Here is a 288,358-nt window from a genome sequence, read left to right on the forward strand (position 1 = left end):
TCCACATAGCAGCATTCCTATTATTATTGCATAAAACCACTCTGAGGGATTCGTTAACCTCATACTGTAACAGTGTAAAAGAAAGCTCTTAGCCAGACAAGAGATGCATGGATTGATGGAAGTTTGACAATCAAAAATAACATCTTTTTGAGGCATGAGCCTGAAACTAGCACAAGTCTCAAAACAAGCATGGACAAAGGACAGCAGGAGACTTTCTCCCAGGTCCTTCCATGCCAGTTCTTATCTGATGGGTTTAGCAAAGCCGTTTAACCTCTTCTTCTTTCAGAGTGGATGATTACTTTCCAAAATCACAAGGATGCTATGACAGGTAATTAATTATGGCTGTATTATGCTTTACAAATTTAATTAGTATAAAGAGGATTAGTAGAGAGAAACACTGCACTGAAAATTAAGTTGAACATAGAAACAGTGCTGGAAAGCCACTGTAGTGAGATAGAGGAGAAAAATTATAAACAAGGAAAGGCTTTTGAATAATGAGTGCTTAAGAGGTATGTATGAAAGAAACAAGCAGTGTGCTGCCTTCCAAAGGCAGAGGAGGGGGAAAGGAAATTAAAAATTAGGAGCAAGGCAAGCAAACAAGATTAATAGATTTGAAATATAAAGTGAAGACAATCATATGGAAAAGGTGTAATAAAAACTATCCAGATCCAGTAATGGATCTTTCTGATAGTAAAGTGGTGGCACGCTTGTATTGACCTCACACTACTAACACAACACAACTCTTAATTCCTGAATTATGTTGTTAAATAATTAACTGATTAATCATAAGTAAATAATTAAAATTTGGTTCTGTGAGCCTTACAACTGAGAATATTAAACTGTCAGATCAAAATCTGTGATACCAGATTTTAGCAGAACTGGTATTGTAGTTACAAAAAGGGCAAAATAATTTAATATCTATAGCTATATAGACTGCTAGAAGAAGCACCTGGGCTCCATTTCTCCATGGAACAATATAAAATGGATCTTAATCTCCTGTATTAAATCTGAATCTGAAGAAGGTAGAAGAAAGGACTGCTAGTTATTCTGCAAAATATCTAGACCTGCCCTGCTGAAGAGGGTTCGTGATTGGGGAAGCAGGATTGAAAAGACTGTCAATCTAAAACACTGAGACAGCCTTGAGTTCATGGTAAAATATATTTTTCCTCCAATATCCCTAAAATTAAGAACAATAAAATAAACCCTCACAGTTCAATGGACAATAACTCATAGATATTTAACAATATTAAGACCAAATAGCTTCAGGAATCTAATAACAATTTTGTTTATTCATGTAAAAGAAGTACAGTAGACAAAAAATAAAAATATCAGCCTGTGCATCCACAAAACAAAATAATTCCTTTTCTCCCATGAATATCTGTTTATTTTAAGGTTTAGCAAAAGCACATGTACTTCAATTCTAAGCAAGGCAATTAATTTGGATTCTGCCAAATCAGAGCCATCACAGTCACAGGATTACTTTTATTATTTTTACAATGAAAGGACTCTGGGAGCACAGATCCTGCTGTGTAGAGCCATCATATTCCTTTACAAGAACAAACTGATAGGAAGGAAAAAATCTAACAGTAAAAAAATTATTCCAATAAAGAAATGACAAAAAGCTACAATAGTTACTTAGCTAGACTCATTTCATTTGTTTGTTCTTGCAACATGAATTTTAAAATAAATAGAAGACTCTTTATTCTTTTGAAACACCCATCCTCCACCTTCCTGATGCTTTGTCTTGCAAAACATTTGGCAGCAGCAAAAATTTTAAGAGTCTTTGAAGATCACAGGAGAGGATGAAGTGTACCAGAATTCTTCAGCATCCCAAATAGCCTTCACACCTGGGGTTAGGCTGACTCCACAGCCTCCATTAGCCATGCTGCCTAGGACATGTCCTTCAGGAACATCCTGAGGGTTCCTGTCCCATGGTCTGGACCTAGGCAAAGGGAAAGCATTTAAGTAGCTCTCCAGCTGCTCGCTGAGGTTCTCAAAGCTGGGTCGCGCATCGGCCTCCGCGCTCCAGCACTGCAGCATCATCTCGTAGAGGGGCTTTGGGCACCCCTCCGGCTGAGGAAGTCTGTACCCATCGTCCAGCAGCTGGATCACCTGGTGGCCCGGCATACCTGCAGGCCAAAATGAGTTCATCAGGCTACTTAGGATCTGCTTATGGATGCCATGTGTTCCTCTCTCTTCAGCACAGAATCACCCTAGAGTGGTTTGGGTTGGAAAGGACTTTCAAAATCACCGAGTTCAAAACCCCTGCCATGAGCAGGGATACCTTCCACTAGACCAGGTTACTCAAAGCCCCTTCCAGCCTGCCCTTGAACAATTCCAGGGACAGGGAATCATCTCTTACTATTTACCAGCAATTGCAAACCAACTCCAACATTTCCCCACCACCTCACCCTGACTATGTCAGCTGCAAGGCATCACAAATAGGTTTGTCTGGGTGTGAGGATTTTCCTCCACCATTCAAGTTTGTCAAATTTCTTCTGACATCTACTTAGCTTAAATAGTTCCTAAATGACTCTAGTCTCATTGGCTACAAAATCTCCTAAGAAAACCTGACATGCTGCTGAATTTCCCTCACATTTAGAAACTTCTTCCTAAAGTCAGCCCTAGGTTTCCTTGAGGCCAGCTGGGCAGTGGTATCCTCCTTGTTCCATCACCACCAGTCATGGAGAAGAAATCGCTCCCCTATCTTTGCTCTACCGTTATATACTAAGGCTATTGCCCTGTTCCCTTCCAATTTTCACTCTTCAAATTAATCTTGAATTGTGTTAACTTCTTTGCCCTAGGTCTCTGAATGGTGTTTCCTCTGCAGATTATCCACTGCCACCACAAATCAACATAACCTCTTCTAACTGATTGCTGAGAACAAACTCCTGCAAGTAATACCAAGTGAGCAAATAACCATGGCAAAATGACGTTTTCTACTTTCAAGACGCAGATAATCTATGCCTTTGCAAAGGGGTAATACAAAATGGATTTTCAGACAATATCCAGAGCCACAGTGTTACATTCTTATTATACTAAAATGATTTATTTATGTGTGTGGGTCCATATGCACACACCTACAGTTTATATAAGACTTCAGGATATTTTGCTTTTCTTTTCTCAAGAACAATTTTGCAGGAGGTGAGAATGTGAATAAAAAGCAAAATCAATTTTTCCTTTTAAAGAAAATATCAGTTTGAGACCCTTTGAAATGTAGTTTATGACAAATGCACCACCCTCAGGCCTGTACAGATACAACATAACTTTTTTTTTGCTTTAGTCTTTCCCTTGTGTTCTACTCACCAGCACAAAATGAGTCACAGTCAATCACCTCACTGATATCTTGTGTTATTGGAGCCACAGTTCCTTGAGCATTTCTCACAGTACTAGAAATAGTAGCTGCTCTCAGACTACTATATCTGCTTTTGAGGTTGGTAACATTTTATTTTTTAATTATTTAATTCTTGTGATCCTTTCCTTTATGAAGACTTTTCACTGCAACAATCAAATATGAGGGAAGGGGGTAAAAGCACCCTGATTTATTTTTCAGACACCTTATTCCTGAAGTGTTTGTGCAACACTTCACACATAATGTATTCTTCCATGAGATATACTAAAAAAAAAAAATCAAAAATTAAAAGATTGGTTGGGGAATATAAAACCCTTCCTTTATTTATTCCCTTTTTTCACATTCCAAGAACTGGCATTTTTGATCTGATGATGGAGGAAAATAGCCAGCATGCTTAGGCGCCTGTGCAGTGCAGGTTGACTCCAGCAAGAGGAAGCTTGAATGTGTGCTAACCACAGCCTTTGCAAAGCTGCCAGGGGCCTGGGGAAGCCAAAAGGTCTGATCCACTAAATGGACCTCATCTGAACAATCTTCTTCCTCTCTTCAAAGTTTTAATTAACCCTTTAACATGCCCATAGTACAGGCATTGAACCTTCTTTTTTGTGTCATTTTGAAATCAAGAAAGACATCAAGTAAGACATCATTCTTCAGGTAAAAGTACTTACCATGATAAGGCATCTGCCCATAGGTGATTATTTCAAACAGAAGGATCCCAAATGACCAGACATCTGATTTAATGCTGAATCTGTTGTAGCGGATTGCCTCCGGGGCTGTCCATTTCACTGGGATTTTTGTTTCAGTCCTACCTTTATATAATTCTTCATTTTCTACCTATTGTGGGTAAAACAAAACAAGCGTAGTTTCAGATCTGCTTCAACAAAGCACTTAAGCATCTGACTAAGCTCAGTATGTGCTTAATCTTATAATCTTTTAACCAATTCTTGTTTTTCATGTAAGTACCCATTCTCTAAGTCTATCACTGGATTCACCTTTGCAGTTGAAAAATGTGGAGACTTCATCAGAGGATTTTCTAAATCATTTATCATTTCAAAGCACACAGCATTAGAGTGGCTCCTGATTAATTATGACTTGCTACTGTGAATTCTGGACCTGGCATGCAAAATTCCAAAAGTCTGTCAGGAGCGGCAGTGTAAGCATCCTGCTGACACTAGAGACCAAATGTCTCCACGTCTGGTCTACAGTAAAAAGAGAAGGCAAGAACAAGAACTAATGAATTTTGGAACCTTTCTTCTGTGATTTATTGTGGTGTTGAAGGGCCATTGACTGATAACAGTTGCTTAAGCAGGTTTTTGGGGAAGAAAAAATAAACTCTGACTGATTCAAATTAATATATTAGTTTCCAGAGAGCTAATTAATGTAAAGTGTAGGTGAAAGACGCAAAAAACCTGCTCAGTTGCAAATTTGTAGAATCATGTCCTTAAAGGTTTATCGCACAGACATCTAAATTTTGTGAACATTTCCTCTCTCTTTAATTCCTTCATGTAATGTAGTGCACACAAGTCACACCTAACCTTGGTCAAGTTTTTTGCATGCAAATCCAGGCATGGATTTTACTTTTTTAATTAAATACAGAATGTATGTATCCCAGCTGCAAGGTTCAATAGTTTTGAAAATACTGGTTGTTATTGATTTGTATCTCTATACTTTTGCAGTTGGCATCTTGACTATAACATATCTTTAGAAACAAGAAATTATTTTATTACACTAAAAACACACGTAAAAATACAGATTTCACTTCTCACAGTTAATCCTTCATAAGTGACCATGTTAGTGTTTTAGCTTAGGAGACAAAATATTTCCAAGAAAGTCTACCCAAATAACTCTATGACTGAGTATTTAAGTTCAGTTTTAACAAAATGTCAACATCTGTAAATTAGTACCTTTTCTAAGGACAGAAGAGAAATATCCATTTATGAGCATTGTTCACTTAAAAGGATATATACTTTATGTGAAAGAACTTGTAATATGAGCTTATGCATATTTAGAAGAATCAAAATTCAATTAAAAGAATTTTCATAGTCCCTTGATGCTTATGTTAAGCCATTATTCTATACTTCAGTATGTAATAAATCCAATTCTTATATGAACTTCATTTTCTACTGCTTAAATGATAAAACAAAATGAGAAGCAGAAGACTTTTCTCTGTTTTTCCTTCTCAGTGCAAGAACATAAATAAATAATAAAACATAAACACAGACTCAGAAATTATGAATTTCATATTGAAATCCATGAAATATGGCAAAATAAATCTTTCCAACACTGATTAAATAATTTTCAGATGTAGGAAATCCCATTTCTAAACCACAGCTCTTTCATAGCGTGACTTTGGTCAGTGATAATTGGTCTTCTCTGCCTTCAAGGATTAGAGAAAAAACCCAAAATGATGTAGTGGCAAAGAATTTGCAACTGCATCAGATTTAAAGCTCATGTCATGAACTTTCCTGTTAGCTGTGGAGATGAATAAGCTCCTTTTGTGATTATTATCTGCGATCACAAGCATCATGGAGACAGTGAAGAAGTAAACAAGGAGAGAATATATGTCAATACATTTTTTTATGCCTTCCCTTATAGGCCCAGATATATAATCTTTCCATCATTCCTCTCCATGTTGCAGACACTAAAGCTTGTCCAGAAAAGGAGATTGCTTGCCAGGATCCTTCCTGAGTGGCTGGGTGGGAAGCAGACACCAGGATTCTTCAGACTGACACAACGGCACGGGACAACTTCTAATCTTGCAAGGGGTAACGCAGGTAGAAAATACAAGTGAACATGTTATAGGTCCTTTTCTCACTGAGCTTGCCTTTGTCTGAATCCATCAATTCAGGGCTACAATTCATCCTTTAGTTGGCCTCCTCCACCCTGTTCTCCAGAGTTAAAAGCAGGGACAATTAACCCTCTCATAACTTACTTTAAAAACTCTTGTAAGTCCGAAGTCTGCCACTTTGCAAACATTGTGTTCGCCAACAAGAACATTCCTGGCTGCCAGATCCCGATGGATATAGTTCTGAGATTCAAGGTATGCCATCCCAGAAGCCACCTGAGCAGCCATGTCTACCTGATGTGTCAGGGAGATTTTAGAGCCTCCATCTTCTGTTAAAAAAGGGGATGACAAGAACAACATAAGAGCAAGAACAATATGCCAGTTTCAGACATAAATAACTGAAAACCTGACTGGTTCAAAAAGCCTACACAAATAAACCAAACCATGCAATACAATGAAGTAACAACCCAACCAAATGATAGGGATTAGTGAATGGCATTACTTATTTCCCAATAACTGAGTAACAATGCTTGTTCCATCTTCTCTAAAAGAGTGGATACTAAATGCAGGAGTTAATCTAGGCCAGGAAGAAGCTTCTGACACAGACCAAACAGAAAATCTTTTATCTACTGATAGTAACACAGTATGCACCTTTCTGACAGGTTCATAAACTGTTCCAAACGGTGAATAAGAGTTAATGTTGGTACCTAGTGGCTGTAGCCAGAGCTGACTAAAGATGGAAAAGCACGGAATTATCCTTGTTCCCTGCTCTCCAACAAGTCTGACTAGGAAAAATACCATCTGCTGTCAAGTATAACTCATTTTCACTTTCCAGTCCACTTGACTGCTTCACGCTGTTATCTCTGCTGTCTACTCAAGAGTAGGATTCCTTGAGATGCTTTCAAGCTGCCTGCTTCTCCAGTAGAACTTTTTGAAGCAATGTCCATGTCATTCCCACCACACTAAGATAAGCAAATTCCAGAAATTAAGATTTAGCAATCAAAGATCATTGTTCAAACAATGCAGTAGAAGAACTTTGAGCTGAGCAACTTGCCTCCACAAAAAAGTCCTGGGCCACAAAACACTGCAGCCAAAAACTGTCAGGCAGGTAAAAAAAATCATCGGGGTATAACATATTAGAGTGCAAATTCAGGGCCTTTGTGGCATCATGGGGACAGGTAACCAACATCCTCAATGCAAAGAATTTAAACCAAGAGGTGATCAATGGTAAACGAAATCAGTGTTACATTCAAGGACGACTGTCACCCAATCCCCAGTGCTGCAGCACTGAAGCATGGAGCTAGAGCATGGAGGTAGAGCTTTCTACCTCTCTAGCCTCTAACACACAAAACCATTTCAACTTTCTGTTTCAGAACTTTAATATCAAAAAGCTGAATCCTTGCTGCTAGGCTTATTGGCAGTTCTTTATCATTAGGTTGGTGACTTTTACTTACTGCCTCTGTGTTAGAGAAATAAAAATTTTGTTGCTGGCAGTTTTCTCTTATTTATTTTTAATTGATTTGCAGTGATAGTGTTCTTAGCATTGTTTTAAATAGCCTCCTCCAGTTCTGGCATTTTATTTGATGCAACTTTGTGATCCCACCTTAAGAATGTGAAATTCCATTTTTTACTAATCTATTCTGCAATCTCAAGGCTTTGAATTTCCTGCTCATCTGGATGTTTTGACATAATTAGGCCAAAAAAATTTATTACATTTGTCCTGCTGTATGTGTCTTACTCTATATCCTTTTTGAAGCTAAACTTGTTGTCATGATAAACCAGCACTAAGATTTTTTTACTTCTATTGTTGACTCAGAATGTCTTTTCCTCTCCTACACGTTTCATACTGCCAGGACTTTTCAAAAAGAGAGAAGGACAAAAATCGGGTTGTGTGAAAATCCACTCATTCCACAGACTAATACAACACCCTGAAGATTTTCAGTTCTGATAACTGGAAGGCATCAACATTTGTTATTCATCTTGCTGGACAAAGATATAAATCCATAAATAATGCTTATGTTGTATTTAATCAGAAAATAACTAAATGTTTTCAAACACCTTGCATTATTTGGGTTTTGGAAGTTACCCTATGTCAGTCAGCTTTAAAGATTCTCTTCCACATGACTTCATCTGCATGTGTTACGAACTACCTGGTGAGAGCAGACAAGGATACCAACAAAGTTGAGCACAGGTTTGTCACTGGTCTGCCAGTGCTCCAGGACAGCCTGATTTAAGCTTGCCCCAGGAGGCAAAATGAGGAAATGCCACAGGATAAAGGGGTGACTCATCAGCCTCGTGTTTAATGAGCTGCTTCAGTGCTGAGTAAGAGTTAGAACTGCTAAACCCTCCCTGTTTTATTCCCTGCAGGACACTCAGGTGCACCGTGCTAAAGGACAAGGATGAGATCCACCTCTTACACTGGAGTGGCAGCTGAAAGACTATTTCATGACTATTTTCATGAGGGCCTGTTTGGAATACCAGACTAGGCTGACCTACTGCGTTTAGCCTGTGGACTGAGGGAGAGGGAGAGGCCACTCTTGCCCTGCCTGCTGCAGCATTTCTTGGATGGTCTCTCTCTGTAAGCTGGTTCTGCACTGCAGCTGTTCTGGAGCTAAAGAAAGGAAAGCTTTAGTGAGGATCCACAGCTGACCAGGAGCTACAACTTGTGCACAATGACAGAGGGTGAAATCACAGGTATCTTTGGGATCTGAAGTGTAAATCTTGTATGTCTGTCACCTAAAGATTTCTGACTACACCTCCAAAACTCCAGGCTGGGCCAGACAGAGCACACAAGTTCAAGCACAGCTTCTCTGGACAAGGTATCCCAGTACCTCACCACCCTCATAGTGAAGGATTTCTAAGAATTACCTAATGTAAACCCACCATCTTTCAGTTTAAAGCCATTCCCCCTTGCCCTATCACTACCTGGCCTTGTAAAAGGTCCCTCTCCATCTCTTTTGTAGGCTCCCTTTAGGTACTGGAAGGCTGCTCTAAGTTTATGTATAGCTAGATAGATAGATAAATACAGCCATAGATATGTTTCTATAACCTCCACACTCAAAATCAGGCACTACTGCTGAATTTATAAAATCTTCCCCTGGATTATTCTTTAACTGATAAAGAAAATGTAGCACTTCCATGTCCTTTTTTACTAATATTTTTTGACAAAACCCTCAACCTCATATGAAAAATTTATTAGAGAAAATATTAAAGAGGTCTTGGGGTCTGCACCCTGTTCTAAGCAATCTATCACAATTGCTCATATAGAAAAGACAGGAAAATATTCTCATTGACAGATATCTGACAATAAAAAAGAGAAAAATAAATAAGCGGCACTTTCTCCAGTGAGGGCATTGCCTCCACAATAATTCACTGAACTTCAAGAATGCATACCTGCCAGAACAAGCCCCAGGTCCATCAGAATTGATAAAAGCACTCATACATTTATGACAATTTCATTCACTTTCAATAACAAAGAAAAGTTTTCAGGTGCATACTGGTGGCAGCTCAATAATTCTGTGTAGCAGTGTTCATCAAGAACTCTGCCAAAGTACATTTATAGTGTGCACAGGGAATTCCCATGTCCATCATTATTAAGTAGCTGTCATTATGGGGAAATGTGATAGTAACTGTGAATAAAATATTAGGCACTTTTAAAGCTGGAAAAGCACACCATGCAGTATAGGAGAGAAATAGAAACAAAGAATATCTCTGGACTTTCCTCTGCTCTAGTTTTCCCTATTTACCCATAGTACATACAGAGACAGAAGCCTTCTGGAAATATTTTCCTCTTCCCTGCAGAGGCTGAATCTCAAGAAAACTTATCAGGAGGTGTTGCACTCCAGCTGATATAGATCACTTCCAGTCACAGAGCTCTATACAAGCTTCGAATCTCTTTCCTTATTAGTCTTACTAACAGAAATTACTTCTCTCTGACCACAAAACCTATCAAAACACTTGGATCTCTGCCTCCATCTTAGTTCTGTGCACGTCCCTGTGCACTGGCCATAAGACAAGGAGGGATACCCCTAGGCTGGGTTTCGACTGAACATTTTTATGGATATCTTGATGGCTGCCTGGAAACCAGCTGACTTTCACAGCCTCTGATGAAGAGCTACAGAAGTGAGCACCTAGGCAAGGAGCAGGGTGCTGTGCATATGATGGCAACTGATCCATACACAGGCTGCAGCACTGATGTGCTCTGGACATGTTTATTCTAGGCACATTAACAGGCAAATTTTCACCTCTGCAATATCTGTGACTCATCCTGGCTTTCTCATCGCTATTTTTCCAGTGTAATAAATGTTTCTATGCACAGCAATCATTTTCTGATGTGCCAGGCTCTTTCAATCAGATAAGCTGCAATCTGCACACAAAGTCACCAAAGATGAGAATTTAAAGGAAATTTGTGCCTTGCTACCTCTGGCCAGCAAATACCTACAAAACCCAGATCTGGCCCAAGGTCATGGCAGACCCACTCTGGGCAGTTCCTGGTAGGGCTGTGTCAGAAATTACTTTAGCTGTAATTGTGCTTGGACAGACCCTCATTTAAAAATGGTTCCTCAGAGAAAATGGGGGAAGGCATGTGTCGTGGTAAATGCTGTCTGTGGTATTACACAGGGCTTTGTTTTATGGGCTGGAAACAGAGAAGACATTCAGCATGACAACCGTGGCAAACATTTTGTCTTCAAGAAGTCATTACAGCTTTAAAGACATTTAGCATCTCACAGACATCTGCTAAACTGAAAATGGGTAACAACTCTAGAATCAAGCATTTCCCAACAACAGGAGTGAATTTAAAAGTGCAATAATTATGCTAGTCTCTTCCAGTCTGTACAATTTATTTTTAATTATTATTATTTGCCTTCAAAAGAGCACTTTGAAGTGCTGCTGAGATAAAAACCCTGATGAGATAGGCAAGGGACAAATTTGTAGTGAAAAGCTATCCCTGACTACTAATAGTTTTCAAAGCTGTTAAGTACATTTTGTGGAAATGCCTCTATTTCATCTCAAATACGACAACCTATCCTGGATACTTACGTTTTTATTCCTTTGTGTATGTTCCCATCTACCCTTAGAACAGGATGAAAAAATATGGGCCATTAGAAGGCAAGAATCAGACTATGAACATAATTCTTTCCTACTTCTCAAATATTTTGGCATGTCAAAAGTTCATAAACCTTTCTTTCCACTTTTCTCACTCCCACACATGACAAATAATGCAGCTTTTAAATTAAACCGGGATGTTGTACTTCTATCTTTTATGTTAGTGTATTTACTTAATTGCAGCACACTTAACATGAGTTTAGAGTAATTTGCTTACGTTTAAGGTATTCTAGAAGACTTCCATGTCTCATCAGCTCAGTAATAATATAAATTGGGTCCTCCAAAGTGCAGACAGCATAAAGCTGTATAAGCTTTGGATGTCTCAAGTTCTTCATTATTTGTGCTTCCCTCAGAAAGTCTTTTGGATCCATTGAACCTGAAACAACAGCATATAACAAAACATAAGCTAAGGTTATTAAAGGGCTTCCTACCAGCCTGGCAATCTTAAGGGAGTAACTGATTCTGTTTTCTGTCTTTGAAAATACATTAGCATCTAAAATCTTCACAGTTCCCACAGAAAACAGACAGTTCAGCTGAAACAAACAGTTAATGAGTGAAACATGCCATTTGTGTAGGGACAGATAACATATGCATCCCAGCCACCAGAAATATAAAGGCTAAAATCAACCACCCCCAGGCCTCCCCCAAACTGGAAAAAACATGCGAGGTTAGAATGTTAAGGGATACGTTTTAAACAAACAACTGGTTAATGAAAGGACCGGAAACCAGAGTTGAGAATGTCTAGCTAATGAACATAAAATTTCTGAGGGAAAACTAGTGCAGCAATAAAAATCTGTTGCACTGTATTTTCTGCTTCACCAATCAAAGCCTGAAAGCACTGAAATCAGTTTAGCATATGCAGAGAAGATGTGTGCATTTTATAAATACAAAAACAAATAGCTATTTATAATGATCATGGAATAGCAGCCTTATCAGGAATACCAATGTATGCACAGATGTAACATTAACTTTACAATCCCTTAAATACCAAAGTGTCTTGACAGCAAATGATGCCAACTTTTTAAGTGTTACATAAGATCATAACATCTCTAGTTCTATTCATATATATAGTGAGCCAAAGCAGAAACTATGTCAAAGAAGCATTCAGAAATGGCACAGGAAGCTAAAATCATCGGAAATGTAGGATTAAAGCTCATGTGTCCTGAACAGGGGATTGATTAGGAAAACATTCATAAATAAAGAAGCAAAGCCTTTTTGATCAATGATCCAGTAGTGATCAGATATTGTCAGATGTTTGAGGAAGTTGGTGAATAATATCTCCTTCAAAACATTTGTACAAAAAAAAAATGGGAAATTATTCAACTACTTAAATGCCTCCTTCCTCCCAAATCAAGAAAATATTATGGTCAAGATTAGGGAGGAAAATATCTAATTCTCCATGTTAATCTGCTTTATGTCACATTTAAAAACAAACTCATCTTACTCAGTAAGCAGACTAAGTAATTTCAGAAGCCAAGGCTGCAAGAGTGAGAGCCTTTATGAGATTTTTTTTTTTATTAATATTAGGTAACCTATAAGGTTCCTTTGGGAGTTTGACTCTGTTCCAAACATGGATGTTTAAATTAAGTGAAATTCTTGGAGGATGCTAAATGACTCAACAATAAAATTCCAACAGAAAATCTGTTCTACAGAAAGGACTATAAAATCAGCCTGCTCACCCAACACCTACCTTGAATGCCACCTCCTGAAAATGCCCCAACCTATTTCCCAAAACATAGTCATGATGTGGGATTTCATATCCTCACATCAATTCAAGATGAATGACTCAGAAATGCTCCTGACATAAATTTTATTAAAAAAGAGCCACTTGACATTGCTGCTTGGGAGAGCAAAGATTACATTGCAAGGAACAGTTACTCCTCACTTCCATTTCCTCACACTTCCCTTGGCAATCCCATATTGCTCAATTTGGCAAGACTTTATCGGACATCATTAGGAAGAATGGTCAAAGTTTATGGATTTCCACGCCATCAATAAATGGTAGTAAATAATACATATCCTTGACAGGTACAAGCCACACACATCTTCTTTAGTCACTGTTAGAGGAAAGTGGGGGCCTGCACAAAGAGTAAATGATCACACCTGGTCTGGATAAAGCAGAGATTATGGCAGAGAGAAAACCCAAAATATCTGTAATATTAATTTTGGTTGTTTAGAACAGCACAATCTTTATAGATTTACTTGGACTTTGCACCAATTCTAGATTTTTTTTTTTTTAATAAAGTCTAGGGTGGTCTTTATAAGTTTTGGACTCACTTTGGTATTGATTTAAAATTCTGCCCCATTTACTTACTTGTTTCAAGATAAATGCATTGTCATAAAAACCAACCTAAAATCTAGAAGCTGCATGGTGTGAAGCATTCTCCCTCCAAAAGCAAATGCATCAGCGTGACTAATGATTTAGCATCAGTGCCGAAATTTGACAATTTTATCCTAAAAAGGATAAACTGCTTGCTCACTTAGGGTCTACCAAATCTTGGACCCACTATGGGTCATTATACAGGATTTCTTCTCACCATAGAATCTGACAGTCTGATTTGTTCCCACCATCAAAGTTTGCCTACAAGGAATTTCTCAGTTTAACCACGCTATAAACTTCTTCCAACAAACTGAAACCAAGCAACATGTTTTTCACATATGACAGCTTTCAATAAATTGATCAAGAAGGAATTATTCCATTAGCTGAATAGCTGCAAATCCTTTTCTATACTGTAAAAGCAAATAACAGTGACAATAATGATAACCAACCAGAAAAAGATCAATAAGTATTTCCTGCATATTTTAAAGAGCATATCTAACCTTCAGTTTTGCTTAGTTTATATATTTATATAGCACATTTAGCAGACAGCAACCCAACACTCCAGAGCCCTGTAGATCCTTTATTGTACTTAATAAGAAGATTGGATGCCAAATGAAAAAAATGTAAAAGTGTCTTTATGAGTGTTCTGCCTAGGATTCAGTTTCAGCAACTGAATAAGCAAATTAAAAATTGCCTCTAAAAGCAACCAGACATGCTTGTTACAAATTAGTTGGACAAAGCTTGTCACAATAGCGGCAAAGAATTTACAGCACATCCCTTTGAGGAAGGAAACACGTGCCACGTGGAGTTTCAAATAACTGAGGGGGGTTTAGCTTGTAGTTGAGTATGTGTGTTTATAATGAAATATACATTTTCACCTGTAAGTGGTAAACACAGAATAAAGAGCAGGTGTAAGTTGAAACCACTTGGTCATAAAATGATTAGTTAACATAAGCCTTTACTGAAACAAGTAGAGGATTCTTTTGTGTAAGATACCAGTTTGGGCATAGATTTATCAGAACCTGAAGAAAATACGGTCTTGATAATCTGGTTTTTTGGGGTTTTTTTGAATGAAATATGTTTTTCTAAATTTCAAAGTCATCCTTAAGAAGAAAATGTAGGAATATTTTTCTTTGAGATGTTCTATGTTGTGCTGCTTTGGCAGAAATCACGTCTAAATTAAGCCTACTTAAAACAGATATATCAGTTCTGATTAACTTCACTTTGCAAATATTTTGTTATAGATCTGAAGAAGATTCACATTCTAAGATAAACATGGATAATCTGGAAATGAGTTAGAGAGGAAGGTCAGCTATTTTCCAGATTCCACTGGCCTAAATGTAAATGGCCCTAAAATATTTGATAAACCCATCACAAGACCCTTTGTTTGCAACTTTTCAATAAAACTCCCCAAACTGCTCCAAAATGCCCTTGTACTTCAGTGGAATCATGTCCTCTAAGTAAAGTTTATAGAAAATAAATTTATGTGGAGACATCATTAAGCATATAACTATGATCTTCTGAAGAAGTTTATGAGTATTAATGAAATAACTTAAAAACTAAGTACATGGCAACACAAGAGACTAGAATCGCCTATTCACATTAACAGATGAATAATACATATTTTTCATATTCTCAAGCAGCTTTGTCACCATACAGAAGAAAACTTAACAAGTCAGTGTAAGACCACATACTGAATTAAAAGGAATTTAAAAACCCCTTTTTTCAGGGAAATTGGGGTACTTCCCTGAGTGCAAAGCTTTTTACACTGCATATGTAGTAAAGAGATGAAAAAATTAAAGAACTGAAAATATTATATAAAAACCCCACTGACAGTACCAACCCAGACACTATACTGGAAAAGCCTCCTGAAAAAATAAAATCATGCTTGGACAGTTTCCATTCAGAGAAGCTTGGGGGATACCTTACAACGTGATAATGACAAATGTATCTGTCAACTTCAACAGGCATAAGGAACTTTATCAGATACAATTAATTGGTGATGATAGATGTCTGCTTCACATGCTGGCAGCTGGAGAAGCAAGCTAGCCCAGACAATAGGTTCTAGAAAATCCATCACATTCAACATAGGACAAAGTGCAAACCCCTGCTGCAATGATTTCCACTTAAATAGAAAAAAAAAAAAAAAAGAAAAGAAAACAAACAAACAAAAAAAAAAAAAACCAAACAAACAAAAAAAACCAGTGTCTCAGTGAGGAAATAGAAATGTGAAATGACATTTTTCAGGGACCTGCATCAAGACAGTACTGTGCAGGGCCAAAACCAGAAAGAGCAACTGCTGGTTTCTAGACTATTTTCTTCTCTACTGAACCCTGCATCTCTTTGAAAACTGTGGGTCAACAGCTCAAAAGTCAGAGATGTTCCTTAAGGCAAAGATGTTCTTATGTTTTGTTTTTTCATTCACACATTCATGGCTATGGTTTGGGGCTGGTAAAATGTCACAGATATCTCCAAAGCAGAGACAAGTGAACCAGTGAAGAAATAAGAGAATTATCTGAACAAAATCATCACATTACTACTGCTTTTTGTTTATAGTCACACTGAACAACAGATTGTAAAAGGAATAAGGAGAGATAATGGGCAAGACATTGACAATGATATTTGAGAGCAAAGAGTGGAAAGATCTCAGGGAATTTCAGTTGCTGTAATTGTGCTGGAGGGAAAAGGGATGTGTGCAAATTGACTTTGGTTTTGTGATTATGGTGCTTTGCTTTTGGTGTGGAGAATTATCTTTCTTGATGTTAGTGAAGTTTATAAATGGGGAATATGCCACCCAAACTGGAGCAGTCTGCTCCTGGAGGGCTGCATCCCATGGAAGAGGCCCCCACTGGAGCAGTTTGAGAAGAACTGCAGCCTGGAGGTAGAACTCAAACTGGGGAAGATTGTGGAGGACTCTCCTGTGGGAGAGACTCCTTGCTGGAGCAGAGGAAGAATGTGAGGAGCCCTTCCCTTGAGGTAGAAGGAGCATCAGGGACAACATTAACCACAACCCTCATTCCCTGTCAAGCTGCCTCCTCCCACAGTGGAGGAGGAGGTAGAGAGTTTGGGAGTGAAGTTAAACCCAGGAAGAAGGTGGCAGGAAGGAAGCTGCTTTATGATTTTTGGATTCCTGGAATCTGGACTTTATAACTAATATAAAGAAATGTGTTCTAATAGCATGTTATTTTCCCATTGTAATGTGCATTTTTAATCTAGAATATTTTTTATCTGATATATGAGTGCTTATTTTTTCCTGCTAATTATTAAAAAATCTTGACCTATCTGAGAGTCCAGATATCTAAAGAGAGGGAAAATATTGCTAGTATGTTGCACATCAATGGTTCTGAAGGAAACAGTTATGAAATTTTGAGGTCATACAAAATATTTGAAAAATTGGCTCTTGCTCCAAATTGGAATGGAAACAGAGTTCTGAATGCCCCAATCACTCATGAGTCAGAAATCACACATTTACATCAAGGGAGAACTGACACTGGGGAAAACCCATTTACTGCCATCTTACCAGAATTCTGGGAGATTCATTTTTCCTATATGCTGGAAGGTCATAGAGTCATAGAATCACAGAACAATTAATGCTGTAAAAGATCTACAAGATCATTGAGTCCAACCATCCACCCAGCAATGCCATGTTCCCCACTAAACCTTGACCCCCAAGCATCCATATGTCTTCTGAGCCCTTCCAGGCATGACAATTCCATCAGCTCCCCAGGCAGCCTGTTCCAGCTTGACAACCTTTTTCATGAAAAAATTTTCACAATATACAATCTAAACCTCCCCTGGCACAATTTGAGGCTGTTTCCTCTTCTCCTATTTCTTGTTACCTGGGAGAAAACACCAAACCTCACTTCACTACCACTTCCTTTCTGACAATTGTAGAGAGTTATCTTCCCTGAGCTTCCCCTTTTCCAGACTAAACAACCCAAATTTCATCAGGCACTACCCATAGGACTTACCCTCCAGACCCTTCACCAGCTCCATTGCCTTTCCCTGGACACATTCCAGCACCTCAATATTCTCTTCTACTGAGAGACCCAGGACTGGACACAGGATTTGAGGTGTGGCCTCACCAGCACTGAGCACAGAGGGACAATCACTGCCCTGGTCCCCCGGCCACTCTATTGCTGATTCCAGCCAGGTTGCCGTTGGCATAATTGGATTTAAGCATTTTAGTAGCAATAACTAGAGATTAGTTTAAATCCAGAAAAAAAAAATGTTTGAGAAATGAGAAGGATATTATATAATAAGAAACTGCATTTAGCCTTTCTAAAGACAACTGAAAATTGGTTAACCCACTCTGTGTTTACCTCCAGAATGGAAAAAAAATTAATACTTTCAAATAGGCTTTTACTTTATTATAAGAAGACGTAGCAAGGGTTAAAGAGAAGACATCAGGCAAATTCAAATGTGAAATTAGGTGCACATTCTTAGTGCCTTCATCTTAGGACTAGAGGACTTCTCATTATTGCGTAGACAAGAACAAGCCGTGTTTTGATTAAATATAAATTCTAAACTCAGTAGAGGGATGATGTGTAATGGCATATAACAGCCAAGTATTCTGACTATATATGGTCTAGAACAGATTTTGCAGTACACTGCAAAATAATGCTCAACAGAAAAGCCCAAAGTAACAGAAATCCTTTCTGGCCTTCAGGCCTAGAAATCTATAACATTCTGATTTATGCATTATGTTCTCCTCTATTGTTCACCATGTGATTACCCTTGATCAACCTGCTCTTGTGTGGTAATAAGAGCATTGTTCCATTTCACAATCTCTCTGGTGGTAAAGCCTTTTTAGCAGAACCCTTTCCATCTCAGCTCCTTCTATGTGCCAGATCACTTTGGGTTTAACACACTCCTCTGTTTTTCTGATGACTTGCTTGTCCAGAAAGTCTACATTGTAAAACAGCTTAATAAAAAGCCTGTAGTTTAAAATACACTCCCTCCTGCCCCAGTATAAAGACAAGTGATTTAGATCTTTGAGCCAAGAAATAGAAGAGGCTCATTTTACAGTGCATTACACGTGAAGCCTGAAACACTGCTTATGTGAACCATTATGTGAACCAGCTTCCATTGCTTATGGGAACCTCAGTCATCAACACAATGTATTTCTTGATTACTCATTAACTATTATGTCTTCCATTCATTTCTCAACTTTACATTATGGTGAATGGAATTACCAACCCTACCCTTTGCTGAAATTTTATTAGTACTAAGGTAAACATTTATTACTCAGATTAGGGTGAGGGTACTGTGGTTTGTCTTAAATTAGTGAAGTGTTATTCCTCATGAGTAACAATGAGCACAAGTTATGGAAAACCAATGTGCTGATTACTGCAAAGCACTCCAAATGCCTTTCACAATACAGCAAAAAACACTGCATAGAAGAGGATAATTCCCTGGGGAAGTAATACTACAAGGTTACATTTGTGACTGTTTGAACTGCTTTTGTAGAATGAAATAGTTCACAAACTATAAGATATGAGATTCAGCATTAACTACATAATTTATCAAGGATGAATCAAAGTCTTCATTCTGAGTAACACTATGTGCAATGCACAGCTTCCTTATCACAGTGTGAGGTCACAAACTCTGCTCTCCACACACTGCATCCAGGCGGGGCTTCCAGCAGCCCTAACTCAATTCAACCCATCATAGAGTCAGTAAAACTACTGCTGTTGACCTTAGCAAGAGTCAGACTAGAATGGAAAAATCTGAGATAGAAAAAGTATTGATTAATTGAGCCCTTTTTTCCCAGGTGAACTGTGATACTACAAAAAGAATCACAATTGAAGGAGTTTCTTCCATTCTACTGTGCTAGTCTATGTGTGACAAGTTTGCAGTAAGTCTTATGTTTATTCCAGTGAAAAAGAGCTGGTTTCTGTTTGCTGAGTCACTAGGGGGATGGACGTGTTCACTGAAAAAAGTATTTTCTTTTATATGAATTTTAGAAGGTCTTTAGTTTCAGCAGTTTTTATATTTTCAGTTAAGCAGAGAGAAAAAGAAAGGTACTTAGTTTCTTTCAGTTTGCATGTCCCAAAACACAGAAGATATCCTGATACAAGACAGCCTTAAAACATATGTTTAAATTCCCCCCTGTTCAGGAGGCCATTTGGACAGTGCTCAAGCTTATTGATGTTATTCTGAATCAAAGGTCTGAATCTGTTCTGCTTCCGGAATCAGGCTCATTAGTACCCAACACAAGGTTTTTTCAATTAACCACAGGTCATGTTGTTATCTCTTTTTAAAAAACATGTATATCATCCAGGCTACCTCTCTTATCTATGTGGTCCTTGCCATCTGCTGGCAGATCTTTTCTATTGTCAGTTAAAAATGCACAAATTACTTGAAGTTAATGAAACATAATTAAGAAAAATGCTAAAAGCTGTATTAGTCACAATCTTATATTACATGCAAATAGTGGGTATAAATGTTGAGTGTCAAAAACTTTGAAAAATTTTATTCAAGCAACACTAGAATTAAAGCACTCAAGTACAAACTTAGCATAGTAAATATTCTATATTACAAAGAAATCTGTAATATAGCACCTAATCACTAGAAAAACCCTACAGATGACAAAATGCTAGTAAATCAATTACTTTACCTACAGATTATTCAATCTACAATTACTCATTTCCATACAAACAATATTGTAGAAAACAGGAACAACCCTTGCTGCAGTTGCCTTCTTATTAATTCAGCTCATCTAGAAACAGAAAACTGTGTAAAAATTCTAATTCAAAATACCGAAGGCTATCTGGACTTAGAGCTTTACTTACCTTCATGTCTAAGTGTGTGGATTTTAAGAATGAGTGCATATACAGATAGGCTCTCTTTGCTGTATCATTTAAAATGTAAAGGAGCACTCTTGCTAATATTTCATATTATTAGCATTTAATAATAATTCACATACCTGGTTTTAATGTTTTGATTGCCACAGGGGTGGTATTATTCCACCGTCCTTCCCATACTTCACCAAACTGACCAGATCCTAATTTTTTCACCAATTTCAGAGATCGTCGGTCTATCTCCCACTGATCAACAGTTTTGTAAGACAAATCAAAAGTAGCAGGAGTTTGTATCTGGTAAAAGAAAATAAATAATACAATAGTTGAGACTTGTAATATTTTTTTCAATAACATATACAAATCATTGTTAATTATGTCGTGTAAAGCTGGAACAGATATAAATAATGTTTCCTTAGAGTACACACATGTTATAAAGTGAACTGAGAACATAAAATATAATGCTTGTACTGGATGCTCTTTGTTAGAAATAAGAAATATGCTAAGGAAAATATCCTGCCATTAAAAGCAAAACTTAGAAATCATCCCTCTAGCAAGCTTTTGGAAAAGTGACATATTGTTTGCCAGAACCTTGTGGTTTTGTCTCAGTAATTACTTATGGACAGCTAGAGTTATGAAGTTGGAGATTTCATCTCCATATATATTTCTAAAAAGGTATTAATAAATCATGATTTGGCATATTCCCCTCCCTGCCACTTGATGATTTTTTCAAAATGGCATGGTACTCTATTATTAATTTGTCAACTTCAAGAATGAAACTGTAACACTACCCAGAACTTCCTGAAAACAAGCAGATCGTTAACATTCTGAAATAATAGAAGCAAATATGGGGTCAGCACTTTCTGACAGATATTTGATAAATTAACTCACAAAAAATACTTTGCATAGTGTAGCATCTACTCCTTACCTTTAGGCATGGCTGTCTGAGCAACACACAGAGGCCATCATTGTTCTTGCTATAATAGTCAACCAACTTATTCAGAGTTTTGAAAGTTTTCCTTTGAGTTAGGAAAAAGCTTCCATCCATCTTTCTGATCCTGTAGTGCTTCACAGATGTACCATCAAAAACTAAAAAGATTTAAATATATAAAGAGTCTAGGAATTATTGCAGCAATACAATATCATTTATACCCAAATTGTCATAATTTTCTAAATATATTTATGCGGACCTTAAAATAAATTATTTTAGTTCCAAATATGTCAACTATTCAAACCAAGGCCTATTGTTCAGATGGCTTCATGCATCTTGCCTGTTAGTCTTCCACTATTCAGATTTGGAGATTCTCCAGCATAAGAACTGATGTAGAAGTATATAAACATATCTTCTATGAGGAAGCTTATGTTTCCCATCTTTGAAGACACCAAAACCAGCCAAAAACATCAAACTGACAGCAATCACTTAGTCAGTTTTTAATATTTCCTTTATCCTCCTTTATTTTAGTGTTAACATTCCAAATAGCAGCTGCTGGGTTGGCAGGCATTTTAGAGGAAACAGATATATCCTCCACATAGCCACAGTTCTCTGAAAAGCACTCATATCTTCCAAGGGCTTTTTAAAATTTTTTGTATGTTTGGAATATGTAAAAAATCAGGTGAATAATGCTCTGTTTCAGGTAGTTGATTAATTCCTTTTCAGTGGAATATTTTTTATTCTAATCTGTTGTTTCTTAATCAATAAGTTACTTATCTACATATCATGACAGCCAAAGTGTCCCTCCCTGTGACCATTGGAGCACTCTTTAGATGTGTCAGAAAACTCTGGGCCACTGCATGCTGGGGCTAGACATGGACCAGCACAAGATCAGAAAGACAAAGGATGTATATAAATCACACACACAACACACACAAAAACACACACACATACCACAAAACAAAACAAAAAAAAATTTGAAGACCACTAGTTTAGAGATCTTTATGAAGCAATAGCAGGCTCAGAATCATCAGAGAGGGTAGTTCAGAAGACCTGAAAAAGTATGTAGTGGCTTATGTGGGTGTAATTTCCAAGACACTCCATTATTTAGACATCATTGTCCATGTTCAATGGGCAGTAGAGAGTTTATATTACATAGAGAAGGGTAACTGATTTAGCTCCAAAGAAGTCCACAGCTTTTAGCTCTAACATTAACAGTGTTCCACAATAAACCTAGAAGATAGATTCTTTGCACTGTCCTACTGCATGCATCTTGGCAAGAGCTTTGGTTATAATAACAGAAGAATACATGGTTACATATTGTATGTAGAAAAAATATAGAATCGGTTTCAGACATTAGCAAAGCTGATAGGAAGAATATTTTCTCTCACCATGTAAGTGATGAAATCAAAGAGGAAATCTCTCCTTCCCTAAGTACTATCGTGGATGAGCAAATATTTTTGCACTGCACTGTGCGATTGTCATCCAAGACCACCAGAGAGCAGACAGGAGCTTTTCAAAATACTCCAACTTAGGTAGTATTTTTAGGAATCTGGGAATTTACATTGCTGTGTGAGGACAGGAATGAGAATATTTGTAAACAAAACCATTACATTGCACTTTTCAAATTATATTTCTTTTTTTAATTAATACCCATAATTACTACTTTTTAACTGTAAAATTTATGAATGTTTTTTAATGTGTAATTTGGAAATAGAACCAAAGCAAAATGAAGAAATTAGTAATTCAGTAAGAAAAGACTGAAAATGTAATGACTTTTCCAAAGCTCACAGGAAAATTAATTCAGACAAATTAGTTAATTTTGATGATGCATTGAACAAAAGGCCAACAGGATGACTGTGTTAATCCGGTTTCAGTTGTATATCGCATGTAATAGTAGCTTGGCTACCTGATTTATTTATTAGCAGTATTATAACTATTACTTGTGAAGTAGCTAACATTAATAATGCAAGAGCTGGTTTGAATGATGTGCTCTAATTAATTAATGAGACTTTTAAAAAGTGTCATGATTGACAGCATCCAGGTCAGGTGGTGATTTGTTGGAGAAAATTTATGGACTGATAACAACTCATCTTGCAATAAGTAGATGATATTAGTGCAGTATTTGACAGGGGGTTGTTTACTTCTATTCTAGGGCTGAGTTTGGATGCACAAGTCCTGCAGCACACACTTGGGGTTCCAGAGCACAGTGTGGCACCTCTGCCAAAACTACACAGAGCACGTATCACTGAGGAAAGGACTAGCCATAACCCCTTCCAGTCATCTCTACATCCATGCCCAACTACTAACTAGGACAGGGTTGTAATTTCAATTTCACACAGCTTGGCAGTAGCTAGGTTTGAAGACTGAAGAGGTTTTCTCCTCAACTTGCTCTTTCCAAAAGAATTACAGCTCCCCATTAGATTTCTAAATGGTTTCAGTCTAGCAGAAGGATTATCCACTCTATCCATCTTCACATGATGGGTTAAGCAGAAGTGGGTTTTGCCACCTGAAGAATGTAATAAAATAATTTACTACTTCTTCCCCAGGGCATAAAAATTTATGGTGGCATCAGAAGAGTCCACACCTTCACCAAATGAGTCATGGAGACACTAATGTTCCATTACTGCCAAAATTAATGTGTCCCAACACAGCTCTTTTGAACAGTCCTCCCCCAGCACTGGCCATGCATCACTGCCACCAGCACCTCTGCTCTGCCTCCAGGCCCAGAGTGGATGTGTAAGGAGGGTGACCCATGAGATCACTCTCACCAGCACAGAATGGGTACAAAGACAGATCCAAAATCATCCCCTTAGTATGGCCATGGTTTTGCCAGTTCTGAGTCTGCTGCCTTAAACAACTACCTGTTTTTCCTATGCTTGAACACAAGAGGAAAGCACACAATATTATTTTAGGAGCATGGAAAATAATAGCTGAAGAAAACACAAACCATTTACACTGTTATTTAATGCAATAAGTCTTTCAGATATCATTATTCAATGATGGGCTAAGTACAGAGCCTCCTGCTATCATTGGCAATGACACTCAATTAAGCTGAGCACATCTGAATTATGGCTTTTAATTAAAAAGAGGCAACATCTAAGATGGCACCAACATGTTTAAAATTTAACGCATTTCACACCAGATGCTGGAGTCATCAACATAAAAATCTGTCAACAACATGTGCATTTTTAAAATGGGAAAACCTATTTTTAAAATGTCAAACACTTTAAATTTATAGTAACACATGTCAGTGGCCTATCCAGCTTGATGAGCTTTCCATTTCACTATTCACAGATGACAAAAATCTTTCTGAACATGAATTTTTGTTTTTAATTTAAATAATTATTTATTATCCAAATCTTACAAATTGAGAGTTTTCCCAACAATGCAATTTAGAAGTAAAAAAATGCAATTTTCATGAAAGGTTGAATTTTTAAATTTTATTTTCTTAATAAGGAGATCATCTGTCTACTTAATTAACATTAAATCTCTTATATATCTAGTTGCCGATATGGGCTTGAAATCAAGTGTGAAATTCATAAAATCAGTTTATGGGTTCTTGGGTAAAAATATTTCTTCACCTTCTTTTTTACCTAAATGGCACGCTGGACAGAAAATTAAAATATTTTCTTGCAAACCTTAATTCTGAAAGCCATGTTTTCACTCTTCAAGCCATTATCATCTCCTCTGCAATAAAACCAAAACAGCAATAGAAGCTAGAGCAAAACCAATCAGACCTAAAGAAGATGAGACTTTTGAGGTCTAATGTTTCTGGACTGAAAAAATTGGAAACAGAAATTAGGGACTTATTTCAAAATATTGGATTGTGACTTCTCCCCTGTCAGTGTATCAGCTACCATGGAGATAGAAGCTGTCCTTCTGCCTCAGCTTTAGTGTCTCATAATTCCCACTGATGGCACAAACAGGAATGACGCTGGAAAACTCTCTTCTCTGTAGAACCCAATGAACAACCTTTTTTCCTACTAATGCTTCCCACAATACAAACCATTTCATTGTTTGCTTTAGAATGCACTGGCTTTCCAAGAAGTAGACAGTAGGCAATGAGATTATGGACATAAAACATCTAGACCATGATGTATACTATTAGGTTGGAAGCAAAAGAGTTCGCACAATACAAACAGATGCCATTCAGCTAAACCCATTCAGTAAGCAGCAAATAATATTTAGTTCTTTGGGATGAAGTAGCATGTTAAGGATAAATTATGTTCAGCTCTGGAAAGCAGCTAAAAGATCTAGCAGCACTGGGAAATTATTCCACCAATAGTGTCTACAGATTGCTTCAGAGTTTATCCTCTTTCTTTGCCTAAAAGAGCACAAATGTTTAATAAATCTGAGATGGTACATATATTCACGCATACACGCTCAGAGGACAGCCCATACTTGTGCAAGGAAAGCTGGCTCCTGCAGCTGAAGCCTTGCCTCTGTATATATCTTTTTTTTTTTGTCAGTGCCACTCTTACCTTCCTTAACCAAACAAACCAGCATGAAAAAGACCCACACTGTTGGTTTCATATCTTGCTCTTATCAATCATCATCAAATCTCCTCTTCCCAAATAAGCTTATAGAAAAATGTAGAAAAATATCTAACAAAAGCTTTCATAAATGAATCAAATATACTAGATCAGATGGAATAAATTTTCTATCCAAAATTTGTAATAAAAAACTAAACAGCAGCATCAAAGAGTGATCTTATACTACTACAAATGCTGGCCTAATATTTATTTTCATTCTCTTGGATTTTTCTCTGGAGTATCTCATAGTTTACCTAAGATACTCCCACATTACTGTTAGACAAATGGTTAGGATATGGGATAAATAATTAATATTTTAAATCTTCCCTCAAAGTCTATAGTTGGAGAATAATAAAAATAATTTGCATTTCATCCCCTAGGTGCACAAGTGAAAGATTTTTCATTCATTTTTAGTAATTGCCATGTATTCAAGTGCCATCATTAAGAAGACAATACAGGCTTGTCTTTCCTTCCCTGCATAACACCACTGTGTCATCAGTCTAGCCCAAGTCCATGGATGAAATCTGTTCACTGAAGGAAGCTGAAACCAAGTAACAACAGCAATAAATTGGAACATGTAGAGAAAGTATTTTGAAAGGTCCGTGGCTGTAATACAGTCCTAGGATGAAACTGTGCACACACAAAGGGGTCAGTTCTGTCACAGCTCAGGAGAAGTCTGATTCCTTCCTAAAGGTACTTTTCCTTTAAGCATTTCATGGCAAGGACCAACTTCCTTGAGGGCAAACTGAAAGCTGTGAAGTAAAATCTCCCAGTACTGTAAATTTATTTCCACCTTTATTTCAATAAACTTCTCTGTATTCCACATTTCTTTGTCTTGGCAATATAAATCATTCCTCAAATTTCCACAAGACATTGCAGGTACATACACTTTAGTTATAATTGGGAAAACGAAACCAAGAATGCGTCAAAATTTCCTTAAGATCTGTTTCTGTGTAATATTCAGAAGCTGAATGACTCATAATCATCCAGGCTAAAGAGGAATCAAAATTAAAGAATCTGGTTATGGACAAGGTGCCTCTCATTTTACTGACATAATTCTGCACATAACTACCCATAGCTTATTCACAAACATCAAAAGCCTTTCCTGGCTCTGGAATTAATACAGATAGAACACATTAGGAAGTTTGGGCATATAGCCCTGTTGTCTCAAGGACAACACTATACTCCTGACTCACAGCTGTATGACAAGTTTGATGGGAAATGTTCACAGAAAATGGCAAATATCTACAGCATAAAATACATGATGTACTTAAATGTGAGTAAAATTAACAAATTAGTGTCCTAATTTGATAATCATTCAGATTAAAATAAAGGACTTAAATAAATTTCAAAATGCACCATCATCTACAGTCTATTTTTTTACTGATGTTTACAGTGAAATTTTCAATGAAATATCACTGATTCTAAAGTACAGCTTTGAAGACCTTCCTCTGATTTTATCCCTGGAAACAAATAAATATAAACCTTAGTGAGGTTTAACAGAAATTTCCTTTTCTTAAATTGCAGATACCTGTCAACATGCTTTTAGTTTTTATTTTTGTTTTGTGTACTAATTACTAATTTTGTGTACTAATTGTAGTGTACAACTTTAATGCAATTTTTTATGCTTCAGCCATGAAAATACTATCTATATTAAGGCAGCTAGAACACTAGAACTGCTAAGCATAAGAAGGCGAATTTCTGTTCTGAGTATATTGTTAAAGAAAATCTATAAAATATAAACTGAAATTGCTTTCACCAAATTTTCTCTATATGTCTCCTGGGGGAAAAATATGAAATTTATCAACATTATTATAAACTTAATTTAATTTTCATGCCCACAGTTTATTTTTCTCAAAGATGAAAAAAGCCCAGAGAACCTGAGAATTTTTTAAAACATTGCTTCAGCTGAAAAACTAGAATATACCTGAGAGTGAGTATTCTCCTTTTAGACTTTCACTTTCTCGGATTAGGAAGGCTCCTTCCTGGTTTTCAGGGTATAGCAGTTGTCTCTCGGCATCTGCTCGTTTGATTGGGCCAAAGAACCATCTGAACAAACAAAAAACATTAATTTTACCACTCAGTGAAATATACCGGGAAGACAGTTTAGCTTTTATAAACATGCTGCATATTTACTAAGAGATAATCTGTGCTATGTTAATTAAATGTCAATAGTAGTGGGGGGGGACGGGGGGAGGGGAAAGACAACAAGAACTACAGAACAAATTTATTGCTAGAAAACATCACTTACATATTTGAGTGAAATCTGTATTTTATTTCTAATGAAAATTCTTACTAATGAAATGCTAATGAAATTTCTTACTACTTTCAAGGCAACGAGCATTCAGAAGTGACAGACTGGTCTTGTCCCAGAAGAAAATCACCAAAAAAATTTGCCAAGGCTACAAGGGCAGAAATTGATGCCAAGTCCACTGGTGCCACTTGAACTATGTAGAGGTGCAGGTATGTGCTAACAACCCAACATCTTGAAAAGCAAAAGACTTCAGAAACTGCTGAAGGGCTCTCAGATTTCAAGGTGTAAATCACCCTGCTTTCCCATTCCACTGCCACGTCAATAGCTCAAATGAGTTACTGGCAGTTTTTCAGCTTTGCTGCTTTTTAACAAACAAAACCAATACTTCCCTCAAGTCACTACAAACATCTCAGCACATGTGTTTTGTGAAAATCTACTCTGATACATGGCTTTTAAAATATTTTTCCTCACTAAACCTTGTAGTTCACAAGGGCTTGTTCAAACAAAAATTTTAATTTGTTCCTCTGAAGATAAGATTTAGCACTCTTGCTGCTTTCTGCTGAGTTTGAATTAAAGAGCAATAAGACACAGATGAGTCAGCATTTTCAACTGGGGTGGTGTTCAGCTTCCTTCCAACAAACATGCAAAGCTCTTTCCAAGATTAGCTCCACCTCTTACTTGAAGCAAATGATGATAAATAGGTATCAGAAAGATGCCATAAACTTATAGAATAATTCCTTTAAAATTAATAATGCCTAAATTATTATACAAACTTTAAATATAAATCAGTGCACCACAAGTTGCCTATTTGATTTGTTAATTACTAGTGAAAAGTACAGACAGAGTCATCAAAAATTATTTTAGTATCTGCAAGGCTTTTAGTCATCAAGAGGAATAGAGGAAATAAATGAGAATACTGGGTGATACCTCAGCTGATCAAGCATGAGGACTGATAAATGGGTTTTTCTTCACAAAGAGGAAATAAAAAGAGGCAAATACAGACAGCACTAACCCATGCTGAATATGCTTTATTAACAAAAGAAAAGGAAAGACAGATTTTTCCAGATCATATTCCTGTCTGTTGAGTTGAAGATGATTTGGATAAAATAGGTCTTGATACATATTTGGCAAGCAAAGTAATCTCACTAGAAAGCTGGAATGTGCTAGTAGCAATTTTAATTAGTTAAATGTGTTCATTAACTCAACTAATTAATTTAATTAATTCATTCATTAGACTGTAGAAAACTAAGTAATCAAAAAATGTTCAAATCCTTGACTAAGGTTCTTGTCAAAGAAGGAGACTACAAGTTCAACTGTATTCAAGTCACAAAGAAAATCTGCCTGTCCTAAAATTTGAATTAGAATCTTTCTGAAATTTCTAAATATACCTTCTCTGAGAATAACATCTGAAAAGTAACCAATTATATGAGCCAAATAAAAAAACAACAAAAAATTCTCCTTGAAATATTAGATATCATTCAATGGTGTTCAAAGCAAGTGATCATGATAAAAGTGTATAAGAAGAGGTGTTTAATTTTTTGTCTCCTCTCTTCTGGGGTTACAAAGATAGCACCTTTTAAAAGAATTTAATTTTGTACCAAACCCAAAAACATTTTCAGTGTATTGTTAGCAAGACTGGATTTATGGTCAGGATAGTCAAAACATAGTCTTTATGTGACTCAGCATTTGAATATACACTATTAGTAAGTCAAATTTCTAAAGCTGAAAACTTAAGCAGTAATACAATCTATGCAGCTAGAGGAAACTACTGGTTTATTTTGGAAATATATACTAATATACTATGTGTATATAAAACCATGTATACAATATAAACCATGATTTGGGAAAATAATATGCACATAAGTGAATCACATTTAGGCATAAGTATCTACTTCTTTGATTTCTAAATATTTCAACTTATACACTTATTTTTATTAGGCTGGATAAACTTTACTTAAATCGACATGAAATTACCATTAAAGGTTATAAAGAGAATATTCTGACTCCAGATAAGCTTAGCAGTTAAAAAGATCCTAACTTGCAAAATAAGATAATTAGAGCAACAATATTAGAGAAGGTAAGTGTAACTGAAGCAATTATTATGGAGGGTGAAAAGTGGACACATATTGTGCATTACCTCATTTGCCTGACTTTATATTATCTGATTAAAACGTTTCAGAAAAATACAGGGAAAATTACTTTTAATAGCACTTGAATATTTGATTCTTAGTTCAAAGCCATTTGGTTTGCAATAATAATTATGCAGTAGCAAAAGTAACACTGCATGTGAAAAAAACCCTCTTAACTTCAAAGCAAATAATTTAATTTGTTATTCCCTTTTTTTTTACTAAAGCACATCTGAATTTAAAGTACTATTTTCAGTATAATGGAAGTTTAAATTCCTTTTATAAAACATGAAGAGCTTATTTCGATTTCTAGCAATTGAACCTATGCTTCAAAAGGCTTAATACTTTACTTCATCCAAAAGTGTGTATCTTAGAGGGAAGAGCACTCTAAAAAGTAATAATGAATCAAAGTAATTGCTCACCACAAGATATTGCTGTGCAGGATAGGAAGGTCAGACCAAAGCAGTACCCAATCATTAGTAAATCTATCCATGTTTTATAGCTCAAAGACAGATTGAAAGTTTTGAAACAGAACACTTGGAAAACAAGAACTAAACATGAAGCACTATCCATTGAGCAAGTTAAGCAACTTCTCTGACTTCAGTGTAGTGTATTGGCACCAGACAGTCCTGGAGAAGTTTGAATTAGCAATTCTTACACAGTATCGATTTGAACTTCAGCTCAAAGCCAGGTCACTTTGGGTCATGACTGTCCGTGCTGGATCAGTAGATCACCAGGTATGGAACAAATGAGCACATTCAGAATAGGGCACAGTTTTCCATTTCTAACAGGAGCTGTCTGGCTAGCACAGCAATAGTGCTCTTCTGTCAGAAAGACCCAGAAACATTCTTTCTTGGCCAACACTGCACACAACCCCCCCCAACTCCCTTTTAAGTGTAGGATGCCAGATCTCTTTTTTGGGGGATTTCTTCTAGCAGCTTCTTCTGAATCTCTTGCTTACATCATCATTCATAGCTATTGGGAATATGTCCATTAAAAATTCCAGAGTGCTTCCAGGTCATTTTGGCCACCACATACAGGATGACTTTGGAGCCATAAAATTTGACCTTTGTATAGGTCCATAATAAACAGAGTCCTCACTTGTTGCAGATGATGCTCAGTGAGAACATCAGTGAGATTTGTTGTGGTTATTTAGAGCCTAGTAATCACATCTGTTTTGGCCATCAGTTCCGCTGGCACATTTATCATCGCCATATCACATAATGGATCATAGCAGGTTTTGTCATGGCATGTTCCCTGACTGTGACAGTGTCACAGCTGAGACTTCTAAAGACCTTCTTCCAGCAAAGGAAATCTTCATGTAGCTGAATGCTGGTGGTTATGCTTGAAGGGCAATTTTTTTAAGAAACAGAGATCACAAAACCTTACACTCTCTCCTGCCTACCTATTCAGCCCAGTTTGAGTTAAAATAGTCATGAGTTCAAGGGAAGTTGGTAGTGTTACCTGGCTCCATCACTGCCTTTCCTGAGAAGCTTTCTGTCCTCTATGGTGCAATACACCGCTGATCTCCATCTAAATGTCAATGCCTCATTTACCTGGCTTTGCTTTCTGTCCCCCTGTGCTTTGCTACATAAAAATCTGCTAAAAGAAAAGTAGTCACTCTTACTTCTGCACTTCTTAAAGCAGGAAGATATGGCAGGAACTCTCAAGCTAGAAAGTAGAAGAGAGGAAGACTAACATGGGCCAAGAGCTAAATTAAAGAAAAATGTGGGGGCAAAGTTCTCCAATGCTGTATCACTGTTACCAGCACCTGGTAACATGACTAGAAAAGGACAAAAGCCCCAGTGGAAAAAACAAACCCACAAATATCCCCATAACAAAAAGGAAGAGTATGCAAATGCATTTTCTTTCCTCTCATTAATGTAAAATCCCCTTCTGATCAGATCTGGTCAAGGCTCTTATCTGAGATAGAGACTGAAGATTTTATAGATCTCAACTAATCTGGGAACTATGGGCTTTTTCTGTTCTGAGATTAACTCTATCTAACACTCAGAACTAACCCTCCTCCGGAAAAAAAAGGATTCCCAGTCATGTTCCAAATAAAAATGCTCTCAGGAGGAAATATTTTTTTGGCAGTCTGCCATTCCTTGGCTACAACTTTCACTGACCCCACACCTCCCTACATTCATCCTCTCTTCTTGGTCTCTCCTGAATCCCTAACATGCTAAATCCTGACTTTAACACAAAGTGTGTGCTGAGCCTTATCCAAAGCACCCCACTCACGGGCCAGACAAAATAATTCTTTGGACATATCACTCCTTGGGCAACTCCTTCACAATTATATTCCAAAAGAAACTCTATGATTAAGGACTCTGTGAGCATCCCCCTTTGGGACGTGGGTAAGATGCTCACGACAAAGCTAAACAACAACCCTGAAACAACATCTGCAACCTTTAACTTTCTTGGAAATCTCAGCAGGTTCCTCAATGCTCTTTTGTTATTCCCACTGAAATCCAGCAGAGAAAATAATGTGGAATTTTTTTCACCCATTTAAGGCTCACCAGTTTCCCATTTTTATCCCCTACCATTATTTAGATTTAATATATACAGGAGAAAAGTCAGAATTAACTCCACAATGTCATATCTGAAGTCATTGAATTTCCTTTAATAAGTAGTTGTAGCTGGGATATGGAGGGATTATATCAGTTTCTCATTCAAGTTGCAGCACACTGGAGGTAAGATAAGGCTAAAAGCAGAGGTCTGTGACATAACCTTAATTTTGTTAATGTTAAATTGAAAGAAAAATCCTGAGTCAGAAGTAAGGTACAATCACATATAGAAGCTGTGAGCATTACAACAGGAATAAAGAGGAAGGAAAGGGAACAAAAAATGCTGAAAAACAGCATGAGAAATAACAGAATGAATAATAGCAAATCAGTCACGTAACATATATTTTCAAAAATCACTGAAGATGTTATAATGAACAGCATTATCCTATCCTGGATCAGGATTTTGTGGCACAAGTGCATCTTGAATCTCACTTTTCATAAGTGCTTACAATTGGAATTTGCTTTCTCACATTAGGATAAGTCTCATGAGACTGCTAAATGTCAGCAGCTGAGAGGGTTTGTTGAGATTCCAGTAGTTCTCAACCAGAAGTCTCCATTAGGGAGCAAATGGTGCTGACAAAAAGGTTATCTGACCCTCCAGAAGATTAACTCTTGTTAACTGTGTCTATAATACTAGGCTGAGGAGAATAGGTTTCTTTGACTGAGAAATGCAAAGAATTACTGCAATTAGAGCAAAATTCTTGGGTGAGGGGAAAAAAACAAAACAAAACAAAACAAACAACAACAACAAAAAAAAAAAAAAAAGAAAAAAAAAACCAACCAAAAAAAAAGCAGATACTATCTATATCAAAAACACATATATCCCAGTTTCTTCTGGAATGCTGGAATGAAGAAAGCTTGGGTAAGAGGTAAAAACAAATATAGAAAAGCTCAAACAGCATATGAAGTTTACCTTTTAAATACCTCAAAATCTACTGCCATAGAAAGCTGTAACTACACTCTCAAGTACTTCCAAGTTAGGAGATGACAATATTAATACTGCTTTCATGGCATCCACTCAGCCATTTTCAGAAGATCCACTGTGATAGTATCTTTAATTACATGGCCATATCCAGTGCTCCCTGCAGTGTTAATATGAATGCTGCCCAGTGAATAGTTGCCCTCTATTTCGTTTTGTCATTGCATAGATAGAGTTCATTTTTCACTGTTTTAAACAATTTACATTGTTTAGCCTCTGCTCTCAATGCCAGTTACAAAATTACATGAATGGCTTCTTTCCTAGCAGCCTCTATTACAGTGTTCATGACTGTAATATCCAAATGCATTACAAACATTCATTAAATTCTTTTTGTGGTGCTTTTCCTTGTAATATACTTTCTGAGGTGGAGAAACAGCCCAGAAAAGGACTAAGGCAATATGAAAATACTACAAGGCAATATGAAAATACTGTGAGTATTTTCTACTAATTTTGGATGTCCAACCTGAAAAGCCCAGGGCCTGCCTTTCAGGGAATTTAACGTTCTGCAGTATGTAGTGGTTTATTTGGGCAGCAATAGGCATTAACTTCTGTGCTACAGAAGACAAGGAGAGATGCATGGAAAGCTAAAGAGACAGAGAGATCCTCAAGGTTCTCAATTACTTTCATCATATGACCATCCTGTGACCACTGCCCTTACTCAGCACATGGAAACCTGAACAAGCTTGTGTACACCACTCTTCACTGCTGTCATCCATGCAGAACAAAGAGGGATGCTGAGCCAGCTTTTAATCCATGCCAGGTCTGCAGTCTGCTGTGGGTAAAGAACAGCGCAGAAACAGGGGCAGAAATTTACCAAGGGAGCCACCAGCAAGTTCTCTCCATGCGGACAGGAAGGCTCCAAGCACTTTTGGGTTTTACCAAAATATCAAAAATAGAGAATGCAATTGTCAAGTTTTAATGAATATGTTCAGTTACTACACATAAAGTCTAACTGTATTTTCAAACCTTGGTTATTTTGAAGCAAAGTTTTCTTAGATAGCAAAAAAGAACACACTTTCAATGCAGCAATCTTCCCTAGTAAATATCAAGCCCCTTCTCCAACATACATGAACAAAAGATTTCTTTTATTGCTCTGAGTCACATTTTTTGCTTTCAGACAAAGAGGCAGCCTGTACTTCCCCTGTGCCTAGTATCAATCCCAGAAAATTCACAGCCAATCAGGTAAAGTCTGGAAAAATTAAAAGCAACTAAACAAGCTCTTCCGATGAAAATATTAGGTTATTTTAATTATAAGACTAATGAAGTAATAGCATTGCTTCAACAGCTGATTTTCAAAAAATTAGGTAACATCACTGCATAGATGAAAGCCTTCCAGATATAACATAATTAAGAAAAAAAATTTGCTTTACAAATGATGAGGTGTGTGCATGAAGGAGAGAGTGGGATATGAGCACTGGCTGCTTCAATTTTTCCCTTTACAGTCTGCAGTGAACCTTACAAGTTTCCAGGGGGAAAAAAAGAAAAACAAAAAACCAAACAAAACAAAACACAAAAAAAAACCCACAAAACAAGGCAACAAAACCAGAAAATCCTCCAAAACATGACATAAAACCAACAAAAAACAGAGAAAAATCTTTACTCTGGCTAAACCATGAAGATGAACACTTGCCAGGTAGATTCTTTTCCAGAGCATTTTCAAAAACACGTATCTTCCCATAAATGGCATAATAATCTACACAGTGAAAAGTCAAGGATTTCTCTAGGGCTTGCAGACTTTAATTGGGCAGAACCCAGAAAACCAAAGATTGGGTATCAGGCAGTCTTTCCTCCTTACTTCTTTCTACAGGCATGCCTGGTATAATTTTTAGATCTGTCTGTCTCTCACTGTCATTCATTATCTGATACTGAAAGGTACATGGAAGGACAAGATTTAAGAGGAAGGAATTTAAATCTAATGGTAAAGGAAATCATAGGACATTGAAGGAGGAAAGGAGAAAAAGAACAGTAAAAATTCAAAGCTGAGAGGACCATAGAATATTAGCAAGTGGATGGATTGAGAGAAGAAAGTCAGAGTTAGTAGGCAATTATGAGAAAAGAAAAAGAAAGCTGAGGACTGCATTCAGTGCCCAAGGGCTATACCCTGCTGCTGAGCTGCTCAACTGCTCAGCAAATGCTGGTTTTCATCTTACCCTCCTCCCACAGGGATCCTGGCCTTTGGTAGCCATTTCAATCCTACTTAGGAAAACAATTTTACAGAACATCTCTTGAAACAATTTCACAGACTAACTCTCACTGGGAGGATTTCTCTATACAGATCTTTTATCTTTCACTTCCTTAGTGACACAGCACTCATTTTTGTACTTGCCAAAAGAATACTTTAACATTAGTTTTCATCACATATATTTATTGCCTAGAAGTCATTGCTTTAAACCTCATTCACCAAAGTACGATCAGCAAAAAGGGAAGATTGTTAAAAACATTTATATAGCAATACCCTTCCCTGTCTACATAAGTAAATCATCTCTTAACAGACTGCAGAGAGTACCTGACTTGGAACTGAAATTAAGAAAAAAACATTTAAACTGTTTATGTATAGTGACTCAGCACAGTTCTGACTAATTATTTACCACAATTAAAATCTAATTCCCTCCAAGCGAAACCAGAAATTCAAGTTTTCAGGAACAGTTATGCCAGGCATTACACTGAACCTTTGGCAACTACAATGAATTTGCTTCATGAGGAAAGAACTGAGTCATGTATAGTGCTCAGAACCTTGCTGTTGAGTAACTTATCACAATCTGAAACAAAGACTATCTGTGTGCAATGTGTGTGGGACTTGGAGCTTCTGAGTGTTTTCACAGTGAGTGGAATAAGTTTGGTTTTCTTTCCACAGAGAAAAACATAGAACATGTTCTATGTGAATAGATGTGTATAAAAGAGTGGGGTTTAAAAAAAGGCTCATTTCTACACTGTGCAAGCAGTAGATATCTATCAAAGCAACAGAGAAACACTAGTTTATGTTTTTAAAATTCTGTCTGTATGTTTGAAAGTGACTGACTGTAGCAACATGCTCTACGTTTTGCTGAATTTTCCACACTTTGAGAGCAACATTGTGATTTTTCTTTGAATAACCATTACAGTGCAAAATACAGATTTGGAAAATAACAGATCCCATTTTGCTCTTGGCTTTTGGTAATGTTTTCCCAGTGTTCTTGTCAGCAGATATAGCTGGCTGGTTGGTTTTTTTCCAGAAACACTAGACTTATGCTAGACTTGAGAGAGTTTTATTGGTAAAATGGCAGAATATAAGAGGAGATAGGAGAAGAGACATAGAAGCAAAAAGGGAAAGATAATTAAATTATCTTCTCCATCTATTTTCTAAACAAAATATTATAGTTTAATTTGGGAAAGTACTCAATTTGAGTAATTAAAAAATTAAAGGTGTTTTTTTTTATTCTATTTTCAAATGGAAATGCCAACAAAATATAACCATTTTCCAAAATTTGGTTCAGAAGTGTTTACATTATCTGAACACAAGATGAAACCAAGCAGTACTCTTCACATTATTTCAGGGCATATTTTGATTTCATACAAAGCTAAAATTAAGGACTCTTGAGAAACCTCTCTGCTTCCTTCTTCCAGGAGAAAGGAGACATTTTTCCTTTCTCTCATCCCATACTTATTTGCTAATGAATATGTGTACTAGAACAGAAGTGATACATTCATCCATTTAAAAGGGGACCTTTAGGTAAAATAAGGCAATTTAAACCTATTTTTCTAATATATTATAGTCACTATCGTGCTAGAATTTACAATATGTATAGGTGCTCAAATACCATAATATGGTAAACATAGCACTTTAATAAACAGAGGAAATATTTTAGGGACTGAATGTCTATGACCCTACCACCAAAATTAGGCATTACTTTTGCAACCATTTCTTTGTAGCAAGATGGGATTTTGCAGGTCATTGCCGGAAAAAAATTCTTTATACTTCTAGACTGAAGGAGCAGATTCACTACACTTTCACTGTGTAGTATCTTTAAAAATGGATGGTTTCAATTTACTCATCACTGACAACTGGACTGTAACACTGCTTACTCCACACCATCTCAATGGCTGCAAATGTAAAACTCCCAGCTGCCCTGAGAGACTGACCTTACGTGTATCTGGGACCCAAAAGGAGTGCCAGGTTCCACTAGAAAATCTCTGGGGCAGAGATGAAGAAACTGCAGGAGATTACTTTTCCGTGTGAAGAGGGCAACAGATGTGTCAAAAAGGACTCTGATCCCCTAAAGTCTGTTTTGGTCCAAGAAATATCTTTGTTTTGTGTTACACCATTGTTTTCAGCATAATAAATAATGAGCTGTGCCCTAAAGAAAGGACTCTAAATAAAGGGCCCTAAAAAAAGGACCTGTCAGAGCTTCACAGGTTTTTACAGTAAAGTAACTGTGTGGGATTGTTTAGATAAGGGAACATTTAACAATGAGTAAATTGGTTTAAGCCCACCACAACAGCAGGCATTTCCTCTTCCACTCAAAAACAAATTTAATATCTTGTAACATAAACACCAAGATTACTTGTGCATTAGTCTAAAAATCTGTGACACATAGTGTGCAAACCTTTCCTGCAAGGAGGTGGTGGGCCATGACTATCCTGTCACCTAATTGTGTTGCAGGGGGCTACAAATAATACTACATTCATTTTTCAGTAGCTGATAATGGCAGCTGACTGTGCTGCAAACGTGGAAATGGATTTGCTCTGAGTCTGCTGCAGGATGACAAACCATTGCACCTTTGGCTACTCTTGCTCTTGGTAATGACTGGCAATGACTCTTTCTCCTGCAGAAATAATATTACAAGGCCAAGTGCATGAGCTATGTAATTTAGCACAGCTCACCCAATACTGGGTTCAGTGCTCAATAGGAACCAAATTACAATCTGATAGGATTAATTTGTGGAAATAACCATAAATTCATCTCATTTTGTGAGTCCCTGCTTTGGTATTGTGTGACTATATGTGTATTCATTCTCCACAATATTAGTCATCTGCATACTCTATTATTTAATCTGCTTTAAAGTTCTTCTATATGAGAAAACAAACAGTAGGTGAAAGTGATATCATATTGCTTTTTGTGATGTTTTAGTTACACAAGTCCCAATTAAGAGATTAAAGTCAATTGTAAACGTTTGTTCTCTGTTGTAGTTTTGCACCTGAATAAGGGTTCCAATGCTTTTAAAACTTGTTCTAAAACAACAACATGCATTTGGAGCAGAAAAAAGCTATCACTGTCTTTAACATCCTTTGCTTTAGGATTTGTGGTGTGAAATACAGCCATATAATCACCTATTTTAAAGACCCCCAAACTTAAAATACGTTCTTGAGACCCTATTTCTGCTGCATAGAGTCTTTCAAATAACATTGTAAAAATCTTGCATCAATGTCAGTAGTACCTGTATACATTTGTACTTCTATACTGACATAATATGCTGTAAAAGTAGCAATAACCCTGCTGTTCATAACTGAGGAACAAAGTGGAAATCTTGAGGCACCCTTAATGTTAACGCGGTACAGAGAACACAAATAATATGGATTTAACACCGTGGGAAACTCAAATAGACAAGAAAATCTTCAATCATATATTCACTTAAACCATTACAGCTTCCAGAAGCACTCAATTGATTTTCTTGAAAAAATCATTCCAGAGAAATTATTTCTTTTCTCACAGAGAAACTCAGTACAGAAATAATACAGAAACCCTAAGAAGCAAAAAGCCTGCCCAAGACACTGGTGGCAGAGCAGCTATCTTCATCCATTTTGTGCAGAGCTCTCTCTTGGAAATTCACTTAGGTTCACATCTCAGACTATAGCTAGCAGTCTGGTGAACTTGTGTCCTCTGTCAGGTCAGCTTTCAGTGCAGGACAACCAGGATACTCTATCCCCAGAGAGACTCATAAAAAAAACTGTGCAGTCTGGCATCCTCAGGTGACTCTGAGCCAAAGGCTGGAATGGTTCCTTCATGGGGGCACATATCTCTTTAAAAACGAGTCTCCCATCTTCCGGATGAGCCTTTTCAGGGTGACAGATGGGAAGGGTGACACAATAAGGATAACTTTGACTTCCAGAAGTAAAGCTGGAGCACATCAAACACAATATCAGTGTGTGTACTATCAGATCAAGACCTTCACACAGATTTCTTTTGCAAGAGATCCCAACACCATGTAAGAATTATGTAACAATCACAGGAATGTAATAAGAACAAGACCTCACTTTCTCTTTTCTTTCCTTGCACATATTCAGAAAACTAATAATTATCTTGTTATATTAATCAAGTTGTTATTCTGGAATAACATCCTGAGCCCCTAGGTTTACATCCTTGTCAGCTGCATAATCTGAGTTTGCCTGTCATTTCCTGGTAACTCATCAGCTAGTGTGACTGAGTTATTTCTGCTTATTGTCTTTCTTAACATAAACTTGTCAGGTTTGGTGTCTGCGTGTTTCCTTCTCTCCCTTTCCTTGTTGGCAAGGTCCTCAGATACTCCTGAAAAAGAAATGTTCCCACACTCCACATACCCTTCTGTTGAGGGTTAGTTCTTTCCCTTTTCCCTCTGTGGAATTTTCTCCATTGTCATGCTAAGATACCTGTTGACTGGGCCCTGGTGACAAGGGGGAGGGGACGGGAGGGAAGAGTGAAACCCCGGGAGATTCAAACATCCAGAAGAGGAAGCGGAAGGCTGGGTCTCGGCCCATTTCCCCCGCGGAGTTCGGACGAGAAGGACGATCGCGCCTCTCCTCCATCCCAGCGTCGGGAAACCACCATCGGACCCTGCCCGGCTGTCTTCTCGCTGTGAACTACCACCATCCAGCACTCTGCTGAGCACCAGGACCCACACCGTGAGCGGAGAGCTCTCTCTCCATCTCTCTCTCCCCCTGGGACAGCTCTGCCATCACCCCCAGCCCTCCTGCGGCTCTGCGGGACCCGCCCGCCCCCAGCACCGGGAACTGCAGCTCAGGGAAAAGGTGCCTGCAGCCAAAAAACACTGGGACTGAGTTACTGTTCTGTTTGTGGGTAATTTCATAGCTGTTGTTGTTCTTGTTTGTCTTGTTAGATATACTAGTAAAGAACTGTTATTCCTATCCCCATATCTTTGCCTGAGAGCTCTCTTAATTCCAAAATTATAATAATTGGAAGAATCACATTTTTTTCAGTCCAAAGGGAAGCTTCTGCTTTCCTTAGCAAACACCTGTCTTTCAAACCAAGACACCTTCTCTCTCAGTGCAACTGAGCAGCTCCTCCTCATCACCACCACCCTCCTCAGGGCTGTCTGTGTGTTCTTGGGTACGGCTCCCTTCACTACACACCCTCAGAGGAGCAAAGACTCCTCACATCTTCCCTTACAGACACTTCTACTAACTGAATAGATCAGTAATTTCAAAAGGAAAACTGGGGTTGGTGAGTTCTCAACATTTCTGAAATTCATGGTACATATTCATTCCCACTTGTGCATCTTAGATTTCCTTTTTTCTCTGTTTTGCAGTGAGGTTTAAAAAGCTGTGCTGCAACATTGTTTATGCCATAAATACAGGAAGAAGATTGTTAATTAAGCTAGAAATACATCTAATTTAGTGAGTGAAAACTAAGGAAAAATTCTTACTGACATTACTGCAGACAAATTTATAGTATTATAGGGTACTCTGCACCAAAGTAGAGGAATGTCAATTAGTGCAATCCTTTATGGAGCCATCACCTATCATTTAAAACACTGCTTTGTTTTTTCAGCGTTTATTCATTACAATTAGTGTACTACCATGGGGGGGAAAGAAAAAAAATGTACTTCTATGTGGTGTAAGTGATAGAGAAAAGGAATATTTTTTCATGATCAATATGTTGTTTGATCTTCCGAAAAGCTATTTTCAGATGATTTCTAGGCCTGTCTGGAGAACTGAAAGCTGGAAAGATGAAAATTTCCATTCTAATTTCTTGTAATACTCATTGTTTTCTTTATACAGATATGAGTTGAAAACTTGAATGTCAACATTTAAGAAAATTTTGATGAAGGACCAACTTCTTATGTAAAGTTTAGTCTATAAAAGTTTTAACACAAGAAGGACCTTCAAATCTATCCTAGAATCCTGTAGTATTGTTCAAAAATAACTGAAAATTGACTTTTCCTCTTACATAGGGTAGTAAATATGTAATAATATTTTGTCCTTTTTCTTAAATATCATCCAGTAAAATATATTCTTTCTCTGCTATGCATACCTGGCTTGAAAAATAACAAACTATTTTACTACAGAAATGCATCTGAATCACATTTTCTCTACTCTTTTAAAATTCAAGTCCAGGTAAATTTTGTGTCATCTAAACTACGCTGCAGGAAGGCTGCTCAGTATCAAAATTTTTGCTATGTCTGCTATAGCCTCATGTTGGAACATAATGTCTTTAGGCTAATAATACGACATAGCCTGGGTTTAGCACCACACCTTTGGTAGGGAGCAAAAGTATTTGATGGATAAGTCTGTGAGGGTAAAGTCATTGATGCTTGCAGCCTGGGTTGACTTAGAGGCATTAGTGTAGATGGGGCAGATAGGTGAGATCTGTGAAGGACCAGTCCCTGAATGTCACAGGGACCTGTGCAATGCTACCCTTTCCTTTTGTGCCTATTTATTTTCGCCATGACTTTTTCTTTAATATCACTCATGACTAAGCAATCAACAATCTAGGAAAGAAAAAGCCAAACACTTCTTTAGAAATATAAAAGTTTCTGCAGAGATGAGAGGGCATTTTGTGGGGTTGTTTTTTTGTCCTAATAACTTGGTCTTTGCCCACCGACAGAAATAAAGAATTGTGCAGTGTCAACACCTATGGTTTTGCTAAGCAGACTTGACAATGGGTCCATAATTAGACGTGGCAGTGATGTACCCCTGACTTTGCTTATACAACAGTTCCAGCTTGTGGTGAAGTACAAAGGTAAGAGACCAAAGAAAGTAGATGGGCTTGTGCACTTTTCACAAAATCCTTTCTGAAAGCAATGGGGCTAGAGAGGGAGCCGTTGGTTTGACCTTATAGGGTATTTCTTATGTTTTTATGTCTCGATCTCTTCAGTACAGATAAAATCTTACACAAAGAAAGTCTTCTATAACCAACAGTTCTTTTCACATGTGACAAAATAATTCTTCACAGAGTTACCTGACCTAGTTTGTTTAAAATCACTCCAGCTTTAGGACTTCTTAGGCCAGCTGAACTCTTGGTTACTATTTCTCAGTTCTAAACCTGCTCAGAGATCACTCAGCTCTGCACAGCTCTGTATTGTCCTGGACAGGGCGATATCAAAGAGAGCTATTGAGGAAACATATTACAATACCTGGAGAATGTTTTTGCCAACAACATTACTCAAACACAACTAATCTATGCAAGCACGCACAGTGCTTATTCCTACAGAGCTGGGGAAAACCCACGAAACAGGACTATTGAGCTGTTAGGACCAGTATGTGGCCTTTTTTTTTTCTTTTTTTTTTTTTCTCTAAAAGGCACTGTAAAGGCCACCAAGCCTTAGGGAAAGGCTGTGTTTGCAGGATGTGTTTTAAGGACTTTTTTTTTGTGTTCATTGCCATATTCTTCATAATAGGGTAATGAAAACTAGTAGCTAATTACTATAATATATAATACACTAATTTTGAATAATGACAAGGTAGGATAAAATTCCCTAATTTCTCAGAATTTGAATAGACAAAGTCATACATATTTAGAAAACCACCTTGCCAGAAAATAGGTGACCTTAATAAGACAACTTTTCATGAACTGCTTATCTACAATGCCATAATTCCTTCCACTTTTTTGAGCAGAGACTCATTTTCTGGACATGGATATGCATATGGATGTGTAAATATTACTGGCACTTGAAAAAAATTACCATTTTACAGTTTGGTAAATAATTTCCTTTTGTGTTCAGTATAGTCTTTGAATATTTAAGAAATAAGTAGAAATTAAGTCAAAGTTTGATATGTGCTTGAAGAAAACACTGGAATTCTTAACCATCATTAAAGAAGTTAAATTATTAATTTAATGGTCTTTTTGCAGTATTCCATTGTTTAAAATTTAGACAGGCACTCCCAAGTCAAAAAGCAACAAAAATGTGATTTAGCTTTGCAATACACACCTTACCTCATCTCACACGGCTGTATTGCATGCTCTTAAAAATACCAGTCTTATAAACTTTCCCTATGTTGTGTGTATGTAAACATGTACACACACACACACACAAAAAAAAAAGCCTAGATAAAGTATATCAATTGAAACAAAAGATGGAATCTCTTATATAGTCTTTTCAATGTTTTATACTAAATACAGACTTTGGTGATAGAGACCTTTTCTACAAAAAAAAAAAAAAAACTTTTGTACTTAGCAGATTCCAAGAATGCATAAAAAACCTACTAGTACTTTGTGTACTAGTGACTACATGACTTTGTGTAGTCATGCTAGCAATGAAAAATTTTTACAAGTTCATTTCAGTACAAGGGTTAGTGGTGATTCTGGTGTGTCCTCAGGAGTTTGTACTGTGACAGAATAAGGAGCTATAAAAGCAAGAGAGAGGGAGAACACAGAAACCACAGTGGATTACATTCAGTTTTCTGAGGTATTCAGTATAATCTAAGGTTTCGTTTTCAAAAAAGCCAGTAGACATTTTGACTGTAAATACCACTTTGATAAATGACCCACATGAACCAATGAAACCCCAAAAGCCTCATTTTGCAGGAAGTCTAAAACAAGTCAGCCCAGTGAAAGCGTCATTGTTCACATATAGTAACTGAGATTCAGTCAATGTATGAAACAGTTAAAGCTGAGTCAGGTAACAGAAGGTGAAGGCATTATGGAGATTGACAAAAATAACCTACAAGACACTTCTGTTTTCAGAAGGTTATTTAAAAAGCTCACTATGGAATTGACTGGTGCGGTTTCATTGATTGGGTCTGGGGCTCAGTTTCCACCAGCTGGGAAATACTTACATAAGACAAGAGATAAGAAATATTTTCAAAACTAACAAAAGTTAAAAGTAATTGCTATGATCTTCTTTGGCCTAATCTACTAGGAATTTGTACAGATTAGCTTCCCTCAGCTCAGCAGTCTTGTGTCAGTAATGCCGGCAGAACATATGGAATAAATGATGGCCAATGGCACTGGCCTGTATCAGCAGCAGTGCGGCCAGCAGGACCAGGGCAGTGATTGTCCTATGCTCAGCTCTGGTGAGGCCTGTGTTCACTTTTGGACTCTCATCACAGGAAGGACACTGAGGTACAGAGCATGTCCAGAGAAGGGCAATGGAGCTGGGGAAGGGTCGGGAGCACAAAAAGGAGGAGCAGCTGAAGGAGCTGAGGTTGCTTATTCTAGAGATAAAAGGGCTCAGGGTTGATCTCATTGCTCTCTGTAACTACCTGGAAGGAGGCTGTTCTGAGGTGGGGGTCAGTCTCTTCCAGGTAATAAGTGACAGGAAGAGAGGAAAAGCTGTGCCAAGGAAGGGGATTAGTTATTTTAAAAAATTTCTTCATGAAAAGGATTGTCAAGAACTGCAATAAGCTTCCTGGGGAACTGGTGGAATCACCGGGCCTGAAGTGTTCAAAAGGCATGTGGACGTGGCTCTTGGGGCCAGTGGCAAACACAGTGGGTGCTGGTTTAATGGTTGGACTTGATTATCTTAGAGGTCTTTTTCAACATCAGTGATTCTATGATTTTGTGACCATAAGTTGTCTTTCAATAAATACCCAACAAGTCCATCAGAATGGCAGGCAAGAGCCCCCTCTAAGTACAATCTATGTTTCCTCTATCAAAACCAGAATTCACATCACTCCAGCAGTGAAGTGTTTTCTTCTATTTTTGCTTCATTAAAATTAACTGTAGAGCTGAGCTGTATTTTTCATCCAAAACAATTTGCACTATGTCATTTTCTTGTTTAGTTTAAACAACTGGCAGTAATAAAACAAGAGCAGGTGAATATGTTGCTATGGTTCCTGTTTGTAGTGCAGAATAACAGACACAGAAGAAGAGCACAGAGACAGGAAGGTCACACTTTTTGCCAAGAAGATCTATCTTTTAATTCAGATTTTGGTATTTGTCTTGTTGTTGTTCTTTCTGATCATCCTTTGTTGGATATGCAAATTAAATTATGTGATTCTATCTCAAATAATGTTTTTTGTTATCCTTTTTCTAAGTGTTATTATATCTAAACACCAAAAGAAGAGCATTCCAAATTCATGGGATGCAGCAGATACAACCTCACTCAAACTAGAAATTAATTCAAATTGGAAATGAAAAATCTGTCTGGCTTGTGGTTTTGACTGCTACCTGTGATGCAGAGAGAAGAAAAGCACCAAGTGCTCTTACAGTTGCTAATTTATCATTTGCATAGTTTGTGTCTGCCTTTGGTTGGATATTATTTAAAATAATGTTTTCATGGTATCAGATTTGTTTCCTCATGAAGAGAAAGTTCACCATGTGACTATGGTTTGCAAGATTAATGCTTCCACTCCCCAGCTGCCTTGTCCCACGTATCCCAGATGGGGCTAGGAGAACACACCTGTGTCCAGAGATACTAAACACAATTCCTTCACAATCTCTCCACCTGACAGGTTGTTTTTGGTGTAAGAAGTACTGCAGGTGCTAGAAGAGCATAGCAATGAGATGCTTTACTGTTAAATATAAACATGAAGGGCCTTGTTTCCTCAGTCTGTCCAAAACAGACTTCATTGTAGCAGGTGTGCACTTCTTGGATGCATATCATCTTCTGCAGCACATGTTTGGACTGAAATGTTGCAGCTGACAGAACTCAAGCCATGGATTTACCTTTTTTTCCCTTTTCACACATACTGTTACTAATTTCATCCAAGTCATCTACCTACTAAGAGATCACTCAAGCCAAAGGAAGAAATGTTTTCTTAAATCACACACAAATAAGAAATGTTTGACTTTTGATATAATTTAGTATAATTTGATATAATTTGATTTCATTATATAATATAAATATACTAGCAAAATGTAATATAGAAATGCCCCCTTAAATTGTAACATACAACTTCTACCAATAACCTTTGGTCTGAGGAGAGCAACACAACAAAGAAATCTCATTCTGTCTCAGTTATGATAGCCAAGGATATATGAAAATTGCCTTTGTTATGAATAGTGGTTTTTTTGTTTGTTTTCCCCAGATGAGACATTGCAAGTCCTTTCTGCCCTTTTCCCCAGATATTGATCTACCTTATCAGCTCTTCCTCAGTCATATCACGCAGTCAGAGACATCCAGGAAGAAAAATTGTTATCTAAAGAAGTTTCTCACTTTCCTTGCTTTATTTCATTCTCTTTCTTACCAAGGAAAAGGGAAAAAAAAAGGATGCTTTTCTCCTTGATAAAATTTCACAGACACTTCAGCAAGGAGACAAACTGGTCTGCTGCAGCACTTGCTGAGAACAAGCAGTGACCCAGCATTATTCTCTGCCAGAACTGACAACACAGATCTAGATGAACTGTCTGATCCCTAACTGTCTCTATAATAAAGACCATGTCAAGATGTTGATAAAAGAGGACAAGATATATTTGCTCATTAATACTCTTGAAGGTCACAGGGAACACTGAAATGATAAGCAAAAGAAATTTTACTACTCTACTAGCAGCTTTTAAGCATGTATTGGCTAAACTTACGGAGTGGCCCTGTCATCTCACTGTAGAACCTTTCATGCCCCTCTATTCCTTTATTTCAGTGACTTTATGGAGTAGCCATGCATGCACATGAATGTAATTTTTAAAATAGTTTCTACACAAACATGCTGAAATCAGCTGCTAAAGAATGTGATCAGTCTGGTTTTCTACCCAAGCTTCCTAAGAGTCACACCATGAATTAAATCTGTTTCTCAGAACATAATAGCTGGTGTTTCTTCACTTATAAGATGAGCTGCAATCCAGAAATAAAATTCCTGTTGTTTCTGCAGATGTACAGAAGCTGGCTGGTGTGACAAAATGTGCATTCAATTAAGTCAAAGACTGTTGGTCAGCTGTACCTGGAAAATACTGCAAGCATAAAAGTACACTGCAAATATATGGTAAATGTGCATTTTGCCAGGTGAACACGAGATTGTGAGTCTTCCATTTTTTGTCAGTTCTATGCTGGGACCATAAAGGACTGCTGTACTGGATGCAAGGATGCATTAAAAACATTGAATATTTCCAGAAATGTCTATATAATGGACATGAAAAATTGCCCAACACCAAGGGGAATTAAAACTAAAATAGAGAGATGAGAGAAGATAAATTTAGGTTGGGGTAGAGTGAATTCTTTAATCTTTGAATTTTAATTAAAGAGACACTAGAACAACTTTTTTTTTAATTGCAATCTTTAGGGGAAACAAAGGGTAGTTCTTTAAACCATCATTACTCTTGTTCTTACTGTTTCACTAAGATAACAGAGGTATAAACTATACAGGGTGGGTGAAAGGGAATTCTTGGAGGAAATTGCAGCGAGGGATCTTCCAATCTGATACAAGGCAATAAAAATCCTCACCATGAGGATGAACAGGTCAACTGGAAATGCTCAACAAAGCAAAGAGGTCTATCTTTACTTAGGCCATGTTTGAGTTGGGATGACTCTTCAAATGACCTGCAGAGGCCCTTTCTAACCTCAGTCTATTATACTCATGTGGGCTGACAGCAGACAGGATTGTATACATATGAAGATCACAAAAGCCAAGTAACTTAGAAAGAAATCTCAGAAAGGTAACATGTTTAAGCCACATTGATCTTGCTGAGAAATAAAAAGCTCATTTTGGAGAAATTACTTCATCTGAGAACTGGAAAAACTCTCCATTTTTTCTTCTCCAGCGCTCTAACAATCTATAGAGAAAAATGTTTTCTTGTAACTTAATCTTTACTATAAAGGAAGAAAGGTATATTAAAAAAGTAAAAAACAATAAAATTGATTCAGTAACAAGTAAAAAAACAAAGGTTACACAACAATACTCTTTGGCAAACTTTGTATTTGAAACTCTAGATATAGGAAGATAAGGACATTAAGATATAGGAAGATAAGGACATTAGAAGCTGAGATGTTGTATAACTGGGAAAAATTACTTTCAAAGTATTAACAGCATGAAGAAATCTGATGACTTCTAAGAAAACTAGCTCTTGAAAGAGAGCAAAGGCCAAGCTGAGCTAAATTAGAGCCTACCACCATTAATCTAGTGATTGAGAAAATGCTTTCTCTGCAGATTAATTTCTCCAGTTGAAAGAATTTTTTTGAACATGACCATCGAAAATGTTGTCTGCCTGAATACAGAAATAGAAACAGCTGGGCACACTCTGGAAATTAAGGTCTTCAGGTTAGAGATTAATCTTAGAGTTGCCCTAAAATGCCTGTAGGAAAAATCCTACAGCTGATGAAAGACTGGCATAATCATACCTGAGCCATTTTTCTTAGCCTGTGGCAGTACAGTGGGCAGATGAGGTCGAAGATGATGTTTCAGGTCCAAATGAGATTTAACTGAAAGGCTGCATCACCATCCCTCTAAAGTCAACATTCATTCTGAGACTAATAATGAATGTCGCTTATGGCATTTCTTCACACAGTGATAATCTTTGCCAAAACATACCTCTGGAACTGCAGTCAGACCTATTTCAGCAAACATTGCCTCTGACTTCAACACACAGAAGTAACTGTGCAGCCCAGGCTGATTCAGACCTTACTAATCTTCAATAGGGAGCCAAGAAACTGATTCCGTATGATTCCTGATGTATTTCAGAATATTTAATAAGATCTGGCATGCTTTGAAGGGGCAGAAGATGGGATGGATAATTAAACTCTGTGAAAGTTTAACAACTTCATCTGTACTCTGTTGTTATACCCACTTTTGCCCTTTGCTGTACTTGCTGCAGTTAATTTTGTCCTGAGAGCAGAGATTTGCCTCCAGAGAAGATGCACATAGTCCAGAAGAAACCATTAGAAACTTATCTGTCAGGGACTCACCCATCATTTGGAAGAAGATGAAAAGGTGAAAAGGTAGCTTGCTTTAACTGATTAACCAGTAACTTTGCAGATGATTAGGCTGAACACTACTCAGGGCAGCGGTCATATATTTCTACTCTCTGGGTATCATCTGATACACACTCTTATACAAACAAAAATAATGAAGCATCACAGCAGTAACCAACTTGCTCTTCCCAGATGATTTTTAAACCAACTGATTATTAACTGATTAAAGGAAATTATTTAAAACAAAATAAACCCTTCCACACTCTGCCTTTGGTAATTTACTTTCCTGTGACCACATTGTCTTTTCCTTGCACATGCCAGCTAGTGCTACCACCTCTAGGACCAGCCAGAGGCTGAGTGTGGCAGGGTACTACCCAGCAAGGGAAAAGGCCATTAATAGAGAAAAGGTCCTGTCCCAAACCATCTGACATAACAGAAAAGAGTCCAATTTCACATGACGTGGGTTACTCACGGCTCAGCTTCGATGCTCTGGTCAGCAGCTATGTAGTTGGCAGGGATGTAGCCCGCGAGCTTGCGGCCAGGACAGACTGACCCCTCGGGCAGGAGGAGCTTGGCGTACCACCACCCCTCATGGGATGCACTCAGCACTTCCAGCTTATCCCCAGCTCGTAAACTCAAGTCGTCCTCAGTGCGAGCATCATAGTCAAACAGTGCCACAAAGTTGCAAATGTTTACTAGATCCTGGCCAGGCAGAGGAGGTAAAGGTTGCTGTTTTATCTTATCCTCTAAGTCCTCCTGTCCTGCTTGGAGGTCAGGTTTTACCACAGCAAGGTTGGCGAAGACCTGGCCTCCTTTATCTTCCTGCTCACCATTTCTCCCACAGAATAAGCAGGGAAGGTAACGCTCCAAACAGGGACAGTACTTCCGGCAGAAGTTTCCCATCCTGGTTCTTTGTTGCTTCCTCTGCTCCTGCTTTTATTTTGCTTTTCCCTGGTTGAAAGATCCTTAGATGAATTTTTGCACCATCCACATCTTAGCTTTTTGTGGATTTCTTCTTCTCCTTTGGCACAAAATGAAACAACTCTTGACACAGCTGGAAGCTCCTCTCTGGGTTCCACGGAGAGCTCATTACAGACGGCTCCCAATTAGGGAGTGAAACCTAAGCATCCGAGGGCCAGCACACGTATGGAGGGAATTTTTCACTTCCTCTTCAGAACAGGAAAGCAACACAATGACTGTGCTGGGCTGAGCTCTGAGAACAACAGCAAAGTGTGGAACTTCTTCTGTTACAGCAAAACAATAAAGCCAGAACATGTAAATAAGGGAGGCTTTTCAATTCCTTCTGCTCGGGATGGGTGTTTTCTTATCTCAGATGTGGTCTGGTCATAGGATCAGTGAATGTCTGTCTTGGCAATGATTAACCAAACTGACCTGCCTGCTTCCTCAGCAGTCTGACGTGGACAGCTTGAATGAGTATTTATTTTTGTTTCCTGGTTTCTGCTGGTTTCGGTTCACAGTGGGAAACTATTGCTCACCTGAGACTGGCAGACACCCTCACCAGGAGTGCTCTTGTGGCTCCTGCCCTCACTCACACCCAGGCACATTCCCTGCCAAGTACCTGCCCCTCAAACCAACCCTCTGGCTTTTTCTTTTTCATTATTTTTTTTTTTATTCAGCTGGGATGGGCACTTTTTACAAGGAAAACCAAATGTCTATTACAGTAATAAAGTATTACGTTTTAAGGCATTCCTTATTCTGCATTTTAAGGAAACCAAGGCACCAGCCAAAAAGCATTTCTCTGGGTGGCTGGCTAATTAAATCAACCCTATATAACAATAATGGCTGTTTTCCAGTCAGCATGTAAGCAATGACACCGCACTGACCATTTCTAAAGCATGTCTAACCTAGCATACAGAACAAGCATGGGTGTCTGGATACTGCTTTGGCAAAGCAGGCTAAAGGGTTGGCTGCCATATCACAGCGGTGCAACTAAAGCTTTGTAACTCCCAGAAATGACCACAGCCTGGGGGACACTGAATGGTTGGAGCAGGAGCAGGAAGCATAGAAGATAACAGTGTCAGCTGTCCACACACAGTGGTGGTATTTCAGTAAGAGACAAACTTTTACAGATCAAAGTCTATTTATTGAGATTAATCAAAACTCACACACGGACCTATTACTTCCTGGTGATTAAAAAAACCTGAGTCCCATATTTTTCTTTTCATTTTTTTTTCTTTTCCTCAGGAATTTGGTGTTGTTTTCCCAAACCAGTTACACATCTCTCAGTTCCATTTGGAGTTGTTGACTTCTGTGTTTTTACTTTACTAGAAATAAAACAACTAAATTGCAGAAACCAAAGCCATTTGCTTTCATCATCTCTCTCATTCATTTGAATGAGACCAGTGGCAGAGGCAGAAGGCTACTGATGAATTAGGGACTGTGGGATGATTAAAAGTTACCTCCATTGAAAATGATAATGTTAATACCAAGTGCATCTCCACTGAAGAGGAATGGGGAACTGCTTACAAACACTTCTGCAGTGCTGCAGAAGAAATTAAATAAAGGAGGAAGTACCATACACATCAAGCTATCACTAAACCTTGTCATCTTTATGGTCTGATTAAAAAAAAAATAAAAAAGGTATGCTGATTTTGCAGATAATCTAATTTAGTTTCTGAAGCACCACTGGAAATAATTTTTGACAGCAATTATTAACAACATAATAGTAAGAATTCAGATATCCAAGAGATATTTACTTTTCCTTGGTGTGAATAACACTATACAAAGGAAAGAAAAGCCTGTATTGATAAAGAAACTACCTTCATTACTCTTGTTTAAAGAATTGTCTACATTTACTGAAAGTAGAGAATATTAGAAACTACTACTAAATAATCTGTCAATTTTCAGTTTGTATATTTTATTGACTTTTCCTGTAATATTTTTTGGTTCTGGCAACTTGAGCACTAATTTGGAAAAGTTTTGCAAACTCATTTATTGCCCAGAACAGTTTCATCATGACAACAAAGCTATTTGCATCATCCAGAATCAAGCTGTACAATGCACAACTGTTTTCAGTCCCACCTTTACACTCAGGAACCAAAGTACAAACACATTAGAAAACACACTGCATTCACTGAGACCACTCAGATAAGTACTTATAACTGTAGCTACAACAGGGCTTTAGCCTACAAATAGTTGTTTATATGACTACCTTATCTCAAAGAGCTCCAGGCATTAAATTCATCTTCTGCCTCAATTCGTGCCCCTGCTTGGCTTTAGAACAGAAAGACTTTTTCTGGAAGTGATCAATAACTATAAATCAGATTTTTTTCATCCTGATCTTCAGGACCATTTCTGTGTATTAACCAAGTAGACTTTAACAAATAGCCAAATTAATTAATCAGATTTAAAAGACTTCTTAAAAAGAAAGAAGGTTTGAGTTGCTAAGAACCATCAGATTTCCTATCCCAGGTGGGACAGGACAGAAAGTGAGATGTGGTGGCCACACTGCAGCAGGTTCTGCAAGGGTCTTTGTTCGCATCCTGGTGACTTTATTGAGAATTCACTTCATTCCTGAAAATAAAGAAGTACTCTTAATGGTTTAGAGACTATATAATTTTATCACAGGCAAGAAAAGAAAATTAGCATGTAATAAATATGTTCTTGCTGGTTTTACAGAAAAAAATAAAATCTGATAAATCCCATAATCCTCATTTTCATATTCACAGTTTGGAACAAATGAGGATAATCCTGTATATTCAGGGGCTTTTCAATATTAACTCTTGTCCAAGTCCTCCGCATTCATATTACATATAATTTAATAGAATAATCTTTGCATTACCTATTCCTTGGCTTAATTTATTTCTTTTGTCTTGAATCCCACTACATTTCCCTTTTTTCTGCCAAGGGAGGCCAAAGAGTTCTGCATTGCTCTTTGGCCTTTTGTATCTTTATTTAATTTGTTTTGTAGTCTGAATATCAGAACAGAAATTGTTCAAAAAAGAAGCTACTGGAGGTAAAGAGACTGTAAAAGACTTAAACAGAGATATTGATTAATTTTATTGGCAAAAGTGCTTTAGGAAGGATAAAAGGGTCTCACCTCATTCTTGCAGCCAGCACTAGCTAGCAGAAAGATGAATTTATTATAACCAGAATGGCACATTTACAGTATGAATACTGAGATTTAGTATTCTGGTCCTATATTATAATAAAAAACACCATACACTAATATTGCAAGCAATTTCTTAAAATATGTAACACCTCGAAACAAAGATTGATCATGTAAAAGCTGTGTCTGACAGGACTATACAAACTCAGACTTTAGAAAAGAGAGCAAATCTATTCAATCAAGCAGTACATTCCTCCTTCAAACTAGGTAATCTCCCATTGCTTTTAACATATATTTCCTTGTTATTTCCTTGTTCCATACAGAAAAGACTGTACACTGATGCTATAGGTTTGAGGATGACAGATATCTGAAGTTCTTTTCTATATTCTATATAATGCCTATAAAGTCCAGTAGAAGTAAGACTCTTGCAAGGAGACTTAGACCTGCATAAAGGATTAATTTGAAGTCCTCTAAATCCATTAAATCAAATTCTAATTAACTTGGAGTCAATATCCCTTAGACATTATTCTACAAACAATCATGTTTAAACATGGTGGTAAACACATTTCTCTTAGCTGACTGAATGGACAGAAGAATAATGTGCTAACATTACATCCTTCAGTAAACTTAGTAAAAAACTAATCTGCAACACTGACATTAATTGTAGTGATCTTAGAATCAGGTCCTGCCTGCATGAATTAAGGCATCAGACTAAGTTGTATAAAATAAGTACAGATAAGATTCGAATCCACAATATTTAAAAAGCCGTGCTTTGATATAAGTTCTATTTGTGTTCCATGCCTTCACAAATTATTGAGTTTGCATTACAGATATTTCCTACAATTATTGCTTTGTATGTGCTCTGTATGGAACTATTGGCATAAATACATAAAAACTTGGCAGTTTCATAAAGAATGAAACCTCCTTCAACACATAAATATGCTGGTACTTATTTCAGAGACAAGGAATGAACATCACTGAGACTCAGTCTTCAGTACTGAAGATACATGCAGTTTGAAACCATTCCCCTAGGTCATGCAGAGAAGAACTGCAGTCTGAACAGTGCTCTGCTGAGGGGAGAAGAATATTCCAAGGCTATATACACCAACAGTTTTGTTATGGAATATGAGTCAGTTGAAATTGGAAATTGAAAAAGAGAGTGGTTTTTCTTAATGAGATCGCAACAGAAACAAACATTTCCGTTCATAATTGTGTTGAATTCTGTAAAAGGAAAAAAACTCCATGTAAGGAAATGAGAAATTAAGAATTGTAATTAAACAATCTACAATGCCTGTAGCATCACTTTCCATACTGTATAATCTTTTCCAAACCAGAAGTTATAATGCTGCATTTAATGTATGGTAGTTTGAATATTTGACATTATTACCTTGCTTTAAAAAGCTTCATAATGCATTATGATAAAGCAAGTCAAACCTTTCAGCAAAGTAAAATATTCAAATAATGTGATCTTTAAAGAAGTTAGCAGAAATCCAAAAGCATATTGCTTTGAATCTGTTCTTGGGGAATAATTAAAATGACTAACCATTTTAAAGTTGTGTATTTTTTAAAAGGTAACAAACTGAAATAAAGTGCAGTGGTTTTTTTTTTTTACTACAGCTGTCTTTTCAGCTATATTTCTTTCCATTTGCACATTAAAATGGAACACATTACTACAACTTTGTAGCTTTTTTATATTCCTTTTAATCAGCACTTCCATTTTGTTTCGCTAATTTGCAAACTGCCATTTTTTTCCATGAAAATAAATTACATGCGTCATTTTGCCCGTGACGAAATTGTTTACTCTTAACATTTAATCACTCTCCTGGTTTTGTCTATTATCTTAAACCATAAATCCACGAAGATTATTATAGAGTTGTATTTGATTCTGCGTTTTCGTACTTGAAATCTTTTTGCATTTGCAGTAAGAAAACTCTGGCTATTTATTTCTGTAAGGCTGATCCAGTAATCCATCTCAACCCTAGAAAACATTAAAAGTAAACTTTCAAGTGCTTTGGTGATGAGGGATGCTTATTTATTAGCTGAATTTGAGCCTGAAACACGCTACATCTGACAGCAAATTAACAGAGAGGAATAAGGTTCTGTCAAGGATTGACATAATAGAAACTTCCTCTATTTGTTCAAACAAACAGATCCACTATGCTCAGATTTAATGTGAGCTTTGCCATTATCTGCAATGGGACCAGACCTCAACCATTATTTTTCATTTCACTGTACATTATTCTAAATTATATACAGCCCACAGTGTTAAAAATTGTAACTTAATTTCCCTTCTATGAAGCAGCCTCTCTGAATAAAACCAAAGAGCTGTAGCTCTCTAAGGCATGAAAAATACTTCTAATCAAATTTATCTCTGTGCGGGAAAAAATATGGCAAGTGGATAACAAAGAATTATCAGCAAACATGACTTTGCCATTCTTTTAAGAAAATGAATTCCAAACCTGACCCTCTTATGAACAGTTTTTAAATTTAGAATGTGTATATATTTATGAAGATTTGATGATGGGTCAAGATTATTTCTGACATTACTCTATCAAAGTCTGCATGCTAGGACATAGATGACTTGTGAACATGATTTAACATTTTTATCTTATGTTGCAATTGCATCAAAAGAAGCAGAGAAGTCTAAAGAGAGTTGGATGTAAAGGAACAGTGTATCAAAGGACTGTACTCATTGCTTCACCTGCAAATGAAAGTGCTTGGGGTTTTTTCCAGAAATAAAACTAGCACTCTCACCTGACTTTCACTGTACCTCAAAAAGGCAGCATCTCACAGAGAGCTGAAATTTACTATAGAATATATTGGTATTCCACATAAAAGAATGTGTCTTATTAGTTACTTTAGATTACGGAACTATGACATGCAAAACCAGTAGAAAAACTAACTGTTAATTTCAGAATAGAATAGAACACAGCAGAGCAGAACAGTTCAGCTGGAGGTGACCCATAATGATCATCTGCCAGACCACATCAGGACTGCCCAAAAGATAAAGCATGTTTTAAAAGACATTGCCCAAACACTGCTTAAACACTGACAGGCTTGGGGTGCCAACCACCTCTCTAGGAAGACCATTCCAGTGTTTGAACAGCCTCTCAGTAAAAGAAATACTCACTTTCAGTAAGGACTTCTGATAAAGAATTCTGTTGTAGACTAAATAATTCACCTTCTTTCTCTGGAAATTTTTTCCCAAATTCATATTTGTCTTTGTCTTTGCTTCCACACCTTTAAACCTTATCAGAATTGCCTCTCTCCCTGTCAACAACATGAAGGTACCTAAATGCAGATATGCGGTTTTCCTAAAAACAGAAGAGATTGCTCTGACCAGCTTCACACACATAGAAACAGAGTACAGATACTTAAATAATTATATCAGCATGATGGACTCTTCTTGATGCTTAGTGTACATTCCTCTACATCACTCCTTCTTATCAAAATGCAGCATACTTTTTTTTTATCCTTCCATCAGACCACTACTAGACACCCTCTAGAGGCAGAAGCAGAACAGTAAATATCAAATGCAACTTATATTGAAAATAAGCTCTTATATTTTAGATTTATAAACATTAATATTAGCCTTTTGTTATTGCAGCCCCAAGAAATATCACTCTCATTATAATCAGCAATGAACACATACAGAAGAAAATGTGTATTGAATATAAGATCAAATGCTCCTTAAGAAAGAGGGTTTATAGTTAGAGAAGGGAAAAAATGGATCTCCCTACTCATCATAGCAATAGGATAAAATTTGATCTTGAAAATTCTAGCATGGTAAGGATTGTAATTAAGTAACTTGTATGTTAGTTTGAAAGCACAGATTTCTGTGTTACATTGCAGTGAGTTAAATTTTTCTGTACTCTGTCAAAGTAAGACCAAAACTAGAGCAACATGCCCAATGTTTGATGCTGTATTCCAGAAAATTTGATAATTATCAATTTGATAATGGAGTGATGAATGAATATCATCCAGATTGAGAATCAAAGATAAGCAGGCTTAAAACCCACCAGCCTTTAAGGAAGGAACTCAATTAAACAAAAGGAGTCTGTGGGAAAACATGGTAGCAGCCTTCAAATAGATGAAAGTCTGGTGCATAATGATGTGGTTCTCACATCTGCTAGGAATAGGGCACAACAAAAGGAAAAAAGATGCATTAGAGCCCTGGAGACTTTGTTTTGAAATGAAGGGATAGAGAAAAGTCTGTGTACTGCATATAAAGACTATTAAACGCTGGAAGAAATTGCCTCAGTGGCTCTTTCAAAGGGGTACTTTTAAAGAAGTAGACAATTGACTTTTAAGGATATTTGTAGTCAGATTGATCGTACCCCAGGGCAGAAGATGGGTGTTGTTAGGTTTTTCCTAGTGCTGTTATCTTCAAGTCTGCAGTGTTATAGTTGTGGCATTTCCCACTGGCTGTTCGATAGCTCTGTTCTTTTGTGCAGACTGTGTATTGGAATACATTAGATTTTTTTTTATGCAATAGCCAGCAAATGTCAGGCTTGAAATGCAAGCCTGTAACCTACTTGGACAACTCAGAAATCTTCAGATTCTCTGAATTAGACATATTCCTGGTTTACTCATGAAGAAATTGAAGCCACAAGCAATTTATATTATCTGCCCATGAACACACCACAAATGAATGGGAAATGGGGATTGAAAACTGAGTAGTCCTCTGGATTTTATGCTTCACGTTGTAAACATAAAATAACAGTAGGCTCAAAAGAACAAGAAAAAAGCACCAAAGATAGGAAAAATAAGGCAGATTCTCATAGATCATAGAAACTGGACTCTTCTCTCAGTATTAAATACAAAAAGGTGTCTTTGGAAGCATAGCTTCCCCAAAAGTCTGTATTTCTAGTGCAATTTCTTTTGACTAAATGTGACAATCATCCAGATCAAAAAGAAAAATATTTCAAAGTACCTTTAAACCACTATGCAGAGTTTTATAATATATACTCACTAAGGGTCCAGCAATCAGTCTTGTTTATTAATCATTCTGACAAAAAAAAATTGATTTTCATTTCCTTCTTTCATTTTGTGTGGGAACAGCCTGAGGTAGATTACAAGATCCGAGAGAGATGATAAGGACAGTAAGAAGGCTTTTGAGACACTCTGAGCACCTAGTGGATTACTCTCTGTTTAACCTTTTGATGAACTACTTGGTTTAGTTTTGAGAGTCTTGTCTCTTTAGCATCCTGATTTTCATTTCTATGCTAGTGAGATAGAATGTAGGGAATATAGTACTGAGGTGCCAGGTGTAATCAGATGTTCCAATCCCAGCAGGACAATATAAATTTTACGTGTGTAATTCCACTAGAAAGTCGATGTGTCCATATTTTGTAACATATAAAAAGGTTCCTAAACATCCCAATAAACAGTCAAACTTCTGAAATCACTGGAATTTAATCGAATCTTAAATCCTGATCAATACTTAAGTATATTCACCAAGCTTCTCTACCTAGCAACAAGGCATCCTGTATGCCACAAAGGGATGCCTTGAAGATGATATAGTATTTTGTTCAACTTTTAAAAGTCTACTAAAGAAATAGTAAGTGCTAGTTTTGCAAAGAAAATACATTCTTGACAGATTTCACTGTCTTGCGGAGACAAAGGTTATCCTTAAAATAAATTAGTGTTGATAGACCTATGTCTCCCAGAGTATCACTCTGTAAGAAGTCATAGTCCTACTTCGGTATATCCTGAGCTTATTGCTGTTATGATTCCTAAACAAATGTTTCCTTCTGAGTGTCCTAAACTTAAAATCAAGGAACCAAATCCGACAATCCTGTTTAAATGCACAGAGAATCCCACTGAAGCATCATAGGGTGGCACTTCAGGGTGGGGCTGAGCTGTGAGTGTTCTTATACCTGTGCACTAAACAACTTCATGGGTTAAAAGACAAATCAAGTGCAAACCTGAGACTCACCTCTTCGCAGTGTGCTAAAACAAAATATATTTTAAAAACCCCAAAACCCAGCACTTTTTGGTATGACTAATGTTACTCCAAATATATTTTCATTTGTTTTTAAAAACACGGAAAAATCTGGAATGTTCTGACCTTACTTCTGTGTAAGGTGTTCCTTGTCTAAATTGAAAATGATCCATACTTGTTCAAATTTTTGCTTTCACATACCACCACTGCATACTCTTCTGTAAAAATATGAGGGCCCCTACCTCTTTTTAAAACTAAGAAGTCTTATAACCCTAGCCAAAATAGACAAATGGCTACAACTGCGTAAGTGGGACAAAGTCAAGGTACACAGGACGATACACACGAAGTTTAAGGAAAGTGAAACAGACGAAGGTGCAGATGGTTCTCAGCTAACTCGGAGGGATGCTCCAATGTATTGTACTGCTGCCCCCTGAAGGACAAAGAAAGAGAGGAGCTGCACTACTTGCCTTGCTCGCTCAGAGGCCTGCGACTTTTGTGTGACAGCTCGGATTTTGACACGGTTCTCATGCCTTTATGTACTCTCAGTTCTGTGCCTTTTGCTCTCCAGGGCATGTCAGTGTGCGCTTGTGCTCTAAAGCTGCCTGGTGCTAGCAGCCTGTTGTGTGTGGAAAGCAGGCACGATGAAGCACGATGGAAACCAAAATGCTCCTTTTCCATATTTCTAAAAGGCTTTGATGAATCAAATCTCCCACTTCATCTGTTTCCTGCAGGTTGCTAAACACTGGGGTGATGAGGGTGTGCAGAAGCCACTGCCCTCTCCTGCTGGCTCCTTGGGTATCTGTGTACCAGGGGTTGAGGGAATGCTCCTCCAGGCAGCCCTGCAGCCCCAGCTTGAGGGAGGCTGCTCTTCAGGTGTGCCACACTACAGGCAATTTTATCTCCTACAGAGTGATCAGTTAGAAATTTCCCCTACTAGGCAGGATTTGTGATTTTTCCCAATTAGCCATTTACCATGTATTTACAAAATAATTTATTATGAAGCATAGATTAACCATGAGGAAACCTAAAATAAATTCAGTTAGGACCTGATAGCCCAACAGTTCAACTTCAGTTATGTGGACATCTCTGAGTCTCATGGTGCCATCAATCCTGAAGGACAGAGCTGAAAGGGTGCTGTTAACACATTAAGGTACTTCAGTTTTTGCAGAGGATTCTCATTAAAGGCAGCTTCTTTCTGAGAAAGGCCTAAAATGGAATGTCAGCATATTTGAATAATTCATCTGAAAGGAAGAAACTGAGACACAAAACCCTTTTAAGACAAAAGAAAAAGAAATAAAATGTGGTGTATATGTGCTGAAAGTAGACTGCCACGACTTTCCTATACCAGGCTAGTGCTGTGAATACTGAATATGAAGTGTAATTCTCTCATTTATCTTCTCTTTCCCTAAAACTGAAAACCAATTCTCTTCATCAGTATTTTCTCTATTTCTTGTTGTCAAACTTCTGATTTAATCTTCAGCTCCACGTATCTGAAATTTAACTTTTTGAATCCCTGCATGGGTGAATATTGTTCCCTACACAAAGTGGTTTGAGATAAGTATGATTAGTACTTTTGTATTGTAAATTCTATCATAGCTTGTCATTGCTATCAGTATAATGGTGCAGCATTCGCAAAATCTGGATGTTCAAGATTACATTTACTTGAAAGTGAATACGGTGACCAGAGGGTTGAACTAGATGATCTTTTAACCCAAATCATCCTATGATTCTATCAATGAATACATAATTTTCAATATCTATTCAGATGTTTCAATACTTCAGTGCATTGCTTTGTCAGTGAGTATTTTGTATAAAATGCTTTATGGCACAGCGAGAAAAATTATACCTTTTAAATGCCATAAACTATACACTATTTTAGAAGTTGTTTGAATCCTTTCCAGGGAAAAAAAATAGTTACTGGAATAAGAGAGCTGTACTGATATAATCTGCAAGGCAGACAAACTTTATATGAGAACAACATGAAACACTGTGGGTGACCTTTTGCACCTTCTGATGTCAATCAAAATTGTGGCCATCAGCTTCAGTGGGACAGGAATTTGTTCTGTGTTTTCTGAAGTGAGCAGCTTTAGGAAGGTAAATTGTCTTGTGCTCTGAGTTCCCAGGCTGCTGCCCCATCTGGATAGCTATTATCCCTGAGGTTCTGGATGTACCTTTTCTTTGTATGCTCAAGTTTCACACATTAATTTCTATGTATTTATATGTATTTCTTAAACATATGTCTAAAACACATGCATGTATCATTTATACATAATTTATGGTGTGTATACATATAAAACATATGTGTGAGTATATAATATATGGTATGTCTATATATACATACACAGCAGCACTAGAAAGTATATTAATATCTGTGGGAGATTCTGAGAACCTTTCAAAGAAGCTGCTGAGCTTTGGTAAAATGATGTAATCCACTTCTATCTTGCTCTGACACCTTAAATGCTCATCCTGTCCTACTACAAGCATTTTTGAATTTTATTCCTAGTTGCTATACATTTTCCTGTCTAGTTCATTTCCTAAACTGATACTGAACTTCTTTGTGGAATTTTTGAACATACGTGAGGTGCTATTAAATTTCTCTCATCTGTGTCTACCTGAACATAGCAAACTGAACCTTAATATATAAGTACATGGGAAATTGTATCTATTTACTACTTGAATGTATTTTCAAAAGCTTTTTTTTTTTTAATACTGAAGTATCATTCAGTCGTCCTTCAAAATTGAAATCATAATTTAATATAATCAAAATTTCTGCTGCACACTGTTATGGTTATGAAATCCAACTTATCTACCTAAAAAGCACAGCACCTACAGCTGTGAACAGCTAGGGAACACTGGAAAACATGACTTGTATTAAATGTTTTTTAACAATTGCTCTCAATTCAAATATATTTTATAATATACTGTTTATAGCCATACAAGAATTTAAAAATAAATGTATTTATTTACAATATATTGAAAACTAGATTTTTTTATGTTTTGTGAGTCAAAACAAAGTTGGATGGTGTCATTGGTCTACTGAGAGAAAAAAACTGAAGAATAAAGAGGTCCTTTAAACAAGGTTGTCAGGCCAAGTTTTAGCATCCTGAGTCCTTAGCTATATTCAAGTTCAACCACTGAGAACAAGACTATGTCAATGCAACTCATCTGTTTGCTTTTCTCCAAATACAGCACTTTCTTTCAGACAGCACTTTCTTTCTAATTGCACCACAGCATTATTTATTCAGCAGATAGCTATCAAAACCTCATTTGTTTATGTGCTCTGGACACAGACTGTACTGTTCTTAATAGTATTCTTTTTATTTTTTTTTCTTTCCAAAACTGTCAATAAATTAAAAGATAGCAATGGAATTGCCTATGGAATTTTCATTTTTCCACGGTGTGGTTTACTGTATACAGTATACACTGCAGGGACTTTGATTCACAGAAACATAAAATGGTTTGCCTTGGAAGTGACCTTGGAGATCATCTGGTTCCAACCCTCCTGCCATGAACAGGGACACCTTCCATGAGACCATGCTGCTTGGGGGCCCATCCAACCTAACCTTCAACTATTTGTGGGACGGGATATCCACAACTACTTTGGGCAACCTGTTCCAGCGCATCACCACCCTCATAGGAAAGAATTTCTTCCTTATATCTAATCCAAACCTACCCTCAGTTTAAAGCCCTTGTCTTATTACTACTTGTCTTTGTAGAAAATCCCTCTCCAGCTTTCCTCTAAGTTCCTTTAGGTATTGGAAGGTCTCTCTGAAGCCTCCTCTTCTCCAGACTGAACAACCCCAGCTCTCTCAGCCTGTCTTTGTAAGAGAGGTGCTCCAGCCCTCTCATTATCTTGACCCTCAGGATTTGCTCCAGCAGCTGCACCTCTTTCTTATGTTGGGGACCCCAGAGCTGGGCATAACAGGAACAGACTAGATGGGCAAAATCCCCTCCCTTGCCCTGCTGCCCACATTTCTTTTGATACATCCCGGGACACAATTGCCTTTCTGGGCTGGAAGTGAACACTGCCGGGTCATGTTGACTTTCCCCTCCACCAATACTCCCCAGGTCCTTCTCCTTAGGGCTGCTCTCTGTCCATTCTCCGCCCAGCCTGCGGATTGTGCTTGGGATTGCCCTGACTCAGGTGCAGGACCTGGTTCTTGGCCTTGCTGAATTTCACGAGGTTTGCACAGTGCCGCCTCTCAAGCCTGCCGAGGTCCTTCTGGATGGCATCTCCCCCCTCCAGCGAGTCGACTGCACCACACAGCTTGGTGTCATCGCAAACGTGTTCAGTGTGCATAACCAAACAGTCAGTAGTGTTTTTCTACTTGCATATGTTACTTGTCCCCGGTAGGGCCCTTGCACCGGCTGTCCTGTCACTAGCCAAGGCTGACTCCTGTTCCCCGCCTGCTTCCCAGGCTCTCCCAGCAAACACCCCCCAGACGAGCGGGAGCCCCTCCGTTCCCACGCCTGCTCCCAAGCACACAAAGCCGCGGCGGGAAGCGTGTTTTTCGAAATCGAGCGCTTTGACGCGCCTCCGGCCATCAGCATAGCATCCCATCCCGTCCCATCCCATCCCATCCCATCCCTGCCCTGCCCGCCCCTCATCCCCGGGCTCGCCGCGGGGCTGTGCCGCAGGTGAGGGCGGTCCCGCCGGGGCGGGCCGGGGGAGTCCCGCGGGCCCCGCTCCGCTCTGCCAGGCGCGGCTCCGCAGGAAGCGCCGCCCGCGCTCCTTCCTCCTCCCGCCTCTTTCTCCTCCTCCTCCTCCGCCCGCGTGCGGCGGCGGCGGCTCGGCGATGCAGCAGCAGCACTTTTCCCTGGCTGAGTGCGACGTGGTGGGCTTCGACCTGGACCACACGCTCTGCCGGTACCACCTCCCGCAGAGCGCACGGGTGAGTGCGGGCGGCGCGGCGCGGCCGAGGGGAGCCGCGGGAGGGGCCCCGCTCCGCTGCGCTCCCGCCGCAAGCCCCGCCAAAGGCAAAGGGCCCGGCACCCCTGCGGCGGGGGCAGCGAGCCCGGGGCCGGCTGTCTCCGACATCCACGGAAGATGAGAGAAACGCAAGTGCATCTCTCGCCGGGCGCTTCCTCTGCAGGCCTCTCTGCCCGCGCGGAGGGGACAGCCATGTCTCCTTCCTTGAAAATGGTTCTTCTTTCCTGGCCGTAGCCTACGGCGCTGAGGTAAAGGTAGAGCCCGCCCGCTAAATCAGAGATGCTGCAGAGTGAGCCCGCAGCACTTTGGACAGGAGACCTTTGCGAACTTTCCGGTGCTTATAATAAAACGCCGAGTGTGGAGGGACCTTTGATTTAGCCCTGTGCTGTGCCTTCCCGCCCTTGTCACTTTCGTTTTTAAACTCCCTGGTCATCTTACATTACTCGTCCTTCTCTGTTGATGTCAGGACTCTGTTCTGGAGCTGTCCTGTGTCACGGATGCTCATGGTGTCTCACTCTCCCTCTTTCTTTGCCTCCATTCACTTACAGTACATTTTGCACTGCGCAGGACTCCCACGCTAATTACAAGATAATTTCAGAATTTGGTATAGAAACAAATGTTCATGAGGTGCCCCATTTATTAATAGGTAGTACATCCTGTGCTGAAAAAGTGCATTGCTTCCCTTAACTATGTGTGAACTTCAGTGGAGAGGCATCTTGCTTGCAAAAGAGGATTCCACAGTAACAATAAAATGTATGAGCTCTTAAATTTCTCGGTGGAAACTGTGTGACACTAGGCTTACCTTCCATATTCTCACCATACACAAGCATGTTCTTGCTGATATAAATTCTCTCTGCTGAAGGCAAACATTAGACAGTTGATAGCTATAAGGGTTTCTTAAAAATGCTAACCAACTAATGAACAAAATGGAGAAAAAATCCCAAAAACTTTTACTAAACTTGGTGCACTCTTCATCTTCTCACAGAAGGCAGAGGCCAACTGACATGTCCCCATTGCATGCCTCATTTTCTCTTGGAAATAAGAAACACTTTAAAAGATTGACAGGCCCAGCTGAAGATGTAGTTAGTTTTGCTATTTCAGCATTGGCTTTCATATTTGTCTTTTTCAGCTGTTATTCATACTAATCCCAAGAGCATGTGTTGTAATTAAAGAAAAAAGGCCAGGGAACAGTTTTAATGAAAGAACCACAAGAAAAAGGGAGCAATTGCTATTTTTGGATGGTCTTTAAGGACATGGCAGCATCTCCATAGAGCTTCTTGTAAAACTTTACCAGCTCAATGCGTTAATAAATTGCTGAGTGTCATGCTAGGCCATTTGAATTAGAAATAATAACCATTTATTCAGTAGTTGCCCATTTTCTTCAAAATAAATCATGCAAATACTATTAATATGCCCCTAAGGATAAATGTTTATTGTTTTGGAAGCTGCTTGTTGGTTTTCAGTAACCATGACTTTAAAATTAAAAAAAAAAAAAGCATAAAGGACTGGAGAGAGGGGAAATAGTGACTAGTCTTGAAGTACTTACCATCTTGATTTCCCAAGAGTCTTGAAGCACAGGGACTGTAAAGTAGAATGTTGTAATCTGGGTTATGGTGGGCACATTGCACCAGAACTTTTGTGTGCTTTCCAGCCATGACAGAAATAACTTCAGGCACTATTTCCCAGTGGGGGCAGTGGGACAGGGCCCCTAGCTACATAGTTTGATTTTGCTTAGGAGGCACTAGCATCTTGCCACTTTTCAAGGAAGCAGTGATTTTGACCTAGCTTGATATAATGAATGCATGTATTTTTTTCATTTGTAGCTAATATATGATAGTTTTGCCCAGTATCTGGTAACAGAGAAGGGATATGACGAAGACTTGCTGACTCTAGCTCCAGACAGCTTAGACTTCTGGTGAGTATAATGAAAATAATGTTGTTCCTTTATGCTGTAACTTTTACAAAGCTCAGAAAACAGCTTCATTTATTAATCAATTGGTGTTACAATTGTCAAGCCCAATGGATAAATCCAAATTGCAGTTTTAAATAGTTGTTCTAAGAAGTATTTGTCATGACATGTTTCTAACATGGCATTTCAAAGAGAGAACTGAGCATCCAAGCTTGCTTTGTCTGTGCTTCTAGCTGTCTGGACACAAGCCTTTTAGTCTCATTCTCACTTAAAATACGTGAGAATAAGTCTCACTTATTTTATGTATTGTCTTTGTCTTCTACATTCTGTTCAACAGTAACCGTCAGATTTTTATTTCAGCAGATTTTTTTGTTTGTTTGTGTAAGGCAGATTAATCCCAAGAGCCTTCTGAGAAACCGTGGAAAGGGGACATGCCAGAGGTAGCATTTGAGTGGAAAATCAGGCAAATGCTGTGATGCAAAAGACACAAACCCAAAAGGATGCAAACCCAAGTTTCTGCTCTGACCTCAGTGGTCTCTGAGCAGGAACCTGAACTTGAATCTTGATCTTTTAACTTTATAAGGTTATTATCTGGGCCATGGGGATGGGGACTTGAAGGCCAGGTGATCATTAGATATTTTTAGGAGGAACACATGATTTATTTTTTTTTTAAATAATAGATGCATTCTCGTGTAATGGTTTTTACAATTCAATATATGACTGGACAATTTCCAGTGAGATTGATTTCAATTTCCGTGAGACAAGCAGTGTATCTATTTATCATAATTTGAGGCCTGTGATGCAAGAAATCCTTTGTTCAGTTCTAGATATATAGTGTTTGGTCTCTTATTGAAGCAGGAGGTTCCTTACCATGGACCTGAAAGTCCACAGTGCTGCTAACAAGTGCTTCTTGCCCAGGAATCATTCATGAAAGGTTGTCATCTGCTTGCTACCTTCATGGCATATATTATTTCCTTTGTGTATCTCATAGAGGATGAAGGTGTCATTGCTTCCTGTCTCGTTTATTCATTTGTATTCTAACCACTAAACTCTGAATTAATTTTTCAAAGAACCTCAGCAAATGTAGATTCAATTATCTGAAAGATAAAGATTTATTAGGGAGAATTAGAAACTCTTGCCAAGTGTCTCCAACGCTGTCAAGTTTTCCCCTTGTTAGTGCTGGCTAGCAAGGCAAGGCTTCTGCTTCATGTGTTCTTAGCTTGTTGAGTTGTCTAATTTAGAGTGATGTTCTGCCACTCTTTTCTGTAATAACTGGTGTAATCAGTCAAGTAATAGCTAGACGAGTTGCCACCAAAAAAATTTCTTTAATAGAAGTGACTTAAATCTCACATTTCTTAGTTTTATATGGTTGAACCTTAAACCTCCAACCAATCTATGTAACAGTTTCTAGATTTACTGGACATGGAACTGAGTTTATTTAGTAGGATTTTGCTATGTAAGAAAAATCCAGTCCCCATTGTAATAATATTCACTTTCTTATAGAGAGCGTTGTTCAGACATGGAAGCATCTGAAGAGCTGTGACTTTTTTGGTTTTCTGTAGCATCATAGCTACAGAAGCACCGTAGTTTTTGTAACTGCATATCACTGATAGATAAGAAGACAGTCCTCTGAAAGCATTATTTTTTTGTTTCTTCCTCAAAATTAATTTATTCTTAGTTGCAAAGGCTTGGTGTTTGACATTGAAGAAGGAAACTTCCTGAAACTTGCAGAAGATGGAACAGTTTTAAGGTAATATTGACAATAAATCTGTATTGTTAATTATAAGTGGTATTGTTAAATACACTAACATTTTATCCCCTTCCTAAATGCCATCTCTCAATTGTATGAATATTTAAAACACTCATTTCAGCATGCATTCATTTATTAGATATAAAAGTTTAAATATTCTTTGGTAATATGGTGCTTAGTTTCTCTTAATGTTACATATAGCATCTTTGGCAATGTGTTTGTGTTAGCTAATAGTAAATAATATCTCATTTTTAATGAAATCTGAGAGTCTGAGGACTCATTGATCTTGAAAGTGAGTTCATTATTTTGGTGGCTACCAATGTACTCTTTGTCCAGTTCTGCTAAAATCCAGGGTAAGGTTTTTCTTTGGATTGAGAGTAACCTGGCTTGGGAGGCAGTACTAATGACTAATACTAATGACTGGAATGACTATTATCTTCGTGCCATTGACATTCAAAATTCTGCAAGTTTACAATATATAATTTAAATAGCCTGAGATAAATTAACCACAGGAACCGATGCATTCGCTTTTGAAATTTGGGGGTGTTTCCACCTAAAAGCTGTTTGGCTTTCAGACAGCACGTTCAGTACATCCTTAGTTCTTCTTCTTCCTTTCCTTCCTTCCTTTTTTTTTTTTTTTAGTATAGAAAACTACTGTTTTGAATCAAAAATCTGAGAAGTAAATGTATCTAAAGTATATAAATTCTAGTCCTATTTCTCCCTAATTTTGTTCCAAAATGAAAATCTATGCAATGTAGAATGCAAGACAGACCACCTTTTTTTTTTCCTGATAGCATGTGGGAGAAGGAGCTTGGAGATGCTAAGGAAGATCAGATCTCATTTAAAGAAGAAAGAAATACTTTTCAGTCATTGCTGTGTATCCCAAAATTCATTTAATAGCATGAATTTTGGAGTACTAAATGCAGAATTTAAGATTACAGATTCCCTTATTAAAGGGAAGAGTGGTACAGGGTCTGGCATTGCCTGCATTTGCTTCAAAATAGGACCCAATTTGATGGTCTGAGTTGTTAATTTTTAATGCCTAAAAAGGCTTGTGTGTACTTATGTATTAAAAAGCTGCTTGCAGGGCTCAAACTAGCACTTTTCCATAGTTCTGCCCTGCATTCTATAGGCTTCAGAATGATGTATAGGCTTTCTGCGCTGTGCTTTATTGTGCAGTGTATATTGATAGCTCAAGTGTAGCGAGTGTCCTCACACAATTGAAAACATTCGAGCAATACAGAGTGATTGTGTTAGCAGGTGAGGCACAGTAGCTGTGCCCCCAGCCAACCAAACCTTTGTGTAGTAAGGCCTTTAAAGAGAACTGGAATGTATCTGATAAAAGCTTAGTAAGTCCTGGGAAACTTCTAAGCTATAAAGAGAGTCAGTTTTGATCAACTTGCATTCACTGTAATTCAGTTGCAGTGTGTTACTTCGCACAAGTAGTAGTTTGGATGTTTTCAACTCTTTTCTGTTTTGCTTTGTTTTTTTTTTTATAAACAACTTAATGCATCGAATAGGGCAAGCCATGGTACAAAGAGCATGACATTCGAAGAGATCCTGGAGATCTATGGAAGGAAGGAGTGGAAGCATTTTAATACAGTCAGTGGAATGGTTTCACGCACAGGTAGCTATACTTTAGCATCTCCTCTTCTTTGAAATTGCTCTGGTCCCTCAGTGTCTCACACTATTAGTTCTTAACACAGATTTGTAAAAATACTTCGACTGGGAATTACTGGAGCAGGTAAATATATTGGGTAAAACTTGGGTTTTACGTTTTTTTTAACTTCTAGTACTAGAATTCACCTTAAATTTTTTTCATGGTATTTATTTTATGGTAAGACAAATGGGCTGACATTTTAGGCATGTTTTTGTTATAGTGGTGGGCACAGTGTCTCTTGATGAAGTACACTGATACAAACAGTATCATGATTTAACCTGAGCCAGCAACTGAGGACCATACAGCTGCTCATTCACTCCCACCCTGCCCAGGCCCAGTGGGGAGGAGAATCAGAAAGAATGGTAAATCTCATGGGTTGAGAACAATTTATAATTGAAACAAAATGTTATAATAATAAATATACTAATAATACTAGTAATTATTATTGTAATGAGCCTCAGAACCCAAGAGGAACAAGTGATGCACAATACAATTGCTCACTACCTGCTGACTGATAGCCTGTCTCATTTAGGACAAAGCTTAATTTTTTCTTGATTGTTGACTTACTGCCAGCAGTCTGTTACTGGAGATCTAGGTGCAGGTGCAAAGAACAAAGCAAGTGTAGAAACAAAACTTCTCCGCTTGCATTTGAAGTTTCTGTGTTTAAGATGGGAGTCACTTTGAAGGAGCTGTGGCTAGGTTTGCTTTCTTGCTCTATGTTTCCTCTCAATTTTACTTTGATCTTGGTTGTTGCCAGTAACACACAGGAAGTGCTCACTTAAGGTGTGTTTTGTTATGTAATGGAGATACTTTCCTTGAGATTTTACTGACGCAAATGCAATGTTTATTGTAAACTGCAGGTAATCCTTTGCAAAACAGAGGAAGAGAGAGGCCTCCTTTGGTCATACAGGAAATGTGCTTTTCTTTTTCACTGAAACATGGGCTTGGTCTCTGTTGTGGATGTTAATCCCTGTTTTGCTGACTTGTTCTAGAATATACCTGAGAGAGCACAGACAAGATAACGAAAAAGATTTACTGGTTAAGTCATTTCACTCCTTGAAGATAGTTGTTGAGGATAGTCAGACCATAGTCTAGGGGGGCATTTGCACCCTCCTGATACAGTTCTGTTTTGGGGACTGATGTAATAATGGGAGCACACTTCCCCTTGGGCTGAGGCGCTGTCTGCAGCATGTGTGTGCAGAGGATATGACTGTATCAGACGTGTCCAAATGTCTCTGAACTTCTTAAATGCTTTTCTTGTGTTTTCACTGATAGGCAAATAGATATTTTGGAAGAGTTAAAAGATACTATCCTGAATTAAAACTCATGGTTCTCATCTTTTTCTTTCACCTGGGCTTTTAGAATCTTAAAATGTCTTATTAAAATCTCACTGCCTTCATATAGGTAAACAACTTTTAGTTGACAGTTACGGCAATCAGAAGTTAGCCTTTGTTAGCAAAGACTGAGAAACAGATAATGCTTATTACCAGTAAAATCCAAATAGGAGCTTATATTATTATTTAAATGTAAATTTTATTTGTGATTAAAGCATACAATACAGGGATGTTTAAAGTATATTTTTAATTTTTTTCCAGCTAAATACTATTTGTATGATAATTATTTTGACCTGCCAGGAGCTCTCTTATGTGCAAGGGTTGTGGACAGCTTAGATCAGGTAAGAGCTGGATTGTTTGAAAATTATGTATTGCATTATCTTTTTCTTCCACCACCACATCTCTTGCATGCACTATTAAATGCATACAAACTGAGTGTTGAAGATCTTTTTCTCGTTTGGAATATTCCATGTTGGACTTACTGTATTAAAGTTATCTCTGAAGATTGTGAGCTACATGGCATGTTCAAAATAAAAGTACTTCCACCAGAGGGCACAAATAACTAGGATACTAATGGAAAAGTGCTGCTTCCTCAAGTTTGCCCTGTGGTATGCACAATGTAGTTCTTAAAGTCTCCTTTATGCTTGATTGTACATCAAATAAATACAGTGTAACTTTTCTGAATTACACAATTTATTCATTTTCAAGTTGTTAAGGAGTGAATGAAGCTTAATTTTATCCTTTTTTAAGCTCATCTTTGTCCTAAATATATTGATCTGTGTACATGGATATAAATGCACCTCTTTCATAGTATCATCTAAATTTTTTTCCTCTGTTAAACAGTAAATTAAGTTCTTAAGGTGGAAATACAGTTACTTGAACTTTTTTCAGTGCTTTTTAGATACAATGTCCTTAATTCTACCTTTGAAATTTGGTGATAATTGTTCTGTTGTGTGAAAGAAGGTTTGAATGTTTAACTTGCATGCAGCTGGAGGTAGGAGAGGGTTCTTCTCATAGGGTAACTGTGTTGGTGTCAAAAGAGTACTGGGGCCGTCTTCTTGCCAGAGGTACCAAAGTGCTGCAGACCTGAAAATTGTCAATTCTTAACCTTGCGTGCAGAGTGAAAGCCCAACCTGTGAGATGAGTGTCTGGGTTCTCTTTGGATATTAGGTGGCTTGCTGCTTTAGCTTTCACTCCAAAATAGCATGCTGAGTAGATTGCTGCTTAAGTCCAAGTGCTGTATGAAGAGTTAGCTAAAACTAGCTTACCAGGAAAGCATGGAGGACAGGTGCTCGGTAAGACTCTTAATTTTCTGCCTGATTAATCTCCTTCCCCTAAGATGTTCACAGCTTAGATACCTGTTGCAGTTGTGACACCTGTATTGTGTTTACTTTATATTTAATTTAGACTCAGCACAAATCACCTACTTATTAAGAGAGAAAGCACATCATAGCATGTGTGTAATAAGCTTTCACATCCAGTTACTAGTCCACAGGCTGGAGCAGTGACCCGGGATCAGTGCCATCTTAAGCCAGAGGGAATTAAACCTGTGCCATTTCTCTGGAGAGCCACGAGAAGTGGGTCATGCACCCTCTTTATCTCCTAGCAGTTCTCAAGTATTTTAGTGGATGTCAGCCCTGTTTCAGCAGGAGGGCTACAGTAATTCCCTGAAAGGTTAGCATCAGTCACTTGAGAAAGATGCAAGGCAGGAGGTGGTCAGCCTCTCCAGCCCAGAACTCATGCTTGCAAAATGCTGCATCCTAAGGATAGAAACTGTCACAATTTCTTCTTCCACATTTCTGAAAGAAAGTAGAGCCTTCTGTGTGCTGTTCTGTGAGCCTGCTTATGAAGTGCTCTTGTCTTACCGTTTCCAGACAACATTCTAGGTTCAGGAAAGTTTTCTACTGGAAGCAGATGTGAGAATTACTGAGTTTGGATTCAGAATGGGTTTAGACATGAATTGGATGCTGGACTACCCTGTACTGTTAAAAATATGTGTTTTTGCTGTGTCCTGAGCCAGAACTCTTACGTGTTTTCAGACAAATCGTGGGAGTTTCTTAGTGGTTTTGATCTCTTCATACTGATGAGCTAAACAGAACATTGCTTTGTCTTGATGGTTCAGCTAATAAAATCACATTTTGTGATCAAACCAAAATCATGATGGACTGGATGGCCATGCATACAGTTTTCTCTATGCCTTTTGGAAATTTTCGGTTTTCCTTTACATCTTGTATGCAATGGCTAAAGATTTGCAGGAAATAAGTTTAAGTTATTTTAGTCTCCTCTGAGTTCAAATGTTTTGAATGAAGTGTACCCAGTTCTAAACTAGTATCTACCTGTCCTCAAAAGACAACTCTGAGGAACTTTCGGTTCAGTTCACTGATAATATTATTTTTTTAAGAGAAACAAGCAAAAAGCTGCAAAACTCCAAATGATGGACTAAGTCAGCCACATGGGGTGTGAGGGGGGAAGACAGTTGAATCTGTCTGTCTTGAGAAGACTGCTAGCTTAGGCTACTTACATTGCCACTAGATAGATGGTCCCCTATATTCCCTGGACATATCTTTGAGTAGTCACTCTTGGTTAGCATCCTTGGCTCATTGAAGCTTACATATGAAACCTTTTGTCTTTATTAGCTCTTTTATGTATTTCTGTGGCTGTTTGCTATAGGAATGGATTAAAAAAAAGCCCACAAACTTCTGAAAGCCATAGCACCATATCTTTCCTTCTCTTAACCTGTAGAGTTGATGGATGATAAGCAAGCTGTGCTTGTCAGCTATGCACAAAAGACCTTGTTTCTGTGACTTTCTGATGGTGAAAGTAATTCCAGGCTGTTCTCTAGAAGCCTCCATGGCATGTTTGGCCTGAAATAGCAGTTTACTTCAGTATATATAAGATACATATTTTTGGTTTTGGTTTGGTAGTGATAAGGGTTTGGGTTTGGAGGTATTTATTTCTCTACAATACACTTTATGCTTATAAAATGGCTCGTTATTGAGGTATCAGTGCAGGTGTCAATACACAGAGGGCAGTATTGCCCTGAAGCTGCTAGCAGTTGCCTTGAAATTTATCCTAATGCAAATGTGGAAGGCCTGTAACAGCATTACAGAAATACTTTCCATGACACAAACTCAAAGACTATACCACCTGCTTTACTGCTGCCAAGTTACTGTGTAACTGAGCACCTCTTATGGGCTGTGTAACTAATCCTCTGCTCTGTAATACTGGCTAGCTGTATAATTTCATCTGTTTCATTCATCACTACTAAAATCTGTGGTACTTTAGAGTGCTGTGGGGTTCAGCTGGTTGAGGTTTTCCTCTGCCTTGTGAGAGGCTGTAGGGGAAGCTGAGGTCAGCTGGAGCTCTGTTATGCCTGGGAAGCTTTCTGGGAATAGCAAGAGATTGTTCACAATCGTGGATCACCTTCCCCTGTCCTTCTGCCAGAGCTAGGGTGTGGCAGTCTTCAGAGCACAGTGTCATGAAGTGCTGCTCAGCCAGGCTCTGGATGAATATTTTGCACCATGTTTGGGGTAGGGTTCTTGGCAGAAGGCATTGCCTCTAAATTATAGTGAAGGGATTTGCCAGTTCTTAAGGTGGAAGGTGATAAGAATGCCAGGCTGTGGGTAATGTCAACATGCTAATTAAGATCAGTATCTGCAGCCCTAGGCACTTCTTTTTCCCAAATGTCAGTGGGATGGGATGCTTATTCTGTAAGTTGCTGTTCTATCTGATGCCCCTTTTGGCTGTAATGTGTTACAGTTCCTCACAAATACTAAGCATTTCTCCTTTTCCCTTCCTCCTCCCATTGTACCCCTCTAAGAGGGACGTAACTTATCTGCAGTTACCCAGAGTCAATCTGGGTACTACTGAATCCTGATGTCCTGAATCCTATTGTCTTAAGACTGTCTTATTCCATATAATTTTGTTAATTCATGGCATTTCTGTCACTGTTTCAATATGAAAGCTTGTAATAGCTGATACTTGATATAATGACTAGGTTCTTTTTGACACTTACAGCATGATGGTCAGAAAAAATATGACTTCTGGAAGGACATGGTGGCTGCTATCCAACATAATTATAAAATATCAGCTTTTAAAGGTAAGTGGGTTCACTGAAGACTCACTGTAACAGCTGAAAATATTACATGTGCTTGCCAGAGCAAATATGTTTGCACGTAAACTGTAGGCTACTCATCACAGCTTTTACTTTCCAAGTTTATAAAGTTGTATAGTAAACACATGTTTATCCTGGAATAAAGCATCTTTATCGTAACTATTTCTGTTTCATTTCACTGCTTTGATATCTTTAATAACATTTCTGGTGTTCTCTTTCAATCGATATTTCAATTTCAAGTACTAATTAATATTTGATAATTTTCTTTAGTGTTACAGTTTTGATTAGAATTCTTCAAGTATTATTGACATAATAGAGGGGTTTTGAACTTCTTAACATTTGCAGAGAACTGTTTTTTAATAACAGTGTTTTTCCACCCAAACCCAGCATTTTAATACTATAATATAAATTAGAATTGGAAAACATATTCAGCAAGAAATTTTTTTCTTTCCTTCATAGATTTAACTTCAGAGTTACTATCAGGTGTATAAAATAATAAGTTGATAATAAAGGCTAGCCATTGTGTGTGCATGCAGTTAACTGAAATTATTTTAACAGTATTTCTTGTAAAATGTTTATATGCAGCTCAGTTCTGAATTCTGAACTACAATTAAAATTACCTTGGTTGATGCAACATTCACTAGACACAGGTGTAGTCTGCACCTTCTTAAAATACACTTTTTGTTCACCTCAGCTGTTCCACTTGCTGTATTCCTTTCAAATGTAATTGACAAAATTGTTTCAGAGAGATTCCAGACAAAAATGGAAACTGATACCAGGTTGCAAATGGTAAAAACCAGCAAGATATTCCCAAACTGCTTTGTTTGTTGTTGTTACTGTTTCCATTGGAGCTTAGAGTGATTGGTAGTTATGAATTGCCCTAGGAACTCATTTGTACACAAAATAAATGTATCCTTTCTTTTTTTGCTGATACAAAATCAACCTTAATCAATTGTAATAGTTTTTTTAGAATTTTTGTTAATTCATTTCTTCAAACTGTGACAGCTCTTTTTTTAAAAAAGGTCTGGATCATGCAGCAAAAAGAATAATTTTTAAAAGTGTTCTTTGGAAATTAATGGGATCCAAAAATTAGTCAGTCTAAACTTCGAAGTCATACAAATAATTGCTCAGTTTCTCAGTTTTGTTTATATGTAAGTGTCTTCTTGTGTGTACACTAGGATATTTATGCTTATACCTATCAATCAGGTACCTATTTCTGTATGTAAATCTGGAATCTTCAAACAAAACTCGTGATATGACTTAGTCCTTTCTAGCTTCTGTCAGAGGCACATGCATGCATGAGTGTTAAAAATACAACAACGTGTAGTAACTGATAGGAACAAGTTTATTGGATAAAGTTCTGTCATATCAGAAGTGAAACAATACAGATTATATGCACTACTTAAATCTTGTAATACAAGACAGTGATATACTCTGTCATGCATCACTTTGACAGGCTTCACAGTAGTTTTATTTTCCATTTAATAACGTGGTCCAGTAGCTAAAGCACTGAACAGGGAGTCAGAAGAACCAGAGATAATTTCTTTCTGTATCACTTAGCAGTGATACTCTGTGGAGCATCTCTTTTTGCTTCAGGTCCCTCTGTGATACAAGAATAAGCGTACTAATCTTCTATCACTGCTGACAGAGTGATGTATTTTTCCCAATTTCACATCTCACATAACTTCCTGAGGAAGCTCTCAAACCTGGATCCCAACATACATACCAGGAAGCTGCAGTGTCTTTCTTTCGTAGCCCAGAATCTGGCTTGAAAACTACAGCCTTTTGACTTAACTCGGTGTCTTTTAGAGGATTTAACCCTTCAGAGAAAAGCAGTGCTCATTAACAGTTAGTCAAGGCAAAATTTAAAAGGCAAACTTATTAAGTGGTCAGTTGAGGCGACGCAAAGTTCCCAGCTCAAAATGCTGTCTTAGCGGTGCCATTGTCAGTGGCGGAGCAGAACGACTGACCACTTTATTTTTTGAAATCCACTGTGTGTTTGCAGTTCACTTTGATTTGTTGTCAGTATGCCCTCGTGTCTCTATGTCCCTTCTCTTTTTCACAAGATTTTTTTGATCATAATCAGGTGTCTGATGGATTTTGCTTTTCATTGTCTTAGCTATGGTAATTGCCTTAGATAATTGCCCTATGATATTTTTTTTGGATGGCTCTTTCAGATAGGCATGATTGTCTTGACTCAGCTTGATGAAGGGTATTAACCCACTCTTCTCCTTTTAAAGAAGTGAAGAACTGAGTCTTGCCAAAGGAAAGTAAAAGATTCCAAAGTAGTCTTGTATTATTTTAGGCATTTTGTTGTGATAAATGACTCAAAAAAAAAACCAAAACAAAACAAAACAAAAAAAAAAAAAAAAAAAAGAAAGAGAGAAAGGAAAATCAGTGAAATACTATCAGAAAAGCGTGGTGTCTGTTAGCAATGAACACAGATATTTGCAACATGGTCATTTCTTACCTAGTAATACCTGCAAGAGAGCTCTCTGCGATTGATATCCCAGGTGAGCATTACATTACTTGAGAATCCATTTTATTCTCTATACTTTATTCTTGTTTCTGGAATATTTTGTGACTGTAGGGTGATTAACACTGGACTATGTTGGATTTAGTGGATGTTTTATAGGTAGTAGTAATGAGCAATTTTAAAGAAAACATAATGGGGCAATGTACTTTACACTATTAAGCTATGTGGATGTATTATGGAAACCAAGTGTGCTCTTCAGAGGACTAATAAGAGTTTGAAGTACTAATTATAATATATATGTATAATTATTTCCTTGTGAAAAAATTCAGTTTTGATGAATTTTTCGACAGAAAAATCAATAGGTTTTTTAAGTAAATGTTGCCAAATATAACTTCCTAAAGCAGAATTTTGTAAAATTTCTTACCTTAAAGGCTGCTTTCTGTCTCCTGAAGACTTGACTTTCCCTGTAATTTTCCTGGCACTTCTGGAAACTGTAACTTCTGTGGTTATATAATTAAAATTATATGTTTGTAAAATTTACAATCAGTTTATAAGATGATATTTCATTTTGGAAGTAAAAAGTCATGGCTGATAATGGCAGCAGACTTCATAAATTGCCCATCACAAGGCTTGTTAGGATACTTATTTTTGATCACAAGTTTATGGTCTTGACAAAAGATAATTAATTTAGACATCTGTGATATGTATGTTTTATCTTTAATACTCAACTTTAGATATAAGAAACAAAGAGCAAAGATGCTTTCTGGCCAAAAGAAAAACAATCTTTTGCAAAATATTAGTAGTTCATAATGTTGATGTAGCAGTGATATCTTTATTTGTCTTAATTATGAAAACTTAATTGTGAGACACCAAAGAAGCAAAAGTAAAGAAGCAAAGAAGAAAGGTGAATTTGTTACATTTCTTTGCTGTGCCTTCCAACTAAATACGGAAGGGATTGTTAGGATGCTTCATGTTTTTGATCACATAAGGCTTCAGAAATTTCAGTGCTTCTTTGGAAGTGATTTTTGTACTACTACAGTGTCTTGAGTTTTCATTTGAATCTCGTGTTGGATTTTCTTTCCTTTAATATCCAAGATCCAGAAGAAGTAATGTTTTTGGAAGGGCTTTATCTTTAGATAATTTGATGATCTTCTTGTTTAGAAAAATATTTTAAAAAACCCCTTAAAAGTCTTACAGACCTTCTCAAGGTCCCCTCTAAACTGAAAATCCAAAGCTAAAATCAAAGTATAAGTTGTGCTTTTGCCATGATTTGCTGTATCACCTCTAGCTTTTCAGTTTTAAGAGTTGCTTTCTTAGTGACTTAGTATCTGAGCAATTTTGAAAAGACTTTAAAAACTAGGCATGAGGTTCCAAGCTGTTGACTTATTTGAAGTCCCATATGTTTGAGGAGCAAAGCCATAAAGGACAAAACCTGATTTAAAGTGCATGGATGGATGGATGGATGGATGGATGGATGAGTGGATGGATGGATTATAAGGGTTAATGAACTATGCTTTTAAGAATGCTGCCTAAGTCCAGTTTCTTCTAAGTTAATTAGAATCACAGGGCAGTGTGGTCCTGAGCTGCTGAGCACCAAGCATCTCCAACAATTTAAAGTATGTGCTTTGTCATACATTTCATATGCAAAGTAATTAATCAGGAGCCTACTACTTAGTCATATTTTGCTGGTCCCATATCCCATCCCTCTATTTGCTTCTGAAACATAAGTTCCAAGCTGGTAGAGTGAAAGGGCAGCAGGACGTGCTGTGTTTAAATACTGGGAAGTGCAGTTGAGCTAATGTTCATTTATTATTTTACTGAACTATGGCCTAAACCACGTTTCCTTGTCCCGCCGCACTTAAAGAGAGGAAGAAAAAAAAAATGTTTCAAGTTACTTTCATGGTAGGTCTTTACAGTTTCAAAAACATTATATAGTTTTGCTAATGATGGGTCAATCATCAAGCAAAAGGTATCCTAGCTTTTTTATTAATCCCAGTATTATCAAGTATTTAGGATATTGCTGATTTCAAATGTATACAACATAAGAAGCCTCATGTTCTGCTTTCATGAATAAAGGGTAATATCATAAAAATTTTAAATTTAGGCCTACGTACTTTTGGTGCAAGTGATTAAAAGCTTCTTTTTAAAAAAAAAATGCTAACTAAAGTAGTTTTAAGGGTTCATAAGGTTTTGATGTATATGATACTTTTAAAACACATGAATGTTATCCAACTGTCACTGGAAGAAATGTGTGATCAAACTGCTAAGGTTTCATAATTCATAAGATAACTTTTCATAGTAGCATAAAAAATTAATGAAATGACTACTTTATATGAGACATGTTTATATGGTAAATACGGTTATGTCTACTGAGTAATTACTGCCATCATCTGATAAATTTACCAAATAAATAAAATATATTCCTCACACTATTGTGTTTTAAAGGAATGAACTGTTCAGGAAAAATCAGGGCAAGAATTATCTCCAGTTTTGGGGTGGTAAAGCTGATCAGTGTTTATAAGTGTATGCATGCTTGTGGGGGTGTTTTTAAGGTTTGGGTTTGGTCAATGTTGTGTTATAGTACTCTGAATATTACAGAATGTTAGGAGATTCAAATATACTGAACTAGTTTGTTGCATCAATGTGCGTTGAAGAAAGCCATTTTGAGGCTTCAAATCTGGTTGCTCTTTAATATTGTGAAACATTAAATCTTCAATAGCATGTAGTAATTTATAAATTTAACTTTCTCCAAGGTAGTTATTAATTAATAAGAACAGTAGAACTAAATGTAAACTGTGTTTATGATATGCATTCTGTTTGAGTTGTTGTTCTTGTCTCCTGTTGGATACCTTAAAGATGAAGCTGGATGTAGAATGTTCCTGAAGTGTTTTGTCCAGCTGTTGAGGAGACTGTGGTGTATTTGAGACCATTTACTTGGACTAAAATGCCTTCAGTTAATCAAGTATAGTCTAGCATCCTTTATTGTGTTATGAGGTGTGATAGTTAGAAATTCTGATTTTCCTTTTAAAAGAAAAAAAGGACATAGACTGGTACGTTGTATTAATTCATAAAAATTTTATATTGAATTCAGTCAAACAATCATCATTCAAAACAATTTTTAATGGCAATTTTCTAAAAACATACAATATTATTCTATGAGGTTTTAACCACTCTCTTCCACTTTCTCACTCCCTCCTCCATTCCTGTTGCAACATTGAAGTTCATGACCAGCTAGGGACAAATCAGATCAGTACCTGGTTAAAACTGAAGGAGGGTGTGTCAGGACAGGGTAAGTGGGATATTAGATGTGAGCAAACAGGAAACCTGAGAAAGAAGAGTGAACATATTCAGAGGAGTAGAGACCATTAGATTCTGAATTGGGCAGTTGGAGCCATACTTGATCATTCTCCATGAGATCAATGACAGCACTGCCAGAAGCCTGATCAAGATATCCTTTCTTGTACTCATCATAGGTGTACATAAGTGGGGAACCATTTTTGTAGAGTGCAACCCAAACATTTGTTCCTTTTGCATGTACATGGTAGGAGAAATAGTATAGTCCAGGTGTCCTGCAGGTGAAAATTCCTGTTCTGGGGTCATAGTGTTGCTGCCTATTGTACAAGATTTTATCAAATTTGATGGGGACTGTTGCCGCAGGGTAGGCTTTTGAGAGGATGACACTGAAAGCAGACACTGGCATCCCTGTCAGAGCTTGGTTTACTCCCCCTTTTATGAAAGATATCCCTGATAGCTCCCGCGATTCTCCCGCTTTAACATAGCCTTCAGGCATCTGAGGGATTACAGCTTGGCCAGGGGGACCAGGAGGACCTGGGGGGCCGGGCAAGCCAGGCTCACCATTGCTGCCCTTGGGCCCGGGGGGTCCAGGTGGTCCCATGGGTCCACTTAAGCCTTTTGTGGAAATGCCCGCTGGGCCCGGCAGTCCTGGTGCTCCTGGCTCACCCTTTGCACCAGGGGCTCCTGGCAGGCCAGGGGGACCAATGGGACCTCTGATCCCAGGTATTCCTGAAGGCCCTCTGGGGCCTGGCTCACCGTTGGTCCCTGGCACTCCCTTGGCTCCTTGTGGACCCATTGGACCAGGCAGCCCAGGTAGCCCAGCAGGGCCTGTATCGCCTTTTGGACCTGGGAGACCTGGGTGTCCCTTAGGGCCAGCCAGACCCTGCTCACCTGGGTATCCTGGTTTTCCCTCTAACCCTGGTAGGCCTCGTTCCCCCTTGGCCCCTGGGAATCCCGGGTGACCTGCAGGGCCCATGTCACCTTTGGGCCCAGGTAGGCCATTCTCACCAGGCACACCTTTGAGTCCGTGAGGACCCATGTTTCCTGGTGGCCCAACTGGCCCTGGTTCTCCTGGCACACCAGCTGGACCTTGATCTCCTTTAGGTCCTGGAAGGCCAGGAGGACCTTCGGGTCCTCTGTGTCCCTTCATCCCTGGCAATCCTGGCTTTCCAAAACCTGGGAGTCCCGGGGATCCGGGCAGCCCTGCAGGTCCAGGATGTCCCTTGGCTCCAGGGATACCTGCTGCTCCTGGTGGTCCCATTGGCCCAGGCTTGCCAATGCCAACTTCTCCAGGTTCACCTGGGAGACCCTGGGGACCTGGGAGACCAACTGCTCCAGGTGCACCTGGAAAACCTCGGTCACCTTTCAGACCTGGCTGACCTGGCAGGCCGTTTTCACCAGGTTTCCCTATCCCAGCAGGACCAGGGGGGCCCCGGGGTCCTTGGGGGCCTGGAAGACCCCTGCCACCCGGGCGGCCTGGAATTCCGAATCCGTTTTCTCCCTTTTGTCCATTTATACCTGGGTTACCTGGCTCTCCCTTCTCACCGGGGGGTCCCCTTGGACCCTGAGCTCCTGGAGGCCCTTGTGGTCCTGGCTTGCCAGGGACAGTCAGTCCTGCAGGACCGGGAGTGCCGGGAGGCCCCTGTGGCCCTCTTGCTCCTGGGAGTCCAGCAGGTCCGGGTTCTCCTTTCTCACCATTTAGTCCTCTTGCTCCTGGCTTTCCTGGTAGACCTGGCGCTCCTGGCTTTCCAACTGCAGAGAACCCAGGTGGTCCTGGGGGACCAGGGGGGCCTTGAGGACCTGGACTTCCAAACCCTGGCTTTCCTGCAGGACCTGGTTGTCCTCTTGGTCCAGCGGGGCCTGGGGGACCAGGGGGTCCTTGTTCCCCCCTGACCTGCACACCTGTGATAGAGAGGAAACCAGATCAACCATGGCACCTACAACCTTCGCAGGCAATGTAGCATGGTGGTAAAATGCATGAAGGGTTAATTTAACTTCAGGCTTGTAGAAGTCAAGTTTCAGCTGCCGTGTTGGTCACTGAGAGCCTGACATTCAGAGTAAAAGTGCTTCACAGACCTTATAAGTAACAAGTGCAAATTTATTGGAAATGTGAAATACAAGGCCTCTAGATTTATTTTTTTTTTTTGCTTCAATACCTTCAGGGTCATCAGAGAGCTTAAAAAATGCTGTGCAAGTAGATGCAGACTATTAAGCAAGGGAAAAAAGAGCAGGTAACAGATTTAGCAGGTCATCAGACTTGATGAATGAAATCACAGAAAGCTGTCTGTGAAGGTGCAGCAGCTTTTAAGAAACAACTCGGTGCTACATTTAAGTAGTGAGAATTGTGTTTTTCCCTACCCTCTCCTTTCAAAAGTGTCCCATGGCACTAATTCATTTTGTAAATACAGGAATGTTAAGTTTGCAGATACTGTCTGAAAGACTTTTGTCTGGCATAAAAATTTCGAACAGTGGCAAGGTCACAACTGATAATTCATTTTACTGTTGTCAGAATTCTGACAAGGTTACACAGTTTTTTCATACTACTTCATTTTCTTAGTTACCAAAACAGCAGGTGGAGCCACTTAACCAAATGTCACAAGTAGAGGAATAAACAAACAAGCTCACTGCTTAGTTTTCTGCGTGCTTTGGAGGAGCTTGCAGCTTTATTTTGGAATTAGCATGCTGATTTGTAGGACATTACGTACAAGTTTAACACAGATAACTGTGAGACTACTTCAGCAGTTTGCAACAACTGGCAGCATTATGGAACAAACTAGCATATCTATGATGGATGTTAATTTAAGAAGTCATTTTAAAAATAAAATGTAAAGGATGCAAAAAGAGCCTAGATTCTGTTTTTTTATAATGGCAACATATTCTATTGAATGCTCGTTTAAAAAATATTATTAATTGATCAACAGTTTCATCAGCTAGAATTTTTCCTTTCAGTCTCTCACAAAGACCAGTGTTTGTATTACATATATATGCACATGAAAGTTTATACAATGACTATTTGTCTGTTGTTTTGATAATAAGCTGCATTTTCCAGTGTGGCTAGTCTTGTTGAACCAAAAGTGAGGTGAAGGAGGAAACTAGGAAACTATTATTCTACATATTGGTTTATTGTTTGTTTGGGTTTTTTTAAATAGTAGAGGTGTGCTTATGAAATATATTTGATTTTGGTTTGTTTTTGGATTTTCAAGGTTGCCTTCTTCCTTTATTGACAGGGAAATTGTTCTTATCTGGAAAGTGCAGAGAGTTAATTTTCTTTTCTGCTGATGCATAAAATCAGCACAAATGCATGTCCACTTACTTTGCACATCTTCCTATCTCATCCTTCTTAAGGCCATGAAAAGGAAGATAACTGTTAAAATCCTACACATAGTAAACAAGCATGGGCTGTGATTTATTATATATTGACTTTTTTTTGTGGCAAATTGCATCAGACTTTAGCTTAGAGTGTATCTCCTTGCTACTTTTACCATGTTTTAGATGGAAATATTAGTCCTAGGTTCACAGAGTGGTGAGTCCTGCCAATTTTACCTAAGATGGTAAAGGCATTGTCAGCACTCATGTTGTTACAGAGATTTTTTGTGAGCTGTGTTGTTCCAAAGTTGTGCTGCTTTTAGATTCAAATTGTAATTTTAATTGTGCTGTCTAAATCAGTGGTTATTCCTCTGAGGAAAGAACTGCTAAATCTGATAATGAAGTAGAATTTATACAAAGAACATTGAAGTATTGATTGGCTACTCTTTTGCATGTCTCAGCACATACCTTGATGCAAAATTGGTTTACATTCTCTAGTGCAATCAAACTCCATATATGTATTGAATTAAATATGTAGACTTTAATATAATCTGCAGTAATGGCTTATTTAAACATTGCTAAACAGTGAGACCTTATTCAATTATTGTTTTCAGCTTGGGCTCTTCAAATATATCAAGCCAAAGAGATACTTATTATTTAAAAAAAATATGTTTAAAAATTAGGTTAAAAAATTATGTTCTGGAGAGCTGTAAAGACCAATATTTTTTAAACATTTTCACCAAACTAAACAAAGTTTTAATAGGCTTTCATTGCCAACAGAAATTGTGTGACCTGTTTTATGTTGTCCTGAGTCACCAGTTCAGGTTCAGACTGAAATTTCAGTTCCAGTCTGCTTTGTGACAAAGCAGCACAAAGCAAAAAAGATACTTATTGGTAGCTATATCTGTAGAAGTCAATGTTTGGTGATCAAATTGCAAAAGTAAGCTGTGTTGAAAGGCTTGCCATTGCTACTTGGGCTGCTTGCAAATGGAACAACTCACTAAACAAAATCTGGATTGATTTGGTTCTGTAGGCTCCTGTTTTATTCTTCCAAGATATCTCAGATTAAAAGTGACAACCTCCAGCAGTCTTCTCTCTTTAAGCTCTTCTAAAAACTCTCAATAGGATGCTTGTTTTCTGGACTCAGGAATAACAGTCCTCCATGTCAATGCTTGCTCACCAATCAAAATTTGTCAAATACTTCTGAATGACTGGACTCACACGTCTGTAAAACTGCATGCTGTTCCTGCTATTGAGGTCTAGTATATAGTCTTGTTATGTTTCCTAAATCGAGAACATTTTATACTTCTCAGGTTTTGATGTAATCATTCTCATCCTAAGGATGAATTTTCATGTGCATTAGGTTCTGTGTTAGTATATAAAGTGAAAACTTAGTTCAGGACAATTCATTTCCCCCTTTCACACCATTTTCTGTCTAGCCTGGTGCTTGATTAATTTTTTGCTGGTTTCCCCTTTCCCAAGTGTTTTCTATAGAGGGGGAAAGAGGAACCACTATGAGGAGAAGGAAATGAAGTATGGTAGAGGATAGCCAAGTAAATATACTTCATTTAACAATAATAGTATAAATATGTGAATTATTCTGAGTAAAGTCATGGAAAAGCACAATGAAAAGTTAATGAGGAAGGAGGAAGGAAATGCAGAATTTAACTCGGTGAGAATTCTGGTTAGTAAGTCCTCAGAGTAGCTGTTTGTGAGCATGTACCTAAATTTGATCCAGGAGTGATAGGATTCCAGGAAGTCCTTGTGCTGAAGACAAGGGATGAAACTATGACAGTATTTTGGTACAGCCCAGGAGAATATTTTGGGAGTAAGCTTCTCAGCCATGCTGCTTTCACTTGTTTCTTACTGCTGAGATTCTTAGAGCAGAATGTGGGTTGGAGCTGGTTGGTATGGGGCCAGTGCTGACACCAGCTGGTATGAGACCAGAGTCTCTTTGGGCTCCATGGGTGCTGCTCATCATCAGACAGTCCATAGGATCTGTCTGCAGAGCTATTCTGAATCAGAACCCCCTGAATGAAGATATTGTGGATGCAATGCCCCGAGCAGCAATTTTGCTCTCCAGATTTTCCCATATCCTTTTTCTGGTGAAGAGAAGCTTATTTGCTAATGCTGTATTCTGAGCCCCTCATTCAGTTTTCTCATTTCCTCCCAAGTGTAATTACTACAACTAAAAGTGGATGGGATACAGCAAAAAAAAAAAAAATACTTTGAATAGCCTGATGATGTCTGAAAGAAAATAATGCTATTCTCAGGGGGTAAGGTAGGATGCTTACAAGGAAGATTCACATCTCTTAATTTTAGTGATGACAATTTTGAATAGTCATTATGGACCAGAAGCTTTGAGTTCAGGTATTTTAAAAAAGACATTGGCCTAAGGATGGAGAAATAAAACAGAGCTCTAATAGATTCAAACATTAGGGATAGCCACTTGTTCCACTTAAAGGGACAGAGAGGATAACCAGAAATAAGATGAAACAATGTATGCAGTTATGCATTGCCTATCCAAGCTGCCATAAGACTGCTTTATGCAACGAAGAGGTTTTTTTAGATACACTAAAGCTAGAATTATATTACTATGTGTTTATCCTGATAATTAAAGCATAAGCTTAAGTCACTCATGAAAAATTATGTAGAAGTTTATGGCACATTTTTGCAACTGTATATAATGTGTATCATATATACATTTAAATTCTCACCTAAGATCTGTTTTAAGGGCAGATAGCATGATAAAATATGTAAAAGTTCTTCCTGAGCTAGAAACCCCAGTGCTGAATCAAGAAATTTGAAGATAATAAGGATGTTGTACATCATTGTGTACACAATCATGTTATTCCAGCTATTGGAGATCTGGAGCTGTTACTTTGTTTCTGTTCTTTATGCCTTTGGTGTTTCTTGTATGAAACATATGTCTGAAAGGTGTGCATCTTTGTCAGTAGGAGGCAACTCCAGAGCCACTGTAAATTCTTTCTGAAGTGATAAAATTATTTCAATAAACCTAAACTGTTAGTGAAATTTTAATACCAGTAGTATAAGCAAAGAGCTTTTGCTCATGTGCTGAACCTCTAGGGATAATTGTGTTAGTTTATCATGAAAATATATTAAACTTACCTTGACTCTTTACATTGTATGGTAGAAAATGTGGTCCCTTGATGCTGGATTGTTTCTGATATCGTTCAGAAAAATATCCATCACCACCATGGACAATGTTCAGACAAAACAGCAGCAGTAGAGATATTTGTAAATGCATGTTTCCAAATCTGTTCTGTATTAGAAAAGGTAGAGAAAGTTTGTTGTAAAGAAAAGCTGTTTAGCTCTGGTTTTGGAGCATGAATGGATGAGTTTACCTAAATTATTGGTATTAATAGTAAATTATTTTGTGCTTGCTTCCATCTGCTTTCACTAGTTTAGAAAAATGCTCTAAGAAAAAGGGAATTAGCACTGCTGTCACTTTGAATGATGGAGCTGTTGTATAGATACATTAGAGGCAATAGTCTCACTCTTAGGAAAAGAATAATTTTGATTGGGTGGCAGTGTATTCAAGACAACAGTATTCAGAAACGTGGTTATTTTGACTAGACCTCCAAAGTAAGTTCAGGAGTTCTACATGCCAAAACTCCTGAAAAGAAGAAAAGTTTTTAGTGAAAGTACATAAACACTTCCATAATCTTACTGCCTCTGTCTAATGCTATAGCAAATGAAGGATGAAGTCCTGGTTCCTTCAGCATAAGTGGCAAAAATCTCACCAAAGTTGAAAACTCCTTTTTACCTGTAGCCTTACAAAGAACCCTAGTGGTAGTGAGAATGCTGTCACTGGTCCTTAAATATTAATCCTCTTCCCTTCCCTCAGACAGAAAAGAGTCATCCTGAAGAATTTACCGCCAAAACCAAAGAGAATAAAATGAAATTGTGACATACCAAAATGTTGTGGAGCTCCAATGCAGAGTGGTAGAGGAGGTAATCCTCCTCTACTGAGGAGTTCTTCTGCCACTGGTGAATGAGCAGAAGCTGATGATTTCAAGTGCCACCCCTGAGTATTTATCTGGTTTTCTCCTTAGCTGGGTGACTGCTGGATATAAGCTCCTCCCCCAAAATCAGTAAGCAGTAATTACCTGTGTGTGTATAAGTGTGTTTTTAGGGGTGGGGGAGAGCTATTTTGGGCAGTCATCCTAGACTCTCTTAAGGGGTGTTTTTTGTTAGTTTTTTTTCTAATTATTTTCTTGGATTTCTTATTGTTTATGAGATTATATTGCTCATAGCTTGATTTTTCTAAAATTTTTTGGCCCCTCTGTTTTTAGAATTGATACAGGTAACATTGGGAAAAATCAAGAACTAGGAAGTAAGGTTAGCAATTCCAAGTATTCATTAATTTTTCTGTAAATGTTTTAAGGAAAGACCTATACATTCTGAATTTCGGTGAGCTGTTACTTTCAGGAGTAACTGCGCTAAAGTTTGTAGAGATCATTTATGTGAGTAACTAGAGTCTATTTATGTAAGTAATTGTTCACTGAGATAAAAGTGAAGAACTTCAAATCAATTAAGATGTTAATGAGGGAGTTGTCAGAGAACCTGATTACTTTTAAGCAGTTATTTTAGGAGATTATCTTCATGTGGTATCTCTAGACTTCAGTTTTGATGTTGGAGGTATACTACTACACATATAATGCAAGTAATGTTTCTGTATTATGAAATCTTGAAATACAAGTTCACCTTACAAAATGAGAACTTCATTGTGTCCGGTTGTAACAAACGTAATGAAATCCACACTGCTTAAGTTTGCAAGTGTTAGCATAGAGTGATGTTTGGGGGTTTCAGTTTAGTAAATTTAAGGTAACACTGGTTTAAGTGTTGGTGGACCAAACCTGGCTGTGGTTTTAGCTTTTAAGAGATTTTGTTACACCAGTCTTGCTTAATGGACTGTACCCACAGATTGCAACTTCTTTCTTTTTAAAATAAATCTTACAGTAATTCAGCATCATTTTATTGACGTACAGTACTAAATAGCCAGTAATTCTCAGTCCTTGAATTGTTTGTGACTCTGAATAGTCTTTTAAAACTGAAGGTCAAAGTAAGAGACAAGAAACAACTCTTCTGATTAAGGATAAAACTGTACAAATAAATATATAGTACACTTTGCTTCAAGAAAAAATACCTACATATAAATTTTCTGTGCATTAAAACTCTTTTGCCAATTGTAGACTTCTTTGATACTCATATATGGTATTCAATTTTGTAGGAGTTATAGGAATACTAATAAAAAACGTGTACTACTGTCAGTTCTCATGCATGGTAGGTACAGAAAGAATATCTGTTGCTGTTCCAGCCAAAAGACTGAGCTGGTGGCCCTGAACCCTGTGGCTATCCTGTGGAATGACAGGTTAACGTGGACTGAATGTTACCTGCTCCATGTCTTTTGTTTAATTCCACACTCTTCAGGTTTTTTGGCTATTATGTATTATGGCAAATATCCTAGAACACAAGTTACTGTACTGAAAGGGACCAGTGGACCATCAAGTCTGTTCTGCTTCCAATTGTGTTAATACCTTTGCTTACTAGAGGACTGGATTAATGTTTTAACTTAAACCGGTGCAATAATTTATTCAATGTATTGTTGAACAGTTCTTCTATTCTTCTTCCTAGCCATCCTCTAAACACAGTTCTTGTACTATTTTGTAAATTACCCTTTTCGCTGCAAAGGTCTTCAGACTAACACCTGCTTTCTCCATAAAGCTTGTATGCCTGACCTGGTCAGTGATTTTCAGAGAGTATGCATATCTGAGATGGTATTTCTACTCCCCACTTATGTATTCAGTTTCTTTTAGTCTTTCAGGAAAAGAAACTGTCCTCCGTTTTTTTTTTTGTGTAACTTCTCAAGGTGCTTTATTTTAAAAATTAGCCTCTATAAACTCGAATGAGAATCCAGTCATCCCCTTTTGACAGAGGTAACAAATATATGAGCATAAAGTTTATTTCATCCTTGAAAAACACAACTACAGCCCCTTTTTAGATTCATATAAATCTAAAAATAGCTTTTGATTTTTTAAAGGATTTAAATATACAGCCCTCAGTGGGAAGTGTGGTTGTTGCTAAATTGACAATATTTGGTTAAGAACAGCAGGCGACAGTTTCATGCACACACAGTTTTGTGCTAATTTCTTACCTAATTCATAAATACCCCCAAAGCAGGCACACTTATGGCACAAAAGTACCAATAATTTACAGTGATATTTGCCAAGCAGCCTTGCTTCCTGCCTTGGCTCCCTCTAGACAGGAAGGTGAATAATCTCTGTGTGTGTGTCTGCGTAAATAGGGATGATTGTGGGGTAAAAAGGTATATACAGGCAAACCCGTTGTCCTTGTGATTAACTTGAGCCCTGCCCTATTGTGCTATCTTATGCCACTTCTTTGGCTTGAGGTTTTGTTTTTTGTGGGTGTGGGAAGTTGAGGGAGAATTGGAATTCACTGCTTTTGTATGTTTTCTCTGTTGCTGTGGCTATTTCATATTGGCAGAGCATTAACATGCATTTAGTGCTAAGTGTGCATATGAAAGGTGTGCTGTAGTATGTATTTGCCCTTGCAAAAATACATGCAACAGACATACTTGTGTGTATCTATTTACAGTAAGAAAACATTGTAAACTAGGAAGGTTATTTGCAAAGCTGTTTTCAAAATACAAACCTTTGGATGCTTTTGTTTTATGGTTACACATTTAGAAAATTGTTGTTGCTTGCAAATGAAGGTGTCTTCACTCCCTCCTCCCCACAAATGCAATAGTCAGGAATAAAATTTGATCCATTCTACTACTTCAGAACTTTCTTTTGAATAGTGTGCTGGCTGCATCTTCCCATTTAAAGGTAGTCACATTGTGGCAATGCAATAGCTTAAGTCCTAAGCTTAACTGCAATAGAAAGACTACAAATAGTCTCTTCAGACCACATGAATGGTACTGAAGTCAGAGCCTCCAGTGCCTTTTGTAGCAGTCTGCAGTGTTTAATCAGATTTGCTGACTGGGTGTTCAGATTGTTGTTGAATGTTGCTGGAAAGCATGCACTTGGGTATGCTTTCCAAAACTACTCTTTGCTTCGGTTTCTTACTCCAACAGAGTCAGTGGAAACACGTGTAACGTGGAAGTGACGCCATGATTTGGGAAATGGCAACTGACTGTCGCCACAACCCTGCAAGTTGCTCACAAAATTACTTGAGTGAGTCCCACAATAAGCAGCTGCTTACAAGAAGGGGCATGGAACATCTTAATTAAGCATAAATTGTAGTAAAACAATTAACAGCTTCCTGTCATGCACCCTTAAAAAAATAAAAAAAAATCAAAAGCTAAGAAGCACTCCAGAAAAGGTTGTGCTAAGTCCTTGCAGTAGCTGGGAACTGGCCAGTTATGTTCTTGATGTTAGGGATACTCAGTGTGAATATATTTATTGTTTTGACTTGTAATATATGATCTTAATTTTTGCAGTATCTAAGCAAAAGCCATGAGCTTAGTTTCAAATAACGAGTTCTCTGAAAGTAATATCTCACAGCTTTAACTTGAAATTTGTCTTATTTTTAATAATTGGCCTTTAGTCTTAATCCTGCCTTTTTTCCTTCAAATTGCTGTTATGGATTATAATTACTGCTTATGGTTAAAAATGGTACTCAAAGAAGCTGGTCTGTGGAGGGCTGTTTACACCCTTTATTTGCATAAGTAATCTCAGTTGTGAAGAAAGAGTCATGAATGTGCCGGTGGGAGATTTTTTTCCTTTAATTTAAAAAGTAGACTGAAAAATGGGGACCACTTTGTTATTGATGATATAAAATCAAAACACAGTCAGCAACAGGACACAGTGCTTTTGCTGCTTCTGGCTGAGATCCAATTTTCTTACTTGCTTGAAGCAACCTTGAAGAATGTCTTAGACTGTGACAAGTTTTCTTCCATTAAAATGCTTGTACCCAAAACATATGGTTCCTTTGGAAAGGACTCTAACAGAAAAGGACTCTTAACAGCTTCTAGCACCATCGCTGGTGATTGAATTCTCCAGTCTCCAATTTTAAGTTTTCAAAGAAAGGTGTTTAAGAGTTTCCATGAGCAGTTTGAACGCCTGCCATGAAATTAAAGGAATAATTGGATTTCCTGGCTTGGGGAATGCTTTATGGCACTTGGGAAACTCCTAAATCATGTCAACTCCGTGGTTTAAAGCTGTCCTCTATCCCTTTCTGTTACACAGTGGTGAAGGGTGTTCTCATCTTCCCATGATAGCAGCCAGGTAAACCCTCAATGGTAGTGCAGAGCAACAAAGCGTTCCACTGAACCTAACAAGCCAGACTAGTACAGAGAGGTTTTAGCTTTTTATTGCCCACATTTATACGGACACAAAGAAATGGGAAATTGGAAAATTTGTTGACTCGATAGCTGTGGGAAATCTGGTTGGTTGTTTTTTTTTTTGTTTTTTTTTTGTTTTGCTTTGTTTTTTTGTTGTTTTGTTTTGGTTTTGTTTGTTTTGTATTTATTGTGACATTCTATTTACATGGAGGGTATTTTCTACTGCAACACTAGCTGCTTGGACTGCACATGACTAGAAAACATCTTGGTAAAAGAAATATTTGCTAATTGAAAAATAATTAAGATTTATTTCGAGTTTCAGAATGTTTGTTGTCTTTTTTAATTAAGAGGTTTGTTGAGGTAATGTGTAGGGCTGTGCAGCCCTATCTGTATCCACATTTTGAGATATAATAAATAATTCTGTTTAAACAAACAAGCCAAACGAAACTTACTCCTACAGTCCGGTTGTACTCTTTTTATAGACTTTAAGTCCTTATACTCTTTTAATACTTGTAATTGTGGTTGAGTAAATGTCCTCCTTTCAAGTAGTAATGGAAAGATGGTCTGTATTTTTTCTGGCACTGCAAAACTGACTGCTTACCAGTCTGTTCTGTTCTCCTCAAGTAACTGTTGATCACAAGCACCCTACTTAGAATAGCAGTATATTTAAATAGATGACACCCAGTTAAATATTTATAGTCATATTCTGGCTGAGTTAACTTGCAGGGACACTGAATAACTATGTTGAAACCTCAAGAGAAGATGTTTTCCAAATAGCTTATAGAGAAAGCTTTGAGACTGACATGAATTTTTGATGAAACAGTCCTCTGAGACAGATAGTATTATTGATTATTGCTTTCTAACAGCACTACATTGTTTATCACCATGTTCTCTAGACTAGTATAAAGATAAGACAGTCTTCACCCACCTTAGATAATTTCTGGTAACTGAGTAAAAGATACCAAACAGCAGTACTAATTATTTATTTGAAGTGTTAAGAATTAATTTGAAACTCCTATTGGATATGTGTGTTTAATTGAAAATCAATCCGTTTCAAGATACTGAAAGCACAAAGCTGCGTTTATGTATTGAATATTCATCCTTTCTTTCACAAATGCATTTTTGATTAAGTAGAGTAAATGTTTAATCATATTAAGTTTTGTATTTTCACTAGTTCTGTTTAAAAGTACTGAGATGCAGCTGATCACAGGACTTGCATGGAGAGGAAGAGTGGGAGTCTTTCATTAACTTGTTGCACAGTTCAGGAAAATAAAATTTTCAGAAACCTGGTCACCGAATAGACTGAGTAAATGCAAAGATTTTGCTCTGAATTTTAACAAGGAGGTTCCACAAAACTCCTTCTGGAGCTACTTAAACATAACCAGATAAAGAGGTTTCCAGTTCATTCTAGCTGAAGATGCTCATTTTCAGCCTTCTGGTTGATGTTTATTGTACTCCTAGTTGTGTCAATGCAATGGTTTATGAAGCTTTTCTTTAAGAATTTGATTGGATTAAAATCAGTCAGACTTTCCTGGGAGTGATGGAGGATGGAGGCTTGTTTTCTGTAGGTCCATGCCATTTCACAGTATGTTTTAAATTATTTTTAAACATGTTAAATAGATCATTAGTCTTTTAAAGTTACTCTAAGTCTTCTTTCTGTTTTAGTAAGTACCTGATGTTCTTTTTTAAAAAGAGCATTCACGTACAAATATGAATAAATATGCTAAGTAGTCATATTTTCCCAGTGAGGAGTGTTTTTATTAATTTTTTTTAATTCATGTTCTATTTTTTCACTGATTTTTATTAGATTATTTAATATCTTTCTTTACCACTGTACTTGCTGGACGCAAGGTTTCTGTCAGAGTGCCCTAAACCACAGAGAATAAAGTAGAAACCATTGAAAAAAAGAGTGAGAACCACTTCTACTTTCCCAAAGGTGAAAAAGTTCATGCAGCTTCCTTTGGTATCCCATAATTAGGGGAATCTGCCAAATAGTTGGTCAAAAATAGGTGTAGCTGAGCTGCTTTTTCAAGTGTACCCACTGGAGCATGTAGTCAGCTTGCTGAATAGTCTCATTCATTGACTATACTACCTGCTGTGGTTTGGGCAATTGGCACGGAGTTGTTTTTAAACTTGCGTGTTTAAAAACAGGTGCCAAAGGGGGAAATCCAGACTTTTACAACCAGAACAAATAAAAAGTTGTCTGAGTTCATTTAAAAATAAGGGATTTGTTTGTTTTATTAAGTCCGGCATTTTAAATATTGTTGTTTTGTTTTAATTTATTTAAACTGAAACTTTGAAAAATTATTTTAGCGGGTGCATGTGCATGTGGTGGGTGCAAGTCCTGTGAGCAGTAGTTGAGGAAGCTGAAGTTGTTTAGCGTGGAGAAAAGAGTATTGGGTGAGACCTTATTTCTCTCTACAACTACCTGAAAAGAACTTAAGAGTGGGTTCCAGTAGACTTCTTTTCCTAAGTACAGAGTGATACAACAAGAGGAAACAGCCTCACATTGTGCCAGGTTAGATTGAATATTAGGACAATTTTTTTTACCAAAAGGGTTGTCAAGTATTGGAAAAGGCTGCCCAGGGAAGGGGTGGAATCACCATTCCTGGAGATAGCTAAAAGACCTGTAGATGTGGTGTTTAGGGACATGGTTGGACTTGGCAGTGCTGAGTTAATGGTTAGACTTGTTGATCCTAAAGTCTTTTGAAATTTCTCTATAATTTTTTTGTATTCTCTCACTTATGCAAAATAAGCTTGAGTCTGTGAAGCCTAAGTGTTCCTGATGATTTTTAATAGACTGGTTTTCATTTCAATTAGATAAAATTGAATTTTTACAAGCATTATATTGTCACAAAGGAGAGTCATAATTACTTGTTTTTAATAAAGTGCTAATGCAGTGTCAGCTTTTATTATTATACAAAACCATGGCTACAAAGTTTTATAGGTGACATTTGCTGTATTACCTGACTCAAATCACAGGTTTCAATGTCTCCTGTAGGACATCATCTTCCATAGGTGGAAAATCACATGAAAATGAGGAATTATCTTTTTTTATCAACTTTACTGGTAGGCTTTTGCATTCAAAGCTTTGAGGACCAAAAGAGAGACTCATATGTGAAGCAAATAGATACTTTCCAAACTACTGATACAAAAACATATGGAGATACCAGGAAAGATAGGGACTTCTAAACTCATGACAGACAACCTGCCCAAACTTCATCCTGTTTCACATGGTGGTACTTGCTGCCCTTGCTGCTACTGTACTAAATGGTGCAAAAATAAAATTGAAAATTGGACTCCTGCTGTGGTGATGTGAATTGACCTCTGCACCCATTGATAGTGATCTCCAGAGATCACAGGTACTCCACCAGTGTAATTCTGCTGCATACAATAGTAAAAGTGGGGATAGGAGATGGGCTAAGGATGGAGAGACTCATTTATCCATGTCACATAGTCCAAATCGTGATGTGGATTCTGTATTATATGGTTATCTCAAGCAACATCTCTCATTAAAAATTGTTGAACTTTTGGATTTGTCCCTCAAAAAGCTGTAGGTTCCAGTTTGAGACTTACTGTAAGTATCTGTCTGCAGAGGGGAAAAGTATTATATGATGATTAGGGGGAGGACTTTTTAACAGTAGAAAATAAGGGTTGCTCTAAATTAGATTTCAACCAAAAATAAGTGTGAAATCTGGGAAGCTGTGGCTAAAATGAATGCTGTTATTTGATATGGTATCTATGTTAGTGTCATCACATCACTTAACATTAAATCTGGTACATTCAATTCAATGGTTCTATTGCCATTGTATGGCTTATCCAATTAGTATCTGGTTATCCTTTCTCCACTAGAAACAAGGCAAGGTTCTATCTTTATATTTGCATATTTGCAATCTCATTCTGCATGCTAGCTTTCCCTGTTTTTTTTTTAAAGGTACTTCACATTTTTCCAACAATAGACTTCAGCATTAGATTTAGATGTAGCAGATTCAAAAAGAAGCCTTATATACAGAAGATCTATCTGCAAATTAAGTAGGAGTTACAAGAATGAGGTTTAGAATTTGATTTTTTTGATTGAAACACTTTATTTATTTATTTATTTACCAGCATGATCAATTTTTAAATAAAGCTGAGAATTTTGAAGCAGTCTATTTCAGGACATAAACATAACACTGTTTGTCTATTGAAGTACTAGTTCACCAAGACTGCATGTTAGGTCATTCAGACAGAGTTTATTGTTTCAGAAAATAGACCTTCTGTGTCTACAGAGCTGAGGTGGGATGTATTTGCTTACCTACGTATTAGTAAGTAAAAGTAAAATTCAAACACTAGAATATTTTTCTCCTGTTTCATTTTTATACCTGTTTAAATCCAGATCTTTTCTGGTATGTCCTGTGTACATAAATTGTATTGGGTTTCAGAGTTGGATTCCACCTTTGGCTGTGCTGATGACCACAGGATGTTTACATGAACTATGGCAGACTTTTCCCTCTGAGTCTTTCCTGCAGTGCTATATCCCTGAGACGCTCAAGTAGTTTAGAACAGGGGGTTTTGTTTGTTTGTGCACCTCTTGCAGGTACTTTAAGGGAAAATATATTTAGGGTCGTCTTATAGGGAGTGCTAACACTTGGAAAACTGAACTGGCAGGAGTATGAGCAGAATTTATTTGATATGTGAAGTAATCTCTGGTCAACCTTAAAAACTATTTAAGGACATAGGATAATTTTACTACCTTTACCAATTTCTAGAGATTAAAAATGTCAAATAAAGATAAGGGGAACCTTTTTATTGACAAAGCAAGATCTGTTTTACAAATTTAATTGGAATAGTGGACACAGTTTTGTCACATTATTACTAAAACTGATTGGGAATGTTTAAACTTCTAGTGGATCATCTATTAGAAGAAGAGAAAGACCTCACTGTAAAAATTCAAATTCTCTAAGAAACAATCTGAAGTTTCTAGAGAATTTGATTAGAAACTGTCAGAGTGATGCTACCTATGAATCTCACAATTAGGGCTAAGTGGTCTCTTGGGAACCATTTTGGTTTCCAAGGAAATCTTGGAACTTGGTCTTGGTCTTTTGACAAGGAAATGTTGAAAGTAGTCATAGATGTAAAGGACCTGTTTCTGTTGAGACTTGGCAGATTCAAGATTAGAGAGCAAGTTAAAATTCTTTAAACCATTTTTCTATGAAATGATAGTGCAGGATGCACTGCCATCCAGCTGTTCTGATGGAAAACTGTCTCATGGTGTTTGTTCAAACTTATGGCACAAGCCTCTCTTCCAAGCTGTTAAAATGCTCCTTAGAATCCTTCATTCCTAAGTTACCTGAAGGATAAGTGTGATACCTCAGATGCAGGTGCATTTTTGTGTAGTAGTTGGAAGAAGTTGGTTTGCATACTTGCATACAACTGCAAAAAAGTGATGATCAGCAAGACTGTGTTTTGGAGTTATTTTATGGCATACATCTAAAATGTCTACCTGAAATAAAGCATGTTTTTTCCATGTTATACTAATGTTCAGAAGAGGACTTCAGGCTGTCCAAATCTCAGCCATCAGTTTATAATCAAGACCTGATGTCACCTAATTAGATTTCAGGTGACTGCACAGTGCCCTGTGAAGTAAAATACTCAGTTTTTGGCACTGGTTTATGCAAATGTGGATCAGGCCTCTGATGTTTTTTCAGGGACATATATTCCCTAAGTCTGTACCTATTTAACAGAAAATGTATCTCTAAACAGAGTTTAACAACAGGTTCTGTGTTTCTGCAGGCCAAGCTTATGGCCCATCAAAGCTTAATCAGCTCCCTATACCCCTACAGCGAAGCATTTTTCCTTGACTTCTGCAGTTATGCCACATGCCTGGAAGGCACATAGGAAGCATTTCAAGTTTCTGTTCTTGTGCTAGGAGGGCAAAATAGATGTGGTTATATTCTGCCACTGCCTCTTACAAAAGAAACAGGGTCTGTTTCTTTTGGAGAGTGTTCCATTAAGCAGCTAAGTAGGTGTGAGATCTTGACACTGAGGGTGTAGATAAACTCTTTGTGGCATTTAGCTGCCAAACTCTAACAAGCCTTTATTGTGCAAATACAATCAGAAATTTGCAATAATTGCATACAGTTTCATGGTAGCATCAGCTTGGATGTTTTGCACATTATACCACTATGTCCCAAATTCCAAACCTAAGGAAGAATTAATGCCTTGGAGCTGTTTTGCAAGATGTATGTATAGGACTAGGTTAGAGACTTCTTTTCATGTTTTTATTAAAGGATAAACAACCAGTTTTAAACAGATCTCTCTGAAAAAGCAAAAGCATGAGGTTATAAGAAGTTGTAGTTGTTGCATGTATGAGGCATTGCAGTTGGACTGGTGAAAATTTGGCAGCGTTTTATATGAAGACCTAATCCTGATGAAACCTCACCATTCACACTGAAGATTAATTATATATATTTCCTGTTATAACATCCTGTTATAACATCCTGTTATAAATGCTATAACCTGTTACAACATTTGCTTTTTATTTTTGAAGACATGGTATTTCTTATTGTTATTAAAAGCTGTTTGATCTACAAAAACTAGTATTGAAAGTTGTATACTAACACTCAATTGCCATAAATTAAAATTAAATCTTCCCAAGGAAAAAAACAAACAAACAAAAGGAAGAAAAAAAAATGCAAGTGTTTACTATATCCTTTATAGTACTATAGTTTAAAGCCTGATAACTTGTATCACTTGTTATCTCTATGTTGTCTCTCTCCTTATTGGTAACTGTATCCCTCTGAGATCCTCTTGCCAAATCGATGCTAGGAGTAAGAAACTAATGCTTTGGAAAAGTTGAAACTCGTAACTAAACTAGCTTCAGGCTTTTCAACTCTTCCCAGAGGCATTGCTTTCCTTCTTCATCTCAGATATTTATTAAGTTTTCAATTGGAGAACCTTTTAAAGATGAGTACTGCAATGTTCTTGGCTCTTTTTGAAGAACAGTGGATTTCTTTTAATTTTTTTAAGCATGAAAAACAATGGCAAAGTCAGTAAGTACTGGTTTTTTAGATTCTGTTTTCCCAAGGTCTTTCATTTGTTTTTCTTCGTCTGGAACAGAATGTTTGCTCTGAATTTCAGTTATTGTAATTTTAAATGACAAAAAATTTAGAAAAACTTTCTGAATTCTCTGTGGTTTGGAGCCAATTGGACTGTTATTATTACCTTCCTGTGTATATCAGAATAAACTGTAGAGGACTATAAATATGTTAGAGAATATCAGTGTATTTTTTGGGGTGCATCCCATGGGAATGCTTTCTGAAACTGGTTGGTCATTACAACATGGAAGTACAGCTAGAAGATTAGACTTTTATAACATTGCATATGTGTGCATATTTGATTATTTTTAGGACTCTTAGGGTTTTTTCCCCCTGTACTTTGTTTCATTCTGGATGTTGTGGTTAGGTAGGTATTAAGGATTGTCATGATTACACAGACCTCCAGCTTTTCTTGGTGTCCTCTTGACAGGAACCTTGCATGCCAAAGGCATATATATAGTGGAAAATAAAACACTGAAAGGGATTTGAGTACTTGTGGCTATTGCAGAGAGTGCTGTCTCACATCAGTAAAACTGATTACTACAGAAACTGCTGCCTGGCTAGCCACCACACATTTTGGCTTAAGTTTTGAAGGTGTTTGAATTGCTCACAAGATTACCTCTGTTTAGGCAGTGCAGCATTGAAGCCCATGTCCCAGATAGCCTCATGCTGGGTGAGGCATCCTCTGAATGCCACTTTATTTATAGAGGCAGCTAACTGCTGTCCTCAGATGAGGCTGGAGATAAAAATTCCTGATTTTCTCTAGTGACTGACTGATGTATTCTGGCACTCAATAAACTGTCAGTTAGAAATCCATTTTTAAGTATCTGATTGTGTCCATTACTTATGTACTTATTATATGTATTATTATTCAATACTGAATGCTCTTATTGCCTGCATCTCTCTGCATCTGGCCCTTACTGTCTGATGATGATGAATGGCATCCACTCCCCATAGGCAGAACCAGCCAAAAGGACTAAATCAGGCCAAGTGCTGTCCACATTTTAGTAAAACCTTCGTAAAATGCAATTGTAAGTGCCTTCATTGATGAAGGATAATAAGATTGTACAGCTGACTACCTTTCTATTGTAGTTCTCATTTAGAACATTTAGACAGTGGAAGATAGGGTGATTAGTTTCTTTGGACTTCAGCATGATGTTGGGTAGTAGGTTTGCAGTTTGGGGGGGCTGGTGGTTATAGAATATAATTAATACTAAAATAATACATTTTAAGAATAGCCCCTTTTCCCTTTACTGCTATTACTGCTTTTTTTTTTTTTCTCTCAGCCTGTCGCCTCTTGGAAGTTGCTTTCCAAAGTTGGCAAAATGGCAAACCATAAGAAAACAACAAATGAAATCTGTGTTGCTTTCAGACAATCCTTGTTCCCCTTTTCAATATCACATCAGGATGTGTTTTTGCTCCCTTTAGAGCTGTAGGATTTCTTCTCCTGAAGACTTTCTGGGCTGTGGAAGTGGATGTAAAGGGAGAAGACATTTGCCTTGTAACTAGAAATGTGAACACAGCACATTTCCTACATAAAACATGCAGGCAATACGTATAAAACTGAAGGCTTATCTCAGTATTTCAGTGATTTTTTTTTCTATGCATTTCTTTCCAATTTCCATATCTTTAGCTTTGTTCTCTGCTTCTCAGTGTATTTGATGCTTCCTCTTAGTATTATGTTCCCCCTAAACTGTTCTCCATGGCGTGGGTGGGGGCATTGTCAAGCAGGGGCTCTGTGGAGCCAAGCAGCATAAGTAGGGTGAGTCCTTTTTTAAAAAGTAAGGCCAAAACAGAAAAGGAAATACATTTTTAAAGCTGGCTAGAACACTGTCTTTAGGTAGGAAGAAACTGCTGCACTGTACAAAATTTTCTTGCTGCAACTTGTCCAATCATGTTGCATTGAATCACTGCTTTTAAGTAGAAAAATTTAGCTAGAACATAATTAAGGTGATACTTTGCTTCTCTTCGAAAGCTCTGTATACAAAGCTCTGCATTTAGTATTAGACCACCAAAAATTATAGGCTGTCCATTGACTCACTTTAAAATATATTCCTCTAAAAATGCAACCTGAGACAAAATTCAGCCATCCTGAAACATCAGACAGAATCACCATCTACTCTTGGTGAAGGCTTTGGATTTTCTAGTTACATTATTATAATTTCTGTCAAGCTGTCCAAGAGCAGAATTTTCAATCTGTGTCATCACAAATACCATATTTTTCATTCAATAGAACCAAAGATCATCTGAGTTTGAGTCCTAGCCTGGACATGCTGCATAAAAAATAAGCTTTAAATTTCCCCTTCATTTTGTAAGTATAGATTCAAAATGAAAAACCTGCTTCTTGGCTCTTAGCTCCAAGAAGCTGCAGAGGAACTCAGGCTGGTGATGAAATCCTGCTGTGGTTACAGCCCAAGAATGCTGTCCACTCCATCAGATCAGGTTTGGAATTCAGGGCACTTCTCCTTTGTGTCTGTGAACTTGAAAGGAGCTTTTTCCAGCAGGAAACAAATACGGACATTTTTATGATATGCTACTTGTTTCAAGTAGTTGCTCAGTACTTGTTTTCTTCAAATTTATTTCAACTCTTTGGGACTGAAGAGTCTTCTTGCTATCTGAGAAATCACTACCAGGTTTCCCAATAATTCTCTGGAGTCTTGACATGTGTCTACAGCTTATTCTCCCTTGAGCAAAATGTAATTTTAAAAATTTTCAGCATCTAAAGCCAAAGTGGATCATTACAATAATTCATTCCTACTGTCATTCCAAAGAAGCTTGACCAGTAGCTTCTGTTTCTACTCAAAGCATATCTTCAAGGACATAACATTTTATCATAGCCTTTACATAGCTGTGGATTACTCTGGTTACTTCACAAACTGCTCCTGATCCTGCTTCACACCACAGAGGATAACTCCCTTTGTTATCACATCATTCAGTTGTCTGTCAGGAGTTTCTTTTTAATCTCTCTTTTTTCTTTTTCCTTTTTTTTTTTTCTTGTTTGTATGTTTTTTCTCTGCATTAGAGTGTTGTGCAATGGCATTTTAGTATGCAAGGAGCTATATTAACTTGTTTTGATTTGGGAGAATCTAAGCATCAGGATCTGTGATAGATGGCTACTACAGACACAATCTCTTCTACACTTCCAAAAGAACTTGATTTATTTTAGTTTCCTATTTCGAGAACATCTTTCAGTTCAGTGGTTTTATTTTCATGTCTTGCTTTTTCTCTTGATCAGTTTCCTATCCTGTGATCTTCCTGCTTGTTTGGATATGTTATGAATTCTGCCTTTTGAATAGAGCACATACGCGCCAATGAAAACATTCATGCATATATATGCATAAACTGCATTATATACATACTAATTGTATAATAGACTTAAACAAGCAAAGTTTAAAAATGCACTTTTTCAATAAGACATCTTTTTTATATATGGATATGAAAAATTATCTAGTATCTGCTAATTTTACTAATTTAATTCCAACACAATTTTCAGGCCATATACAAAAATCATACATTTTCATTACAGAATACTAATTAGTTTTTGAAAATTAATGTAAAAATTAATCAATATAAAATTATGAAATTACATAGAAAATGTGTAACCATTTTTTTTCTAATCTCTGATTTCAACTGGTTCCTGACTTAAAAATTCAACTTCTAATTCAATTTTTAATTAACATCCAAGAGATATCTATCAGAATTAGGTAAGCTGTAGAAAAGCTTTGAAAGCTTTGTAAAATTTCTATTTCATGTTTCTCTGCAAGTTTCCTTATCAGAGGAGGAATATTCCTTAAACTGTTCTCAGTACTTTACTCTTAGGTGCAGTAAAATCTTTACTTTTTCAAGTGTCTTTAATTTCCTATTTTCCAAAGTAGTTTTAAACACTGAAGTTATATTTTGAGAAATATTAATTCATGCTTTTATGTATAGAGCTCAATTAACCCATGTTATGCATCAGACCAGCATTCATCTCTTTTGGAAATGATGGGGACAGAATGACAGACTTGTACTGTTCACCAGAGCAAATGTCTGGACTGGTCCCCTGCATCTCTAAGTAGAGTCTGTTGGATCCTAATTTCATCCGTATTGACAAAAGTCCTGCCCTTGTCAAAGGTTTTCTTTTGGGGTAGTCTGCTAAATCAGTCTGAAGTGTATCTTTCAAGCCAGAAAATTAAACAGGAAAGGCTAAAGTAGAAATAAGGCTGTGACTGCAAATATGAATCAACAAAGGAAATCTGGCAGGCCCAAACCTACATGACTTCGTGAAGCCCTTCTGAATGTTTCTGTTGACAGATGCATGACTGAACTTGCATCTGGCAAATCTTGCTGAGAGACAGCAAAGCAGCTCCTTTTTTGTTGACCAGAAGAGTGGTCAACCCTTCATAAAACCCTTTCTGTGACTTTCCAAATGTACACAAGTAAATTTGAGATGCCAATTTCTATTTGTGTCCATGGTAGCAGGTTGTACTTTTCCTCTGGCTGTCATTTATTAACTTTTTATGAGTCCTGCATTACATCTTCCATGCTAATGTCTCATTGACCCCATGAAGATTTGATGTACTTGCATTTGGGTTCTTGACAGCTTGTCTTTTCTCTAGAAGCTGCAGCTTTACAGAAGGGTGCTCCTCAGCATATTTCATGCCTCTGGCAAGCTACACAAAGTAAATTCTGCTTTTTTTTATATTTGAGCCTCTAAGCACATCAAACATGTTTGTACCGCTGGCATCAGACTTTTGCAATCCTGCAGAAGCCAACTGGATATGAAGCAGGCCTTTACTGGAAGCTGTATGACTGTCAAGAGTGGTGCAGCGTGGTACACTGCTAGCAAGGGGACATCCACGCTAATGCAGCTTTGTGTGCAGTCAGACCAAGGGTGTAGTCAGAGTCTGGTTGCACCTGCCTGCATAGACACCATTGCTGTGTCAAGCAAATTGTGTAGAACTGCCAGTTCTGGTCACCTAAAAGTAAATTATCAAGTTACAGCAAAAAAAAATATTTATACTGCTGCAAAATACAAGGAGAGTGGAAAAAGAACATGGCTGGAAAAGAGGTTTTTTTTTTTTTTTACATAAAACTATTTCCATCAAAATGCCAGAGCACACAAAACTAGGTTTTGGCAGGAGCCTCTTCCACGCAGCAGTTCTCTGTTGGATGTCATGGGGAAAGTGGCTTTGGAACTGGATGAGTGAGGAGGCTGGAAATCCTATTGTGTGTGCTTATGATTTTGAACAGAACTTCTTCCTTCTGAACTGCAAAATATGGCAGTTGGTATGTGGCTAATGGTCAGGTTTGTAACAAATATGCATAACCAATTATGGAGTATTCCATGAAGCAGTGGATCCAGAGAGAACAGCTTTGGTGTCTGTTACAGTGTGTTCCTAGAACTTCATTTGGTGATTGAGCGATTTTAAGGAAAGTGAAAGATAAATCCTTCCACACCCATTGGAAAAGCAGATATTTTCCTTTTAGCAGAGAACATCTGTTGTAGTTAAACTTATGTATGAAATACTTTTTTTCTGGGAAATCAGAGCAACTGCTGTTTTTACAAACAGTAAAGACTGAAGAGATGACGAGTACTTATTTATTAAAGGTCCCCTTCGATTATAGAATATAAACACTTCTATCAAAACATTTTACCTTTAACTTTTCTCTCAAGGTAACATATGAAATTACCATATCTATAATCTCTGACTCACATAAATGTATAGAAAATAAGAAAGAGAACAAAAACATAACAACAAAAATGACTACACAGCCTCATTCCCGCAAAGAACTCCAGAGCTGTTGTGTTTCCTCATTTTAAACACATACAGTTTGTATTAGTATTCTAGAAATGTAGGTGTATCAAAAGACCTGCTTTAAACAGCAGACAGTGCGAAAAGCTAAATATTTGTGTAAGTGACATTAGGTAGTATTAGTCTGCTGAAAAGGCTAGTGCAGATAATAGTGTAAGAGCCACCTTCTTTAGCTTAAAAACTGACTCATGCTTTTAATTACTGATTCAGCTGAGCAGGTTCTGCTTACAACACACAAACAGTCCCACAGAATTGCACAGACTGCTCACATGATTCAAGAAATTATTATCTTTTTGGTTAATGTGGTGATGCTTTTTCTCCCTCCAAAAAGAAGATCAAGAGTCACAGAAGACAGTTTAACTTATGTTTGAAAATGTTTGGTGATCTACTAAATAGAAGCATTATTTTGGGGCTGATTTATGGCAGGAGGGACCTCCAAATACAGATTAGGAGAAGTAGTGGCATCTACCAGAGATATTTTAAGACAAATTTTGGTACTTAAAAGTGAATTGGATGAGAATTACTTTAAAAAAAGTAAATCCAAGCTAATGGTTCCTGAAAACCTTTTAACTTTTTCTAGCTGTTGTAGTTCGATAAATAGGTGTGGTTATGCATCAAAAAAAAAAAAAAAAAACGTGGAGGATCAGAAAAAACTTGTTTGAGGACCAATCACAGCTTTGATACTCATGACATTGACTACAACTTGGTACTTTATGCTAGCCTGACTTAATTCAGTGGATTTGCCCAAAGTAGGTATTGATCAAAAAAAGTAAAAAAAGGTGTCTAAATTGTTTAGTGCTGCTATAATTAAAAACCTAGTTCAATCTGTTGATTTCCAGTTCATCTATGCATAGTTTTTACCTTGTCATGGATTAGTAAACCCTTCCAAATTAACTTAAGGGAAATGTAAAATAGTGATTTACAGTGCTGGTAATTCAATGTGAGAATTGAACTGTTGTACCTTGAAAGAGCAACAGGGGCAGTTATATGCAAGATTTCATAGCTTTTATGTGGATGAAGATAAAATTGATAAGGCTGATGAAGTGAACTGTTGAGAAATGTCATTCTATTCCTCTGTAACTCAGTTCCCTTTGTCCCTCACAAATGGAAAGTAATCTCAGTAATGTTTTAAAATCTGGGGTACTTTTTAAAAATCTCTTTTTTATGCCTAAATACTTTTGTTGGAAAAACTTTAATATCTTTTTCCTGAAAATATTTTATTTCCAAAATGTTAGTTTGCAAAACTTAAATTTTGGAGCTATATTTCGTATGTTCTTCATTTCTTTTTACTAAAAACAAATTAAATTTTGCACATATGTATGTGTCTATGTGTATTTATGGTAAGAAAGACAGGAGGACAACCTTCAACCTGGAAAAGGTGATAGACTAAGAAATATTTTCTCATCTCTGATTTAGCCATTCAAAGTTATGGTCAACTAGTAAATTTCTCTTTTCAAACAGACCTTTGCTAGTTAAACACAAGGTGTTTGCTTTGGCTACAGGCCCTTCAGGCAGACGTGGTATGAGAGGCAGACAGTGCCAAGTTAGTTGAAAGGTCTGTTAAAATATTTGAAAGTGGCCAAGGAGGAACAATACTGCTTATTTATTTGAACTCTTAAGTATTAAAATATGGAACTGTTTTCTGTGGTAGTAGAGAAAACATACTTTTTCCTACCTGAGAATGCTGTATAAAATAGGCAGATGTCGATTATTTGTAGACTTAAATCATTATCTTCTTATCCTATTTAGGGATCCATTTTGTTTATTTAACAATTTGAAAAAATATAAAATTCATATTAATGCTGAGGATGGAGAAAACGTTAACATTATCAACAGTTGTTCCAACTTAGCCTGGTTTTTCTGCAGCTAGAATGCAGTTATTCTTTTGTTTGCCTGAGAATTGAGTCCATAATTGCAGCTTAAGTGATCTGCAAATAGCTTTGAATTTGTAATCTTGATGGATAAGTTGGTATCTTTGTCATTGTATTTTGAGTTTTAACCTAAAAGTTAAAAAATGATGCGATGAAATAGAGAAAAGTATGGTTTTCACAAGGCACCTCATAAAAAGAAACAAGGCATTGTTTTGAAAACCAAGTAAAACAGTTGCACTATTTATCCTTTTATCCATCTTTATCACAATAATGTACCTTTCATCTCTTGTTAATCTCTTTTCCTTCTGGTTTTCCTAATTTTGTCCAGATTATAATTTTTTGTTATCAGCAATGTAGTTCATTACAGCTTTTTTTCCGTTTTCCATATGTAGTCTATTTCTGTATGGTATCACATAATTACATATGTAATTTTCCATTGTCTTTTCATGCCTGCTTAATTGAAAAATGGAAACAAAGCATATGTTTTGTAATCCATTTGTCTACATAGAGTGAAAATAGTACCTTTTTGGAATTGTGTGTTGAGCACTTTTATGCTGTTGTTGCAAATATGAGAAGTTTGCCCCTACTTCCATTGGTTTTAATTGTCAAAGGTTTATGTGCAATGGCCAACAGACATTATATTTTGATGAAAGCAGAAACATTAACTCTTTTCCAGAATCAGAAGAGCAATGTGTTTTTGAGAAATAATAAATTATATGAAATTTTGCTTTAATTTGGTTCAGCCTAGCACTACAATTTCTCTGTGTGACTTTTGAACACCTTATGTCCAAGTTACTGTCCTTATTTCAATTGGACAAATACGTGTAGTGAACCAAGATCTCCGTGAATGTAAAGAAGTTTTGCTTATGGCAGCACATCCCAGCCAGCATATCAAGGCAGCTTCAGCACTGTCCAGTAGCATTCATGTATTCATCATAAAAAATACTCCTTGTATTCTTTTTCATTATCCTTTCTCATTAGAGCAAGAGAAGTGAAAAGAGATTTTTTTCATATTAGGTCAGCACAGGGGACAAACAAGCAGGGTTTATCTTCCTGCCTCCAGACTCTTCTCTTAAAGGAAGAAGTATTTGTAAAGAGTAAAAATAATACATACCTGAGTGCTAAAAGTATTCTAATATTTCTATTTAAAACCAAAGGTGTCTCTGAGCAATTCCCACAGATACAACATTATGGTTACCTTTAATAACTCAGCCTACAATTTCATATGTAAGTGTTCAGTCTAGCACAGAAAAGGTCATCTACACAGGACAAGAGCGAAACTGCATATGGATTTACTCCTTGCTTGCTAGAATAACATATTCTTTCCCTTTTTTTCCCAGTGACTATTCTTGTGAGTAGTGCTAGTCTAGCTCCTAGGAAAAGGGGGCTCACGGTTTAACTGGTAGTAGTGTCATTTGTTGCACAAAAAAAAATAAATTTAATAAGAAAAGAACAGAAACCAAAGGAGATAATATCTTCAGCTTATGCAGCATTTTCTAGTTACTTTCCATATTTTAAAAGTGTTCCATCCCCTTTTCTTTGTAATGTAATGCTGCTTCCTAATTTAATAACTTTCAAGATAATACTTGGCCTAAGAAATGACTAGAATAAACCTAAGAAATCTGTAACACTAAAAGACATTTTTGCAGAAGTTAACATCTAAAATGCCAAGAGGAGGAGTTTCTTCCAATTTTGACATCTGTCTCTTATTTTTAAGCAATGGCTTTAAATAATTTCACAGATGTTACAGCATTTTTATAAAATCCATGTTTTTATACCTCCTAAATTGTATCCCCTACATTTCTGCAAGATATGTACTTCTTTCTTACTCAGTAAACCTAAATTTTTTCCCCCTCACGAACTGTTAGAATCATTGGGATAGTTTATGTTTGTTTCCAAGGGCAGGTACTTGGAGGTTAACATTTTATGTGTAATATGTGCTACTGTAGTCTGTCAGTTCGAAGTAATTTGGAGGCACAAGGATAAACTACATGTGGATAAAGCCCAAATCACAACACTGATTATCATCCTCCTATTTCTGTGCTTTAAGTCTGCAACACACCATGTTATGAATTATCTTGCATCAAAACAGCAAGGTGTGTATATGTGCTTAGTAGTCTATGGTAAATGTGGAATTATGTGAGTAAATAATTGTCTTTATAGGTAAAGCCAGAGTTTCATCTACTTGGCTGCTTGCCACCAAGCTTCTCTGCCCTAGCTCTGTCCTTTAGCCCCACTCCTGTGTTCTCCTCATTTCCTTCTGCCATGTGTGGCAGTTGTCAGGTTCTCCTGGGATCTGCTTTAGCTGAGATAGCTAAAACTGTCCAAACCTTTTTACTGGTTTGTTTTTCTTCCATTCTAGAAAATTGAAAGAGCATTATAGGATTGTTCCATCAGAATTAGGTTGAAAGGGTGAGCAGAGGAGGAACAGGTCCATAAATCACTTAGAAAGCTTCACAGTCCGTATTTTTAATTCAGGTCTTTGACTCTAGCTATGAACACTTTTTGTCGTTTGTTTTTTTTTAACCTTCACCTTGTGTATGAAGCAGAGACATTTGTTGCCTCATGTGGTTAAAAGTAAACTGAAGTCCTGAAAATGATCTGTGTTGCAATTTAGCTTCTATGACTTTAGAAGGTTGATTATATGAGTGCACTCTAGATATTTGAAAACTTTGGATTACTTAGTAGTTTGAGACATCTTGAATTAAACTGTGATGTTCTGCAGGAAATCAAACTGGTCTTGTTCAGATTTATAAAGGTTAGTTACTTTCAAATTGTTTCATACTGGTAACCAAGAATGGAGAGATGTGTGTGTTGTGGGAAGAAGTCAAGCATTTTTCATGTCTTTGATTTTGAACATTGGGACACTTTTTCTACCAGAAGAGCGAACCAGCTTAATTAACTTCAATATTGTGTCTTTTCCTTTGCAGCTTTTTTAAGGAATCTGATACTTGGGTAACAAGGATGTAAAAGTCTTACTTCAGTGACATAGATGATATTTAGAAAACCTTGCCCTAATGGCTTTATTTTTTTCTAGTTTCTTCCATGAAATGAAATAATGACTATTATTCACTGCCCATTTTGAGAATAGAATAAGATATCAATCTCTATTCATCCAGACCCCAAATTAAGAGCACCTGCCAATTGCTGTGTATTATATTTGCACATACACTGCCATCTGGAGCGTGGCAAAACAGAGGATTACGATGTCCTTAATGCCACCAATCTGGGTGGCCATCCTAAAAATAACCAGGCTGTGCTACTCAGGGTAATGCCTCAAGTACATTGACTTCAAGCACTGCCTATTGCAGTCATCACTGCCTGCTACTTTATAATAAACACCAGGCTATCATCTAAAATAGAAATTAATCACTTTATGCTCATTTTGTTTGTGGCTGCTTCGGGGTTGATCATGGCTTGCAGTTTTGCTCTCCCTGGCCTATTCTGTTGTTAAAAGAATGCACTGTGTAGAATCTTTTTTCTTTTACCTGTTTGACTACATTGTGTGGGGTTACAATCTCTGTTATTCAAATATATATGTCCTTTGATGCTGGGGCAGGAAACTGTGAGCAGTGGTACTTGTGAATTACTACCTCCCCAGAATTACTACCTAATTATAGCCTGAGTCTTAAGAGATTATGTCCTAATTCATCACTTAGTACAGGTTTAAAGCTTGTCTTTGCAAAAGGCAGACATTCTTAGTTTGGGGTCTAGATGTTTTCTGTTTTCTCCAGCATCGTCATTATGCTTTGTTTCTTCCTTGGTGTAACAAGGAAAAGGCTGGAGATCTGCAATTTCTCATATTCTTGCAGAAAGTCACCAAGTTTGCAGAGGAGCTGTTAAAAAAAAAAAAAGATAGAGGGACACCAGAAAGCAAGCACTTTAATGAAAAATGTTGTCATGTAAAAAAGATGTCCAAAGCCAAACAGTATTTGATAGAGTGATGTTAATTTGGTAATTCCTAAACATAGCTTCATTTAAGGTTAATTTATCTATGTCTATCCATTCCATAAATATATTAGAAGACTTTATTCATTATGTCCTCATACAATAGCTTAAAGTAAATTGAGAGCATAGCTCGAATTTATAGTGCACTGTAAATGAGTCAGGTCCTGGCAGAATAGAAATATAAATGGAATTCTGAAGTTCTGACTCATTTATGCCATCATACACTTTGGAGATCCTTTAGGCTACCAATGGAAGATATGCTCAATCTTTAAAAATTGTATTCAATAACTGTCTGCTAAGGGAAAGTAATGCTCTATCAGCACTGTGTTGAGGAGAAACAATATTGTCTAGTACATTCCTCTCTCACTCTATCCTGTATTATTAAGGTTATTCCCTGCAATTTTTGTCACAAAATAATTACAAAGTAATTTGGGGCACAGCTATCAAAATGCTTAATTTCTTCTTCCAAGCTGTTTTTAAGTGGCAGAATTATCAGTTTTCATGGTAAGCCATGCTAGTCTCTTTTGCCAATCACAGAGGCTTGAATCTTGGATTTTAGGGATTCCTGGTACATCCGTTTTAAAATGAAGGAAGTAATTTTCTTTGTAACAACTGCTTAGCTCTTCTGCACAAATAGAAACTTGTATGTCACATTTAAAAATACATTTGTTTGTTTTGTGTGCAAAAATGTGTTTAAAAGTAAGTGCTTAATGCTATGTGAAGACAAAACCAAATTAGGCATAAAGGAAGGACATTTTCTTTGGGATGCTGTCCAGCTTTTCTTTGATTTTAGTACTGCTCCTGTCAGTATGGTCTATGAGGATACGTGTGGGGGTTTGGCTCATGGTCAGTGTACAGATCTTTGCAGGTGATGATTACCTGAAGCAGACCTCTTGAATCTTCCACCTCATAATTGAGGAGTTTCTAAGAACTTGATGGGATGTGAGATGACCTGACTTGAACAGATGTCCTCAAAGAAGTTGTCAGCAGTTACAGAACTAGTATTATCAGTCAGACTGCAGATGTCTGGAAAATAGACTTCATTGGCTATTCTGAAGCACAAATCCTAGTATTCAGTCTTGAGCCCTGAATCAGCCCAACTAAGGTGAGGGACATGCCTAACTTCAGAAGCATTGATCACTTTCTAAAAGTGTCTTACGTGGTTTTATTTTGTTGTACAGAACTGAAAACACAAAAAGTAGTAAGCATGTTGGGAAATACTGAGTAATTCCAGTGTCATGGGCTGCAAGACCAGTCTGGTGAAAGGTGTGGTTTGTTGTGTGCAGATTTCAGGTGCAGTGTGGAGTTGGAGGGAGTGGATCAGGAAAAGAATAATTCCGGGTGGGAACTTGGAGGCACAAGCTTCTGTGGGAGAGAATTTAATGGTAGCACCTCAGGGGAGATGCAAATTTAACATTGGGACATATTTTATGAAGTTAGTCAAGTACTGGAATGGGCTTCCTAGAAACACCATCAGTATCCCAAACCTGTCAGTTTTTAAGAGGCCTGTGAACAATGCCCTTATAACATGCTTTAACTTTTGTTCAGATCTGAAGTGATAAATCAGTGGACTTAATGATCATTGTAAGTCCGTTCCAGCTGAACTAATCCAGTCTAGTCTAGTAGATTCTGGTCTATTCCAGTAGGATTGGAAGATAACTGTATATAGGAAAAGCAAGAGGGTTTGGGAGACCGTTAGGAGAGTGGAATTTTTGGAGGCAAAGCATTGGCACTCTGGGATTGGGAAGATTAGATTTGTGAAGAACTGGAGCAAAAGATTTAAAACCAGAGGCTTTAGCAGAGAGAAAAGGAAGACTGTAGAGATAGATGGGAGGCTCTGCAGCAAAATGGACCAAGCCAACATCAGCTTCTGGTACCAGAGGCAGTTTTCCTCTCCCAGACATATGCATGGATTTGAAATATCCTTGCCCTGACTTTCTGCCTTCATAAAACCCTATCTTTTCCATTTCAGAGACTTTTTTATTGAAACAAAAATCAAACAGCTTTATGATTCTGATTTTCCTTGGATAGCAAAGTTAACGAACAAACCCAGCATTGGCATTCTGTCCTCACTCCTTTATAGAAAGTCCATGAACCATAATTAAGAGCTGTAGCTGTGACAGCTTTTGTGCTTTTACAGATGTGCTTTGGGGCATGTTGGTTTATGTGTATCCTGGTGTGTAAGTTCCTGCGTGAGAATAAGATGCATCTGAGAACCTCTGATAATGAAAGCTATAGTACAACTGGGTCAAATGTGTTTAAGTAAATGTACTACAGATACAACACAGTCAAAACTAAAATCATCTGCAAGGAGCTTGGGTGTGAAGCACACTTGTTAATACTGAGCAAGCTAATTTTTCTGAGTCGTCACCATGAGTTATTTAATTTCAGATATGAAGAAGGTGTTTTACAAAGATAAGCCCATACCTTCAGTTTAAAATATGAGCTGTAAGATAAGGCACAGAAGTTCTATTGGTGGCTTCCTATGCCAAATCTTGGCCCTTCTCTATTAATGTATAACACAGTAACTCTCCGATAAGAGGATTTTTTTACTTTACTGAAGTGAGTACTTTGAAAATATTTCAGTTTAGTCTAGCTGTTTCCATAGATTGCAGCAATAATAGTTGGCATAGTAAGGGTCATCTGGAATATTCATTGAAAGTTAATTTTTGTCATTTCAAAGGACAGTCTTCAAATCTTAAAATTTAAGTAAAATGAGGCAAACACCATGACTAGCTGCTGAGAGCCTAAGTTCAAAGTACTATTATGGAGTAAAATTTATTCATTAAAAATTACTGTGCAGACTGTGAAAAATACCTGAAGCATTCTCTCCCCCTAAAAATAGAATAAATCCCCTCCACTTTTATGTGCCATATCTGTTCAAATCTTGTTTAAAGGAAAAAAAAGGTAGAGACAGTTTTTCATGTAGCCTCAGTTTTAAAGCTGTGGTAAGCTCCTTCCCCCAAATAAAAATGATTGTTTTTGTAACCCTCTTCTTACACTTTTTCCTGCAGATGCATTTACAATGTATTTAAACAAGAAGAGCAGACATCAACACAGATGAAAGAAAATTAAGTATTTGTTTTCAATCTAAGTTTTACTGTTTTTGTGCAACTCACACATTTTACAAAGCTCAAGTGGTTTTGCCTGATGCTACTCTAAGTGTTACAAGGCTAATTTGGAATATTTTAAGCAGAAGTCTTTTGAACGCACAGGAAATTTTCATTGTTAGTAATTTGTTAAATGATCAGGCTAGTAAAAATCTAGCATATGATTAATCTGGGAGCCAAGTAGTATTTTTTTCAATTGGTTTAACAAGTAGGACAAAACCCCTATTCAAAATGCATCGCCTTGGAAATGTGAGTGAATTACAGCAGAAATACTTTTCTGATTGTGTACATTGCATGGAGGAATATTTAAAGCATTTGAAGGCTCAGCTCAGCTAAATCATTCTGCAGTTCAAGTACTGAATTTAACATGAGTGGAATACTTAGTGGTATTTTAACCTTTTGTATAATTTTCCAGTACTTGAATGGAATGTCTTTTTCCAACTTACAGTAGTGTTAGTTTCTCAATTATTCAGTGTTTGCTATTATAATTATAAAATATAAGCAAAAAGCAGCCTATTTTATGAAGCATCTATAATCAACATCTTTCTTTTTATAGAAAACACAATGGTTGAAGGGAGAGTTGTAATTGTTACATATTTTAATCATTGATATAATTTCTTTTTGGTGTCCAGCTAAAGTAATTGGTGTTTGTCCTACCTTTTAGTTGAATGAAAGCTGTCCCTCAATAGAGGGAGTGTCTGCTTGCCAGCTGTCACCGAAAATCCCTGCTTTCTTAACTCGGATGTGCTCCTCTTGCAGCAGTGATTCATAGGAGTGCTCAGCAGGCAATTCAAAAGAGTTAGAAGGAAGCAGTCTTCTCATTTAGAAACCCTTTTTTGGTGACTTTTGGACTTTCTAACTTATTGAAAAGCTGAGCTGAATCATACACTGGCTACTGACTGATGGGTCTGCCTTCTGATTCACTTCCAGGAGAGAATAATTTTTCGTTTTCCAGCAGAAAATGATTGCATATGAGAGGTGGAAGGGGATTGGGGATTCTCACTTGTTTAAGCTCCATGTTCTCATTTATCTGTGTTAAAGAAGAGCATGAAATTCATTTGACATGTCTCTCCAATGGGATGGGCTTTTTTTGAGAGAACAAATTCCTTTATGTTCTGTAACCAATAAAAAATCTGTCTTATGAGAAAAAGTTAGAGCATTTTCCTGAGTTTTTCAGTCTATTCATATTCTTGTAGCAAAACTCAGATTTTAGAAAAGGGAAACAAGCTTCCTGGAAGATCTTAAACAAATGCCTTCATGTCAGTCATCCATTTATCTTCTTTTGTTAATGTAGGGGTCAAAAAGCAATACCTGTGATTTTTTTTTTTTCCATATTAAGGAATGAGGGTAAGTCTAAAGTATTAGTGTTTCCTGAAATCCAAGAGAGTAATCTCAAATCAGGATATTTTCCCCCTTTTCATTACCGCTGCTGAACCTATTAGTTCCAGTATTGAATTTGGATGATTTGAAAATTTCATCTTCTGCACACTGGTTTCATGGCTATGATAATGCTGTAGGATGGCTATGCTGTGCTTTTTAAAGTTCATATAAGGTCTCTTATGCTGAGACTTTACTTCATTTAGCCTAAACAATTCTTTGTTATTAAAGCATGAAAACCTTGCCTTTGGAGTAAACTCAGTCACTGCCATAGCCTTTTGGAGAAAAAAAGCCATGAGAGAAGTATAAACCTTGAAGATGACAGTGCAAGATGTTAATTTTCATCATATCCCTTGGTTGAGGCAGATTCATCTTTTTTGCAGTTACTGTTTCATTTCAGTATTTTGCTGATGTGGGACAGGTAACTATGACATGATGTGTGGCATTGTTTTGCTGTTTCAAAATGCAATGTCAGAAAAGTTACATACTTCTATTAATGTATACAGACGACTAATTGTCATGTTCTCTGCACCTTAGCTTCAGAGATATTTAAAACTATTTTTCAAAAATTAATGCAAAATACTTCATATTTTAGGTATCAAAATTTTAGTCAGCTTAATAACCTTGGATTTTATGTGTAATGATATGGGAAATAATTTTTACAATTGATTCTTTTTGGCACATAGCCAAAAACATGAAAGTAGTTTGTCTGCACTTTTTGATCCTTCTGCTACATGGAATGAATTCTTTGAGAGCTGCTCATCTGCCTGATTTAGTTCAGTTTGAGTCTGTCCACTCTAAAGATGAGATGGTTTCTGTGATAACATTAGCTTCATTCAAATTACAAGTCAGTTATGACTCTAAACCTAAATCTCAGATTTGACTGAAAATTCTAGTTCAGTGTCATAGAGACTAAGTGGGAATGCCCATGGTTAGGGCACTGCTGCTCTGGGGGCAGTGAACCCATTCATTTCTATGGAATTTTTGACACTGAGTTCAGGAGAGACAAGTTTTTCCTAAACTGCAAAACTTCTCCACATTTAGAGGCACAAAGTTTTGACAAGACACGTCTCTTTCCAGGTGATCCTTCATTTTTTGCTCTACCTTTTATCATTGTTCAGGTACTGAGGGCTTGACATATGGAAGGGCAGAACAAAAGGTCATAGTACCCATGAATGGGATTTCTCTTTATTAATAAGTTTGGAAATCAGTAAAAATGTCAGGGAAAGGGGCAGCCAGAATTAGTGGATATATGTGCCATAGCATCTCTCTACCTAAGTGAACTGGGCCTTTTTGTAGGATGGGAATAGCAAAATGCCAGTATCTCTTAGGAATCTGATGAATGTTCATAAATGTTTATTAAACTCTGGGTTGCCTTAATGGGTGGTAGTGCTGACAGTCATAAGAAAGGCAAAGTTTATGTAAGCACGTAAAAAAATATGGAAATAAGGGAGTGAACCTGACATATTAAGAGGAAGGATTATAAGATCATTTTTTTGGAACTTGATGCATGCCTTTATTTTTATGATAGATCTTAAAATGAAAGTGGCATTTCCTGTCCTGTAATTATTTGACGTATACCTAAACTTCCTTAATACACCCCTACAAATTCACAGTTTAGGACTGCAGTATCTACAGTCCAGATTGGTAAGTGTTGTAAGGAGTATTGGGAAAGACAGAAATTAGGAGTGGATAAGTTGTGGATTTCCATAAAATAATTTCTGTCTATATGGTTCTGAATTCAGTTGATGTCTGTCCTGGATTGTTTGGACTTGAATGCACTTTTACTTGCCTTTCACCCACCACTGCTGGGTAGTTAATATGGCTTGTTTAAGGACAGGATAAACCATTATTCTTCTGTAGTAAATCATTGCTTTTCCCCCTCTCCTTTCATGCTTTCCTAGTCCCACTGTCATATGTCTGATTTTTAGAAATTTTTAGAAATTTTTACCCTACTTCAATGCAAGATTTGTAATTTTGGGTGATTTTCCACTCTAGTATACAAAGGGAGCTGAGAACTGAGAATCTCATTGCTTATAGGCAAGAATAGTGAATTATGTAATCCTGCTGGCACAGCAGTGCTATGTGAGAATAGAAAATGCATAGGAAGAATGGAATGTTTAAAGAATTTTATTACCTAAATCCATAATGCAAATTTCAGAAGTGTGTGTTTTAGACTTTTCCTGAAGTGTAAAACCAGAGCACTTTAACACCAGGAGGCAGCTTGTGCCTTTACACATATTTTATGTATATATGTTATAAAAATAATTCTTATTAATATGATTTTTAGGTGCCAGTGGTTGTTGTTGCTCTTGCTTAAGAACTTGTGTTGTTTCAAGTTTGCTTCATTAATTATATTTTGCATCATGCCTATTTATGCCACCATATGATAAATTAGCCAGACCACTTCTAGACTATTTTTCACAAATGAATGCCCTTCAGGTACATAATTTTGTCTTTCACCCTTGACATTATCTGTATTTGTTTTAGTTATATTAATTATTTCAAGTAGATGGTATTTCATTCAGATGCTTAAATATTTTTCAGTAGACTAACTTCAATAGAGATTTGGTGTTTCTTAGAAATTACACATGCTCCTTCTGGATCTCCTTCTATAAAATAGAGAAAAATCTGTATGTCTAAAACTATCAAATAATTACATCTTTGTCCTGTGCTTTATGCAGTAAGTCATATCAGACTTTTATAGTTAGTCTGAGAAAGTACTATTTACAACTTCTCACCATTTACAGCAAGATTCAGTTCTTTATCTGTTTTGCAGGAACATTATCCCAAAGTTAACATTTATTTCTAACATCTCAAAAAAACATGAGGCCAAAATGATACTGATTTTCTAAATTTCTGAAATATTCTTGTGTTTGTATTTTCTTTGTTTCAGTGGAGAAAGAGTCTTTATTTCTGCACAGAAATTGAAATGACATTTTAATAAAGATTATCTAATGTTCTGTTCTGTGGGAAAGAGAACTGGGTGTTTTTTCAACAGTGGAAAAACTTGTGGTCTCTCTAAAGCTCTGGTTGCAATTTTTTCTTCAACCTCACTTTCCTATACTTAGCTGACACTTCTTTTATCCATGTGCTTGAAGACTGCAATTCCATTCGTCCATCAGATATGGTTCTACTTTATCTATGTTCTTATTTCCTTTGCATACAAACCATCTCCCTTCAAACAAGCACCAAGCTATAAATGCATGATAAATTATAGCTTGAAAAAATATTTTAGATCCATAGACAATCCTAGAATTTAAAATGGTTAGCTTGATCCTGGGCTTTAGCTTGGCCTATGCAAGTTTTTATTTCTTTGTGCCATAAAAAAATGCAAACTAATTCTACAGAATAAACAGATCTAGGGGTGGGGGACAGTCTTGTAGTTAGGAAGGAAAGAATATACAACACATCCTTGAAAAGAGCAAAATAAAAGAAATACACTCTTGGGCTGGTGTGAGCATTGCTTTTCATCATCTCCAGTTACATAATAATAAAAGCTACACATAGCAAAGTTTGCTAAGAGGGAATGATACTGCAAAATGTTTCTGACCTTCTGCTTTGCTTAATGAAAACATTTGGATAAGGAAGTATTGGACTGGAACTTGAAAGTTTGAAAAGCTTTTTACAAAGGTTCAGACAAATGTACAAAAGCTGGTAGAGAAAGATTGTTATCTCAGGAGAAGAATCTGTGCATTTCTTGATCAGGCTGCTGAGCATTTCACAGTCATGGCAATAAATACTTCTAGCCCAAGGGTCCCAGTGCCTGTTATCAGCCAGACTCCCATAAAGGCTTTGACAAGTGTGGAAAATAAATGGATTGGCATTCATCAGAAACCTAGAAATTTCAGTGAGACTCTCCATGGAAGTGCAGATAGATAAGCAGGAGGAAAGAAAGACGCACAAAGCTTGAAACTGATTTTGTCAATGCTAAAGAGATTTAAACCTAACGCATAAAGTATTTGAGTAAGCTTCCACATGATATTGGAGCATTTTGAAACTAATTAGAAAATATAGGCAGACAGACAGGAATGAGATAGAAATGGCTTGTATAGTTCAGTCTGTATTTTCCTATATAATTTTATTAAAAATATGCAAGCTCTATTTTTTACCTGAATGTGTATGAAATGTGAACACATTGACACTTGCAATGATCTTCTGCTCTCCTAGAAAATGTACAGCTTTTCATAAATTAATCATTAAACCATACTCACTTGGCATGTTACAACTAGGGTTTGATATACATCATTTAACCTGAGAGTAGTTCAGTTTGCCTGGTGCTAATAGCACCAAGGTTGTGCATTTGATCCCTGCATGGGCCATTCACTTATGAGTTGGACTTGGTGATCCTTGTGGGTCCCTTCCAGCTCAGAATATTCTGATGCAGGTTCACATTGGCTCTATTTTAAAAGACTTTGTCTATAAAAAGATACACTGAATAGATGATATAGCTAATGAGAAATAGAGACCCAGCAGTGAAGACTGACTGTCAAAGTAGTCGTTTGTTTTGGATAAGATTGGCCTTAACATAGTATCTTCATGACTTCAAAATGAAAAATTACTCCATAGCTTCACATAAAGGAGCACAACAAGTTCATTCTAAAATCAGTTATTACTTCTTCAATCAGTACCATGTTCACATGATGCATTTTTGTTATTTTTATTTTGTATGCAGAGTGGAAAAACACTCTAGTTACAAAATAGTGAATTGATGTTTATCGATCAATGAGGGCATGCTTCTTGCACATTGATTTTTCAGGGAACCTTTGTCTGCTATTCGGCCCTGCTTTGAAATCTTTGCTCTTCTTTATCATCATATGCATATATCACATTTCTATAGAGTTCTGGCTTTCCATCACAATTTCACCATTAAACTGATCCTCGGCACCTTTTGAGATTGGCAAAGGAATGCTGGACGACTCTATTTGAGGTCTGTTCTCCTATATTTAAATGTTTAGCCTGACTTTCTAAAAAAATATATATGGAGTCTGTGTGAGCACAAAAGGGTAGCTTGTGTGCATGGCACAGGGTAAACTGAAGACCTTTGGAAAATTTCAAAGGAATTTTACAATCTCAAATGTAATTAAGTTCCTTTAAAAACTTTGTTGTGAGAATGTAGAGAGCATTATTGCATGAGAGCAATAAGCTCATGAGAGCAAAGCTTCAGGCTGCAGTTAGAGCAGGTAGGCTTTGTCCCTGCAGCATCCATATAGCTCTGACTACTTAAAGTTACTGCATCTCAGCACAGGGCAAGCAAGATCCGTGATAAAAGTAGAAATCAAGGGATTATTTTCTTTATGACCAGGTTGAATAGTTTGTACAACAATACAGCTTAAACAATTAATTTTAAGATGTACATATCCTGTGTATAATTTAATTGATAATCCTGGGTTTGTATTTTTTCATGTTTGTTACAACACAGAGAAATCAAGAGATGCTGTGATTTCTACCTGTATTTCTGCTTTTGTGGAAAGCTTATTTGGATAAGCATAATTTTGGATAATCTACTTAAACTTTTTGTTTTTCTATTTCCTTTATAAGTTCAAGATAATGTATTTTTGCTTCAAAGGGACTTTTCAAAATGCATTAAAAATAGATGATATATCAAATGTAATATATTACTGATAACTTTTTATTTACTGTCTTCTTTTTCTTTGGTGAGGTAGTGTAAGATTTGGAATTAAAGACTAATAATTTTCTCTTTTTTTAAATATAAGTTTATCTTTTAGAGTCATACATTTTTGTCATTAAATGCTTGTATCAGCATGTGCTTCCCAGATCTATATGACAAGAAGATATGTTTATAAGAGAAGAACAGATTCAGTTCTCAGATACTTGATACTACTAAAGCTGTGACAGGCATATGGCAAAATGACAAAGTGAGATTTCAGTTCCTAGGGGAAGAAATAAAATCTGATTGTTCACAGTTGGCTCTTTACTTACACTGTGACGATTTAAACTGTACATGCTATAAAACCATCAGGTGTCTGTGTAAATAAATGTTTTTTAATGAAACTCTTCAAACTCTCTTTTAAACTTGCATAAGATCATCAGAAATTAAGTAGCTGTATCGCATAATGAACTTTAAACCTCCTATTTTATATGAAATTGCAAAAAGTTACTACAAAATCAAGTTGTAATATGTATTTTACTTATGATATATTATTTCACTAGTTATTTACTTTGTTTAGGAATATATATATGCCAGAAAAGCTCAAGGGGAAAAAAGTGAAAAAAGCTCTTTAATAAAAATTCTATCTGCTTGATTTGACCTAATGAAAAATTTGTCTCATTTTTATTGTGCAAATCACTCTTTGTTTCTTTATTAAACAAAATAATAATAAATCAATAAATAAAACCAAAACAACAAATATTTTATATTAATAATTTAACATACCCCCATAAAAAGGAATGCTAGCTTTGAATTCAGATATTTGGTTCTGTCATTGTCATCAGAATTGACAAATTTGTCATTTCCCTTTGAAAACCTGTATAAATATTCTAGGGCATGCTGGAAAAGTATTTTAAGAGCTTGGAAGATGTCTTTTTGGTGCTGCTTAAGTATAAAATAAAGGTTCTCAGGGAGTTTCTGTCCACTTTCAAATTATAGTTAGGAATTTAGTTTTTGGTTACTTTTTAGTTTTTAGTTTTAGGTCTTCTTTCAAGCCAGAATAAAGCTAGCAAGATTCTTCTGGTACACCACTTCTTATTGGGCCATGCATCATATAATTGTTTCATAAAACAGTCCAGGTCACTTAAAACTCTACAGGTTTCTGGCCTTCAGTAACATTTCTGGAAGGCACTCCCACAGCCTCACTGTTCTCATGTTTGAGAAAGTTTCCAGCTGAAATCTGTTCATGGCAAGTGTCTAGCCTGCTGCTGTTGTGGGTATTAGATTAAATTATCCTTTTCCCTTGTGAGAGGGGTGTCTAATGAGGCATTTGACTATTTACATAGGTCTTGCTCTTGCAGTGTTTTCTTGCAAGACAAGCTGTGTTCTGTGTTCTGTATTCTTGCAGAATATGGACAGTGAGATACTGACTCAGATGAGATTCCACTATCTGATGAGCTACTGAAAAGTAAATTTTCAATAGTCCTTGGGGAGATATTTTTTTTTGTTTTAAAGTTAGGCACCTAATGAAAACTTCCAAATGTACCTTATGAATGACTATAGAAAGACTGAAGAATCTCCAGAGAATCTCCATTCATCCCATTTAGACATGGGATAGTAGATAATATGAAATATCAGTGGATTTGTTCACATCTTTCTATTGAAGCTGGGAAGTTACAAAGTTTTTAGATGGCTTGGATGAGTTGAATGCCATCTCAGCTGAGGGGCTCTGTACTTTGTACTTCCATTCTATGTTCAATACTCTGCTCCATTTTTTTTGCTTTGCATGGGGTTCTTCTTCCTGTCTTCCTGTTCTTCTTCCATTTTTTTTTGATGTTGGGGTTTTTTTTGTTTGTTTGTTTTTTCCAGACTTCTTGTATTCATTCCTGTTTTTGGGATCACAAATCACAAAAGTAAAATTATACATAAAACTAATATCAAGACTGCTTCAGGAGAGGCTCTACTGGAGTAATCTCTTTTAGCCCAGATGTTTCTCTTTCAGCACAGTTCTTGGCATTTCCTCTGCCACAGTCACTACAGTCAGCACCTTCAATCTTTCTCTAACCTTCTTTTTTTTCAGTTTATCAAGTAATCTCCATTGTGACACCTTAACAAATGTTCTGCTGAAGTTCAGATAAAATCTAATCTCTCTGTGCAGTTCTTTTGTCTGGAAAACCCGGTATCCTATCAAAGGAAAAAAATCAGGCTGGTCTGACATGACCTACCTTTTCTAAAACCATGTTACATTTTATTCTGTTGTCCATTTACCTTCATGCCTTTAATTATTCTTTCCTTCAAATTTCATCATATGATTAATGTGGGGCCAGAGGTGTGAAAAGAGTAAAAAATTTGAGTAATTTTTTATTCTCTGGTGTTAGCACTAATCCTGTTATGACTTGAGCATATTTTGTAGCTCTGCCTAAGTAACATCTTCATTAGAAATCTTTTTATTGGGAATGGTATTAATTATATTTTTCAGAATTCTGAGATAAAAGGGAGCTTGTGAGTAGTCTCAAGTGCATTAAGCTGTTTAAACTTGGCTTGTTCCTTGACTGTGATTATGAACATATTGTTACATCGCACATTGACTTCACTGAAGACTTCCATTTAATTTGGGAATGGCATTGATTTCTATTTCTACTGTGGTATTTCAACTACTAGTAGCTAGAGCTACTTTTATTCCCTGGTAGGTGAAAAAGATGTTGGCATTTTCTTGAACATTTTCTTTGTCCTTCAAGGAGCAATTAAATTTTGCCAATTTAAGTTATTTCTTTGTATCCAGTAATTTTAGGCTTTCTGATTTTTCAAATATTCTTACCTGTCCATTTGGATCTGTAGTCATTATATAAAGGGATTTCCCTTTCATTGAGATGCATGTTCCAGTAAATACTTGAATATTTGATATCAAGAAACTCAAATGTCCTTCATCAGTGTTTCTTTCACCTTTTTTCTTTTTTTTCTTATCTGAGAGGACTAGCATTTTCAAATAAATCTCAAGGGAGCTCTTGAAAAGTTGGTTTAAAGTATGTCCTCTCTGCCAAGTACTTTATTTTCCTGGTAAAATAAATAGCTATGCAATTTTAATAGTAAAAATAAGCTTATATTACTTGCACACTTTTAAGAGAGCGTCTGGTTAGTCAAAGCTTGTTTCCAGTGACTGTATCATTTCTTAAGTGTGAAGAAAAAAGTCTTGATCTTAGTGACTGGACAACTTCTACAAAAAACTTTGAGCAAGATGTGAAATTACTGTTTTAAGTCATCAAAAATGTAATAGACTAAAAGACATTTTGCAAAGGAAATGTAAGCTAACACTGCAGTGGCATCGCATTGCTCAGTAGCAATCACAGAATCTCTGTGCTCTGGGTTCTCCAGATGGATATGGAAAGGAAAAAAGAGCAAATGCCTGTAAAAACATGCCCTACAGTAGTGGATGTGCGTCCCCCATTACATGGGGCCTTTGGCTGTCTACATTTAGAAGTGATTTGAAATGCCACTGTGTTGAGGCAATTGCTTTACAGAAAAGGAGAAATGCAATTGCTTAATGCCATTTTGGACTGAAGCTCCTTCGTTCTTTTCTCGTAACTGACTGGACCATGATCCAAGCAACCTAATTCAATGAATAAGGGAGTATAGTACAGTACAAAGACCATCACAACTGAATATTTTCATAGGAAATTAAAACACCTCACCATCAGTGACTGTTGGCTGTATATTTTTACTTCTGTATCAACTCGGGAGAAAGTTAATTATTTGCCTAGTTTGTTCAAATGTTTAGTCAGTGAGGTTTTGGAAAGTTACTGATGAAGTAGAGAAGCCAATATTCTCTTTTGCAAATGTTAAAGGAGGCTGTCGTGTGCCCCACTGGAAATATGCTGCACCATTTGCTGTCTGCAAAAGGTTTTGCATGTCAGTCAGAGATCACCAGTTTCTTAATTCAGGTTATGCTATGAAGCAGAAACAACTCTTGTTACCTGCTGATGTATCCTGATGTTTATGATTCAGCTGGTTACTCTGTTGTGCTTTTTGTTTTTTTTTAATTCAATTTAACCTGATCCTAAAGAGATTTTAAATTTATCTAAAAGATAATTATTTGCAGAATTTTCAGTAAAAGGCACAGTGCAAAGTTTAATTAGAAGAGTGAATGCAAGTAAAAGGAGTAAGCCCACATAATTTTACTTAGCATAAATATTATTTCAAGGCTTTCTTTTATCCTCATTCCCTCTGACACTAGCTGTATTCAAGATAAAACAACTCATTTTCCCCAGATTATGGATGTTTGCAGAAGACAGTCAAGATTTGGTGCATGTCCTTTTTATCTGCATAGTCAATGTTCATCTTTCATGAAAGAGAGGAGGAAGAGGATTGAAAAGTAGGCAATTTATTTTCAGACAGTCTTATGCTTCTTGTCTTTTAGTGTTTGTCAGTCCTATTAATTCTCATCATTGCTGTTTGTCCTGTTTTAGAGATGTTCATGTTTAATTAGCCCAGCTGAACAAATCACATCCTTCCACCCAGACTGGCTTTCATGCAAGTGAACACTGGATATTGACAACTAGGCATTTGTTGTCTAGATTCCTTTTTTGAAGCAAAGGAAAGAAACAGGCATTTGTAGTGTGTGACTCACATGGTCTATTTTAGACCTCTGTGTACACTCAAGTGGGAAGAGCAACATGCTAGAGACACCCATTTGTCTCCATCAACTATAAAAGAAGCCTTGCTATCCTGCACAGATTTAGGGATTGTCAACCTTACGTGGGGTGATTCTCATCCTTAAGGACAGTCCTTTTACTAGGCTAGGTTTTTACCAAACCAGTGATTCATGAAGTCCTGTCCTCATCTTGCAGAGCTGGGAAATTTCCATGTCCCAGAGAAAAAGTTCTCAATTCTCTCTCTTTGCTTACCCAGCAATTACAGTGTAGCCATACATTATGTAGCTGGGAGTGTGTGTGTAACTCGGGGGAGAGCTCCTGTTTGGGACCAGTTCTTGGAATGGACCCCTCAGTGATGGCATTAACTGCTTTAGGAGGTTCTGGCTCTTATTCATGGCTTTGGGGTAAAGACAACGAAAATCTGCCCTGTAAGACCTACAAGGAGTTCCCAGCACTGCTCTTCTCTGTGATCTCCTACAGTTTCAGGACTTTGTCAGCATTTACTTGCATCTGCAAATGTTTCCACAGCAAAGGGAAATAAATTTGGGCAATACATATGGAAACTCACACAAAGCAAAGCTTTCACAGAAATGGTGTTTGCAGTTAGTAGAACACTATGGATATTCCAAAACTGGTGTAATGATGGACAGCTGTAGAAGGGAGGGAGCATTTAGAAACACCCTTAGTGTCTGAGTATGATGAACATCTTCAAGCAATATTTAAGCTGAACCTGAATGTCTGTGCTCACATTCAGTGATGAACTGATGCTGGCTTAAGGCTCCTAGGGCCTCAGGCAGAACATCATATTAAATAAAGCACTGGTGTAGGGTCCTGATAAGATTTCTCTCCAAAAATGTCATCAAGGTTAACTTTGTCCCAGCAGACTTTCTTTGAGGCTCCCATCTCTTCAGCTATATAAAGCATCAGGTATTTGATCTGCATTTATCATAAAACCTGCATAAAGTTATAATGTCAGCTTAAATAGCTTATTGTAGTGAGCTTTGGGGAATGTGAAGAAAAAAAAAAGTGCTTATGTCCACACCTGACCTGCTGCAAAATTTTATTATAGTGGGTGATCTGCCAGAGGACAGATCTGATACAATTGTCGGTAGGGCTTAGATTTTATGCCACAACACTTATGTGAACTTACCTGCTTATTCCAAGGAGAATAAAGGGATAGTGATAATAAACCACCTAGTGAAGGCATTAGGATGGCAAAGGTGCCTGTATTCAACTGCAGTAGTATTCACTTCCTCTAAGGAAAAGCAAAGTAGTTTTCTGGTGCCTGGCAGGAATAACAAAAAGGGTACATTCTCATTGTAATTAAAATTTTTAAAAAATCATTTTAATAAAACAAGTGTTAGTGCTTGGTTTATTAATTTTTAGTTCTATATTTCCTAGTAGAAAAAGAATCAAGAAAACGTAGACATACTGAGTCTTTAGTACCCCTTTGTGATTCAAACAATATTTCGATTTCTTGCTGGTGTAGATTTCATTAATTTAAAAAATCTAGTAATATTCTCAATATCCTAGGTATTCATCTGTGATACAAAGCACACTAGGGCTTTGGTTTCGAAAGCTAAAATATAGCAAGCTGTTAATGGAATTTATATTTGTGCTCCCAAGAGATTTAAATGAAGTACTGAGGGTAACCACAATCCCTGGCAAGAATTATCTTTCTTATTAAAGCTGACCTGGACAGAACTTGCTTTCAAGCCACATTGAAATTGTCTGGAGAAAAGAATCTCTGTGGGAGACAACACACATTCTTCTTGTCTCCCTGCCTCTGACCAGCCTAGCATAGCACTACATCTTAGTCATTAGCAAGGGAGAGAAGGAAACCAGTACTTCCCTGTTCTGGAAAAGAAAACCACTGAAGAAAAAATACACTTACTAGATTCCATAAACTAATAATGAAAGGTTTGTTTGATCACCAACAACTTACTCCTGACCTCATGAACTGGAAAATATTTTCTGTTGTCCTTGGGTAAGTTTTGTCAGTAGATTGTTTCAGGATTTCTTGGGATGCATGGAGTAATTTAAAAGGTGACTTGCCTGGATTTTAAAACTTGTATTTATTCAGTACACTTCAGTTTGCTAATTATTTAGCCCAAGCAGATGCAATTAGCTGCCAGAAGAATATTAGAATAAGCTTTTGGTAATGTTCCCTCTACAGAGTTAGCATCTGCATTAAATTCTTGTTCTAAATCACCCACCTGGATCTGCCTCAGTCTCTGCATTAATAAAGTAGGGGGGAAGAAAGGAATAAAAGAATGTGTTATTTTCATACATCTTTTCTATCAAATTGGTATTTTAAGGTACATTTATTTTTGCATTTACCTGGCTCAAAGTTATTAAAGCTGCTTTATGAGTCCAAAGCTGAGATTTCTTTAGTAAAAATTTGCTTGCTAGATATAAGCTTTCTTGCTGAATTTAAAACTGAATTCTTACAGTAAAATGAGTATAAAGTTACTTGAAATTGGATGTCTAGTGCTATTATTGTACTACTTTTTAATGAGGATGTAAAAGAAAGAATACTGATGGAATAATTTAACTAACTCTGTACAGTGCCAGCTACTTTGTAACTGCTATCAAAGTTTAGGAAAAAGAGATCAGCTTCTTTCTAAAAAGAAGGCAAAAAAAAATCAAAGTACTTAGGAAAGGATTGAAGATGAAAAGGAACCTAAGTTTTGTGTGCAGTTTTTAATGGTGATAACTGATTTTCCAACAAAACTTTAAATAATTATACATCATGTGCTGTTTTTGGAGAATTTTAAGAATCAAATAATTCTGTCAGGAAGCCAGATAACTACTTGAACACAGAATTATCACTCTGGTAACTTACATCAATCTTAAAAGGTGATTTGAACTGTCTTGCTGATAGATTTGAAAACAGTGTGGAATATATCCAGTCACTGGCCATACGGCATGCATCCACCTTCCAGCCTGAAAGGCAGTATATGGCACTAATATGTATTTCAGAGGCAGGCTAACTTCCAGATGGCTGAAGGATATCAGCCAGCTGCCTGCATGGACAGAGAGAGAAACCAAAACACAAGGGGAGAACACTGCCGAAAATCCTTGAGGTCTCCTGTGCCTGTGCGCCGTTTGCCTTATGGAGCTCTGAGCAAAGCCAAACAGGAAAGATCATAGACCTCTTGCACTGCCAAATATTTTGTGGCCTCCGGGAGCTTGAGAGTTGAACTAGAAGACCTGTGTGGTATGTGAGAGGGCTGGAAAGGATTGCTTCAATTCGGAAGGCAGTGACGGCGCTGCTGGATCTCAGTAGCCTGCTGAAGTGCCAGCCAGCCTCTTCCTTGGAGCTTAAAAAGGACGAGTGAAGTGGTCCAACGGCTAGTAAGTTTATCCATTAAGGTCAGGTGAAATACAGACTCCCTAATTACAGTGCTTACCAGAAGGAGGGGAAAATACTCTGTGGAGTTTGCAAAATCAGAGTTATACTTTCTTCTTTCAAATATACCCTCCAGTCTTTAGAAGTTCACTATTACAGTTTTCCTTTTTTCATCCTGTACTTTAGAAGCAGGAAAATACTTTGGGTATAGGCATTAGAAATCCTCCTAATGCTGCCTGAAGGTGGCCAGGGGCAATAAAGCATTCTCTGATACTTTTTTTGTTTCAACTTACTTAAATACAGCTGGAGAGTATGTTGTGAAATGCTTTTTGCTTGCTCCTTGCTCCCCGATCTTTGTTTTTTTGTAGTAATGGTGGTGATCAAGTCCTTGGGATGCCTTTCTTGAAAGGGATCATAATGTGTTTGGAGTGAAAGAAATACGCAAATACGCACTGCTTTGCTACAACAGTACCAATCAGACCAGCTCTAAAAAAACCTGTTGTGAATTCTGCTTTTGACTGCTGTTGCTGCTTCCTGCCCGGAAACCCTACTCACACAAGAGGCTGCTCTTTTTCTCCTTCTCCCTCTGCTTCCCTGGCTTAGTCCTATGACTGTCTCCTCTCCTCCTTCTCCCCTCTTTTCTGAAATTCGTAAGAATTAGATTGAAAGCAGACACCAAAACCACCACAGACTGTTTACTTTGGTTTGAAACAGCCCTTCCTTGCATTCCGTGTAGACAGAATGATTTGCTGGCAATTCAGATCAGCCACTATTCACTGGAGAGAGCAGGAAGGACTAAGACATGTATATGCTGAAAAGTTTTTTATGAGGAGAAATTGCACTTATTGTAATGTAAAGATTGCTCCTGACCTTAGAAGTTACTCAGGAGTAAGGCATCACCAACAGCAGGGCATCAGCTGTGAAAAAATAATCCCTTGGGGTCTCACCGTGTAGTGGGTGGCAATCTCTTCTGACCAAACTGGGTCAAGTGTAATGAGATAAAAGGATTTTTGTCACTGCTAAATTTTACACTGTATTAACAATGCAGACATACATTGCCACTTAATCAGTCTTTAAGAGCAGCTGAAAAGTTTCAGTTCCCATTCAAGACTCAGCAACAAGGTCACTTCTGAGTCAGGTGTAATTTTTTCAGATGTGAATCATCAGAAAGACAACTGATTTTGGTTTTTAATTTTCTTTGAGCCCTGCTTAGTTTAGTCCCTAATGAAGGACAAGAGAATGTGTTTTTTCCAAGTAACTCAGTTCATTGTATGGTGGATTTGACTTTGATTATATCTGTTAGAGGAGTCTCTAACTCCTCTAGAGGAGTCTGTCTTAGAGGAGTCTGTCACAACTGAGTCTATGATTTGTGCTATGAAGGAGACGTGTGAGTCAATTTTTTAAAAAACAGTACCAGAATAATCTTTATTAGGCAAATACATCAAAGCAGTTAGGTTTTCCTCCCATAGTCAGGTACAGAAGATTTTTCTGTTTTGTGAATAAAAACCTGCAACTGCCCAAATGCACATCCGCACTTTTTCTGCTGTTTGGGGCTCCTTGTTGCTAATTTCAAGTTGAAGGGCTTTACTTTGAAGGTAGATAATCTGACTAAATTCTTTTGTATCCTCCTAAATGATGAAACACAGTAGCCAGGAGAGTTGGCTCCTCTGTGAAACTTGCTCCCTCTGGTGTTTCAGCAGAGCCAGTGTTTAGTAACTTTTAAATCCAGATTATAGTAATGAGGGCATCTGTAATCTGTAAAATTATTATAAAAACTTACTGTATCCTACTTTAAAAAAATAAAATAAAAACCAAAAACAAAAAAAGCCCCAAACTTGTTCAGTCAGTGTTTCCACAGAAGCATTCAGGTGTCGTTGCAGTAAATGCAAAAAGCCATACACATACCTTCTCATCTTGGTCTGAGTGCCATCTTCCCTATATATAGTAATTTCATTTTATTATAGTATTACATTGCATTACCAAGTTTTATGGATTTAAAGAAAAATAATTTGTCTAATTTTGGAACTTTATTTAGAAAGCACCCGTTACTTGGGGTTTTTTATATAATATAAAGCTATTTGTAGCTGTCAAGCTAGAAAAAAAAAGGCATGTAAGAATGCTTCTGATTTAAATCATTCCCAGTTCTGCTATTAGAATTAGAATTTGGACATGTTCTGACAACTCAAACAAGATTGACTGGATAAAATATGAGGCGCTTATCATGTAAGCAAAATTTGTACATAGCAATTGAAGTGTTTCTTGCATGCCTAAGATTGTAAGTCACCCAGACAAGCTTCTTACGGCACTGTGGGGAAATGCTGCCACCTGTTTGGTTTAGCTCTCTGCACTTAATAAGCCAGAATACTTTTCCCAGTTTAGGACTCCTGCAGTCTTCTTAATATCCATTTTGTTTGGCTCAAGCTAAGTATATTTTAAACAAGCTGGAAAGGAAGAGTTTAAACTTCCCAGGTGACATTGTGAAAGGTGTTTTTAGATTGGCATGTTACATGGGGCATGTTGCTGAGCTTGCAAATGGCATAAAAAGTTACAGCCTGTCAGGTGAGATGGAGTGACTGATTGTATATGTGTACATTGAGCCTGTCCCCACAGTGAAATAAAACGCTCGCCTAAATGAGGGAGTAAAGAAAGTGGGCACAGGTTCTCGTCTGTCAGACGCTAAGATTTGCTTATTTGATCTCTTGTAATCATCTGCAACAGAAATTAAAATGAGAGCAGGAGTAGGAGCAAAATCAGCTTGTGACTTTTGAGTCAATAGGATGCTATTAGCTGATGCTCAGTCTATTATATTGAGGAGAGTAAGATCCTTGTAAACCCTTATGCCATTGAATTCAGTGTGAATTTTGTCATGGGACTATGAACAAATCTTTAAGAGGCATACTTCTATCAAGCTATAAAATATCTCACTTTAGTACACAGTCGGCTATGGTCAAATACCATAGAAGGACTTTTATTACCACAATGTTTCTGGTGAGCTAATCATGAAAGAGCATGAGGTGTAATAAAAATTTAAAGAAAATTCTTATTATAAACTCTCTATATTTTTCTTTTCATAGCAGCATGTGATGCTGTACTCATACTTTCTAATAATGCATTTCTGTAGAAGAATGACTCTACATGTGGAAAAAGCCATAAGTAATTCAAATGCCTAGCAATTAAATGAGCACATAAGACTTTAAAGTACTTTCTCTAAAGATTCTTGAAGTCTTTATGTATGTAAAGTTTCTTTAAGTATAGTTGCTGTTTTATTCTATCCACTAGCTCATAAACTTAAAACTATAATGGTAATCACAGCATTTTCCATAGAAGTGTATTTATCTTTCTCTAGAAATGCATCTTACATGTGTGTGTGTAATATGTGCAAATTGGACTTTGTTTTGTAGCAAGTTTTAGCAATGACTACAGATACGAGCAAAATCTTGAAAGAATATATCTCTCAGCCATATATCTTCTTATGCTGTTGTCAGACAGAGTTGTTTCCACTTAAGAAGGAAAAAGAAAATATTACTTTACTTGTCTTTCTTTTTGCTTATCTTGAATCCTTATACAGCAGAGAAATTCCATTTAAAAAGTAGCTGTGATATATACACTATTGCTGATCCTGATAGGAGTGTTTTAATGAAAAAACCGTACTTTGTGTCCTGTATCACTATAAACCTTCCGAAACCAGCATTCATTATAGAGAGAGACATTTCCATATTAAATTCATTTCTTCCAGCAGAAAGGCTCTAATGAAGCTCATACAGCAAATTATATTAATAAGAATACACAAGAATCTGATATTAATGTTCAGATGTCAGTCCAAAAAAATAATGAGGGTGTTGTCTCATTTTCGCAGAATATAAGGTGTTGAATGCAAGCATGGTGTGCATATGTCATTTGCTTTGGCAGGAATGGTAATTTAAAGACTAAAGGAGAAGTAGGTCTCTATATGTCTGCTTTCTGGGAACTTAATAGCCAGTCCCACAATCTGGAAAAACAAAAGAGCTGTTTGTGTGTCATCTGGTTTCTTCAAAAATATTCAGGGAAGACTTTTGTTGCTCTGTGGAAACTGCCTCTACAAACGTTTTAAATATGTAAATAAGAAGCGTTCATGCAGTCTTTGCTTTCATAAATACTCCACCCTGTTTGTCTTAGCCCCATGTAAGTGGAATTTGAATGGCAGGACTTCCTTCCTTGCAGCCTAGCAACGGTTCGAGTGGTAACCAGGCACTTGCTTTCTGCTTTTTCTCGTCAGATTGTTTAATTGAGGTTGTTCTGAGAGAGCAAGAGAACTGGAGCAGGGCTGTTTGTGGTGGAGGTACATGGAAACCCTCCTGCTCTACAGCCTACGCCCCAGGAGAACAGCATGCCCACAAATGTCCACTGCTGTAATGAGCAGGGTGGGTTCCCAGCCACCCACTGCCAGGTCTGACAGCCACTGCAAGACACCTGAAACACTGAGTCCTGTAAAGTTCACATTAACAGAAACAGCAACAGCGTTTTAGGATGTTCTCTGTAAATACACTAAAAATGTAAGAGATACTCTATAGTCATTTAAATATTTTGAGGGAGATTTGAAACTGCATGATCTTTAAGATTCCTTCCAACCTTAACCATTCTACAATTCTATTTTTTTATATCAAATATATAAATTGCCTTTAGTTTCCAGAATTTTCTGCTAGTAGCTGCAGAGATCCATACAAAAATGGCCTCAGAAGAGGCCAAGAGTTCTGATCTGTTTGATGTGTTATTTGGATAATGTTAAAACAGGTGAAGAATCAAACCAAGAGAGATAAGAATGCAGAATCACAAACAGAGCACCCAGAAAAATTTTCTTCATCAGTTTTAAATAGATTTCTCTGAACTCTTAACCTCCAAAATTCTTGCTGACAGCTTGGCCAGCCATGACCTTTTCAGCATTTTAGGTATAATTTTAACTAATTTCTTATTTTCCATTCTCCATAAGGAAGTGATGAACTCAACACAAAGGCTTTGCATAAAATAATTTCATTTTAATAGTTGTGCCATTTTAAAAGCATTCTTAATGGAGGCTGTCCATCTTGTTAAATTTCTGGAAAGCAGCTTTTTTGCTTTGTTCTCAAGCTGATCGCTTGGCCATAAAATAATGGAGTCTTTGTGTTCATAAAAATGGCATTAGGGAGTGTCCCTCCCTCAACCTGCCTGTGGCAAATGAGCTGGTACAAATGGGATGTCTGCATTTGGGATGCCTGCAGAGGATGATCTGCAATGAAAGTAGCATGAAGTCAGCAGTCTGAATCTCTTTTGTTTGGATAAGTTTCAGACTTCTTGTTCATGTTAACGAAACCTGTGATTAACAGAGCTGTGCTGCTGCTCTTTGCTGACTTCATTCCTCTTACTGCCTACTAGTAAATTTTTCTGATGTGACCCTGAGTGTCACTATATATATCACATTGATAAATGTGAACAGCAGCATCACTCATTAAAGCAATGGATGGAGGTGGGGGTGCATATTCATTGATAAGGTGTAATCACAGTACTTTAAGGAACTGTAGAAAATAACTTGCATTTAGCACACCACTAGCAAAAGGGTGTGTTAGGTGTTCCTAATAGATGGCTTTCCAGCCTCTTTTTAAAGACCTGCACTGACCAAGATCATACAACCTCCTTGGTAGCTTTACCAGTGCATCACTGGTAAAGTGCATCACCACTCAAATCAGAAAACTTCTTATCTTTTCTAACCTAGGTTTACAGATGTGCAAGATTACTGCTTCTTGACTTGTTGACCTTGGTCTCAGAGGACAGATTATTCCTTTTTTCCTTTTTTGCCCCAAGCATGAGCTTTCTGCATGTTTGAAGACTGTTGTTATTTCCCTCTTAGATTTATCTTTAAACTGCCAGATCACCCGGTGTTTCCCAGAAGCCTTCCCCCCACACTCACACCCACACCCTGACCTCTGACACTTGGTCTTTGAGGACCACTGCCATTTGTGGCTGTGGAACTGCACGTTTCTGTTCTGTTCTGTCTTTTAAAAGTTCTGTCTAGTAATTTAAGAAGGTTTCAATAACTAGAGGAAGGGGGGAAGGGGAATTAATAGCTGGGATATGTGCTCCCCACAGCCATGGTGTGACTGTTCTTGATATAGCAGGGGGGCTGCGGTGTTTTGAGGTGACGATGATGCAGCCGCCTCCTCGGTGCCGGTGCCGGTGCCGGTGCCGGTCCCGCGGAGCTCCCCTCGCTAGATGGCACCACCGGACCGATGGACCACTCCGGGAAGGAAAGCCGGGAAGGATGAGCTCCTGCTCCGGGAAGTTGATCTCTCTTTTTCCAGTGCCATGTGGCTGGACTATTGAGATGGGGAACAAATAAGCACATGTGGAAGCCTTGCTTCCTCCAGCTGTGCCGGCTGCTTAGCGATCAATGAATGCCTTTATACTGCATTTCACTGCGCAGTCCGAATTGAAATGATTCCTTGTCATTTAAACTCTTTGAGTCTTATCCTGATGGCCCTTCTTGGTATATGTTCCTGTTAATATTTCTTTCATACACAGGGACTGAAAATACACTTCTGTGGCCAGATTTATGCAGATCTGTAAGCAAGAACCATAAAAAGCACTTAGTATGTGTGTGATTTCAGAGCTGCATTAACAGGATACCTAGGGTGAGATCCCAGGCAAGAAGAGTAAGGCCTTCATTTTTTGTATTAAAATGTGATGGTAAGCATAACAGCAGGTGGTACATCACCTACATCAGTAGTAGTTATTATTGAACACTGCTTGTAAGTTACAAAAATAATGAGAACACTGGAAGCACACGACTGGTAACTTTGTGTATGCACAGGGTAGTCATAAACATGAAAGGTGAATAGCCTGTCACAAATCTCCCCTAGTCAAACTAATCTGTAATATCTTATGTTCTGATAGGCTTTTCTGATAAAATTGTAAATGCCTCAATTTACACATAGTTCTTCTCCCTACCCCATTCTTGTGGTACTTGTTGCTTGCAGTTTCCCACTGCCCATCAGATTGTTCTTGAAGTGTGTATGTGGCATCTGTATAATCATGTTATGTTGGGAGTAAAATGAGTCTGCTTACAGCTCGTGGTCCATCTGTGCCCATTTGGAAAGTTTGCAGCTGTAGACACGGAGGTAGGAAGTAACACCATTTGTTCTTATCAGTGCACAGTGTATTGGGAGACGGAAAATGATTATTTCTTGTTTTAATAAAAAATACTGTTTTTCTTTAATATACATATATATGTATCTCTGTGTTAGTGTGTAAATGTACAAATATAAGAGGTAGATGATGATGCTGCTTCCAGGAAAGACATTTCTGAGAACTTAAACTGCAAGAAGTGCCTCAAAGTAGCTGATCCATTCAAGGCTTCACAAAGAGTTTCATCTTTTCCCCAGAGCTATTTTAATTTGAGATCTCAGAAGCAGGGATTACCTGTAATGTCTTCTTGGTAGAGCAGGACAGTTGAGTAGGATTTTTAGTTTATCAGCAGCTGTAGTTTGTGTGACATTGTAAGGTATCTATCTACTGTATTTTATTTCTTCATTATGAGTTCATTTCCACACCAAGCATAAAAGCACATTTTACACAAGCCAATGTACTCAAGTAACCTTCATCAGATTCATAAAACGGTACTTGAATATTTTACTTCCTGCCAAATTAGACTGCAGCAGCATCCTGAACAGATCCCATTTCCCACCTACTTAGCTGCATTCAGTTGAACAAAACAATTTCCTCCTTCCATTCTAAATTGTTTTGCAGCTTTTTTAGGATGTCTTTACCAGGGAAGGTATTTTAAAGGTGTGTGAATTGACAACTGGTAGAGTTTAACAGGCATCTAAGTATGCATAATTTGTTGGGAAAGTAGGTGTTGAGTATAAATAGCTGTAATGTACATAGAAGAAAAATCTCAAATATACTTCTACGGCAAGTTTGTATGACAGATATATGTATAAGGGTCAGTAGCTTTAGCAGTCAAAGTGTAGGTGAAGATGGAGATTTCCAGAATTTTTATGGTAATTTCCCACTGATAGGTTGTCTTCCTGTAACTATTAATAGCATGGTAATACTTATATAACAAATGATCCATGTGATCCAGAATGATCCAAATGATCTTTAACAGGAAGAAGAAATGTGGGTTGTGTTGCCTTGAGCAATCGTTATGCCACGTTTCAGTCTTTGAGTTCCAAGCATATATAAGTGTGTTGCATGTATCCCATCAGAAGACATTATTGTCAATGGAACAAAGCAGATTTTTCTACCTGAATATTATTCACTTCAGTTGTTCACACAGTGCAGGAAGGACAATCTGGCAAATCAGACTAATTTAACTGAATATTTGTCCAGCAAAGGATAGTCACCTCTGCACAAGTTTAGTGTCCAGCCCACGGGTTGTTAAGAGTGTCATCAGAAATGGTTTCATACAGTTTGATAAATCTGGTCTGTTAAGCTGCAAACTAGCATGGTAATATAAAGCAAGGAAGTGAATTCTTTTGAGAAACAAATAATTTTCTCTAAAATATAGCAACAGATCCTGTCCTAACTCCTAAGTACATCCTTCTTGCTTTGTAGTGCACTGGGAAAACATTGCTATAAATAAATATAAATATATATTGGTATAAATATTAACATAAAACAGAAGGAAAAGGAAAAAAACAAGTAAAGAAAGAAATTCTGTCTCCAAGACTTGTGTATATAAAAATACGGAAGGTCATTTAAACCACCTACATGAAGACAGCTTCCTTGCAAATGTCATGTATCAGCAGTCACGGTGAAGTCAGGCTGCAGACTTTGCCACATACATCTGCTTCTCATAACTTTTTTTTCTATTTTTTATTTGTGGTGTTACCCTTTCTAAAGGAAAGGATTTGCAAGCTTGGGATGAGATAGGCAAGGAACTGCAGAGTGGGGCTAACTCTGGCTGTGGGAGCAGTTAAATCAGCCATTTGGGAACACCAGTAAGAACAGAAAACATATGAAAATAGCCTGGATTTCTCTTTCAGTGCACATGGACCTCAATAAAAAGTAGAAATAACACTACATGCAAAAGCCATGTCAGCATCTGGTTGTGGCATTGTGCTTCTAGAAGTCTTGACTGTTCTGCATCTAGGACATTGCTGGTGTGGTGGGAGGTGAGGCAGAGCAAGCAGGAGGGTGAAGATTAGGGGCAGATTGAATTGGGTTTCTTCCAGATAGAAAATTGTAAGCTTGTTTGAAAAGACTTTGTGGAAAAGTTGTTAACAAACTATGTTTTCAAGAAATGATACAGCCTCACCCTGAAGCTGACTTTGTTTAGGGCCAGCCCCCTTAAACCTGGCACAGCCTTGAGGTTCTGGGCTGTCCATCAGAGATCTTTGGTTCTACCCCCTGCTACACAGGGGGAAGAAGGTGGTGATGTTCAACTAAGAGATGTCAGAGCAGTAATGGCTTCTAATTTAGACATTAGGACTTCCTTTTAGATATAGTTAAAGGTTCTGTGCTGTTCCAGACAGCCTTTGTCATGGGAACCTCACCTCAGAAAGGAGTGAGAGTGGTGGTTCCTGCCTTACAATATTAAGCCAGAAGAAACAACATCTGCTCTTAGCTTCCTTAGGAAAATTCGTAGTCAATCAGACCCTTTCTCGTTGCAGACCTATCTTTAGCTACCAAAGCATTTTAAATTTTGCAGTAAATTTCTCATAGGCCACAGGAGTAGAAAGTAAGTACAAGAGGAAATGACCCATGAAATATTTGCAGAGGTGATGTTTTGTGTATGTTCTGCTGAAATGTTTCCCTCAGTGTATTAAGTGTTTATATAGCACTACAGCCACTATTAATCCAAGTAGTCATGTTTTTCCTAGCCCACCACAGACTCTACCTTATGGTCACCCCCTTGAAATTAATCAAGGTGGGCACAGAGTTGTCATCACTGGAAAATAGTTTATTATTTTAGAAAATGTGATCTATTTCTGCCTGACTAGAGCTGGTTGTTGCTAAAAATATTGAGAATGTTAATGTTACACAGGCAGTAAATATCTTCTTTAACAGATACACAGGCAGAAGAGGCAAATGAAGAACCAGTTGATCCTGTAGTTCAGCTGGCAATATGTGATTACCTCAAAATTCAAGTGCCACGTGCAGAGGGCTTGTATTGAGATGTTAAAAATCCCTACTTTTCTGAGAACATGGGAGGAAAAATTTTTTCTATCATTTAATTGGACATCCTAATATATGTTCCCTATTTATAAGTGTGCAATCTATCCTTAAACTGGTTTGGTTTTCATTTCTCCTCATATTTCCTACCTCCTCTCTTCTTTTCAGGATTTGTTTTTTTTCCCTTTTCTACCTCATTTCTGTTTCATTTGTATATACACAAGCAGCTTGAAAGATACTGTTTTTTAAGTGGCTACTCATATACCTAATTCTTAGCTACCACAAGCAGAGGTTCATCAGGTTGCAAAGTTCAGCCTGGTGACAGGCAGAAACTTACTGAGGTGTCATTCTGAATTTCTGGTCTCCACTGGCCAATTCACCCATGCTCCTTATTTTCCCCCTCTTTTATCACAGAAATACTGCTTTGCTCTTTTTTGGGGTGAGAATGAGAGATTTGGTACCATAATGTTAAAAGTTCTTTTGTCTCCAAACTTAGTATCATCTTTTCATGTCTGCTCCTAATAAATGAAGAAGTGTAAATAGCTGATGTTCTTCCTGCTGAACTGGACTGGGATGTTTAACCTTTTGGCCTTTTAAAAAATGGCACAGTTTTTCTAAAGATTTTCTCAGTCTTTCTAGAGAATTGAGACAACTGCAGAAAGCATAAAAGGTCAAAATATTTGATATCTGTCAGTCTTCATTTTTGCTATTATTACACTTGCCTCTTCCTAACCTCCTGTATTCAGGACTGTCATCCTTTTATTCTGTTTTTAAAAGTTTTTATCTCCTGGGGGATGGAGAGGATGATTTATCTCTTCCTGCTGCTCCCTATTCCTGATATCTTCCTCATCCCAGGCCTCCAGAATGTAACCATATTTTGTCCAGTCATTCCTACATCACCCTTCTTTTTTTTTTTCTTATCTTGCTTTGTGTTAGCATTTCCTTCCCCCCCTCTTTCTCATTTTGCTTCTGCTGCTTAAATGAAAGGCAGTGAAAGACAACTTGCCTGATGTAATTTGAACCATCACTCCCTTTCTCCTCTGCTTGCTTTCATTAAAATTTAAGTTCTTTTGGAGAATCTTCTGTGATGAAGTTATTTTTCTTGTGTTTTTTTTTGAATCCTCGTGATAATTGTTAGATTAGTTTATTTAGACAGGAGAAGAAGACAGCAACAATGGTCAAAGAAGTGTCTCTGTTCACTCTAAAAACCTGAAGTGCTGTAAGGCCACAGTCTATAGGAATATACAGTGAATATAGTTCTTTGTATCGTTGCTGATGGTAGCACTCATTGCAGCTCTATTCTGTTAATCCAATTAATAACTGTTTCCTGCAAGCCAACATTAACACAAAAATTAGGGAAGAACTGTAAGTTCTTTCTCATGGCAGAGCTGCAGAGAATTTGGCTATGGGTATTAATAGCTAAGGTATCGTATTGCCTTTGAATTTAAAAGAGAGCAAAGTCACATTCCAAAATACTATTTTCATTGTAAGAGATTGTTAGTTGTTAAAGCCACTAAATACAAGTTACAAATCGGCAGTGTAAAGTTTTTTTTTTTTTTTTTTTGCTGAATTCTGGGGATTTTTTTTTCAGCCTCATACTTCTCTGCATACCTAAATTGTATAAATAGTGAATAAATTATTTTTAATTTAATCAAGTAGGTGCCCCTTCGAACCAGTGACAATACTAAGAAGTACACTGTTCCTGTGTTTTAGTTCTGGACTAAAACCTTGCCAGAAAGGTGCCTCTTGAACATTTGCCCACTTTATAATCCAAATAGCAGTTAAAGAATGAAGACTGTCCTGGCAGTTCAGATTTACAGACGTTGAGTCCAAAGGAGTCCAGAGCCAGTGGGTGTGAACTGACCCTGCCAGGGAGAAGCAGTGTAATGCAAAGCACAAGTGAAATCCATAATCATTTTTTCCATAAATACAGGTATTATATTAGAACATCAAACTTCATACTTCAGTGAAGTCATTTTGTGACTGTAGTAGGGGAGGGTCGTTGCCTTAAGGACTAGATTATTATCTGTGCTGGAAGACACGACAAGCATTTGTACAGCCTTTCTCTGAGTATGGTCTGGGAGTTCTGCATTTCCAGCTACATAATTCCCATCACACTTGCTAGCCCAACTCTGTTGCACACAGTTAAACTGAAAGTCAAGAAAATGTCAGATAAATGTCAGATTAAAAGTCAGATTAAATATCAGATTAAAATGTCAGATAAGACATGAAAAAATGAACTCCAAACTAGACACTAAAGGAACCTCTGATAATATAGATAGAGGAAATTATATTGCTCTGAAAATACATCAGGACATTGATCTGATAAGAGGCTCTGGCAGGATTTTAATATGTGGTGGTTTGTTTCTATTTCTACCTTCAACTTAAAAAGTATATATTTTTTTCTGAAAGGATACTTGGTGGACTGCAAAAGTGATAATTGTTTGTGAAAGTGTACTTGGAAATTATTGTAAGGCTCTACAAAGGCTAGTTGCTAATTTGCTATTCCAGGCTGTTTTTCAGAGATTTGAGATAAACTTCAAGTTGTTTAGTAACAAGAATGGAAATTGAAAAAAAAATGCATTTGTTCCATGGTAACATATACATAATACATTCCAAGGTTGTGTATAAAATGCTTAGATATTCACTTTCCTGCTCCACATTATTGGATTAAGTTTTCTCATAAAATCACAGGGAATAAATATATTGATTGTTATGTTGATTGTCACGGTCTTCTTGCTTCAATTTGTTTTTATTAAATACTTCTTTGTATTTTGTGTAAGTGTTTACACTGCCAAAGAGCTGGAGATTACTAATGAAGGCTTTGGCATGCTTAAAGGTAACTGAAAACAACAGAGAATTTGAGGTGAAACTTGGGATAGTTGTTTTGTTAATGTTTTGCTTTCACTGATTTATGGGTATGTATTAATATGTGTCAATGTCCATATAGCTGTATGTTAAGTGATATTCATAAAACCTAGAGGAAAAAAAATAGAGATTTTATTTTAGGCAGTGTACAGATAACAAACCATCAGTTGTAGATCTGACAGTGACCATAAGTCCCCCACTTTGATACACTTAATTTGTGGACCAGCAAAGTTTCCTAAAGTTTGCTTATATTTCCATTTTTAAGAGTATTTTCCAATTTGTACGGCCCATAAGCATTATCAGGGAGGTTTTACAGGCCAGAAAAATTTCTTATTTCTCCAGAACAATGTTATTCTGATTAATTATTTCTTTGTTTTTCAAGAATGGAGCTGTATGACAGTTGCATAATCACTTCTTTCTACTAACTCATTTTTTGCTTTCCTCTGTTAGCTCTGATAAAATGATTTATTTTCTGATTTCTCACTGGTGTTTTGCTTAAAAGAGTTGTCTTCTTATTTTTATTGTTTGTTTGCTTTAGAAAACATAGTGAAGGGTATGCCATAGAGGGGAATAAAAAGGCTTCATCTGTCATTAGGATATCATTCCATTTGACTTTCAAGGCTTAACACAATGCTATTTCTCCATCCCATGTTAAAGCTTCCACAGTTCTTTCTGCCAACAAGGTGACTGTGGCTCTGCTATACTCCTCAAAATTGGCTGCTGCTCTGGGTTAATCAGCAAGTTTTTTGGCTTTAATTTTATCTGGCTCTCAATCAAATCTTGCAGGCTGTGGTGGTTAAACTCATTTACAGGTATGAGTTTGTATTCTACCAAACTGTCTTCACCAGATGCAATAGTATGCTAGGAATTAAGTCAAACTCTGCTTTCCTGGGCCATGCTGGCCTAATTACAGTAGAGTATGCTTTAATGAGGATTCTTCTGAGCTGCCTCTGCCTGATCTGGCAAACAGCCCAGAGGCAAATTTCAGATCACAGTGTCAAGAACTGATTCATTGCTTGTCTTCAATTAACAGCTGGGCTTCAGGGTCTAGATAGAGACCTAGAATAAGACTCTCTTTCACCTTATGTATTGAACCCAGAGTTGTTGACCTTTTCCAATGCAGATGTAGATCAAAGGGCAAATATAATAGAAGATACTGTACAGATTATGGAAAAATAAGACAGTTTTGATTATATTCATTCAAAGGCTTTAAATTACACATCAAATAATGGTCACAGACAGTGGAAGGCATTTCATAAGGATAGAAAAACAAGGAGTGTCCAGGAGTAAAACAGATCTTTTTGTCTGAGGGTGATAAGAGTGATAGGTCACTGGTTATATAAATGAACTTTGCCATCTTTATTTTAATTGTTTGAACCCATGAGAGCTAATGCCTAGCCTGCTTTGGTTTTTTGTCCCCTTTCCTTCTCATCTAATGTTGTGCACTTTCCAAAACACCAAAAAAGAAAAATTGTCATATGACAGTATATGAAATATTCTTGCTAGTTATAGTATGGAGGGGGAAAAGAATGCAGCTTCTGCTCCTAGAAACTCTATTGCTCATCCCAAACAATATTCATGCCTCAGGAAAGAAGGAGGGAAAACACAGCGGGAAACCTTCTTTCATAAATCTGCTTTGTTTAATCAAAAATATCATTGTTCTTGGCTAGCTATCAAGGCAAATGTCATGGCATCCCATAATTCTGGCTGTAGGAACAGGCTCGTATTCCCCTGGTAGACTGTTACACAGCCTGACCTAAATACAGCAAAGAACTGGAAGAGTGACCTGGTTGTGAGTTGGGAGATTTTGTTGGTGAGATTCTCCTCAGATATACCAGTACGGTTTTTTGGAAGAAATCTGTCAAGTCCTGGTACAGAATGATGCATTTTTGCCTCCTGTCTAGTTCCAGGGATAACAGTCAATTTGAAACTTCTTTTGGAACATTTCTGTTCCCTGCCATCTGTAAATGTTTGAATGTGTAGAGTATGGAACAGTGTTATGTTTAGCACCCAGCATCTTTCAGTCTTTCTTTGATACTACTGTTTCAAACATGCATGTTCTCTTCCATTAAATAGCTAAAGTTCAAGTGGTTTAAATCTTATTTTTTCAAACTAGTGAACAGCATTACTCACATACCAGAAGGCTAAGTAATGTCTGGGATTTATTAAATCATTCAGCAAAGTTGACCACAGACAGTTGCATATAGAACAAGTGCTGGAAGAAAAATAATCTATGATGATGTTCATTATACTACAACACACACAGACTGAGGGCCAAATACTTGGTATAATTTCTGTCTCTATAATTACTGTATTTCTTTTTAAATCTTTAACTAGCCTGACAGTTTTGGTTATAAAGGGTTTGAACACAGAGGAAATATGTAGGGAAATTTAATGCTAATTTGACATCTCGGTAAAGCAGCTATGGGCTATAACAAGATGAATATTTATTGGTGACTTTAATGAATAGGTATTTTTTACTGCCAAGATAGTGTTGCTGCATGCTTTTAATAATCTTACATTCAAGTACACCTACAAAGTGTATTTGCAAAATTCTATTGCTGTTTTATTTGGCAAAATAATATTATTGAAGCTCAAATTGGAGCAGGGCAGTTTTTTGTATCTGCTCCTAGTATTCCAAATACTTATGAGTCTTTGCCAGTTTATCAACCTTTCATAAAGTGCTATTTGAGAAAAATGCAAAAATAATAAAATGGATGTTACTGATCAGTCAATGCTAATGTGAAATGTTAGAAGTAAGTGAACAGGTGTTCTCTGGAATTTTAGGCCCTTACTACTTTTTAAACCTTTAGCTCATTTCACAATCACAAACTAAGTATCCAAAAATTGAGCAAAGGCAAAAGGAAATAATTATTTCCTGCATGAAACTATAATCTAAAATTTATTTGCTATTAACTATTATGAGCAAAAGAACATCAAACAAAATAATTATGAAAATTCCACAATAAAAAAGTCATGCCAACTTATTTCTGCTACAACGATTCCTCTTGGTTTGATTGGGGGTTTTGGTCTATATTATGTTACAGCCCAGAGAAAATTTTAAACTTTACTTTGCCTTACTTTAATTGTGTTGTTTGCACATAAAAGGATATTTGTTGTGTGGATTAAGTGGTTTGTGAGCAGGATTGGATAACATAATTCTGTTTTAATTTTTTTTAGAAGACTGTGGGATGTATTTCCCAGAAGTGAAAAATCATCCAGACAAATATTTACAAACATGTCCCGAGTCTGTAAAAAAGTGGCTGAAACAACTGAAGAATGCTGGGAAGATTCTGCTGTTAATTACCAGTTCTCACAGTGACTACTGCAGGCTTCTGTGTGAACATGTTCTTGGGTAAGTGCAAAGTCCATTTCAAATTATATCTGCCACACAGCAACTGAAGATAAGCCTGAGTTATTGGGAAACTAATTTGAGTTTTGTTTATGTATGATGAATTATTTGGTTCTGAGTTTTCTGCTGGGCCCCTCACTAGTACAACCTGCATCCTTTTGGAGGCATCATGATGGGATTGAAGATGCCAGAGAATTATCTTTCAGGCCAGTATCCTATATACTATCTGATTCCTAAATTTTATTGTAAACTTTTGATGGGCTGTGTTATTTAAGCCACTTCCTTTCTTGTTTCTCCACCAGTGAATGCAACTAGCAGTACTATTACATTTCCTTGCAGTAAAGCTTCAGGAAGATCTAACCAATACTTTTTCCCATTAGTGGTTTCCAAAAGATGGCTGTGCCTGAGAAATGTGCTTCATCACAGCAGAAAAGATAAAACAGGCAGTTCATTGCACTTGGCAACTGCTTGAGATTGTAGTTGCTGATCACAACAGCTGTTTTTAGCATAATGTTAAGAGCATGACTGGTCAAGTAAAATTCAATGAAATTCAGCAGAACTATCACTTACCTAGGAAAAAAAAAATCAACAGATGCGAATAGTGAGGTGAGTGACAGAGTGAGACTATGAATTTATTATTAGTCAAAGAAATAAAGTAGTTCCATGTGAGCCTACCTTGGCTATCAGGATATGCCAGGGAACAGCAGAATGAGTACAGCAACACCATAAGAAAACCACGGGTAAAGTGAAAGACAGAGCTACCTTCCAAAACCAGTCCTGCCAGTATCACTTCTCTTTTGTAAAGGGAACTACTCTCTAGGCTAAATGCTAAAATAAAGCATCAACTATGCCAGTTCTCAGTGCTTTGCATGAACATTATACCTGCTCGTTTAAGGGGCAAATCTACCTCCTGACAAAAACCAATTCTCCTTTATGAGCAAGATGGCTGTAAATTAACTTTTTTGTGTAAATCTGGCTAGGTATTTCCTAAATGAAAATTTGGTATAAAAGTAAATTCTTGGCCACATATAATGATTTTGGCTTTCTATTCCTTGGTAAATAGTGTTCAGCTGTATAAAAGTAAATTCTTGGCCACATATAATGATTTTGGCTTTCTGTTCCTTTCTATTCCTTGGTGAATAGTGTTCAGCTGTTTAAGGGAGCTGTAGAAATCCTGCTGGAAGACAGTAAGCAAGATATCAGAAACTATCTGTTGCCTTTGAAAATAATAAAAAAGATATCTTGCTATGGTATTTATTACAGTCATATTTTCCAATGATTCATGCAGTGTGGCTTCCAAATAGCTTTTGGAGAACTGAGTATTCCACTGTCCAGTAGACTTTAGTGAGGTGGGGTTATTTTCCTGAAAATCTAAACTTTTTATTGGTTTTGTTTGTTCCATGCCTCTCATATCAGACAAAAAGTCTCTATGTACCTGTGCTGCTTTTTGCTGTACTGGAATATAGTTCAGGTTCATACCTATTATCTATGCTCTTAAGTTTATTTGACTGGGCTGATTTGTATTCTTGACATCAACACTGTGTTTTATTCTTGATATCAACTCTTATGAATTACACCTACATAGTCCTTTATTAATTTCTATTCCTAACTCCTTTCAGTTAATCAATGTGATACTGAGAAGCCCAAAACCGTATAGTATGAAATTAAAAAACCCATAATGATAAAAATGAAAAACAGAGATGCATGTGAAATTTTAGCCTCTTACTCCTAATATCCTTACCTTGTAACTTTTTACTTTTTTGCACTTTATTGAAGAAGATCCTTTTTGGCTAAGAAATTATTCACTTCATAAAACCTGTGCTGGGAAATTCATGCTTAAGTGTATAATTTACCATTTCATGAGCAAAATATCCCAATTGTGTTCACCTGACCAAATTGTCCTTAACTAGAATACATTTTGGTAGGGAGAAGAAGTGTAAGAAAAAAAACTTCATTTTGAAATGAAATGAGAACTGTTTCCCAGCCAGAGCACAGACACACTGCTGGGATCAGTGTATAAGACATGTAATCCTTAAAAAGCAAGTGCCAGTTCATTCACACAGCAGCATCATGGTGTGACTTTTCAGTCTTACCTACCACAAGGATGCTGTCCAGTTAACTGAATGTTTAAGTGTTGGCAGAAGCACACCTAAAGATGAGTCAATCATCACATAGTCACTGAAGCCAAGTGTATTTCACCTTTTCAGGAATGTTAGCTGCCTAAAAGTGAGGAACATTTGAAGCTGGTCATTTTGTTTCCCTCTGTGGTTAGTGGAGAGAAACCACTGGCCATTACCCTTGGCAGTTCATTCTGCATTGTAGAATTATGTCTGAATTAAGTGGGATGAATTACCTTTCAAGAACGTGGATGTTTCTCCATTGGTTCTGTCTGTGGCGTCAATGACTATCTGAATTCAGAGAGCAATTTTTAGGAGGTTGAAGTTACAATACATGTATAAGACACATCCTGCCCTTTGTGCTAGCTACTTACTGTAACCACAGGCCCCTCTACCAATCAGGGGCAGTACTTGGAACAGATTTGCTTTCTCTATAGTGTTGCATAGTACTGTAACACAAAGTCTCTCATAAAAACTGTAGCTTTGTACATGAGATTGAATATATTGTTTCAAAAAAGGCCACAGATAAGGCATCTCCTCACACAAAGCAGTTTTTGAACAGATCAGTAAAAAATTACCAAATCTTCTGAAAAGTCTGTTTGTTCTGTTTCAATTTGTTTGAACAAATCAGTTGCCACTTGTTCCACAAATCAGAGAAGCACGGAGTCATTTAGGTTGGAAGAGTTCATTGAGACCAAGCATTAACCAAGCACCTTTGTGTTCACCACTAAGCCGTACCACCAAGTGCCACATCCACACATTATTTGAACACATCCAGGGATGGTGACTCCACCACTACCCTGGGCAGACTGTTCTAATGCCTGACCACCCTTTCTGTAAACAAACTTTTTTGTGAAATCAAATCTAAACCTGCTCTGGTACAACTTGAGGCCATTTCCTCTCACCCCCTCACTTGTTTATTGTTCTTTGTTGTGCTCCTGAAATGTTTGGTTTGTTTCGCAAATTCAAGCTTAGCTCACCCATGCATGGATTATTTGTACCAGCTGCTAATTTTATCTGTTGATACTTTTCACCTGAGGACAGAAGAATCTGGCCTGTTTGCTCAGCATCTGGAATCTTCCACATGGAAGCAGATTATAAAAACACACCATTGACTACTTTAATTTCATACTGGTTCTTTTAAAAAGGCAAAGGTTTGCATATGGTCACAAGTGGAGAAAAAATAGACAAAGCCAAAATTTCATTAGAGAAGGGAAATTTAAAGGACTTTTAAGGCTGGAATGTAATTTTGAGCACAACCCAAAAAGTTCTCATAGGGAGAGCATTTGGTTTTTGATAAGATATCTCAGTCCCTTGGAAGATCATGAATTAATTGAAAGTGATACAGTTAACTGGTTTATTTCCAGCGAATTTCCTCTACTACTGATAGCATTTCAGTGCCTGTGTCCATACTGGACTTGCCATCTGTGATTTCTTTGTTCCATGCAAGAGTATCCATCATTTTTTGGATGTTGTAGGCAATGAAGTCACCTAAGCAAGGAAATATTTCTAATAAAATAAAGTACCTCATAGATGAGGAATGTTTTCTTATATGCCATGCTGAGACATTCAAACTCATTTAAACTGATGGGATTTCCACAGTTCAGATAACAATCTGTGTATATGGATCTAGTGATCATGGAAAAGTCTGAATTTTGTTCTGGGATTCAGCTGGCAGATGAAAACTAGCTGGTGGCTATTTATTTGTAGTCACATGTCCAGCCTCCTTGTAACCAGCAGGGATGTAGTGAGAGCAGCCAGCAGAGTCTGATGAGGGAGTTCAGCTATCAAAATGGTGCTTCAGTTTTGGAATATGTGAAATTAGACTCTAATTTTCATTGGCTGTAAATTAGATCTCAGTTTTCTGCCAAGGTTATCTTAGGCCTGTGCATACCTTCAGTATGGATACCAGCAATATAAGCACCTGTGTTTAAGTCTCTTCAGTTACTTCCTACCCCATCACTTCAGATATTCTTCTTTGAAAAGAAAATCCCTCATTTACAACTTTTTGCCCATGTCTATGCATATGTTGCCATCTCAAATTAAAAATGTCATCTGTTACATGTTCTGAGATCAAGGAACATCTTTTTACAAATAATGAGTGTTCCCAAAGATCACTCACTGAGAGTTGGACTCTCTTTTGACAGCCTTGGGAAAAGAAGAGTAATAGTGACATTGAACAAGCATAGGGAGAAAAAAAAAAAGGTGACAGAAGCAAGAAGTACTCTAATATTTTCTTTAAAGAGTATTTCTTGACATCTTAACTAATTTCTTGGTTTAACTGATCATGTTTACTTTGCTTTCTAGGAATGATTTTGAAGAGTATTTTGACATTTTGATCACAAATGCTTTGAAACCTGGTTTCTTCTCCCATACACCAAACCAAAGACCTTTCCGAACCCTTGGTAAGTTGCAGCTCTAAGTCCCTTCTCATCTGCTTACGTCTATGGGGAGGGGAAAAAAATTAAGGTAACTGAACTCTGGCAGTTGGGTGGAAAGTGAACTAAAATTCTGTTAAGACTGAGGAGCACTGAGAAATTAAAAATTACAGTGTTGAGGACAATTAAAAGGCAGAGCTGTGATAGTAATTAAAATTACATTGGGGCTCAGATATTGCATCTGTATTGAAAAAGAATCATTTCTTTATTGTGCTCACAGGGTCATGCACAGAAAATGAAATTTAGTTCTGGGAAAAAACAAAGCAGAAATATTTAAAGAATTTAAAGGAAATTCAGAGAACTGTACAAATAAAATTGTAAAGCTGAAGGAAAGGATTTATGATGGAAATCTGACAGCATTAAGTGTGTTTACTTTAGCCAAATAATGGCAGAGTAGGTGAAAAGGAAGTGGCAGTGTACTCACTTAATTTAATTAAAACAATCTGAAACACTTGGCAATGTTGTCCATTAGGTAATTAAGGTTGTAACACAGGAGGTTTATAAGAGCAGTGTTCATTGAACTACAAATAACAATGTAACATTACTGGAGACAGTTAATTTTTCCATGTTTTGGTAAATACCTTTATGATTGAATTATCTGAAAATTAATCTTATAGTCAGAATAACTTAAGTCAGCATACACTGAACCATAGTTTATCATTTTATGATAGGAATGTTAGTATTCAAACCCAAAAGAAATTTTGCTTGTGGAACTTTTACAGTAAAACTGAAATAAGCAGCAAAAATACATATTGAAACTACATTTTGTTTCACATATTTATATAGGAAAATAAGAAGTATCTTATGTGTGGTTTTTAAAGGACTAGTTCAAATAGATGCCAATTTGACAATTTGAGAAAAAAGTAATCTCAGAAAGGAAATTGAAACTATTTGTATGAAAGGAGAGAGGAGAATAAAATCATAGAGTGAAAAAGGCTTAGTTCTCCAGCCATTTGATTTAGTTTTGTATAAGGCAAATTGAAAATAAAATGTAATTCACATCGGTTTTCTTTTAAACAATTTGATTAGCTTGACTTCCTGAGGAAATCCTGCTGTGTCCCTCTGTCTGTAATCCAGCCAACAATTTTTGGACCTGTTGGACAGCTTCTGTGAATTAATAGACAGCCAAAAAACTCCCAAGAAATTTTGATTGGGGGGGGGGGGGGGGGGGAGTGCAAAAAAGGGCAGAATAGAGGGAGAAGACCAAGTTACTCTCTCCATTAATAATATGTAACACTGGCATAATCACCACATTACATTGTAAGGACCAATTTTCATGAAGCTGTTTCTTTCTCTGCTTCCAAACAGGAGCAGCATTATCTGGAGTCCTCTTACTGACTTAGTGGTTTTCATTCAGTTTATATCTTGACAGTGCAGAGGGGCTCAAATGTTAGTCAATCACTCATTACCTTAACATCTTATTAATACAAAATAAATTGTAGTTTCTGTTCTGGACACTTCACTATGTAAATAGATGAGGGACACAAATGTAACTAAAGCAATCATCAGATAAATAATTTGTTGAAACTACTAACCTGGGAGTGTATTTTTTTTTCCTTAATATGTTTGTATTCAAATGACAGTGGTTTCTTCTGAAAGAGCAGCATTCAAAGCGAAGACTTGGACACATAGGACAGGCTTTTAGAGGCATATTTAAAAGTATCGTAGAGTTTGTTTAAGAGTACATGAAGTTTAAACCATAAAAGTAGGAGCAGTTACATGAGAAAATGCCTGAAATAATAATACATTTCTGTAATGTTTATTTTGCTGTCCCACCTCTGTGTTCCTCACAGCAGCTGAAACAGTATACAGGTGAAGTTGCTAATATGTTGACAGGGAGCAGTTTTCCAGTTTTCAGAATTCTTTTAAGACTTGCTTTCAGAACCACTGAAAATTCAACATTTCAGTTTGTAGTTTCTTTCTTCCTGTTGGCACTACAGATTTCAGACAGAAGGGTTTGGCTGCTGTGCTGCAGATCAGGGAGATAAAATTTCCATATTTTTCATTTGTGAAAGTAAAAATCTATAGGCGGACATCATAGTAAGTATTTTTTTAAAGCACAGAGACTAAACTTTTGCTAAGCTAATTTAGGGGAAAAAAGGTTTGTTCTAGGAAGAAATGTGTTGCAGAAAGTGCAGTGAAGTAACTGCTTATCATTGTTACCCATTTCTCCAGGTCTGAATCTCAGCCATGTTCTTCCAACCATCAGTAGGTCTGAGCTGCAATAAATTCCTAATGATACCACATTTGATTGTGTTATAAATGTACTTAAGGATAAGGCACAAAATATGGAATGTGTTCTTAATTTCAGAAATCCCAAGTGTTGCATTGTGTACTGGAGCTAAATGTTATTTATCTATAACAGCACTTCTGCTGCAGATTGACTGAAGGAAAGGTTTTGAAGTTTGCTAACGAGAAGGATAAAGTCCATTCAGTGAATAAGTTCAAAAGGCAATTGTATTCAATAGGCATTTGAAGGAGAATAAGAAACAGGATGAGATGACAAAGGAGGCATTGTCTGGAAATGTGATATTGGGTAACAGCTCTGAAAAAGTGGGTTTTTTTCAGTAGACAAGTAATTTTAGAGCTAATCCATTTAGAAACCATGAAAAATTATTTTAATTGCTCAATTAAAATTGCATCACTACTTCATTTTCATTTCAAGATGTGCATCGTTTAAAGCAACTAAAACACTGTTTGAAAGCCTAAAAGATTTGTGTGACTGGGGCACTGAAAAGCACAATAATTATTTATTTAATTTTGCATAATTGTCTTTCAAAATACCATTCTGTTATGGAAGGAACAGTTTATATGTATCTTTACAGATTTTAGGACATCTACACTTATTTTGACCTGGCAAAATAGTTTTTATAATTAGGGGTAACTTATGTAGCAAAGGATATACTTTGTGAGAACAGTGCTGTACATAAAAATACCCCCAGACTTTGCTATCATAATATGAATATTCCATATATTATTTTTTATTCATGAGGTTTTATTTTCTTTTATATAGGGAAATTCTTCTCATGTTTCTTGAAAGTACTAATAATATCTTAGAGCTACAGGACCTAAGGATCATGTTGAAAATGTTTGTGTAAATCCTGTGTTGACAAGGAAGGATTTTCTTTGCTTTCAACAGCTACATCCAGCTTAAAATAATTTCTCATTCCACAAAGGGCTTGAAGGAATACAAATAGAAATTACAGTTGTGAATTATATGATAATCTGCAATACATGAAGATTTCTGTAACATTTGACAACAGAGCTTTCCCTTTATCACGTCACTTTTTAATGCATATCAAATTACTAGCCTGACTGCCAGTCCTGATCATTGCCAAATATATCTTTTACAATCCAAAATTATAATTGAAATGCTAAAGATAACCTTAATTCTCTGGAAGCCTTCTCTAAGTCTGTATTCACAGAGAAGTCTGCTTAGTCTTAAAGAAGGCTTATATGTTTTTTTTATTTTCAGCTCAGGCACAGCTGTCTTTTCTGATCTGTTTTGTTTTTTCTTTCCGCCATAAATTGAAAATGTATTTTTGGCTGTTCAGTGTCTGAATTTAAAACACCCACTTAAAAATTTACATATAGCCTCATGTGTATGTGTATGTATCTGTACAGGCTGAAAACAATCCTATAGATGGAATGCCAGTGAATGCCACATTTCAAAGCCTGCTTTCAGTTACACTTCCAGGCTGTCTGCCCTGTTCCTGAATCTGAATTTCTGTCCATCTTAAGGTGCCTCTGCTGCAGAACTTAGCTTCCCATTTAAGAAATGTTCAGTCCTCTAATTTTTTTATGATTTTAATTTTTTTTTCTGGTAACTGCCATTTTAGCAGTTCTGTGCAGAAGCTTTTTTCCTCTTTCATTCATTCTTCTCCACCCTTCTAAAAATACTAGAAAATTCTATAAGCCAAAAGATCCAATTAGAAAAGAAAATAAGGAGACAGGATATAAAACACCATACCTCTGGACTGAAGAGCATCTTTGGTTACTAGGGACTGCAAGACTTCAGAAGGATCCCATGATCCCACTTGAATTTTCTTTTGCCATTTTTGTGAACAGCTAGGTTTGACTATGTCAGAGATGGGCTGGATGGGAGCCAGGTGGTGGGAAAGAGGAGCATGGGAGGAGGTAGAGTAAGAGCAGAGCAGTACATGGAAACATACAGAGGAAAGGGGTTTCACAGTGATGGGGTTTTCTGAATTTCAGGTATTTGCTTTTTGACTTCTACTGTTGCTTCAAGGAGGACTTTTGCAATACGGCTAATGTGTCAAATATAGCTTAAAAACATGTACCCATGTACTGGGCTGACTGGAGCTCCCAGCTGGCCCTCCAGCCACAGCAGGAGATGCAGCACTGTCCTCCCAGGGGTCTCAGAGCTCAGGAAGCCTTTTGCAGGGAAGTCCACAAAGGGATTCATCTTGCATCTCTCAGGAGGCACAAGCAGAATAACAACAGCACCAGCAAAGGGCACCTGTGCAATCTTTTCCTCCAGTGGCTCAGGGTGTTCCTTTATGTAATGCAGCTGTGCTTTTTGCCATTCCTCTGGAGATGGTGCCTCTTCTTATCAGTCTGGGTGGATATATTCTATAACAGGAGGCCACATAATAATGCATTTTTGCAGGGAGCTTGTGACAGAGCAGCATGTAAAGGTTGTGCTGGCTGCACACTGCATTATTCAAGAGCTATCAAGTCTATAACCATTTCTTTCTACAAGAAGATGCCTTTTATATTGTTATAAAATCCCACAGTGCCATATGGCCCTTAAAAGCCATGCTGCTCTTTTTAAGGGAAATGCTGTTTAGTAATTCTTTTAAGTGTATTTGCACTGTTTTTCATGTGCTTTCCAGCAATTTAGGAAAGAAAAAGGATTATAACCAACAAGTAATAGCATTTTGTACTCTAGTTTTCAAAACTAAATCTTCTGGTACCTCACCAGATCATGACATTAAGAGTCTCTTACTGCTGTAATATCAGAAACAGGTTCTGTAATAAGCTGGCAGTAGGAGGGTCACTGTTAGGGAAGGGATAAAGTATCTTGTTCTATACCCAAGCCACCACTGAGAAATAATTCCCTACTCTTATCTCAGCCAGGGATTTTCATTTTATCCGTGATTTCTGAGAAAAATGAGTTTCTTTTTAAGCAACTGATTAGTATGGATAAATGTATAGACAGATCTTCATATCAGTGATAAAATCTGACTGGTTTTAATTTTTATTATGAAAAACTATAAGGATTATGGAAGTACCTTATAAAGATGCTTCCTTCAGGTGACACCCTCTTTGGCAGCATAATCAATGTCTGACTCCACTTTCTGAAAAGCAGGCTAGGGCAGGCTGGTAAGGCTGACAGTAGAAGACACATGAAAGAAATTTCATGTCATATAACAGGGTTTGTTTTGAAACAGATAGTCATACTCTACTGGAGAAGCTTGGAGATTGTTTCAAAAAATCCACAATGTCAGGCTTCTTGGATGAGTGTTTCGCCTCCTATCATTTGTTTAAATGATCTTAGTCTAAAACTATTCCACTTTGCGTACTGCCTTTGCAAAGATATCTCCACTCCACGGATTTTTATTTTTCTGACAGTGTAAACAGCTGTCTCAGAGACTTCTGGTTTCCTGGTATCATTTATGTTATGTAGACAAACATTTAAAAAATCAACAGATGTTACCTTGTAATGAAAGGGACTTAGCAATTTGTCTTTTTAAGGTTTGCTAGATAGTGCCTGTGTGTAGTTTGACATCAACACTTTGGGAATCATTTGAGAATAGAGGCGATCATTTCCTATCATGTTATCAATGTTTGTAATTAAGCCATGGGATTCGTAAGATGGGAGTCTTGCAACTGTCCTGATGGATTAAAAAACTCCTTTTTAACAGTTAGATGTTATTTCATTTTTGATAAACATAGTCTCAGTAGACGGTGACAGTTTGGGTTTTGTGTTTCACATGTTCAGTACGAAGTTCTGCGTGAAAGCATTTTAAAAAGGTGTGAAAAGCAGAGTGAAGTTGGGCCAGCACATGCTCACATCCTTTTGCAGAGCAGGTTGCTAGTCACAGGCTTCATTCTTTCTGATAGTTTCTAAAGTCCTTGGCTACCGTATTTGATGGTCTTTGCCTCAAAAAAACAAATGCTTTGTACAATTTTGTTCTATTACAGAGATAATGAATTAGAAATTGAGGACACACAGTTGATCACTAATTGGCAGTGTATCATTTACAAACCTTTAGTGAAATGCAAGAGATGCTGCAGTTTGCACTGGTAGTATGTGTATCTACTACTACAGTAAGATGGTTAAACTGGTGTAAGATTGTCAAGTTGTCACTCTGTAGTAGTTAAACCATGTGGAAGCCAAAGAATTACTTTCCTTACAGCACATTCCTCTTGGCAATCCAAACTGGGAAGCCATTCCTTTGCTTAGGAAGAGGAATGGAGTGAGTGTGTTTTGTTCTGTTTGTTTGGGGCTGTTTTTTAAATGGGCTTTACTGGTACTTGCTTCAGAAGTGCTGTGAGGGCAGTTTGTCATCACATCATTTATACAAATTTATTTATACAAATGATGGGTTTCACTCAGGCATTTTACAGCACATCAGAAGCTGGAGGTTGAGCAGCAAAGCTCTGTTTCTGTTTCTACCAGGAGGGCATCGTGTTGGCCTGACGACAGCAATTCACTGTAAACCTGGAGCATAAGCCAAGGGCTGGGATTTCAGCTGATGCCTGAAACTGGCCATGGGAGGTACCTGGTTATTAGCTGAACTGGACAATGGAAATTGAGTTTGGTGCTCCTACTTGAGCTCCTTTGGCTCAACCGTATTAGCCAGAAGAGCCACCAGGACACAGACTAATTCTTTAACATTTACTCTGTTTGCCTAAGCATTGAGAATTATGCAACCTCATGGTATGTGTGGGTAGGAATTTCCACCAATTCTCTCCAGCAAACCTCTATCAATACTGCAATTTCAGCCACGTTTGAGTCTGGCCTAGCATTCTCAGAGATATTACAGCCTCAGCAGGCTGCAGAGGAAAATATGGGCCTATCATTGCCAGCACAGAGAAAGGCTGTGGTATAAACTTCCCCTTGATTAGATATCTGAGTATCTGTCCATGACAGCCTAGCACAGCACGAAACAACTTCACAGAAAGATAGGCCCCAATATTTCCATTGTTGTTCATAAACAACTCCTTGTTTATTTGAAATTCTTTTTAAAATAAAAAAAATTAAACCATTTTTTAAGTAAGGCATCTCTTTGTTGCTGAGTATTGAGAAGAATGCTGAGCTGTGGATGCATTCTCCAATGCCCATCCTTCTTTAAAAGAAAAAAACTTAGAGTAAATGTGTCAGGCCAAGTTCTTCATATATTTGCATAGTGTTCAAAGTACCTCAGAGGATAAAAGGAATAAGAAGTTATTAATCCAAAAATCAAAAGTGAAAAACTGCAACTTACTTCTGCATAAAGACAGCAGGGGTTGCTTCAGCTGATTACCTTTGATATTAAATAGCGTGTTTGGCGCAGAGCTGATAAGAATATTACAGAAAGCTAGTTCAAAGAAAGTTAAAACTGCTGCTTTCAAAAGCATGGCAACTACAATATTCCTTTTGTTAAAACTGGAAAACATGTTTAGCATAATTGCCAAGTATTCCAAAACAGAATTTTTTGTGTACAGAGAGTATATTTTCATTTTTAAAAGGAGTTACAGTAACTACTACAGTAACACCACTACAGAATCCTAGCTGTTGATTGTATCATGTTATATTCAAGGCCTTGAAAGATAAAGCTCAAACCCCTTTTCGTTAATGTAATGTGCAAGGATGTGATAAGAGTCAATTTCTGTCTTGAAGGAGCTCAAAGGTAGACAAGATAAACAAATGGTAGAAAAACAAAAGCACTGGCTTTTCTGTTTGAGCTAAGAAACCAAGATATTGAATGACCTTCCCTGAATCATATCTCTGGCATGATACAGATATGCATATTCACCTAAGATATCTAATGTCCTAATCCAGAAGCAGTGAAGAACTGTAAACTGAGTTTGAATAAGGACTTGTCAGTCTTGACTGTGAAAATCCTTTTAGCCCTTCTTAAAGATTTAGCATAATGGAAAAATTGACATTATTTCAATTAATTCTGCTAGATTTAATTTTTATGGTTCATTAATATATCCTTTATAATTTCAAGTAATTGGACCCATGAACTTTATGTGTTCTATACTGAAATTAATCAAATTATTCAATAGTTATCCAATAATTATTTCAAAATATTGAAAGCAATAAGCTCAATTAGTTGTTTATTTTGGAAAACAGCTGCATACCAGTGGTTCAGGCCATGTTTGTGTTTCATTTTAATGAAAGAAACTTCCGTCATAGAGAAGTATGTCAAATGCCTTGAAATACACCATGGATTGGGAGCTCATTAAAAGTCAACATCTACAGAAAATCCTCGGTCACAGTTTTGTGATCACCTTCTGGTGTTGTTTCTTTATTGTCTTTTACTTCAGCTTGCTAGCAGAGAGTAGAACTGGACTGTACCAGAGAGATAAGGCAGGGAAACTGCCACACTTAGGAAGCCAAATTAATCCAAAAAATGCAGCTTCTTTTTACAGCAGAATGAGCTAAGGGCCTGTCAACCCAATCCTCTCCTGCCAGTGGGTGCCCACAGAACATAAATTGCCATAGCCTAAGTCTGTGTTTTCAAAACCAAAGCCAAAATGCCTAAATGACCACTTTGTATCCCAGACAAAACTATGTTCAGCAAACAGATTATCTTGCTTAAGGGAATTCTTCTCCAAGACATGAAAATGTTGTTAAGAGGAGATGATTTGTTTCCTTCATATTCTCTAAGAAAAACAGACAACATTTAGAAGCAAAGCAGTGACCACTCAACTTAGACTACATTTATAGTATGATAATAATATGTGATGCATAGAAATGTTTGGGATTTATGGAAGATTTTTACACTGAATGTAGAGACCCAGTTAGTTCTGTATGGACAACAAAAGAAAATGCACCTTTCCATACATAAGCAAGCCTTGCCAAGCCTACTCTTACTAGCCCTGAGATTAGTTTAGATGGTTAGAGCATGGTGCTAACAACACCAACAGATTTGTTGCAGCAGTAGTATCACCCATTCTGAAATACCTTGATTTCTCATATTTATGTTTCCATAGAAATGCTAAAGAATGTCTAGCAATTTTTTATACTGATTATTTGATTAAATACCCACAATTCTAGACTAGAAGGGTGGAATTATGGTTTTGAATGTATTTTCACCTTCTTTCTCTTGTATGTCTCCCAGCACATTCAAGAGTGTCCATCAAGAGTGTCCATGACTTGAGGGGAAGAACTAAATGGAAAATTTCAAAAGTCTGAAAGGAACACTAGGGAGACAAACCATGCACAACTCCACAGCTGTTCTGGCATTAAGAGAATACATACTTCCATTTGATTTTTTTTGTGTAATTTTATTATTAGATGGTTAAACAGGTTTTATTTTGTCCATGGATTAATAAGTGCCTCATTGTAAAGCTTATAAATTTATGTAGATCATTACCAGACTCTACTGCTGTTTCTAAGTAGGATGTTACACCATTTGTAGCTTAGTCAAAACCTGGCTTTTTTTCTTGCCAAATCCGTATCAGACAAATGGATCATTTTAAGAAGCTATTTTATTCTGTGGAGTTGTAAGCCTCTCACAGTCGTGGTTTCACCCCAGCCAGCACCCAAGCTGCTCACTCACTCCCCCACCAGCAGGATTGGAGAGAGAATCAGAGGGTAAAAGGCACAAAACTCATGGCTTGAGATAAAGACAGTTTAACAGCAAAAGTAAAGGCTGTGCACTCGCACAGAACAAAACAATTCACAGCTTCCCATGGGCAGGCAGGTGTTCAGCCATCCCCAGGACAGCAGGGACATCACAAGTAACAGTGACTTGAGAAGGCAAACTCCATCAGGCTCCCTTCCTTCTTCCTCTCCTCACTTTATATACTGGTCATGATGACAGATGGTCTGGAATATCCCTTTGGTCATTTGGGGTCACCTGTCCCAGCTGTGTTTCCTCCTAAACTCCTATGGCATCTCCAACTTTCCTTGCCAGCATGGAAGTATTAAGAGCAGAAAAGTCCATGACTCTGCGTAAGCTCAGCAATAACAAAAACATTTCTATGTTCATCACTGTGCTCAGCACAAATCCAAAACACAGCCCCCTACTGACCACTCAGAAGAAAATTAACCCTCCCTCAGCAAAAACCACTGCACTCCCTGGAACAAAAATTTGTTGGACTCAGAATTACGTTGTAAGGGTGCTGCCATATATCAAAAAACAGGTCTATTTTGAAACGATGAATAGCTGTGGAAACCACAGTGTGTAGAAACTGCTCTGTCTATCATTTATCCTCAGCCACCTCCCACTACAGGCAGTGAAAGGCCAGCAGACCTGGTGTGTGGAGGGCTTTGCAGTGCCCAGCCAGCAGTGCCTGCACTGCACGGGAGACATCAGCACACTGACCCAGTGCTGCTCTTCCTCTTGCAGAGCCTTCACACTGTGTTTCTGCACCTGGGTCTGAATCCCATCTGCGCAGTGAATTAGTTCATTGCTAATTACAGACCTGCAATGCTGATCAAGAGCCCCAAGGAGCCCAGAGGTCTTGCAGAAGTGGCACAGAGCCTATGGAAGATGGAATGCCTGAGGGATGGATCAGTACAAGTTTGTAAACTTTACTGGTCCACTAACATTTAGTGCAAACCTGTGAGAAATAACTTCATGATACAGTTCTTGAAACTATGTTAAAATCCAAACACAGTTCCTGGAAGAAATAAAAATTACCTGTGTAATGAGTGTCTTACCAGTATGATTTTGCAGGGGAAAAAACATTCTTTGACATATATAGGATGTGTGTAAACAATACATGATAGAAATAAGGAGTTTATTCCTCCTTATTCTCCATGAGGTTTTGTTCATCTTTATTCTTCATGTAATTGTTTTCATATGTAGAATTCAAAAGAAGTAGATGATTAGACAGAGAACCTCACCTTGTGATTTGATTTGTAACCAATTTGGAAATTGAAATTGAGGCAGTTTGTAGTAAAGCAAAAATAAAACTGTGTATGGTACATTCCTGGCAGAGTGAGAGCTGGCAACTGATGCAGAAAGCTTCCCTTCAGCATAGTTTCCATGAATCTGTATGTGCTGGTTTTGATTAAGGAGCTTTAGAGTTCTCTTGTGTGTTCTCCAAAATGTCAAGCTTTTATTAAGGTTAGTCTGTAGAATTGATTTTTGCAGAAAGCACATTTTGCTTTTTGTACTGCAGATCTACTATTGGAAGAAAGCAGTGAAAGGAGCCCTAGAAATGAGCTGAGAACATGTGAAGGAATCATAACCAAAGCCTGGGCTGAGATCTGCTTCAGTTTGATATGACAGCTGATCTCCGCCTCAGTTTTCCAGTTTCTAAATACTGCAGCTTACACGATGTTTATGAAGCACCCAGGAGAGCTGGAAAGTGGTTAAGTGGCAGAGGAGATCTTCAACAAGCAGCAGATATGAATTTATCACACATGGGGTAAATATCAAGTGTGTAGAGACTCACCTTGTTAAGGAGTAGCTCTGCCTCTCCCGCCAAGTACAGGGAAATAATAGATCAGAGAGTATAAAAATGGACATTTCTTGGCTGGTAAGTGATCGTGGGACACTGCATTGTTTAGGTGAGCCCAAGTCCTCCATAGCTAAAGTTCCAAAAGGAATTAGTTCTTGCAACCTGAAAGCTCAAAAACAAAAGTGATGTACCATCTTCTTCCTCACTTTGTTCTTCAGTCTGTCTTTATTATTCACATTGAGCTCCAGAAGTCTTAAACTTCAATATGTATGCTGCACATTTTTCTAGGTAGAGTTAGCGACCCCCAGACCTTTTCTCTTCATTAGCAAACATGTTCTTTCTAATTTGATTCTTCTCTGCTGTAAAACCACTGTATATATTATTACTGTCCACAGATTCCAGGTGCCTCTGTGATACTGCCAGACTAAGGATGAATGCTCCAAGTTTATTATTTTTTTCTGGAATAATAGTAGCAAGAGATTTTATCAGTGAAATTCCTGCATAGAGATCTGGCAGAATGCTTTTGGTTCTAACAAACATGGTAAAGCACATTTTCATATAAACACCCAAGTGATGCTGCAAACCACACAGAATGCACAGATAAGGACCTGGAAAGGTAATCATAGATTGATTTGGGTTACAAGAGGACTTTGAGGATCATCTAATTCCAATCCCCCTGCTGTGAACATGGACACCTTCAGGTAGACCAGGTTGCTCCAAGCCCCAGCCAACATGGCCTTGAATACCTCCAGGGAAGGGGCATTTGCAACTTCCCTGGGCAGCCAGTTCCAGTGCATTACCACCCTCACAGTAAAGACTTTTTTCTAAATCTAATCTAAAATTACTCTCAATTTAAACCAATTTCCCATTGTCCTGTCATTACATGTCCTTGTGAGAATTCTTGCCCCATCTATCTTGTAAGTTCCCTTCAAGTCCACAGTTAGGTCACCCCAAACCCTTTTCTTCTCCAGGCTGAACAATCACAGTTCTCTCAGCCTTTCCTCATAGAATAGGTGCTTCATCCCCCTGATCAACTTTGTGGCCTTCCTCTGGACTCACCCCAATAGGTCTGTTTCCTTCCTGTGCTGAAGATCCCAGAGCTGCATGCTGTACTCCAGGTGAGGTCTCAGGAGAGAAGGGTGTTGGGGAGGACCATGTCAAAGGCCTTACAGGAGTCCAGATAAATGACATTTGTAGCTTTTCCCTTATCCACTGCTGTAGTTTCTCCATTACAGAGAGCCACTGGGTTGGTCAGACAGGATTTTCCCTTGGTGAAGCCATGGTGGCTATCTGGAATCACCTCCCTGTCCTCCGTGTGCCTTAGGAAGTGTCAGAGGAATAATTTCTCTTCTTCAAGACTCTTTACTACAAATCTTTCATGTTAGTCTTCCCTTCAAAGGATAACTAAATATACTTTGCCAGAAAGGAATAGTTTCCATTTTTGCTTGCCATCTCCAGCCCAGTAGCATTGTTCTGAGATTTACAGTGAGTGTTTCACATGTAAGAACTCTTCCTGTTTGTTAGAACATTCATTTCCTAACATTTTTCATTTTGTTTTTTAAATATGAAGTTGTACTGTATCTCAACAGATCCTACAGGAACAAGGTTTCGTGTTGATTTTCATTCTGGTGTTAACTGACACACCTGGCTCTTTATAAGCCAGCTTCTTAAATTTTTGCCGGTAGTTCTAACCCTGTCTTTGTCCCTTCTTTGAATTTATCCATGACTGTGATCCACAGGGCCATGAAATTGTCCCCAGACCTCAAGAGTGAACTTGTTGTCACATCTCTGTCTTCCATCACATACTCACACCTTCTCCTTCCCTTCTTTTGTAATGTTTTTTTTCTAGAAGGAATAGTAATAATATAAAATGCTGTAGAGACTGTAATAAAATCATTCTCATTGCAAAAAATAAAAAAAAATACAAAATCACCACTGGGATTCTTTGATGATATGTGAACAGAGATATGACTTCAAATGGAGAGTCTAAAGTCAGTGTTAGGTCCCAAACTCTTTCAGTGGCTCTTGAACATTTTCTTTAGCAAAGGGAAAAAATATATAAGGCAGAAAATATATCAGGAAAAAAGTGTATTTTCTACTGAACAAAACCACCCAGTGTGATTGTGGATATATTTCATTTTCTTTCATATCTATGGATTTAAACTATTAGTGGCAGTTACTATATTTTCTAAGAGAAGATGGACATTAACTATTTAATGCCATTGTATTCTAATAAAATATTTTTTTCTTTGATTGTTACTTGAAGTGCCAAGTATTATGAATAACCTGTAAAAATACTCACTATTCAATGCAATGCCGAGGTAGTGTCTTCCCTGACAGCTGTATTCAAATGGGTTTAATATCAGTATGATTTTTACATGTGTAATGAAATGCTTCTCTGCTACCATGAGATCAAAATAATTCTTGGGTCAACAGAAGACAGAACCCCTCTCTCAATAGTCTCAGATGTTAGCTTTTATTTCCAGGGAAAAAGAAAGATTATTCTAGGGCATCCAGTTTTCCTTAGAAATACTGGGTTTGGATGGGGTTCTTCTTTTTAATTACTAAAGCTGAACAAGGCTTTAATATCCACTATCTGCAGCTATACTTGTGCAGTTACTAAGAGGCAGAGAGCTACATGGGTTTGTTTATTTATTTTTAATTCCCAAATTTATTTTTCTGCGTTTAGAAGCTTAAATCTTAAGTTAGTCCTTAAAGGTTGATATAAAACTACCCCCCTTCAGAGGCAGCCAATATTTGGAGCTGGAACTTCAGACAGAATAAGTCAATAAAATTAAAGTAGGGATTTGAGGTAGTGCAATAAGATAGGAAAAAAGAATTGAACTATTTATAAATCATAAATCAACCTAGTTGTTTAAATAGTTTCCATATAAAAGTTAATGAAAATGTCTAATGTGTATTCCAGGTAAATCAGTATGTGTGATAACTGTGCATGCTCTTGTCTCCTATGCAATCATTATTCCCTTTGAAATAACATATTTTATGGAATTGAAAAAATGAAAAGATAAGTATCCTTGCAGCAGGGTCACTATATTGCTTTGTGGAGGTACATTTCTTCAGAATCAAATTGTCTATTCCAGTTTTCATATATATTTTTTACTTGAATGAAGTATTAAGATACAGGGGGAAAAGTTCTTAATTTTTCTGTAGCTGAGGATTAAAGAACATTTGTTCTTATTTTGGTCCATGGGATTGGGGTTTTTTTAAGTCTAAGGCCAAGGTAAATGATGGCAGGGAGTTTTTCCCCATTACACTTCATTGTCAGTTTTCAGTGGTGAAAAGTATGGTCCAAGAGCATTTCAGAGCCTTATTTCAGGAGAAACTTAAAGAGATTTAAAAGGTTCAGATAAACTGGAAGACTACAGACTACACAGTGCAAAGAAGATGCTTTGTGTGTCTCACTTTGATTTTGAGAAATTTTTATGAAGTGACAGGTTAGGTCAGAACTGTCTGATGGCCTTCATCTTCTGTGTTTCCCTCTGTGTTCTGCTTCCACCTCACATACACCCTGGTAACAACAGCTATGGACTTGAATTGAACTGTATATTCCTGGAATGTTTATATCAGGGTTTTTCCCCTCAATTACCTACCTTTCCTAACTTATTTAAATTGGAAATGCCTTTTGGAAAAGCCTGTCTCTCTCCATAATTACTAAGGGATCTCTAGGAAGACTGTTGTACTAATTTTAACATAGTTATTTTTCTGAATATTAGAAGTTCCTCCTTTATAAGGCTCTGGATCTTTTTAAAAAACTAATGAGATCCAGAATAAAACTGCTCTAGAGAGAGTATTTATTTCTTTTCGTACCATTTTGTACCTTTCCAAGATCCCAGTCTAAAAAAAACAAAACAGAACAAAAAACCCATACAAAATATCTACAACGAAGAAGTGAAATTATGTATTTATATTCCCCTTAGCCTTTCAGAGTAGTTTTCTTATTTATAATTGCAATTAAATAAAATTATGGAAAACTCTTGCCAAATTTGCACATGAACTTCAATTAAATATGAACTTGTAAGAGAGTCGTTTTCCAAAAAGTGATTTTTCTTTCCTGATTAAAAAATGGCCTTGCTTGTATTTCATTATATCAGTGTTTCAAACAGAAAGGCTTTGTTAGCCAGACTGTTCCTGGGAAGAGAGAAAGTTAATGCTTTGACAGTTTTGAAAACAAATTGCTTAATCTGTAGGGAGCTGTTATTTTCAGTTCCTGTCACACAACAATCAAAACTTTCTAGAGAAACTTATCTGCTTCTCTAAAGAAACTACTGATTTTCTTATAAACAAGTAAAACTTCATAGAAATGTACTTGCTGACGTCTCTAAAGAAACTATTGATTTTCTTGCAAACAAGTAAAGCTTCAGTCTTATCTCTGCATATAAACCATTGCTTGGTACAATTTAAGCAGTACGGCAGATTTTAATAAAAGTATAAAAGGTTGTGGTAAAACTAAAAAAAGTAAAAACTTTCTTTTCTTTTAATTTCTGCTCAAAGGATTCTGTGGTTTTTATTTATGCCCAGAGCAATTTGAAAATACGTTATTTTGTACTTTAGTCTTGCAAAATAGTGTAAGGACAGAAGTCCTTCCTGAGAAAAGTAATTGTTAGTAAAGTGATAAACAGTAGTTATGAATTGTTATTAAATAGTCTTTGGGGCTTTTTTCCACCTTTTAATAATACTGCTATTGAGTCCTCTGTATGATCAAACACATATGTTGGGATTGCTAAGCATAAGAAAGATCTAACACTGCCTATGTAAATTTTAAAATCATGTTCCAGCTTTCAAAACTGAATTTTTACTTTGATTAGTCCAGCCTCCATCTCTCCAACCAAATGCCACCCAAAAAAGGCAGAATGATGCAAAGGCAGGATGGGGAGGTGATATTCAGGCTTTTTCTGGGGGAAAAAAAAAAAACCCAACAGATTGGACAGCCAAGAATGGAGATGGCCAAAATCACCAGTCACTCTGGGAAGCCTTAATCTTTCATTTCAGCACATCATGTTAAAGGAATAATTTGTTCTTTATCATTTCCCTGCAGTCAGAAAGGGGACTGGCAAGTGCTGATGCATGGGCATATGGATTTCACAGCTGCTCCAGGACACAGAATTAATTCAGGGATGGCAAAACACACACTTAACAGCTGAGTGAATCCTGGAAACCACACAGCAAAGTTGATTAGTCTATACATAAGAGTTTGGGGTAATACCCTAAGATGGGTACCCATAGGGTATGAAGTCTTACTTCCGGAAATCTTGTAAGTGCATACCTTCTTCATGGAAAACATGCCCACAGGGAAACTCTACAGCTTATGTCATCCCATCTTGTTATACCTTTACAATTGGAAGAACCCACCTGTGCAGGTCCTTTTGACCTTATAAAATGATGCACTTTCCTGCCCTGATTTTCCTTTTGGAAAGGAGTTTGTCTTTCTTAATTGAGCTCAAAATGCTGTCCAGAATCAGACTGTGTTTGCAAGTCTGGAACATAACCTAGCTTTTATATTAATGTCCTCAGGGTCTGAAATGGCATTATTTTAAATTTCAGAGAGGTGTATCAGTGTGATAATTGTGGACCATAGAATGGATTTGTTTTACAATAACCCCCATGTTGGTAACCAGAGCTTCAGTTGCTGAGCACATGAGCCCATCTGCATGAGGTGCCTGCAGGCAGAGGGAAACCACCGGAGCTGCCCATGGGCAAGAAGAGGCACGAGCAGGTACAGGCATAAGCAGTGACAGAGCTGACACGTTTTTCATTCTACTGCACAGCTCAAAGGAAAAAAAAATACCAGTAACCCTAATAGCCAGTCTCACTAGGTCTGTGTGGAAATGGGTTAAGGGATGTCCAGGGAAAGGCAGAAGGACAGGCTGCAGGTGAGCTGTATGCACATTGTAGTTAAACCCAGCACACTTTTGGCTGGCAGGGCCTCTGGGCACTTGGAGTTGCTTTCTTCCCCTGGTGTCTGCCCAGTCAAGTTGATGTGAGGTGTCCTCAGGCTCTTTGGTGAGTCACTAGCAGGTCCTGCCCCAGTGTGCAGCCAAAACTCACTGCAGGGCATCCAGCTGAAGGAGCAGCAAGGGGTGGTGCCTCAGGGGTGGTGAACTGATGAAAATTAACCTGGGTGTAGGTATGGCTCATTGTAGGTGAATAGCTGTTGAAGCATAAATTTGCCCTCACTTGAGGTTCTCTCTTAACCTCCTGCTTCCCAACCAAGACCCCTATCCCATGGCCTGGGGTATAAAAGTGTAAACACGAGCCAGGCTGGGGATGGATCCCCAGGTTCAGACCCTTTCCATCTCAGCAGGTATAACCCATAAGAGGACAGAGAGCATATGGCACTAAGCAGGCTGTGCAAAGTCCTTCCAAAAAAGTGACTCTTTGCCAAAGTAAATTACCATCAGTTGTCGTTTAAATGAGAATAAGCTTCACTGATTACTTTTTGCATAATCATTCAGAATGAACACAGATGTTCCTCAGACCATGTTTTAAAGCTGGAATGTACATTTAAAGGTAGGCAAGAAAATTCTCACAGAAAAAGGATATTGAATCTTGTTAGTGAATTGGTTTATCTGAAAAAACTTATCTTTTATTGGTGATGAAAGTATATTTCTGAATCAGAGACTATTTCCCAGCTGTTAGACAAAGCTATATGGAAATTGCCATCCCAGCAATGTTACTATTGCCCCAGCATGAGTCAAGGTTTCGTTTTTGTTTTTTAAAAACAACAGTAACTTCCCCTCAGGAAGACTGCTCTGAATCACAGTTAGGTTTGGGCAAGTGTTTTAAGAGAATGATTCTCTGGGTTTAATTATTTCAATTTTACTTGCTTGGTACCTTTACATTTCTTGACATGATGTGTTTTCAGTCTACAGCCAGGAATCTGGTTTGCAGTGTTATATGAGGCTTCTAAAAGGAAGCAAATCACTCTATCTATATCACCAGAGAAATTCTTTTTGGTTGTCCAGTCTGTTTGAAATTGTCGGGACATCTTCTTTTCCTCCTAGCTTATAAGACCTAAAGCATCCCCGCCTATGTGTTTCTTCCTGCTGGAAGAATATTTATAGCATTTCTGACCTTTGAATGAACTTTTAAGAATCAATAACAGCAAAGTGGAAAGAAGGTCAGCAGCAGTTTTTCTCTTGATTGAGTGTAGCCTAACATATGTTAGGAACTACCATAATCACATTTATGCAGTGTTTTTGCAGGAAACTTTCAGATTTCTTCAGCACTATCATGTAGCTACTATCTGAAGGATACAAAGCCAGAGCCAATGGTGTCATTGATGGGTTTTTAAGTTGTTGTGTATCAATTTTTACAAGGGCCACAAAAAGCCTTCAAAGGTGGTGCTGAAGGATAATTTTCTTAGCTGTATTTTGCCACTGGACAAGCGTAAGTGCATTAGAAACGGTTCTTGTTTATGACCTATCACAACTGAAACACCATCCATGTCCTTCCATTGCAGATTACAGTAATAAAATTGACACAGTCACCCCTCAATGTGTGAAAACAAGCAGCCAATATGAGATGGTTCAAGACAAGATTTGTCCATTCACAGTTGTTATCTCTATAACCCTACATCTCAAATATTTTAAAGGACCTTACCTCATTCCTCAAATTTATGAAGCTCCTTCCAAATCAAAGTGTTCCCATAATGAACTAGACATCTCAGTGCTGTTTGCTTCCTTCTTCTAACTGGGAAATTAATTTCCCTTTATTTCATCACCTAAAAATGGAGTTTCTCACTTAATTAAATCCTTTCCTTCTCCATAGCTGGCGTCCCACAAAATTCCTGTTGCACTGTCTTTTGCCTACCACAGGTCCCTGGCCAACTAGTTCAGATTGTAACTGTGCATTAGAAGCCTAAATTCCGAATGCCTTGAGTAAAGTGAGATGAATCCCATTGCTAGGGGTGACAGTAATAGCTCTCACAGAGTGAGCAGTCCTCTACCTTGTAATTAGAGTGAATTGTTGCAGACAGGACTTCCCCTCTTGCCATTCCATAGAGGTAGCAAGCAGGGCTTTTCTCTTTGTTGGAGCCTCCTGAAACTTCTGTAATACATAGGGCTTCTGTTTGCAAATGCAATGTCATTATTCAGAAAATACCTCATAAAAGCACAATTTTTCTCCAGTATTTTCCTGATTGACTGAATGGAGAGACAGTGACAGCTACACAAATCTTCAAAAATTTCAAACTTTATAGCGTCCCAAAAGAATTGTTTTCCTAAGTTTCTTTTTCTACGTCCATGTAATTTGAAGATTGTGTCTACTTGTTCAGCCAACCATCCAAATATGTCTAAAAATACAAGGAAAATAAAATGAATTTACTGTTATGACAACTTCTGTTTGCTCAAAAGTTGTTTGATCAAGGGTTTTAATAGTCAGGAAATTAAGGGGTTTTTTTTAATGGATGCTGTCATGTTTATTATTATTGTAATTAGCTTTGCATTCCTGAAGAAGAACAAAGGAAAAGACATTTCCACACAAGTTCTACATTAATTGTTAATGTCAACTTTGAACTTCCTTGTTTTTTCCTAGTTTATAAAATACCCTTAATATAGAATTGTTTTGTCTCCATTTCTTCAAATTCATAGATTCATAATATTAAGGAATTGTTTCATTCCTCTCTACGTACCCATTTCCCTCGTTTTGCTCCTTTATAAATTTCATCCAAAGACCAATGTATTGCACCATGTACACCTTCAGTGCTCTTAAACATAAGGTTGTCTTAGCATTTCACTGTTCTCTGAAAATTACATTTCAGCTTTCAGCAGTCTTTAACCAATTGGAAATTGGTCTTTTCCTTTTTTTCCTAACACATTTTAAGTACTTAGAAAAATTCTATAAAGCAAGAGAAAAACCGAAGTTCTGATGTTATACCCAAGTCAGATCTAAGTACTATATTGATTTCTAACTCTCCTGTCTCTAGCATAAAATTAAGACGTTTGAGACTAAATAACAAAATCAACCTTTTGTTTCACCAGTTCAATAGACAAAAATGCATTCATATTAATATTTCTGATGAAATTGTAGTTTATCAGTTCATTGAGGCTACTCTTTTGCCTCCAGTAAGAAGCTAGAGCTCATCTGGAAATAGCACATGGATTTGAAAAGGCAACAAGGTTACATGGACACTGGGGCAGATCCATACTTTGGAACCAGCCAGAGACAAAGCCTATGGCAGAGCTGGGTGATGACCAGGGTGTTCCAGTTTCTATTGATTTTTTCTAATTTGCTGACACTTGCCAGAGTGGGTACATGTCAGTGCAGATTATACCACTACCACCAACACTGGGGATTTTGCCCACTCATCATTTGTCCACTCATTATTTTTTCAAAACTGGATGATAACTGGAACTGCTCGTTGTGCTGATCTAAGGCTGATGAACGCCCTTGAGAGCTGTTTCAGTCTGTTTTGTTTGGTTTTTGTCAGTGTTTAAAAACTGTGAGTCATTTTTATGCATGGCAAGGTACATGCTGTCTCTTACAGTCTTTTTTATCTCATGATTTCACCTTCATCTGTAGCAGCTCCATCAGTCTGGTCTGTATGGCCTCCTGCATTCACTGCTGCAGTGTTTGGGTGGCAAAGTCCATGAATGTAATTCCTTTGGTCTTCTTCTGTAGCCAGTGCACACAAGGCCCGGCTACTTCTTTTCTCACAAATGTCTGCCTACCCCCATCTACCAAACACCTTGACTGAAACCAGTCAATACCAGAACTTGAGCCAGACACTGGAGCTGGTTTAATGTCAAAATAGACCAGCTGTGCACAGGCAGCTTGTCACCCATTTCAAAAGTACAGGAGAAATGGGCTGGTCTCACTAATAGCATGCAATTTGGCTTGGTGATTTCAGAAAATGACGAGGAACAGGAGGCTCTGCTGTCACTGGACAAGCCTGGTTGGTATTCCCAAGGTAATGCTGTCCAGCTTTATCATCTACTGAAGAAGATGACTGGCAAGTTGGATCCCAAGGTATGTTGCGAGAGTAAATCTTTCTGAAAATACCCTGTTTCACTCAAGAATTCACCAGGCAAACTTTCATTAAAGTTGTCAATGTTATTGGTCACAAACTTCTCTTCTGGTTACTCTTGCTGCTGGCCTGCAGCCCAGAACTGGAAGTACCATATTTGTTTTCTTATTGGTAGAATATGTAAACTTTCTAGATGTAAACTTTCTGTATGCATGGGTAAACATTTCAGTAGCTTTGGGAAGAATCAGATTCTAATCAGGAAATGTCCCTGAGGAAATAGATCATAAAGATTAAAAGATGGTATCAGTGAAAACTAGGAATATGTTAAGTGCAGGTCTGGATAGGTGAAAATTCCGTTAAAGATGATGTGACTTTTTCATAGTTAATAAATTCCTCTCTGGGCACAGAAGAGTTTTGAGTCACCAAGAAGAATATTCTGTCTTGTTTCCAGTGTAGTCTAAAACTTGTTCCAGTTTAATGTATTTTTTTGTAGTCTTCCTACTGCTTCCCGTCAGGCTATTTCTGTCAGCCAAAAAACTCACACTTCCTTTTGCTGTTCCCAGTTAGGCATCCCTTCCCAATGCTCCTGGAGGGTGAGAGCAAGGAAGGTGTGTGGGGCCAGCCTTTCCCTTATGGAGCTGGTGCAAGATAAAACCCCAAACTTGACATTAATAGGATCTCTGCATGTCTTGACCAAGAGTAAACATGGAGGAGTTTTTATTAGGTCATTTTAAGGCTCTTTTTCTCTCTCTGTGGAATAAAGTTTGCTTGTGTTTTCCTCACATACAATGAACCTCTAATTTGCTTCTTCCCTCACAGGTTGTTTATTTTGGTGACAGTATGCACTCAGATATTTTCCCAGCTCGTCACTATAGCAACTGGGAAACTGTCTTCATCTTGGAAGAGCTTATAGGGGACAAAGGTACAGTGCCTGCGAAGGCTGAATCTGAGCCATTGGAGAAGAAAGGAAAATACGAGGTAAGGGCTCCTGCAGATGTTTCCTGGAACAGAATAGAGTAAATTGCAAAAAAACTTCATGTCACCTGCTCTAAGAATGAACCTGTTTGTCTTACCAGGGTGCTGGCAGCATCAGCATCCCCCACAGGTGTATCCTCCTTGTCTTACCAGGAGGATGCTGTTCTGTCCCAACTCAGCAATGCATGGGTGACACAGAACCTCTACCTGGAGCTAAGCCATGGATCTCAGACAAGGAGCTCTATGTGCTCTCCCTAAGCAAGAATCTTTTTGGTAACAAGATGCCTCCATCCCACAAGGAGAAATTTCATGCCCATTTATCACAAGTCCAGTGCCTGAACTCTGCTGAGTTTGTGACGTTTCCTTGTGTGTTGTGGCCAACTGTAAACACAGAGGAATTTTTATTACATTGTTTTGAAGGTTGCTTTCTCTCTGTGTGAAATATGGTTTGCTTGTGCTTTCCTGATATACAAAGAGCTTTTAATTTGCTGCTTCCCTCACAGGTTGTTTAGGTGACAGCTGTGCTCAGATAAGAGGGACTGCTTCAAAATCTGGCCCAGTGCAGACTTACTGATAGTTACCTCAGATAAATAATATGATTTTCAGGTTGATCACAGTTGGGAAGCAGGGCCTTAGCACTGCTGTCACCCTTTAATTCTCCCACAGAAGGTGGGAAGTTACTATGGTTTATCTTTTCCTCTGCTGACAAAGAGCAAAGTAGATAGGAAACAGCACTGAGATGGATGTTGAGGCAGCATTTTACCTCCAGCATGTCCCATATAGGTAGGAACTATAGCGAGCTTCACTCTCCATTTGGACTGTCTATATGCTACTAAATAAATAGGTAATTTTCATCTAATTGCAGAGAAATACATATGCTTTTCACGCTTTTCTTTGTGAAGCACTGAACTTTATTTTTCTTTTAGAATAATTACTCTTTGTGATTAAAAGTTAACTTACGAATAGAAAAGATTTGGAGGGCATTTTATACTTGGTATGTTTTTAATCTCAGTGATATAAAAACTCCTGGTTTTGATGGAGAAAAGAGTATCTTCAATGGGACTAAAACAATATAGACATTGTTTAGTAGACATACCTCATATTTCTCCCCTACTATCCACTGATTTCTAAACTAAGGTCAGACAAGGACATTTGAGTCCTTGAAAATAAGGAAATGTAATCATTAATGTTTTCCTAGGTTGTAAAAACCGAAAATTAATTAAAAAATTCAGTATACTATCAAGAGAATAAGTTTCTCAGTAGGAAGGGGAGGTGGGGGAGGAAGAGCTAGTATCACTTATAGGTTAACACAACTCGATTCAAATAATTAATTCTTTAAAAATGACTCAATATTCTCCATAAATTTGTTCATTCTCTGACTGGAGAATATGCTGCATTGCTGCATAAAACTTAAGGTTTGGGGGTTTGTTCAACATGATTTCTTAAGCACGTTCAATATATGCTTTTGAAGCACACATTTTTTAACAGAGAGACAGAAAGTGATTCTTTTCCTGGAAGTACAAAGAAAGAGTAATGGATTGGTGCCTTTCCAAGCCCATGATGATGATTTGGTTTTCCCTTGTTGCAACACCTCTGCTCGACTGCTCACAGATCCATCTTCTCTATCACAGCAGGTGTCTAGCAGCAAACTGAGACTTTTAGACAGGTGCTTGACATTTCACTGACACTGTAGCATTCTTGATAAGAGATTGCAGTATCTCAAGGAGACACCACCCCTACCACACACAACCCTTGTTCCGTTTACATCCGCCACCGATGACAGCGAGCAAGCAAGGGAGAAATGAATTGCGTTGATTAAAGGAACCTGAACCGGGGGGCCGTGGCAGGTCAGTGGTGTTATTTCATTACCATGCTGCTCACTGGAGTCTGAACAACAGATCACATCCATATCTCTGCAGTTGACTGGACACCACTAACTTAACAGGACTAGTTCAAAGGGACTCCCTTTACAAGCCTATGAGAGCTTTATTTTCATTCCTCCAAGCAACTTCTCCCATTAACCCTTTGGTTAAGAAGGGAGAAAAGCCAATTCAAAGGATTGTACAAAATCAGGTGTTTCTGGAAAATTAGATTAGATTTCATCTGGTTAATCAGCGTTAGCATTCATTGGCAATAAAATACAGTACTACTGTAGATTTTCCATGCCATGCTGTGTGTGCAGGGAGGGACTGAAAACTTAATACATGATGCAACTTTCAATGCTATCACTCTTTACAAAATACTATTAAAGTAATAAAGTATTACTTTAATCGGCAATTGCATCTTTCAGAAAGAAGTGACAAAAATCTGGTTGTAGTTGTCAAAAATCTGTTTGACTGGTTTTTCATCACTAACAGAGAGAGGGGAGGAAAACAACCTCCTCACACACAAGTGGGAGACTTGTGATTTCCATTTTCATTTGCAGCTTTTGTCTCTTCCCTTCGGTTTAATGCATGATATAAGCCAGATACACATAACTGTGAAATTATGGTAACAACTGCAGTTCTTTTAAGTATGTGAGTCATAACCAAATAAGCAAGAGAATAGCAAACTAAAAACTATTTATGCAGTTACTTGGCTCCTAAGTAAATTGCAGCATGCAGGGTGAATAAAAATACAAGGCATTGTGTTGAAACAAGATTTCCCCAGAATGGGGGTTCGTTTGCTTGTTTGGCTGGAGGGTTTGGTTTTGCGTTGTGTTCTTTAAATGTGTGATCAGTGCCATCAATGAAAACTCAAAGGAAAACTGGAATTTGTCCCAGGATTTCAAGGAAAATTATTACAGAGGAGCAGTCAGTGTGTAAAAACCTTGGGCTATATGAATGAATGGAGTAGAAATCAAAGCATTAATTGATGGATATAGATGATAATTTTGTTGTTAGAAGGGAATACTTGATTTTTATAATATTGCCTAGTGAGTGGTTTGTTGTAGAAGTCAGGGTTATTATCCCCCTGACTGGAGAATTAACAGAGATAAAATTTGCATAAACTCCCTTGGTGTGGCCATAGACAAGAGTTTTTACTTTATGTCTTTTGTCTCAGTGTGTCTCTTTATTCCTGTTTATCTTTGGCACAAATCTAACAGTACTTTCAAGAACAACCTGATGTGCTGTTTTGAAGCCTGGTGAGTTAAAGCAATATTCTTAGGGCAATACCCTGAAGTGCAGCATATTTTGTTTTAAATTTGTTTATAGTGATTCCTGTTGTAGTTAAGGTACAATAATCACGGGTGAATTGTTTTATATTTGCATGATGTGTAGGAGGATAGGTTCTGTGCAACAAAATTCAGACCAGTGGCTGACTTGTCCATTTGCACATCCAGCATGGGTGTGTAATTCAGGGACATCCCATTGTTGTGATCAGCACAGCTGTGCTGACAGAAACTTCTCAAATACTGTTACACCAGAAGAATTGTGTTTTGAGTATTAATTGTTTTTCCTGGTATCAAGAGTCAGTGGTGTGTTACTACCTGGGAACAAACCATACAATCATCAGTACCATCACTCATTATCAGTAAAGTATTCCTCATACTCTGTGCTTGCTACGAAGATGATGGCACAGATGGCAAATCTGCCTCTAAATAAAACCCTTAAAAATACTAACGACTTGATCTTTCACTCCTGTCTCCTTTACATCGTTTTTTCTTTTATGTCTTAACCAAATGTAGAAAAACTTTAGAGCTTTACTCCCTGCTAATTTGTACTTTAGAAAGGTCATTTGTAAGCTGCCAAGTCAGCGTTACCCAAGGGTCCTATTAACAGATTCTGTCTATTCTGTTAACTGGCCCTATTTGTCTAGAGTTAGCAAAGCAAAGTTGGTAGTAAGTACTCCCGGTGTTTTGACTTTGTGGAAGGCCCTGGAACTTAGGGATTTCTGATACCATCCCTATTTCCCTGAAATGTAGATGTTTTCTTAGAGGCTTTATACCTTCAACTGACAGAATCAACATCTGACCTGCTGCTGTCTGACCAATATGCCTGAGAGCAAACCCATATGCCTAGGGGATTTCCATGAGAAAGTGGGATAGCCCCAGCACTTTCCAGGATCTCCTGTCTGCTGTGAGAGCAAATTCTGTGTCTGGGGACTGCAGGAGTGGCTGATGCATCTTCCAGAGCTCCTCAGCCCTGCTGCTGGGCATGTACCTCCAGACATGTGAGCAGCCACAGTAAGAGGAGACTTTTGCCTCCTTTCACAGATATATGGATTCCTGGTGTGTGGTCTGTCCTTCATTGCAGGGTGTGCTGCAGGTGAGATAAGGACATCTTCAGGGCATCAGTTAGGGATGGAAGGGGGAGCAGTGTCTGATGTTTCTTAGGGATGTGGTGAAAATTGTGACTGTTCTTTCTGGATTTTAATTTGAGATTTAGCCTGCCAGACCTGCACGGTCATGTGGAGATAAGCCAGCAGCAAAATTATGGGAGCTCTGTACCAGGTGACTTGACGACAAGTCTCATATTTAACTGGGTTTGATTTCACCAAGGGTTTGGGTTGTAAATCCAAAATTTAACTCCCTCCTCCTTAATAAGGAAAAAAATCCCACTCTAGAATCAAACCTCTGCAAAAACCCAGGTTACATTTTAAATTGTCTACTGAACTAACCATCCACTTCAGAAAGCAGAACCCTCACATCTTTCCTCTTGTCAATAAACAGGGCTCTGTCTTTTGTACAAATGCATATGTGGGACAGTACTGGGGTTGTTTTGATTAATCACCTGATCAGCTGTAACAGCCTTAAGAATTTTCTGCATGTGTCATTCAGCTGGCAAACAGATTTTAATTCATCAGAGCATCTACACTTAATTATAACTGATGTAAAGTCCTGAGATTTACATGGAAATATAAGATTTAGTGGGGAGAAAAAGAAAGTAACATGCTGTCCTTTTGTGTAAGGCACAAAAAAAAAAAAAAAAAAACAAAAAAGCTCAGGTCTTCAGTTAAATGCTTATTTTGAAACAAAAGATAGGAGGGTTTTTTTCCAATTTATTTACGTCAGAAGACAGAAATTAATGTCTACTTTTGTTGAAATCGTTAGATTCCCTTCCCCCCCCCCCACACACACATCTGTACTCAGAGGAAAAACTGTAACACAAAATGGAGAGAGTGGCTCTGTGTTCTCTAATATGGTCTATTCCACTGTCTCAACAGCTTCCCTGTGATCAAAAGGTACAGGCCTCTGTCATAAACACAAATTATTCCAACAGATTCTCAGAACTTTTAAGAGAACGGTTAAATGGAGAATAAAATACAAAAGTTCACAAACCTGGAGGCACAAACTACGGTATCTGTTCTTTGCTCTGAAGGTCTGAGACATTACTTTGCACACAAATTACTTTAACAGATTTTCTATAGTGTAGTTTTGCTTCCCATTTTTTCGTATTTCTGTGGATGTGTCGTGGCATTTTTTTTCTGATTGCTCGTGGCAGGACATAGCAAGTTTCAAGATGAACTGGTAAAAAGTCAGTTTTCTCAATGCTGGTTTAATACATTCTTTAAAACATAATTAGTCTAGATGTTGTTGTCTGAAAATACACATTAAAAAAATAAATATTCCACAACAATCTAGGCAAATAACTGTCTCTCCATGGATTCTGTGGCTCTGTTTTCACTCATTCCTCAGCTCAGAAGCAGATAACACAGGTGAAATGATACATTCTTTGCAGTTACTCCACCCAGATCAGGAAGCTCCTTTTCCCCCAGGAGGAGATCCCAGCTGTAACACGGCCTCTCCAGCAGAGAAGGATAGCAAACAATTCACACTATCAAAAACAGAAATGTAGGGAAAATAGGGGTTTTCTTAAAAGATTTTTAAAATTATGGATGTTAACTTTTTATGTCCTGAGGAATCCATAAATGGTGTAAACAGGAACTTGGGGACTTTTGGGAAGAAGGTTGTTACTGTGCTGTTACTGTCTTTGTGTTTTAGAGCCACATTGCTCCCGAGATACAATATAGGCTTCCCAGAGAATCAGAAAAGCTCTAGAGTTCCTTAAACTAATGCTGATTTTTTTTTTTTGTTTTTTTGGGTTTTTTGTTTGTTTTTTAAGCTTACATATTTATTTATTTGTTTTTCTTTCAGGGAGATCAGCTCAAAGTTCCTTACTTTGTATCTAAACAGTGGGGCTCTTTCTTCATGGACAGATTGCCAGGCCTGGAGAATGCAGAGGAGACCTTAGTTCACACGTGGTCCTGTAAATGTATTAGCACTTACAGCACAATTGCAATCCCTAGTCTGGAAGCAATAGCAGGTAAGGAAGATGTTTGGTTTTTTTTTTCTAATGAACATGCAGTATTCATAATAAGTTTGTGGTGCTGTAGATCTGGTTTTGAGATTACATGTATCTAAAATACATTCAAAATACTCTGTTCATATGATGCAACACTTAGCACTAGTGGCCATTAATTACTTTGAACTTTTAATTGTTGCCTGACAGACCAGGGGTTTTGTTTGTGTCTGCAAATACTAGGTGTTTAATTGATTCTCTGTTAGAGATAGGGTGCAACATTTACCAGACTGTAGATCAGTTCCTGAAGTTGGTCCCTACTTCCCCACTGTTTCTATTTTCAGTGGTGAGATAGGTTTGGAACAAACAACATGCAAAGTTAATTTGGAGTGTCAAACTTGCAAAAATGTTTCTCACTGATCTGGCTTGTTATACTTCCCCTGTCAGCTGGATGAAACTTTGCAGCTACAGTACCTGCCAGTGGATTACTAAGTGGTGGTGAAGACCCCCCATGTGCTCCATCTATCATTTTGCATTACTGAACTTTGCCAATACCAGTATCTAAAGGAATAAATGAATTATTAAATGAATGAAGAACATAGCAAGCATTTACTTTACTAACACCTCCGTTCAGCATCTTTTGCCTGCTTTGTGCGTAAGACCAAAGAATAAAAGGTTTGTTGCAAGAGAGCATTTCAGGCTTGCCCAGCAGTGACTTCTACAGCAGGACACATGATTTTTTTGCAACCATATTATACACGTGTACTTGCATTGTATGGATATCTCAAAACAGAACAATCATAGGCTGCCACAATTTAATTATGCTTCTGGTATTTGCCATTTTGTAGCCTATTTCAGCCTACAGGTACAAAGCCCAAGTATACAAATGGAAAATGACAACAGGAAGATGACTTCCATAAAACTCCCATCTAGTACCTTTTCCAAGGTCATACTGTGGCTTGCTTTGGAAGTGTTGGCCAAGATAAAATGGTCAGCCACAGTCTGAAACTCTGCCCAAACACAGCTCAGTTTAAAGGACAAGCAAGGGCTCTCAACCACAAATGTATGACGAGCTTTACAGCTACAGATGAAAGGGTGGTAACCCATAAGGCATATCTGGGCAATTATTGAGTAGGATAGCTGCCTGTCATCAGCAGTGGAGCTCTTGCAAAGCCTGTTTCTCTGTTAGGAGGGACACCATGTGCTGTCCCTCACTGCATTGAACCAGTGCTGGGGCAGGGGTCCATGTCTGTAAAAGTTAAACTCCAGTGCTAAGGGGCGGCGGAGAAATAGTATTTTAAACTTGCAGCTGTGCACCAGACAGCAGACTCAAAGTTGAAGGTGCGAGAGCTTCTCTGCTTTCTTACAAAGAGTGGTATTTCTTGTTTGTTTGTGTGGAAGAGAAGATGTTCATTATTATGGATGTTACGGAATTCTTTACTCCTCTTGAATACCTTGTCTGACTCCTGTCACAGCAAGCTGTGGGAAGCCCTTCTTTGCCAAGCCCTGAAGTTTTTTGCTGCAGTTTTAAGTCATATCTTAGCTGCAGCTATTTGGGAATAACTAGGTAGAAGAGATTGAAACGGTTTATGCGAGTTTGATGCTCTCCAGCTTTTCCTTTCCCATTCATCTGCTTTAATTACCAGCAGAGGACTTTGCACAGCCAAGCTGCAAAAACTCAGGCCTTTCCTCAAGATCCCCTGAGCCCACACAGCCAGGCTGCCACCATGCTGACCACATGAAGCCAGCTTCTAGCCAGCAATGTGCTGAGTGTGTGAGCTCAACTCTGGATGGCTCAGCCTTGGCAGCACCTCGCTCAGCCTGACCTGGCCAAAGAAACTGCCCTCCTCACTGGAGGTGTGCTGCAGACTCCTGTGAGCTGGGGGTTGACAAGGGTTTCTCTATCAACAATGTCTGAGCAGGGTTTTGTACACCTACATGAGCAGTAGTAAGTGCCACGTACAAATCAGGATGCCAGCAGCTTGTGATCTGCAAAAATATTTGGTGAAATGTGGCAGATTGCTGTGCTGCTGAGATTGATTTTTGTGACTTTGAGATTGATTTTTGTTGTTTGGCTGCAATGAGTATCTGTGCATAAAGAATAGCTTGGTTTACTTTTCAAGACACATTGAAAAAGATTATTCCAGAAACTATTCAATGTTATTCAGTACTAGTAACTCACTTATTCAATACCAATTCAAAGATGCATTAGAAGTTCTGAACTTTAATCTCACCTCTGGCAAGGATGGTATTAATGGAATTGCAGGCTATTACACCATAATTGGTCATGTAAACTCTCCTGAGAGTCCTTGAAGAGAAACTGGAATTTACTTTGTGCATGAAAAAGTATTATTTCATTTATTGTTAAAATTGCCCAAAGGATACCTTCTACAATACCTTCTGTGTACTTCCATCAGTTTGGAGTGGAAATCAGATATATGTTATACTGACAGTACATGGTTAATAAAATAGTAGAAACCAATGTCTCTATTCCTGTTCTACATGCCTCACTCACAAATCCATCTGTTTCTGCACTTTTCTGCTGTTGAGTCTCTCCTCATTTACAGCTCCCTTATAGATTTTGAGCGTTTTAAAGCACAATGATATCATAAGACAGATTTTCCAAACTGGGATCCATTACCGTGGGAATGTTACTTTAGAGCTCCGCATGGAAATTAAAAGGTCTCTCTGAAAAATTACATTCTGCACAAACCAGAGTTTCCAGGACATCCTTCTCCACTTCAGAAGGTTAGGTATGAGCAAAGTAGAGGAGGATTACTCTTATCTTTCCTACCTGAATAATCTGAACTCTGCCTTCAAGGAAGTAGTAGCAACCGCTATTCTGTGACCATGTGATAACATTTCCAGATCCCTGTGTTAATAATTGTATTCCCTGCATCATATAGGTATTCCAACAGTATTTTCAGCAATTTAAAAAATACTATTTCAGACAGGTTTTTTGATTAACAGTTCTTTGATACAAAAATACGATACGCCTATTTCAAGCTAATGCTTTGTCTTTCAATCTCACTATGTTTGGTATTTTTATAAAATACACTTCAAAAAATTCCATTAGTAATTTTAGAGCTATGGGGGGGGTTTTGATAAGTTTATTTTATTTTTTTATTTATTCATTGCAAAGAAAAGGTTAAGAAAGTGGGGCTCTAAATTGTAATAAGGAGAACATAAGGAACTTTTTTCCTATTTTTGTAATTTGTAATCTAATGTTTTAAATTTGTCTCAACCTATGAATGGTGAGCTTTGTCATAGGATTAAAAACTACTGCAAGCAAGAATAGGAGACTGAGTGGTGTTGCAGCTCAAGAGAATTTCATTTCAGAGAAGGATTAGTGCAAATGTAAATGTTCTATGGAGACAGAGTTCATTTCACACTTTGGAGATTTGATAACCAAGCTTGTGTCATGCATGAGGATAATGCACTTTCTAAATCTTGCATGCAATATGAAATCGTATCAGGGTTTGCCTATGTGGCTTCATAAGTTTTTGTTCATGCCTTATTGTTATTTCAATTAGCTAGAACTAGAGAAAAAAATCTCCATTATAATTAACCTATGCTGTCTCTTCAAAGATGCCTACAGATCTGTACCCTGCCACTTTCTGCGGGAGTTTGAGTCGTCAGCCTGCTTGCTGTATAAATATAATGATAAAATTGCCAGTGAACCATGACAAAGAAGTTCATGTTTCTGCTTAGAGCTGCAAATTATCTGCACAATGGAAAGCTCAAGGCAGCCATGGCTGGGGCTCCAGAACTGGCAATGTGCAGGTTGCAGATACATAGGTCTGCCCAGCAGAGATCAACTACAAATTGCAAACTTCGCACACCATTTCCACATGTATTTTAAGGGTGAATGCCCTTGAGGAATCAACTGTTATCATGGAAAACATGAATTGCACTTATCATGTAGTATACTATTCACTAATCAGCCATATACTACAGCCATATACTACTCTAATCAGCCATATACTGATTTTTGTATCGTGAACAGAATCATTTGCAATTATTGCTGAAGTGAAACCAAAAAAAACTCTCATGTTTTTGCACCTTAGTTCTATGTTTTTTCATTGATATTGAATCACTAAAAATAAAATCCAATTCTTTTTAAAATTAAATTAGCCCTTACTGTAACCAGACTCATAATTCTGCTCTTATTCAAATGATACAATAGTATATAAATCTCTTAAACACATAGAACTACCTATATTATGCATTGCTAGATAGCCCTAACCTTTCCTATTTAATGCCCTATCTTAAAACTGTGTTTTTACTTGCCAACTTCAGTGTAGGACTGTATCTATACAATAGCATCTAAAGACTAAGTTTATCAAAATGCTTTGAGGATTCAAACTGCTTTGGGAATTTGCTGTTCCTAATAATATTTGCTGCTACAAGGCCAAAGAGGTCATTTTTATAATTAAACCTTTTATGCAAAAAAAGTATTCTTACACCTAGTGAAAAATTGGTGTAAATACACAACAGTAACATTTCTGAGATTTTCTTGCCCTGAGTTTTCATGCAAGGAAAAAAAAAACAGATACAAAGGATAACTGAATAGAGAGAAGATACATGTTCTGAGTGTATAAACAACATTTTGATCTATGTGTCAGTTGAAAAGCATCAGATAATGTAAATCTGATTCATCTGTTCCAGGAAACTAGTTTCAATGCTCTCCCTTTACAAGAAAAAAAGAAAAAACATGCCCAACACAACCAGCAAATATAATTAATCTGTTTTTTTCATCTGAAAAATACAGCTGAAACCAACAATAAACAGCATTTTAACCATAAAAAATTATTGTTCAATAAATCAGGACTAGTTTATAAAAAGTCTTCAGGACCTAGTTACTTCCCAGATGGTCTGAGACCTCATCTTTACAATAGGATTTGACTACTTGACAGTAATTTTCACTGTAGAAAGGACACTATTAAGTATATTACAGTGTGTTCAGGCTTTCCCTCCTCCTCCAGAAAGGTGTATTGACTTGTGCCCCTCGAGACCATGTCAAATCATGCAGAACCCAGAAGATTACTTCCTAGCCAATAGCTGACAGAAATGTTCCTGTCATCGTTATTCTGCTCTATGAGATGTCAAAGTACAACCACCTCGAAAAGATTAAAGGGAGAACTCATGAGCAACTCATTAAGAAAGGGGGAACCACTCAGTCATTTCTGCTTTAAAGTTGTCCTTCAACTCAGGCAGCATAATTTCATTTGCAGGCTGTAATTAAAGCTATAATTGGGTTTTGACTGGATCACAGGCTTATGGGGTAGCTTTAGATTGACACTTTACATACTCTGGTTGTAATACAAAGCGTTGATAATTTTTGAGTGTGAAAAGTAGTGAAAATAGGTAAATCACCAAGTATTGAAAATACTTGTCTGACTAGGTTGAAATTTTACATAACCTTCAACCTCACATGTACAAAAAACATTACTGGAAGCATTTATGTACTCTGGATTGGTGCCTTAACATATTCGCTCTGGATTAAGATGGTCACACATACAAAAAACTGTGTAGGCCTTGTCTTCATGAGTGTCTGTGTGTGGATTTTTATTTTAAGGTAAACTATGTTTGTCATCCCTCAAGAGAAAAAAAATCGGGGAAAGGGAAAGAAAACATTTGTTTTACAAGAGAGGGGAAGATGATGAGATTAACCCATCTCATGAGTTTGGAGAGGAAGGTTGTTCTTGATGAGTTTCCCTCAAAATGGAAGTAAAGAAGTGAATAATCTCTGCATTTGTCTTAATGTAGCTCCTTCACAGTCTCAAAATGCAGCTCCTTTTTTTTATGAATCAGAAATGTCTGTCAGCTCAAACATTTGCTTGTTTCCAAGCTAACTTCTTCAACCTACCTCAGAAGCCCTTCCTCCTACTCTAAGATCCAGAATGAGTCATTCACACAGAAATTAATTTACAGATCCCTGAAAGACTAACACATCTTGGTAGGATCTTGGCATTCTCTCAAGATATTGTTTTAGATTTAGTCTTCACCTAGATACTTTAAAATATCACAGTCCAGTATTTTCTTCTGATGAGTTCCAGATCGAGGAAAGAACCACATGGGGCTGTTTACTTACAAGATGTTCAAAAACCACTGTTTCAACTAAAACAAAAATGAGAAACTTTTCTCTCACATAGAAATAATGAGTTTTTTCATGAAAACCCAAAACAGCAAAGGAATTTCTAAGGCTTTCCTTTACTGCAGACTCTTATCAGACTCAACTGCAAGTTAGTGCACGCCTTGTGCACAGCTGTTTTGTTCAGGAAGGGGTCAGCAGTCCCTTGGCCATAGGGTAGACCCAAAGTAATGTGACTTGTTATTCCCAAGATAATTACAGTAAAATTGCACACCACAAGCAATCACAGCAGCCATGATGGGACAGTCATTCCATTTCCCCAGGCACTCATCCATCTGCAAAACTGGTAGTGAAGCTGCTGCTACTGCACATATCCCAGCTGTTTGCCACTTGGGTTTTCTCCAATGGCAACTGTCTTCTGTGTTGGATACCACAGAAAAGTAACCAGTGACAAACCTCAGTGGCACTGAAGCTCCTGCTCAGGCCAAGCTCAGGCCACAAATGTCTGCTGGCAGTGCAACAGGCATGACCTCCAGCCAATATACCTGTGTTGGCAAATGCAATTATGCAAGCGCAAGTAAAGCAGCAAACCTGCACTTTGACTGAGAGTGGTTTTAATCTTTATTCCTGCATGTCCAAGGGCACTGGCTCATAGTAACTATATCCAAATTCATCAGCTTTCTCCTATGGAGCAAACCTATATCAAGGAGTCCCCCATTTCCCATACAACGCCGCTCAGATATTCTCCTCCTCTCCAGCTTTTGAGTTATGGAGTATGCAGACAGCAGCATTGACTTTCATGTAATTGACAGAAGGAATGCTTTTCTCATACTGACTTCATTCTTTTGGGAGCTTTGCTTTAGTACAGCAAATATCTGAGCTCCAGTTTTGGAAAATCAGCCTTAGAGGTTTTTCTAAAAATAATTGCTATCAAACTGATCTATTTGTGGTCTTGGGTTTTTTTTCTTTTTGCCTCTAGTATACTGTCTCACATTCTGAGCTTTTAGTGCAGGTGCTGCTTTGACTGTTGCAAAATAGAGATGGGTCAGGAGATAAAAACGTTTAGCATTTAAGAAAAAGAAACACCTGTTAAAAGCTACCCACAGATTGGCAAGTCAGGTCATTCGAAGGCACAGCCAAAATGATGAGTACCCCTGCAGCAATTGTGCTTACTCCACTGCTAAGAAATAATTATTAGAAGTTGTTATCATTAAGAAAATAATGTTTCCTTTCAGCAGTGACTTTGAAAATACAATGAAAGATTTATGATAAAGCTTCTAAGCCAGCGTTAATTATGGAAAATCCTGTAAAGGCAAAAGAATTTATACTAGCTGATGGTTTGCCCTCTGCCCCTCTAATTATCTCACCCGGATGATGATATGTAAGATAGAGAGCTCTGACAGTGTTTTCTGAAATTTGCCACAATTAAGCAGTTTAAAGATACTTTTTCTTCAAACTTGGGTATCACTAACAAGGTTTTAGTTCTTTTCCTTGGTGATAATCAGGAGGATATATTTGGATTCACTTAAGAACACAACCCTGCTGTTTACTAGGAGGCTTCTGCAGCATCTGGCACCAGCCCTGTTCACTGGCAGGGAACAGATTTCAGGGTGGGAGAGGGAGTTCTGCTTTCTGTAGGGCTTCTCACTCGTCCTGGAGATGCTGCTGTGGTGTCATGATGAAAAAATGTTGGCTTTGCTGTTTTTGGTCAATATTGAAAAATGATTCCTGACATTTCTGCGGTGTATTTTGGGAGAAGTCTGTTTCAGTCTTGGACTGTGCTTTTAATTGAAAAATAATGTGATCCATCTAAAGTGCTTAGTTAAGATTTTATTTGTTTAATGTATTGGTTTGTTCAAGGAAATTTAAAAAAATTAGAGTAGTAAGTTTATCAAGCAGGCCTGTGTCTGGATTAAATTAAAATTGTCTTCCATTCAGTTACTCAAATACTTTCCTGATCACTCATTGAGAATATTACATTTTCCCTTCTTCTTGTGGTTTCTCTTCCTTGCTTTTGGGTGGAACTCCAAGTCTTCCTCTGATAAAAGCTTGTGATGTTCATTTAGCTGTCCTACACTAAGTGCACAGCGCATGAGACAGTGAGATGTTGTAACTATGATATAAATCCGTCCATAACTCGTAAGTACATGCATGGATCTGGGTATACTTAAACATCAGAATACAACATTTTACTTAATGTCACCTAATACCTGGATCTGGATAACTGGAACACAGTAACTGACAGTAGATACTGTTCAAATAATAATAAGTGTTATTTTGTTCACACCAGGGCTGCTGGAGGCCTGTAAGGGAGGCAGGGCAGGGCAGGGCAGGAGCTTCTCAACTCAAGCCATATAACCTGTGAGGGTTGCCCAAGCCATTGGGAAATGCTAATAACACTGAATGGTCACCATAAAGAAAGGCAGTATTCATCACTCATTTGCACTCAGGCTGGTGTGGGAGCAAAGAAAGGAGGGGGACAGGAATATCTAATAACTGGCATTTATGTAGATCTAGGACCTTCTATATTCCTCTGAGACCCTCTCAGGACCCTTCATGTCTGATTTCTATGAGTCTTTGGCTCTTAAAGGGAATGTCATATTTGTCTTGGATTAAAAAAAATTAGTCTGGGTGGAATTACCTAAGAATGATGGAAAAATTCTGGGACTGTGATTCTCAAGCAATTGGGTAGAATCAGCTAGTTCCTTCTTCCAGTCTCAGGTTGTTTTGTTTGTTCAAGTCTATTTAGGTTTTTTTAGGATAGTGGCAATATTGGATTGGTTTTGTGTTGAATTCACTATCAGTGTAGGTTAGGACTCATTACAGCCTTGCTGTCAAACTGTGTCTCAGAGAGGACTACATATCTGCCCCCTGCCTAATTTATGACTCTCCATCAGGGTTAGGTGAGAAATGGGTGCCAAGATGCAAAGGTCTACCAGCACAGCAGCAGCAAACCCTGAAGAATTTACTGGGAGAAAACACTAGGAAAACAACTTGGAAATAAGCTTTTTTTTTTTTTCCAAGATTTCCTTTATTATCAAATGCTGTCTGATTTTGCAAAATTGATATGGATATTTTCTAGCCATCTTCCAAAGCCAGCTTGCCGAGACAAAAGCAGCATTTAAATTGATAGAATGGGGTGTGAATATATACAAATGTGATTATTGTCTTTTGGAGCCTTTTGCATTGTATATAGAATGGTTTGGGTGTTTAAGCTGATTCTGTAAAGCTAGTTTACCAAGAAATACCAATGATATTACCACTCTGATCCAGTTTATTCTTTTTGTCAGCAATAAGCAACTCTGTAGCAAGTGTGCCCCATTTGTGCTGCTCTTTGTTTAAACTGCTCTTGGGAAACTCCAGACTGCTAGACTATTAATCTAGTGAAAGTTTTTTTATAAAAGTAACTGTATGACATTTGATTTTTGTAGCTCGTAAAGATATTTGGAAATATTTGCTTTCTTTTTCAATTTATTTTGTAATTTTTTGAAACCTATGTGTTAAACTGAGCATGATAAATAGACTCAGCAGCCAGTAAATCCACTGGGCCTTCTGCATACTGGGAAAACATCTGCCTGTTCTGCCATGCTCAAAGTGAGCTCCAGATATTTCCCTGACTCAGACAAAATGAGAAAATTAACTTATTTGACAAGCTAAAATCATACATTTAAATAATTCTCTTCCAATTACTTTTCCTCCTATTCCTACTTTATTCCAGCCTCTCTCTGATTTTTCAGCTTGATCTAAGTGCTCACTTGCTGTATTACGTTCAATATGAGTTTAAAGCTGTAGACCTGGATGTCCTGGTGCCTGCTTGCAAATCACATGTGAGATAGGACTGGATTTCCTGTTGTTTTTGCCAAAATTGCTAAAATTGTGGGTTTCTGTTTCATAGAAGCTGTTGACTGGGGGGAAAGAAATTACAGCATGTAGTGACAGGATGTCACTTCCCCAGATTTACTCCAAATTTTTTAAAAATGTTCAATTCATAAGTTATTTTACAGATGAGCTGAGTAATAGCTTTTATTCTTTACTTTGGTTCTAAACAGACAACCTGGAAAGGAGATAACCCTGTTTGGGGGGAGATTGTTTTTTTCATTTATTGGAAAATGAATTGTTTCTTGAACTAAGGTTTTTTGATTTTGGGTTTTTTTTTTAATTTGTTTTCTCGAACTTTGAGTATGAGGTAAGCATGGGAAGTATCAGTTTTCTGTCTGTGAGGGTGGGCGGGTCACTGCTGGCAGCAGAGGCTTTTTAAAAAGTTACAGAAAAGAAAGCTTTGACTGTTCAGAGGTATTTTAATGTATTCAGTGTTCTTTACAGACTGGAAGTGATGAGTACATCAAGTTACGAGTACAGATTTCTAAGAATGCTTGATACAAAATGATGTTGTTAACACTGGACTGCAAGAAGGTCTAAGAGTGGGTGCCTTTTGGGAATCTTGCTTCAAAACTCATGAGAAACAGGAAAATAACTGATTCTTTGTTTAAAACATAGTTCTCATATGAGTAGATTACTGAGATAAAAGAGAAGGTGACAATGAATTAACTTGAAGGTATATTGGGAGAAAAACTTCTAGGCTCAATGAAGATTTTTGGTTAGTATTTAAGCATTAGTTAAATAATTGTCTCTGACTAGCATTATTTCATCAATTAAGGGACTGAATATCCTTTACTGCAGTTGAACAAACTCTGAAAGTCAATCCCTTGAAGAGCTGAAGATGCCAAATAAATGTGTAATCATGCAATCTGATTGAATTCTGATGCTGGTGAGCAAACAGCTCAAGGTTTTAAGAAGTACTGCTATTCACCACAAGCTTATTTTTTATGTGATACAGTCTGTGTTGCTAATCAGATGTGGTATGTTTCTATCTTGCAGATTTACCACTGGATTATAGATTTACACGATTTTCCTCAAATAGATCAGCAACTGCTGGGTACTACCCAACCCCTCCAAGAGCACTGCTGCCAAGAGAGGACTCAGCAATGATGAAATAGCTTTTTGGCTTTTTCCTTAAATAACCCTGTGCCCCTTACTTAAACTGCTATCAAATGCTAATTGGTGAAAATGCTGTGTGATGCTTCATAAAATAGAGTGATGGATTAAAGCAGAGTCCTGTGCAGACTTGTGTTTCACTTGTTTCTCTAATCCAGCCCAAACAGGTGAGTGATGCATTCTTCTCTCTAAGTCCTCTGACCACCACCACCTTTCACAATGTTAGCTTTTTCCATGCACTGCCCACTGTCTTCAGGAGTAGTGTAATAGTAACAGCTCATCCCGAGTTACATTCTACATTTTTGAGGAAATTTTAGTTAGTCTCTCTATGTGAGATGATGCTTTTGCTACCATAAGCCCCAGGAAAGACACAAACCAGACCGTCAGCCATATTCTATTAACAGTTACCTGTTAACAGCCCAGGTTATCACCATATATCAATGTTCTGCAGGCTCTGAGGAATTTATTCTCCCACTGTATCTGTTCTTGGAGACAGAAAAAGACTGAGTCCCAAACAGAAATATCATCATACTCTGAGAGAAATTTGAATGGGATTTAGGCAACTAAATGCAGACTGATCATTAAGAAAGCCTCTTTCATACTTCGTATTCCTGAAAATGCTTGACTACTCTTCAGCCATAAGGTTCCCTACATGCCTTTTCATCCTTTAGTCTGCAATACCTCAAACGTAAGAGGTCTTCTGCAGAAGGAGGGAAACCTGCATACACTTCCTTTCTCTGATGGAGTGGATTCAAACCCGAATTCTCCACCTCCTTGGGAAAACCTCCCAAGAGTAGGAAAGGTATAGCAACCAGCCATCTTTCCTAAGTACAGCCTCAGCCAGAAAAGGAGCAAGATTCAAGGCACGAGCTGAAAATACGTGATTTTTACCTGCTTTATTTATTTGCAAGTAGGAATGCTGTTCTCTGTGAATTTAGGTTCAAAGACCTGTTCTCCAGAGCTTGGGACAGTGAGAGCTCAGTAACACAGGCTAGCAAAAACATATCAAATATTTGTTTAGTCAGCAGTTTTGTCACACTAGGATGGCAGGTTTTTGGATAAACTTCCTTCAAAGTTTAAAGGAAAATAAACAGAAACTTAATTTTCTTTTTTCCAAGGAAAAGAACTTGCTTTGTTAGGCCTAGACAATTACCAGAATGGATTTAGTTTGTATTGACACTTAATTTGTGTTACCACAGCTCACTTTGCATCTTCACAGCTTCACCAGCTTAAATATTTCATGTCAGAATCAGGCACAAACACCATTCCACCTCATTTCAGAGATACCAGCCTCTGTCTGCATATTTTTTTCCTGCCTTTACATAGAACGTTATTTTTACATTCTTGTGGACCAGTATACTTAAGTAATAAACAATATTTCCAAAATAGCATTAAGCATTGGTTTATTGAAAGGGAAACATAAAACAAATGGGGACAAAATTGAGAAAAACTTCCTTTAAGACAAGGTGAATGAGGAAAGAGAATGAAAGTGCCATTCGCCTCATAAAATATAGGCTGAAAATATTTGACTTGAAATGGCAACAGTTAGTAACAGTTGAGTTTATTTGGAATTGTTTAAATTAGGGTCAATGTCTTCAGCAGCAAATCTTGCTCATGACAGTGCTATGATTTGTATTAAGGAGAGAGATACCCAGATTAAAATCTCAGATTCCTGATTACAGCATCTTTGAAATTCTAGTCTGAATCAAGTAATCTTCTGCAAATAATTTCAAACTAATTTATGGTGCAAACCCATATTGCATACCCTCACACTTCTGTTATGAATTTAGAACTGATTTTTTTTTTAGGTTGGGGAATTTTCTTCTTGATTTTTAAAAGAAAACTAATTGAATTTTTGTGGAAAAACAGACTGAAAATCCTCTAAGTCCTTGGGTCCTGGTGTCTTAGTGGATAAGCAGTATTTTTTAATAATGGAAGGGCGGCAGATTCTAAGGACAGCCTGAACACAAAGCTCACCAGAAGAAATACATAAGCCCATCTTTGACAAAGGCTGTCACCAGCCATTTGCACTTGCTGCCAGAAGGACCTCACAGTAGCTGAGAAAGAAGAGGATAACAGAAAGCTGCTGTAAGCATGACTCCCATGCCACGGTAGTCTGTGGCTGCAGGAAAACTTGGGAAAAATAACTGAAGTGGTTTCCCAAAAAGTAGAGTTCCTCTTACTTAAAGACTCTTCTACTCAAGGATCTGTGAAAATTATAGAGATCCTATTACAAAGTAGAGATTGGCAATGGAGGAATGAGGAGAGCTGTGCCAAGAGGAGAGCTGCTGGAAATGGTGTGAAAAAACAGGGAGAAGAAATGCACACAGCAGATAATTGGTAGAGAGCTGGCCATATTTAATGTGACACTGTAAAGACACCATATTTGCTTTTTCCTTATTTCTGTCTCTGTTTTTTTTAACCCTTGGAAATCTCTGAAATTTCTTGGATTCTCTTGTGAGAGGCCATTGACAGAAAGATTGCTGAAGTGCCTGCAAAACTATCTTGAGCATCAGCAGGGAGACATAAAGTTGTAAAGTTTCCCTGAAATCAGTGTGTCTAGTTAGACAGCCTTGAACGCCACAGTTTTGCTTAAAACCAGAGATGAATACCAAGTCTCCTTTGGTGTCTGTTTTGCTATAAAGCACATGTGTCTGGATTTTAAAATAAAGGGAATTTATTTCTGAAAAAGAAATGTTCTTTGAATTTACTTTATAGCTGAGCAGCAAAATGAGAAAGGGGAGATGAGCTTGTCTCAAAGCAGTGCCAGGAGAGGTTTTGCTACAGCCTCAAACAAAGCAAAACTTGACCTGCTCAGCATAAGACATATAAAACAAAAACTTTAATAAATTAATACCTTTAATACTGATAGGGAAATAATCTTTGATGCACAGAATTGCTCAGTGCAAGTTTCCTGACTAGGGCTTCTTCATGGGAACTGAAGGCTTCTTCATCCCCAGTGAGAAGTTAAATAAACAAACACAAGCAGATTATCTGTGGTGAGCAGGGGGCAGCACTGGACACAGGATTTCCAGAGACTGCTCCTTCCCCAGGCTGATGGGGTTCTCCATCTCACCCCAGTCCCAGACCTGTGGTAGTGCAGTAGCAATTCTTAAGGGAATTCCCAGGAAGTTTTGTCTGATGACGGGCACCAGGAACCAGCATTCCCAAATCTAGTTTAAGTCTTTCCTCCTGAGGCCAAGTATGCATTAAATCATGCCAAGGTAAACAGCAGCAGAGTGTAAGAATATGTTACTTAGCAGAGATGCCACCAGTGAGAAGGTGACATCTGAACTTCCCTTTTGCCACCACAGGAAACAAAAACACAGTAAGCATAAAGCACACTTTCATACACAAACTTGATGTTTTACAGCACAGTTTCTCAGAAAGTCAGGTTTAGAAATAAAGCCACCTCTGTGCAAGAAGGTAGAAGAATCACACATGTCACCACAGGGATCTGACTTCCCTGGGAAGGGAGACTGGCATGGGGCAGCCTGCTTCTTAGCATCATGGAAGGAGCAAGGCAAATTTTACAGCGCATTTAAGCAACTGACTTAAAACAAAATATGCCTCTTTCTGCACATGCCTGGAAGCAAATAGCATTTCAGCTGACTCATGGCATCAGATTTAGGGGTGGAAAGCACATGGCTAAGCTACAGGAACCTTACCTCTGTGGAGTGTGCCAGCTGTAATGGTATAATGGCTAAAATGGTGTAGCCACAGACATCTATTGTTAACAATTGGCCAGAAACCAGCCCTTCCAGCAAGCACATAGCTGATCCAGAACCCCCAGGGGAAAGGCTAAATCTCATTATAAATCCAGTTGCCTGTAATTTTGTTTTCTGCAATTCTGAGTGGGGCATCGAACCCCCTTGGTGAGTTACAAGAGAGAAAAAAAAAATTGAAAGGTTTTCTTCTGAATGTTTTTGGTTCAAGAAACAAATCCTGTTTTTTAGTAAGCATTATAAATAGAAACGTTTAACTGGAAAATGGAGCCTGGATTAGAGCCAAAATAAGATGGAATCCAGGAAGTTAAACAGACTCTGTGATTTCCAGCCCTAAAAGATTGCTAGCATCTTTACAGGGCAAACTGGGAATTCCTGTCTACAGGACTAGTGCTATGGCCAGCATGGCCGATCATCCTCCTGAATATGGGACAAAGGTGTAAGGTAAACCTTTCCAGTATGAAGTGGGAAAGTGCCGTTCTCTGGCAGCCGTGGCAAGACCACAGAGGTTTTACAGCTGGCCAGATGTCACAGTTCACAGAAGGCCGAACATCTGAAGCAGCACATTTAACTTCTGCCCCGCTGTAGCTAAACTGATTTAATCAGAACTGTGCTAAAAATCCCTCATGCCTCCCACTCCGGCTGCCACAGCGCACACGTGGCTCTCTCACACATGGCCCCAACAGCTTTTAAGTACTTGCACAGGGGTGAGAAACCATCACAGCCACTTCAAAATGATGTGATGGCTTTCAGCCCCTTCTGCAAATTAGACACAAAATGGTAGCAGCACAAATGGAGCAGCAGACTGCACAGCAGCTCCAACAGCCCAGGCAGAGCAGATTCTCCAGCCAGAAGGGTATTTCTGCTTTCCACTGGCTACTGGATTTTGAGTAAAAACACCTAAACACTCCATTTGATTCCCCCTTACAAGGCTGGGAACTTACATCTCTTTTAAGAGTGAAGAAAATCATAAACTGTTTTACACTGTATACAGGAAAAAATAGGAAAAAAAATAGGTGTTCTTGTTCAAAGTTTATGAGAGTGGTATTTTCAGGGTGTATTTTAGGAAATAAGTCCATTAACTTTCAGTAGACCTTGTTCTGTCACAACACTAAATGAACTCAAAAAATTGGGACTCTGTGTGCCAATAAATAATAAATTTACTTTAAACTATAAATTTCTAAAGCCTTCAAAATCTCTGAGGAATAAAAGTACAGGTGAATATAGCAATTCTCTTTTTTTTGCCCTATCTCAAAATAATTCCTGAGAGTTTCAGTTTTCTTTCTATATTATCCCCTGTAACCTCAGCCCACAATGAAAAATTAAATGTGCACACATGGGTGCTAAGCAGCCTGTAAATTACATTAATCCAGAGAAAGAAGATGCTACTGTAAATTTTGAGAAAAAAAAAAACATGTTATTAAATTAAGAGATTAAAAAAATTATTTATTTTATTGAGAGAAGCCTCAAAAATACCTACTGGAGGGCTGCTGTTGAAACACCTGCAGCAGTGTTGGAGACAGTAGCAGCAGCTTCTATCCCTGTTTTCTCCCTCAAAGCTCTCCAGAAAATGTATACACATGAATAGTCATCAATTAAAGGGTAGGGTGGCATGATGTGGGAACTCAGAGACTAAGGGAGTGAGGGGATTATCTGCATTTCTTAGGACGTGTGGAGTTTTAGGTCAATTAAATAAACTAAGCACTCTTAGGCAGTAAGCAGGGAAATCTCTAGATCAGTAGTAGACAGGTGATGGAAAATGGAGTATAGATGAAGGCCAAGTACATAAAGGCTGAGGGTCAGCCCTTTTGAGCTGACAGTAATAGTTCAACGGGGCAATACATGGCTAGAGGGTATCAGGGAAAGGAGTTCACATATATCTCAGAAAATAATCTTTACCAAAATATATCTTTTGTGAAGGATTTTCCTCTTTCCTCTAATCTTTCCCAGTGTGCATGACTTGGAGACACCCAGTACGTTACTGGTATTAATCCATACACTATTTGGGGGGGGGGGGGGAGGGAATAACCTGAATATGATTACATGAATTTAAGAAAATAGACTTAATAACCATTAATACAACCCTTCTTAGATAGATAGTCGCAAATGTAACTGTAGAAGTATTTGTTTGTATGTATACATATTTGTGAGCACGTTTAAAAACCCCTGCTGTACAGAGCACACTTCCAGGAACTCAGCAAATACAGACTGTGCCTTGAGTGACCCATCACAATGTGGTTACAGGGGCCCCTGAGCAGCAGTTCCCCAAAGGAGCCAGAGCTATAGACACAATAAGCAATTATTGATGTAGACTAGTGCAACAACTTCATGAGGACCCTAAAACTGAGAGCAGTGGTGGAGCTGCCTTTAGGGAGTATGTATGACTGCAACAAGAGCCACCAGTTGTTGAGCACTTTTGCTTTACAATCAAGTGTGAAGAATTGATTGCTACAGTACACTCTTGTGATGCATAGTTAGAGAGCACTGATGAAGTCTAGCCTTGGAAGGTTCCTCTTGATATGAGCATTAATGGTTTGTGCTCCCAGGGGATGATGCTTGGCTTATAACATCAAAGAAATTTGGAGGGAAAGACGTTGACACTTACACATGTTGAGAAAGGTCATACATTTGAAAACATAAAGTTTTGAAAACCAAATAAATAAGAAACCACATGCTGTTTTGATCATCAGCAGAGAAAAGAAGGGATATGTGCTAAAGAACAAGCAGACCAGTTAGGCAGACAGATAGCTGCTAGAGGAAGATAAACCTAAACCCTGGTGATGTCTACAGCAATATAAAAGCACTAACATGGATTCTGCTGTTAAAAGGCACAGAGCAGATGATGGAAGTAACTTTTTATTGGATCAAGGTATTTGATGACATTTCCCATTTAAGTGCCTATGTACCTGCTTTATGGTTACTGTCTTCCTGACACAAATCAGGACTATGAATCTGTCTCCAGTTACCAACATTTTACCTCTGATTACTGATGCTGCAGCTTCCCATTCCTTATGAAATCTGCAAGAATTTTTTTTTCATCTGACTTTCTGTCTGCTGGCCTCAGGCTAAACCAGGCTGAACACATGGTGAGAGCAAGAAAGATGGAAAGAAAGGAAATGTAAAGCAGAGAAAGATGTCCCATTTACATACAAAGAAGAGCTGTTTAGGAAACATCTAGTTTTCCCCTTCCAGCTACCCTACTGATAGTTTGGCTACCACAAAATAGAAGAGTAAAAGGCTGCATCTGGGAGAGAAGTGTTTCCAGTACAAATGTAGAAGCAGATGAAGGATTTTCCTGTGAGAGAAACTGCTTTGTGCCACACTGAATGTGCCCCAACCAGATGAGTTTAGACTAGATTTCCAAAATTTGATGGAAATCAGCCTTAAGAATCAGATTTTTTCTGATTCATAGGGCTGATTTCAGGCAACTTCTTTTCATCCTAGTTTTGGAGCTGTGACTATTTCTGTCCATGAGCCAGAACCCCAAATGTCCGAGTAGTAAATGGAAAGAATCATGCAACAGCCTCATAAACTTGAAGGTTGTAGCAGGAATAACCAAGTTAGGACGCTGTCTGGTCCACACCCTGGTCGGAAAATAGGAGATAGTCAACATTCTCCCATATGTGTCTGGAACTGGGATAAGATTGGAAAATTAAAGCTGCATTCATGTGGCTCTAATAAAGTCCAAGGAGGAGAGTTGGGCAGAGCATCTCAGATCAAGGAGGGCAGGGTGAGCAGTATGCAGGCGTCCAGATTTGCAGTTCTGCAGGTCAGCTACAAGAAGAGATTGGCCTAGTGCTCTTGTCCTACAGGTTTCAACTCAAAGCACTAGGATCAGAAATCATCACAGCTGGACACAAAAGGCAAAGAAAACACAAGGCTTATGGTCATAACCAAATCAATTGTTTTGAAGAATTACGAAAAAAATACGGAGAATTTTTTATTTCTCTCTTTTTTCATTTGAAGAGTTTTGTTACTTAATGGCAACTGTAGAAGCGTTTCTTACATGCAAATTATAGACCAAACAAATCACACAAAGAACACAGGGATCTTTAGTGAGAGGAAGGAAATTAAAACTATGAAAAAAACCAAACCAGAACAAACAAATTCAATCAAACAAGCAAAAGAAGACATCTAAAAAACCCCAAGCACACAGAGAAAAATTCAAAGAAGAAAAAAATGCTGTTGCATAGACTGAGCAAGAAGATGGCCGAGGCTGCATGTGTGGAACAGGTAGAATGATATACACCTTCCCTCTTTAGATATATTCAGTCAGCAAGGAAGAGGAAACAAACACCAGAAAGTGAGAACCAAAGGCTTTTAAATGTATGAAGCACCAGCACACACTTGGTGTCTGCCCCAGAATTAGCCCTACATCACTTGCTCCATGTGGCCCTGCTGCCTTTGTTTCTCACTGCCGTACTAAGGCAACCAGGTTTGTTCCCTCTTCACATCATCGTGACCCAGCTTGTCAATGCAGCAGGAAAATAAAGTGTTTCCCTTCCCTGCAAGCCAGATAACTATTGGGCTTTCTTGGAAGCTTTTCCTTCTCAAAGAAGAAAGGACAGATGCTACCAAGAGGTGGCTGCTCACAGTGTCTCTAATCCACAGACATTTTCAAGAGATGCACTGTACTTGGGTGTACAGTGATTTCTGAGCGTGCCCTAAAAAATTTGCCATTTTTGGAAAAGAGCAGCATTTCCTACATATGTTTGGCTCAGTCCCACAGACACCAGACATTGCATGTAATGTGGCTTGCCATAAACACCTAGGAAGAATAATGAGCATGTAACATAGGCGTAGAACAGTGTCTGACCTGAACAATTTTCAAACAATTTCCATGAAACATACTCTGCACATCTGTCCAAGTCAATGGTCTTAGGTCCAATAGGTAAATTTAGCTCCTTTCCTAAATCCATTCTGGAGCAATGCCACCCAAGAGGTCAGGTTGCTGTATGTTTCGGTGTCACATGATGCAATTTAAGGAAATGACAGCTACAAAAACTATTAACCTCAGTGGGACTTTTCCAATAAAATAAAATTAAATTTTAAAATAATGGGGGGGGAAAGGAACAAATAAACTAGGGGTTTGATACTTGAAAGGAGAGAGGGAGTGAGAGATTTCAGTGACAGAAGCACCAGAGGAGTGGAAAATACATGATTGTATGTTACTGAGTCAGTCGTTTAAACCTACTTTATGGTTGGTGGCAAGAACAGATAGCCTAGGGACATGATTCATCACATCCTAATGAAGACATCCAAAACAGGTCAGATGAATTCTGCTGTAAAAGAATTTATTTTTCTCTGCAGTGCTATAAACAGAGTCTTAACGTGACTAGATCAGAGGTAGTTACCAGTCAAGTACAGAACAAAAGCGCATGACACGTTCAGAGGTTAGATGGATCCCACCCAAAGTTGCTGTTCCAAATTGATATTGTTTAATTGTTTTCTTGCTGTCAACACTGAATTCACTGGCATGCAGCAAGGCCAGCAAACCACTGAGAGAATCTCAACCTCAGCAAGAGGAGTTATACCCATGGCTAAGGAAGTTAAGGGCAGGAGATGATCAAAGACGATCCGTAATCTTGCCTGTGCAAGTAGCATTTTGAACATAATCACACAAAACAGCACCTTGACAGGTCATCTGGTCCACCCCTTGCTCTGAGGCAATATTCATCAGACCTTCTAGATTTGAAGCGTTCTTGTCAAATGTATGTTCAACTTGCACTTTAAAAGCCTCCAGGGAGAGAGGTGCTGTTCACTTCTCCTTTATTTACTCTTACAAATACTTTTTTTTTTTTATCCTAGCTAGTCTAAATTTCTCTTACTGCAATTTACATGTTGTTTTCAGAGGATGAGGTTAAGAGATTATTATCTCCTTTTTAGCAGCTTTTACTTAGCTGAAGGCAATCTTCCTCCAATTTCTGTTCCTGAGGCTAACTTTTTCAGTCTTTCACTATACATTTTCATTTCAAAATTACCACTGGCAATGCTGAAATTAATCTAGTGTGGACAGATATTGCCTCTCAGATACCACTGAATCATCCTATAAATGTTAATTTATCTGTTTACTCTGACAAGCACTCTGAGTTACTGGGAAGTAAAACATGCCCCATTTTACACGAGAGGACATGAGGCACAGAGGATTTGTGGCTCTCCACCGTGTTGGAATCTCCCCCATATTCTAACTCTGCACCAGAGCAAGATCTCAGCAGCACATTCAATCTCATCCCTTACGAGACAGGAAGCCAAGAGCCCATGCTATAAGGGGGCCATGGTGTGCTTTGCCCAGCTATTTGTGATCACAGGGCAGCACTGAGCAGTTTTTCTACAATACAGAGAGATCCATGCACAGACCAAGGGCAGGATTTCAAAAGCCATTCAGACACTATGCTTTTCAGAATTGCAAGGGCTAATTCCATTTAACTTAGAGTCAGATTTACATACCTAATGATACAGACAAGTGACAAGTACTTAAACACCTTCCTCCTGATCTCCTTAGGCACTCCTGGTAATTTTAGAAATTCCAGTAAAATCAGCCTATCCACCACATCTGGTCTGACTACGAGGTCTGCACCTCTTCACATGTTCATTTGCATCACAACATCAATATTTTACAACTCTGGTATCAATTTGGTAGATCCTAATACCATTCCTATTGGTGTTCAGAAAGATATCTTCTAGTGATTAATCTAGTGTTTGCATGACTGAAACTGAAGCACTTCATGCTTTTAGGCATGTCATTACTGGTAAAAATGCAAAGCTTCATTCCAGGTTCTGGCACTGCTCTTGGAGATTGCAGCAACAACATGTGGATCCCTATTCTTTAGGGCTGAGATTGTCAGATATTAGATATTGCTTAGAAATACAACAGAAATGGAAGGGTTAAGGGAAATTCATAGTTTCTGGTTTTGTCTAGCTTCCACAAGTTTATTAGTCCTGATACAACAGCAGGAAATCACACATTAAAGTACAATGAATCTGTTTAAAACCATCCTCAGAAAATACAGATTTTCCATTTTAGAATGGGGAACTGAGCACTTAGGACCCTGCTGACTGAATCAATAACATCAGCAAACACATTCCTAAAATGAGGAATACGCTTTGTGAGACATAAGCTTCACGTAATTGGAGACCATCCTGATCTATCACATACAAATATTTTTATTTTCATTACATAGTCAATAAAATATGCTCAGCTTTCACAGCCCAACAAACACTCAGAAGTCTTCACTTCGAACTTTGTCTTGGCTACAGTGACTGAGAAGGAAAAAGGAATGTTCCAAAGGATCATTTATTTTATCCTCTTTTATATTACTTTCTGAAATATCTTCAATAGTGTGGCTGAGAAAATGCTGGGATGGCTGACTTCAGCATTCAAGGCGTTTCACTTTTATTTTTTTCTTCTTTTACATGGGAAACTTTCATGTAAGTAGCCACATCATATTTATAAGAGCAGTTTGACAAATCGGCTTTTTTGTTTCTTTGCTGGCTTGAGGGGACTTTTGGGTGGGAGGTCCTATTCCTGTCATGCAGTATGGTGACAGCACCAGGGATGGACAATGAATATGAATGGGACACCCGGGATGCTGTCACGTCCACGGCCACTCTGCCCGGTCCGCGGTACCGCTGCCGTATTCTCCCTAGCTCCAGGGAATCCTGTGCCAACACTCCGGCGTTGGAACCAAAACATTCCCTGCGGAGGAACGAGTCCTCCCGCTAAAAGGAAGAATTGGGGCATTTCCGTCAAGTTCGAGCCGGGGAGGAACGGGCGGGGGAGGAAAAGCCGTGTGAGCGCCAGGGATAAACAAACACCGGGACACACACGGAGCGAGGGGAGCGCCCGGGCCGGACCGGGGGAGCTGCGGGCGGGCTCCACCGTGCCGTGCCGGGCCGGGCCGGGCCGGGCCGCCATGGCGTGAGGGGCCGGCGGAGCCGCGGGGGGAGGAGGAGGAGGATGGGGAGAGGTACGGAAGGAGGGCGGGGAAGCGGGAGGTGGAGCGGGACGGGGGGAGTCACTTTCTTCCTGCATTGAAAAACGCACCCCGCACCCCCCTCCCCGCTCCGTCCCCCGGGGCTGCGGAGGAGAAACTTTCTGGCAGGCGGTCCGCGCCGGGCAGGGGCCGCGGGCGGTGAGTGCCCGTGCGGAGCGGGCAGCGCTCCCGCTCCTCCATCCCGCTCCTCCATCCCGCCCTGCGCTCCGCCGCGCTCCCGGGGCGCCTGGCGGCTTCGGGAGGGGGCGGTCAGCCCGAGCGCTGCCTCCGGCACACGGTGCCCAGGCCGGGGGAGCGGCGGGAGCGGCTCCAGGTGCCCGCGGGGCCGAGCAGAGGGAGCGGGGCCGGAGCAGCCCCAGGCAGGCAGGCGAGCACGGGATTTTCCCGGCTGGCCGCGGCGGAGCGGAGGTGCGGCCGGGACAGCCGCAGGACGGGCCCTCCGGTCCGAGGGAGGTGGGTGCGTGCGGGGGACGTGGCGCTTTCCGTGCGGAGCTTCTTCACCTGTGGGCGCCGTGGGTAACAGCTCTGCTCCTCCGCAGCACCGGGACCGCGGGAGCCTCCGAGCCCTTGGCGACCGAGTTCAGCCTCCCAAACGTGCACGTGTGAAAGGTAAGCAGTAGCATCCTTGTCTTGGCACCTAGGCAGGCTGAGAGACAGGAACAGAGCGACTTGCCCGATGCAACTTCCTGATTTTTTTTTTTCTTTCTTTCATTCTTTTAAAGTGTTTTTTTTTGTTGTTGTTGTTTGGTTGGTTGGTTTTGTTTTGTTTTTCGTTTTTGGGGGGTGGGGGTGGTTTGTTTGTTTGTTTTAATTGGGAAAGTTTTAAGTGACCTGGGACCAGAGCTGTCAACTCGGGAAGCACAGTCTTCTCAACCCCAGGCAATAAGTTGCAATTCCTATAGCTAGTATTGCATGAAAGCAGTGCATCATCACTTGGTGTGTCTCATGCCAACTCTTAAAATTCACTTTGGTATGAATGAAAGTAATCACCCTCTCTGTTCTTCTGTCGCTCCCTCTTGAAGCAGTATAAAACCGTGACATTTTCCTGTGTTTCCAAGTTGGGCTGGCTTGGGTTTTAGCCGTAAGCAATGCCAACATAAAAAGTAGTCACAACTGTGAATAAAATACAAGAAATATTGCTCAACCCTGGAGATTTTTTGGTCACACTAAGAAGATCAACTTCAATTTGAGAAACACTAAAATGTTAATATAGTCTAAACAAAGACAAAGAAAATCTCAGCCTAAATATTGCCACGTTATGTTTATCATGCCAACTATTATTATAACTCGATGTAGTATTTCAAAAAAGGAACAATTCAGCTGAAGGGCAGCAGTGGGAGTCAATAATTGAGATGCTGTTTATTATTCTGAAAGACACTAACTGGGTACCCTTGGGCAAGCCACTCCACCTCTCTTTGGCTCTGTTTTCCTCCTCATAAAACAGATAAATGTGCTTGCTTGCTTAACAGGGGTGTTGAGAAGTTTAATCAATTAATTAGTTTCATGACTACTTGTAGATCCTTGGGTACATCGTTCTACAGAAGTGCTAAGTACTACTTCAACTAAGAGTTTCCTTACTGTGTCTCATCACTTATATGTGTTTTTTTAAGTGATCTGAATTAATTAAGTTTTTAGGGGAAGCCAACAAAGTAGCAGTTTTGGATTGGGATTGTCTTGACTCTGGGTAAACCTCACTGAGACCTGAAACTGAAATATACAAGCCACAGTGTATTTTAATGGAGGAGAGCTACTGGGATTTAAAAAAAAAAAAAAAAAAGTAATTTTCTTGTTGTTCAAAGCAAGAGCTTGCCTTTGTTGTTTTGGTTGAAGTACTGTGATGTTTTGTAGGATTTTGAATTGCCATGAGAAACACCTGAGTACTCTTAATAAAAGAGAAAGAAATAAGAGTAGTTTATAAACATCTGTATTCTCTACTGTAAGCACTGACCTCAGAAGACACTTAGTGCTGATTTTTCCACTACCCAGGAGATATGCAGTCTCCTTCACAATATGTTCTTTGGTTAAAGAGAATGTTGCAAGAAAGAAATGCCACTGATTGCCTATGGTAAAAGTTGATAGATTTTGGTAAATTTTGGTAGATTATGGTTGATAGATTTGAGGCACACTCAGTTTTTATTGCAGGATATATTAGTTATTGTAACTAGATATTGAGTAATTATCTGCACTATAATGGAGACGAAAGTGTATTTTATTACCTGGCCAAATGTTAGATGTGATTTTCATAGGTTGCATGCAGTTATAAGTAAAAATGGGTAGCTGAAAGCAGGTTTTAGAGTGACATCTTGGGTTTGGTACTTTTTAAAGGCTCATGAAGTCTGTGTTCTTTTCCTCAAGGACAATGACACAAAGTGCATAAGCTTTTTTAAAATTGAGTTCAAATAAAACCTAGATCAGTGGTGGTAGAAAGTGGTTCATATCACCAGGCAGCTGTTGGGTTAAGAATGAACATAGGAAGTTTATATCTTAGTAGAGAAATGATACCATCCATCAGTACCCAGCAGGCTGAGCAGTGAAAACTTGGGTTAAATGAGGAGGCAAATGTCCATAAAACTGAAGTGTCACTTTTCTCAGAAGTGATTGCATTTTACTAAAATTCAGTCACATTCTTAGACTTGTGTATGGAAACTCACACATCTGGTACCCACAGCATACTATAGCAATGAGCAGAAATAAATCTAGTTGCTATTGTTCCTGGATATTTTGCAAGAAATAAAGCCCTTTGAGGGGGAGGAGGGGCACTGAAGGAATTAAAAATAGAGAAAAAAAAACAACTTTCTGTAATGGTTGTTTTCTTGCTTAGACTTGGTAATCCAAGTGTGTGGTGAGTGAAAGAGGTTATGACTTTTTCCTAGGAAATTGTATTTAATTGGTAAATATGACATCTCAGGAGCAAGTTTGTCCTGGCTGTTCTCACTGTTCTCGCTTTCCTGTTTCTGCTCAGCTGAGGTAGATCAAAGCACTGTATTCTCCTAAAGCTGTTAAACCATGGTGCCAGTTTTTGTTCAAGACTATAGTGACATACTTAATATAAATAATTTAATAGATTCTGCATTTGACTCCCTTTGAGACAGTTTTCTGTTTATATGGGTAAGCTTTGTACTGATGTCTCAGTCCAGCTGGGATAGGGTGAGGTGTGACAGTGATACATTAGTAAACACCCAAACCCTTGTGCACTGCACTTAGAGCAGATTCAGCTATATGCTCAGAATGAGAACTGGGCAGAGAAGCCTGCTAGGAAACAGGAAATTTAGCAAATGCCACCAGAGATCTCCCTCATGAATGCTTTGTCACTAAAAGTTTAGCAGAAATGAAGTGTTGGTAACGGAGAGCTGAGCAAAGGGATCTGGTCATTTTGGGAATCACATGAAGGACAGAGCACTGGAAATGTTTTCTCACATCAGGTTGCTGGTATGATGCTTTCATCCACTCTTGGGACATGGTCAGGTATGATAGTGCAGGCACAATATGACTGTTATGTACACAGTCTGAAATTACCTTTGTTTGGTCTTTCTGTTTTTCCCCTTGCTTTAACTCAGAGTATACAGGAGGAATCAGCAGTAGCATTGTTTAGCATGGGTAAAGGATTGTAGGGACCCTGGACTTTGGTAGGTCTTGTGTATCAGGGCAAGAGATGTAATTTTAATGTACGAGTTCTTTTATCATGGTTGGCCAGGTTGATGCTTTTATTTTGTGAGTTTTTTTAATCAGAAATATTAAAAATGCTGAACATTTTATGTAAACCTGGTATGCCTTCTTCAGCCTTCTAATCAAGCGGCTGCCTAGAGTTGTTAAAGTATTTTGAAAAGTTGTTCACAAGTATTTCTGTGGATATCATGTTCCTTTTAATCATATCCCTGCTATCATGGTTCATCACACTTTTTGCCAAAAATGGTCCATCCAGTTTCAGTTCTGCTATGAGAGCCATGTCTGCACAACTTGCAGTCTGAAATGAGATCAGAAGATTCTAAATTTCAAAATTAACCTGTAATTTAATGGTTGTGTTGACGCCTGCTCACAGATTGCTCATACACAGTGTGAATAGCTACATTTTTCAGGAATAATGCAGCCATATAACTCCATCTGTGTTTGAGGCTTCTGTCCTTGGAAATACATTGACCACTTTTTTCAAGGCTTTTGTCAAGGGTATTCTGGGGAGCACTGAGGACAGAAATAGCCCTGAAGGAACTACAGGACAGTACATTTTATTGTCTGTCCAAGTTTGTACCCTGAAAAAGCAGTTGCATCTGAGCACGTGCATATTACATCTATGGAGAGAGAGAGGAGCTATGTGCTCTATCTCTGTGGAGAAACCCTAGATAATGAGATATCAGCAGAGGTAACAGCAGAATTGTATCAATAATAATGAACAACACACTCATCTGTAAAGACATGCATCTGCCAGGTAGGGTGGTACAATTCAGGTCTAGGAACACAGTGATGTTTATCCTGTAACAAATGAACCAATGGTTATTCTTTGTGAGTACACATTTGGGGTCTGCATACTCACACGCTGGGATTATCTGTAGATAATATAAAAGCAAGTGTTGGTGTAAACTGCTTAGATTATGAACTCCTTAGGTTCATAAATTGACTAGCGTCAGCGTCTTTGGACTTTGCTGGTGCTCCTGTATGCTGTCACAATAATTTAACATATATGATTGCCATGCTTTTATCCTGGCTGGCAACTCAGCCCCACACAGCCAGTTGTTTACTCTCTTCAGTGGGATGAGGAAGAGAATTGGAAGAATGAAAGTGAGAGCACTTGTGGGTTGAGATACAGTCAGTTTAATAGATAAAAGCCACACAAAACATTCATCACTTCCCATGGGCAGGCAGGTGTTCAGACATCCCTGGGAAAGCACAGCTCCGATGCATGTAATAGTTACTTGGGAGGACAAATGCTGCAACTCTGAACATCTCTCTTTCTTCTTCTTTCCCAAAATTGTATGCATGATATCATATGTTATGGAATATCCCTGTGGTCAGTCGGTGTCAGCTGTCCCAACTGTCCCTTTCCAACTCCTTGTGCATCCTCAGCCCCCTTGCTCCTTGGGTGGGGGGAGAGAAAGAAGAGTTCTGGACTGAATAAATATTGCTCAGCAGTAAGTAAACCATACCTAAATTATCAACGCTGTTTCCAGCACAAATCCAGAGCATAGCCCAGTAACAGCTACTATGAAGAAAATTAACTCTGCCCTAGCCAAAACCATCACAATGAAAATAACAATAAAAAATATTAATATAGTTTTGTGTGCAACCCTGAGTCATAAACAGGATATGGAAACATAGTTAAAGTTTTGATCCCATAGCAACTGAAGGATATGATGGATTTTAGAATTTCTGTCTATTAATATGAAGTCCTGTGGAAATGCTTTACAAATAAGAAGATTTGATATCTTCTGCTATTCAAATTTGTAGAGATACAGAGAATGAGAACTGGTTTTGTAAAACTCCAGCACCATCACATCATTTGTTTACAACATCTTGAAGACAATTGAATGAAGGACAATTAAAACAATAAGTAGAGAATATTAAAACTGTTAATTATGCATAGTCAAGAACAACAAATGAGGGGACTTAAAACTTTTACAAGTATTTGGAAGAGTAAAGGTCAAGGCCAGTCAAGTAGTGTTAGTTGGAAAGAGGATAAAAGTTAAACTCTGAAATGAAAACACTTATTTTGGTATCAGAAGTTTCTGATGTTGTAATCAGCCTCCTCAGAAGCGAGGGAAGATGGATGGCATGCAATTCCCTGGGGCGGGTTAGGCACAAGGAGGAATTCTGGCAGCAGTAAATTGGCTTTCCCCTTGTGTATGTATGATTTTTTTTTTTCCTGTCCTTTTATTTGTGCCTCCTGGGCATTGTCATCGCCATGTGAAGTTTTTCCAGTTCCTCCTGTGCTCCATGACTGTACCACTGGATCCACACAGAGGCTCTAGTCTGCCCCAGGCATTCTGTTCCCTTGCTCCCTTCTTGTGGCAAGTGGTTGTGCCTTAGGGCTGTGGGTGCTCTCAGAGGAAATCCTAGACATAATTCCTAATGCGTGACACCAAAGGGTTCACAGCCTTACTGACCCCAAGCAGTCTCTGTGAGGGCCAGGAAGCCAAATTACTTCTCAGTAGTTGCCAAAAGAATATTGTTTCACCACCTGGACTGTGCAGGAGCCTTTGTTTTGTGTTTCTGAAGCACCTGTTCCTGTCATAGTCCTAAACCCCAGAGGTGTCCTACATGCTGTAATAGTGTAACACTTGGATGAGTGGTTTGCTTGACTTCTGGAACATTAATGGAGCAGACAAAGGTAGGGAATATATCCTCTTGGCCTAGATGAAAATTCTCAAACTGCCTTCCTATAGTGTTAACATCTGTGAAAACACTTTTGAAGTAAAAAACAAAACCTAATTTTATTTATTGAAATGGCCTTTTGAACTTAGGTCAGCACAGGGTGCAGTGCTGGTGTTCTCAGGAGGAGTAACTTACTCTGGTAACTTACAGTTTTAAGCCTTCAATGGTAAATGTGATTGGGCTTTCGTTCACTGAATGTGGATGCCTTAACAGGCATGTTTGTACTGGTTGGGAATGATCAGCTGCAGGATTCTAGATACCAAAATTACTTCCATAATCATTCTACAGAATGAAGTATGGAATAGAAGATTCCAGCAAGGGTTAGGAATACTAGTGTTAGTGCAACTGAAAAATTACTGAGAAAACATTTTTACAGGAGGATAAATTGCAAAATAGAAGGAAATTCTAAATTCTCAGATTGTGGTTTGGACATGCAGGTGATTTAAATAATGTTTTCGTTTGAGGTAGAGAAGGTTATGCATTCAGCGTGTGTTTGTATGCCCTGTTAATTTATATATACAGCTATAAAATAGATAAATAAGCTTTTAACTGGAAGGAATTAACAGATGAAACTTCCATCACAGATGTTTTACACATCCTACTGTGAACTTATAAAAATATTTTGCAGTTGCTGTCCTACCTGTAGCATGGTGGAGAATGAATGCAGACCTCCATTCTCCTGGAATTATGGTCTGACATGGCTGTGTACTGCTTTACACAGATCCATTTAATTTTGTGTTAGATCAAAGGACAGACACAAGTTTAAATCTTGACTGCTGACATGATGGCAAATACTGATAATCCCTATAGGAACTGGCTGTTTCTGGTTGCCATTAGGGTTTTCATAGTGCAGCTGTTAGTCAGACATGAAAGTTGATACAAAGCTTCTTTCAAGTTATTTCAGATCATTTCAGAACAAGTGCAATACTAACACCTGGGTACCTGAGCTGTACTTTATTTATGGCAGATGTAATTCTGAATTGTATTTGGGATTTCATTATTCAGGTTTTGAAATACCTTTGAAATTATATAATTGTAAAGTGGTTTTCATAGTGAAAAAGCCAGAGGAAGAAGTGAAGTAATGTCCCCTGGTGGTTAAGGTCGTAATAGGTGTTTTTCAAGTTTTAAGCAGTGATTTTTACACCTTCCCAGTATTTTTATTGGAGAGCCAGATAGTCACTGGTTTTAGTTCGCCAACCAAAATGTAGGTGAAGGACTCCTGACTGCTCCTTACTCTTGGGACATGGGAGTTTCCCATCCTGGTGTCCTGCCCCACAGCTTTGAAAGGGTCTCGGCAGTACTGCTTGTTGATGTAGAAGCTATACAGCTTGGGGCTTCAGTCAATAGATTTAATTGTGATTATTAAAGCACAAAGATAAGCTTTTAGTTTTAATGGTTCTGCTCCATCATGCATCTAATTATGCTGTATTGGATATGGTTGTCTGGAACCAAATAACAATATATATATATGGGAATTAGTTTCCATTGACCCTTTCACCTCTCTGTTTTCATGGACTTATGCTTCATTTTTTAGTACTAGAATGCCATTGGATTCAGTTAGAAGACTGAATTGCTCTTCCATTTTTAAATAGGTTTGCAAAATATTGGAAAGATATTTGGTAGAAAGCGGTAGTAATGAAAGTGGTGGTAGAAGTGACTGTTGAACAAAACAGCTCTTCAGCTGATGTAACTGTCATGATTTTAGAGTGCTACCATTATATAATGTTACCAAAATTACTATCTGATACATTCCACATTATAGATTCTGCTCTCATCAGCAACAAAGTCAGTTGCAATGTGTGTGAAAAGATATTTCAGATATTTGGACAAAGTGCAAAAAAAAAAAAAAGCGATACTACAGAAGTTTGATTTTCTCTGCTGTGATCTAACCTACTGCTTCTTGTGTTACATTTTGGAAGTTGTCAGCACTGGGACAAAGAATTGCACATTCCTCTCCATTTAATGGAACAATATTCCACACACACATCTCATTGCATTTCAATCTCATTGAAATTACCTATTAATTTCACGGTTTTGGTAGGACAGCAGCTGTTTCTGGTGGTTGGCCATTTCTTGTTGAAATATCTATGACTTTCTTACCTGTTTTAGTGCTGGCTTACTTTCGTTTAATACCAGTTATTGTAATGTAATTTGTGACAAAACTGTAGTGACACTGTTATTCAAAATCAAACTCCCATGTTACAATATTGCAAGCATTGAAAATAATTGAATAAAAAAAGTTCTTTTTCACTGTCTATCATTTATGAAGTGCAAAGAAATTATGAAATTTAAGTCCATTCTGACTCATAGGTCATTTTCTAAGGTAAAAGTTTGCACAGTGAACCTCAAGATTTGATTTTCGTTAGTATGGTGGAACAGATTTTCCTTTAAATATTTGAACACATTTCTTAGGCAAACACTTGTTTCTCAGGTATCTCAGGTAACGATCATGAGAACTGTAGCCTTTGTGGAAAATGGTAGCTTCCCCAAAGAAGACAAAGAGTCTGAAGTGTTCATGTGGCAGCCCTGGGCTCTGGGAAGATCTTTTATTCAGAAACCTGAGTAACCTGTGATGTTGTAATGCCTCCAGTTCTTGGAAGTCTCAGTCACCTGAAATCCCACCTTTTTTGTTCCTGCCTGTAAGTGTTGACAAGGTGCCCATGTCAGAAATGGGTCAGGCTAGCGTGGGAGATGCCAGCAGAGACATCTGCAACTTCTGCTTCTTAAGAAGTGATAGAAGTTTGGTGCCGGGAGAAAACAGCTACAAAGCAGAGTCGTTCTTCAGAACTGATAATACAGAAAACCACAGTTCTTTACCTGTTTTTAGTTTTTAATCACTCACAAGAAGGTCAGATTTCCTCAAGGACAGCTGTGCAAGCTGGTGTTCCCAACAGTGCCATCATTTCCTCTCCCTCCTCCTCTGCCCCTCTCTCACTCCTCTGCTGAAGCGACATTTCTGTGTGCATGTGTCAGGAGTTAATGGGCCTCTCTTTTCTTTAAAATAGTTTATTTGATAAAGTTATCTGTATAAACCAATGTTTAGTTTAGTTAGTTAGTGGTTTCAGTTTTACAATGCTTTTTTTTTTTCTCTACAGCTGATCATCTACCAGTTGATGCGGATGGGGAGAACTAAAATTGTTAAGATTTAATTTGTTTTGGGTGTTTTTTTCAGGAATAATTGATGCTTTTACTCTTTGTTTCTGCTGGCAGCAGAGTGGAAATCATGCCAAATGCTTTTTCAGTTTAGATCTAAATGACAACATTTTCAAAGCACACTGTATAATAGCTTTTTCTTCCATGGGCAAGCATCCTTCATTCTCCTTTTAATTTTTAATACTTAATCAGATCATGGTTTCCTAACTGAATAAAACCCCCTCATTTTCAGAAAAGGTTGAGTTGCTTGGTAAAATTTTTATTGGAAGATGTGGCTGGTAATGATGCAGTGTAATATGAGACTAAGAAATTCCTTCAGCTTTAAAAAATGGTATTGTGAGTGCACATTAAATGATCAGAAGGCCCAGACTCCAATTCCTTCAAACCCTGTGTATCAGGCAAACTTGTAACAGGCTCATGCACATCTGGTAAGCTGGAGTTTATGTGGACATAAAGTTATTTGCACAGATCCAGCTTCACCTAAGTTATGCTGATAATCAAGGTTCAGAGGTTTGCATGGAAGGAAGGTGTGCTCCTTTCCAGCTACCTCCTCCCATCCATCAATCACACCAGGCTGAGCCCTGCAAAGTTATGGGACAGGGCTCACTGTCCTTAGTGAGTCATGGCTGCTGTGAGGTATTGTCTTCATATCGTAGGAAGGGTGTCAGTGTAATTTAACCAAGAGTAAATGATTTTGTACTCCTGCTTTTGTCACTGCCTGTTGACTTGCTTCCAGATCTTGACTCTGAGTAAATATGTAATAGGTAGGTTTTCCAATTATTCTGTTGTTAGTCTAAACAGTGTGATGCAGCGGTTCCTTCTCATGTAAAGGTAAAAAAAAGGGTTTACTTTCTCAGTGAAATGTGCCCATGAATGAAGGCTGAAAATGTGGGAGGCTATTGAATACTTAAGACTACAGACTATGACTTTTTGGCAACACTGAATGTCTTTGATGATGGTGTAATGCTGGGAAATGTGTGTTCAGGTTTGCAAAGGAGTTCTGGGAAACCTTACTGTATATTCCCTAATCGTTGGTCAGAAATAACTTAATTTAGGGAACTCTTAAAACCATCCCTAAATTTATGCATGTTCTTAATTCTCTCTGATGTACAGAAGTACTTACAGAAATCAAACCAAAGGAAAGAATGCATGAAGTCCTTACTGCTAGCTGGGATTTTTTTCTGCTTGTGTGAGCCAGGAAATTTTTTCAATAAATGATTAACATAGAAAACGCAACAAGTATTTTTAGCTTTTTTTGAGTATTTTTTTAGGTTCTTTCCTCTGCCCACAGTTCTAAAGGATCACAGAGGCTTAAAAAAACCTGTATTGGGGATTTTTATTATTATGACAAAGCAGTTTTTTCATCAATTTAAAAAATTGCATCATGTTTCAACCATAATGCATTGCTTTGTCTGGTTTTTATCTCCTTCCTGTCAAAATATACTGTTGTATAGTTTCCTTCAGTATAGAGAAGAATACAAGTAGATTTGAGTATGTCTGGATAAACTATGGTGCATGTGTCTTTTTGTATGCATGTATGTGGTGAGAGACTATGTAGATATAGTAAAAGTGTTACCTAATAAACCAGCCTGTGATAATGTTTCCTGTAACAATTGGTTTGCATCCAAAACAGGGCAAAATGTACTTGCAAAATGCATTAAAATAGTATGAATAGTATGAAAGTTTCATCTTCCATTATGCTCTGTTTAAACAATTACGCTGCTTGCTGTAATAGGTAGGAATTCACAAGAAATTATGTGTTCTTGGCCAAAGATGTTTGCTTACAGATTAATTTTTGGATCTGAGCACAAAAATTTAGAGGGTCTGGGCACTCAGTAGTCATGATTTGTCCTTGTCTGTCAATGTTTTCTCATATTAATGGCTTTGTTGAAACAGGATGTGGGTCTTTAAATAAGGTTTCAGCAGCCTCAGTTTCTATTAGAAAATTTTGGCTATGGAATAGGACCTGTAGGGAGAAGTAAAAGGTTGCTTTGTACTTTTAACTTCCTACAAGTTTTATTACTGAATCCTATGAAACAGGTTTTCCATAGGAGAAAAAAAATGTATCTGCTTTTAGGTTTTCTTTCCTTCTATTTCTCCTTTTAATAATTGAAAACTACTGTTCATTATTTACATAAAACTGTCTCACTCGAGCCTGCTTTCCGTAACCTTTTCCCTCGTAAGAATTCTAGGAATTTGCTGGCTTTCCTCAGGGGGATCTTGGCCATGTTTTATCTGTGACTTTAGGGCAGATAGTTGGTAATTTCTACAAAGTAACTTACTATGTTTAAATTGCACTTGCCTCTACATTTGAGTACATTTCAAGAAGTCATGTATGTAGAAGAATATGCATTTTTAATTCAGTGTTCGGCCTTCTTGGTAACTAGCAGTAAATCTCCACATGTAAATGGAAAGCCCCCTGGAAAAAAATACTAATAATGCAAACCCCTAAATGCCCAGAAGCAAAGTATTTCATCTGTTTTTCTAAGCTTCTGCCACCTACTGTTTCCCTTTTTGACTCCTGAGTTACTCTTGCTTTTTTTCCCCCCCTTTTTTTTTTTTAAATGAGGACGTGTCAGAGCCAAAGGCCTTCAGCCCTGTATAAAGTGACCCTGGTGCAAACCTCCAGCATTCCTCATCTTTCCCTCTCTCCAGCTGCTAACATCAGCCAAGGCAGCACTCAGGCTTGGCTGCCGCCAGCTCTCTGGCTCTCCCCCTTCCTGCTCCCTTCCCGCCCTTCACTGCTTGCCAGTACAGTCAGCACTGCTTCATATTAGGCACCATTGCCATTATTTGAAATCTCCAGTACAAGAGCTTTGTTGTGTACTGATACCCAGCTGGTATCAGCTACTAGAGGGAAAGATGTGGGAAGGGGCTGTCTTCAAAGTGTACAGCTTTTTCTCTCAGATGAATTGTTCAGCAGATGTTCCATCTGAAGTATTCAAATAGAAATTATTTGAAAGTCACCCTGGAGAATACATGGTGTTCTTTAGATGGAATCATATTTCTTAGAGAGGCTCGTGAATGGTGGTGTCTCACAGATTGATTTTCTAACTCATTCTTTCATGTCCATCCACCACAGGACATTTCAAAGATGGTTTGGCTGCCATTGAGACCTGGAGATCTGATGCCACAATGAGGACTCACACACGGGGAGCCCCAAGTGTGTTTTTCATACACGCGGTTTGCTTTGCCTTTGCCTGCGGCGCCAGGGAGGACCAGGACACGATGGTTCCTTTTGTCAATGCCAACTATGACAGCTACCCCATGCTCTACTTCTCCAAGGGGGATGTGGAGACTCTGCGGCTCCAGGCCCGCACCACGCACCAGCACATTGCAGCTCGTCTGATTGAAGCAGTGCAAACCATGCTGTCCAATCCCCTGGAGTACCTTCCTCCCTGGGACCCAAAGGAGTTCAGCGCTCGCTGGAATGAAATTTATGGCAACAACCTTGGGGCCCTGGCAATGTTCTGTGTGCTCTTCCCTGAAAACATGGAGGCCATCAATATGGCCAAGGATTACATGGAGAGGATGGCGGCTCAGCCTAGTTGGTAGATTTTTGTCTTTTTTTGTTCTTACTGTATAAACTACTTACAGTTGGAGGAGTGAGTGGATGAGTGAATTGCTTAAATTATGTCGGTTGTACTAATATTCATTTTAACAATGACTAACTTGCTGAATGCATTTACCCTCATCTGGATCAGCAGTGACACACAGCTTTTCACCTTCACTGGACTTTTCTTCTTGTAAGTTCATGCTGAAAGGAGCATGATCCTTTGTGCACCACCCTGTTTGCTGTTGAAAAAAAAAATCCGAACCCACTCTGATTCAGAAGAAAGAGTTTCATATCTGGTTTGTGGCAAGAAGTGATAAAAGTGTTACTTTATTTTTTTTTCTGCCAGATTCATACAGATCTTTTGGGTAATTCTTCCTAGGGAAGAATTTAGGAAAGGGGGGGCCTATGAAAAAAGTATAATTAGCTGTAGGTAAAAATTATACTCTTGAGCTTCTGCAGTCTGCTCTATCTGTTTGAGCTTTAGTGTGGAGCGGCAGCTTCGCTTGGATGCATGGTTCTTGGGCCTCTCCTTAACACATACTAGGACATGGTAGTTGTCCATCTGGTTACTGGAACTGCCTGAGTAACTGGCATTTTGATGACCACCTCCTGGAATAATTTCCCCTGGATGTGAGTTGTCATCCCTACAAGTTACTCTGTCTTCTCTAGGCAACACTCTTTCTATGGGGAGAGAAGTTAATGTTCTCACTGTAAGAGTAATTCTAGAGTTGAGACACCAAGGTCTCCTCCTTTTCATATCCACAATTTATCTCCTTTATTATGCTGTAATTTATCTCCTCTTTTTGCTCAGGCAGACACATTTCTCCTACCTCCCTGCAACAGCTGCCACTTGGCCCACTTGGCAGACTACAGTCCAGGATTGCTGTTACTGTGAATAGGTCAGACAGAGGACAGGAATCTGAGCTTTGCCAGGACAGTGGCATCTGCCCAGGGCAGTGAGATGGAGCTGGATGGGGCACTGTTTCCTCCTCTCGTAGCTGCTGTTCTACAGCTCTGTGGTGACAGCAGCTCAGCAGAAGTGTGAGTCAAGATAAGTCAGCACAGGAAGAGAAGTACTAGCTGTTCAAGGAGTATTCATTGCTCAAACTACTATTCCTTAACTTCTAGTAACCAACTAGTGGTATCCTATAAATGTTATCCTTCCATGGCTCATCACTGGAATTATGCTGGATTTGAACTAGCATAACTTGGGATCTCTATCCTCTTGATGGTCATGATTGAAAAGCCATGATAGTGTTCGGGTTCCCCTGCACTAAGTATTAAAATGGTGAATGCCACAGAAATACATGAGCTAGAGCAAAAGAAGTGATGGGAGACAGAAGGGACACACTGGCCATAGATATTGCTTGCATGTCACAGAAGAGAGGACATGTGGTATTTAGGAAGAAAAGTATTGTCTCAACATTGGTGGTAATTTCCAAAATCTTCCACTGAAGCATAGCAATAGAAAGCTTCAGTCTTACCTCTGGAGACAGTGTGTGTTTCTCCTGGCACACTGACAAGAGGGATATAGCTTACCAGAGGTGAATTCAAGGATGTGTGACCATCTCCAATAGGAGACAGACTGCTCCAAGGTCAACACCTTCCTCCTTAGTTTTATCATTCACACTCTTTCTTAACTTGTTTTGGGTAGGATATAGTTACATGGCTATCTGTTTTAATGAAATAAGGAAGAGGGGGAAGCATTATTTTGAGTAGGAGAACTTGTTGGTCTCTGGTTTTTTTTTTTTCCAGTTTCCTACCTCTCACTGTCTGTCTCAACCTCATTTAAGTTCCTTTTGTCTTGTGATTACTGCCCTGGATTAATTGTGGTTGTTCTGTCCCTTGTTATAATGCTCTCCTTTGTCCCACCTGACAAGATACCAATCAGAACCAAGCACATATCCCATTTCCACTTGGCTTTGATGTTATTTACCTGCCTCCAGCTACTGTTTTTTCTCAAGCAAGTATCTTGTATTACCTTGGTGAAAGAGAAACCATCCTTTTCCCATTTTCCCTTTCTGGTGTAGACATCCCATTCAGAAATCAGTCAAGGTTTAATCAGGGTTCTTTGCTTTGCAGAAGAAGTGGCTGCAATGTGCTTAGCAGTAGTGAAAGTGTAGGAGGAAATTGTAAACACAGGCAATAGAGCCGGGATAGGATCCTCCTTGTATAATCTCCTACTGGCCAGCTCTTCAAATTATGTGGCAGAAACATGGATCTGGTTTCCATTTTTGTTTTCCCCCTGAGAACTTATGTCTGAATGCTGTCAGCATGAAGTTTACTCTATAGCCCCATCAGTGGTAGCAATAATACACATCCATCGCCCTTGTCCAACAGTGGTTTTCAGAAAAGTAGGAATGTGACATCTCTGAGGCATGTAGTGCACTGTCTGCCTTTGCTCAAATAGTCTGGGTTCAGAGGCTGAAGGACTGGGCAGACAGATTATGTAAATCTGTTTTTCCTAGGAAACTCAAAAGTACCAGAAAATATTACTGCACACACTTCTGCACTTAGGATAAGACTAGGAGAATAAACATGATAAACAGGAGTTGTGACTGTCATGTGAGCTGTTGTGGCAGTGTCACAGTGGTGGAATTTTTTGTCTAGTCTATCTAGACATGTTTGGTTTTCCTCAGACTTTAGGAAAACACCATTCTGGATTATATATTATGGCTGTTGTCCTTATTAAAGAATTTGAGGGCATGTGTGTTCTGATCAGGAGGGTGGAAAGAAGGAACAGTCTTGATGTTGCCTGACTTCAGAGCCTTGCATGTTCGGAGAGTCATCTGCCAGAACTCTTTATTTCATCAGGAAAAAGGGCTTTTCCAAAGAGGTATCAGTAGGGTAGGTAAAACAGGCCTCTCCTTAGACCTCCTCAGTAATGTAGGTGCCAAAAGTGACATGTAAATTTTCTGGAAAAATATCTTTTTTATCACTGACAGATTCATCAACATGTTGGAAAGTTAAATCTGGCATTGGCAGTTTAATATCTTGAGTGGTATAATCTGGATTTCTTTTGACTTCTGCTGTCATGGCATTGACTCTAAAATAGCTTTAGAATGAGAAAAAAAGAAAAAAACAAAGAAATTAATGAGTTTCCTCTAGTTTTTTGCATTGTTAAGTAAAATTTAAGCCTTACCAGAAAAAAAAACTGTGTGTTTTTAGCATGTGAAGTAGTTGAATAAAAGAAGTATGGTTTAAAATGTCACTGGTTATTTGTTTAAGAATACTAGGAGATTAAGGAGACTGACATTTTAAATTTCTTTTTTACGTTAGTGGAATCCTCAATAGTCCAAATATCATTCAATATCCCAGGATACAATTATGAGAAAGTCTGCTGGTAATTGATATATACATGGAAGGGGCATGTAATTAAGAACTCTTGTTCTTTCTCATCTATTAAAATAGTCATTTTATGTCACATAATAAAGTACACCCATAACTGAGTTCCCGTTTGTGTCAACGAACAGAGGTTGAGCCGTTTGTCATAACAACCCATGTTGACAGGCATGCTGCTCATTAGCAGAGCATCCCTAATGGCTACATCCTGGAGTAGGTTTACATTTTAAAATAAACAGAGGGGCACTGGGTAACAGCTAACTATAACAATCACCCAAAATTATATGGGAACGACACTGTTGCAGAGACTAGCAACAGCAAACAAACGTGCATTAATATTTTAGTTGAAATAGATGAGCATTAATGGTATTGCCTGGAAAAATTAAAAGCTAGTATTAAATAAACCCCTTGCTTTTCCATGGATTGGATATCTAGGTACTGTCTAAAAACTTACGGGGAGTTTTCCTTATATTTGAACCATATTACCTTTTTTTAGAGCGAACAGAGGATATTGGTGTGTTTTCTGGCATTTTATCTCTGACTGGCCCCTAGAGCACTCCCCACCAGAAGGGTGTTTTGGCTGAGGAGATCTGTGCTCATGATTCTTTCCATATGCCGCTGGCTCGTCCCGTTCCTGTCCTCAGCAGAATGATGTAATCAGAGTCACACATTGTGCAGAAATAACAGTTCGGTCAGATTCTCTGTTTTGGACAAAGCAGTGAAAAGCTCTCTTCTTTACTAAGCCTGCCTTAAAAACAAATGCCTCAGGAGTTCACAAATTCTGCATCCTTCTTGTAGCAAGAGAGATGTTCCACTTTGCAGTGGCCAGAAACAGGATTCTGTGGGTTTGTTTTGGGGTTTTTTTTTTGCACATAATTTGGTTTTTTGCACATTTTAAAGACAAGTATGTTACCAATGTGGAATAAGGTGTGGGATTTAACAGTGGCTCTGTGGGTTTCACAGGGCAGATAATTACTGTCAAGTACATGCAGACATTCCAAGTAAGTAGTAGCAGCTAAGGAGAAGCTAACAGGAGGCTGTGGCATAACAAATCTGTGACCTTTCTGCTGCTTTTTTATAAACTAGCCATCATAGCTTTCTGTTAGTCACTGTTTATTAAGAAGTATTGGAGTGTCCTATACTTTTTAATAAACATACCCTTGCTGTTGATATCCAAATAGTGCTAGATGTTGAACTGCACAGATTTCAAGGTAAAAATAGATAGATGTAAATAATTAATTGTGTGGGTAATCATTTAACTGAAGTAAATTCATATAAGCCAAGTTGAAATAAAACAAGTCTGTGCTGACACCAGAAATTCATAACATCTGTTTGACTCCCAGTAATCAAACAGCAATCACATTCAAAGAAAACTTTTAAAGACTGTGGAATAAAAGTATAAAAGCTTGGAGGATGCTGATATGCTTTCTCCCTCAGAGAGGAAATGAAATAAAATAAAAGGAAGGGTAGGAGGATGAATTTGATATCTGGAATATGTATTATGTTAGTGAGTGAAATATCAAACCCTTATGCTGTTTTTATTTTCTACTTATGTAGTGTTTAAAAATAGAAATTGTGGATGTCTGTGAAATTAAGTGGCTAGCTGGATTTTGGAGAGCTTCTTTAATACCTAAGTTGATATGGAAGATAAATTGGTGCTGACATTCTGTGGTAGTTACAGGGAGCTCACTGTGTGGTGTCACTGGTATAAAAATGTGCTAAAACAAGAGCTAGAGGCAATCTAAAATAATAACATAATTAAATTTCTGGGTCTGCTTAATATGACACTGAGAACAACTAGAACATAGTCAGTTCTAGTTTATTAATGTGTCAACACAGAAATATCATAAAAGCAAGCCCTGTGTGAGAAAGACTCTCTTGTGATCAAAGCCAAAAATGAAAGAACATCTGAAAGAAGCTTTAGAAGCATCAGAATGATGATCATAGACCTGTGAGGGAACAGAGGGAAAGAGGTTGAAAAATGGATTAAGAATTTTAAGGATCTAAAGTTTTACTTTCCTCCCCATAGCACCTAAGCAGTACAACTCTATTTTTATAGTACGCTCTTAACTTTTTTTTCCCATACAGACATGAATGTAGCCTTTTACATTTAACCACTCCTTTGCCTTTCTTCCTATCAACTGAGCTGCAATGAACACAAGCATGTGAGATTGCTGCTGCTGAAACATGATTGGTAAAGAGAGAGGGGCAAATCTGTTTTATCTTAGATACCAGAAACATAAATCATCTGTTTTTCAAGAATGTTTTTGATTTTTAACTTTTTTGTTGTTGCAAAGGACTGAGCACTAAGGCTGGTCAGATAATGGGGCTTTTGCCTTGGCAGCCAACCAGAAAAATGTGGGAAGGGTAAAAGCTGAGAGGTTGTTTTTTTTTTTCAGTCTTTTTACTTCCCAAAATGACAGTTGTAGAATATTGCTCCATTTATTGACAAAATATTCTACTTGAGCACCAAAAAATACCTTGTTTTGGAGACTTTGTAAGAAAAATATTAAAGATTTGGTCTGGTTTATAAAATAAATGTTGGTGGTCTCATTCCCCTTGGAAGGTGTTCTCCCTCTTGATGCGTATGCTTTGTCTATCCACAGAAGAATATTTCTTGCCTAGTGAGAGACTTAAAGCTGTATCCTCTTCCCTCAGAAGTGGGTCAGGACAATGGCAAGAGTGCCAAGCAATTGCTCTTGGCATTGGGAAGACAATTGCATAATTGTACAATTGCACAAGCAATCAAGAGGACCTTTACATGCCTCATTTGCATCCACACTTGACATTTAGTGTGCATTAAACTCAACCACGCTCATAGCTGGCTACCTTATCTGGGGTAGATGGCATCAAAATGCACCACAGGGATGTTTTAGAAGTAATTTTCACCTCTAAGCCATTAGAAAAGAGTTCTCACTCATTTCCTTTGCATGCACCTAGTGAGATTGAGCATTTCAGTACTGAGGAGGGAGTGCTGGCATCCTTCCTCTAATCTGCTCCTTCAGAAGTTATTCTGCAGTAATTTGTCATAGGAAAGTCTGGACCATTAAAATTCAGGATGTGGACTACTTGTGTAATGCCTATGTTGGGATGTGCTTAATTCTTCATTTTTCATGCACTTATACCATGTTAGTTGTTGACCTGGAGGCCAAAAGTCAGATCTCACGCTGCTTGGAGGGGTATTCTGCATCTCAGATTAAAGAGGGTTATTTTCCTATTTACTTCAATTTGTTTTTAAGGACTGGATACACAGTGAAGGAAAGATAACTCTAAATATTCCACAGGTCATGATCAAGGAACTCACTTGAGCAGCAGAGTTTGATTTAAATCCTTCTGTCAACTGACCAGACAGTGTTTTCTCCATCTTGTATTTCTGAGAGAAATGAATAGAATAATAGAATCATAGGAACAGAATTGTTTGGGTTGGAAGGGACGTTAAAGATCCTCCAGTTCCAAAACCCCTGCACTGGGCAGGGACCCCTTGGGCTAGACAAGGTTGCTGAAAGCCCTGTCCAGCTCAGCCTTGAACATTTCCAGGTTTGGGGCATCCACAACTTCTCTGGGCAACCTGTGCCAGTGCCCCACCACCCTCACAGTCAAGAGTTTCTCCATAACTCTTAATCTCCTTTTTTAGTCCAAAAACATTCCCCCATGTCTTATCATTATCTGCCCATGCAAAAACCCTCTTTATTATATTTCCCCCTTGGGTACTAGAAGGTTTCTGTAAGGTCTCCCTGGAGACTTCTCCAGGCTGAACAACCCCATCTTTCTCAACCTGTCTGCATAGGAGAGGTGCTCCAGCCATCTGAAAATCATTCTGGCTTCATCTGGACTCACTCCAATAGGTCCATATTCTTCTTATGTTGAGGAGCCCATAGCAGTTTGCAGCACTGCAGGTGGGGTCTCATCAGGGTGGAGTGGAGGAACAGAATCCCCTCTTTCACCCTGCTGGCCGTGCTGCTTTTGATGAGCCCAGAACAATTGACTTCCTGGGCTGCAGGTGTACATCACTGTGTCATGTCCAGCTTTTCATCCACCTGAATCCCAAAATCCACCTCTGTAGGGCTGTTCTCAGAGAATTCTTCTCCCAGTCTGTAATTATGTCTGGGACTGCCCCAACCCAGGTGACCCTGCTTTCAGTGAGGAAGTAGTTATTTGGTAGTGATTAGTGAGAAATTCCAGAAGCATGTTTCTACTGAGAGAAGAGGCAGTAGCAGCATCAGGTGTGTTGTCAAGAAATTGAGAAGTTGTAGTGATCTTGGCTTTATTGGTGATAGTGTTTTTTTAATTTCCATCCAAAAATTTATGCAAATGGTGTACTTATTTAGAGGTTGGAACTGCATTTATTAAGGTGCTGTGTATACATAGAACAAATGCAGTCATGCATGATGGTTCTTGGTGACATCAATTGATCACAGAAAAACAGGGTCCCCCTCTTCATATTCATTGTTCTTTGTAGAAGATGGCAAATCTAAAACAGATAAACCACACTGCACCATGCTGAAATTTTCAACACACGTGGGAAAACCATGCTACTTATCCATAATTCCAGCCTTATGGGTGATCTCTTTATTTCTCCAGTTTCTTCATGGAAGATTTATATCAAACTCTGAATGTTTAAAATAAAATAACAAAACATATTTTATAGGACACAGATGAACAAACCTTTAAACACCCCAGGCAAGTATTTATCCTGTGCCATTCACAGGATTTGTCCAGGCAGCAGTTTTTTTGTGCAGAGCAATGTGTATGGCTTTAGATGTCTATGGAGTTGGATCATGAGGTAGCAAACCTGTTCAGCACTTTTTACTCTTTTGTAAACTTCTCAAGTTTCCAAACAGGCACCTCTTCCAACTATACCTATACCTACAGATACAAGTATGTAAGTGTAAAAAAGTACTGTAGGGGTGCCTTTATGTTTTAGAATTTAAAAAATATTTTAGAATTTAAAACATATTTTAGAATTTTTGGAACAGTTGCCTTTTCTCAAAGTGCATATGTCTGCAACTAAGTAGTTGTTCTGTATTAAAGAACCCATTATAGATATTTTTATTTACTTTGACTTGCTTTGTTTGTTTGTTTGTTTCTGTAACCTCTGATGCCTTGAAAGGCTGACAAGGCTAATGCAGCCTTGAGGCAGAGGTTACTTGCTGTCGTCAGACACAGTTAATTGTGAAGCTGAAGTTCATACTCTCTAATGTTCAGTTTTAGTCTTGAGTGGCTTAGAAAATAGCTTGTTGTACAGGGCAAAGTGTCGACTTGTTTTTTACCTATCTTTGTATAAATACATACCACTTCCCTTAGTAGTTAATAGTTAACCCTGGAAACGCTTTTTTCACATACATTTAGTGCATGCCTGTGGCTCTGTGCTTTCCCCCAGTTTATCAGCCAGGCTATTTACTAAGTCTGGTACTCAGAGATGTATTTGAAAAACAAGAACATAATTTAGATGTAAAAAGCCTTGCTACTTGACCGTTCTTGTTGTGAATAATTTTCCAAATGTTTGGTGTACATTACTTGGTTCCCTTGAAACTAAGTTAAGGGTGCACTGATTTATAGCAACTAAAGAGTTGTTTCTTCAAAAGAGCTTCACCTTAAGAACAGATGTTGACTGTGGGTTTGTGTGTTTAGAAATTAAGATCTTTAAATCATCATCTTTCATTTTCTCTGTTACTTGTGTGAATCTCCTTTGTGAAATTTTATACAAGACTTAACTGTATAGAAGTGCAAATTGAGGGCAGTTATGATAAAATTTCTTGTTTAACCCAAGCTGGGTAACTATGTCAGTATGTATGATAAGGGTGCCTAACATAGGGGTTTTAACTCTGATGGGCTGTGGGGTTTGTTTTGGTTTTGGTTTTGTTTTCCTTTCCTGAAGAGATCAGGAGCCCAAATGCAATTTTAACTTCTCAATTTATCACCTCCCATGTAGAAGACTGCTTTCTATTTTGTCAGAAGCAGGGCCATGGAGACTGTTATATACTCTTACGTTGTAGAATTTTATGTGGTATTCTGCTAGAAACTAAGCATAAAGTTAGTATACACCTTAACAGTCAAAGTTAAATAAATAAATAAATAAATAAATCAGTTCTACTGGCAAATCCCATTTTAAATTAAGTCAGGCAAAGATCAGGTTTAAGCAGAATAGGTTTAATCAGAATCTAATTAGGAGTTTGTGTGTTGTTAAAGGATACTGAACTTTGAATTAAATATATTAAATTATCTCAAATTCTTTCATTGTACTTTTCTTCCACCCTAATGTATAGCTTAGCCTCAAACTCTTTGTAATTGTTCCAAGCAGGTGCCTTTAAAGTGAAATTTCCTGTACCTATTTGAACTCTGATTTCTAAATATGCAAAGGTTTAATGAAACTAAAAATACTTTAGAAATTAGAATTCATGATATAGCTGATCAAAGGAATTTTTCTGTGTCAAAGGATTCCTGCCAGGAATCACGGTGCTAGAGTGTTACGTATAATTGGGGTAGAATGGAACTTTAGTTTTATGTATAGGATAAACAACATTTAAAGAGCTTTTTCAATTATAAGGAGAGATGAAGAAACAGAAATAGAGAATTAATTGAGATTGGCAAATAACCAGATAACTCTGATTGATGTATTTAAATTTAAATCTGTGGGACAAATAATTCATTTTAAAAAAAAAGCAAAAAAGAATGTTTCCTTTCACTGCCAGTAGAAGATGGGATCAAAGCTGAGAGAAGGTGAATAGTTAAAACTGTCAGAAATTCAGCTGATCAAAAAGCATAGTTTCCTTACATGGGAGTATGAATGTGCCGAACTTGAGTTCTTCCAATGATTTAAATATGCTGAAATAAAAATTAAAGGTCTTTTTTTTTCAACTGTACATGTCTTTTACCATCATTGCAGTGCCTTAGGCTGATGGTCATAATTGGAATGCCATTAAATGCTTCTGTAGCAGAATTTTTTCCGTTTTATCTTACTTTCTGGGGATTTTTCTTCTCATCTGTTCACACTGCTGCTTGAACAGATAAAGACAAAATCATATTTATAGAGTCATAAAGTAGTTGAAACTGCAATGTGCATGTCTTCAGGAGCACAGCACTATTTCTACTGAATGCAATAGAACACTCATCTCAACAATTTGAATTCATTTCTGTAATAGAAAATAGATTGCAAAAAAAGTGAAAGAGGAGAACAAGCATGAGAGCAACTGATGATTTTTCAATTTAAAGAAGTTTATTTTTACTGTGTATTCCTTCACATTTTCTTTTCTGTAGAACCATGACCTGGAAGCACTATAAGTACTGCAAAACTAAAATCTTTAATACACAATATATGCTTGATTTAAGAGGAATATTTGTTCCATCTACCTATATTATGAATTTTCTTGCTAAAAATTTTACTATTTTGCTAAGTTCAGTTTAACCATTGGACACAGCCAGTAGTTCCTAGAAAATCATTTTCGAGTATTGACAGCATTTTACCTCTTTTCTATCTTAGCATTAAAAAACCCCAGTGTTTATTAATAATGTTAATTCAAGTTGTAGTAAAACTAAGTTCCCTCTTCTCTACTTCTGTCCTTGAATGCATTTGGGACATGACAAAACAGTATAGTGAGTTGTTTTATTGTACTTGCTTTAAAGGCAGCTTTAGTCTCATACACACCATTTATGATCAACTGACTCCTTTGGAAAATAAAAAAATACTTCTTACAGGAGGCTGGAGGAGTATAAGCCATGGCATATTACTGTATCACAAAAATTATATGAATCTTTCTTCAGATGAATAGATTCCATTTCTGAACAATCAGTATTCTACCTATCTTTCTCCTGACAAAACCCAGAATATTTCAAACATTTTTCTAGTATTTAGCAACTTTATCTTTCTAATAAAGTTTATGAGCTTTGAAGATTGGTGTTGTCTATACTTAGGATAGGAAAGAATACTGTAGAGACTTGGTAAGTATCTTACTACTGTGTTAAAATTCAACATGAATCATCTAACTTTGGAGACTTTAAGTCATATTCATGTCACAGTACAGGGGGGAAAGGGGGAAAAACTAAGTAGGTGAAACTCAATTAATTGCTATCTTTATTTATTGACAGGCTAGTGAAGGATGCCCCCTGGGATGAAGTCCCTCTTGCTCACTCCTTGGTTGGTTTTGCCACTGCTTATGACTTCTTGTACAGCTACCTTAGCAAGATTCAACAGGAGAGATTTCTTGAAGTAATTGCCAATGCCTCAGGATACATGTACGAAACATCATACAGACGTGGATGGGGTTTCCAGTACCTGCACAACCACCAGCCTACCAACTGTGTGGCCCTGCTGGCTGGAAGCCTGGTTCTGATGAATCAAGGTATGTGCTAAGCCATAGGAATGTTTTTTTTCTGAAGTGTGTCAGCTCAAATAAGCCACTTATGCAGCAAAGTTCAGTATTTGATAAAAATGCTTCTCAGTGTGCAGCAGTATTGGGTTTACTTTTTTGCTGCTTAGTAAAATTTAACTTACTGGATAGAACAAAAGTCTGTGGGCAGATGTACAAGGCATGATGTGTGTGTATATAAGTACAGTTTTCTAAGTGATTCTGAAATTCTTGCTTCACAGTTTGTAAGACTTAAAAATCCACTGTGTATAGTTTGACTAGTCCTGATTCATGGACAGTGTCTTTTAGAGTAGATTATCAATGTAGAATGATGCACTTTGTCTCCTTACACAAAGTGAAAGTCGGAAACACCCAGTGCTCCGACCTGGGAGCCAGACAACAGGATAACCTGGAATTTCATCCAAGACTTCTGTCCTGTCACTGGGGGAGCTGCAAAAGTGTCACTTTATCCATCCAAGTGCCACATCTTAGGACCTTTCTTCCCAAAAGCCTTTTCTATGGAGATATGTAAGGCTGCATTTTTTCTCCCTGAACTCTGCCCTTGCACCCCACAACCAACATTTGTGCCAGGTTTCCTCTTCTTCTTTGCTTCGGGGACATAAAACCATCCTTCCCATTTCCAAGGTGAATACCCTGGCCAGTAGCTTTTGCCTGCTCTGGGGCATTATTCCTGTCCTCCTGGAGAATGCAAGTCACAAAGTGAGAGAGAAAGCAGGTAAGCAGTCCTGACTTTAAACCCCAGAGGTACTTCAGCTGAGAGATGGAAGTCATGAAGCCAGGTCCTGCTTTTATAAGAATGAATCAATATTTCATCAGGTGGTTATTTTATATGTGCTAGAAGTATTTTGAAAACATGATCCCCAATGGAATTACTTATGCTCTGCAAGACAAAGAGAATCTAGTCTCTGGATGCTGATGGTGTTGCCAAGCTGCTCAGCCCTGCCAAGCACAGGCACATCTGCACAGGCACTGGAGCTTTCAAGTGCCCAAGGAAGTGTGACAAAAAGCCGTGGCAACTGCTGTGTTTGGAAGGTCATTTTTTTGTTAAGTGCCTGTCAAAACAAACACACTGACTGATGTGTATATGTTGAAAAGCATCAAGAGCATGTGTGGAAGTTATTTTCTATCCTCCTGTCTTGCCTTCCACAAGTTGAAGACTCAAGCCATGTTTATTCAGTAGGTTTGCTAAATTTCATGTAATTCCATCCTTCCCTAAGCCTTTGTTGGTTCAGAAAGCTGGCAGTTTGCAAGTTAACCTTTTTGTTAAGGTATAGACCTTAAGTATGCCTTGTGAAAAACAATGAAAATATCACAAAGGTGGGCAATATTTTTTTCACTAAAGTGATGGTGTTTGGGGGAAGAGGAAAGAAGAAAACAGGAAACTAATGAATTTTTGAGAAAATTGAAAATAGTAGTAATATTTAAAATTAAAATAGATCAAAACAGACTGTATATTTCTAAATTAATTTAGAGAGAGAGAGAGGAACTTTATGTGTTTTTTTTAAACAGCAACTCAGAAGAGGTTTTTCTCCTAGTCTAAAACAAAACAAACAAAAAAACCCAAACAAAGAAAACAAAAAAACCCTGTCATTCCAATATGAAAGAAAATAATCTGAAGGAGACAAAAAAGGGAGGGAGAAAAGGAATGGACATATTATACTTCTGTGTCAGAAACAGCAATTGCAAATAATGTACCCCAGTGTAGGCCTTTCTCACAGATGGTTTAAATTCCAGCTAGTAAGTTTAAACACAATTCAGCTATTGAAGCTTGTAGAGACTAAATAGCCAATTTAAAAGAATGCAAATGTTGCCATAGGAGTGAAAAATGAAACTAATTTAAGTTAATTCTAGGCACGTGCATATGGCAAAGTCTTTGCACTTAGACACTCAGATGTTCAGAATAGAAATTTGAGTAAGGCCTTGATATTAATGTGGATACCTGGTTTATATACTGCTAAATTTAGGTGAGATTTGTTCTAGTTTGTCATGTAGCCTTACAGGGTGTTGACTCTTTTACTTTTTTCATTTCACTGTATTATTATTCTTTTAGTGCACTTCAAGTGCAGCATTATAGCACAGGTATACCCTAAGTAAATAGAGCATTAACGCACTGTAATTGTAAAGGCATTGTGTTAAATCATGGCAAATAACATTCTTGAAACAGTCAAAAACTAGCTTCCGTTTTGTGTCACAAGGGAAAACAGGAGTGGAGACATTCAGGATTTTATTCTGACAGACCACTGTGCTGCCAACTCCATGAAGAACAATGAAAGAGTGTCTTAACAGCTGTGAGTGAAGTGGAAATAAATAGCACCACTGCCACTGTTGCTCAGGCCCTCCTCATCACAGTTTTCTCTTCAGCCAGGCATTTAACCTGTGTTAAACTCAGGTCGTCTGTTTTGCTTAGACATTGCTATATTTTTTTCTCTGTAAACTGAGCGGGATTTGGCATGAGGATGCCTGAATTACTCATCACTGCTGAGCATAAATACAGTGTTGGTGGCAATGAGATGAAACACTCCAAATAACAGAATTGAATTTAGCTCCTACTCCCTTAGCCTGGCACATGTGCTTCATTCAGCAGGCACTGCTTGAAGAACTGGTGAAGAACCACCATGTAGAAGCACAAGGCAGCTGGTCTCTGTTTAGTCCTAGCTCTCTTGCTCCTCTATCCAAAAGAAAACAAGAGAAGGCACATAGCCTTTCCTCTGCTGGCTTCCATGTGCTGATTTCTGCAATACATAAATGTGGTGCTGAGGCCCTCGTGCTTGTTCACAGTGAAAGCAGACTGGCACTGAGAATGTTCCTCGTGACCTCTTCCCAGGTCTTGATTTGTGTGGAGGAGACCAAAACAGTAAAATCTCTGAAATGCTTCTCTTTAGAAAAAGTGAAACTGCTTAGGGCTTGTATATGTAGAGGCTGAGAATTTATCTATTTGTATGATTAATTTTATTCTGGAATTGAAGAATCTACTTTGGGAATTACCCATGCAAAGCTCTTCCAAAATAGCTTTTGTTTGGATAACCCTTTAGGTTGTAAAAAAACCTGAAAATAAAAGTAGAAAAGAACAGGTCTCAAAATAGAGCATGAGTTAGTAGAATATCAGTTAATTTCAGTTAATGCAGCTCAAATGTGAACTTTTTTACATTTTTAGTATCTGTGGCTCTTCTTACCATGCTGGTGATCCTGCTGATGAAAAATGACCGATCAGAATTGTTGCATTATTGGAGCCCTCTAGTGGGGCCATTGGTTTGTTTTCATACAGCTTTAATTTGAAATGCAATAAATAGTCGCGGTTTGGCTCTTCCCTTTTTTGCATGACCTAAATGCATTAAGGAAATTTTCTTTTTAAGTTGTAAAGCATAGCCTCATATTATTAGAAAAGATATTTGATAGATTTTCCCATGCTCATGTGACCTTGCTTTTCTGTGTTAAAATACAGTATTTGATTTTTCACCCTAGAAGTACAGGCATGCTGCAGCAGTAGGTTGTATTATAGACCCCTGGACTGCAGATTCCTTGCTGTGAAGGATCCCACTGTGGGAGCACAGATGGCATTAACTGTGAACTGCTGTGTTGTAATTAGTTTTGTTATTGTCTTTTTCTTTCAGGCTATCTTCAGGAAGCTTACCTGTGGACCAAGCAAGTGTTGGCCATCATGGAGAAGTCAGTAGTCCTGCTGCAGGAGGTCACAGATGGCTCCCTCTATGAAGGGGTGGCTTATGGCAGCTACACAACCAGATCACTGTTTCAGTACATGTTTCTTGTCCAAAGGCATTTTGACATCAATCACTTCAGCCACCCCTGGCTCAAGCAGCACTTTGCATTTATGTACAGGACTGTCCTACCAGGTAGGTCCTTTAGGTGAATGAAGATGAATCTCTTTATTTTTGAAGCAGCAATAAACTTCATACTTGAAACAGGCCATTTTAAAACAGCACTCTACTTGGATTTTTTTCAAAATAACCATTTCCTTGGATTTTACGTTCAGCAGAATATCCTTGTTTATCACTACTTATTAATGAGGGACACCTTCCACTAGCCCAGGTTGCTCAAAGCCCCATCCAGCCTAGCCTTGAACACTGCCAGGAGTGGAGTATCTACAACTTCACAGCCTGTTCAAGTGCCTCACTATCCCCACAGGAAAGAACCTCTTCCTTATGTCTAAACTAGGTCTATCCTCTTTCAGTTTAAAGCTGTCATTCCTCGTGTTGCTTATTTGGAGGACACTTCATTAGGAACATATATTACTCAAATTCCAGGTTAAAAAAGAGATAGATAACTCTCTTGGAACCCCAGTTCTATCCACATATGTAAGGGGGCCTGAATGCAGCTTTGGTATGCCAGCACAGGCACACAAGGAATTGTGCTGACTCCATGTGAGACCTCAGGCATCCTTTGGGGAGAGGTTCCTAAGAGCAAAATTAACTCACACTGATAGCTTCAAGGTGAAGCTGATTATTTCGTTCTTCAGGGGCACCTCTGGTTTATTCCTTTGGAGAGTATAAATTCATATAAAAACATAAAAGCTGTAAAGGGAAAGTTACCTTTGCCAGACTTGAGCGAGGAGAGGAAATGGATTGCATCTTACATTTTGTGTAGTACTTTGGCTGTCTGTAGCCCAAAGCCAAAGAAGAAAGGTGAATATTCAAGTTAGAAGCAGCAGAAGGAAACCACTCCTGTGTAATCTATTTACGGCTCATTTACAAGCAGGTCTATTAAACATCTGAAAAAGCTGCTTCTGTTTGCACCGCTTGCCTTCACCGTCCCACTCTTCAAAAGCATCCTTGTGTGCTTATTTTTTCTTTCTTACATTCCTTTTCACTTTTCCCCAAGGGTTCCAGAGAACCGTGGCCATCGCGGATTCCAACTACAACTGGTTCTACGGGCCGGAGAGCCAGCTGGTGTTTCTCGACAAATTTGTCATGCGCAATGGCAGTGGGAACTGGTTGGCAGAGCAGATCAGAAAGAACCGAGTGGTGGAGGGCCCAGGCACACCATCCAAAGGGCAGAGGTGGTGCACTCTCCACACTGAATTTCTCTGGTATGAAAGGGCATGAGTGGGCTCAAAAGGAACCTGGCAGCTGTTTGTGATAATTCATTATCTTTAGATGTGCACCGTAGATCTAGGCCAGGCTCAGGCTGTCCGTGTGCCACCCATGCACAGAAGAACTTCTTCACTCAGCGCAGATGTACAGTGCAGGCTGCCACAGGGAACACCCTGGTCTTGTCCTACATCTGCTTTTTATGGTTTCTTTCCACTGTCTATTGCTTTCATAGAATACAGGCCATTCCAAAGGAACTGAAAATTTTCCTGTATGTAGTCTTCATTTAATTTGGTCTATTCTAATGAGGTTTAATCCTGTTGTGTTCTTTTACAATGAATTAGGTAAATATTTAAAGCATAGTTTTCTTTCAAAAGATCTGTAAAATAGTATAAACTTTCTTTTAAAAGTTAAATAATCTACGCAATGATACTACTGTTAACTGGATTTGCACACTAATTTGCAAGTTATGCTTGGAAAAAATGCCATGCCAGATAGATATTTTTCCATGCAATTTACCAATTTACATCTATGCTAATTTCTATGTCAGTCTTCTAAAAGTAAGAAATTAAAAGATTCAAGAAGCTTTAGATCCACATATGAATTCTGTTAATTTGTGGAGATAAGTATATTTCTAAGGAGTCAGTGTAATTCTCTCTTTCTCTTGCAATAAAAATCTGATTGGATGTCTTCTGGTGTGCACATTAGAGTGCACGTTTGTTAGTCTTTAAGCAGCCTTCATCTTGTTACTTGCAAAATACAGAATCTCTCATCTACAACCTCATCCCATCACTGTTTTCTCCTGTGTCTTCATGGAAATTCTGGGACTGTCTAGGGCCTGCCAGAAGCTCCTGGCTAGTTGTAAGAAAAAATCTGATTCCAGAACTGTCTAACAGAAATGTTAATGGGCTTAATATGGTTTTGTTTATTTTGGTTGCTTAAAAACAATGCCAGAAGGTTAAGTTATGTTTTGGATTTTTGTTGTTTTAACTCCCATAGATAAAATTATAATAATTTTAACCCTTTCTGGAATTAAGCCTTCTTTTTAAACAAATTGTCTTATATCTTACAATTTATTCAAGAAAAAACATGAAATTTTTTCTTCAGCTGAGTTTGGAGAAATTAACATACATTAACTGATACAAATAAACATTTATCCTTTAGAATGCCTTTTCATTAATTTTTAATTTATTGCCTATTCTCTTTGAAGACTACAAACTTCTGTAATCATAATTTTGGGGAAACAGATACTCTGCTTCTCTTCATTAAGTAGTCAATAAATAGGTACAAATGCTGGTATCTAGGCAGAGTCTGCAACCTGGTCTAATCTGCGTTTTTAAAAGATCTGTGTTATAGTCAGTAGTTTTATGACTATATAGGACAAAACATGGCTAGTTTGAAACTAGTGGTACTCTTTTGAACTGCAGAAAGACAGCTTGCTTTAAATGCAGAGCAGATGGTTTCAGCAATTTTTCTGTAAAAAGCGCAGAACAAATTTGTATAGGGATTAGTATGATGAATAATAATTACAGCATTATTATTAGGAAGCATAACTATGGGTTTTATATTGTTGGCTTGATGCTTGATGCGAATAGTGAATTGTTTCTTGAGTTTTGCACAAGTGCTGACAGTGGAATTGGTCAGGTGATTTTTAACCCCATTTTTCTCATCTTTTTCTGCAGGTATGATGCAAGTTTGCGTTCTGTACCTCCACCGGACTATGGGGTTCCTAAGCTGCATTATTTTGAGGACTGGGGAGTGGTAACTTATGGAAGTGCTTTGCCAGCTGAAATCAACAGGCCTTTCCTTTCATTCAAGTCAGGAAAGCTGGGAGGACGTGCAATATATGATATTGTTCATAAGAATAAGTACAAAGAGTGGATCAAGGGGTGGAGGAACTTTAATGCTGGCCATGAACACCCAGACCAGAACTCCTTTACTTTCGCTCCCAATGGTGTACCTTTCATAACAGAAGCTCTGTATGGGCCAAAATATACTTTTTTAAATAATGTGTTGATGTTTTCCCCTGCTGTATCCAAGAGCTGCTTCTCCCCATGGGAAGGGCAGATCACAGAAGACTGTTCCTCAAAGTGGCTTAAATATAAACATGACTTGGCTGGTGACTGTCAGGGTCGAGTGGTTGCCGCCATGGAAAGAAGCGGGGTGGTTTTCATCAGGGGAGAAGGAGTGGGTGCATACAATCCTAAACTGAAGCTGAGAAAATTGCAACGAAACCTTGTACTTCTCCATCCTCAGCTTCTCTTGCTAGTGGACCAAATCCACTTAGAAGATGACAGCCCTCTGGAGGCAGCGACCAGTTTCTTCCACAATGTGGATGTGCCTTTTGAAGAAACAGTTGTTGATGATGTCCATGGGGCCTTTATTAGGCACCGTGATGGGATATATAAGATGTACTGGATGGACGACACTGGCCACAGTGAGAAAGCCACCATTGCCTCAAGGATGTATCCCCGGGGCTACCCCTACAATGGAACAAACTACGTGAATGTAACGACCCTGCTACGGCACCCAGTCACCAGGGCCATTTACCTTTTCATTGGGCCCTCTGTGGACGTGCAGAGCTTCACCGTGCGTGGAGATTCCCCACAGCTGGATGTTTTTGTGACCACTGGTGAGCACGCCTACGCTGTGTACCTATGGCCCATCGAGGATGGCTCCCGCTCTGCCTTTGCACAGGTTATTGCAGACCGCCAGAAAATTGTCTTTGACCGAGCCTCTGCCATTAGAAGCTCCACAGTGCCAGAAGTGAAGGACTACATAGGGATCGTGGAGAGGAACCTGCAACATTTTAAGCCTGTTTTCCAGCAGCTTGAGAAGCAGATCCTGTCTCGTGTACGCAACACGGCCAGCTTTAGGAAGACCGCCGAGCGTCTGCTGAGGTTTTCAGATAAGAGACAGACAGAGGAGGCCATTGACAGGATATTTGCAATCTCACAGAGGCAGCAGCAGCAGCAGCGTGGCAGAGCAAAGAAAAACAGGAAGGTAGCCAAAGGCTACAAATTTGTTGATGCCGTTCCTGACATTTTTGCACAAATTGAGGTAAATGAAAGAAAAGTGCGACAAAAGGCACAGACTCAAGCACAAAAAGAGTTGCCTGTAGATGAAGACGAGGAAATGAAAGATCTTCTGGATTTTGCAGATATCACTTATGTGAAGCACAAAACTGGGGTGTCAATCAAAGGCCGATCAGGGCTGGCACAGATGGTGGCAACTGCTCGAAGTGCCCCATCAATATCAGCTTCCTATACTCGCCTCTTTCTAATTCTCAACATTGCTATTTTTTTTGTCATGTTAGCAATGCAGCTCACATATTTCCAGAAGGCCAAGAGACTGCATGGCCAAAGATGTCTGTATGCAATACTTTTAGTAGACAGCTGTATATTATTGTGGCTGTATTCTTCCTGTTCTCAGTCACAATGTTAGCAGAAGACCTCTATTAGTTGACCAGTTTATGGTCATATATGTCTATGCAAAAGCATTAACCCTAATAGGGCCAAAGTTTATATCTTCTCTCTCTTTTTTTTTTTTTGTCTTCCTGAAACATTCCAAAAACAGCTGAGGAAAGATTGTTTTCAGACCAGAAGGGATTAAAAAATAGGGCAAGCAATGAATATCTCAGAAAAATCAATACTCAGTAAGTACTCCTTTTTGGTGTTTTGAGTTGGGCCTCACATTTGAGAGAATGTTATGCTTTGTTCACCAGAGTTCAGTAATGTAAAGCTGTAATTAGTTTTTTGGTGAGAAGAGCCTTCTTAATAGATTTGTTTCTAAGGTTTTTTTTATACAGAATTTGATTTGCATGTAGTGAGTTTTCATTTCAGGCTGCTAGGGATTTCTCTGGACATTCTTCTAAGATGAGGACATACAAACATATGTATATGAGGGAGATCTTAGCAGTAGACTGCATTTCTCTCTGCCAAACCAAAGAATGGCTCAATGTGGGACAACCCTGTATCATTATTGTATGTCATCACCTGTCATCTCCTCTAAGCTTTACAATCTGGCACATGAGGAAATGACAATCATGTCATGCTTGCCAAGTGAGAGGCATATCACTAGTAGCTGGTAGTAGAAGGCAAATAAGGGGTTAACTCAAAGTAGAACAGAACACAATTCTCAGGAAAAAAAAAGTTATATTTTAGCCAAATGTAGGCTGAAGAATGCTGAATTCTGTAGGGTCTGTTCTCCATTTTACAAGGCAGGGTTTCAAGAAACTTTTCTATAGTTTGAAGCACATCTCAGTAGGGAAATATTGTCCTAGATCTCTGCCTTTCCATATGTAATTTTAAAAATACAAAGAACCAAAGCAATCCTGTGGTAACCTCAGCAACTGCCAGTATGGAAAAGTATGTATTAAGGAAGTACTTAATTTTTTCTTTTCAAATGGCTAGAAAGAGGACAGTTAAAATTTTGTGAACAGCCTGTTCTCTATAAAGCAACAGCAAGGGTTCTGCAAGCTCTTGGTGGCCCCAGGTCAATTATTTGGGGATTAGTGGTAAATGGAATCATGTGGTTTATGACAAAAATAAGTTTGACATCTCCACATATATTCCCTTCTATTCATTAAACTAATTTCAACAGTTCATAGCTATTTGAGAGAATGGAAGCTCTGTGGAACTGAGGCATACATGTATGTCTTTACAGAAAAACAATTCTTCAGTACATTTGCTAAATAAAAGCATTATAATTATATCTATGGAAAAGTTGTTTTATTGAAATATTTTTCCTGATAATTACAGTTATTATGTTCATCAGCACTTGGTTCAAACCACAAACCTTTCCTACACTTTTTTTGCACCATTTAGATGTATGTTATCTACATACTCCTCTTAAGCCTTCTGCAAGTCTGCATGTTGAAATGTGATGAGCTTTCCTTGTCTAAACATCTTCAGTGAATAGGTCAGAATATTTTCACTAGGTTCCAGCTACTGATTCAGTTCAGAGCACTGTATTCACATAAATAAGCCCTACTGCAGTCTTCAATGCCTGGATTTATTCAATGAAGTTGGCTACATTTTATCTGAGCAAAGATTTAGGTACTCAGTTTGTTTCTGATCCATGCATAGTCACTGGATTACGAGATCCTTCAGCCAGGAACTCAGCTCACCCAAGACCTTGGAATACCTTCAAGACATACCTTCCCTTTTTCCCTAATTGCAAGAGACATGTGAGGTGGATAATTATCTATTTCAACTCACTCACTTTGTTTCTTAAGGCAAAGGGAGCTGAGCCTGGGGAGTATCACCTGTACAGCTCCATGTTGGTAGTGGTGCCTGCTGAAAGCGACTAAACTGTCATAGGCTGTGGATAACTGGAAATCTCTTTATTTCTGTCTTTCCACTATGATGACATAAACACATGCAAAAACAGCTGTTGGCTTATGTTCAATTTTAAAGACGCTGTTAGTTTTTCAGTATTAGGTGATATTATTATTTGCCATGAAACACCAAAAAATCAAGAATTCATTTCATGCCTATGCACATTTCCTCTGTGTCAATTTTCTATTGCTTTGAACAACCAGAAAGCTACCCTGTAGTCTAGAAGACTTAAGAAGTGCCTGTAATTCTTTGTCTGCTTTGTGGTGTGGCTCTAAATTCTAGCATGGGATTTGTGTAGCTGTCAAATGAAACTGCAGAGATAAGCAATTAAGGTATGGTTTTGCACATTAGCTCTCAGTTACACTGCACTTCTCTGCAATGCTCCAGCAGTACCAGGGGAGAGAGGTGGTTGCAAGAACTGCCCATGCTTACAGCCAGGTCATAAAGCAGCTTTTAAAGCAGCATTCAAATGAATGATCTGTGTGCAATTATTCTGTAAACCAAAATGAAATGCAGCAGCCTGACTGTCCTCATTGAGAGACCAGACCCATTTCAGCATAAGGTGTTCACCCAGGGGTTTGGCAGCCTGTGCTTGGTTTGCACCTGTTAAGGATTTATGTGTACATGACTGTCATTATTTGCTGCTCTGAACTCCATTTGCACAGATGAGACTTTCATTCAGATTGAGCAACTAAAGAAGAAATTTAGGCCTTAATTGTGCTTTTAGATGTGAAAAGAATCCTTAGTTATTCTTTTCCAGGCCAGAGCCTTTAAAAAGGCCCTCTCCAGTGGTTCTTTTTCCACTCTTTTTCCATTCTTTTCTCTCTCATTCCTTACCAAGGGCTGTAACTTTTTTTAATTTTGATTTTGAAACAAATGGAAGAACAGATTGTTCTATGCCATCAGTAATGTGGCATGGGCAGTTGAGTGCTGGCTAGAAGTGTCTGTGTCACAGAAAAGAAACAGTTTGAGGCCTCAGATGGCAGGACCCTGACAAATCCAAGCTGCCCTTGCTTCACTAGGAAATGCAATGAGGGAGAACAGGTAAATGGGATCAGCCCGACAGCCCTACTGGCTTGTGGGTGGGCTGGAGAAAGATGTTGTTCCTCCACACTTGCATATGCAGGAGAGGCTCTCCTCACCTCTGCATCCTTTGTCTGAACTGCAGGGAAGAAGAGGCTTTGGTGTCCATGGTAGAAGCATTTAGCACTGGGTTCATCTAGACTGGGTATGCTGAACAACTTTTGAAATGTCACTGTATGGCACTCAGCGGCAAAGTTATTTTTTGCTCTGTGTTTTAAATGAAGTAAAAAAACTGAGGTGTTTCTGGCACATGCCTCTGCTCCCATTCTTATTCTGCTTCCTTTTCATTTCTGAAAATGTTCATTTTCTGCATCTCTGGCCACAGGAAAAAGTGGCTATCCAAGAACTGGGTGTATGTGGATTGGTTCCTGTGTTCATCCGAGACCCTGCTGACTTCAGTCAAGTTCTCTTCAATAGCTGCTGTTCAATCATGCGTGTTTCATTTCAGGACTGCAGTCTAATTTAGTCTAAAGTTGATTCACTGTATTCTGAACAAAGTGAATGGAAATTCAGCCCACAGGTAGTGATGTATATGTTTGAGGGTAGAAGTGGAATCTGGTTCTTAGATTCTTTCAACGATTTTTTTGAGTCCAGCCAAAAAATGTCTATCTATGTTATATACATCATTGTGACTTATGAAAGCAAAGGGAAAGGAGCACATCACTTCTTAAAAACTGTAGGATGAAAGCTTATTCTGAAGATTTTTGTGTTTGAAATACATCACATTCTTCTGTTGGTCTGTGTATTTTCCATTGACGAAAAGCATTTTCTTAGTGTTTGAAAGCATATAGAATTTGGAAAATAGCTGTATTTCTGCATCAGGACATTACGCTCACATTTATTTGGTCTGCAAAAGACTCAGTCGGGATCATAAATACTTTTGTCTAACTTTGATCCCTTTGCTCTGGCTAGTCTGTTAAAATCAGTAGGGTAACTTCAGGCTGGTAAGTCAGACTAAGCTAATGAAGCCAAGATGTCATTTTCTGTCCTTTCTTGGCTGCTGACTCCAGGAGCTCTGTGCAGCAGAAGGCCTGCAATCCAGTGCTGGATATGTCTGTACTGTCATGAGTATGGAGACTGTTTTCCAAACTACTTCAACCTTGAGACAAATAATGTTAAAGCACTTCAAGTAAGAGCCCTGGACCCCCTCAAGTACGGAACAAAACTATTCTCTGCTTCAGGCAGGCAGGAGACTGGACCCAACTACACAATGTATGAGTGCATTTTTTCAGTGAAATGCATGTGTAGAATATTCCCCAGATGCTACCTTTCCTGACAGGTTCTACAGGCTGACAAAGCATTCATAACCATGATGATTTTCTTGAAATTTAGGATGCTGAGAAAAATTGCTAGCTGAAATGCATTATTGTAGAAGACATTTAGCATGAAGTTGTGACCTTTTTTCTCTTTGACTTGTGCCCAAAACCATCAATGATTTTACTGGTTTCCTAACTGACCCTGGGACAAGGAAGAGGGAAACTGTCCACTCCAACCCCCAGGTCTGATTACCATGAACAATAATCCACAACAAGTGTATGAGTTTATGACTGTTCCCAAAATATTGACATACACTTTTTCACCAAAACTTTTCACTTTCTCATTCCATACTCAGTCTAGCTTCATACCTACCTCCTTCTTCAAGGAGGTGGAACGCTTCTAAAATCACAAGTGTAAAACCCCTGGTTTCCCACTTCGTCTTCATTAAAACTGTAACATGGGAAGCGAGGAATGCCAGAAAAGCTGGGCCCACTGGATATGTCTACAGGAAATGCTAGTGAAGAAAACTTGAGGAGGATGGAGGCATGGAAACTTTCCTACACTGCCACACTGCTGTGAGGGTAGGCTAGATGAATTCACCCTGTGGTAAGAGGGAATAAGTGATCAGCGTATGCATTTCTTTTTATCCCTAAAGAACAGGACTGTCCTTGGGATAAGGAGCTGAACTCTTTGGGACATCCTAAGGAAGGCCAAGTTTCTCTATGACCTAGTAAAGATGCTACAGCAGTTATAGTAGACCTTTACTATTAATTGTAATCTAAAGCTGTATTCGCTTCTTCCATGCTTGTCCTTTTTTATATGGCATAACCCTTATTTTGACCAAGTAAAGTAATTGTATTCTTTCGCTTACTAAGTTTGTCATGGAGTTTCCTCTATTGGACCCAACTGTGGGTTGGTAGTAATGAGAAAATGAGCAGAGGACCAGAGTCCCTGGGAGGGCACTTGAAGAATTCTGTCTTTATGGAAGCTAGAGGAATAGAAGATGTTCAATAATTCTATAAAATACAGATGCAAATTCCAGGCAAATAAAATGACAATGATGAGTACTTGAACATTACAGAATAAATGAGGGCAGATGGAGAGACTTGGAAAGTTACTGCTAACATAAAATATAGGCAACTAGGAATATTCTCTCCTTACGTCCCATGTATCATTCTTTCCTTTTGAATCATATCTTCCCATTAAAAAAATGGAAAGTGCACACACAAGTGCTGCTGAGTGTAATAGAATTCAGTCTTTAATTCAAGCCAGACATGGTTACCAGAGAGTCTGACCCAGCCTGTACAGTTTTAGTGAGCTGAAGGAGCTTGGGTATTCTGTAGCTAAGGATTAGATTGATTAGAGAAAACATATGAGCAAGAGAGGTTGAGGACCAGAAGCTAAAACTTTTCAATTCTTTGACAACTTTGAAAAGGATAAGGTCTCAATTATTGAGCTGCATTACTGTTTGAAAAAATCTATAAGCAAGAAAATTTTGGCAGCAAAGGAACCTGAGATGGGAAACTGGAGACAGTGGTGTACTACCATGAGCTAAGGAACTAGTTAATTTGTTCAAGTTTAAAAAGAGAAAGAAGGATTAATTGAATGAAAAAGTACAGAGCATGTTTTGTAGCACATGATCAGCAACCATTAGGGGACACACACAGGCCCACACAGAGTGGAACAGATCAAATCTTAGTATGAGGGGGAATGCCCTTAAGATGAAAGAAGGCAGATTTAGATTAAATATCAGGACAAAATTCTTTACTGTGAAGTTGGTAGGGCTCTGGAACAGGTCACCAAAGAGGTTCTGCCCCATCCCTGGAAGTGTTCAGGACCAGACTGGATGAGGCCCTGAGTTCACTGGTCTAGTGGAAGGTTCCCAGCACATGGCAGGAGGGTAGGAACTAGGTGATCTTTCAAGTCTCTTCCAACCGAGACCGTCGTATGATCCTATGACTCTGTGAACTCTCAGCTATTCAGCAATTCCAAGGCAGCAAGGAGTGATGGTATAACCTGAAGAAAGCAAGGACATGTGGAGTACAAAATATCTATAATAGGAGTGTAGAAATATTTTGGGTTTAATGTGCTTAAACTTGCAAAGTAATTTTACGATATTTCATTTTCCATAGCAAGTGAAAAAGATAGCTTTTCTTTCTTAGAACTGGCTTGTTAACCACCTAGGGTGATTTGCCTGATGAGTCTTAACTAGGATCTGCCTCACCAAGGCTACTTAATTTCATCATAAAGCAACAACATCTACCTTTCTAATTCTATGCTTCTATCATGTATTTTCTTATAAGTTAAGCAAATATTTGTCACTTAATCCACAGACAGCATAAAAGAATCTCACAGATTTATCTATGGCTCATATAGACTATAGATTGAACAGTAAAACTCTCGCATAGCTGGCTGCTGTGGGACATTTGGACTGGGTCACAGGAACTTCCCTGTACAGAAATGAGACACATAGTGGGCCCACAGTGTTATAATGCACCAGTAAATAATGGCAAGGGACAATTAGTGCCTTGGCTTATGTGGCTCTGTACCAGAGTTCGCCCGTCAGAGCCTCCTTCAGAGCCATGCTTGGTTTTCCAGACTTGTTTCCTTCCTGCCCACTAAAATTCATTTTCAGCCAAGAACTGCTAATAAATGAAATGCCTTAAAATAGCAGCATAATGTACTCAGATGCCTGTAAGCTGTGCAGGCCCAGGCACAGTGCTACTTCTCAGGCTGCTGTTCTACTAAGTATTAGTACTATTAATGATTTATGTGGTGCCACTGAGCTCTGTGACGCTTCCTAAACTTGTAAGAAGGCTGGTTCAACCATAAAGTCAGAATAACTTCCTCAGTTGCACAAAGTGAGGCAATGGGCCTCTGGGGGAGGTCAGTCCACCTGGAGGGTAGGTGCAGATCTGCTTGTGGACAGGACCTCCAACATGTTAAGCATTAACTTCACCCAGAATGAGACAAAAGGCTTTACAAGAATGTTCCTAGAATAAGAAGACTTATTATCTGTGTGACTTTCTGAACTGGAGAAATGCAGCTTATATCTCTTTCAGTTGAAGAAGCAACTGAGGTTTACTTATAAACAGAAAACCGGTACTCTTTTCCAAAGGTGCTCTTTTCCATCGCAACCATGAATGTACAAGATACTACATTATTTTTATGAAGAAGGAGTTGAGCTTTATAAGACTAATGGGAGGAATTTAGGACAGGAGGGGCCTTGGATGTAACAGCTGGAAGGAGCATGACTTCTGGGAAAACAAAACCAGTCTTTGGCTATTCTGAATAAGTATAAAAAGTTACAGAAAATAAAATAAAATAACGTACTGTAAGGACTTACTAACTTAACTAAAACAAGATCTGCACAATACGTACTGGTAAAGCCCTTCAGTGCATTTAAAAACACTTACACACACTGCATTTATGACCAATATTATGTATTTTATTGAACCACAGAATTAGTTCAGACTACAGCTTTTTCCACCTAGAAAATGTTTGAGAATCATTCGTCTGCAAATGAAAGGTTGAAGTTAAAATGTCAAGGAGAAAATAAAATACTAAATATGTCCACTTGTTTTCAGCTGACCTATTAATTTTAATAAAGAATATTTCAAAGCAGAAAGATGTTTCAAATAAAAATTAATATTTTGTACTAAAAATGCCCATCTTTTAAATTCTTGCATTGTTCCTATCCCCCTTGGAAGACATTAAATTTAATGCAAATCAATGTAGAAACAACCATTAAATTGGAATTCCAGATCCTTTAACAGAAAGCTGCTTTTCTGAATACTTTCCATATAATGCTTTGCAGCTGTTGTGGCCAGACAAGTGTTAATTTAGAGAGCAAGAAAGAGCTGGCCTGGGAGCAGAGAGCTCTGAGTGAACAGGGGCTCTATAACTCCTTGGCCCCACAGCTCCTCACACCCAGGAGCCCCCTTGGGCTGCCCCCAGCTTCCAAAGCTGCCACCAGCTGGGCTCACCCTGGCCACTCCTGCACCCCACTTGGCTGCCAGCACAGCTGCTCCCCCATTTCCCAACCAGGGTGGTCTCTTCCCTCGCCCACCACTGTGAATATTTACTGGAAACATGTTTTCTTGGAGGAGGGTTAATCATTTTTCATGCAGAGCTCCCCTCCCTTTTCCCAAGAAGCTTGTTCCTGAAATCATATTTTATTACAGATAAATAAAACACTACTAAAATTAGGCTCAGAAAGAGAAGTAGTAGGGTTTCTTGGCTTTCCCCTGTGTGGTCGTAATCTGTTCCAGAGAGCTGCCTCTGGTCTTTTGCCTCTCTTGGTAAACCAGTGTTTCTTGGAGGCAGCCCATGCCCCTGTCTTTGTCAGTATGTGTCTTTGCAGAAATTTTACTTTGCATCTGTTTTGTTTTTTTTTTTTTTCTGCTGTGCTGACAGAGAATCACAGAATCATCAAAAAAGTTTGGGCTGGAAGGGTCCTTAAAGATCATCCAATTTCAAACCCACCTGCCATGGGCAGGGACAATTTCCATGAGACAAGGCTGCTTAAAACCTCATCCAACCTGTCCTTCACACTTCCACAGATGGGGCATCTGCTAAGATTTTTTCATGTATGATGAATTCTGGTTTCACCGTTTGCTAACCTCTGTCTCTAGCTGCCTCTAAGGGAAAATCAAGGTAACAATACTTGCCAATAATACAAAGTTATTCTTGATATTTAAAAATGAAGCACTGCTTTAAAGAACTGGAGAGATACTTACTCAGGCTGCCTGGCCAGAAAGCAAAATGGCATGTCTAATTCAGTATAGAAGAAATGGTGTTCAAAGTGAAAACAAATCCTACCTTCATATATACACTGATAGATTCTGAGCTTGCTGAGGTTATCTCTCAAGGACTGAAGAGCTTTTTATTATAATGCATATCTTGTTAAAATATCAGTTCATGGATGATTTAAAAAAAATCTAGAAATTATTTCAAGGAACTAGAAAACAAATGTCAGTATTCCTTTGTAGCAAACTGTGATTCAGTTGCATCTTCAATACACTGGAAATCTGGTATACTTCCTAATTCCTCTCCTGTGAAGAATGATACCTGAATCCTAGAGAACAGGTGGCAACATGGATAAACAAAGTATGCAAAGTATACATCAGATGAGGAATGACTCTATTAGGGTTTCCCCAGCCTGGGAAAGAGAGGGCTATGGCAAAGGTGTGCAAGACCATGAATTGATGAAGAAACCAAGGATCCACTCTCTTTTCTCTTTCACTTCCAGATCTTGGGGAATCAAATGAGATAGTGTCAGTTTGAAATGAAGGTTAAGCACACTTGCTATACAATATTTTGGATGTCAGTTAAGTCTTCATGGGTTAAAACAAAAGATATTTGATACAAAGGAAATCCCTGAAATCACACAGGGTGTGAGGGCATTGCCAAACTTCCTTTCTCTTCCCTGTGCTCCCAACTCAGCTATTACCTGGAGATGTGGCCAGGCTAACCTCCAGTCTGATTAATTCTTCCTGGTTTTACATCCTTTTTTGGTTGCTATACTATTGTACTATACTGCTGCATAAAAACAAGGGCTCCTCCAGGCCAAGCCAAGCATTTCATTTAGCAGTACATTTTTCTCTGCAGCAGCAACAGCTCAGCACTGAGCACAGCACATCTGCTGTGAGCCCAGCAGCCACCTGAACCAGCACTGCCTGCTCTGGACCCTCTGTGCCATCCCTTCAGCTGCCTAAAGAGCTGAAATGGGAACTGTAAATTTTCAAATCTCTGACCTCCAAAACACCTCTTTTTTAGGAGTTTATCAGTGGTTTAAAGACTAAACAAAGAACAAATGTAAGCAAACAAATTAATTTCCAGCATAACTTCTTAAAAATTGACATGATTATGATTGAATTTTCTTCCCTAAGAGAACAACACATATTGTATAGCTAAAAACAAAGCAGGATAAAAATCTGTATATGGTTCTGGGTAGTTTTCTCACATTTTTTTCACACTTTGAGTCTGGTGCCTCACTGAAGAAATGATGAAGTTTAAGCCATTGCTAGTCAAAATGCTTGTGTGGAAGAACACAAACTACTTTTATAGAAACAAATTTCTTCACTGTTTTGCTGTTGATAACTGGTGTGATCTCTGTTTGAATGTGCAGTGACTGCTATTTTCCTCTATGAAGGGTTTCTGTTCCTCAGTGTATCACCCCCACCATCAGAAACTGAAAGCTCTGCAAGCCTCTCCATGCTGTAGTAGCTGCAGGACACTTCTCTCTCCTTTTGCCTTTTCTGACAGAGATTTTGCTCCTCTCAAACTGAGAAAAGGCAGAAAAATGAGTATATTTCATAAGGCAGTGGAATTTTACAAAGGCCACCGGAACATTCTGGGTTACAGCTCCGTGTCCCTGCTGACGACTGCCATCGAGCACATCTTCTCATCTGTGGTGTTCAAGTGCCCCTGCAATTCTGATTCTGAAAACATGCTCTATGGTCTTTCCTTCCTCTTAGGACCTGCCTTCGTCCTCTTGCTGCTTGGCTACATGGCAAAGACCAGGACATGGCTTCTGTTGACAGGCAAGTGCTCTCAGGAGAAGCATCTCCAATGCAGTTCTGGGAAAACCTGTGCCCGCTTGCGCCAGCTGTGGGAGGTGACAGCCAAAGCCTCTGTGGCCCCGCTCACCTGGATAGCAGTGGCACTGCTCGGAACTGACTATTAAACGTGCGCAGCCGGCGGGAGCAGGCTGGCAGCACACTTCGTCTGTAGAGATAATATAACTGACTGCCAAAACCAGCTGCACAAAACACCTTGTGACAAGGCATTATCAGCAAAGACACCAAGTGAACTGCGGAGCCTTCAGGCACACTCCCAGGTAAAGCCTCACTGCTCTTCTCCTCACACTATGGTCTTCATCCCCAGCCACTCGGTGTGTAGTGGTGCCTCCTGGCTACTGTAAACAGTCTTTCTCTCATGTTATGTAATACCACGTACCAAAAGCAAGCAGCTAGCAAAAACTCATTAGCAAAAAAGCAGTAACAGAAAAGCAATATGTATATTTTTATGATACTTTCTGGCTTTGCATGGTAATGGTTTGGCACTGTCATTTACTAAATCTCATGGGCAGGGAACTAGCCTAGAGAACAGGACTCTGCACAGCGAGTTGTATTCTCAATTAACTCAGATGTGGTGTGAGTTCTTCTCCAATTTTATGTCTCTGAATACCTCAAACTTCTGCAAATAGGCATTAGTTGAGGGGAAGCTGATGTCTCCTTGCAACAGAGGGGTTGCAAGGAGACATCAGGAAAGAGAAACAAATAAGAACAGCTTGTTTGACTACAAATCTCAATGCTTGAACCTCTTAATAATTTCATACTTGTATTATAGAAGAATAGTTAAAATATATATGTCTTGTTAAAGTTTCTTGTTCTGAAAGGAAACTGCATAATCAAAACACTTGTGGATTGTTTTTTGTTTGGTTCTTTGGCAGCATCCCAATTTCGTTTCTACATTCATGTGGATTTTGTCCTAGGAAAAGGAAGTTTTGCAACTCCTTCTCAAGAAAATATTAAGAGTCGGTTAAGGGAGTTAAGTTTATAAGAGTTTATAATTACTTTGATTTTGTAAGTTCCTGTTTAGTACAAATGCCTATTAAAACAAAAAAAAAGTGGTTTTATTTGTTAAGTACTTAGCATGCTGCTTATCCAAGAAAAAGGCTGGAAAGGGGCAAAGTCTATACCACTGATTTTAGAAAGGGTAAGAAAGGAGCAAAACCAAGGAAGACTGACTGTTACTAACATTGCAATGGAATCTAGAAGAAACATCCAGTCAAACAAAAATAAGAAGCGTGAGCACATTTTTACTACTGACCTCTGTTTTTAATATCCAATCCACTTTCAACAAAATTAAGAACCAAAAAACGCAAACTCATTTTCATTTAGCACTCAATACTTTCTTCACTTGAAGAAAAAAGTCATCCTGAAGTAAAAGAGCATGTTGCAGGATCTCTGCCTGGAGCTTCCAGCTGATTTCCCCCGGGTAGAGGAGGGACCAGCATCTACTAGGATACTTAGTTTTGATGGGACCTCTGAGACTTGTCTAAGGATGTTAGAATCAGGTATAAAACAAGAACAAATTCCCATATTCAATAGCCAAATCTGTGTCCTACCTACAAAACACACAGGACACAACCTTTCCTCTGTGTCATGCAAAAACTAGCTGTTTTTTGTTAGTTCAAACATCAGGGAGATTAGCTATATTCCATAGCCAGCAGGAGCTCTGATTTGCAGCAAGAAGCAGACAGTGATTCTGCATCCTCCATACCATAAATGTGACAACAACTGCAGAAACTGATGGTCAGTACCTTGCCTTAGAAGTTAAGAAATCTGGATATATTTGAGTAAATAGCTTCCATCCATCTTCTCTTTTTTTTTGGTATTCATCCTTAATCTGACAAGATCAGATGAGGGGTGCAGAAGCTCTGTATGTCTGGCTGAATTGCATGTATGAGATCCCTTCTTTCGGCAGCAAGCAAACATATATATGCACTCCAGTGTGTCTTTGCTTACAGTTTTCATATTTCTTTGATGTTATGTTCTACACCCTCACATATGACCATGCAATACCACCATTAACTTTTTTTTTTTTTTCCAAGCTGCTTGGATGGCTCCTGATAGCCATCATCATGGCTGTGGCACTGATTTCAACATGCTTCAACCACTGCAGCTCCTCAGTCAGCTATCTCCAGCTCAAGTTCTGGAAAATTTACTCAAAAGCAGAACATGAAGAGTTTGAGATCAAAGCCAAAGAGCATGCAACCGAGCTAGCAAAAAGAAATACCAATTGCTTTTTTGGAGCCACTGACCCTGTACCATTTCATACTCCCAGCAGCAAAGACTGGCAGAAGATCTCATCCTTGTATACCTTTAATTCACAAGAGCAGTATTACAGCATGATACACAAGTATGTGAGCACCAACAGAGGCAACAGCACCAAATTCAAGGAAGAAGGTCAGAAGCACATTGTTTCACCATTTGTAGAGGAAGCCCAAGCAGAGCTCTAATGAAACAAATCCTTTGCAATGCTGGAAGTCTTTTAACCCTACTGATATAACAAGTCTTATTCTCTGCTCTTACTGAAATCTATGCAAACTGAAGATGAAAGCTGATAGCTGAAACCTTCAGTAGATTTGGTTTTAAATACATTTAAATGGGAACTTCCTTATGTTGTTGTTCATTGAGAAGAGTCATATGTAAAATAGTCAGCGTACACAAAGTTGTCAGCACTTATTATGTCAAATCATTACGAAAACCTTAAAAGCACTTGGCAGGTGGAGTGACAATATCAAATCAAAGAGACAAAAAAAAAAAACAGAATGGAAGATTTGATCAGAAATTCACCTTAGTTTATTAACTCACTCTTTACAATGAAGCTTTCAGTGAAGCTTAGAGCAATGTGTAGATTAAAAAATTTAGCTTGTCTTGAGGGATTAGGCTCATGCATAACATGGCAGTGTAAGTGAAGCTTACATATTAACATTAAAAGCACACTCATACATTTAAGGACATTAAAAATCTGCAATCCATATTAGCAAGTGGCAATATTTTTCTCAAGTAACATAGTATAAGAAATAAAGACTTGAGTGAAGAAAAACAAAGTTCAATTTCTTCTGAAAAGCTGTTGTTTAAGAGAGCATTTTAGATCTGCAAGTCAGATTATTTGGTCTGGGCTGTCTGTTTACTTCTCCCAGAAATTTTCTCTTTCCACACAATAAACCCAGAAATTATTCAGACAGACAGGAATCCCAAGAAGTTATTTGTTACATTCATATTGCAAGTAAGGAAGAAGGGAGGAGCCTGTTTTAACTAGCTGGATACCATGACCTTGGAAGCTTCTTTCTCACTATAAACTGAAACTATTAACACAAAGGCAAAACAAGACTTAATCCTGCATGTAGAAAAGAATTTTTAAAAAATACTCACCACAGTCACTGACTTGCTCAGTGCTCTTTTCCTTCCAAGAAACTTGAGGATACAGTGTAACAGTGAAGGCTGGTGGTCTGACCTCTTAGAGAGCATCTCTTTCTAAAAGGACCTGGGTGTGTGGGTGGATGACAAGCTGAATAGCAGTGTCCTGTGGTGCACTGGGAAAAGCGTGGCCAGCATGTCGAGGAAGGTGATCCTTCCTCCTCTACTCAGCCCTGCTGAGGTCACATCTGAAGTGCTGTGACCAGCTCTGGGCTCCTCAGCACAAGAGAGGCAAAGAGCTACTGGAGAGAGCCCAGCAGAAGGGCCACAAGGATGGTTTGGGTCTGGAACATCTCTTACAAGGAGAGACTGCAGGAGCTGTATCTGTTTAGTCCAGAGAAGACAGGATTGAGAGAGGATGTCATTAATAGCTCTCAAAGGTGGGTGGCAAGAGGAGAGTACCAGACTCTTTTCAGTGGTGCCCAGCAACAGGAGGAAGCAGCACAATCTAAAGCACAAAAAGTTTCATCTCAGCATGAGAAGAGCTTCTTTATATTGAGGGTGGGAGCGCACTGGCACAGGCTGCCCAGGGAGGTTGTGGAGTCTCCCTCTCCAGAGGGAAACCAGACCTACGTGGATGGGTTCCTGTGTCACCTGCTCCAGGTGACCCTAACAGTGGAGGCACAGCTGACACCAGCATCAGTCCCTTATCTTAAAAACTCCTCAGGTCTCCTCTCCGTGGACTTCACAAGCAGCTCCACACAGCATTGACTCATTTTCCCTTCTGTATGACTGGCTAGCTCCAGCCTGTCCCTTACACTACTGCCTAGCCCTACCTGTTCCTTGCACCACCACACGATCCTTCCTCTTCACAGCACTGCCAGCAGATTCCAACCGCAGCAGATTCCAGCTGCAGCAGATTCCAACTCCATCTCCAACTGCAGCCCCAGCAACAACCTCTCAACTACTGTTGAGGGTTAGTTCTCTCCCTTTTTTCCCTCTGTGGAATTTTCTCCATTGTCATGCTAAGATACCTGTTGGCTGGGCCCTGGTGACAAGGGGGAGGGGACGGGAGGGAAGAGGGAAAGCCCCGTGAGATTCAAACATCCAGAAGAGGAAGCGGAAGGCTGGGCCTCGGCCCATTTCCCCCACGGAGTTCGGACGAGAAGGACGATCGCGCCTCTCCTCCATCTCCGCCATCCCAGTGTCGGGAAACCACCATCGGACCCTGCCCGGCTGCCTTCTCGCTGTGAACTACCACCATCCAGCACTCTGCTGAGCACCAGGACCCACACCGTGAGCGGAGAGCTCTCTCTCCATCTCTCTCTCCCCCTGGGACAGCGCTGCCATCACCCCCAGCCCTCCTGCGGCTCTGCAGGACCTGCCCGCCCCCAGCACCGGGAACTGCAGCTCAGGGAAAAGGTGCCTGCAGCCAAAAAACACTGGAACTGAGTTACTGTTCTGTTTGTGGGTAATTTCATAGCTGTTGTTGTTCTTGTTTGTCTTGTTAAATATACTAGTAAAGAACTGTTATTCCTATCCCCATATCTTTGCCTGAGAGCTCTCTTAATTCAAAAATTATAATAATCGGAAGAATCACATTTTTTTTTTTTCAGTCAAAAGGGAAGATTCTGCTTTCTTTAGTAAACACCTGCCTTTCAAACCAGGACAACTACCTAACCCATTCTTTTATAACAGCCATCCTCATTGGACAGGCAAGGCTGTTTCCACTCTTTGGTAATTAGTACAGCTGTAATTCATCAGGGGAGATGGCCTTCAGCATTATCCTTACAAACTGTCCTCCTTGTTCAAGGAGGGTTGGACTGGATGATCTTCAGAGGTCCCTTCCAACCCTAGTAGTTTTGTAATTAAGTAAGAAAACAAGGACAGTATAGGTTATTCACTTTCAAGATAATAATCCTAAGACAATATTCTGTTTGTGTTGCTGGAAAAAGTAAAAATGGCCATTGCCAATAAACAACCTTTATTGTGGTCAGCCACACGTCCATCTCAACCAGCTGGCCATAACCAGCAAAAACCCCACTTAGGGCTCTTGCACAGGCAGTGAAATCAGACAAGTTCCACAACATCTTCCAGCTCTAAGTAAAAAGAATTTTTAAAAAAATTAATAATAATTTTTTAAAAAGTAAGCAAACTTGTTACTGGTTATAACATGTTACAGGTACATATTGCTGCTTCTTACTGGTAGCAGGTAACAGCAGCTGGGCTGAGACCAAGGCTGGGCAACAAATAGTTTCGTTTTTGTTCCCTACAAAATTGCTTGCTTAAAGCTCCATTGTGCTATTGCCACTACTGTACCAGACTATTAAGACAAAGGGAGAGAGATTTTCATGAGGACTGTACAGGTCTGGTGAGAGTGAACCCAAAGTAAGAGATTTCCCCACTTGGCATGATGAAGATGTAAAGCAGGCTGGGGAAAAAATAGGAGAAGAAGGCACAAAACACAGTGATAAAATCAGAGTTAACTCGGGGCTACACTAAACTTAGTCATTAATATTTCAGTTTAAAACAAGAGTTTTGGTGAGAGGAACATAAGATGGCATTGTAGGGTAGGGTGCTATGCTAGGACCTGGGGTTTCATCCAACCCTTATCCAGACATTTGGTGTAATCTTGCATTACACCAAACAACTTTAAACCTTTCCTATAACTTGGGTTTCTCAGAGGCTGCTCCTTCTCTGCTTCCCAGTCATGTTGTGGTAACAAGTCCACTGTCAAGAGGAAGATGTTCAACAGCTGGTAAAGGCCAGGTAAGAGGAGAAAACATGACCACCAAACCAGTTGTGTGGCAATCTCAGAATTTTAATTCCAGTTTCCTTAGGCAGGTACAGATCCACAGTGGCTAGACATTAAATACATAATACTTTTTTCAGTTTGGTCACAAGTGCTCCTGGAGAGATGGCTGACATGAAAAGGCCCATAGCTTGGAGAGACACAAGCATCACTGCAGTTGTCAGAGTGCTGCAGCCTGGTGTGTGCACAGGACTGAACAGGAGTGCCAGCAAAACTGCCTGAAGAGCTGGAAAGAACACCAGATCCTGCCATCCCTTCTGGTTTCAAAGACAGTAGGATGTCCAGCGTGGAGGACAATGAATGGCAAAGCATTACACATCAAAACATGGACCTGCATACAGCAATCACAGCAGATGAAGCCTTTATGGACAGCCACACACTGCCAGGGAAATAAAGCAGCTCTAACAGCCATGCTTTGAAACACTGCTGACAAACAAAATGGGAAAAGGTCATCACCTTTACCTGAAAACAGTTGGTATGCAGATTAATATTATACACACTGAGATAAAACTTCCATTAAGCTTAAGAGCCTGGGTATGTGAGAAGGAAGGGCAGAGCATTTCAATCTTATTTACTGATAGCTGTGTTATGACAATTAACATTGCTCTTCTCTGCCCTGCCCCTCCTCTTTACTGCCCAGCTCTCTTCACTGTTCAGCCAGGTGACTGATGCAGCTGACTCAGCAAAGCCATTTTTACCTGTTTTCTTCTGAAACAAAAGGCACAAATTATCCCTCAGCAAGGGTTTCTCCCAATACTTCCTTCATTTGTTCCTCCTGTGCTTTCTGTCTTCAGGCTTCCTTAAAAATGTAATTCCTATTTCTGTCACAGCATCTCCCTTCAGCCTGTCCTGGAGGAAGGAAACTTCTGCTGCTAAGTGAACCTAAAAAGAATCAGGTCTGGTCAGTTCAGTAAAGAAATGCCCACTTTTACACCCTCCTCCAGCATAATGAGCCTTTTTTCTCTCTCTTACCACAAGAGGACCCTCTTTCTCAGGTTTCATAGGAAACCTATCTAGATTGTTTTAAAATAGTTTTCCCAACTAAGCTAACACAAATAAAGTTTATAGACACTAGAATTTGTATAGCACATTACCCTTCTTCCCAGTGCTCTGCTTTCTTCTGAGACCCTAAATTGCATACTTGATGATTTTGTGATCACAGAATTTCTAGTCATATCCTAAGACTTATGATATAATACTTTTGTTAATTAGTCTTGTATCAGATACTATAATTCTGAGACTGATGTATACACATAACACTGCAGGGTTGAGTTTTTTGTCTCTTGAAATATAAGATATATGCCTAATTGGATACTGACTGAAATATAAAGGAGTCCTAAAGTACTCTCCCTGAAGAAGCTCTACAAGTCAGAAAATTTCAAATTATGCCTTTTATTTATTTCTTTGCAAAAACCTTAAATTTAAAAACAAAATTTGGATTGCCATCTGGTACACTTCTGATGCTTAAGTTTTAACATTACACTCATCCACATTTCGTTCTCTCTTTCATCAGGTACCATGGTAACCTGAGAATATTATTTATCTTGATATATTTGGAAAGAATCAGGGATGATTATTACTGGCAACAGCTGTGCAGGGAAGTGTGATAGGCTCCAGGAGCACAGGAGGAACCCAACATGCCCCTCTGTCCCTCCACTTTAAATGTTACCTGGCTTCCTGATCCCACCTAGTTTTTGCACCCAAGTCAGACACTGAATAGACTGAACAGCCAGGCACAGAAAGTGTGGAGGTGAGCTAATGCATGTGCTTCTCTACCTCAGGATCCAGGATCAGCCTTGTCTTCTTTTATCTAGATATAGACATGTAACCCGAGAGGTTAAACAGTACTGTATTTCCTACTTTTATCTGAACAAGTGATTTTGTTTTCCCGCGCTTCTGTGAATTAACAAAGAATGGAGAAAACAGATGTGCCCTTCCTTACCATTTCCAAGGCACCTCGAATCACCCCACAGAGGAGGTTACAATAGCAAAGCGATGCTCGTTCTGCTGGCAGCTCCTCCACAAAGTCCACTAGTGGGTTTTTATCCAGGATTAAAGAGAATTCATTCCCTGTGGCACTACTGCAGCTCACACTAGGAGTGACCCCAAGGTACATTTTGAAAGCAACCTGCAAAAGAATGAAATTCTGCTGCTTAAATGTGTTGTGTGCAAGCCAGAGGTGAACCTTTAGAAAGCAGCATCCTGTAGAACAATTTTGCCCGAAGAAGAAAGGGGGTAGAACCAGACAGGCTAGAAATCAAGGTACATTTGTCTCTTCTGTGATCAGCTTGAGCCAGCAATGCAAATCTAGAGCTATGTGATGCTCCAGGAAAACACAGCAGAGAGCTGCTCTTCTTTGATGCTCCTACATTTGCAACCTCACACAAAGTGGTTTTGCTGCTATCACTCGTCTGCTTTCAGTCTGCTTTCAGTCACGTCATACTCCCTTGGGACCATTAGCATCTATATTAGGCCATTCACTACCTCACCAGCAACTTTTACAATCACAGCTCAAGATCTTCAGCAACTGCCCGAATCTGTTTTCACTCTCATCTCCATCTGCAGCCACTTGAAGACACAAACAGCCCCCCAAGAGCAGGACTTCCAGGACTGCAGATTTCAGACTTCTTTGGTTAGACAGAGCACTGCTCGCTTTCTTCCCAGGAGCGGTGAACGCTGTGTAAATGTTCCACATCTGCGGTGCCAGCGGCGGGGTCCCCTGCGAGCGCCGCTCTCCGCGCAGCCCGGACATCGCCGCCTTATCCCGGCGTTATCCCGGCGTTATCCCGGCAGGGCGTGGGCAGGCGGGCTGCTCCTCCTCGGGACAGCCCTGCCCCGCTGCACGCCGCTGCCAGCGAGCAGAAACTGACTTGGTTTTCACCTCCTTAGTGAGTATCAGACATGGATGCTTTCCAAACAATCCTCAAGTTCTTTATGAACCGGAAAACCGCCATAGGTTACAGTTTTATGGCGCTGCTGACAATGGGAGGTGAACGCGTGTTTTCTCTTGTTGCTTTCAGATGCCCTTGCAGCAATGAAAACTTCAGGTACGGTTTGGTGTTCCTCTTCTCGCCAGCTCTAGTGTTGCTGGTTATTGGATACTTCTTGAACAGCAAGACCTGGAAACTCTTTACAGGCTGCTGGGCGAATCCCAGGAAAATATTCCCCAGAGGGAATGTCTGCCATTTCTTTTACGTCTTTGGACAAATCACTTTAAATGCTCTGGTAGCCCCAGTGATGTGGCTTTCCGTGGCTTTGCTCAACGGGACTTTTTACGAATGTGCCATGAGTGGCTTGAAAAATCCTGCCTACTTACACGCAGTTTGCCACAGCAAATCCGAGAAGTGCTTTGAAGAGCTACACAAGGTAGCCTGCGACAAAAGCTCCCTGCCCTTTTCAGAGAGTGACGAACTGAAAAGGACACTTCAAGCACAGTCCCAGGTAAGAAAAATTATAGACAAAGAGCATTATCTAGGTTGTACCGCTGCTGTGATTTATCTGTGGAAGATCCTGATGTCAGATGTGATGTTAAAACTGTTGGCTTCATGTAAACAATGTTTTAGCAGCCTTGCAAAATACAATCAATTCATCTTTTGGTTCAGTTTGAGCTGTTCCATATTTCTTAGGGGTCCCCACTGCTCGTGGGTTCAATAAAATAAGAAAACCTAAAGCTTTCTTCATGAATGGAGATTGCTCTAAAGAGAAAAGAAAAACAAAAACAAACCCCAGAGGGATTATTTAGGAGGCTGAATTAAGAGATATCTCCCCATTAAAGGGGTCTGTCCTATTAAAAAATTAATGCCACACTCTCCTATTTAAATCGTTGTGATAACGGTAAGGATATTTTAGGTCGCTAACAGCAGAAAAATACTGAAAAATAAGATTTGTGAAAAACCATCTGACTGCTTACACAATGCACTTCTATTTGTGTTCCTCATTTTCATGATGCCAAATGTGAGCATGTTTTTGTCCTGCTTAGAGGAAGTGAGAAACAGTAAAGAAAGGAGATCATGAAAAGCTGAGATCTTACTACATTTTACAATATTTGTGCAGTACAATTTTGCTCTCTTGCATTGTAATGCAAATAAATTCAGAGGCAAAAATCAAAATGGTGGAGAGAATAATAAAAAAATGTTACAGAAAAGGGAAAACACTCTGTGGAGCCAGCAAGTTTTTGTCAGGAATTGTATCCATCTGGAACAATTTCCTTTCCAAGAGCTGGTTTTATTTTCAAGTCCTCATGCAAACAGGAAGAAGACTGCACTGCAAGCAAAGCAATTTATTTGATAGTTTTAGAAGGCAACAACAGATAGTGCTTAAGACTTTAAGTTGTATATATAGGAAATAGTGAAAGATCAGGGATTCAGTTTTAGCATGAGAATATGCACCTTCCAAGCTGCAAGAAAGTGAAAAATTGCAAAGAAAGTGATTTTTCTTATACCCATAAAAATCATTAGTCAGTACAAAGTGATTGGGGGGAAAAAAAAGGAAAGCTCTATCTGCTCTTCCATACCAGTTCCTAAGAATAGTTGTTTGTCAAGCTCCATTATTTCTCTATTTCACAGACTTCCCTGAGGAAACTTTCTATATTCCATCAGCAAAATACAGATTTTTACTGGTGGCAATTCTTTTTAACATCAGTGCAAGAGTTCACATGAGAAAGGATGCAGTTCTCCTTCTCCAAAATAGAAGATTTGTCCCACATTCCCAGATTGGAACTTTTCCCACTGTTTGAAAATATGTATTCCTTTTTTTTTTTTTTTTTTTTTTTTCCCCCCCCACACACTGCAGTGAACTAGAGGAGTAAAACTATTGGCTAGGCCAGTGGCACAAGGCAGGGAAAAAATTGTGTTCACACTACTGCTCTCCTTAGAGAAGAACATCCCACAATAACAATTTCAAGCACATTTCTCTGCTCACTCCCCTTGCTGAGGAAGCAATTCTGAAAGTAGGTATTTTTAAAAAAAAATGTTCTTGACAGAGTTTTGTCAACATCTGAAGCTGCTACAGCAAAAAGAAGTTCAGTGATGCTGGTTAATTAATGTAGTTGTTGTGTTGGAAGCTTTTTACTGATAAAAAGAAGACAGAAAACAAAATATCTAACAGAGGTCACAGTTTAAAAGGTTGGTTGATCTGGGATAAAAGTTACTTGCCCTCTTTCATTTTGTAGTTTGTCATGATTCAAATTTAGTAATTCTTGTTGGTTAGTTTTATGTAATGCTTTCAGGAGTTAGAAAACACTTTACCCTTTACCAAAGAGACACCAAAAGGAGCACTATTGAGAAGCCTTTATGCTGATGGACTTACTCTTCAGTCCCCATGTGGATGTCCCATTAACATCAGTGCCAGCACCCAGTGCAAGCAAAGCCTGGTCACTTTGTCAGACATTCGCGACTCAAGTAGCATTTTCACTTAGGTCTTTTTAACCTGAAACTGATTTCTTTTGCTTTCCCAGATTTTAGGCTGGTGTGTGATAGTTACCACAGCTCTCCTCTCCCTGCTAACCACTTGCTGTGCCAGCTGCCAGTCAAAAGTCAGCCACCTTCAGCTGATGTTCTGGAGAGTATATGAGGGGACAGAGAAGGAGCAACTGGAGCAGATTTTCCAGCTGTATGCCACCAAGTTGAGTGAGCGAAACCTGAAGTGCTTTTTTGAAAACAAGGAACCAGAACCCATTTCCCTGCCAGCTTTCCAGGCATGGGAAGACGCTTCCCAGCTCTACTCTTTCAGCAGCAGCAAACAGCATTATAGCACGATTCACAGACTAGTTGAAGAAGGCCAGAAAGGAATCAGTGAGGAAAGAGAGACAAGGCTGGACCTTGAGGACAGAAGGGATATACCATAGACCAAGTATATCTTCAGCTTTATAATATCTTGTTAATACAGCACACTTCTAGCTGGTTTTGTCTCTATATTTTTTCACAATGGCCCCTTCTTTATTGTGCTTCCTCACAATTAGATACTTGCTCCAAAAGGATGAAATGAAATTGTTTCCCTACACAAGTAAAAGGCTGCAGTACTCCACAGCACCCAGGGTTCACATCACTGGCTCAGCATCAAGAGCTGACAGCACAAAGAAATTAATAATGGTTTCTACAAGAGAGTTTTAACAATATGCTATGTAAAATATGCTATAGTGTGCTTGTCCTATGTAAATCAAGAGACAATCAACAAGTAAAGTAATTTAAACTGTGTGAATATAATAACAAGGTATGTGTGGCTTTCTGACAGCCCACAGAAAGTAAAGGTTTTCTCTGCAGGTCATTTCCAGGCTAATCGCAGCCTTCTTTTGAGGCACCAGTGAACCCTCAAGGCTTCTCTGTCTTGGGATATTTTGCCTTTGTAGAACATCTCCCTATTATCTGCTCCCAATCCAGACCTTCTTTTTGTACGGATATAAAGTTCTAGTTTTGAGTGAGTTTCAGGCACTGGGTGCAGCCTGTGGTGCTGTGTAATATTGTTGTTTCTGGGCCTGCAGCCAGTGTATAACAGAGGGTCTGGAACGAAATTCCAATTTTTAGGACAAGAAAATATTTTTGTAGAAGACTGACTTTCATTTTTTTGAATATCCTAGGAAAACATAGTGTCTGGAACAAGAAGAGCCAGAAGGTGAGGCAACTGCACAGTCAATGCCTCTGAAAAATGCATTTCACCCCAGAGCCTTGTGCTTTACCTCATCCACTTGGAACTCATCGCAAGGCTCTCAGGGCGTTCAGAGTATTTGCAAAGGTTTTGTAAAAGGACAACAAAGTTACTTTCCCTGGGGTGGCTGGGCAGGCTTTTGTGCAGCATTTTATTGCCAGCCTCCGAGTCTGCAAAGAATCATAGTTTTGCTGTGCTTGAATCATGCTCTTCTCAGCAAACCAGCTGTTCCGCTGGTTCTCATTCTCTCTGCCCAGCTGTTCTCATACTCAGCAGGTAAAAGCATCTATATACAGACCATTGCTCTTTATGAAATAAAACACAACAGCTATTTCAACTCTCTGCTAAAAATTTTCTCCTTATGTTTTCAAGAACTTGTGACCTTTGAAACAATGTTTTAAAGTCCTTTCATCCCAGATGACCCACTCAACATGTTAGATGCTTAGATGAGCCTGCTGCAGCTGAAAGCACAGGTGCAACACTGCCAGAATGGAAGTCCACAACAGCAGACCCTGTCCGTGACACATACACCAACCATTTTCTCCCCAGGATCCTCTCCTGGTATAGCATCTACTGACTTTCAGGCTATATGACCCTTTCTACTTGTCTGGTTTTATCTTTCTTTATGAGAACTGCCCCAACATCTTCTGTCCAGCCCCATTCCACCTCCTCCCTGCAATTAAGGAGAGACAACACACCCCCTAACAGGACAGCCCCACTGCCTGGGCCAAACTTCCCTTTCCAAAACTGTCTCTCCACCTCCTTCCTCAGATAATCAAAGCAAGTATGGATGTGATGGGGAGGACAGCAAGTAGGTTAATGAGTTGATCAAAGAAATGTGGGAAACAAGTGGGTTGATGTAAAGATAAGGCCTCCAGTGTGACATAACAGCTGGGACACACGCAAAAGCATAGCTGGAACAAAGAAGGGTAGGATCCCACTTAGAGCTTTTGGTATCCTCTTTTCCCTCAAAAGAAAGCTTAGGGCTCTGCACCCGAGTACCCCAGGCCATTTGAAATGGCAGCACTTCCCAGCCCTATCTTCTGCTTCATTGTGGAGGGGCAAATCCAAGGTGAATTTCCCTCTTCTCCTCCTTGCCTGCTTCATGTTTGCAGGTAATTCATGTTGAGAGTGTCTCCACACCCTAGAGCAACTGCTGAATACTTTGTGCTGCAATGTGTGCCTGGTAGGAGCCCATCTCTCACTGATCCTCATTCCCAGGACCGTGTAATGCTTGTATCTTACCAAAATGCTTGTGACTTAATGCAATTTCCATGTGGATCCTAGAATACTTCTATAAAAACAGGCTGAAATAACAGCCAGTTTGACCCTATGTTTCCATCTGGAATGTGGGTTTGGGAAATTTACCTTAGTCCTTCAAGGGGCTACCGCAAAAGCTGCTTTCAATCAACATTGTCCCTGAATTCAGCAGCAACCATGGCAGCTCAGAAAGAGATAGACTATTGTCAACGCTGTCCAAAACAAACTAAACACCCAACAAATAAAACCACACAGCACAATTAACATTTTCTGCTGGAAAATTTTGCATTAATTCTGATAGCCATCAACATGAGTATACAAGAAAACAGGAAACTTCTGTTTAATTCTCTGGGCTCTGTCCCTCAGTTTAGCAATTAAAATTCTCTTAGCTCTTCTTCCACTATGCGTCTGCTGCTCCATGAAACTTGAAGTCTGTGTTACAAGAATAAAGACTTTTAAACCATGCTAAGCCCTCATATGCTCTCAATTTAGTTTCAGCTGTATTATGCATTATGTTATCATGAATCCGTCCAAATTCTATTGTTAAAAATTCCTGTGTAAAAGAGAACTTGCACGGAAACTATGCAAAAGAAGTAGCTGTTTTGCAATGGAGCACCAAATTAAGGCCAAATTGCAAAGCTATAAAGTGAAAATTGTGAAAATGTCTTGGCATGAACAATAATTTAAGTGCATAGATAAGCAGTTCAATGAATATAAATGATTTTTGCTTAAAACCAGGCTATAACTGGACAGCAACTACTTTAAAACTACTTTAAACCACTTGCAGTTTCTCAGAGGACAAAACAAAAGTCTTTTCAGTCTTTGTGACTCCAAAAAACTGGAAAGTAAAATAAATTAGGTGCTTTAAAACTTGCATTCCATAAATCTGCCTCTCTTTTATCTACAAAGTGGAAGAAAAAAGAATCTCTGTTTAGACACATGCATAGGCTTGCCACCAAAATGATGCCCATATAAGGCAAAATCTCACTTTTGAAAATGTTATTTGCAACTCTATGACATTATATATTGCATAACAAGAAAATAAGACCTATGCAGTCTGAATTTAAAAATTGTCACTGCCCTTTTTCAAAGTCTCAACCACTATTCCATCTTTCTCAAGCAGCAAGAATAAAAATCGTTAACATTTTTATGGTGCTTAAACACAGTCTAGAATTACTGAAACATTTAGGAAGCCACTAACTTATCAGCTCTTCTACATGCTACTGGGGACTTCTCACTACCAAACTTTTTATGCATAAGTCATGATGCCAAGTAAGTAGAGACTGTTAAAAAAATTAAAACCACTGTTTCAGACAGCATAATAGCAAGACTAAGGAAGGACCAGATTTAGTCTGCTTTAAAAGGGAAAGGCAGCCAAAACAACATTTCTGCTAGCATACTTTTCATTCTTAGTATTTTTCCATTCAGTATTTGGAAACAGGAAGATATATTAAGGGTCTTGCCATCTGTTGCTGATTCCAAACTTCTCTTCTGAACTTTTCGTTGCTCTCCACAGTGCAGCACTTCAACGTTCTGTTTACTGTCTACCACAGTAAACTCTATTACTCAGCACAGCAACCTACTTAGGCATTTCCTTCTCCCTGCTGAGGTCAGAAAACCAACATTTACCAGCTTCATAAATTCTGCCAGTTTCTGTCAGACCTTCAAACTGGCCATATGTCAATATACAGGGAGCTCGTGTGGCAGCACCTTTCATGACAAGGGGAAGGACTTCTCGGGTCCTACAGCTCTGGACAGGTGGGTGAGGTACTGAATGTCCATAATAAGGCCCATCTCTGAAGCCACTGCTTTTCAGGAACAGATCTATCCTTAGGCACAGCACTGTTTAATCCAGCAGTGGAGCCTGTGAGCCAGCACCAGCTTGCTGTGCAGCAGAGGGTGTGGTCAGGCTGCTTTCACTTCTGGCACACTCAAACACCTCCTGGTGCTGGAGAAGGCAGTATAAACATTAGATCTAAAACCAGAAGCTGTTTTTTTGCAACTCATTTGATCAGATCAATTACATCAAGGTCCCTTAAGGAGAAATTGAATTAAAAATTTGATATTGCAGGATTATAGAGAAAAAAATATCAACCTCATTTCAAAAGTAATCCTCAGTTATACTCAGATCCAAATTCTGAATCCCATCATTGACATTACTTCTTCAGCTGGGCTTTGTTCTTAATATAATTCCTCAGTTGGTTTCCACTTTTTACCCCAGCTTGCCAGAAAATCTACTTTTACATGTCCTGTTTCATCTCTTTTTTAATTCAATCCCAGCTATAACCATGCCAAGTCACAGGACCAACATGAGAAGTCAGTGAACACCATGAGAACTCAGTGTAGAAGGGCTCACTTTGGCTCCTCATCAAAACTTGTTGGCCCTTCTCCAGGCCACTATAAGGTAGCAGTAAACCCCAGGCTTTGCAATCTGAACCAGTGGTGGAAGTTTTAAGCACCCAGTCAACTGCTGTAGGTGCACCTTTCCTCCAGTATTTGTTTCTTTATATGGGAAGCTGGCTTTGTACTCCTCATTTTATGTTTTTTCTTTTGCTTCATCTCTCCCACATCTCAGGCTGTGGGAACACCCACAGCCTGATCTTAGACTTCTTTATTTTCCAAAGAACTGCAGGGTAACAGAAGGCTTGGCTTTAACTACTTGACTTGCTTAACTGTCTTAATTACTTTAACTTTGAACTGGTTTTACTCATCCTCAAACAGATTTATACCTCTGAAGACTTAATGCAGTTAAGTATTTAAGCACTTTCTCCTGGCTGGGAACACTCCTGCTGAAGAGTTAAGCAGACCATTTAAACACCTTCATGATTCCAAACTAAAATCTTCAAGAGAGTATTTGCAGTTACTTACTGGGTCACTTTAGACATGTTTTGTTGGTAAGTGACTCAAACAAATGTGCTTGAAGTTTATTTGAAAATTGTTTTGCCAAAGAAATGTGAAAATGCTGCCCATATCATATTTTTCCTTGGAAAAGTTATACTCCTACTACAGGACTCCTTTTAGTTTGCTAAAAATAGTCTCTCAAAGGGACAGTGTGTGCTTTAATGTTTGTTCCAATCTTTCCAAGTGATTTTTTACTTCTCCTAATAAGTCTTTTTAGAAGTACAAGCTGGAGAGAAATAGTGTCTTTTTCCATTGTTAATTTCTCACTATATTTTGCTGTTGAATACCCTCTACTTAAGAATGATGGTTCAAATGTAATAATGCATTTATAAAGAAGGGAACTACGAGGAATAAGACAAGGAAAACCAGATATCTGACATATATATGAAAATAAAATATTGATATATCACCTGAAGAAAAATGTAAACATGAACAAAAAATATGACTTTGCAGCCTGGTATCATTTTTTTAAATGAGGCAGTGTATTTTAAAACAGTGATTGAAATGCTGCTTGTCTCCTCAGTTTTATTCAGCTGTCTTCATCATTTCCAATGGATCCTCTACCTCAGTTCAGCTTCTTACTGGGAGGAACTTTGTTATATATCATTCTTATTTAGATTTCTCTTTGAAATTCACAAACATTCTAACTTGCCCATGGGGGCAAAAGTACATCTTTAGAAACCTGTATCTTTCTTGTCTGACAGAAGTGTGAACAGCTACTCAATAAAAGGGAAATTTCCATCAAAGTAGGTGAAAGTACGTGTGCTGATTTTATCTTTTAGATTTTATTATTAGATTTGTGGGTAGTCAGGAAAACGTTCCTCTCATTTTCCTTTCTTACAGTTCTTTGATAACACTAAGGTTTTTCTTCTTGTAGAAAATCCGGCAGCTTATTCTTAATATCACCATTTTAAAGAAAAAGATATCTAGGATAATTAAGGCGATGATGAAAAGAGTCAAATGGCAGAAGTAAAAATATCAAAGTTTAACATCCGTATGAGGTGACTAAGACTTATGCTCCTAGAAAGTGAAAAAATGAAGGGAATATATGATTCTAAGCTAAGACCACTGAATCTGATAATGCTTCGGAAAATGCAAATCTTATTTACCTGTGCAATCACATCTGCAGTTTCAGAATAACTGCGGCACTTCTTCACAGCTGAACGAGCCAAAAAGTCATCAATCAGCCTTATGCCAATGCTGTATCCCCTAAGGAGGAAACAAGGAAAGGCAACATTTTAAAAGGGGAACTTCTTTCTGCTTGCCATCTCCCTAATGCATCTCTTACACTTCCTCAGCAAAACAGCTGCATGATCCTAATTGAGTGACTTTAATGACAACATATTTTGCTGGTTTATGTTCTTCTTTCTACCACATTTTGGAGCACAGTGGGACTGCTGTTCATGCAGTCATTTAAAGAATCATACTTCTTTAAGCACGATACTCCTGGCAAGGATGATATGGATTATCTACACTGTTTGTATGTTGTCTATACCTACAGACACCAAATCCTGGGCACCCTCACTGCAGCATTCAGGTGCCAGGGGATCCCACAGGAAATGCACTCACACCTGATCTCTTTCACTTTCTCCTCATACCTCTTCACCTCATTTTTCACTCTTCCTTCACAATTAGCTGTTTGTCGTTTTTTTCTAACATGTTATCTCCCTTCATCTGACTACTTGACAAAAAGAAAATCCAGAAGCTGTTAGTTAACACATGCTACCAATAGGTAATGCTTTATAAAGGGAAGGCCTGGTAACATGGCCCTGACCTGTTACTCAGGCTAAATAGATGGGAACTATGGGAGAGTGGCTCAGCTGGAATAGGGGTAGAGAAACATGAGAGAGGGGAGAGCCATGAGACCCAAGCTGTGAGACTGCTGCATGTCCACATCGTGGTGTGTGGTGCTTGGCTCACTTGGGCTTGGTGTGCCTTAAAATGATGTAAACTGATAACCAGCTAACTGCTTAAAAAGGCTGGGGTTTTGGCAACAAAGGGCACTCCTTTGTACTCACCTGGGGTCCCTGCATTGCTCATTACCACAACACAGAGTTTTGGTACACCATCACCTCCATTTTGTGTTTAAAATACTACATTTTTTTTAAAAAAAAACACATAAAAAGGGATGGAAGTTAATGGAATTTTTATAAAACAAGTATCCATTCCTAACTCTGATACATTAAAAGGTCAATACATTCTTAGTGTGCAAAATAGCTGTGACTCCAAACATTTTCTGAAAAACGGAAAGAAGCCAACACGAATGTTATATAAGAATGGGTATTCAGCTCAGAAATATTTTTAGGAAATTTTTCATTCTCAGTTATGTGGATGTTGGCAGTGTCTGTTCATTTGTCAGAGGCCCTACACCTTCAGTGAAGCAGCCCAAACCCAGTGGAGTTTCTTACTCATTTGTGTACAACATCTTTGGCTAGAAGACAAACAGTGAGCTGATGACAAGACCAAAAAAAGTGAGTTTGGCAGTGAGAAGATTAAAATTGCAGTATGTCATGTGTCTAGAAACAATTAAATATTTATCCATTGCCTAAGTATCAATATAAATAACACTGACAAATGTATCATCAGCATTTAGCAAGGTATGTATTAGTGACATATGAGACTACTTAAACACATTTCAACTTTTATGCCTTAGATTTGCAAAGTCAAGTTAATAACAGATTGGTAAGCAGCTACTTGGCAACTGTACAGTGAAAAACACCCCCTCTCACTATAAGACTATACATGTACACAGAGAGAGAGATAAGTACACTGTCCCCACCTGTTACACCTGTCTGCTGATATGTGCAGTTTCTTTGTGAAGCTGGGCTGTTTCATAGTCACAGACGTAAAGAACACACTGATTTAATGAAACCTGTCATGATATGATCAAGTCTTCCTCAAAACAAAAAGATTTTATAGCAACAATTACAATAATGAAAGCATAAGGAGCAAAATCTGTCTCCACATCTTCCAAAACTGCTCTTTAGTAATTCCTACCATGGTATCATTCAAGAAGCCTATGCATTTATTAAATGTAAGATTTTCTCCAGAGCTGAATGAGAGATGAATATAAAAAAGTATCTGAGGGATGTTATCCCTCATATGTTTGTGAATGAATTACTTTTCTTTTTCTCAAAGAATGATTTTTAAATACTCTCATGGATAGTTATTGGACTACAGCTAGTCTGCAAACTTTCAGGTTAATAGTAAAGTGGTCAGGGTATTCTGTCCACTGTGATTTTTGTAAATCCATTCTGCATGTCAACTTTGCCCAGAAATATAAGCCTTACTGTTCTGCCAAAGGCCTTACTATATGTTCTTGTTAACCAGCTAAAAAGTTGTTTCTTGGTGATTTTCTATTATATTGTTATTTTTATGGTAACAATGCCTAGGAATCTCAGTCAGGATGACAGGGTTTATAAACACTGGCTCTTCATTTTCCAAGGATTTTTCATGTGAAAATCCACCTTCATTGACCTTTTGTGCTATCTCACTCATTGCTGTATATTTTTTTAAAGGTGAGAGGCTCATTTGTCTGTATCCCAATGAGGGATATAGGATATGAAATTTAGAAGATTATATTAACAATTAACATAACTAAAGGATCAGCAAGGAACAAGTGTAAGCTATGAAAACAATCCTGACACTTTTCCTCAGAGAATTAAAAAGCTAATTGTTGAGCTTAATTCACAAATCAGTGTTGTTTCTGTTGACAGAATATTTAACCTTTTCCCTGTCTTGTCTGTAACTATAGACAGAATGCTGGAACTTGTGAGATAACAAACAAAAAGCAGAAAGGTAATCTATACACAAGCAAATAGCATTATGGATAAAACTGAACATTTAAAGTAGTACTTACATACTATCTAAACAGGCGTTGACATCTTCATCTTTTTCATAGTCCTTGCACAGCTGGGCTACCAAAGCCCCATACGTGAGTACAAAAAGTTCTCTGCTCTGTTAGAAAATATGGAAATTGAAAATGAAGTGAACTAAAATCCAGCTTTTCCATATTTTTGATCTGCTGCTCATTTAAAGCAAGCAAAAATGACATTTAAATTAATAAAGAAATTTTGTCCATGGATGCATAATCACTGAAATTCACATTTCAAGCATGACAACATATATTGATCCTCACTTGAATTTGTAAGGGATTTTGCTTGTCAGAAGTACCATTTCTTGGTATACTCAGAATTCCTATCATCAGTAATTCTTGCATCTTGAATGTGTGTATGCTGGATAGACAAATGCTGTCAAGTGCCACCCAAGAATAATAACAAACAGCAGCAGGAAAAGAGGCAATGAGCTATTAATCCTTTTGCAGTAGGCACAACACTTCACAAAGGTAGGGTTGATCAGATTCAAATCATTAGTCGCTTTCTCCAAAAAAGTAAAAAGTAGATAAAAATTTAGCTCAGAATGATGAAAAAACACTATAATTCAGCACAAGTGTAGAGAATAGCAAAAAGATGAAGGGGATGGTGAGGATTGCAGTCCCTTGCCCAAGGAACATGGGGAGCAACTGAAGATGCCAAAGGTGTATCTCTGCACTGATCCTGTCACAAGCACTGCTGTGGGGTCTTCAGCTGGCAACAATATGGAGGAGAGTTTCCTTCTCTCCCTGCCCTGTCAGATCACATCCATGCACTGCAGAACTGTCTGTGTTCAGCAGGAGTAGCAGCTGGCCTTTAAGTGAGAGATTAGGCTGACTCTTAGTAAACTTCTTGGACAGGAATTAATTAAAGGAAGTGCTACAGCCCTGTGGCATGTGTCAGACCAGAGCTGCTTTTTGTCTCTAGCCTGTGGAAAAATAATAGTAAATACCAATAAAAACAATAGAGAACAAATCACATTAGCAAAGTAAGAACAGTTTGGTGGAAAGATTTCTTCCTGCTTCCTTTGCATCAGAAATTTGGAGTTTAACCAGTGTTGCTGTTTTAACAAGTCACTGTTCAAAATCTTAAGCAGAACCATTTTCCAAACTTATTTTAGACAACTCCTGTTTAAAATAATATTGCAGTCTTGGCCAAATTCTCAGTAACAAGTTTTCAATGGAGTAAATGGATATCATACAGGTCCCGTGTTGTTTTGTTATTATTGTTCAGCAAAAAGTCTCTGTTGCAACAAGAAAATAACCTCAGAGAAACTTAAGCATATCATATCAATGTAATCAAATTTATCAGCCACACTTGCAATGCATTGGAATACTTTTTGACCATAAACTTAGGTACACTAGCTGTAATTATATTACTCTCTTCCATTTATTTTTCAGTGGAGACTTCTGTCTTCTTTTCAGAAATTGTTACAACGTTGTCTTAAAGCCTTCTGGATTTTTTCCACTGCCCAGTTCCTGTCAAAAATCACCATTTACCATACAGAAAGCCCTAAGGCTCTAAACTCCTGAAGAAAGGTTTGTGTGGAATCGAACCATTCAAGCATAGAACAGAGATCTCCTCTCTGTGTTTCACTGAATGACTATCTAACCACAGAGGTACATAAACTTACCTGGCATTTGTATCTTAGGCCATAAACACTTGAAGCAGTTAGATTTCTGCTTCTGAGCAGACTGCAGTCTCAGAAACTTAGTGCCTCTCTTTCCCAAGCCTGTACAGAATCCCAGCATTAGGAATAGCATCCATAAATGCTGCCAGCAGCTCCGCTCTTGTACCACCAATCTTATCCTTATCCTTTTGGTACTTTCAGATTGTTCAAAAATAGAAGACTACACAATGCATCAATAAAATAATGGGTTATTCTTACTCCATGCACAATATAAATAACACATTACAAAAATGTCTTACTATTTTGTGGTTCTCCTTCTTTCTTCCTGGCGACCGAGACATGTTGCTTGTGTGACTCCTGATGTATTTGATTGTCAGTTTATATCTTTTCTTCTTCAAGGAGCATAGTTTTCTCCCAGTCCTCTTTCTCTTCTCTTTTCTCCTCTCTGCTCTTCTGTCTTTTGCATGAGATGTGTTTGCTGCAGTCTGTAATGCTGCTGATGCCCCACCTATTCTCTGCATGAGCCGAGCCCTTTGGGAGGAATTTGACTGGCAACTGATCTGCCACTGTCCACAACATAAATAATCACTCTGTCCCTAGGAATGGTTTGTAATCAAATACACGGCTAACAGACACAGGAAGTCAAACAGGACAGGTCTTATAATTTTAGGGACAGTAAATTTATTCTGTTGTTTGTATCAGATTTTGGTGTTTGGAGAGCTAACAAAAACTTCCACTCTGAAGAATAAAAGTTCAATTGCAAGATACTGCTGCACAAGTGAAATAAAAATTGATTGTTTTCAATCTAAAGAAGCTATAGTCTTCTGCCAACTCTGACTGCTGTAGTCTGGTGAGTTAATGTCTGCCTAAGATAGGGAAGTGGGGCTTTTAAGGCACTGCTACTACCATGTTTGTGTAAAGCTCCCAGGGCAGATTGAGAGAACTTCCCAGAGGAATAAATTCTGTACCTGTACAGCTGCCAGCTTGTGCAAATGGCACTTTCACTAATAATGTTCCTAGGAGGTATTCTATCATTCTTAACCTGTTATAGCCCCTGTTTCTCAATATTCTTGAAGTGAACATCCAGGCTTAGTTCATCTGTTTTCTCCTGTGGTAAATCTGGCCTATGTGGTAGCTTTGATTTGCAATGAACTTCAGCTATGGTCACTGGTAAATTTAGAAAATAATCAGGTAGTTGTCTAGTTGGTAGTTATGGGGTTTACTGGCATATACATTCCTACCGAGTCCTCTTAGGAAAGGAAGTAACAAATATATGGCCTCCCCTACATCATGCTGTTATTAAAATTTTTTAGCTAATAGATCCAGAGCTAGAGTAAAATTACAGATATTTACTACTACAGATAGAAAGCATTCAGATGTGACTCATATGGGATAAGGATGATTAGTTTACTTTAAAAATGGTAGTTTGAAGTTATGACATAATTCAGCAAGGAAAAGTAAGATGGATAAAAGGATTTTCAGCTTTTTCTGTGTAAAGCTCATCCTAACTGCTTTTATTTTACACAAAATGAACTTGTATTAACAATTTTACAATGTAATAGCTTCTTCTGTATTTTTTTTCAGGTGCTTTTCTCACCCTGTAAAACCTTATTCCATTTTATAAGTGAAACTATTGTAGGTACTTCTCATATCTAAATTTAAACAAATTTTAAAAGGCATTACAATAATCTAGACAGTTAGTTGCATTTCTAAATTGAGTCTGAGATGGGTTTGTTACTCTGATTGTCTCCAAGTGGCAACAAACACCAAATATGCCTCACATTGCAAGTATAATCCCATATTCCCCAAGAAAGTGTACTACATTACGTTAAAAAAGAAAAAAAAACAAACCTGTAAACTATTATCAATAGCATAATTTAACTTCAGTGAACCCACCACAAAGCACTTAAGACCACTCATAAATGAGTGCAATTTTATTTATCTGGTTCAGGATACATATGGATTAATTACTTCAGCCTGCATTATTAATACCATAATCATGAGAGAACCCTGTGCACCAGAGAGTGCAATGCATGGCAAGGATATGTCAACATCCTTTGAAAAATACATACATGCCCACGTGTATGCAAGTAAATTCACACATACATTGTTGTGTACTAAGTAGAATGTACAACATTTTGTTAAGGTTTGCACGTTACTGAGAAAACGAAGCTGAAATGGTGTGTCCAAATAAACTGGGGATTCAACGGCTCCCGTGAGGGAAACAAGTCCTTGGTGGACTATCTTGCAGCCCTGTTAAAAGAGTAGATGTAGGCACATATCTGGAACTGGTTTTAATCCTGAACATATACTTCTTAATAATCCAAGGCAATTGAATAGTGGGAAAGTTAGAATCACACTCCACCTCCCTTTCTTCTTCTGTTTTTCAGGAGAGAAATTTAACCTTCAGCCCCAAGGTCAGTCTTCACAGTGTTTGAGCAATTACTACACCAGTTCTCTTCATTCCTATCAAACTGAAAAAAAAATAAAATTCCAAAGCTCAAAAGCACAAATAAAAGGGTGCACCAGCACCCTGTCTCTTGCAATGGACTGCCTATAATGGAAAGGCTGATACCTGTAGAGGTAAGTACATGATAAATGCGACATAGAAGTAAATAATAAATTAGATATTGTCTAATTAGAAAGCCTAAAAAAAAAAGAAAAAATATTTGAGCCAAAACAAGAATGCACTAACCACAAAAGGCAGGTGTCCAAATTAGTAAAATATAGGGTCAAACTTTTGTTTGCTCTCCATTTTCCAGATGGATAGACCTTGTATTAAATTTTCTCTAACAGAAAATAGAATTCCTAAAAATTACAAGAAGGTAGGTGTTGAGGTTAAGGTAGGTTTGAAGCTATGTGAAAAAAAGAACACAGGTTTCTCATATTGCACATAAGTGCTTTTACTAAAAGTCCAGTGTGGCTGCTGCTCTAACCATGTTTACAAATAAAGCAAGGCTATTGCTGTCACTTTGCTGTAGTGCCCTGCCTGGGAAGCATTCTCAGTTTGACCTGATGAAACTTCCTTTGTTATGTTATGTTTCTCAAGAGGGCGTTTTGAGATGAGTGCCTCCTTTCTGCTCTCTGCAGGAACCTAAAATCTCATAAATTTGCCTATAATGCATAGCTGAATTCTGAAGTGAAATATATAATTTAAAAAAAAAATCATTAACAGACTTCTATTCTTCCCTTAACATAAAGCTCAATTTTTTCATCAGTGCTTGTCCTGATGAAAAGCCAAAAAGACCATGAGACCATGAAAATGTCTTGGCAGCCTGCATCCAAAAGCCAAAGAGACCATGAAAATGTCTTGGCAGCCTGCATCCAGACTGTGACCTGGCAGATCACAGGACATGGAAAGTGGTCCCCTCTACTCCCACAGGAAATCTGTCATGCAGGTACTCTCATAGCATGCTTTCTAACATGCACAGGTGGGCTTGCATCCATGCAAAATAGAACTCAAAATGCAGCTACAGGAGCCACAGAACACTGGCCTTTTGACTGCTAACACAGTGATGAAAACATGTGCAGGACCAGAGAGACCAGGATTCAGTTTCCTCCTCCAAACTTCAGATGGAAAATAGAAGATCACTTTCCTCTTCCTCCCCACCTTTACCTGGCCATTAGAAAACAAAATCCTGGTCTTTTTGTGATCCAATAAATATCAAAATCCTCTCTGTGGCAAAACTAAGTGCAACTGGTAGAAATATGGCAGGAAAGCTGGAGAACACATCTTCTTTGCAGCATAGTCATATCTCATCACTAATAATAACTGAGCTTTTGGAAGAAAGAGATGAGTGGGTTTTTACTAGATCAGGCAGAGAAGGAAGCTGAAACCAATCTCTCTATTCTGCCATGGTTGCTTTATTTCAATAAAAAGGAGAATAAAAACTGTTTGCTGTGTATGGGAAGGTGAAATCTGTATTCCAATAACCATGTTTTAAAAGAAATGACTAATGACTCTCCTTAAAAAACATATATACATAAAAATCTCTCCTTCTCATAAGTGAGGTTACTGGCAGCGAGTTCAAGCTGATAGAGTTCTGCAATATGAAAAGCAAAACCATGACTAAGGTTTGTTCATGGATCCTATTTACCTCAGATGTCAGCTATAAGCATCATTTTGCTTCACAGGCCAGCCAGCTGTCACCTCAGGGTAGTGGTATTTTGGATTGCATCCAGTACTAACTCTTCCTGAGAATTGGATAAAGAGACTAAATGTCTACCTCAGGACCCTGGGTACCTCTGCAAAGGCAAGTACTTAAAGGTTTGATGTGCCACCCAAGCTCTTAATTGGATCCTACCCTGTAATTTGTTCCATAATAGGATGACCCAGCAGGATCATTTATGGCAGAGCATAAAAGCAAATGCCAAAGAATGAAAATGCAGAGTACAAAGTTGTATTGATTGTATAAATTACCTCATTCAACAGCCTTAGGCTGATTATGAATATTTCAGTGTTGGATACCACTTCAGTTTCACATCTAATGTGTTTCTTGAGTAAACAAGTGATGCTTGAGAGAGCCTTCTTCCCTTATAAACAAAATAAGACACAGGTTCCAAAATAAATCTCAGAAGGAATCAATCAGAGATTTTAAAATTAACTGATGCATAACAGAAGACTCTTATAAACTAATTTTGTGATAGCCTGATAGGTTTATTTCACTGATTTTTTTTTCAGCTATACTGTCACTAGTACCAAAAAAAAGTTACTGAAAATCCTGTGATACTGAAAGAAAATGAAGGTTTTAAATGGCAATATTCAGACAGCTCTGGGATTTCATTGTGCTATTACTCTGACCAAACAACTAAGAACAAGTTCCAGAAAAGCTGTGACAAAGTGCTGCTGGATGTTTCAGCATGTTTCTGTACTGCCTGTCATTTTGTGTAACAGTGACACATTGTTTGAAAGCCAGTTACCAGCAAGGACCTCTTCCTCATTTGGTGACTGAGGATGACACAAGCAGGTGTCCACCCTAACAGTGTGCTGGAGGAACAGGGTTCTGCCTTGTGAACAAGCAAGGCATATATAACATGCCATCCCTGTGGATAACAGCTCATACAGTGTCTCTGCCATCTGAGCAGACACCATGGGTGCTAAAACTGCTATTTGAGATCAAATTTATTATTAGCAACTGTTGGAGTCAGTGAGCCAAGAGTGCCTCTGAAGAAATCAGAGCACAAAGATTGAATTAAAACCTTTGAATGAAGTATGTTAAACCACTTACACATAAAGTAGAGGTGTAAGTTTAAGTTTTAGAATAAGTAAGCAAGCAAGTAAGCAATTAAGAATAAGTTTTAAGTGCTTTTAGTGGATAAAAGGTCTGAGATGTCAGAGTAGAAGTGTGAGTTCCAGTAAATGTTGAAAAATATAGTTCTAGATACTAGATAGTTTTCCGTGGAGGCTCCAGAAACATAGTTTTAGACATAATAAAACTATAGTAAGAATATTACTTACATTTTTCAAATAGAACAAAATAGACCATAGGTGTAATTTATACATAACCTGGCATGCTAAAAAACTAAAATTCTAATAAATTAAAAAGTAGTAGTTCAAGGTTGTATCTTAGCTTGTTAAAAAGTTTCTGTATAAGAACATACATTAGGGAGATCCGGTGCTTTTGCCATTTACTTTTTGCTTTACTTTGCTTTTATTCCTGCTCTCTTGCTGCCATCATCAACACCCAAAAAGAAGACAGGAGCTGCCCAGCAACGTTGGCCCTGCCAGGACCTCCAGGAGCACTTTCTGCTTCTATTTGGAACTTTATACCAAAACTTAACATAGACTTTAGTGCCTGTGACTTTTTACCTTTTAAAACTAATGTGCTTCTGCAATAAACAGCTTTATAACAACTATTAACCGCTTGACTCCTTAAAAAAGACAACCCAAGAAATTAGTGCCTAAAGCATCAAAAATTTAACCCCAAAAGCAACCCTCTCTGCAAGGGCAGAGAAGAAGCTATGCAGACACTATTCTATCACACAACCAAGTCCACACATGCTGGAGGTAAACATCTGTTATGGCAAGGCAAACTCCCCCATAAACTTTCCGACTAACGTTTTTTTTCTTTTCTTGGTAAGAATGTTTATATGCCAGACTTTCAGACTTCTCAACTTCTCTTCTTGGTAAGAATGTTTATATGCCAGACTGTCAGACTTCTCAGTAGTTAAACACAAGTATTTGCATATTCAGATCAGCTGCAATGCATAGAACTACTGGATAGGATGAACATAGAAAAAGTGCAATTCAGAGAAAATCATCAAGAGTGAAATGCTTTCAGTTTTTCAGACCTCTGCTTAAGGTTTGATTTGTGAAAGATGCTCAGCGCCCAAGTCATATATCCCAATATCCAGAAGCCATGGAAATGCTTAATTGATTTTGTTTTTTATTTCTGTCCATGCAATAGGACTGACTATACTTGTAGAAAATCTTAAAACTTGTAAACACAAGCACACTATATAAATGCCAGCTGGCTTGACATTTTGTGAAGTGAATAGTAGATTATATTTATGTGTGTATTATAAAAAGAATAAAAAAACAAACCCCCCCCCCAAAAAAAAAAACCTAAAGAAAATAAAAAATAAAAAAAAGCACCCCCTCAAAAAAAACACCAAAACCCACAAAACTCCAACCAAATTTCCAAAGGAAACATTCAGCACTGTCAGGAAAAGAGATATGCCAGCTTCTTGCCACCTACAGGTGAAACACTAAAATTCTCATGATGCAACAGCTAACTGCTTCTCAAACTCCAGTGTTTGGACAATGAATTGCCCCAGAACTGACATCAAAAGCAAACAGCACTGGGATTCCAAACATTGTGCAACTTATGGAATATTTTATAAGTTTATTTAAAAGTGGAAGCCTTCATTTTTTAAAAAAGTCAGACCATTTGCCAAGGATTGGTTTGGATGATTTTTCATGAAGAATAGCTGGAAGGCTCCTTTTTTTTTTTTTCTTTTTTTTTTCCCTAGTTTCATGCCAGGTTCCTGCTAATTACTGTTGATTAACAAACAGCTTGGCAATTAATCCTGACAGGTTAGCCATCAGTTTGACAGCACTGTGTGTCATCTAAAAGGTAGGGGGAATTTATTGTTAATTTCAGACAATTAGCAAGGGACTGGCAGAGCTCACAACAGCCTAAAAAGCTCAATTTTCCAGAACAGCTGAGATAAATTACTGAATCAATTAAAACACATCAGTGGATGTCTGCAAGCATACTTAAAGCTAGCAAAGAAGCAACTGAAAAATAGTGGGAGGAGAAAGAATAGCAGGGATTTTTTTGGTGTTGTTTGGTGGTAGTCTTTTTTTAAGCTGTTGATGTTTATTCTGCTCTGCCATTAATACTAGTTAAATATAACTAAAAGCTAGTGTTGACTTGAGTCAGAAGAATCTGGTAAAGAATAGGATCTAAAATGACTTTTCTTCCAAAGTGGTTAACTTTTCTAAAAGGCAAAGAGGTTATTATTGCCAATGCAATAATTGCAATATTGACAATTGGTGGGCAGCAGCTTTTCTCTTTTTTCACATTCAGCTGTCCCTGCCATGTTGGACAGAACCTGATCTATGGGCTGGCTTTCCTAGGAGTGCCTGCACTGATCCTTCTGATTCTTGGCTATGCCCTGAACAACCAGACTTGGAGGCTAGTTATGGGCAAAAGGTCTCATTTTGGGAGGGTGACTTCATCAAACTGGTTGCTGAAATGCAAGCTGGTCTGCTTCGTCTTGTGCAGCATCACTGGGAGGGCGCTGGTTGCTCCAGTCACATGGCTTGCAGTCACCCTGATAAATGGCTCGTATTATATCTGTGCTGTGAGCGAGTATGTCCCTGGGTATTACTATGGAGCTGCTCCTAACGTTACCACTGGTGAGCGCAGTAGGATCTTGGCTACATTTCCCTGTAGTCAGCTGGTTCCTCCAGAGCTGAGCCGGGCAAGAGATGAAGTGATTCTCCTCCTCCGGTACCAGTCACAAGTGAGTAACTCTAGTTGCTTCTGTTGCTTGTAAACCTGATGATGAGAGGTGAATATATTCAGCAGGCAAAGGGTTAGGCTAAAACAAGATCAGTGTCCTCTGTCTTGAGTGCTAAATCTCTGTGTGTTTTGAAGCCTATTCTTTTAAGTGGAGCTGAACTTTAGGTATATGAAGAACTGTATCTGTTTATCCCCTTTATTACCTGCTACCAGAGGATATATTCTTCCTTGTGTAGTGTCCTGAAAATTACTGCCAAGTAAGATAAATGGGAGTTCAAGAGCCAAGGAGGGTATGAAGTTTCTTTATTAAAGCAGAAGAAATGTAAGAGGCCCAGGCTGTGAGAGCTTCATGTGAACCCATGTAAAATCTTGGGTTTTAGATCAGACTCAATTCTAAAAGTATGTATACGTGGTAAATAACAGGGGAAGCATTAAGTTGTCACTTCAGAGGAGACTGTTTTTAAACAGGTTATAAGCTGATGTAGTCTAGGATATGGATGGCCTCTCTTACAACAATAATAGCTGAGAAAACAATATTCTTAAAACTGCACAACAGAACTTTATTGAACTTGTACAAGTGATTTTACTACGTGGTTGTCTCTAGTAGTCATGGACTGGGTTTGGTGATAACAGATGCTTTCCAGGCTTATAACTTGTTAATGCCATTATTTAGGAAAAGCAAGTAAAGATAATCTTTTTGATTTTCTGGTGCTCAAACGTTATCATTGTGAGTATTTTCAGCTCTAACAGGTTGTTTTTTGTTTGTTTTTTTTTTGTTTGTTTGTTTGTTTTTTTTGTTTTTTTTTGTGAGAAGGTGGCTGGCTGGCTTCTGATTGCTGTGGTAGTCATCACTGTGTTCCTTTCTTACTGCCTGGCAAGCTGTTTCTCCCCACTCAGCTTCCTGCATTTCAGATACTGGAGCAGCTATGTCCACAACGAGCAGGAGCTCTTTGATGAGGCGACAGATCAGCACTCCAGGCTCTATGCCATGCAGAATGTAAGGAAGTTCTTTGGCTTTTTCCCAGGAAGTGAGACTGTAAAGGAAATTCGTATCCCATCTCTCAAGGAGTGGCAGGCCATTTCTGGACTGGCCTTCCTGAAACGAGTGGATGAGGAACACTATGATTATAGCCTTCTCCATGACTGGGCACTCAAGGAGCGTGCAAGTGGAAAGTATCTGAGGATTGATGAAGACCCTGGAATCATAACACAGCTCTGAAGATCCAAGCCCCCACAATATTTTGCAGAAAAGCAGGAGCCTGTCTAGCTCTATATCAGACCTGAGCTGAAACTTTCTGATACAGTTTTACATCGATGTATAAATCCTGTGAGCAAGTGCATCTTGTTAATGTAATCCTTTAGCACCTGCTTATAGATGCCTTTACTGATGGCATTTGGACACCTGTGGGATGTGGTGATCTATGCCTAGTTTAGGGTGGGCTGTTTCAAGCTTCAGATCTGATTTCTAATAGTTGTGCTGAAAGGATAAGTACATACTGAGAAAGTTATTTACAAATGTTTTTTGGTTTTTTTTCCTTTCCATTAAAAAGATCTTTAAGAGGTGCACCTTGATTGGATCCTATGAATTAGTCCATTCTGTATAGAGCAAGGGCAGCTATCCAGCTTTCCCTTAGTGACACCTAGCAGCAATTACTTGTTTCTCCTCATCCACTGTTTCTTGTATTATATAAGTAATCTACACTGAGCTGACTACTAGTTAACTCTGTGTCTAGAGTAGCACGTAGGAAACATGAGCAAGTTTTATCATCAAAGGCAGAGTTTAGATACAATGATGAGGGAACTTTCAATACTGGTAATTCTGATAATGAGCTGAAATCCCCACTAAGGCAGATGATGGAGGTGTGTAACACATAGCAGTTGTATGAACAAACATTTGACATATGGCAGACTAACTTGAAATGCTTTCTGGCTGAAAGCAATAGCAAGGTCAGTCTATTTGGAAATACTTCAAAATCTCTAAGGTGCTTGTATACTTGCCTACTGTACAAATAGCAAACAAGGATAGGGAAAAAGAATCTCAGTCTGTGCAGTAGGATTTGCTTTGCCTCTGTAAACTTGTAATTTATACATACACTGGGCCCATTAATATTACTGTGATTAAAAACTACTGAATTTTGTGAAAGAAGGCTTCATGATGTTTTTGTGTTAAGTCACTTTGGTATTAGGTGATATTGCTCATATCTTCTCTAACCCTCTGTGGAGATGTTTCTAACACTGAGGAGGGAAATGCATGCCATAATTTTCTTAATGCTTCCTGTATTGCCTTGCCATGTAAACATATACATGTGGGCTCCAAAGCCATATGCTACACTGTAGGATGCTATCTGCTACTAATAAATGACCCCAGGGGCTTGAGGTGAAAAAATCTAATTATTTAGTTCATTTTACTAGAAAAATGTAAGAGTCAGAACTGCTCTGTCACTCCCTTCTTCAGCTGAATAGGGGAGAGAAAATATAAAGAAAGGCCCACAGGCTGAGATAAGGACAAGGAGGGATCATTCAGCAATTATTGTCAAGGGTAAAATAGACTCCACTGGGAAAAATTAGTTTATTTTATTACTAATGAAATCAGAGTGGGATAATAAGAATTAAATCAAAATATTAAAATACCTTTCCCCATGACCTTCCTTCTTCCTGGGCTCAATTCCACTCACAAATTTTTTACCTCCTCCCCTCCAGTGGTACAGGGGGTGTGAGTGAATGGGGGTTGCAGTCAGTTCATCACTGAACTGATTTGTCTCTGCTGCTCCTTCCTCCTTGGAGGGAGGGCTCCTCACACTCTCCCCTTGCTCCATCATGGGGCACTTCCTCCCAGGAGACAGTCTTCCATTGACTTCTCCATTGTGGGTCCTTTACAGGAGCTGTAGTTCTACATGAACTGCTCCAGGGTGGGTCCCTTACATGGGGTGCAGCCATTCAGGAACCACCTGTTCCAGGGTAGGTGTTCTGCAGGGTCATAAATCCTGCCAGCAAGCCTGTTGCAGTGTAGGCTCCTCTCTCCACAGGTCCTGCCAAGAGCCTGCTCCGGCATAGGCATCTGGTGGGGTCCATAGGCCTCCTCTGGGCACCCAGCTGCTCTGTTGTGGGTTCCTCCATGGAAGCAGGTGGATCTGTTTCACCATGGACCTCCCTGGGCTGTAGGGGCACAGCTGCCTTGCCCTGGTCTGCACCAGGGCCTGCAGGGGAATCTCTGCTCCAGAGCCTGCAGCATGTGCTTTCCCTCCTTCCTCACTGAGCTTGGTGTCTGCAGAGCTGTTCCTCTCACTCCTCTCTCTGGCTGTCCTTTCTGTTGCTTCTCCTCTCTTCTTAAATCTGTTGTTCCAGAGGTGCTGCCACCCTGCTGATGGTGCTCAGCCTTGGTCAGTGGCAGGTCCGTCTTGGCATCAGCTCTGTAGGACACAGGGGAAGCTTCTGGCAGCTTCTCACAGAAGGCACCCTTGTAGTGTCCCTACCATAATCCGGCCATGCAAACCTAATAAAAGGTAATAAAACTACACTGTTTATGTGAACTCCTTAGGAAACACAGTACCTCTAGTAGTAAACACAACTTTTAATTTGATTTTTAAAATATTTGTGTTTTTTTATTTAAGATGGAACACTGCAGTCTGGAATACATGCAACTGATTTGTGTATCTGAAGGTTTTGATAGAAAACCCCTATGCTGATGTCTGGATCCAGATGACAAAAACCTGCTGTCTTCAGTCCATGTGAATTCTTTCCACTTCTATTGTTTTACAGTACTTCTGAGTGGATAATACTGAGTGGAAATACTATCTGTCACTGTGAAGTCAGTCTGCCAATATACTAACAGACTCTCACCTTGTTAGCATTAATCCACAGTACTAAACCTGTAGTATTTTAAGCGATTTGGTGTATTTCCCTTTACTCCTTGGCTCTTTGAAACATGTCATGGATTGACAGTGAAGGCACAGCTTTCAAATTAATTCATGATTACAGACAAATCTGTGAGTTGGTAGTTGAACAAACTGTGCCTGCTAAAAGTCAGTCATCTTGAGTCATCTTACTCAAGAATCCACTAAGAATTTCTGTTTGCTCACTCGAAAGTTAGTCTCTTTATGTCCATGGTAAAAGTTTTCTGGAAACCCTGGGCTTATGAAATGTATCCACGGGAAAATTGCCAGCCATGGGGCAAGGAATGTGATGCACCTCAAAACTACTCTGTGTACCATGTACCCATCAGGGTCTGCTGCTGTTTAACTCTGGACAGTCTTAAATTCATCCTGGCAGGTAACCCCAAAGCATGGCAGCTCCCAGTATCGTTACCCTTGGCAACTCCTGTTCTGCACATACATCAGGGTGATGCTGCCAATGTGATGGGACTCCTGAAATCACGGTGAACGCTTCCTGGGAACTCTGCAGGTGCTGTTTAACTTCAAGCTGCGAATGACAAGCTGCATCAAATAAACTTCCAATTTCTGGCAGAAATGGCATTCACCAAGAGCATCGCGCTTGAATCCCCTTCAGTTTGCTGATCCCTGTAAATTTTCAAGGGAAGAACGTCCAAGAGTGAACCACACCATCACTCATCTGTGTTAACACAGGGACTGCGGACCTCAGCTCTGCCAAGGCCGCCGCTCCCGGGAGGGGCAGGGAAGCAGCGCGGGCAATGCCAGCATGATCCCTCCTGCACGCCAGGTACGCTCCGGAGCTGAGCGCCAGGCAGCGAGGGCTGCAATTGAGCGAGCAGCGGGCACCGCAATTGGGAAGGCGACGGGGCACCAGCCAGACCGGCTCCCTGCGCCAGGCCTCCGGCTCTGGCAGCTGTGCCGATTGATCCCGTCCGTCCGTCCGTCCGTCCGTCCGTCCGTCCGTCCGTCGGTGCGGTGCGGTGCGGTGCGGTGCAGCCCGGCCCGGCCCGGCCCGGCCCGGGGCCGCCATCCCCGCCTATCGCGAGCGCGAGGCATGCTAGGAAGGGCCGGGCCGGGGCCGGGACAACGCAGGCGCGGGCCGGGGCTGTGGCGGCGGAGTCGCGGTGCGGGCGGCCCATGGCCGTGGGCGGCGGGCCACGATGACCGACTACAGCGAGGAGCAGCGCAACGAGCTGGAGGCGCTGGAGTCCATCTACCCGGACTCGTTCACGGGTGCGGGGCCGCGCCGGGGCCGTGCTGGCAGCCGGCGTGCGGGGGGAGGAGCGGGAGGCCGCGGCTGGGCTGTCGCGGGTCCCGCCGGGGTTCCGAGTCGCGCCGCTTCGGTGGCCGCTCGGGATGTTGGTTCGCTTTCCCCGGCCGGGAAAAGCAAAGCGCTCGGTGGCCCCTACGGCCTGGTCCGTGGGTGCTGCCCCTGCCGCGTTTAGCGCCGTGGCACAGCAGCCAGCCCGGCGTGGGCAGCCCGGTTCCCTGTGCTGGAAGGATGCTCTTCGGAGAAGCCTTTCACAGGATGCGGCCCTAGATGGGAATCGCGGATTTGGTTTGTGTGCCGGCCGGTTTTCCTTTCCGGGAAAGGTTTGTCGCGATCGTGAGAGGCGCGGGATGTTTTGGGATGCTTAAAGGTGCTGTTTCCTCCGTAAATGTATTGCCACTACCTGCCTTACCTGCCTTGCAGGTGAAAAAAGGGCAAGCTTTAATTCCCTGGTGCAGCACGTCATATTGCTGAAACTTTCATGTTGTGGATATATTGGTTCATCGGTTTTTCAGGATTTTCAGTTTACCATCAAACAATCAAGACTGTCTACTATGCTGGCTAATCTAATGTGATTTTTGCCATTCTGTATCCAAAGAATATTAACAGTGGAAAAACCGGGGCATTTTCTGTTCCCTTCCTGCACAGGATCTATTCTGCCTAGAGTTCTACAGCATCTTACTTGGCAGTAACTTCACCACCCAAACATTTGCCTAGTACAGTTGCCTATTGCTTCAATCTGAAAATCTTTCCAGGTGTTCGGTTTTATGTGAAAGATTATTTAAAGGTATATGAGTTGGTCTCTGGTAGCTGGGGGTGCTGGATATCTGATACCGATATGGAACTCTTATTCTTTCATACAGCCTCTATTCTGATGCTTACTCAAAGTTATTGTTCACTCATGTAATACTTTTATGCCCAAGAGAAGAGAGGGGAATGAAGATTGTAGTAGAACATTAGCAATTAGGCAAAATTCAGTTGATACTTTGAGAGCATGTACATTAATTTGGGCATAGGTTGTAACAGTGAAGCAGAGTAGTCCTTACATGAGGATGTGGTCTGCAATCCACAATTGTGCAATGAGTTTTTTAGCCTCACAGGTGAAACACAGGTCACAGCTCTTGCTATGTTGTGTTGTCTGTCTTCTAGCTGCCGGATTCACACACTTTCATTCTAGTAGGTTGCTTGGTTAGTACCATTTCTTGCATTAGGTTGTTTTAAATATAGGTGCAGACATATTGTAAATATAGTCCAGGGTCAAGTATGCACTGGATGCTCATCAGACACATTTAGTGCAGTAAAGCAAATTAACTTAGGTGGCTTTCTGCACGGGGTCAGTGCATGACCAGAAGTCTTTTGGTTTGATTTTTCACTTTATGGAACAAAGACAAGAGAAAGAAGAGAAAGTATTCAAAAAGTAAAACCCTTTTTTATTGTTTGATGATGCATAGTCTCATTTAAAGAGCACTCCAGGCATCACATCATATGGAAAACTATTACATTAATAAGTTAAAAAGGCCCTTAACACTGTATCAAGAGCTTACTTTCTTCATAAGTCCTTGACAAGTTACGTTTTAGTCATATGAAGTAGTAATTGATTTAAGGACTCTCCGTAACTCTTGCTTTTTTCCTTTGAACAGTATTGTCAGAAAAGCCAACAACTTTCACAATCACTGTGACATCTGAAGCTGGAGAAAATGATGAAAGTAAGTTGATAATTTCTTACTCAGAAACTTCTATATATGTTTAAATCTAATTCTATCACCAACAGCTATGTATACCTCCACTTAGATCCTTGTAGGGGCCTGATACAGCAAACATTCCTTAACAAATATAGTTCAAGGATTTGAGTGAACATTGTTTAATTTGCAGAAACATTATGCTCTCACTGTAGGACTGCTTTCTGCTGAATCTCAAAGGCTTTGTAGCGTACCTTCAGAAAGTATGGGTTGTCACCATCCTTGCAGTGGCTTACAGATATGTTGTGAGGAGATTTTCTTTTCTGGCAACTGTGTTTGTGCCAGCTAGGTAGGAGAGTTGAGTCTATGTGCTGTGAATGTGAAGCCCTTAAGGAACTGTTCTAGAGCAGAAGGCTGTGGGTCCCAAGTCCCTGTGTATTTGTAAAGTACCAACAATTGCGTGGGCATGTTGTAAGCAAGTCTTACTCCAAGCAAGTTTGAAAGCTGCTGTTCTGGATACTATAACAGAAGGAATAAACAGATGCTTGGTTTTAAAGGAGTAAGTCCTGCTTTAGAGCAGGTGTCTGTGTTGAAGAGATTGCTGTGCTGTTGGGAACTGTGAGTCTAGAACTAAAGGAAAGCTTCTCCCTGGTATTCTGAGAAGATTTGAAAGAGGATTATCTTTTGCCTTGTTTCCATGTTACCCTGGCTCCAGGAAACTTCAGATTGAATGCATTTTTCTTAGGCAGTCTTCTACTTAACAGCTTCTACTGAACACAATGTGTTTGTCCTCAGTGTGAAGCCCTGGAACCCAACACAGGTTGATACTTCAAACAGGCACACAAAATCTGAAGTGCTAATATGCCGAGATTCTCTCTAGTTCTGTTATTACAACTCGTGCTGTTTTACAGCTAAGTGGAATATGAGGGAGATTACTGTTCTAGTACCTGTCATACCACAGGAGGTTTTTCAGTCTTCCTAAAACCTTTCAGATGTGAGTAGGTTGTAATAGTTTGTGCAAGTGTAAGCTTTATCATCTTAATTTCTCTGAACTCTTAGCTTATGTTTAAATCTGTTCATACTGTTTTAGCATCTGTGTAAGAAGACTGTTCCTTAAAGGCAAGAATATTTCATATTCTATAATCTTTGTGCTGTTGATGCAGGAGGAAAAAACACAAAGTTATACAGTTACCACCATAAGAATATATGTTTCTTTATCTTGTAGCTGTCCAAACAACCCTTAAATTTACCTATAGAGAAAAATACCCTGATGAAACTCCACTATATGAAATTGTCTCACAGGAGAATCTTGATGATAATGATGTCATGGACATAATAAAACTGCTGGAACAGCAGGTAAGGAAAATAGAGTATCTTGGTACAGCTTGATATCACGTCACACTTTGGCTGGAATTTTTCTCTCAAATCAGTTGTTTCCAGAGGTATCTCCTACTGATTTGAAACCTGTTCCATATTATAGGGGCTTACTTTGAGGTTTGAGTTTGGTGAATGACATCATTGAGGTAAGATACAGGGCTAATTCAATGTGCAATAATGCAGAATAATGAAATGGAAGTGTACTAGGGCTTCCCCTCTTTTCCACTTCTAGCTTAAGGTGAATTTGTTTAACTGTGTGTATATATTTATATATAATTTGTGAAAATAAGCCACCTCAGTTTCATTTGGAAATATTAAAAACTGCCACATTTATTCTTGATTCTTTTCTGTAACATAACTGTTTGGGGGTGGAATGAATCTCATCAACCTTTGGGATCAATGAAGGAAAGAAGGAAGCACTTCTTTGGTTTCAGGAATTTCTGACAATTCCTCACTGTCTTAAAATTGCTATAATATGTTTGTGAGCATTTTTTTCATTCCTTCCATCACCTGATGTTTTTTTGGTTTTCCTGAGAAACTGTCTCACTTCAAAGGATCATGTAATAGAATTAAGGAATAAACTGTTCCAGGAGTAGAAAGATTCTGAGTGATTTGTCTCTTATCATTTATGATATTCAAATTTTAGAGTTGTGTTTCTACTGTGGGTTTTGTTTTGTTAATGAAAAAGCCTTTCAGAAGATGTCTATAATGTGTTAATATTACACAGACATTCATTCATTCATCTTTGTGTCTTGCTGCACACCCATCTGGGGATAGCTAGCTGGGTTAACTGGCCGATTGAATTTGAATTTTACAGTGAGAGTGGTGCAGAATGTGTCAGCTGTGCCCTCTGCATTTGCACAACACCCTGCTTTCTATAAACGTGTTTATGCATTCAGGTTCTTCTGTTTGAAGTTGCCTTCTTTGTATTGTAGGCAGAAGAAAATTTAGGAATGGTAATGATCTTCACTCTAGTCTCAGCGGTACAGGAGAAGTTAAATGAAATAGTGGATCAGATAAAAACACGAAGGGAAGAAGAGAAGAAACAGAAAGAAAGAGAAGCAGAAGAAGAAGAGAAAGTATGTAAAATAATGTTTTCAGTGTAAAAGACTTTCAGCTTCTTTAAAATGCATTGATTTGATGCAGGAGCAGTTCTCAGTTGAAGTGGGAAAGGAACAGCTATCCTAAAGACGATTTAATTGTAACTTAAGATTGTTTAATGAACTTAAGTGATCTTTTTTCCCCTTTTTTCTTAAGCAGTATTTTTAGCATCTAATTGCATGTTCACAGTTCCTTCTAGCATTACTTCCTAAGGCAGGAACTTTTCCAAAATTAAATCAGATTTGCTGTAGACAGTTTTTTCCTGGAAGAAGGGGGAGCAAGAGGGAATGGAGAGCAAAAAAGGCTACAATGTGTCACACTGTATAGGGTCCATGGTCTGAGGAAGTCTGTCTTCCTTGGTAGACTGAGTAGATAGGGTGGAAGCAGTTGGACCAATCTTCAAAGACTGGTTTGCCCTCCTGTAGAATAGTTTTGCCTGATTGTGCTGTGATAAGTCAAACTAATGAGTCTTCACTCACTTCCTGACAAATAGCTGGAGGGTGATGGGACTTGGAAGGTTCTATATTTCTGAAAATTGGCAAAGAAATATCTGAGAAAAAATATTTTTTTTCTGTTTCAGCAATATAAAAGGATTAATGTATTTTAATGGGAAATATTTCAGTGTCGATTGCACTTTATGGTTGATAGGAAGTGCTGCCTATTTATAAATAACCTATAGTGGTGGGGAGTTGTGAACTATTGCACTCTAGATTCAAAAGAAGTATGTAGGATTGTTCCATGAGAGTTTCCACATCAGTATAGTTCTCTGAGGGGAGAGTCCCATGATAAAAACCGCAAGAATGTTTTTTTTTATATATATTCTCAGGATAAGGATTAATTTCTCAGAATACTTCACAGCAAGCAGTTTTTCTGGAGTGTTATAATTTAAATACTTAAGAGAATGCTTATCTTCACTGTACCTTTGCAAGTTGTGTTTGCAGCCTTGTTTTCTACTCTTCCAGCAACGTTTTCATGGCACTCCTGTTACCATTGAGAATTTCCTTAATTGGAAAGCCAAGTTTGATGCAGAGCTTCTAGAAATAAAAAGGAAAAAAATGAAAGAAGAAGAACAAGCGGGCAAAAATAAGCTGAGTGGTATGTTTTAATGCTGGTTATGAAATTTTTGCAATGGTACCAGACTATAATGACAAACCTGAAAGTGATTTTTACACAGATGATGGGTCTTGACATCCTGCTCCATAGTCCGCATGGCTTAGCTTTGAACTGGTTCTCCTTTGATGCTGGATCTACTTTTGACCTGATTTTGACCTGAAAAAACAAAATCACTTTGGGTCATGCTGTTATCAGGGCTCTGTTTTCTCCTCACTTCTGGCTAGTTTTGATGAAATTGACAGAGGTGGAAATGTTAATGGTATTAAGTTTGATGAAAAGCTGTACAGGGCAGGGTACACCCTTGATTCCTCTCTGAAGGGTATGCATTTGGGAATCTGTAAAGTTGAGATAGCAGAAATCAGGCTTCTCGTTTTCTGTTCTTTAAAGTATTGTTAGTATGTGGTGTCTGTTTTCCTCAATACAAATGTAATTTATAGAAGCTTCCCTTTATAAAACCAGGCTTATACTTGGATGTCACTAGTGTAATTCCAGTATTAGCATGGACACCAGCCAGTCTTGTTTGTGGAAGCTTGTAGATGGAAGACAGGTGATTTATGTGGAAAGAATCCTGAGCTTTTCTTCTTCTCCCTCCCAGTCAGAAAGGCTTCACTCTTCTGTAATGTTACCTTCACAGCTGTGTGTGTGTGTGTGTAGGAGCTGGTGATTTGTGTAGATCCAAGTTGCTTTTTAAAAGGGAGAATATATGAAAAAATGTGGAGGAGTCACCTGATTTCCTTCCCAGTTCCCACAGATGATTTCTTGTGGAATGCAAGATGAAGACTAAAGCAATAAGGACTGAACACAGACTGTGGGGTGTAAATTTTTCTGCTCCCCATTATTAAAGTCTTCATAACATTACAGTGACCCATTTCACATTAAGAGGAGGTAGTTTGTTGTTGTGGATGAATCCTGGATGAATTTAAAAAAAACCAAACCAGAATGGGGAGGTTATAGAAATGAGCAGTTGAAAGCACAAAAGACTGGTTGATTTGAAAAGACTAAAATACACATGCTGACCATTGTTGCCTCAGGTTGATAGTTCTTCAGAACTGTCCTTATATAATTATATATATTTTTTTTAAATTTTATTTCTAGGTAAACAGCTGTTTGAAATGGATCACAACCTTGACACCTCTGACATCCAGTTCTTGGAGGAAGGTAAATATCTATTTGATTCCAAAAGTGAAAGGCAGTAGCTTAAAATAGGTCAAAATTCCTAAGCAAAATCTGTGTTATATTTCTGACTTAACATCTTACATCAGAATCACTTTTACATTGGAAGAACTTCCTGAGA

The 288,358-nt window shown here is 38.4% G+C and overlaps 9 protein-coding genes across 15 annotated transcripts in view; 6 read left to right on the plus strand and 3 right to left on the minus strand.

Annotated features, from left to right (window-relative positions):
* Positions 1-1,773: 1,773 nt before the first annotated feature.
* FRK (fyn related Src family tyrosine kinase) lies at positions 1,774-50,629 on the minus strand. The gene is made up of 8 exons (XM_062488969.1): positions 50,199-50,629; positions 27,754-27,875; positions 21,289-21,449; positions 20,489-20,657; positions 11,458-11,616; positions 6,282-6,463; positions 4,018-4,183; positions 1,774-2,129 (listed from the first exon to the last, which is right to left on the minus strand). Exons 1-8 carry the CDS (start codon positions 50,627-50,629, stop codon positions 1,774-1,776), a joined length of 1,746 nt encoding a protein of 581 aa, XP_062344953.1.
* Positions 50,630-64,535: 13,906 nt separating this feature from the next.
* NT5DC1 (5'-nucleotidase domain containing 1) lies at positions 64,536-190,451 on the plus strand. Its single transcript, XM_062488971.1, has 12 exons — positions 64,536-64,631; positions 66,493-66,584; positions 68,257-68,328; positions 69,849-69,955; positions 71,584-71,663; positions 75,340-75,421; positions 145,804-145,978; positions 150,400-150,497; positions 171,991-172,109; positions 172,927-173,085; positions 179,159-179,327; positions 190,276-190,451. The coding sequence occupies exons 1-12, from the start codon at positions 64,536-64,538 to the stop codon at positions 190,392-190,394; spliced, it is 1,368 nt and encodes a 455-aa protein (XP_062344955.1). The 3' UTR covers positions 190,395-190,451.
* On the minus strand, positions 81,214-87,780 carry COL10A1 (collagen type X alpha 1 chain). The gene is made up of 2 exons (XM_062489954.1): positions 87,642-87,780; positions 81,214-83,108 (listed from the first exon to the last, which is right to left on the minus strand). Exons 1-2 carry the CDS (start codon positions 87,778-87,780, stop codon positions 81,214-81,216), a joined length of 2,034 nt encoding a protein of 677 aa, XP_062345938.1.
* Positions 190,452-202,051: 11,600 nt separating the features above from the next.
* DSE (dermatan sulfate epimerase) lies at positions 202,052-236,649 on the plus strand. 7 transcript variants are annotated; one of them, XM_062489960.1, is made up of 7 exons: positions 202,052-202,084; positions 202,651-202,720; positions 214,710-215,178; positions 226,611-226,864; positions 230,503-230,742; positions 231,728-231,935; positions 233,619-236,649. In XM_062489960.1, exons 3-7 carry the CDS (start codon positions 214,763-214,765, stop codon positions 235,378-235,380), a joined length of 2,880 nt encoding a protein of 959 aa, XP_062345944.1. In that variant the 5' UTR covers positions 202,052-202,084; positions 202,651-202,720; positions 214,710-214,762; the 3' UTR covers positions 235,381-236,649. The 7 variants fall into 7 exon arrangements, with proteins under 7 accessions (XP_062345944.1, XP_062345943.1, XP_062345942.1 ...); XM_062489959.1 differs by lacking the exon at positions 202,052-202,084 and adding an exon at positions 202,159-202,249; XM_062489958.1 differs by lacking the exon at positions 202,052-202,084 and adding an exon at positions 202,317-202,564.
* Positions 236,650-245,919: 9,270 nt separating this feature from the next.
* On the plus strand, positions 245,920-248,643 carry LOC134041918 (calcium homeostasis modulator protein 6-like). Its single transcript, XM_062488972.1, is given in 2 exon segments — positions 245,920-246,456; positions 248,236-248,643. Coding segments are annotated over 2 exon segments (945 nt in total).
* A 4,478-nt stretch (positions 248,644-253,121) lies between these two features.
* On the minus strand, positions 253,122-269,185 carry TRAPPC3L (trafficking protein particle complex subunit 3L). Its single transcript, XM_062488744.1, has 5 exons — positions 268,964-269,185; positions 267,022-267,119; positions 264,272-264,371; positions 254,302-254,487; positions 253,122-253,241 (listed from the first exon to the last, which is right to left on the minus strand). Exons 1-5 carry the CDS (start codon positions 269,183-269,185, stop codon positions 253,122-253,124), a joined length of 726 nt encoding a protein of 241 aa, XP_062344728.1.
* On the plus strand, positions 255,261-258,204 carry CALHM5 (calcium homeostasis modulator family member 5). Its single transcript, XM_062488745.1, has 2 exons — positions 255,261-255,800; positions 257,815-258,204. Exons 1-2 carry the CDS (start codon positions 255,261-255,263, stop codon positions 258,202-258,204), a joined length of 930 nt encoding a protein of 309 aa, XP_062344729.1.
* Positions 269,186-276,077: 6,892 nt separating the features above from the next.
* On the plus strand, positions 276,078-277,853 carry CALHM4 (calcium homeostasis modulator family member 4). Its single transcript, XM_062488747.1, has 2 exons — positions 276,078-276,635; positions 277,449-277,853. The coding sequence occupies exons 1-2, from the start codon at positions 276,078-276,080 to the stop codon at positions 277,851-277,853; spliced, it is 963 nt and encodes a 320-aa protein (XP_062344731.1).
* Positions 277,854-281,635: 3,782 nt separating this feature from the next.
* RWDD1 (RWD domain containing 1) overlaps positions 281,636-288,358 on the plus strand; it is an 8,780-nt gene continuing 2,057 nt past the window's right edge. Inside the window, exons 1-6 of the mRNA XM_062488748.1 lie at positions 281,636-281,757; positions 283,435-283,500; positions 284,699-284,829; positions 285,786-285,929; positions 286,914-287,046; positions 288,160-288,222. Coding sequence (XP_062344732.1) covers positions 281,685-281,757; positions 283,435-283,500; positions 284,699-284,829; positions 285,786-285,929; positions 286,914-287,046; positions 288,160-288,222 — 610 coding nt within the window. The 5' untranslated portion in view covers positions 281,636-281,684. The remainder of the gene's footprint in view (positions 281,758-283,434; positions 283,501-284,698; positions 284,830-285,785; positions 285,930-286,913; positions 287,047-288,159; positions 288,223-288,358) is intronic.

The sequence above is a fragment of the Cinclus cinclus genome, chromosome 3 (assembly GCF_963662255.1).
Source record: "Cinclus cinclus chromosome 3, bCinCin1.1, whole genome shotgun sequence".
NCBI classification, from domain to species: Eukaryota; Metazoa; Chordata; class Aves; order Passeriformes; family Cinclidae; genus Cinclus; species Cinclus cinclus.

Excerpts from the sequence above, each read along its gene's own strand:
- FRK (XM_062488969.1), bottom strand. The coding sequence starts at position 50,629 with ATGGGAAACTTCTGCCGGAAGTACTGTCCCTGTTTGGAGCGTTACCTT. Across the intron at positions 21,450-27,753 it reads AGGAGAATACTCACTCTCAG|TTTTTGATGGTACATCTGTG; the intron begins GTATATTCTAGT and ends AAATCTTTTTAG. Across the intron at positions 4,184-6,281 it reads GACTTACAAGAGTTTTTAAA|GTAGAAAATGAAGAATTATA; the intron begins GTAAGTTATGAG and ends TACCCACAATAG.
- NT5DC1 (XM_062488971.1), top strand. The coding sequence starts at position 64,536 with ATGCAGCAGCAGCACTTTTCCCTGGCTGAGTGCGACGTGGTGGGCTTC. Across the intron at positions 75,422-145,803 it reads TAAAATATCAGCTTTTAAAG|AAGACTGTGGGATGTATTTC; the intron begins GTAAGTGGGTTC and ends AATTTTTTTTAG. Across the intron at positions 145,979-150,399 it reads CTGTGTGAACATGTTCTTGG|GAATGATTTTGAAGAGTATT; the intron begins GTAAGTGCAAAG and ends TTTGCTTTCTAG.
- COL10A1 (XM_062489954.1), bottom strand. The coding sequence starts at position 87,780 with ATGCATTTACAAATATCTCTACTGCTGCTGTTTTGTCTGAACATTGTC. Across the intron at positions 83,109-87,641 it reads ATACAATGTAAAGAGTCAAG|GTGTGCAGGTCAGGGGGGAA; the intron begins GTAAGTTTAATA and ends TCTCTATCACAG.
- DSE (XM_062489955.1), top strand. The coding sequence starts at position 205,543 with ATGATGCTTTCATCCACTCTTGGGACATGGTCAG. Across the intron at positions 205,577-214,709 it reads CACTCTTGGGACATGGTCAG|GACATTTCAAAGATGGTTTG; the intron begins GTATGATAGTGC and ends CATCCACCACAG. Across the intron at positions 230,743-231,727 it reads GTACAGGACTGTCCTACCAG|GGTTCCAGAGAACCGTGGCC; the intron begins GTAGGTCCTTTA and ends CTTTTCCCCAAG.
- CALHM5 (XM_062488745.1), top strand. The coding sequence starts at position 255,261 with ATGGATGCTTTCCAAACAATCCTCAAGTTCTTTATGAACCGGAAAACC. Across the intron at positions 255,801-257,814 it reads CACTTCAAGCACAGTCCCAG|ATTTTAGGCTGGTGTGTGAT; the intron begins GTAAGAAAAATT and ends TTGCTTTCCCAG.
- TRAPPC3L (XM_062488744.1), bottom strand. The coding sequence starts at position 269,185 with ATGCAGAGAATAGGTGGGGCATCAGCAGCATTACAGACTGCAGCAAAC. Across the intron at positions 264,372-267,021 it reads AACGCCTGTTTAGATAGTAT|GGGATACAGCATTGGCATAA; the intron begins GTAAGTACTACT and ends TTTCCTCCTTAG. Across the intron at positions 254,488-264,271 it reads CTGCAGATGTGATTGCACAG|GTTGCTTTCAAAATGTACCT; the intron begins GTAAATAAGATT and ends ATTCTTTTGCAG.
- CALHM4 (XM_062488747.1), top strand. The coding sequence starts at position 276,078 with ATGACTTTTCTTCCAAAGTGGTTAACTTTTCTAAAAGGCAAAGAGGTT. Across the intron at positions 276,636-277,448 it reads TCCTCCGGTACCAGTCACAA|GTGGCTGGCTGGCTTCTGAT; the intron begins GTGAGTAACTCT and ends TTTTGTGAGAAG.